This window comes from Mobula hypostoma, chromosome 7 (genome assembly GCF_963921235.1).
Source record: "Mobula hypostoma chromosome 7, sMobHyp1.1, whole genome shotgun sequence".
NCBI lineage: Eukaryota > Metazoa > Chordata > Chondrichthyes > Myliobatiformes > Myliobatidae > Mobula > Mobula hypostoma.
Genome location: NC_086103.1, coordinates 101,579,795 through 101,868,152, shown reverse-complemented (window position 1 = coordinate 101,868,152; position 288,358 = coordinate 101,579,795).

Sequence of the window (288,358 nt, the reverse complement as noted above, 5' to 3'; positions counted from 1 at the left end):
GTCGTGGGTCCGACCATAGACGCACAGGGTGAAAAGGTATGATCAGCGGGAACCTGGTGTGTGTGTCCGCCCTTGCCTGGGTGCCGGGTTCACCGCGGAAGGACGATCGTACCCGGAACGGAGGGGTCACAGTCGGTGACCTCAGAAGACATTAAAAAAGTGCTCACCCAAAAGCTAACTGCGGAGAACATCAAGGTCTGCCTGAATTCGATTTGCATATCATCCTTCTCTCTCTCTCTCCAATGGCACAACAGCGATTGCTGCAAACTGTACTCAGCTGAACTGAACTCTGCGTCACTTGAGACTGATCATTTTACCCCCAGACTCCAATAGAGCTTGATTTATTCCTATTATCCTAGTTCTATGTACATGTGTGCTTTATCATTTGTTGCATTTGTTTACCTGTTGCATTTATATCCTTACGATTAGAGTACTGTGTTATTTATTTCTTTAATAAAACTTCCTTAGTTCCAGTAATCCAGACTCCAACTAAGTGGTCCATTTCTGCTGGTTTGGCAACCCAGTTACGGGGAATGTAACATAAGTGGGGGCTCGTCTGGGATTTTGAACGCTAAATTTGGGACGGGGTAAATTGATTGGGTTAAAATTCCCAAAAGAAAGAAAGGGCAAACAGCAGAAATGGAGATTGAGGAATTTCTAAAGGCGCCGACCTTGGAGACATTAGAGGATGCCAGGAAATCAGAATTGGCAGCTGTGGCCAAACGATTGAATCTTTTTAAGGGGAAGTCGACAATCAGGAGAGCGGAGATACACAGAGCTATCACAGAGCATTATGTATCTAAAGGTGTGTTTCCCCAAGGGGAGCTGGAGGTGGTATCTATTGGAAAACCTGGTAGAGACGCAATACAGCTGCAGATTGAAAAATTGAGACTCGAGCATGAGTTCCGGGTAAAACAGCTGGAGTGAGAATAGAGGGACAAGCAGTTAGAATGAGAAGCGAGAGAGAAACAGAGGGAAAGGGAATTTGAGCTGGAGAGGTTAAAGATGATGGCAGCCCAGGGGCTCGTGCTGAACAAAGGTGGAGGGTTTAGGGCGACCCAGGAGGTTAGGCTGGTTCCCCCATTTAACGATACCGATGTTGATCGGTACTTTCTCCATTTTGAAAAAGTTGCTGCAAATCAGGACTGGCCGAGGGATAAGTGGGCTGTTTTGCTTCAGAGTGTACTTAAAGGAAAAGCCCAACAAGCTTACTCAGCTTTGTCCGCAGAAGATGCCCAGAGGTATAAGGTGGTGAAAGAGGCCATCCTCAGGATTTATGAGTTGGTCCCGGAGGCATATCGGCAGAGGTTCCGGAATGCAAGGAAGCAGTGGGGCCGCTTGTATTTAGAGTTTGCCCGTGAGATGCAGATATATTGTGAGTGTTGGTGCACCTCGAAAGGGGTCAATGGGGATTATGACAGACTGCTACAGCTAATGCTGATTGAGCAGTTTAAAAGTTGTGTCCCTGAAGGTATGAGACCCTACCTAGATGAGAAAGAGGCAGACACCTTAGCCGCAACTGCTAAGTTTGTGGATGAGTATGCGTTGACACATAAAACGAAGTTTGCCCCGAGTAAAGGCTACCAGAAGGGTAGTCAGGACGGCAGAGAGAGTCCGCCAGAAAAGTTAGAAAGTAAGCTGGGGACTAGTGAGAAGGATAAGGTAGATCAGGAGCAGTTTGGTAGGAAGTCTCCTGGGGTCATACGCCATAATTGTGGGATAGCCGGACACTTTGCGTCCAGGTGTTTTGCCCCAAAGAAGGAGACAGGGAAAGGGAAAACGACGGTTCCGACTGGCTGTATTGAGCTAGCAAACAAACCGTTAGGAGAGAAGAGGTCCGATAAAGTTCAGGAAGGGCGCGAGAGGTTTATCTCGGCCAGATTGGTGTCGCTGAAGGAGGGACTAAACCCAGTTCCAGTACGGATCTGGAGAGACATTGGAGCTTGTCAGTCATTGATATTAAAGAGTGTGTTAGACTTTAGTTCAGAGACCCAGACTGGGGAGGTCAGGGTGATAAAAGGCATTGGGAAAGGGACTGAAGCAGTACCTTTGCACCAGATACACCTAAAAAACGACTTGGTCTCCGGACCGGTCATGATCGCGGTGAGGCCCGAACTACAGATGGGAGACGTGGAGGTCTTACTCAGTAATGACCTTGCCGGTGGAGAGGTGTACCCAGCAGTAAAAGTGACAAGCCAGCCTGCCAGCATTGAGGCCCCGCCCATGGACTCACAGGTTTATCCCGTTTGCGCAGTGACTCGGCGCGTGTCCAGAAAGGCTGCTGAAGTGAATATAGATTCAGCTGAGTCGTTTTTACCAGCCTTGTACCGGGAGGGTTTAGAAAGTGAAAAGAAGGAGCATAGTAAAATGGGAGAAAGTGAGGGAGTTAAGGTAAACCTGTCATTAGCAAGGAAGGACTTTACACAGGCACAGGAGCGAGACGAGGAGCTGATGGTTTTGACGAAGACAGCTCTCTCCGAAGCAGAATTAACAAGGGAGCCAGTGGGCTATTATGTGAAGGAGGGAGTACTAAGGAGGAAATGGAGACCAAGTACCATGCCTGCAGGTGAGGAATGGGGGGTGGTGCCAAAAATTTATGGGGATGAGAATTTTAACCTGGCCCACAAGATACCCCTCAGTGGACATTTTGGGGTGAGGAAAACAGTTGGTAGAATCATGAAAGAGTTTTACTGGCCGCACAGGAGGAAGGATGCTATTGACTATTGCAGACGTGAGCTAACACAATTCCAGGCTATTAACATGTTAAAAGCCTATCACGATCAGAAAGCAGATCTAGTTGGTGTTATCATGAAAATTAATGAGGCTAGGGTGCCACCTGATAAGGGGAAGACCCATTTTGAAAAGATAAGTGTGGTGCTGACCAGATGGGAGAACTCTATTGTGTTGACCAACTTTGCTGATGAGTTCTCTCACTTCATCCCCGAGCAAAGCGAGCTGCCGATAAAGCCAATTAAACGGCATGCTCACGTATGTCCGGATGTCCCGAGGCGATGCAAAGAGCCGGGACATGGTGTTGTTGTCATATCAGGTCAGCCTAGTGAGCAACACCCCTACAGGATGATTAATTCAGTGACAAAAGGGCTAAAGAACACAGAAGCGTATATTGGCGATGTAGTGGTCTGGAGTGACAAGTGGGAGGAGCACATTGTGGCACTGTTTAAAAAGCTGTTTGAAGCCAGCCTGACAGTGAACCTCGCAAAAAGTGAATTCAGCCACGCGAAGGTCACTTATATAGGATTTGTGGTAAGATAGGGGCAGCTGGCACCGATGCAGACTAAGGTGTGGGCTATCTCGGAAGTCCTCACCCTGACAGACAAGAGAGCCCTGAGAAGGTTCTTGGAGATGGTGGGGTACTATCGGAAGTTTTGCAAAAAAAGACTTTGTCAATATTACTCTCCCTCTTACTAAGCTCTTGCCAGAGAATACTAAGTTGGTGTGGGACGACTCTTGTTATCTGTGTCCGGGACGAAAACCACTGAGAAGTTACACTGATCACAACTCATTAGTGTTTTTGACCACTATGAAGTCTGCTAAGTTGAGCCTGGTCTTAGAGGATTATTAAAGTAACACATATAAAAGGAATGGAAAATGTGATTGCTGACTGTCTGTCAAGGTGTTGACAACTTAAAGTTCTCTGTATTAGCCAAATAGCTGATGACCATGTATATTTGTGTGTATCTAATAGTGTATTCATGTCTATAATTTTTACCTCGGTAAAAATCCTTTGAAGGATAGGGGTGTGACGAAAGACCAAGTTATCAGAAGATCGATGCTAATGAGAGAGATAAGTGAGACAATGGAGCAGCATTCAGAAATGTTAATGACGAGAGAGATTAACGAAAAGAGACACAGTTCCGAGTATTGTCAGACCGGTTGCTTTGAACCTGAACTGTTTGAAGTTTGATGGACAGGCGATACCCCAGCAGGGGGATAAAAGGAACAGGTTCGCTAAGGCAAGACAGACACCACGAGATCATGAGATAACGAGACCCTGGAAGTGCGGTGTACCCCCACAAGTTGGTGCGAGTTTTGGAGGTCTGCTCGCGGGACCAACCATAGATGCACAGGGTGAAAAGGTACGATCGGCGGGAACCTGGTGTGTGTGTCCGCCCTTGCCTGGGTGCCGGATTCACCGCGGAAGGACGATCGTATCCGAAACGGAGGGGTCACAGTCGGTGACCTCAGAAGACATTAAAAAAAGGCTCGCCCAAAATCTAACTGCGGATAACATCAAGGTCTGTCTGAATTCGATTTGCATATCATCATTCGCTCTCTCTCTCTCTCTCTAACCGCACAACAGTGATTGCTGTGAACTGTGCTCAGCTGAACTGAACTCTGTGTCACTTGAGACTGATCATTTTACCCCTAGACTGCGATAGAGCTTGATTGATTCCTATTATCCTACTTCTGTGTACATGTGTGTTTTATCATTTGTTGCATTTGTTTACCTGTTGCATTTATATCCTTACGATTAGAGTACTGTATTACTTATTTCTTTAATAAAACTTTCTTAGTTCCAGTAATCCAGACTCCAACTAAGTGGTCCATTTCTGCTGGTTTGGCAACCCAGTTACGGGGTACGTAACACTATTTACAATTTTCACTCTCACTTAATCGGCACTTTTGTTGTTTTATTCCGTCAATTTTATTGTATTTTTAGCTGGTCAGATAATCCTCCTTCACCTTCTCTTTTTCCCTTTGATATTTTTACACTAAAACTAATAACATTTTGATTGCTTTGACACAAATGCGCCCCTGATTTAGGCCTCTTTAGTTGTTTCACTTTAGCGTCCTGAAGAGGCTTTGGCAATTGTAAGAAGAGTTACACAAAATTCACACAAAAGAAATTGCCACACAGAGCAATGCATGCAAATGATAAGACATTGTAGTTTACTTCTCACATCGTTGCAGTCACTTTATGGGCCTGAAATATGAACATCGATAATCACCTTAATAGCAAAGACTCTCCTAAAATCACCACGCTAAAATAACCACAGTCATTCCTTCAGGCAGCACTGGTCATCTCCTGGATATAGTGTAGCTCTATTGAAAGGCATTTGTTCTGAAAGACAGGCTTCACTAGCTGAGCGTTCCTAAGGTTGTTATAGTCGGGGGTGGAAATGGGGACAAGCTCCCACTACCTATTAAATGCTCCCAATGGCGTGTATCTCAAATAGCCTCTGACAACTAAGTCCAGCTCCTGGCCTTCACATGTGGCTTAACCACTAAGCCCAGTGGAACCATTTCCACAGACAGGAGAAGGAGCAAAAGTGGGTTGCTAGCAGCGTGAAACCAGTGAGTTTGGGCAGATGGGACTCGTCAGCCATGGTTGGCAACTCATCCAGGAAAAGGAAAACTCTGATCTCAAACTCCGTTGCCTTGTGGCTTTATCTACTCATAGAGATGGCTTCAGAAGTAAATCCCAAGGGAAAAATATGGAGCTGGAGTCCCTAAGGCAGTCCTACATTGAGTTCAATGCTGACAGCAACTCCTGTGATGCTGCTGCTGCCAAACTGTATCGGTGTCTTTGGGTTCATCCCCAGGGACAGATGGTCTGCATCCCAGAGTGCTTAAGGAAGTAGCCCAAGAAATAGTGGATGCATTAGTGATAATTTTTCAAAACTCTTTAGATTCTGGACTAGTTCCTGAGGATTGGAGGGTGGCTAATGTAACTCCACTTTTTAAAAAAGGAGGGAGAGAGAAACCAGGGAATTATAGACCGGTTAGCCTGACATCAGTGGTGGGGAAAATGCTAGAGTCAGTTATCAAAGATGTGATAACAGCACATTTGGAAAGCAGTGAAATCATCGGACAAAGTCAGCATGGATTTGTGACAGGAAAATCATGTCTGACGAATCTCATAGAATTTTTTGAGGATGTAACTAGTAGAGTGGATAGGGGAGAACCAGTGGATGTGGTATATTTGGATTTTCAAAAGGCTTTTGACAAGGTCCCACACAGGAGATTAGTGTGCAAACTTAAAGCACACGGTATTGGGGGTATGGTATTGATGTGGATAGAGAATTGGTTGGCAGACAGGAAGCAAAGAGCGGGAATAAACGGGACCTTTTCAGAATGGCAGGCAGTGACTAATGGGGTACCGCAAGGCTCAGTGCTGGGACCCCAGTTGTTTACAATATATATTAATGACTTGGATGAGGGAATTAAATGCAGCATCTCCAAGTTTGCGGATGACACAAAGCTGGGCGGCAGTGTTAGCTGTGAGGAGGATGCTAAGAGGATGTAGGGTGACTTGGATAGGTTGGGTGAGTGGGCAAATTCATGGCAGATGCAATTTAATGTGGATAAATGTGAAGTTATCCACTTTGGTGGCAAAAATAGGAAAACAGATTATTATCTGAATGGTGGCCGATTAGGAAAAAGGGAGGTGCAACGAGACCTGGGTATCATTATACACCAGTCATTGAAAGTGGGCATGCGGTTCCCTTATGTCTTTTGAACAATTATCTAATAAATATAACTTATCAGGAATACATTTTTTTAGATATTTACAAGTTAGAAATTTCCTAAGTACTATACTTTCTTCCTTTCCAATGCTTCCTCCTACATATATTTTAGATTCGATAATTAACCTCAATCCTTGTCAGAAAGGTGCATCGGCTATGATTTATAATATTATTATGAAACTTAGGAAAGCTCCATTTGATAAGATTAGGGTAGATTGGGAACAGGAATTGGGGCTTACCATTTCTGTGGATGATTGGGGGCAGATTTTACAATTAGTTAATACTTCCTCTATTTGTGCTAAACATTCCCTAATTCAATTTAAAGTGGTTCATAGAGCACATATGTCCAAAGATAAGTTAGCGCGTTTTTACTCGCATATTAATCCTTTTTGTGATAGATGTTCGGGGCAGATAGCCTCTTTAACTCATATGTTTTGGTCTTGCCCTACTTTGGAAACTTTTTGGAGAGATATTTTTAATATTATTTCTAAGGTATTAAATATAGATATCTCTCCTCACCCTATTACTGCTATCTTTGGACTACCTAAAATTTCTAGTAATCTTTCCCCTTCAGCCCGTAGAATGATTGCATTTCTTACTTTAATGGCGAAAAGATGTATTTTACAACATTGGAAAGAGCTTAATGCTCCAACTACCTTTTTTTGGTTCTCTCAGACGATTTTATGTTTGAATCTGGAGAAAATTAGAAGTAACCTTTATGATTCTTCATTTAAATTTGAACAGATTTGGGGACCTTTTATTCGATATTTTCATTTAATGTAATATATACCCTTCTTGTTTTTTTTTTCACTGTTTTTAATGGAGGTCGGGATTGAGGACGTGATTTTAAGTTTAACTCTGTTTGGTTTCAAGTTAGCCCATTGCTTTGCTTTGCTTTTAGTTAGTTGCATGGTGGGTTTTTTTTGGGGTTTTTTTTTTCTTTTTTTCCATTGATATATATAAAATTTAGTATACTATTATGTTATCTTGGTTTCTTATGTTTAAATTACATTGTTTGTAGTATTTTTTTTTGTATTGATACCTTCTGGAATTTTATTATATTTTAACATTGTATTAATGTTTATATGGCTTACCTTTTTTGTATACTTATTCAATAAAAAGATTTAAAAAGAAAAAAGAAAGTGGGCATGCAGGTACAGCAGGCGGTGAAAAAGGCGAATGGTGTGCTGGCATTTATAGCGAGAGGATTCGAGTACAGGAGCAAGGAGGTACTACTGTAGTTGTACAAGGCCTTGGTGAGACCACACCTGGAGTATTGTGTGCAGTTTTGGTCCCCTAATCTGAGGAAAGATATCCTTGCCATAGAGGGAGTAAAAAGAAGGTTCACCAGATTGATTCCTGGGATGGCAGGACTTTCATATGATGAAAGACTGGATGAACTAGGCTTATACTCGTTGGAATTTGGAAGATTGAGGGGGGATCTGATTGATACGTATAAAATCCTAAAGGGATTGGACAGGCTAGATGCAGGAAGATTGTTCCCGATGTTGGGGAGGTCCAGAACGAGGGGTCACAGTTTTAGGATAAAGGGGAAGCCTTTTAGGACCGAGATGAGGAAAAACTTCTTCACACAGAGAGTGGTGAATCTGTGGAATTCTCTGCCACAGCAAACAGTTGAGGCCAGTTCATTGGCTATATTTAAGAGGGAGTTAGATATGGCTCTTGTGGCTACGGGGGTCAGGGGGTATGGAGGGAAGGCTGGTGCAGGGCTCTGAGTTGGATGATCAGCCGTGATCATACTGAATGGTGGTGGGGGCTCGAAGGGCCGAATGGCCTACTCCTGCACCTATTTTCTATGTCTATGTCTATCAGATGCGTGGAGCGGAGAAGCCTCTTATACGGGCAACAGCTTGCTCTCCAGATCGTACTGCCCCAGCTCGTGTGTCTGGACATCCAGAATGCAACATCTGTGATTGACCCTGACCAGCAGACGTATCATTAGTTGACAACTGTAGAAGAGAAAGGAGCAGAGGACTGCTCCTAATTCTACAAAAATAAATGCAGATTACTTCATCCTCATCCCTTTCTGGATCACAGGATACTCCACATATCTAGTGCCATTGTACCAAATATCTGTCACGACATGTTCAAGTTGTCCGATTCGTTTTTAACTTTCTACAAACTGCATGCTCAAATATTATATCTAATGCCTGATAGACTCTTCCCGAACAAAGGGAAAAAAGGAGTTAGGATAAATCTTCAGTCACCATACCTTACATTGTATCCCTCTAATTTCAGCAATAAACCCGTCGTCCTCAGGGTTCCAGGAATATGGTAACTAAAACTCAATAAAACCCTTCAGCTATGTTTTTATAAGGAGTCAGATGGTTTCTTAATATTGGCTCTCAACATGTTAGTGCCGCCGCAGTTAATTTGCTTTCTTCACCACCTGCAAATGTTGAACTGATGGATTTAATAACTCGGAGACACATGAGACTGCAGATCCTGGAATCTGAAGCAGCATACAAAATGCTGGAGGAACTCAGCAGGTCAGGTAGGATCGATGGACAGAAATGCAGAGTTGACATTTCAAGTTAAGAACCTTCATGTGGACTTTAATAACTGTACTGACACACCTTAAGATTGGTTTCATAAAGCAATGGAGTACACCTGTTAATAAGCACTTGTGAGAACCACATAGAGATTGTGATCTGCACTGGAGAAGAAACATAAAAACTTACTGAAAGGGGAAATGAAAGAAGTGCAGAAATAGAGATGCAGAGGTCACAAAAGCAAGGTAAGATTTGTGTGGGAAGGAAAGAAAATAACTGAATGACAAACAGCAAGCTAAAGAATTCATAAGGAAATCATCAGAACTGAGAAAGAAATATTTAAAGTTAATGTACAGTAATTATTTTGTGGTTTATAAAAAACAACAAATTGCATTAATAAATTAAAATGTTTCATTGGAAGATTAGCAAACCAAAAAGCTTGGCATATATAAGTTATATAAATTGGGCTTAAAACAGATTAAAAAGGAGCTTGAAGTACCATGATAAAGGAGAAGGATGGCTGTAGAATCGGAGAAGTTCTGGTCCTTCTTTCTTCAGTCTGAAAGCATGGGTGGCCATATATGGGTGACAAATGGCTGAAGCTTAAAGCAGAACAGGCATGACACGTTCTGTGAGGCTGAGCAGATCATAGAGATAGCATCCATTTATAAACAAGGCCGAGAATTTTAAAACAGATTTTTTTCCAATGCAAATTAACATTTTGTTCAGCAAGTACAGGAATCATGAGTGTAAAAGATGATATGTTTAGAATATGCGCAAAGTTTTGGATGAGCAAAAGTCAGCGTGCAAGAGAATTGGAAGTGGTGATCTTTGAAAAGTAGAGTTTAAATATAACAAAGGCATGAATGAAGATTTCAACAATAGTTGAGACATTATATGGTGTGTGTTCAGGTGGATATGCTAAAATACAATCTTTGTATTGATTTTAAAATGTCTAGCAATGCTTAAAGAAGCTGGAGGAATTTAAATGGGTCAGGCAGCATTGATGGAAGGAAATGCTTTATGCTAAGACTCTTCATTAAACTGGTTGGTTTTTGGTAACACCGTTAAATCTAACAATTTCGGTCAGCTCAGACAGTCATTGGAGGGAAGGATAAAGCTGCAAAATGCCCCTTGCATAGAAATGGTATTCAATAAGTGTAGTACAAATCAGGAAATTGGAGGTAGGTGTGAAAAGGGTAATATCATCACCATGGGGCCTGTAATTTGCACATTGACTGGTCAAACCAAAGTAGCAAAAAGAATAAATTCATGGTGTGCATAATAAATAGTTTTCTGAACCAGCATGTTGTAGATCCATTGAAGGGGCAGGTATTTTCGATCTAACATTGTGTAGTGAGAAAGGATTAATTGCTGATCTGCTAATTAAGGAACCCTTAGGAACAGTAATTATAATGTGGTAGAAAATTGTATAAACATTGACGGTGATTTTGTTTTGAATCTGAGAGCATATTTTAATATGAAGAAAGTAAACCATGTCGGACCAACGTGTGAGTTGACTATGAAAGATTGGGAAACTTTACCAAGCATTGTGACAGCAAAGCATCGATGGGTAACTTTAAAACAATCAGTATATATTTGAAAAGTAATATAGTGTCCTACTCTAAGGCAAAAAAAAATTAACTAGAAAAGTAGTCCACGTGCTATCAAAAAACATGTACAACAATGCCAGAAAGTAGCAGTGTGCCTGACCACTGACTTGCTTCAGAATTCAGCAAAGATGGGCTATGGTAGCGAAAAGGAAAGGTAAAATGAAACAGATGAATAGTGTAGTCAGAAACATTAAAACAGATTGCAAGGGCTATCATTGATGTGTAAAAAGAATAAGATTGTCAAAAGTTAAAGTGATCTTTGACAGACAGAGGCAGCAGAAATTACACTGGGGAATAAGGAAATGGTAAATAAATGATGTCAATAATTTGTATCTGATGACACAGAACATGAAGCAATGCAGGTTGAGGGTAAGTGAGGAGTTAACAAAATTATCCATTGGTGAAAATTCATCACCTGAATGGAAACTAGGGAAAATTATAACCTGATCATTTTGAAGGATATTAGTATAAAAACAATGTATGTTCTGTGATGCCCTCATCTTTCAAATGTCTGTAGATTCGAGAATGATTTGTACAGAGCGAAGAGGAAATGATATAATTTCACTATTTAAGACAATATAGCATTAAGATTTTTAGATTAGTTAGCCTGACATCAGGAGGAGGGAAGATGTTGTATTGTAGTGTTTAGGAATTGGCAACAGAGCAATTGAAAATAATGACAGGATTGGGCAGAATCAACATGGTATGTAAGGGACTAAGGGTGAACCCTTTGATGTGGTGTAGTGACTTTTTTAAGACCATTGACGAGGAATTATTCAGTAGTATTATAGTGTCCACTATTGGAGAAATGATGGGTGTGGTTTGAGGTTTGGTTAAGGACACAAACCAGACTCAGATTAAATACAGTGTTTTGTAAATTATTCAGCCCCCAACCCTTTGTTTGCATAACTGAGTATTACAACCAGGAATTTTGATCAATTTAACTGAGAATTTTTATTTGTGAATCACAGGCTCCTTTTATCACAGTAGAGCCCAGTAAACTAAAAATTTAAAAAATGAAATGCCAGGAGTTCAAAATGCCTCTTGCTCAGTTGAACCACCTCTCGCAGCTATTACAGCCAGTAGTGTTTTGTATAAGTCTTTATTAGCTTTGTGATTTGGAGCAAGTTTTGTCCATTCCTCCTTGCAAAATGGCCCAAGCTGTGCCGGGTTCGTTGGGGAGTGGCGGTGGACAGCTACCTTGTGGTTTTGCTAGAGGTGTTTGCTTTTTGTCGGGACTGACTGGGTCATCAATTTTCTTCATTCACTTGAAGCTGTTCCCTGATTGCTCTGGCAGTGTGCTTTGGGCCGTCGACCTGCTGAAATATGAACTTCCTCCTCAGTTTAAGCTTTCTGGCAGAGGCTAGCAGGTTTTTATCCAGGATCTCTCTGTGTTTAGCAGCATTAATCTTCCCGTCAATCTTGATCAGATTTTCAGTCCCTGCAGCTGAAAAACAGCATGATGCTACCTCCACTATACTGTACTGTAGGGATGATGTTACCTGGCTGATGTGCACCTACTGGTTAGCATTGAGGCCAGAAAGTTCCATTTTAGTTCATCTGACCCTAAGACTTTCTTCCACATCTTTTCAGTATCTTGTAAATGACACTTTACAAAGTCTTTACAGGTGAGGGTATGCTTCTTTCTCAGCTAAGCCAGGGTTTCTTCCTTGCCATTTTCCCACAAAAACCCTCAACTCATCAGTCCCAGGTGGATCGGACTGCATTACCATCCCTGGCTACTCAGTGTGTTGCTGCAGAGATCAGGAGGGAACGTCTGTTTACTGCTTGGAGGGTATTGCAATACACCATAACTGACCACGAGATCCGAAAGACCTTGAACTCATGTGGTTCACCATGGCTCTTCAATCACAGAAACTACTAATTGGTGCCGTCTACTGACCTCCTAGTGCCAACAATGACATCCTTGAATATCTGGACAGTAACACCTTCCCCAAGTTGACAGAGTTTAGTGCACAGTCTGTGATGCTTATAGGGGACTTCAATGTCCATCACCAGGACTGGCTGGGCAGCCGAACAACTGACAATGCTGACTGGCACACACTACAATTAGCTGGCAGTCTTGGGCTGCAGCAGATTGTGTCAGACCCAACAAGGGGGTGGGGTGGGAGTATATCCTTGACCTTGTTATGACAGACCTACCCACTAAGGCAACAGCAATGGCTCAAATGTGTTCTTCAGACCATAACCCCGTGCTAGTGAAGTTGGATGTTCCAGCTTACCGTGACCAGCCATATAAGAGGAAAATATGGTGTTACGACAAAGCCAACTTTGGGGATATGTGTGGTCATCTTTCATCAACTGTCTGGTCCAGCATTCTCAAAGACAAGGATCCTGAGAAGGCTTGCACCAAGCTTACAGAAGTTATATGTGAGGCCATGGACATTCACGTTCCCAGCAAATTTGTTACTAAGAAGACTGGTGATAAAGTATGGTTTGATGACAAGTGCAGACGAGCAGCAAAGATGATACGTCATCTCTACCACCACCTAAAGAGGTGCAACGCCCCTGCTAATAAGGAGAAGTTTACACAGGCTGGGCAGTCATACAACTGAGCAGAGAGACAGGCCAGAAGAAACCATAAAATCAGACTCAAAAATGACTTAACCAGTGGTAACCTTAGCAGCAAGTAGTGGTGGAATGCTGTGAACTCCCTCTCTGGAAGAACAGGCCACTCTGACATCCCTGTCATCGAGCACAGTGGGTCTGTACATACAACAACAAAGGATAAGGCCAATGTTTTCTGTCGGGCTTTTGCAGATAAATGTCAGCTCACAAATGCTAATGGCCAGCCACCAGATGTCAAGCAGCTTACTACCACCTCGTTGAACAAAATCATCTTCAAACCTAAAGACATCAGGAGAATGATGCAACAGCTTTAGCCTGATAAAGCATCTGGCCCTGACCAGATTCCCACTAGGGTCTTAAAGGAATGCAGTGCAGAACTTGCAAGTCCTCTCTGCCGCCTCTTCCAGCTATGCTTCTCGAGTGGTGTATTCTCAGAACAATGGAAAATAGCATCAGTAACACCAGTACACAAGCGGGATTCCAGAGCTGATCCTACAAACTACCGCCCCAAATCCTTACTCAGTGTCATCAGCAAGGTAATGGAAGCAGCAGTCCACAAATAAGTTCAGAACTACCTACTCCATAACAACTTAATTTCAAGTAGGCAGTATGGATTTAGACCTGATCACAGTACAGCTGATCTCCTCACCACCTTATCTCAAACGTGGAACACCTTCTTAGACAAAGGTGGTGAAGTGTGTGTCATTGCCCTGGATATCAATGGAGCATTTGACAAGGTCTGGCATAATGGACTCTGTGTTAAGCTGAGATCCAAAGGAATATCTGGAAAGCTGCTCAGATGGCTGCAGATCTACCTTCATGGACGGACCAGCACAGTTGTTACCTCTGGTCAGGCCTCAGGTTCTCCAACCATCAATGCATCTGTACCACAGGGTTCAATACTTGGGCCACTTCTGTTTTCCATCTTTATTGCCGACTTGGTTGAGCTATGCCTGTACGCTGATGACTCCACACTACTTGCACCAATTAGAGCAGGATAGAGTAATACGGTGGCAGCAGGCCTGAATAGGGATATTGACAGGATGAAAGCCTGGGCAGACAACTGGAATGTCACCTTTGAGCCTACTAAGTGCCAGGCGATGGTGATGTTTAGGAAGAGGAATCCATCTAACCCCGACCTGTATTTTGGGAACTGCAAGCTGGATTTAAAGAAGGAGCTAGTTATCCTTGGTGTTAATATTGACAGCAAGTTGGTGTGGGATAAACACCTTTCCACTATTTCAAACAAGGCCAGACAAAGGCTTGGAACTCTGCGGAAAATAGCATCCAAACTAAACAAAGAGGACAGAGCCACGGCTTACAAAGTCCAGGTACGAAGTATCATGGAGAATGCCTGCTTATCATGGATGAATGCCTCACAGAGTATCCTTAGCCAGCTTGTTTCCATTCAAAGAAAGGTTCTCAGGATTATAGGTGTAGAAGAAGCCTCAGCTCGTGAGAAGCTAGCCATCAGTAGCTTACTCCACAGACGACAGGTTGCTGCAGCTACTGTGCTATACAAAATGCACACCAGCCACAGTCCTGCAGACCTTTGCACCATGCTTCCTTCATCTTATGAGAGGTGGCGCACAACACGATCAAGTTTATCTACGCCTGCTCATACTGTTTCTATGCCTGATGCAAGAACCTACACACTGGATAGAAGCTTCCTTCACTGTGCTATCAGAATTTGGAACAGACTTCCAGATGCTGTGGTTGGAAACATCTGTGACAATGGGGTCCAAGCCTTCAAGAGTCGAGTACACAAACACCTATCATCTCTGGGAGGGAAGTCACATGCTTCTTCATAAGCTATCATGAAGGGGACCAGGTTGGCAGTGCTTGGTTGTTGGTAGGTTGGGTTAATACCTGACTTTCAAGAGCATTTGTGAGTTATGTTCTGACTGGACTTAGTCCTTAAACTGCTGGAGAACAGTGCGGAAAAAATAGGTGCTGTTTTCTCCTGGTAGGGATTAATTTTTAGTTCCAAGTGCTCCTGCCACGTTTTGTCACCCTGCAAGTTTATCCTTCAATCTCTTTGAATTATGGAGGACAGCATGTGTATAAATGTCTCTCTCCAGCAGACTTCATCATGATCATCATGACTCCAGTATTTTTAGGAAGAGGTACAGTCGACGTTTTGGGCCGAGACCCTTCGTCAGGACTAACTGAAGGAAGAGTTAGTAAGAGATTTGAAAGTGGGAGGGGGAGGGGGAGATCCAAAATGATAGGAGAAGACAGGAGGGGGAGGGATGGAGCCAAGAGTTGGACAGGTGATTGGCAAAAGGGATCTGAGAGGATCATGGGACAGGAGGCCCAGGGAGAAGGAAAAGGGGGAGGGGGGAAGAACCCAGAGGATGGGCAAGGGGTATAGTCAGAGGGACAGAGGAGAAAAAGGAGAGTGAGAGAAAGAATGTGTGTATAAAAATAAATAACGGATGGGGTATGAGGGGGAGGTGGAGCATTAGTGGAAGTTAGAGAAGTCAATGTTCATGCCATCAGGTTGGAGGCTACCCAGACGGAATATAAGGTGTTGTTCCTCCAACCTGAGTGTGGCTTCATCTTTACAGTAGAGGAGGCCGTGGATAGACATATCAGAATGGGAATGGGATGTGGAATTAAAATGTGTGGCCACTGGGAGATCCTGTTTTCTCTGGCAGACAGAGTGTAGGTGTTCAGCAAAACGATCTCCGAGTCTGCGTCAGGTCTCGCCAATATATAGAAGGCCACATCGGGAGCACCGGACACAGTATATCACCCCAGCCGACTCACAGGTGAAGTGTCGCCTCACCTGGAAGGACTGTCTGGGACCCTGAATGGTGGTAAGGGAGGAAGTGTAAGGGCATGTGTAGCACTTGTTCCGCTTACAAGGATAAGTGCCAGGAGGGAGATCGGTGAGGAGGGATGGGGGGGGAAGAATGGACCCCTTGCCCATCCTCTGGGCTTCCCCCTCCCCCTTTTCCTTCTCCCTGGGCCTCCTGTCCCATGATCCTCTCATAAACCTTTTGCCAATCACCTGTCCAGCTCTTGGCTCTATCCCTCCCCCTCCTGTCTTCTCCTATCATTTTGGATCTCCCCCTCCCCCTCCCACTTTCAAATCCCTTACTCACTCTTCCTTCAGTTAGTCCTGTTGAAGGGTCTCGGCCTGAAACATTGACTGTACCTCTTCCTAGAGATGCTGCCTGGCCTGCTGCATTCACCAGCAACTTTGATGTGTGTTGCTTGAATTTCCAGCATCTGCCAAATTCCTTGTGTTTCCAGTATTTTTACTACTTTTTAATGTTTCTTAATTGTACATATGATTTTTTTGTGTTCTATCGCTGAGCAGCAGTGAAATATCTGATTGGCCTATCAGAGTTCTCTTTGGGATCTAGCTGACTTGATCAGCATTTCCGATCTGGCTATTGTTCACTTTAAAAAAAACCCTTTCTGTGCAAGGCCTTAGAGATTGTTGAGCCATGAACTTCATCTCCAGTTGCAGTCACTGACTTCTGCAGCTTACTCAGAGAGACTATTGGCATCACCGTAGTCTTTCTTACAAGTGCAATTCTTCCCTGGTGACTAAATTTAAAAAGTGTGGCCTGACCTAGGCAGTGTGGCTGTGGTCTTACGATGGACTGCTCTGAGCTCTGAGGTATGTTCAGTGCCTTTGAGATGATCTTGTACCCTTCTCCAGATTTGTATTTCTCTGTTATCATTTCCCTGACTTGTATTGAAAGCTCTTTTAATCTTCATTTTGTTTTTGGTCTGTTGAGACTCTTCTTATGAATTGATTGTTAAGAATTCATAGTAAATGGGGGGCCCTCTAATTACAATGGGGACGAATGCTTTTTCTGCCTCACAGTTTTGATTTTAAATTTTTAGTAAATTGTTGACAAGTTTGGGAACTTTTCTTTTGATTTGACATGACGTACAATATTGTGCACATTAGTTCAAAAATCCTTCTTCAATATGTTTTAAATTTAGAGAATGAGACAGTAAAAAGTGAAAATAGTTGTGGCGGCTGAAAACTTCCCAAAGGCATGGTACGGAAAAGTGGAAATCCATGTCTTTTTGGAAAATGTTACTAAATGACAAAATGAAGCTGAGACATAAGAATGAAGGTGGCCAAGAATACTTGAAGAAACAGGGTGGAAAGGAAATGATGAGTTAGACGATGAAGACTCCCGAGACTGAATCCTATGAATGCGCCAATTGGGAGAAGTGCAGCAAATCGTGAGCATGCAACGACCTGGAGGTTTCCCGTCAAGCCGCACACCATCCTGGCTTGGAAGTATATCGTCGTTCCATCACTATTGCTGGGCCAAGAGCCTGGAACTTCCTCCCCAGCGGCATTGTGGGTACAGCCACACCTCAAGGACTGCAGCACTTCACAAAGCCATCTGGGGACTGGAGAGTAAATCCTGGCTCAGACTGCAATGCCTACAGAGTAAAAACAATTCAAAGGTGGAAGTGTCACCACTAATGGAGAAGCAGATTAATTAGTGCTTTTTACTAATATAAGGTTGGGAGGTGTAATATTTATTTACTTTATTTTGTTTGGAGATGCAGCCTTTTCCGTCCAAAGGGCCGACAGTACCCAATGAAACCCATGTGACAGATTGACCGACTAACCCGTAGGTCTTTGGGACGTAGAAGGAAACTAGAGCACCTGCAGGAAACCCGCGTGGTGACAGGAGAACGTACAAACTCCACACAGACATCAGCGGGAATTGAACCCGGGTCACTGGCACTTTAAAGCCTTACGCTGACTGCTATGCTACCGTATGTAAACACTGCTCCTTTATATCTTGCTTTCCATAGTTGGGCAGAAACAGATGTGACAGCTGTTTCCTCCTTTGATCTAGGATAATATTTGAATTAGAGCATACTGAATCTAATTCTTAATAGTAGAGATTCTTCAATATTATACTGTCCAATTTGACACTAATTACCAGTGTTGAACAAGGATGACATAAAAATTGCTCTTGTGAAAAATTAACAGATTTATGTTGATGAATAGATTACCTGAAGTTTCTTCATGGCATAGCAGAACAGGACAGGAAGAGGTTTATATTGTGTGTGCCTGTTCTGGGGGTCTACTCCCTGGGAACCACTTCGTTGACATAAATAACTTGTCAAAATAGATGGATGGAACAAAATTCTTGCTCTTGTACAAAGTTGTGTTATTCTGAGTGAGTTCACTGACTCTTGCACTGTTGTGTTTCAATTGTATTTCAGTAGTGATTCATTTAAATCATCATTGTATTGCAGAATATGAGCGTGCAATTTAATTTTTAGAAACTGTGAGGGTATAAACTTCATTAAAATCTTCTCCTTGTTAAGCACAGATAGACAGATTTATTGAGATGATCATGCTGAAATCCCTGCCTATTGTCATGTTCTTACCTGTGAAGTATGTCGATATCCTGGATTCTAGTGGGATGCTTACTGGGCCATAGCAACGCTTTGTAGGGACTCTGCAAATTCTTCCTCATAGCCTTTGGCATGCAGGAAAACTGGGTTGATATCTTTGCTGGCTATATCCTTGGCTGTTTATTTTATTAGTTTTTAATGATCTTTGATGTTAAGAGACATTAAACTAGCAAATTCATTTTCAACTATCTCCTGCATTTTTGCTCCTTAACTCCAAACTAAAGAATCTACTCCTGCTCTGACCTGGCACAGAATCTGAGAGGTAAGATTGGGCCCCACTATTGGCCTCATGGGAAATCCAGCAGTAGAATAAATCGCTAAATTCAGCCTGATGAAAGTGTCAGTACCTTCCAGACTTCCCTTTTTTACTGCCTTGCACAGAGGTCCAGATTTTGTGAGGTATTAATGGCTAAACATTGGCATTCCAATTAGAACCATTGGAAAAAGTCAGCACGATCTGGTCCTTGGTCTCACTGGATGTCAGCTCAAATCCTTCTCAAAGTGATAAGACAGTTGACTTCAAGAAAAAGAAACTAATAACACATTGCAGAGTTTTGGCAGGTTCTTCTTGCCATTCACGGTCAGAGGATTTGAAATAAAAGCCCAGGAAATGAAAAGTAGAACGGAAGGGCTCAATAATTAAGTTTACACAGGGAGCATGAAGGTACTTCCCTGCCCGCAATACTTCCAACAAATTATATTTGTTGTGATCTGGCTAGATGCCTGCCAGGTCTCTGAAAGTAACAGGACGTGTTTTTTAGTGCATTTCAACAAGATGCAGAGAAGCACATTGAGAGCTTGTTCTAATTATCTTTGCTTATTCTTGCTTTGCTGTCTACTTTAGCACCAGTATCTGCTGCTCTGAATGCCTGACTTCTGGTTAAATATGACGCTACCGAAGATGTGCAACAGAGCACCGGTAGCTTGAAAGCAAAGGAACTTGATTGAAAATATTACTAGTAACACTTCTTTGAAGTAAATTGTGGTAAGCTATCACCACAGGCAATGAAGAGGTAAACGAAGGCAAAGCAAACTTGAGAGATGTGCCCTGCTGGAGAGCTGCAAAATTGAAGCAATTTGAGTTGGAGTCATGCTGGTTGCAGTAGACAATTCGGAGGGGAGAAAACGGGACAGAGGAGTTCTAATGCCCGTCCACCCAACCTGGGTGCAAAGGTGGATTACTCTTAGCGCTGAGCTGATACGGAGCTGTTGAGAATGTTTCTTTGGCAGTGAAATCCAGGTCCAAAACAAATCACTGGGTGGTGTGTTCTAGGCCCAGAGCAATTTGCCACAATGAGGCCTGGGTCCTAATGTGAAGTGCGATTTGGACAATCTAAATGCCATCCCAGATAGGATCAAAGGCAATGTACAGGAGAGGTTGGATCAAATGCCGGCCCAGATAGGATCAAAGGCAATGTACAGGAGAGGTTGGATCAAATGCCGGCCTAGATAGGATCAAAGGCAATGTACAGGAGAGGTTGGATCAAATGCCGGCCCAGATAGGATCAAAGGCAATGTACAGGAGAGGTTGGATCAAATGCCGGCCTAGATAGGATCAAAGGCAATGTACAGGAGAGATTGGATCAAATGCCGGCCCAGATAGAATCAAAGGCAATGTACAGGAGAGGTTGGATCAAATGCCGGCCCAGATAGGATCAAAGGCAATGTACAGGAGAGGTTGGATCAAATGCCGGCCCAGATAGGATCAAAGGCAATGTACAGGAGAGGTTGGATCAAATGCCGGCCCAGATAGGATCAAAGGCAATGTACAGGAGAGGTTGGATCAAATGCCGGCCCAGATAGAATCAAAGGCAATGTACAGGAGAGGTTGGATCAAATGCCGGCCCAGATAGGATCAAAGGCAATGTACAGGAGAGGTTGGATCAAATGCCGGCCCAGATAGGATCAAAGGCAATGTACAGGAGAGGTTGGATTAAATGCCGGCCCAGATAGGATCAAAGGCAATGTACAGGAGAGGTTGGATCAAATGCCGGCCTAGATAGGATCAAAGGCAATGTACAGGAGAGGTTGGATCAAATGCCGGCCCAGATAGAATCAAAGGCAATGTACAGGAGAGGTTGGATTGAATGCCGGCCCAGATAGGATCAAAGGCAATGTACAGGAGAGGTTGGATCAAATGCCGGCCCAGATAGGATCAAAGGCAATGTACAGGAGAGATTGGATCAAATGCCGGCCCAGATAGGATCAAAGGCAATGTACAGGAGAGATTGGATCAAATGCCGGACCAGATAGGATCAAAGGCAATGTACAGGAGAGATTGGATCAAATGCCGGACCAGATAGAATCAAAGGCAATGTACAGGAGAGATTGGATCAAATGCCGGCCTAGATAGGATCAAAGGCGATGTACAGGAGAGGTTGGATCAAATGCCGGCCCAGATAGGATCAAAGGCAATGTACAGGAGAGGTTGGATCAAATGCCGGCCCAGATAGGATCAAAGGCAATGTACAGGAGAGGTTGGATCAAATGCCGGCCCAGATAGAATCAAAGGCAATGTACAGGAGAGGTTGGATTGAATGCCGGCCCAGATAGGATCAAAGGCAATGTACAGGAGAGGTTGGATCAAATGCCGGCCTAGATAGGATCAAAGGCAATGTACAGGAGAGATTGGATCAAATGCCGGCCTAGATAGGATCAAAGGCAATGTACAGGAGAGGTTGGATTGAATGCCGGCCCAGATAGAATCAAAGGCAATGTACAGGAGAGGTTGGATTGAATGCCGGCCTAGATAGGATCAAAGGCAATGTACAGGAGAGATTGGATCAAATGCCGGCCTAGATAGGATCAAAGGCAATGTACAGGAGAGGTTGGATCAAATGCCGGCCCAGATAGGATCAAAGGCAATGTACAGGAGAGGTTGGATCAAATGCCGGCCCAGATAGAATCAAAGGCAATGTACAGGAGAGGTTGGATCAAATGCCGGCCCAGATAGGATCAAAAGCAATGTACAGGAGAGATTGGATCAAATGCCGGCCCAGATAGGATCAAAGGCAATGTACAGGAGAGGTTGGATTAAATGCCGGCCCAGATAGGATCAAAGGCAATGTACAGGAGAGATTGGATCAAATGCCGGCCCAGATAGAATCAAAGGCAATGTACAGGAGAGGTTGGATCAAATGCCGGCCCAGATAGGATCAAAGGCAATGTACAGGAGAGGTTGGATCAAATGCCGGCCCAGATAGAATCAAAGGCAATGTACAGGAGAGGTTGGATCAAATGCCGGCCCAGATAGGATCAAAGGCAATGTACAGGAGAGATTGGATCAAATGCCGGCCCAGATAGGATCAAAGGCAATGTACAGGAGAGATTGGATCAAATGCCGGACCAGATAGGATCAAAGGCAATGTACAGGAGAGATTGGATCAAATGCCGGACCAGATAGAATCAAAGGCAATGTACAGGAGAGATTGGATCAAATGCCGGCCTAGATAGGATCAAAGGCAATGTACAGGAGAGGTTGGATCGAATGCCGGCCCAGATAGGATCAAAGGCAATGTACAGGAGAGATTGGATCAAATGCCGGACCAGATAGAATCAAAGGCAATGTACAGGAGAGGTTGGATCGAATGCCGGCCCAGATAGAATCAAAGGCAATGTACAGGAGAGGTTGGATCAAATGCCGGCCTAGATAGGATCAAAGGCGATGTACAGGAGAGGTTGGATCAAATGCCGGCCCAGATAGGATCAAAGGCAATGTACAGGAGAGATTGGATCAAATGCCGGACCAGATAGAATCAAAGGCAATGTACAGGAGAGGTTGGATCAAATGCCGGCCTAGATAGGATCAAAGGCGATGTACAGGAGAGGTTGGATCAAATGCCGGCCTAGATAGGATCAAAGGCGATGTACAGGAGAGGTTGGATCAAATGCCGGCCCAGATAGGATCAAAGGCAATGTACAGGAGAGGTTGGATCGAATGCCGGCCCAGATAGGATCAAAGGCAATGTACAGGAGAGGTTGGATCAAATGCCGGCCTAGATAGGATCAAAGGCAATGTACAGGAGAGGTTGGATCAAATGCCGGCCCAGATAGGATCAAAGGCAATGTACAGGAGAGGTTGGATCAAATGCCGGCCTAGATAGGATCAAAGGCAATGTACAGGAGAGATTGGATCAAATGCCGGCCTAGATAGGATCAAAGGCAATGTACAGGAGAGGTTGGATCAAATGCCGGCCCAGATAGGATCAAAGGCAATGTACAGGAGAGGTTGGATCGAATGCCGGCCCAGATAGAATCAAAGGCAATGTACAGGAGAGGTTGGATCAAATGCCGGCCTAGATAGGATCAAAGGCAATGTACAGGAGAGGTTGGATCAAATGCCGGCCCAGATAGGATCAAAGGCAATGTACAGGAGAGGTTGGATCAAATGCCGGCCTAGATAGGATCAAAGGCAATGTACAGGAGAGGTTGGATCAAATGCCGGCCCAGATAGGATCAAAGGCAATGTACAGGAGAGATTGGATCAAATGCCGGCCTAGATAGGATCAAAGGCAATGTACAGGAGAGGTTGGATCAAATGCCGGCCCAGATAGGATCAAAGGCAATGTACAGGAGAGGTTGGATCAAATGCCGGCCCAGATAGGATCAAAGGCAATGTACAGGAGAGGTTGGATTGCTCGGGGTGTGGAGCTGATTTGGAGAAGTCAAGAATGGCTTCTCTGGCAGTGAAATCTAGGCCTGGAGTGATACTTGGTGGCAGGGCAGGGCCCTAGTGCAAGGTTTGGACAATTTAAATGACTGCCCAGATGGACTGGTGACTCCTCTCTCAGCAATGCTATGGCTGTGAGACTGTCCCCGGTTACTGTGCTTCGTGCCTGTGAACTTTGTGGCAATTTGCCCATTAATATGCGGAACTGAATACCAAGGCTTTGAGCCTACTCCGGCCTGCTCCATGGATCTGAAACTAAGGACACAATTTGGTTCGAGATGTTGTGTTGTTGCTTCCTTCTGTTATTTGTGTGATTTGTTTGTTCTTTTTCTCTTTCTCTGTAGGCACTGGGGGTTGGTCTTATTTTTTTAATTGTTTTTCTCAGGTTCCTTGCTTTGTGACTGACTTTAAGCAAACAAATTTCAAGGTTGTATAAATTATACATTCTTTGATAATCTTTGAACCTTTGAATCTTCGGGCTTCTGCATTTTCCTTTCCTCTTTCACTTAGGGAAGGGCTTCCAACAAAGCCACATCCACTGTTATGACTGAAGCAGTCGGGTAAGCAGAGCATCATCAGTGAAGAATCCTTTTGGCATAAAGCCCCATCTGAGACAAGAGGAAAAGAAAACAAGAATGACTGAGTGACATTACACTTTGAACAAGGAATGCTACAATGGTTGAAATGGTAATAAAAGCATTCTTGTCTAGTTCGGATGTTACTAGTGCTTTTGTCCGTAACGACATGTCCTCTGCCTCATTTGTTATCAAACTGGGCAATTTAATTTCCCTTGATGGACATGGGTCATGTTTTCAATTTTGTTCTCTCAAGTGGATGTAAAGAACTCTGTGGCTCTATCCAAAGAAATGCAATGAAGTTCTCAGAGTTCTAGCCAATATTTGACATTTAGCCAACATCACTGTAAAAGTTGACATATTCCTTTGCTGCCTGTGAGTCCTACTATGCAAACATTGGCTGTTACATTTATTTAATGTGTTAAAATTAATACATTTTAAAACTACATCATTTAAGTATTTTAAAAATTTCAGAACTTTTGAGATCACAGCATAAACCAGTGGGATAGATACAAAGCAGCTACAGTGGCATGCAAAAGTTTGGGGTCCCCGGTCAAAATTTCTGTTACTGTGAATAGTTAAGTCAGTAGAAGATGAACTGATCTTCAAAAGCCATAAAGTTAAACATATGCCATATAACCATATAACAACTACAGCACGGGAACAGGCCATCTCGGCCCTTCTAGTCCGTGCGGAACGCATTACTCTCACCAAGTCCCACTGACCTGCACTCAGTGTGAAACATTCTTTTCAACGTTTTAAGCAAGATTAGTGTAAATTATTTTTATTTTGTACAATTTTAGAGTGAAAAAAAGGAAAGGAGCACCATGCAAAAGTTTGGGCACCCCAAGAGATTTGAGCTCTCAGATAACTTTTACCAAGGTCTCAGACCTTAAGTAACTTGTTAGGGCTACGACTTGTTCATAGTCATCGTTAGGAAAGGCCAGGTGATGCAAATTTCAAAGCTTTCTAAATACCCTGACTCCTCAAACCTTGTCCCAACAATCAGCAGCCATGGGCTCCTCTAAGCAGCTGCCTAGCACTCTGAAAATTAAAATAAATGATGCCCACAAAGCAGGAGAAGGCTATAAGAAGATAGCAAAGCGTTTTTAGGTAGCCATTTCCTCAGTTCATAATGTAATTAAGAAATGGCAGTTAACAGGAACGGTGGAGTAAAGTTGACGTCTGGAAGACCAAAAAAACTTTCCGAGAGAACTGCTCGTAGGATTGCTAGAAAGGCAAATCAAAACCCCCATTTGACTGCAAAAGACCTTCAGGAAGATTTAGCAGAATCTGGAGTGGTGGTGTACTGTTCTACTGTGCAGCAACACCTGCACAAATATGACCTGCATGGAAGAGTTATCAGAAGAAAACCTTTCCTGTGACCTCACCACAAAATTCAGCATCAGAAGTTTGCAAAGGAACATCTAAACAAGCCTGATGCATTTTGGAAACAAGTTCTGTGGACTGATGAAGTTAAAATAGAACTTTTTAGCCACAATGAGCAAAGGTATGTTTGGAGAAAAAAAGGTGCAGAATTTTATGAAAAGAACACCTCTCCAACTGTTAAGCACAGGGGTGGATCGATCATGCTTTGGGCTTGTGTTGCAGCCAGTGGAAGGGGGAACATTTCACTGGTAGAGGGAAGAACAAATTCAATTAAATACCAGCAGCTTCTACAACAGGATTATGATCCTAAACACACCTCAAAATCCACAATGGACTACCTCAAGAGGCAGAAGCTGACAGTTTTGCCATGGCCCTCACAGTCTCCCGACCTAAACTTCATCGAAAATCTGAGGATAGACCTCAAAAGAGCAGTGCATGCAAGACAGCCCAAGAATCTCAAAGAACTAGAAGCCTTTTGCAAGGAAGAATGGGCAAAATTACCCCAACCAAGAATTGAAAGACTCTTAGCTGGCTACAGAAAGCGTTTACAAGCTGTGATACTTGCCAAAGGGGGTGTTACTAAATGTTGCCATGCAGGGTGCCCAAACCTTAGCTTCTGGCCCTTTTCCTTTTTTGTTATTTTGAAACTGTAAAAGATGGAAATAAAAAAGTTTTCTTGCTTAAAATATTACAGAAGCATGTCATCTTTAACTTTATGCCTTTGGAAATCTGGTAATCTTTTACCTGCTTAGCTATTCACAGTAACAGAAATTTTGACCGGGGTGCCCAAACTTTTGCATGTCACTGTATTTCCATAAAGAAAACTGGGAGTCATAAATGTAAGGGAACAGAATTTCTAAAATAGATCTGGGCAATTAAAGAGGGAAATAATTTCATTTAAAAGGCAGCAGAGGTATGGAATTTTGTCCCCTGGAAATCTTTGGATTCTGAAGCAACTTAAACATATGAATGGGGGAGGGAGAGAGATGGAGAAATATCCAGATGAAGCAGGTAATTGAGATAAATGAATTTGTACACAGATTAGTCAAGATCTAATTAAATGGTGTAAGAATTTTAAAGGAGCTGAATGAGATGTTCTCTACTGAACTGTCAAAACTCTGACAGAAATATTGAGAATAATATCATTGGAAACCTTCAAAGCTGTTCAAAACCTATTAAATATTTAAAAAAATATATAAATCTAATTCTATTTAAATATAATTGAAAGATATAAAAACTAAAATGACTCGGAGACTTGTAAATCTTACTGCACCCCACTCAGTTGAAAGGAGGTGCTGCTCCTGTGAATAGTCTCAGCAAGTGTGGATGGCTTGAGCAAGAAGCAGACCAGCAGACAAGCATATGTATGGCTCCCCGATGACAACCACCAATTCCACATTTAAACAAATGACAAAGAAATGCACAAACTTGAAGGATATTCTTTAAATTACAACAGAATACACAGGCAACACTCAATCTGGTTGAAATTTCTGAACCAACAGCCTGAGATGCAGACATGACAATGTTTAAATGGGCTAGATTAGAAACACTGAAATACTTGGCATCAGAAACACATTTAGGGTAATGGCTTATGGGAATTGATATGCCAGCTACCTAGATGGAGGAGATCCCCAACCTAATTTTTTAGCCCAATTTGACTTTCCAAAGATATTGCCTGACTTGTTGTGTGTTTCCAGAACTCTAACATCTTAAAAAATATCGGATTTTTTTTTGCTTTCATTTACTGTTCAACCTCCAAATAGAGGCTTGATAACCTCAAATAACCTGGAGAGCTATGTTGGCTGGAGTCATGGCTTTAAACCTTGACTCTTCTGAGGGTCAAAGTATCCAGTGGTCCACCAGTGTTCCAGGTTTGGTAGTTCATCTCAGGGCTATCAACACGGAGAAGAGACAAAGATAAAAGTTGAAGTTGCAGTTTCAAAAATAGCACTAATCTGCATGCTGTTGATGAAAAATCTGACAATGATGAGTGTGACACAGACTGAGTAGCCTTAAGATTAATGGTGTGAAAATGAACAATTAGCAAACAATATGGCTTACGGCAGAAGTGAAACACAAATTAATTAAAATGGAATTGGACACTGGTTCAGCTGTACCAGTCATTCCACACAATGAGTTTGAATGGCATTTCAAAGATACCAAACTGAAGCCTGCAGATATCGAACTAAGAAATTACACTGGAGAAAAGATAATTCCTGTGGGAATGACATTTATACAAGTGAAATACAACAACCAACAAGCTATATTGAGCTTGTATCTGGTAAAAACAGGAGGATCATCATTGTGGGGACATGATTGGCTGAGACAATTACAACTGGATTGAAGATCCATCCACAACTTGCATGCCACATTCCCTGCAATGAAACTATATGAAAGTGAATTAGGAAAGGTGCTAGATAATGCCAAAACTGTCTCCATGCTCTACACCATGATCTGTTGCCTAACAGAGAGTAAGCAGGCTTTGATACCAACCTCTGTTCCTCTGGTTGGAAAGTATGTAAGACCAAGGAAGGACCATGCTGCTCAGAGGAATTGTGAAAGCGACGATAGCAGTGGTCTGACTACAACAGATTTTGTCAGTAATATGTCTGAGAAAGCTTCTAATACGTTAATCAGGCAGTTACTTCCAGAATGAGGCTTGATTTTCAGTGGGTACGAGGAGCTTCAGGAAAGTTGCGAACATTTGCCTTTTGTGAGTGTAAAATCCAGAATCCACTCTGTGTGCTTTAAGTTTGTTGCATGAACTTTCAAGTGGGAGACAAAAAAACTGCTTATAAAAGTAGATGCAAAGACAAAGCCCAGCTGGATGAATGGAAGGCCAAAAAGAAAGGAGTCAATGGAGATACAAAAGCAGAGGATGTATCAAATGATGTTTTGGATGGGGCAACCAAGACGACAGATCAGATGGTAAAGGGAGCAATTGAAGGATTATTAACAGAATGCTCCAGTGAACTAAATGCACCTTCCCAGAACACAATGCACAAACTAGGAGAAGAAAAAAGAGGGGAGAGAGAGAGAGAGAAAGTATGTGGATGAGAAAGAGAATGGTGTGGAAGAGAGAAGAAATATGAGAAAGAAAAAGGGATCAAAGTAGATCAAGAGAGAGAAAGGGAAAAGAAACGTGTTCAGAGATGTCAAACCACCTTGTGCAGTTTCAGTATCGACTCCTACAACCACCAGTGAGGAGGCCCAAGAGCCTGAGATTGTTTTCACAGACACAGGTCTCACCTGTCAAGAGGAAGGATCTGCCTTGTCAGGAGCAACGTTATCCCACACAAATAAGAAATCCTCCGCAATGACTAAATCTTCAAGCTTCAATGGAACAAGTTAAAATTTACTATGCTGTGGATGTCTGTATCTAGTAGTTATATTATATAGTATACTGTGTATATAGTTGCGATGCATTCTCTATTGAGTTGGTTTATAGCTGAGCAGGGTATTTAATATTTCAGTACTGTTTGAATAATCTTGTATATATGTTGTTTGATTAAGCATTCTTTTTCATTTAAATAATTAATTACAGGTTATATGGTTAATTGTATATGTCATCACACTACCATGTGATGCTGTGTGCCTCTCTTACAGTATAGGCCATGTTAGACTTGTATCCTCGGACTCCTGTGACTTCCTTTGAGTTAGTTTAATGCTTTGAAGTTATAAACTTAACATTGCCCTTTTGGGATTTTTGGGAACCCAGGCTGATGCAGAATGAGGATGCAGTAGATGTACTGGTTATGCCATTATCGACCAAATCATTCCATTGCCAAATGTTCCCAGCAATGACTTTCCTGTCGATATGTATTTGCAAGTCTGCTTGTCAACAGTACCACACACTCAGCATTACATTGCTGTTTGTTTTAGACCTTTATCACTGCAGAGTGTCTGATGATCCCACTGGCCAACCCTCACTCCAGTTCCCAACCATTCGGCAGCACCAATCTGCCCAGGAGGAGGAGGTAGTGGAGAAAGAGCAACATGTTTCATTATTTTTCTTGACTCTGAATTTCCTCTTAGGCACAGGCAATGCACCATTTGAATGGACTGTATTAGAAACATACATGTCATGTGGTGAGATATCTGGCACAGGAAGGAAACATAAGGGCCAAAAGTTTAGTTTGTGCCAGCTAGTTAGAGGCAGAGATTGCATGCCAGTCCAGCTTGGAGATGTGGGAAGATCGTGGATATGAGTCATTGTGTCTGGAATTTTGCCTGGTATGACAGGATGTGAAGTGAAAAGTGATCATTTGTGACTGGCATGGATCCAGAGGCTTTGATGAGAGATGTATGATGCGGGTCACTGCAGATACCTGACTCTCAGAGTGTCCCACTGACATTATCAAGTATGAAGATGCTATCCTTTCTCAGAATGTCAGCATCTCACCTGCCACCATTGCTGCTCATGCAATGCCTGCACTGCAACCTTCAATCGAAAACCTCCAAATACCACCCCCTCCAGGGCCGGAATTGCTCAGTGCATTCCTCTGCAGTCGTCTGCAGGTGACATTACTGAAAGTGAATAGCTTTCCATCAGACTGGCTGCAGCCACAGAAGAGTACTTTGTGGAAGCAGTAGGGCCAAAGGGAATATGAGTGTGCTTAACTGGTCTCCATGGTGGATTATTCTTTTCTGTATCATAACTAACATTATATTAATATCCTGTCTGCACTTGGACAGTTGTCTCATAGATGATGTTTTAATAATTGGAGAGTCTTAGAGAATTACAACACAGAAGCAGGCCCTTCAGCCCATCTAGTCCATGCCAGACCATTACTGCACTTGGCACATAGCTATCCATACCGCTGCCATCCAAACTTATCCAAACTTCTCTTAAAGTTGAAATCAAGCCCACATTCACCATTTCTGCTTGCAGTTTGTGTCTCACTCTATCCACTCTCTGAGTGAAGAAATTCTTCTTCATGTTCCCCTTTAATATTTCACCTTTCACCCTTAACCCATTACATCTAGTTTTAGTCTCACCCAACCTCACTGAAAAAAAGGTAGCTTGTATTTACCTTACCTATATCCTTGATAATTGTGTATACTTCTATCAAATCTCCCCTCTCTCTCCTACACTCCAGATAATAAAGTCCTAACCCATTTAACCTTTCCCTATAACTCAGGTCAACATTGTGGTAAATTTTCTCTGCACTCTTTCAATTCTATTGATAACTTTCCTGCTGCGGTAGGTGACCAGAACTCCACAATACTCCAAATCAGGCCTCACCGATATCTCATACAACTTCAACATAACGTTCCAACTCCTGTACTCAGTACCTGATTTATGAAGGCCAATGTGACAAAAGCTCCTGTTATGATCTACCTGTGATACCACTTTCACGGAATGAAGGATCTGTATACCCACATGCCTATATCTACTGCACTCTTCAGTTCCCTGGCTTTCACTGGGTAAAGTCCCGCCCTGGTTTGTCGTCCCGAAGTGCAACACCTCACACTTGTCTGCATTAAATTCTATCTGGCATTTCTCAGGCCATTTTTCCAGCTGGTCTAGATTCCACTGCATCTTAGATAGCCTTCCTCACTGTCCATTACACCCTCAGACCTGGTGTCATCTGCAAATTTGCTGATTAAGTTTACCACATTATCAACCAGATCATTGATATAGAGGAGAAACACCACACAGAGCAGCAACCATTGACAACCACTCTCAGGCTTTGCATGCAAAGCCAATGTCTAATCCAATTTACTACTTCATCATGAAAACCAAATGACTGAACCTTCTTGTCCAAACTCCCATGGCACCAGATAAATCATAGTAAAACGATCTTCTTTTCTCCATAGGCTGATGAATTAATATTTCTTCTAAGTGTTGTCCCAAGTGTTGTCCAGCACAGAGAAAGCACTGGAATTAACAAAGTTGCACAAGGCACTTTGGGTGAGGAACTTCGACGTTCACCAAGCATGTGTTGGTCATATCAGCAATAGTCAAGGCCTGAAGGTTGTAGCTGCCAGATTGCCCTTCAATAGGTACTCAGTGAACTAACATATGGGACAACCATGGGCTTGTCTTTACCAGTCTTCCCATGACAGATATCATTGGCAGTGACAGCAGTGATAGTCATGACTATTCACGGCATACGAGGAGACAAAGGCTTATGCATGCTGAGGACATGTCTAATGTGTTGCATTGGGCTTCTTAGGCAATCCCTCAAAAACTGAGGGCAACTTGCTCCTACTCTGGTCTGTGGGTTCTGAATTAGTTAATAAGGCTGATGTGGAAACAGAGACTCTTCCACAGTTGGGGCAAGAAGTGACCAATGGGCAAGGGTGTGCATAGTGGTGAGGTGGTGATGCCATGGGAGAATGGGCAAAGGCCGGGCAGGTGGAGTACCATGTTGGTAAATACAAGGTCTTCCACTTTGGAAGGAAAATTGAAAAAGCAGATTATTATTTAAATGGTAAAAGACTGCAGCATGCTGCTGTACAGAGGGACTTGGGAGTTCTTGTGCATGAATCACAAAAGGTTGGTTTGCAGGCGCAGCAGGCTATCAAGAAGGCAAGTGGAATGCTGGCCTTCATTACCAGAGGGATTGAACTTAAGAGCAGGGAGGTGATGCAGCAAATGGGTACTAGTGAGGCCGCACCTGGAGTACTGTGCGCAGTTCTGGTCTCCTTCTCTGACGAAGGATATACTGGTTTTGGAGGCAGTGCAGAGGAGGTTTGCCAGATTGATTCCAGAGATGAGGAGAGGTTGAGTCGCCTGGGACTGTACTCGCTGGAATTCAGAAGGATGAGAGGAGATCATATAGAAACATATAAAATTATGAAAGGGAAAGATAAGATAGAGGCAGGAAAGTTGTTTCCACTGATAGGTGAGACTAGAACTAGGGGACATAGCTTCAAGATTCGGGGGAGTAGATTTAGGACAGATATGAGGGGGAACTGCTTTTCCCAGAGAGTGGTGAATCTGTGGAATTCTCTGCCCAATAAAGCAGTGGAGGCTACCTCAGTAAATATATTTCAGACAAGTTTGGATAGATTTTTGCAAAGCAGGGGAATTAAAGGTTATGGGGAAAAGGCAGGCAGATGGAGATAAGTCCATGGCCAGATCGGCCATGATCTTATTGAATGGCGGAGCAGGCTCGACGGGCCAGACGGCCTACTCCTGCTCCTACTTCTTATGTTCTTATGTTCCTCTTGTGTGGATTCAGGATTCTCAATGTCACCCCCTAATGGTCCTTCTCCACCAACTCCAGTTGGCTCTTACTGTTTCTATGGTAACTTTATAATGGTGTTCTGCCAGCTGAAGAAGATGGCATCAGCAAACAACACGACCAGAGACAACATCCTTCAGACAGAACACAAAACTACTTCTTCATCTTCCATTGGTAAGTGAGGTGAGAACTCACTTAGCAAATATGATTCAGCTACTACTGGATTTTCATTTTGATGCTGTGTTTTCGGGCTGATTGGCTGACCTGGTGCTTAGTAGTCTCCATGGGAGCTCGGTGAGGTTTCGAGCAGTGTGTGCGACTTGGAGGCCAAGAAGTCACGATCAATCCACTTCTCACCAATCTCATCGATTAGAGCACTGAGCAAGATGGCAGTCAACGAGGATGAAACTGGAAGGCAAGTGGGTGCTCAGCACCATCTGCCTGTGTTTGATCAGTCTCTCTTGCTGACTGCTGCTGGAGGAAGGTGCCTGCATTTGGCCAGCCTTTCTCCCTCTCTTGCTGTCACTCACTCAATACCGTCGGAGGATGGTCTTCAGCAAAGCACAGATTGATTTGTGGATTTGCAGTGTGTGTATTGGACTCTGGAGTTCATGTAATGATGTGTTTCTGGTTTCTGTTTACTTCATTTTTAATGCCATTTGTGCGATTTTGATCAGTGCAGACTGGCTCCACAGCCTGTAGTCAATGAACAACACAGTGCTAAATTGAACTGAACTGAACTAAGTTGGAAATTCCCAGATTGTTTTATATTCTGTGATTTTCGCTCATTTTTTGCCATTTGCACGATCTGTTCCTTTTTTGTCTCTTTGGTGTTTGATGCTTTCTTTGAATGTGTTCCCTGGTGTTTCTTTTTTTTGTGGGAAGACAAATCTCAGGGTTGTACACTAATAGAAACATAGAAAAATAGAAACATAGAAAATAGGTGCAGGAGTAGGCCATTCGGCCCTTCGAGCCTGCACCGCCATTCAGTATGATCATGGCTGATCATCCAACTCAGAACCCTGTACCTGCCCTCTCTCCATACCCCCGATCCCTTTAGCCACAAGGGCCATATCTAACTCCCTCTAAAATATAGCCAATGAACTGGCCTCAACTGTTTCCCGTGGCAGAGAGTTCCACAGATTCACCACTCTCTGTGTGAAGAAGTTTTTCCTAATCTCGGTCCTAAAAGGCTTCCCCTTTATCCTCAAACTGTGACCCCTCATTCTGGACTTCCCCAACATCGGGAACAATCTTCCTACATCTAGCCTGTCCAATCCCTTTAGAATTTTATATGTTTCAATAAGATCCCCCCTTAATCTTCTAAATTCCAGAGAGTGTAAGCCTAGTTGATCCAGTCTTTCATCATATGAAAGTCCTGCCATCCCAGGAATCAATCTGGTGAACCTTCTGTGTACTCCCTCTATGGCAAGGATGTCTTTCCTCAGATTACGGGACCAAAACTGCACACAATACTCCAGGTGTGGTCTCACCAAGGCCTTGTACAACTGCAGTAGTACCTCCCTGCCCCTGTACCCGAATCCTCTTGCTATGAATGCCAGCATACCATTCGCCTTTTTCACCACCAGCTGTACCTGCATGCCCACTTTCAATGACTGGTGTATAATGACACCCAGGTCTCATTGCATCTCCCCTTTTCCTAATTGGCCACCATTCAGATAATAATCTGTTTTCCTGTTCTTGCCACCAAAGTGGATAACCTCACACTTATCCACATTAAATTCCATCTGCCATGAATTTGCCCACTCACCTAACCTATCCAAGTCACCCTGCATCCTCTTAGCATCCTCCTCACAGCTAACACTGCCGCCCAGCTTCGTGTCATCTGCAAACTTGGAGATGCTGCATTTAATTCCCTCATCCAAGTCATTAATATATATTGTAAACAACTGGGGTCCCAGCACTGAGCCTTGCGGTACCCCACTAGTCACTGCCTGCCATTCTGAAAAGGTCCCGTTAATTCCCACTCTTTGCTTCCTGTCTGCCAACCAATTCTCCACCCACACCAATCCCTTACCCCCAATACCGTGTGCTTTAAGTTTGCACACTAATCTCCTGTGTGGGACCTTGTCAAAAGCCTTTTGAAAATCCAAATATACCACATCCACTGGTTCTCCCCTATCCACTCTACTAGTTACATCCTCAAAAAATTCTATGAGATTCGTCAGACATGATTTTCCTTTCACAAATCCATGCTGACTTTGTCCGATGATTTCACCGCTTTCCAAATGTGCTGCTATCACATCCTTGATAACTGACTCCAGCAGTTTCCCCACCACCGACGTTAGGCTAACCGGTCTATAATTCCCCGGTTTCTCTCTCCCTCCTTTTTTAAAAAGTGGGGTTACATTAGCCACCCTCCAATCCTCAGGAACTAATCCAGAATCTAAAGAGTTTTGAAAAATTATCACTAATGCATCCACTATTTCTTGGGCTACTTCCTTAAGCACTCTGGGATGCAGACCATCTGGCCCTGGGGATTTATCTGCCTTTAATCCCTTCAATTTACCTAACACCACTTCCCTACTAACATGTATTTCCCCCAGTTCCTCCATCTCACCAGACCCTCGGTCCCCTACTATTTCTGGAAGATTATTTATGTCCTCCTTAGTGAAGACAGAACCAAAGTAGTTATTCAATTGGTCTGCCATGTCCTTGTTCCCCATAATCAATTCACCTGTTTCTGTCTGTAGGTGACCTACATTTGTGTTAACCAATCTTTTTCTTTTTACCTATCTATAAAAGCTTTTACAGTCAGTTTTTATGTTCCCTGCCAGCTTTCTCATAATCCTTTTTCCCTTTCCTAATTAAGCCCTTTGTCCTCCTCTGCTGAACTCTGAATTTCTCCCAGTCCTCAGGTGAGGCACTTTTTCTGGCTAATTTGTATGCTTCTTCTTTGGAATTGATACTAGCCCTAATTTCCCTTGTCAGCCATGGGTGCACTACCTTCCCTGGTTTATTCTTTTGCCAAACTTGGATGAACAGTTGTTGTAGTTCATCCATGCGATCTCTAAATGTTTGCCATTGCATATCCACCATTAACCCTTTAAGTATCATTTGCCAATCTATCTTAGCTAATTCATATATTTTGATTATAAATATACTTTGAATCTTTGAATCCATCTGTGAGAACATGGGCAGAAGTCAAAAGCAAGGAATGAGGGAATAACTCAAAGGTTTCAAAGGTACATTTAATGGCAGAGAAATGTATACAATATACATCCTGAAATGCTTTTTCTTCACAAAAATCCACAGAAACAGAGGAGTTTCCCTAAAGAATGAATGACAGTTAAATGTTAGATCCCCAGAGTCCCTCCCACCTCCCCTCCCTCCCACATGTAAGCGACAGCAAGCAACAATCCCCCCTCCTCCCTCCACTGGCAAAAAAAAAGCATTGGCACCCGCCACCGAGCACTCAAGCATACAGCAAGATCAACAGCAAAGACACAAACTTGCAGTCCCCAAACACCACGTTTCACCCGGTATTTGACATACCACAGGTTCTCTCTCTCCCTAATAAGGGAGAAAGAGGTGTTTTCATTTCATAGTGAGAGGGGAGACATAACAAACAACTCGCTGGTTTATGATGTTAGAAGTCCATTACGTTGCTTTTTCTGAGCTCTGTGCCCAAAGATTTCAGGTCTCTGGGTGCACGGCCAAAGATCTTCCAGCTCCTTTGATCCGCCCGTCTCCAGAGCCCCGAGATCCTACGCCTCTGGAGGTGAGCCCAACTCTTAGGCCGCACCCTTGGCATGTCGGAAAATGGCCCGTTGTGAAACCTCAAGAATGGATCCCACTCCTGCAAAGAACAGGTCAGGGTCTTCAAAATAACCCTGAAAAGGGAAAATAGAGATATTAAAGATGGAAATAGAGCTGTTTCTGAAGATGCAAGCAAAGGAGTCGCCGTTTAGCATTAAATTTAGCACTTCATATGCCCAGTGGACAAACATGATAGGCAAGGCACACTGCCTAGGAATAGGAGAGTTATTTGATTTCCTCTGAAACGTGCCATTGACAGCATCCAGCATGGCTTCAGTCTATATTCCATGAACTTTTGGGAAGGCCTGAATTCCTTACGAATCCTTTTTCTCCTTGATCTCCCTCAGAAAACTGCGACAAATGGCATATACCTGTATCCATCATTGATGACAGAAGTAAGCCAAAGACTAGGAAGTTTAGGGTGAAAAACTACAGTCTTCCTTCCTCCCTTCTTTCCTCAGTGTCCAGGATAAATCGTGCTCAGTGCCTCAGATTTCTCAGCTGTCTCATTGGTAGTACTACTGAACTACTAAATCACTCATTGCGAAGAAGCAGTAGGTGGGGAGGTGGCAGTGAATACACTGGACAACAAAAGTACTTGTTATGGAGTTTGTGCTGCTGATCCTGAAAATCACCATGAAATTTCCTTATCATGCAATTTTTGTTTTTGAAATTAACTATATTTGTTATTTCAATTCAGAATTCAAGTCAAGATTAAGGAAGGCATTTTTGTTGGTTCACAAATCAAATAGGTCATCAATGACAGGCAATTCAAAGAACTTCTAGTGGGACCGGAGAAAATCACATGGAGGGCATTCAAGGATGTTGTTGAAAATTTTCTTGGCAACTACAGAGCACCAAACTACGTGTAGCTGGTTGGTAACATGCTTCAAGCATATAAGTGCAACATGTCACTTGAGATTCTGCGTTCCCATTTAGACTTCTTCCCTACAAATCTTTGCGCCGTCAGTGACGAGCATGGTGAAAGGTTTCGCTGGGACATTGCAGTCATAGTGAAAGATATCAGGGCAAATGGAATCCATCAATGCTGGCTGATTATTGTTGGACACTCAAGCGAGAAGCCTTAGACACTGAGTACAAACAAAAATCATCAACAAAACATTTTTAGATTAGTTGAACTATTGCAAAGTGTCAGCACTGTTATGCAATTAAATGCATTATACTCAGTAACAGTTACTTTCTCCTTTCTCCAAACGCCTACATGATACAAATGGTCTGAAATCATATTTGTGTTCAGCTTCAGGTGGTCTATTATAAACCAAAATAAAAAAATCTGAGGAAAAAACATTTTTGAAAAACTTGTTGTCCAGTGATATCACAAAATATCTCTGCACAAAATAATGACACTGTGAATCAGCTGTTAGCTTCCAGACTGCGCTGTGGCAGACTTTAAAATTAGTAAGCTACTCTATAAATTGGACAACTGTTGTGAATGAAACACTATCAAAACATACTTCTTAGTGAGTGGCCAACAACTATCCAAAAGCAGGTAAATGTGACCCGGTTGTGGCTCACAATACAACGCCGAGTGGCATTGTGCATCTGGTGTGAGCTGATATTTCTGCAACCAGAAGTATGGGATAGAATTTGACAAACGTGTAATTATTGCAGCAAGATTCACGTATTATCATGATTTACTCACAAATGCAATTAAATTCACTTGCAGAGCACTTAAAAACACAGCATTATCTCATGCTATTTCAGGACTTGTATCTTTTGTTTATTTTTTTTCCAAATCGGGCACCTTTCCAATAAGTACAGATAAGGAGTTTGTGCATTATCTCCCACTCTATAAAGTGTCCCTCACTCATCACTCATTATGAAAAACAGCAACACCAGTCAAATTATTATTTAAGAGCATTGATTCAAAATAAATAAAATGCCAGATTAAAATGCTATAATGTACCCATCACAGCTTTTTCAGCAAGAACCAGAAATAGTGCAATTTCTGAAAAGCAATAGTAACTTAGGCAGTGATGAAAACTGTGAGACAAGCACATGGATTCCCAGGCCTTCTGGACCACCCAGAAATACAGCACTGGAAACAGGCCATGAGGAAATGCTATAAAGTAAGTTTTTTTTTTCCTGCAAGTTTTGTTTTAAAGTACTGATTTTCATGCAAGGAACTGTTTCACAGGAGCCAGGAGCACTCAAGCATCTTCTCCAATTGCCACATATCAGTGAATTGGATTAAAATTGCTGGTCGTATTTAACCCTATTGTCTTCCAAATCAATCAATACACCTTAGAACACATTTATTGAATTGACTGCTCTGTGTTAAAAACTACGGTAAAGCAAATGTAAGAGTGTGAAAATGTTATTTTTACGATATTTATTATGACATGAGGTAGCATAGGGAAGAATGCAAGAGATTTTTAGTTTTTTTTTAGATTTCAGCATTAACACAGCAAATCAGCAATTCCATGTTGTACCCTTCTGGTCTGTGGTATAATGTTGCATTCAGCAATAAATATTTCTGCTGAAAAAGAACAGGCAGACACATTTTTGCTCTTTTCAGATAGAATCATATGGTACAGAAGAAGGCCATTCAGCCAGTGGGTTTTATGACCATTGCTGATGAAGAAATTCTATCAGCCTTATTCTCTGGCTCTTTGCTTAAAGCCCTGTAAATTATTCTCTCTCAAGTGTCTATTCAATTTGCCTTTGAGTTTCTAATCGATTCGGCTTCCTCTGTCCTTACAGGCAGCGAATTCCAGATCCCAACTCCTCCATTTTACCCATCATATCTTTGTAAATTTTACCAGAATTTTACACATAGCCATTGGTCTTTGAACTATCTAATCACGTGAGCAGTTTCTCTCTACCTGCTCTCTATTTACCTTATTTAAAACCTCAAATCGGAAAGAAGAGTCAGTACGCAGTATGCCATAATGGAGGATGAGAAACTAGTTGGAATGAAGGAAGAACATCTTAACTACTGAAATCTCTTTCACATTGTTTTCAAATGAAACAACAGAACAGGTCCTGAATTTGGTCTCTGTGGCTGTAAGGCCAGGGGTTGGACAAGGAAGCGGAAAATGATTCTTAGTGCAAGTTTGTTGTTAACCTGTTAAGTGCTTTGCTGTGTTCATGCCAGTAAGCAGTGGTTTACGCTTTGGAGGTTGTCCAGTGACAGAGATTATTGTCATGATTTATTGTCATCTATGCACTTGGAAAAACTTCCTCAACTTGTCCTGAGCAATGTGAATGACTAACCTGAAACCAGCATCAATGATTCCTAACAATTCAATACCCCCAAAACAGAAAGAGAAAAAATAATAACAGTTGCTTGCTGATAACAAGCCATTTTATCACTTGCTTCTGCTCACACTTATTAAATTCACGGAGGAATTAGAATGAATTTTATTTTGCCAACAATATTAAATGCAACTATATCCATGTGAAATCGAGTTAATATCTCTACACTAGCTCCATCTACACTTGCAAATGTTACATCTGTTGTGGGCCATATCTCAAATGATGAAGTGTTGTAGTATGGGAAGGAGATAGAGAGTTTAATAACATGGTGCCATGTCAACAACCTTTCCCTCAATGTCGACAAAACAAAAGAGCTGGTCATTGATTCCAGGAAGGGTGGGGCAGTGCACAGGCTCCTGTGTTCATCAATGATGTCACGGTTAAGAGGGCTGTTAGCATCAAGTTTGTTGGAGTAAGCATCACAAATATTCTTCCCTGGTCCAACCATGGAGATGCCAAAGCCAAGAAAGTTCAACAACACCTCTCCTTCCACAGAAGGCTAGGCTACAGAAATATGCAAGTCCCTGTTGGCCCTCGTCAATCCTTGTCAATGCCACATAGGAAGCATTCTGTCTGGATGAAGCACAGATTGGTATAGCAACTGCTCTGCACGTGGCTGCAAGAAACAACAGAGGGTTCTGAGCACAGCTCAGCACATCGCAGAAGCCAGACTCCCCTCCATGGACTCTGTCTTTATTTCTCATGCCTCAGTAAAGCAGCCAGCATTACCAAAGACACCATCCACCCTTTACCACCAAGCAGAAAGTACCACCACCAGGCTCAAAGGCATCTTCTACCTTGCTGTTATAAGACTATTGAGTGGCCCTCTAGTGTGATAAGATGGGCTCTTGACCTCACAATCTAACTCTTGATTATCATCTGCCCTATCGTCTACCTTCACTGCACTCTCCCTTTAGCTGTAGCTTTTTATCCTGCATTCTGTTACTCTTTCACCTTCAACTACCTCGATGCACTGCATAATGATTTGATCGGTACATACAGAATGCTCGACAAGCTTGTCACTATACCCCAGAATATGTGGCAATAATATTCCAATTCCAATTTCTTTTATACATTTCTGCAGTTTCATTACCTTATTGACAACAAAATTCTGCAATGAAATGGGATATGATTCTCCAGAGGCAACAATTATAGCTTCCCTTAATCTGAACTTCCTGCCTCTTCACCGTTCCTCATACTTACGATACTTGATCATAAAGAAATCTATAGCAATAGCTTCAGTGCTTTTTATGGCCATTTGGAACAGGAAGCCACATATTGTTTTTTCTTTCAAACAAATACCTAAAAATATAATTATCTACACTGCCATCTTCAAGGCAGTTCCCCCGAGAAATACACACTATTTCTTGTCTCCATAATTGAAAAAAAAAGCAAAACACAATTGTTGGTATACGCAGCCCTGAAAGCACTTTTATTTTCCCCTGCCTTGTTTAAATCTCCTGGGTTAGTGCACCAGAATCTGGTACAGCACAACTGGCGGGAAAGTTAATTAGATTAAGTGGATGTGATTGAGTATCAGGGGAAAAAATTATCCTTTTCTGACTAGTAAAGAATTGGTTAATAGGAAAGGCAGCTACACATAGCTCTCATCTTTAAAATCTTTAACTTAAAAAACATGCTGGTGACTTTATAAATTTTTTTCTCATTATTAATATCATTGCTGAATCTTTAGAAAGCTGTGATCATAATATGATAGAATTCACTCTGCAATTAGAGAAGGATAAGCTCAAGTCAGATGCCAGTATTACAGTGAAGTAAAGGGAATTACAGAGATATGAGAGCGCATCTGGCCAAAGTTGAATGAAAGGGGACAGTAGCAGGGATGACGGTAGAGCAGTAATGTCTGGAGATTCCAGGAGCAATTGGAAGGCGCAGGATAGATACATATAAAAGAGGATACCCAAAGTCTTTCAGATATATAAACAGTAAAAGAGAGGTGAGAGTGGACATTGGACTGCTGGGAAATGACGCCGGAGAGATAGTAAAGGGAGACAAGGCAATAGTGGGTAGACTGAGAAGTAATTAGCATCAGTCTTCACTGTGGAAGACACTAGCAGTCTGTCAGAAGTTCAAGAGTATCGGGGGCCAAAGTGAGCATAGTTGCTCTTCCTAAGGAGAAGGTGCTTGGGAAGCTGAAAAGGTCTGAAGGTAGACATGTCACCTTGACCAGATGGACTACACCCCAGGCTTCTGAAAGAGGTAGCTAAAGAGATTGTGGAAACATTAGCAATGATCTTTCAAGAATCACTAGTTTCTGGAGTGGTTCCAGAAGATTGGAAAATTGCAAATGTCCCTCCACTCTTCAAGAAGGGAGAGAGGCAGAAGGAAGGAAACTATAGGCTAGTTAGTCTGACCTCAGTGGTTGGGAAGATGTTGGAGTCAATCGTTAAGGATGAGGTTTTGGGGTACTTGGAGGCACATGATAAAATAGGCCAAAGTCAGGTTTCCTTAAGGGGATCTCTTGTTTCTAACTTTCCTTAAGTTAGTATTCTTAGAGGAAATAACTGATAGGATAGACTAAGGAGAATCAGTGAAAGTTGTGTACTTGGATTTTCAGAAGGCCTTGACAAGGTGCTTCACATGAGGTTTCTTAGCAAAATAAGAACCCATGATATTGCAGGAAAGATTCTAGCAAAGGTAACGCATTGGCTGATTGGCAGGAGGCAGTGAGTGGGAATAAAGGGAGTCTTTTTTGATTGACTGCCGGCGACAAGTGGTGTTTGGCAGGGGTTGGTCTTTTTAAATTACATGTTAATGATTTGGATGTCGGAATTGATGGCTTTGTGGCCAAGTTTGCAGACAACACAAGGATAGATGGAGGGGCGGTTAGTGTTGAGGAAGCAGTGACATTGCAGAAGGACTTAGATAGATTAGGAGAATGGGTAAAGAAGAGGCAGATGGGATACAGTGTCGAGAAGTGTATGGTCAGGCACTGGTAGAAGGAATAAAAGTATACACTATTTTTAAAACAAGGAGAAAATTCAAAAATCTAAGTTGCAAAAGGAATTGGGAATCCATGCAAAGGATTCCCTGGAGGTTAACTTCTGGGTTGAGCTGGTGGTGAGGAAGACAATTCAATGTTGGCATTCAAGTGAAGAGGACTAGAATATAAAAATAAGGGTGTAACGATGAGGCTTTTAAAGGCACTGGTGAGGCCTCACATGGAATACTGTGAGCAATTTTGGGGCCCTTATCTGAGAACAGATGTGCTGGCATTGGATAGTGTTCAGAGGAGGTCCATGAAAATGATTCCAGGATTGAGATGGTAATCATATGAGGACCGTTTGATGGTTCTGGGCCTGTACTCATTGGAGTTTAGAAGAATAAACTGGGGGAGGGGGGGTTTCTCATTGAAACTTATCGAATGTTGAAAGACCTAGATAGAGTGGATGTGCAGAGAATGTTTCCTATAGTGGAGGGGTCTAGGGCCAACCTCAGAATAGAGGTGGAGGTCCATTTAGAATGTAGATGTGGAAGAATTTCTTTAGCCAGAGGGTGGTGGATCTGTGGAACTTGTTGCTACGGGCGGCTGTGGAGGCCAAGTCATTGGGTGTATTTAAGGTGGAGGTTGATAGATTCTTGATTATTTAGGGAAAGAAAGGTTATGGGGAGAGGGCAGAAGAATGTCGTTGAGAGGAAATTGGATCAACCATTATGAAATGGCAGTGCAGACTTGATAGGCCAAATGGCCTAATTCTGCTCCTATGTCTTAGAGTGTTAATGGTTTTATTATTCCTAGATATCCCTAAATGGCTGCAGGTATCCGATGTGTTATGTGTTCAATCTGAGTCTGATCTTTGCTGGTATCCATTACTTTTTCTTATTTCAGCTGACGTGCTTTAAGGCCTGGTGTACAACTGTTTGGAAATATAAATTTCAAATGTTGAAGCATCAGATTTTAACAGGACAGTGAGGCTGCTCAATGAATATGGGAGCTAATTCAGCTGAAAATTTTTAAATTGCATCTTGTGGTTATCACTGAGGCCTTATTCCTGGTTACCTCTACAATTATAGAGTTCCTTAGTCAGATTAAACTTCAGCGGTATGTCAAAGGTCAAAATTCATTTTCATCTTGCAAGACCCCCTGAGGTTAACTGCATCAGTTGAAGCAAAACTGGGGGCGGGGGAAATGAAATTGTGCAAAACTGGCTAAAACTGAAAATCTATTGTCCAGGTCACTTCAGTGGTCTTACGCAGTATCGTAAGCAGTACACATCTGTTGAACATTTTGAAAAGCATAATTCATGCTCAGTAAAGCACACTTTGGAGGTGGGCAGAACCCCACAATTGAACTAAGTTATTAAAAGAGCAAGGTTGCCTTTCATTGCTTTTCTCATTGCTTGCGTTAAAATAAAAGTTTAAAACAAAAGCATATAACATCCCTATTTCCTTTTCAATGTAACCAGGAGCAAGATGAGGAAATGTCAAACTGGAAGGCAGCTCAGTACTCGGAATGTAGTTAAACCTCAGACTCTATTGTAAAGCCTCACTTTCTGCAGACGGATATGTGCATGTGTGGGTGGTGAGAAAGGAGGCCGGGGGGCTTGAGAAATGATTCTTTGGGTAGATGCTCTGTGGAACAAAATGTCCAAAGTAAATCCCACACCTGTATAAGTTAAACTAGATCCACAGGATGCCTTAACACCAAGCGGAACGAGATTTCCTTTATGAGGAGCACAGTAACACCACAAGCACTGCTCCTCCTTCGCAATACTGAATTTTCCACATTGCTCCTTTTATGGGATTCACACTTCCTTTCTGTAACACTTGATTATCGGTTATCCACAACATATTGTTAATACAGACTTTGACCCAAAATAGAAGGTCTATGGAGAAAGAAACAAGCCTCATGTTTCAACTTAGGTTGCCGCCTGATCTACCGAGTATTTCCTGCAGTCTTCATTTTTATTTTTGACTTCTAGCATCCGCAGTGTTTTCGCCTTCTTTGACCGACAGTGAGCACTGTTAATACAAGCTTGCAAAATGATTAAAAATAAAGCTCATGGTTCTTGTAAAGCACAAGTGGAAGACGAAGAAGAGGTTGCTCAACTGGAGCATTAGCCAGCACTCTGCTGCTGAGTTAAATGATCCGTTACTGTGCTGGGGAGGATGTCATTTTGTGCATTTTATTCAGTCATCATAAATCAGTAAGCTTCACAATACTTTATAAATTGCATAGTGCAACAACATAAAACATAAAAAAATGTGAACAGGGGTGGTTCATTTAACACTTCAAACCTGCCCTGGGTGATGGAAAGGCGGTGTAGTGTACTGGGAAAGTAATGATGTTAATTAGATGTAGCAAAGCACTGAATGAAGGTATTGGCAGAAGATGAACTGAGGCAGGCCTTGGTATGCTATGTTGTGAAGTTGGAATTAGCATTTAGCTAGTGCTCAGGATTAAAATTTACATCACTGTCAAACAGTCTGTTTTATTCTTTGTCAATTGCCAGAGAGTAACTAAAAGGTGAGAATGGAGTCTATGATGCCTTTAGTTTCTTTTACATTGGAAGAACGTTTTGTTCATTCAGTCCTCGATGCTGGATCTGATAACGTGGCAAGCATGCAGAGCTCAGAAGTGGCACTGAGGTCAAGCCTGGGGGGGTTAATCAAATGTGGAAAATCATGCAGTTCGGTTCTAGAGTTTTGACTAGCGACTAATCCGGACATCGGAAGTTTGTGAGGATGGGATTTCACTCAGGTCCACTGCCCGAGTAGAAAAAGGCAGCAGTGGATTGCAACAGTGTAGTAGAGCTTTGCCCAGCAACCAGTCAGCGTTTGGGATCGACTAGCAACAGCAAGTTAAAGGAAGGTAGGGGCAAGTGCGGTGGCCGTTGTCACAGCGGCAGTCGCAGGAATGGACAGAGTTGAAGCTTCAGCAGAGAGAGGCTTCAATCAGAGAGGCAAGCAGCAGAAACGATCCAGGCTAAGTTATTTTTCCTTCCCTTCCTTATATCTGCTCCATTGGCACTGTTAAGATGCCAGGCAGGATAGTGGAATATTCCTCTTGCGGGATGTGGGAAGGCAGGGAGACCTCCAGTGTCCCTGATGACTACAACTGAGAGAAGTGCATCCAGCTGCAGCTTCTAACAATCTGCATTCAGGAATTGGAGCTGGAACTGGATGAAATCTTGATCATTTGGGAGGCTGAAGGGGTGATAGATAGGACATATAGAGAGGAAGTTACACCCAAGGTGCAGGGCACAGGAAACTAGGTAACCGTCAGGAAGGGGAACGTCACAGTGGCCGGGTCTCTGGCATTGAGTCTGGCTCTGTGACTCAGAAGGGAAGGGGGCAGAAGAGACACGCTGTGGTGATAAGGGATTTGTTAGTTATGGGTATGGACAGGACGTTCTGTGGGCCAGAATGAGATTCCCAGATGGTATGCTGCCTCATGGGTGTCAGGGCCCGGGACATCTTGGATCAAGTCCTCAGCATTCTTAAGTGGGAACAGCCAGAGGTCATGGTCCATGTATGTACCAATGACATGGGTAGGATGAGTGACGAGGTTTTGCAAAGGGAGTTCCGGGCTTTAGGTGCTAAGTTAAAAATCTCAGGATTGCTACTGTGCCATGTGCTAGTGAGGCTAGAACTAGGAAGATCATACAGTTTAATACATGGCTAAGGAGTTGGTATAGGAGGGAGGGCTTAAGATTTTTGGATCATTGGGCTCTCTTCCAGGTAAGGTAGAACCTATACAGAAGGGACAGTTTGCACCTGAACTTCAGGAGACTAATATCCAAGTGGGACAGTTTGTTAGTGCTGCACGAGTTGCAGGGGGATGGGAACCAGAATGCCAGAAGTTAATGGAGAGGTTGTGGAGACAGATGTTGGTAAGACATCAGACAAAGTCAGGAATCAAAAGGTTGAGCATGGTGTGACTAGAGTCCTGAGCTGTGTATATTTCAATGTGAGAAGTATCGCAGGAAAGGCAGATGAGCTCAGGGCATGAATCAACACCTGGAGTTATGAGTCTCAGTTGCAGGAGGGGTGGAACTGACAGCTCAGTATTCTGGGGTTCTGTTGTTTTAGACATGAGAGTGTGGGAGGGGTTAAAGGATGAGGGGTAGTGTTACTCGTCAGGGAAAATGTCACAACAGTGATCCGTCAGAATAGACTGGAGAGCTGGTCTAGTGAGGCATCGTGGGTGGAACTGAGAAATAGGAAAGGTATAATCATACTAATGGGGCTATATTACTGACCACCCAACTGTCCGCAGGACTTAAAGGAACAAATTTGTTAGAAGATCTTGGTGTAATTTACAAATTTGCTGATCCAGTTGATCACATTATCATCCAGATCATTGATACAGATGACAAACAATAAAGGACCCAGTATCGATCCCTGTGGCACACCACTAGTCACAGGCTTCCAGTCAAAGAGGCAACCCTCTACTACCACTCTCTGGCTTCTCCCACAAAGCCAATGTCCAATCCAATTTACTACCTCATCCTCAATGCTGAGCGACTGAACCTTCTTGATCAGCCTCCCACGCGGGTCCTTGTCAAACGCCTTGCTAAAGTCCATGTAGTCAACATCCACTGCTTTGCCTTTATCTACTTTCCTGGTAACTTCCTCAAAAAACTCTATAAAATTAGTTAGATATGACCTATCTTGCACAAAGCCATGCTGATTATCTTTAGTCAGTCCATGTCTATCCAGATACTTAAATATCCGGTCCCTTAGAATACAATCTAATAACTTCCCCACAATTGATGTCAGACTCACCAGACTATAATTTCCTGGTTTCTGTTTTAGCATCTTTTTCAAACAGTGGAACAAAATTGGCTATCCTCTAATCCTCTGGCATCTCTCCTGCCGCTAAGATATTTTAAATATTTTTGCTAGGGCTCCAGCGACTTCTGTACTTGCCTCCCGTAGGGTCTAAGGGAACACCTTGTCAGCCCCTGGGCATTTATCCACCCTGATTTGCCTCAGGGTATTAAACACCTCCTACTCTGTAATCTGTACAGGGTACATGAAGTTAATGCCACTTTGTCTCACTCCTATAAACTCTATCTATCTCTCAGGATCACAGATTGTTGCTTAAAACATGAGGTTTGTTATAGTAGAGATTTTAACTTTACACATATTGACTGCCAATGACATTTTGTAAAGGGATTACATGGGATAGAGTTGTCAAATATGTCCAGGAAAGTTTCTTTCATCCCAACAAGTGAGCATGCGATGCTGGATCTTCTATAAGGGAATGACCCAGGAAAGTGGGAGGCCTTTGAGAGCACAATACTCGTATGTGCCTGCCAGCATAAAAGGTAAAGATAACATGCATTGGGAACCTTGGTTTTCAAGAGATACTGAGGCCCTGATTAAGAGAGAAAAGGAGGTGCATAACAGGGATAGTCAAGTAGGAACAAGTGAGGTGCTCATGGGGTACAAGAAATGCAAGAGAACACAAGAAAGAAATCCTGAAGGCTGAAAGAAGGCGTAAGGTTGCTATAGCAGACAAGATGAAGGAGAATCCCAAAGGATTCTACAGATACTGTATGTTAAGAGAAAAAGGATTGCAAGGGAGGAAATTGATCCTCTGGGAGATGAGAATGGTAATCCATGTGTGGATGCAAAGCAGATGGGAGAGATCTTAAAAGCATTCTTTGCATCTGTTTTTACCAGGAGACGGATACAGAGTCTATAGAAGTGAGGCAAGGCAGCATCAACTTCATGGACTATGTACAGATTTCAAAGGAGGAGGTGTTTGCTACCTTAGACCATAAGACCATAAGACAAAGTAGCACAAGTCGGCCATTCGGCCCATTGAGTCTGCTCTGCCATTTTATCATGAGCTGATCCATTCTCCCATTTAGTCCCACTCTCCCACCTTTTCTCCATAACCTTTGATGGCCTGGCTACTCAGATACCTATCAATCTCTGCCTTAAATACACCCAATGACTTGGCCTCCACTGCTGCCCGTGGCAACAAATTCCATAGATTCACCACCCTCTGACTAAAAAAATTTCTTTGCATTTCTGTTCTGAATGGGCGCCCTTCAATCCTTAAGTCGTGCCCTCTCGTACTAGACTCCCCCATCATGGGAAACAACTTTGCCACATCGACTCTGTCCATGCCTTTCAACATTCCTCATATGTTAACCCTCTCATTCCCAGAATCATTCTAGTGAATCTTCTCTGTACCGTCTCCAACGTCAGCACATCCTTTCTTAAATAAGGAGACCAAAACTGCCCCCAGTACTCCAAGTGAGGTCTCACCAGTGCCTTATAGAGCCTCAACATCACATCCCTGCTCCTATACTCTATTCCTCTAGAAATGAATGCCAACATTGCATTCGCCTTCTTCACCACCGACTCAACCTGGAGGTTAACCTTAAGGGTATCCTGTACGAGGACTCCCAAGTCCCATTGCATCTCAGAACTTTAAATTCTTTCCCCATTTAAATAATAGTCTGCCCATTTATTTTTTCTTCCAAAGTACATAACCATACACTTTCCAACATTATACTTCATTTGCCACTTCTCTGCCCATTCTTCCAATCTATCCAAGTCTCTCTGCAGACTCTCTGTTTCCTCAGCACTACTGACTCCTCCACCTCTTCGTATCATCAGCAAACTTAGCCACAAAGCCATCTATTCCATAATCCAAATTGTTGATGTACAATGTAAAAAGAAGCGGCCCCAACACTGATCCCTGTGGAACACCACTGGTAACCGGCAGCCAACCAGAATAGGATCCCTTTATTCCCATTCTCTGTTTCCTGCCAATCAGCCAACGCTCTATCCACGTATGTAACTTTCCCATAATTCCATGGGCTCTTATCTTGTTAAGCAGCCTCATGTGTGGCACCTTGTCAAAGGCCTTCTGAAAATCCAGATGTACAACATCCACTGCATGTCCCTTGTCTAGCCTACTGGTAATTTCCTCAAAAAATTGTAATAGGTTTGTCAGGCAGGATTTTCCTTTAAGGAATCCCTGCTGAGTTCTGCCTATCTACCTTGAGCAAATGAGGGTGGGCACAGGAAGGGAAGCCATTGAAGTTGCTTCTTTGACTATGAATGGAGAAGAAAGAACAGAAGTCCTTGTTGAGGAAAGTGGAGAGGAGGACGCAGATGCTGTGGTCAATGCCTTCTAAGGTTCCAGAAGGTTGAGAGCAGCAAACAGGCATTGATGGCCTATCTCACAATCACCCTGGATGTCCTCTGTGATTTGACATTACAACAGGGAAAGAGACTTGATTGGAGGGATGCCAGCAAAAGGCATCACATAAAATAAGAATTTTGGAATTATAATGTATTCAAGGACTCTGAAGAGGGAAGGGAAACTGGGGATAAGATAATAGTCTACAAGAGAGAACAGGAAAGTATTTTATTTTGAGAGGAGAAGTGATGCAGATTTAAAAATATGTCAAATAGTAATGTCCAGGAAAACTGGAGGGTCAGAGATATTGTGAGAAAAGGGCTGGGGAAGCAAGAAGTAGGTATAATGGTAAAATGAGTATGCAGAAGATTTGATATGCAAGATTAAGAAACTTTGGAGAGTAACAAAAACAAAAGATTGAATCATCTCATCCTTATGACAAAGTAGCCAATGAGATCGCCACCTCTGGTATTAAAGGTAAGGGTGTGATGATAGCAGAGCAACAATTTCAGTACACTGGATGAACTCAGCAGGTCGGGCAGCATCAGTCAGAAACGATGAGTCGACGTTTCGGGCGGGAACCCTTCATCAGGACTGAAGAATGAAAGATGGGGAAGGATTTGAAGAATGCTTGTTGCGTCAGTTGATAGATCAGTAATTTGAAAAGGGTGTGATGATATTGGGTTTCCTGACTGCAAAGTTTTAGACTTTAAGCCCTAACTGATATAGATTGCCACGGGTACCCTCATTAAAGGGAGGTTATACTGTAGCAGCTACTCTTCAAAAACTAGTTCACTTTCTTGTTTAACTTTCATGGTGAGTTTAGCTGCTAATGTGCACTATTTGAGCGGTGGACCCCCCCCCCCCAACAAAGAAGAGATATTTCCAGCTAACACAGTAGTCTCAAACACAGACAAAACTCTTAAAAAGATTTAAATCTCACAAAGATTTTTTATCTTAAAAACATTTCCAAATTTTAAACAATTTCTAAAACATGAAGGATTTCCAAAACACAGATGCAACTTCTATCGGTTAAAAAGACATACCAATGGTGCAGATGAATGAATGACCTGTGACAGAAATCGAAGGCAGAGGGATGGATTCTGGTTCCCAGTCTTTCTGTCATTCTTCCTGACGTTCTTTGACCATTCCTAATAAGACTGAACTACTCTCTACATTTACACTGTTTTTCTGCCACTTGGGTGACTTCATACGTATATGATTTTTTTTCAGCTACCCTATTTACACATATGGTCTAAAAGCTTCTTGGAGGCATAATTCCCAGATTCCAACAATTACTGCTGTGAAGTTGACTCTTTAAGCATTTAAGTTTTCCAACTAATAACAGATCATCCTTTTGCTATGTTAAGTGATATTATCAATCTGGTCTTTAAGCTTCCTTGAAATAAATAACTTAGACAGCTTGTTGGGTTTGAAGTAAGCAGAATTAAATAACCCATCATCTTACACTGCAACTCTTGAGAAGTCAGTCCAGATTACGTGACCCAATTTACTGCATTCTATAGACATTGTGTCTGTTTGAAAGCTGATCATTGCTTGCCATTTACATTACAAATTGAAGACCGTCTCCAGTTTATGACAAGAAGCTGAACAAAGAATATTGGTTGAAAGTTTAACATACCCAAAAACACTTTGATCTCTAGAATTATCAGCTGCAGTATTTAGGAAGCTGAGCTTGGCAAAAAGAGAAGATGCCCATGGCCCAGGATGCGAATATCCATGGCAGCCCCCCTCTTGCTAAGTGAGGTTTTCTAACCCAGCTTCTCTCTGCATACCAGTTTTGGGATCAGACTCCTGCCAAGACTCCTCTTGGGAGCAAACTATTACTGCACCAACTGTTCTAGTAAGTTATCATCGCTAGAAATGCTCTCTTCAATCTGGGCGGTGCTATTTGGCCATGTAGGGGTTTCCGTGTGATTTTCTCACTAATTATTCACTTCCTTAATCACAGCTACGTACACTTCTGAAACCTGAAGGGATTGTTACCATTATAACTTTTCCATAAAAGGCACAGCAGCCCATCAATATCCAAACATGCCCATTTTTAAGATTTTATTCTTCACAAACAGTTCTTGCCATTTCCTAGATGCAAGTTGATCACCATCTTTGTCACTGTTGTTCATCAGGTCATTGGTAATGAATTTCACTAAGCTGAAGATAGTTCATTTCCTTCCCAGGGTGTTTACATTGCTTTCGATGAATTGTTCAGGTTCTCTGAAAATGAGTTTTATAAACAAGTTACTGATGGCGTATTGCTGCCTTCTTTTACCCAAGGTTTAGTCATCTCATATTTTAATTACAGAAAAATATATTCATCAACAACATGTTTTCACAATATAATTATGTACATAGCATTTGAAATATTTACAGATGTAAGGAAGAGTAACAGTTCTCCTGTTGAGGATTCTTTCTGTTCTGAGCTCCCGGAAGATGATGTCAGAACATAGGGGTTGGTAATGTCCCTCTCATGGAAGTGAACACCCACTGGTATGCTGCAACTTGACATCCTGACACCATCCATACCATCTGCATAAGTTTCTTCCTATTTTAATTACAGAACCACTCTGCATTCTGAGTAACATTGTCCTCTGTTCTTTGTTAAGGACTGAGAAGAATTGACACATCTTCATGACTATGTATTTTCCCAGCAAACTTTAAATGAGCAAGGGCTATCCAGTCTGTGCTGCCAGACCATGATATTTTTTCAACTAAGTATACAGGTTGTTCTAAATATGAAGCAAATGGCAGTATTGGTAGGCCTAGTGTCCTAATTATTGCATTGCAGGAGTACCACTTTCACAATATATCCCTATACCCGAATCATAAGTAAACAATTTTCAGATAGATTTAACTTGTGACAATATAATGCTTTGTAGACCCTGGAGGAACTAGGATTGCATTGCCGTTTCTAAAGAAATCGCAACAGAACAGAAGGTTATCAGGAGTATTACATCCCCGGGATATCAACATTCCTTCACCAGGTAAGTCTTTTACCGTTGTATGTATAACATACCACACAAGATATAGTAAGACAGATGGTTTGAATATACAAGTCAAAGTTGTAAACCAGATGTCATCATTAGCAGTGAGCAACATATTTACAAAGTCTTAAGAACTATTTTATATAGAAAGCTACTTCTCTTAGAAAGTGAATATGTAATACAAGTCAACCTTCACTAATCTGACACCATTGGGACCTGAGGAGTGCTGGATTAGTGAAAATGCCGAATTACAGAAGGATCACATTAAGCAATAGCTAACCGCCTCATCATGCCTTTAAAATATCATGTAAATCAGTACAAGTTAGATAATAATGAAACAGAAATATTAAATGAATAGCAAGTGAAATTTTAATAAAGTATTATACTGTACAGGCACAGATAAAATAAAGGGTACAGGTAAATGTACAGGAATTAATTTATACAGAACAGTTGAGCACTTCCGCTTCTGAAGTGAGACGTTTAATATACCTTCAGGCAAAGTTACATGTCTGCAAGTGTGGGGTTGTCACGATCACCAACATCTTCATCTTGAAAAACGAGTGAAGCATCAGGATCTGGTGCTGAAACTGGCTCAACAGTTTCTTCAAAACCTGTTGATGTTGGTGGCAGCACATCTGAGTGAGCAGAAGCAGAAGCCAGAGAAAGGAGGTCTTCGAGACGCCACATTTCACGCGACCGCCAGGCGGCCGAGGATTCAGTGCTGAGCTCTTCCCTCTTCACTCACAGTTACTGAGGGAATCCTCGTTAATTTCTTTCCCTCTGTTTAGTAATAAGTTTAAATTCAACGGGTCGCCACGTCTGATCTGAGGTCGTAGGCAGAAGAGAACGGAGCGCCGGCTGGGTGACGCCGGAGGGCAGTGTGTGACTGCCGGCAGGCGGGCAAGAAGGCGGACCAACCCAGTGCACGTCAGCTCCCCCACCGCTGGCGGGTGAGACAGGCAGCCGCGTCTTATGCAAATAATATTAATAAATGCAGGAATTGCCTGTTTGTGCTTACAAGAGCGTGCCAACACGTGAACAGATCTAGCGCAACCAAAACAACGTGCAGCAGATTGGTATGGTAGCCTGGGAAATTTGAAATTACAGTTGCGGGGAAAATTTGAAATCAGTGCCAGATTATCGAAGGAACCGGATTACAGGTAGTCGGATTAGCGAAGGTCGGCTGTATCAAATAGACGAGTGAAAAATGTTTGTTGACTCATCATTCCATGGGATTGTGTTAATAGACTGATTGCCCATGACAGCCACATCCTGATCCTCCTCAAGGTGAGGTGAGAAATATGCATAGCTGTATGTAATTTTAGTGATCAAGACTAGGAAAGGAAGGGAAAGGAGCAAAGACAACAAGATCGGAGCAGTCCCTGCCCTTCACTCATCCAGGGCCAAGGACAAACCAAAGGACCCAGGAAAAGGGAGAACAAAGCAGTTCTAGAAGATATAATCCATACCAGTGCAGCCTAGGTACTGGAGTTAATGGAGCTGTTACAGAATAGGCAGAGATCACCAAATTTCCATCCTTGTAGGCTGCAACATCTGAACAAAATGAGCAATATAAAAATAATAATTTCAATAGCTAGATGAATTGTCATTGGAAAAGTGCAAAATAAAATCTGAAACACAATTTAAAGTAGTGCCTATCCAACCAGAAACTGTATTCACTGCTGCAGAAGATAAATTTGCAAAGGTGGATGAAAGATAGAAAGGTGGAAAGGTGGAAAGGTGGATAGATGTGTAGCCCCCCTGACCACCCTCAGGGTCGCTCGGCTCGCTGTCGTCTAGGAAAGCAGCCTCGGCCCCGCCAAACTGGGTACAGTAATTAGATTGTGTGATGTACCCCACCCCGCCCAAATAACAGACAATACACCAGATACGATTAAATGATTTACAGTTTATAGATATTACTGGAACTATATAATTAATAGAGAATAAAACATAAAAGGAAAATAAAAGGCGCCACACTTATCAAAGTTCAATTTCTTTGTGCAGAAAACAGTTGGAGCTCAAGGACCTTCTTCTTCACCTTGTGACCCCTCGGATCACCTCGACCGGCTGCCTGGGACCAACAACGGTGGTCGACCAGATGCTCCACACGAGTCCGTCTCTGTCTCCTTGCTGAATACCCTCCTCGGGGTCCGACCCCGTTAGCGGACATCGCAGCACCTGCTCCATCCTCTGTCTCTCTCTCTCCCGCCTTCTCCCCCAAAACCCCGCGCATACAGATCTTCCAGATACACCAAAGTCATAACAACTATCCCAATTGGTTCGTAACATCCTCTTATCACCCCTTAACCCACAACAAGCTGCTAGCGCAAAGCTTTCTCAGCGTTTAACATAACAAAGAACCATTCCCGATTATAACATAACAAAGAAACCATTTTAAATTTAACATACAAAAAAAGAAAGACCCCGTACACTCTCCCCCCACCAAATAAAAGTCATGCCCTCATGACTTCTAAATAACTCGCCAACCAGTCCTACAGACACACAACACGCACATACACAGATACACACAGTGACAGTCCTCCCAAAACAGTGAACCCTACGCCCGTCCCACGGGCGCTACATAGGCCAACCTCTGGGTGCTTCTTAACCTTCCGAGACCTTCATAGCCCCTCACCTAAACACAAAAGGCTCAGACACTACTAGGGATATCTCGGGCCTGCTTGCCAACTCCTCTCTCACTCAGGCCACCACTACAGCTCGGAGCCCCCTGTCCCGTGTCCGGAGCCCTGCCTCTCCTCCTTCCTGATCCTGCCATAACTCAGACTGCCCACAGCTAGCCCTCCCCACTACACCTGACTCAGTGGGAGAAGGGCCAAAGGTCTCTTCATCAATCATGGGGAAGTTAGCGAAAGGCAGCATGTACCACATGTGCAGCACATCATCCTTCGAATCCATATCCTTCCTCATTCCCTCATTTGGTAGCTGCTGGTTAAGTTTCTCCAAACTGAAACATTTAGCCGGGGCTACCCCTTCAGCTTCCTGCAGTTGAGACGTCAGCTTCTTCGGGGACTCCTTCAACTCTCGCCACAGCCTCCGCAGTTCTGACTCAGGGTTCTTGGCCATCTCAATCTGGGACGCAGTTACCCCACCAGCTTCTTCCACCCTGACCTGAAAAGCAGCAGTAAAAGAATGTTCAGCCTCCGGTTGTTTCTTCCTGAGGGCATCTTCCAGGTCAACTTTCAGTTTTTCCACTTCATTTAAACCCGCGATAGTCACCTTCAGGTTCCTTTCAAGCGCCCGCCTCCCATTTCCGAGATCTGTCCTCCATTTCTTTACCTCCTCGGGAGTGTAGTCAAACTCCCCACCCCGGGCTCTCGGTTTTCTATTGACCTTAGTCAGAACACTTCCTTGATCTTCCCCAACTTGCAAGTCTTCCAATCTGTTCTGAATGGACGTCTTGAGTTTCTGCTGATCTCTTCGAAGGCAGGTCATTGTTTCTGCTTGCTGGATTAATTCATCAGTACATGGCCGCAGTGCAGTGCAAATCCCCTCTCTTCCCCGTGTCTCATTCAGGTTGACGACCTGGGTTTCCATCCCCCGGTCCACCACCGTCTGTCCCAACACCAGGAAGTTCAACTGGTATGTCGGGTCATTTTCCTCACATTGCACCAAACTTCTCCGGCCAAAAACTCCTCTATATTTGACACTTCGCTTCGGTCGCCCGGGCTCAGCCACTCGCCTCGCCTCATAGTCCCCCCAGGCGAATCCAATCTCTAGGCGGTCATCCACATTCGTCAAAACTCCACACACCTTCACTTCCCCCATGGTCTTTCTCATGCCCCGCGGGAAGGATGCAGGGGCTCCAGATACGCCCTTGGGCATCTTTTCGGATCGGAAGAATCCTAGGAAACTGGTAAAGGCCATCTTCAGCTCAACAGCCACACTCCTCAGGATCTGGCAACATCCACCCCTCAGATGCAGCACATTAAACCACATCGCATAATCCACACACACGCTGTCTTCATCTTCCACGCCGCTAGGGTCCAGTTGCCACGACCTCTCTCTCACTGAGGTGTCTTCAGCAGTCAACTCTCCTCCTTCGTGGTCGTTCAGAGCATCTACTAAGAGGGTCTCACCCTCAGCTACTTTCCCCAAGCCGTACCACTGCTGGGTCTCGTTTAAATTCCGTACTGGCTCAAGGCTGCTACACACGTCCTCAGAAGCAACTCACCACTCTGGGTGCCCAGAAAATGCCTCCATGACTTCCAGGGTCATTAACCAATCATCGTCTTCTGGATAACTACTGCCACTAGTACCCAAAGTCTCCGGTGCCCTTGCGGTTGTCAAGGGTAAATGCTTCAGACACCGGTTGTAAAACGAACTGTACAATCACTTGATCTGTGCCCCGGGGTCGAGGATAGCTTTAGCATCGCTTCCCTCTATCCATAACGACACCCTGGGGCGTGGTCCCTCTAAGCCTTCAGGAACAGGGTCTTTTCCTTGTGAAAGTTCATCGGTACATTGCTGGGAACGTGCTTCCCTAGAGACCCCAAGCCGTTCCCCCACTGGGCCTCCACTAAGGTTCCCGACACCTCTCTGATCAGCTGAACAACTGAAGGAGGGGCTGATCCCCTGAAATGATCCCCCGGCACTGCAGGCAATTTAGCCGCCCTCCTAGCCAGAGAAGACACACTGAAAACTTCCCCCCCCCTTTCAAATAACTGACAGCTGTCACTACAGTGTAAGTGAACCTGACAGCTCTAACACCGTCACCAGCTCGCCTACTCAAACTTTCAACCAATCCCTGTCGCTCTCCCTCAACCGAGCACTGCCACTCATCTAACAACTGAGAGATCCGCTCCGCCCACGTCTCACACGCCTCCGCCCCTCTTGCGGTGGACACTATCCCAAGTGCCAGGCGGAGCCTGCCAGAGCTAGAACATTTATTCGCAGACCCTAACTCCAAATCAGACCACTCTTTTCTCTCTCTCCCAACAGCATGGACAGCCCCGACTGCCACCTCCAACTAGTCAATGCCAGCCCGAACTCGAACAAAGACCTCACCCATAACACATACAGCAATCACCAGCAAATAACCCACAGAGATTCACATTGCAGATTTAAACAGGGCACCCACACAGCATACCAGCAGACCCAATCCCGGACAAAGCTCACACACTGTAGCCCCCCGGCCACCCTCAGGGTTGCCCGGCTTGCTGTTGTCTAGGGAAACAGCCTCGACCCCGCCAAACTGGATGATTCGTTTGTGTGGATGCTGTGTGAGGTACCCCACCCCGCCCAAATAACAGACAATCCACCAGATACGATTAAATGATTTACAGTTTATAGATATTACTGGAACTATATAATTAATAGAGAATAAAATATAAAAGGAAAATAAAAGGCGCCACACTTATCAAAGTTCAATCTCTTTGTGCAGAAAACAATTGGAGCTCAAGGACCTTCTTCTTCACCCTGCAACCCCTCGGATCACCTCGACCGGCCGCCTGGGACCAACAACGGTGGTCGACCAGATGCTCCACACGAGTCCGTCTCCGTCACCTTGCCGAACGCCCTCCTTGGGGTCTGACCCCATTAGCAGACATCACAGCACCTGCTCCATCCTCTGTCTCTCTCTCTCCCGACTTCTCCCCCAAAACCCCGCGCATACAGATCTTCCAGGTACACCAAAGTCATAACAACTATCCCAACTGGTTTGTAACATCCTCTTATCACCCCTTAACCCACAACAAGCTGCTAGCGCAAAGCTTTCTCAGCGTTTAACATAACAAAGAAGCCATTTTAAATTTAACATACAAAAAAAGAAAGACCCCGTACAGATGGATAGATGGATAGGTGGATAGATGGATAGATGGATAGATGGATAGGTGGATAGATGGATAGATGAAGAGGTGGAAAGGTGGATAGATGGATAGATGGATAGATGGATAGATGGATAGATGGAAAGGTGGATAGATGGATAGATGGATAGATGGATAGATGGATAGATGGAGAGGTGGATAGATGGATAGATGAAGAGGTGGAAAGGTGGATAGATGGATAGATGGATAGATGGATAGATGGATAGATGGATAGATGGAGAGGTGGATAGATGGATAGATGAAGAGGTGGAAAGGTGGATAGATGGATAGATGGATAGATGGATAGATGGATAGATGGATAGATGGATAGATGGAAAGGTGGATAGATAGAAAGATGGATAGATAGATAGATGGATAGATGGAAAGGTGGATAGATGGAGAGGTGGATAGATGGAGAGGTGGATAGATAGATAGATGGATAGGTGGATAGATGGAGAGGTGGATAGATGGATAGATGGAGAGGTGGATAGAAAGATAGATGGATAGATGGATAGATGGAGAGGTGGATAGATGGAGAGGTGGATAGATAGAAAGATGGATAGATGGATAGATGAAGAGGTGGAAAGGTGGAAAGGTGGATAGATGGATAGATAGATAGATAGATAGATGGAAAGGTGGAAAGGTGGAAAGGTCTCAGCTATTGTTTCAGCTGGAGTGTTAAGCCAGTCAGGAGCTTAGTATGGGGTCTGCAAAGGAAACTAGTGTAAGGAGGTGCTTCGCTCATCAGATTATACTTCAATTTAGTAGTGTATTGAGAAATATTCTTATGATTTGGCAGAGTTTCTTCTAGCTACTGTTGATGAATATCACATATGACCAAGAGGTAAGGTAAGGGACATTTAGTGATATTTAAAATAGAATCATTATTGCTTGCAGATTTCCTTAATGTAATATTCTCTGAGTCATTAAATTTTTTAGGGGTGTCCAAACCAGATGAGACAATTCCCAGAGTAAATGTGAGTTCATCTGCTGAAAAGCAATTGGTAAATAAGGTATCTCTGAACAATGTATAAGCACAAATACTAGAAGTAAAATATAGCAGAAACGTTTCTTCCTGTCGTTTGAGTCCGTCTCACTCTGAAAACAATAATTAATTCTCTGTGTATTACCCCTGGACAATGTATCTGTGAGATCTTCCTCAAGTAAACAGGAATTTTTATGTTGCTGTTTAGATCTAAACATGTTTTATCCTTTCATAGACATAGACATAGACATAGACATACTTTATTGATCCTGAGGGAAATTCAGTTTCATTACAGCTGCACCAACCAAGAATAGAGCATAAATATAGAAATACAAAAACCACAAACAATCAAACAACAATATGCAAACTATGCCAGATGGAAATAAGTCCAGGACAAGCCTATTGGCTCGGGGTGTCTGACCCTCCACGGGAGGAGCTGCAAAGTTTGATGGCCACAGACAGGAACAACCTCCCATGATGCCCAGTGTGGTATCTCAGTGGAATATGGCCGGAGTCCAACATCAAAAAGTTCAATATCCGGGCTACAAACACGTTCCTCGATCGTAATATGACCAGGATTGCACCATCCATTGTTAACCAGAACAGTAAGCTCCCAACTCCTTAACACTTACCGCTCTCAGTGCACTTCCGGTCAGCCCGAATGGTCTGGAAGCCCTCCATGGACAAGTTTTGGTCGGGTATGTCCACGAGCAGTCCAAGTGGAGAACTCCTCTTCTCCATACGTCTCTGTTGTCTCGACCCGGTCCTCTTTCCTCGCCTTTTTGATCCCCCTCTGCATCCTCTGTGTGTTTTCCTCCAGATTTCAGCTGGGGTGTCCGCCACTCTGTTCGCTAAACCGGCTGGCATAAGCGCAATCAGCTGGTCTCTGTAATAAACAATATGACCATACTGCTGCCCGTCCCGTTGTGGTATGGAGGTTACATGGTGGACTCATATCTTCATCATCATTATATGCTGTGTCCAATGATGTGGGCCGTCACAGTCTTTAATCTGATCATTGCCTGTGGGGAAGACCTTTCACACTGTTGTTCTTACTCTTTTCTCTACCCATGGCCATGATTGTTCTTGGCAAATGTTTTAACGGAAGTAGTTTGACCTCATCTTCTTCTGGCGTCCTTACAAGATGGGTGACCCTCAAACATTATCAATGCTCTTCAGAGATTGTCTACCTGGCATCAGTGGTCACATAACCAGGACTTGTGATCTGCACTAGCTGCTCATATGACCATCCACCACCTGCTCCCACAGCTTCATGTGACCCTAACTGGCAGCCGGGGGAAGTGGGGGGTGAGGTGGGGAGTGGAAACTAAGCAGGTGCCCAAGGGTGCCTGACAGGCTACTGGAGGGAAAGAGCACCATATACCTCATTTTGGTAGAGACTTATCTCCACCCTGCCACCCAGGGCCCATGTAATAAGGGGTTCCACTCATTCTGGAGGGTAAATACTGCAAGGCTGGTGTGATGTTATCCATAGAGGCAGATATGCTTAGATTCTTATCTCTCCTCTGGCTCTTGATTACAACATTGACAGCCTGGGTGACGAAACAAGGAGGTTTCCATCTAGGATGAAAACTAGGGTCAGAATTATCTTTATGGAATTTCTTTTCTTGACCCAATTCCCTTTTTTGGTCTCCAAACTTTCTCATCGGGTTCTTTAGTTTTCTCTTGAATTCTCATAAACGCTTTCAATTCCCTGAGGAGAGTTGTATCGGGTGCCGGCAATAGTTGGTCTGATTTAGTGATTAGGTGGATACTGTACATTAAGAGATGACGTGTAACATTCTTGGAACTCTCACTTTCACATTTGGTATATAGTTTACAGACATTTGCATAAGTGTGGCGCCTAGAGCTCACCAGTTTTGCCAGGCCTCCCTTCGTCTCCTGATTTCTTCGCTCCACTGGGAGTGGAATGGAGGACAGTGCTCCACTCACTTGCCTGTTTGTTCACACGTGGCCTGAAAGTCTTTGCCAATGAGGGAAGACCGTTGGTCAGCACATAGCAAGCAGGGCTGCCAGCCTGTGGAAATATGGAGTCTTTGTGCTGGGACAGTTGCAGCTTCACTGCAAGGAGTTGTGGAGATGAACCATGTATATCCCGTACAATGATCAAGTATCACAAAAATATACCTATTAGGTTTCTGATAAGGTGGTTGCCTTGGGATGCTGGAGATGGGTATTTGTGATCAACTGCCACACCTGCTTTGGTGTACTTGGTTTTGTTTGTCTTGTGACTGCTCCTTTATTATAGGCCCGATTTTATTTACAATTTCCAACAAATCACTCAGCAAGGTCACTTGTATAACACGGCGTATTTCACACAGTGGCTTGTCCGCCACCATGATTCTGTCTGAATCCTTGGTGCACTTCTTGAAACTGTGCTTCCCACTGGTGGACAGGAGGTATTTACTACTTATCTTATTTAGGACAGCATGCCTAAACCTTACCTTCACTATCAGCTTTATATTCGTACTCTGTTGTAAATCCTTGGGATTGGGTTTAGCAGGATCTAGGAGAATTCTTAACACATCAACCTGGTTTATGTTAATCTGTGGTTTAGTTACTACCAAATCTCTGGCCTCCCTTAACATTCCAACAGCTTATTTTATGTGTTCATTAGCTAGTTTATTATCATAGATGTGCTAGAGGCCTGCAGTATGTCCTGGGATGTATAATATCTGTACTGATGGTCTAGTAATAATAATTTTTAAATATTCTTCCATGAGGACAAATATGGACACAGTTTACCTCTGTGTGTCCTCCATCCAGTAGTTGACCAGATGGGAAGATCTCTTTCTACCACATTCCTAACACACATAGAGTTGGTACATAGCCTGACTAGTTCTGCTGTATTTAAGCAGCACACATCAAAGTCGCTGGTGAACGCAACAGGCCAGGCAGCATCTCTAGGAAGAGGTACAGTCGACATTTCAGGCCGAGACCCTTCGTCAGGACTAACTGAAGGAAGAGTTAGTAAGAGATTTGAAAGTGGGAGGGGGAGGGGGAGATCCAAAATGATAGGAGAAGACAGGAGGGGGAGGGATGGAGCCAAGAGCTGGACAGGTGATTGGCAAAGGGGATATGAGAGGATCATGGGCCAGGAGGTCCAGGGAGAAAGATAAGGGGGATGGAACCCAGAGGATGGGCAAGAGGTATAGTCAGAGGGACAGAGGGGGAAAAAGGAGAGTGAGAGAAAGAATGTGTGTATAAAAATAAGTAACAGATGGGGTACGAGGGGGAAGTGGGGCATTAGCAGAAGTTAGAGAAGTCAATGTTCATGCCATCAGGTTGGAGGCTACCCAGACGGAATATAAGGTGTTGTTCCTCCAATCTGAGTGTGGCTTCATCTTTACAGTAGAGGAGGCCGTGGATAGACATGTCAGAATGGGAATGGGATGTGGAATTAAAATGTGTGGCCACTGGGAGATCCTGCTTTCTCTGGCGGACAGAGCGTAGATGTTCAGCAAAGCGGTCTCCCAGTCTGCGTCGGGTCTCGCCAACATATAGAAGGCCATATCAGGAGCACCGGATGCAGTATATCACCCCAGCCAACTCACAGGTGAAGTGTTGCCTCACCTGGAAGGACTGTTTGGGGTCCTGAATGGTGGTAAGGGAGGAAGTGTAAGGGCATGTGTAGCACTTGTTCCGCTTACAAGGATAAGTGCCAGGAGGGAGATCAGTGGGGAGGGATGGGGGGGACGAATGGACAAGGGAGTTGAGTAGGGAGCGATCCCTGCGGAATGCAGAGAGGGGGGGGAGGGAAAGATGTGCTTAGTGGTGGGATCCCGTTGGAGGTGGCGGAAGTTACGGAGAATAATATATTGGACCCGGAGGCTGGTGGGGTGGTAGGTGAGGACCAGGGGAACCCTGTTCCTAGTGAGGTGGCAGGAGGATGGAGTGAGAGCAGATGTACGTGAAATGGTGGAGATGCGTTTGAGAGCAGAGTTGATAGTGGAGGAAGGGAAGCCCCTTTCTTTAAAAAAGGAGGACATCTCCCTCGTCCTGGAATGAAAAGCCTCATCCTGAGAGCAGATGCGGCATCTACTAGAATACCCACTTGAACACGATAAATACCAATCGCTGAAAACTCACCTTTTGCAGACTTCTGGACTATTGGAATCTGAGCCTGCCAAACAGTTGGTCTCCTTGCCCGGCCTCTGCGATGCTAAGTTATTGGAGCTAATGGATCACATATTGTCTCTCCTGGGAAATCACCATCCTCGTTTTATTTTTAAAGAACTCCTCATGCTGCAAATGCCTGATCCGGTTCGAGTAGCCCTCACTAAAGCACCTGTGATGGACGATAGAGAATTTGCTAAAATGGCCAATAGTCTACATTCAGCTAGGCAGTGGTCTGTCACTCCTCTTGATTTCTCTGTCTCATTAAGCCTGATCAGCAAGGCCCACCACGTAAGGATGCCTGTGGCTGCAAAACAGATGATACTGGCTTTGTGAGTTTCCTATGCTCGCTTTGGTAGGAATGCTGGGAAGTGCTGCCCACCTTGCAGTTTCGACAGTGCCCGCGCATTGGGACATCAGTGGTCTGTGAACACCGTGGGTTCTAGCTACCAGGGTCGTCTACTGTTCATCACAGACTCCCTTTCAGGGCATCGCTTCATGTGTGACATGGGTGCTCAAGTGAGTGTGTTGGCAGCATCACCTATTGATGAGAAGACAAAGAGTGATGAAACCTCGCTGGAGGCTGCCAGTGACATCAGGATCCAGACTTGTGGGAGACATTACATATGGTACTTTGTCCTGGCTAAAATGGCTAGACCTCTGCCCGGTGCAGAGTTCCCGTGTGCCCAAGGACTGTCGGATGATCTTAAGAACTTCTGCTTGTGGATGTCAAGGACTTTGGATCATTACCCTGCTCCCTCAGTAAGTTCTCCACAACGATTCTGTCAAGCACCACCACATGTGAGCTTACTTGGCTGCTGTGTGAATTCCCAGACCTCACCAAGCCCACGTTCTCCACTACAGTCATAAAATATGGAGTTGAGCATCACATTCCCACAACTGGCCCACCAGTTCATGCCTTTGCGCATAGACTGGACCCAGAAAAGCTGGAAACCACGAAGGGTGAGTTTGCCAATATGGAAAGACTCAGCATTGTGCACCAGTCGAATAACCCCTGGGCTTCACTCCTCCATATGGTCCCTACATTCAACAGGGCTCACCGCCCATGTGGGCATTACCGATGCCTTAAGGAGGCCCCCACCCCCACTTGTTACCTGGTCCCACACATTCAAGACTTTTCGGCATGTTTAGCCAGAAAGTAATTTTTTTCCAAAGTCGATTTAGTTAGGGTCTACCATCTGGTTCCTGTGTGCTTGAGGACATTTCCTAAATGGCTCTGATAACCCTATTTGACCTCTTTGAGTTTCTGTACATGCCATTTGCACTGAAAAGTGCAGTACAGACTTTCCAACGGCTGATGGACTCTGTATTAGAAGACTCAGATTTTCTTTTTATTTTCCTGGATGACCTTGTCACCAGTGCATCCAAATCCCAACGTGTATTCCATACCACACCCTCTTTTTGACCTCTTAATCCAACGTAGGTTGATTATTAACTCTGCTAAATGCCAGTTTGGGTTGTCAACCATTGAGTTTCTCTTGGGTTGACTGTGCATGTTGCAAAACAAGTGTGAGGAGCTCAGGCTTTCTTTGCCTTGGTCTCCAGTTATACATCCCTGATGTGGAACTCATGATTTTCTTACTAAGAGGAGTCATGTTTCCTCTTTGAGATTTAAGCATATACTTGCCTCAAATATAACATGAAGTATCACTGCTGCTGCAGCATTGGTCAGACATTTTGCTGTCACAAATAGTCCTGAAAATATAATTTCTTTATTATCAGTCCCCACAGTGGGCAATGTGCATAGAGCATGTTCATCAACATGATCGCAAACCAATATACATATAAACGCAGTGCATAGAACAGTGTGTACGATGCTTTTATAGCCTTTTTAAAACCTGTCCGGTCATGCAGCATCTGCCCTGTTTAAGCATTCCCAGGTATGTCTGGACAAGATAGAAAACTTCTCAGCATACCTTGTGGGCAACATTTTAATTGACTTGAATTATGAATAGAATAAAAACAATCTCAAAAATGATACAAGATAGAAAAATTTCATGGTAATTTTCATGATCAGCAGCACACAATCCATAAGGTACACCCAAAAGTATTCAGGAATCAAAATCCTTGTTGTCCATGTCATGGGTTTGCCTTACTGGAGTAAGTGTATGGGACACTATATTCAAGACATCAGTCTAAGGCTGTAAATTTCTGTTCTGTTGGGGTGAATTTATAAGAGGCATAGCATATGGGGTCTTGTGTTACTTCTCCCTTATTATAGCAGATGGCTACAGCGATATTCAGACAAGCACAAATTCGCAGAACGAGAGATTTTGTTGGGTCTCTTGCTCAGAGGTGTATCACTCACTGAACTTCATTCATCAATTTCTTCAGTGCCTCATACCCTTCTGGGGTAAAAAAAAGGTTTTTCATTTTCAATGTAAATCTGTTTATAATGATTTTGCAAATTGAATATTGTCAAGTATGAAAGCTCTAGCATAATTCAATAGGCCCATGGTTGATTTTAAAGCTTTGTAATGTCTTCGCACCATGCCACCAGCTTCTTAATTTCCTCTCTGTACCCAAACTCATCATTACCTGAGATACGGCCTACAATTGTTGTGTCATCAGCAAACTTACATATTGAGTTTGATGGAAACTTGGCTACACAATCATGGGTGTACAGTGAGTACAGCAGGGAGCTGAGTACACAGCCTTGTGGGGTACCAGTGCTCAGAGTGATTGTAGAGGAGAGCTTGTCCCCTATTTTTACAGCCTGGGTCCTGTCTGTGAGGAAGTTGAAGATCCAGCTGTAGATCTGAGTGCTAAGGCCCAGGTTCCGGAGCTTAGGAATCAGTTTATTTGGAATGATGGTATTAAAGGCAGAGCTGTAGTCAATGAAAAGGAGCCTTACGTATGTGTCTTTATTCTCCAGGTGTTCTAAGGAGGAATATAGGGCCAGAGGGATGGCATCTGCCTTTGACCTGTTGCTCTGGTATGCGAATTGCAAAGCGTCGATGTTGACCGGTAGGCTGTGGTTAATGTGTGCCATAACCAATCTCTCGAAGCACTTCATAGCAATTGATGTCAGAGCCACAGGTCGATAGTCAGTCAGGCATGCCACCTTGCTCTTCTTCGGCACTGGGATTATCGTTGCCTTCTTAAAACACGAGGGGATCTTAGACTGAAGCAAGGAGCAGTTGAAGATGTCAGCAAACAGTCCAGCTAACTCGCTTGCACAGGCCCGGAGAACTCGTCCTGGGACACCATCTGGGCCCATCGCCTTGCTTGGATTTATCTTCAGGAAGGCCCTTCTAACGTCCTCCTCGGTGATGATGAATCTCGATGTCACCACGTCCGGTGCATCTGGAGGGAGCGGGACGCTTCTCTTCTGTTCGAATCTTGCGTAGAATACGTTAAGCTCATCAGGAAGAGAAGCGCCACAGTTATTGATATTCCCAGCCTTTTCTTTGCGCCCAGTGATCTCATTTAGACCCTGCCATAGTCTACTGGCATCCCTTTGGTTAGCCTAACTTGGCTCGATATTGCCTCTTGGCGCCCTTAATGGCTTTCCGGAGTTCACGCCTGGATTCTGTGTAGTGACTGGTATCCCCGGACCTAAAAGCCACAGCTCTAGCCTTTGAAAGTGACCAAGGTGCATCCAAGGTTTCCAGTTGGGGAATACCTGGATCATCTTGCGAGACACACAGTTCTCCATGCATTTCCAAATAAAGTCCGTGACAACTGAGGCATACTCATCGAGGTTAGCTGCCAAGTCCTTGAATACTAACCGGTCCACCGATTCAAAGCAGTCACGGAGGACCTCATCCATTTCCTCCGTCCAACGCGGCACTACTTTTGACACCGTGACCTCCCACTTCAGTTTCTGTTTGTAAGCCGGGAGGAGGAGTACGGCCTGATGGTCCGATTTTCCAAAGTGAGGTCATGGGACGGAACGGTAGGCATCCTTGACTGCTGTGTAGCAGTGGTCAAGTATATTTGGGCCTCTAGTGGGGCAGGAGACATGTTGGTATAACTTTGGCAGCGCCTTTCTGAGGTTGGCCTGGTTAAAGTCCCCGGCTTTAATGAACAAAGCCTCCAGATACCCGGTCTCAAGTTCTATAGGCATTGTGCCTGTTTGAAAGCTGTTCTTTCAACTTCAAACTGATCATTCCTTGCCATTTACCTTACAAACTGAAGACTGTCTCCATTTATGACAAGAAACTGAACAAAGTGTATTGATTGGAAGTTTAACTTACCCATGTTATATAACCGGCAACAATGAATATCAATCGAATCAGGTCATATAAAAACAACCAAACATTTATTAAATATGGATAAACAACAAAAAAAAATGAAAACCTTAACTGGAAGTTAACCAATATGCGGCCATTCAACAAATCGCCACTCAGTACTGGTTCTTAAAGCGATAAATGCGAAAACAGTTCTTAAAGCGGTAAAGTCAAATACAGTTCTTAAAATGGTAAATTTGAAAGTCCAACAGATTTATACATTCAATTGGGAGAGACTTCTCTGGAGAAGGATTTCTTCATAGACGCAACTTTCCTGCAGGTTCTGTCCAAAGGATTCACGATGAAGGAAATAAACGGCTTAGAAACAATTGACCTTTATTTCTACAGAGCAAACCTTGCATGAATTTCCTTGCTCTTTTGGCAAGCGTTATCTTCGATGCAGGTCACTACTTCTTCAATGAAGACTCAATAAGGTCGATCCTTTATTAAACTGCCGAACATTCCCAACTTCTCCTAATCCTTCAGATCCTGTACTTCGATAAAGTCTTCACTCTCTGATACTATTGACAAGGTACATCAACAAACCTGGCAGAAATTGCCAGTCCAGCACTGTTGTACCTTACAATAGAATGTAGAACTCAGTTTTAAATCGAAACTGCGGCATAAAAAAACATGCAATGGAGCGGAGTCTCTGGCTAATGTTCTAACTGGAAAACTAACTGCATCACCCAAGGGGTCTCACTTTTATATACCTGTGGAGAACAGGTCATCATGTGACCTCCCATTGGCGGGAAAATTACATCAGGTGACCTCCAACAAAAAAAAGCATTACACCATGGTCATAAGACAGTCACAAGATATCCATGAGGTATGTAACACCTCCGTCCAAAAAATTTTTGGTCTTTTAAAAGCAAAATTTTAACAATTAACTATTTACAAAAGAAATACAAAGCTATAAAATTTACAACATACACAATATATAGTATTATCTTTCAGAACTTTACAAATATACAGTAGGAGTGTTACAAATGTTAAAATACCACTCCAAAAATATTTACATTGTACATTTAACATCTAGATAGACTATCAGCGATCACATTATCTTTACCTTTAATATGAGTGATCAAAATATTATTGTCCTGTAACATTAAACTCCAATTTAACAATCTTCTATTTTTGTTTTTCATCTCACTCAAAGCACTAACGGATTATGATCGGTATAAACTGTGAGTGGTTTATGAGTAGTACTAACATACATTTCAAAATGTTGTAAAGCCAAAACAAGGGATAATAATTCCTTTTCTATTTTTGAATAATTTCTTTGATGGGCATTAAATTTCTTAGAAAGATAAGCTACCGGACGATCAACTTCATCACCATCATCTCTTTGAAGCAACACTGCTCCTGTAGCTTCATCACAAGCATCTACAGCTAACGAAAATGTTTTTTCAAAGTCAGGAGATTTGAGCACAGGTTGACTGCATATTATAGTTTTCAATTTATCAGATGCTTCCTGACAAGGCTCTGTCCAAACAAACTTTTCATTTTTCTTCAAGAGATTAGTTAATGGAAGAGCAATATTCACAAAATTCTTACAAAATTTTTTGTAATATCCTACCATACCCAAGAATCTTCTAAGAGTTTTCTTACCAATCGGAGTGGGTACTTCTAAAATTGCCTGAACTTTTGCTTGAACAGGAGTTAATTTTCCTTGACCCACAACATAACCAAGGTAAGTCACTGTGGCATAACCAAATGCACTTTTAGCTAAGTCAATAGTTAAGTTAGCTTTTGAAAGTCTCTCAAATAGTTTCTCTGCTGCAGTAATATGTGCTTTCCACGTATTATTTCCTGTAACTAAATCATCAATATAGGTATCTGTATCTTTTAATCCATGAATCACACTATTAATCATCCTCTGAAAAGTACCTGGTGCATTCTTCATCCCAAATGGAAGAACATTATATTCACATAACCCAGATGGGGTTACAAATGCAGAAATCTCTCCAGCTCTATCCATCAAAGGAACACACCAATAACCTTTTAACAAATTAATCTTTGTAAGGAATTTGGCTTGTCCAACTTTATCCACACAATCATCTACCCTAGGGATTAGATATGCATCAGTTTTTGTCACAGCATTCACTTTCCCGTAATCTGTACAAAACTTATTACTATTGTCTGGTTTAGGCACCATAACACATGGTAAACTCCAGTTCGAATTAGAATGTCTAATAATATTATTCTCTAACATATACTTAATTTCTTGTTCAGCAAATTCCCATTTTTCCCAGTTCATTCGATACAGATGTTGTTTTATGGGTTTTGCATCTCTGACATCTACATCATGTGAAGCTACAGTGGTTCTTCTAGGAACATCTGGAAATAAATCTCTATATTCAAAAATTAACTGTTTCATCTGCTCTCTCTGCTCTGGCTGTAAATGAACTAATTTCTCATCAATATTTTCTAGAATCTTTGAATTTGGTAACCTGGCTGAAATAATGTTGGGTTTAAAATGAGTTTCAGATGAATCATCCATTAAGTTTTTAGAAAGATCAGACTCTTTATTGATCACAACAGTCATAGTAGCAGCTTCTCTCTCATAATACGGTTTTATCGTATTTATATAACACAGCTGTGTTGTCTTTCTTTGATCTGGGGTTTTTATCATGTTATCCACATCGTTTACCTTAGATTTAATCTCATAAGGACCATGAAATTTAGCTTGTAATGGGTTCATTTGCACCGAGAAAAGAACCAACACCTTATCTCCAGATTTAAATGACCTCATTCTAGCCTCCTTATCATACCAAGTCTTCATCTTCTCTTGAGCCAATTTTAAATTTGCCTTGGCCAAACTACAAGCTTTATATAATCTTTCTTTAAACATAATCTAGCAAATTAGTGTGTACCTCTTTATTAATCCACTGTTCTTTCAACAAGGCCAAAGGCCCTTGAAATCTATGCCCAAATACAAGTTCAAAAGGACTAAAACCTAATGATTCCTGTACTGCCTCCCTTACTGAAAAAAGTAGTAAACGTACACCTTCATCCCAGTCCTTTTCATTTTCCACACAATACGTCCTAATCATAGTTTTTAAGGTAGAATGGAATCTCTCCAGGGCTCCTTGCGATTCTGGATGATAGGCTGATGAGGTAATCTGTTTTGCTCCCAGTTTATAAACTATCTGCTGAAACAATCCAGACATAAAATTACTACCTTGATCTGATTGTTTTTCCTTAGGCAACCCAAAATAAGTAAAGAATTTTATAAGAGCTTTTGTCACAGTTTTGGCTGCTATATTCCTAAGAAGTATTGCCTCTGGAAACCTAGATGCTGTGCACATAATGGTCAGCAAATATTGATGTCCAGTTTTAGTTTTTGGCAATGGGCCTACACAATCTACCATAATTTTGGAAAACGGCTCACCAATGCTGGAATTGGTTGCAGTGGGGCCACTAGAGTATCTTGATTAGGTTTACCCACAATTTGACATGTATGACACGTTCTGCAAAATGTCGCCACATCTTTTCTTAAACTAGGACAATAAAAGTGTTTAAAAACATTGTTCGTAGTTTTTTTTACCCCTAGATGACCACCCAAAGGTATACTATGAGCCATAGTTAAAATCACATTTCGATAAACTTTAGGAACTACTACCTGGTGATTAACTTCCCATTCGTCACTTGCAGGAATTGTAGGTGATCTCCACTTTCTCATTAATACTCCCTTTTCAAAATAATACCCTACTGGCACGTTTTCAATTTCACTATCTGGAAGAGCTTGTTCCTTTAATTTAACTATCTCAGGATCCCTACTTTGCTCTGCTATCATCTCCTTCTGAGATAAAGACAAATCTTCCTGGTCAGACTTACCACCAAAATCCTGAACAAATAATGTAGGTAAGAAAGTTTCTGATATACCCTCAAAATTTGAATCTTGAGTTGAACAGTCGTGGGTAACAACCTCATCCTGTACATCAGTCTTTTTAGCCATAGCTCTTGTTACAACACAGGAAGAATCTGTGTTAGAATTCCTCTGTGGTTTCTCAGAATTAGGATTTGTTGTTAAATGCACTTCAGGAAAAACTTGTCCACCTGCTAAGTCATTCCCCAAGAAAAGAGAAACATCATTCACAGGTAAACTGGATTGTAGTCATACTTTATCAACCTCTGTAACTAATCCTGATCTTAAATTTACTCTACATAAATGTGTTGGCATAAGGGCACTCCCAACCCTGCTTATATAGTTTACCTCATCAATATCAGACTCATCACTAAACTTTAGCACACTGTCTAATATAAGTGATTGAGAAGCTCTAGTATTTCTAAGGATTCTTATTGGCACTGGAGTGGATCCCTCTTTGAAGGATACAAATCCCTCGGTTATAAAATGTTTATATCCCCTCTTAACTTGTTCAGACTCTGACAAAACTTCATTGGTATTTATCAAACTCTGTGAATTTACAGGTGTTTCAATATGCTGCACACAAGCATCTGGGACTGCTTCCTTCTCTTTCTTTTTCAATCGAAAGCAGTTAGCTATCACATGTCCAGGTTTCTTACAATAATTAGAAATAATACCAAAATATCTTACCTTCATATGTCTCCCTTCATCCTTACCTTTCTCACTAACATCAGATTTAATTTCTGGTTTACCTTGACTCTCTGTGCTATTTTTCCTTTTAAAAGTTCTACCTGAAGAAAATTTATTCTTTTGAATTAAAGTATACTCATCAGCTAATTTAGTAGTCTCCTGCAATGTAGCAGTGTCCCTTTCATTTAAGTATGTTCTCATTTCAACAGGAATGCTTCTTTAAAATTCCTCCTGTCAAATCAACTCTTTTATTTTATTATACTCCCCATTCACATTTTTAGAGGAAACCCATCTCTCAAAACACACAAGTTTCTCATAGGCAAATTCCACATAAGTTTTTTGCACAGATTTCTTCAAATTTCTGAATTTTTTCTATATGCTTCCGGAACCAGCTCATATGCCTTCAATATATTCTGCTTAACAATATCATAATCCAGTGCTTGCTCAGTATTTAAAGCTGTATAAACTTGTTGTGCCTTGCCTTTAATTACACTTTGTGACAACACTGACCATTGCTCTTTCAGCCACTTTAAACTCAAAGCAACAGTTTTGAAATGCTGGAAATATTTGTCCACTTCAGCTTCATTAAATGGTGGAGCCAAAATAACCTCATGACTAGCAATAAACTGTTTCTTAGAACCAGAAGACTGATTTCCCATCCTTAATTTCTCCATCTCTAACTCAAATTTCCTCTGGTTTTCAGCTTGTCTTTCTTTAAATTCCCTTATTTTACTTTCCTCTCTTTCTTCAAATTCCCTCTTTTTATTTGTCTCTCTTTCAGCCATTTCCTCTTTAAATCATTCAAACTTTATCTGTTCAAGATGTAACTGCATTTCCAGTGTATTCATTGGAAACATATCTAACACCTCATCATCAAATTTTTTCTAAACTTATATAATGTTGCGTGATTTATCTTTGAATTAAGGCCTTCTTTGTACCCTTCGTAATTCCCTTAAAGTTCAATCTCTTAGCTATCTTCGATACAACAGGTTTTCTCGCATTCTCTAAAAACTCCAGGTCACGCGAATCCATAAAGTCATCAACATTCATTGCTGCCGAATACCACTCACACACCAATAAAACTAAAAGCAAATCAGGTATTTCCCTTTCCAAATCAGAGTGGCAATTAAACAAGCACCTAAGCTCAAAAATTTGGAACAAGATCCCGGACGAGCCCCCAAAATTTCTGTTACATAACCGGCAGCAATGAATATCAATCGAGTCAGGTTATATAAAAACAACCAAACATTTATTAAATACGGATAAACAATAAAATAAAAATGAAAACTTTAACCAGAAGTCAACCGATATGCAGCCATTTAACAAATCACCACTCGGTATTGGTTCTTAAAACAATAAATGCAAAAACAGTTCTTAAAACGGTAAAGTCAAATACAGTTCTTAAAATGGTAAATTTGAAAGTCCAACAGATTTATACATTCAATTGGGAGAGACTTCTCTGGAGAAGGATTTCTTCATAGACGCGACTTTCCTGCTGGTTCTGTCCAAAGGATTCACGATGAAGGAAATAAACGGCTTAGAAACAATTGACCTTTATTTCTACAGAGCAAACCTTGCATGAATTTCCTTGCTCTTTTGGCAGGAGTTATCTTTGATGCAGGTCACTACTTCTTCGACGAAGACTCAATAAGGTTGATCCTCTATTAAACTGCCGAACATTCCCGACTTCTCTTAATCCTTCAGATCCTGTACTTCGATAAAGTCTTCACTCTCCGATACTGCTGAAAAGGTACATCAACAAACCTGGCAGAAATTGCCAGTCCAGCACTGTTGTACCTTACAATAGAATGTAGAACTCAGTTTTAAATCGAAACTGCGGCATAAAAAAACACGCAATGGAGCGGAGTCTCTGGCTAACGTTCTAACTGGAAAACAAACTGCGTCACCCAAGGGGTCTCACTTTTATATACCTGTGGAGAACAGGTCATCATGTGACCTCCCATTGGCGGGAAAATTACATCAGGTGACCTCCAACAAAAAAAAGCATTACACCATGGTCATAAGACAGTCACAAGATATCCATGAGGTATGTAACACCCAAAACAACATTTTGATCTCTAGATGTCAGAATCAGGTTTATTATCACCGGCGTGCGTCGCGAAATTTGTTATCTTAGCCACAGCAGTTTAATGCAATACATAATATAGAAGAGAAAAATAAATAAATAAATAAATAAATTACAGTATATGTACAATGGAGATTTAAAATATTGCAAAAACAGAAATAATATGTATTGAAGAAGTGAGGCAGTGTTTACAGGTTCAATGTCCATTCAGGAATCGAGTGCCAGAGAGGAAGAAGCTGAGTTTGTGCCTTCAGGTTTCTGTACCTCCCACCCAATGGCAACAGATTGCCAGCTGTGTGTCAGCTGTTGTGCTTAGAAAGTTGAACTTGGCTAAAAAGAAGATACCCCCAGCCCAGGAAGCGGATATTTATATCTTTTTCTCATGACCCTGTGCATTTCTATCAGATGTATTGGCTGCCACTCACATGGCAGTACTGCTGGCTGTCAGCTTAATTTGCTGCTATTCCTTGGTGTAGCACAGTGGTAACAAAATTAAAGAGAATTCGGTTTTTTCATGGGCATGTGAATGAGATTATGATGCAGTTGAGCTGAGAAATATAAAGAAGAGAAATTGGACTGATACTCTTCTGGGAGCCTCATGGAACTGATGGAGTGGCTGACCTCTCTGACATGGTAAATAAGCAATGAGAACATCAGAACAGAAAGCAGTTTTGCTGAATAAGCGCAGGGCCTATCTTGTCCTGCTTTATTTGGTCCAGCCATATAAAATAGAAAATGTCTAAGCCACTTTCCTGCCAGCTCTTTTCACGTTTACATTTGTTGGACTTAAGGGAACAGATGAGGTCTACACCAGATGAAGCAACTGGAGTGAGAAACAGTAATCTTTGAAATAAGTTCATACATCAAACCAAAACTAATATTTGCATGGGCAGGTAGAAACACTGTGGTGTATGGACCTTTAAAGTTTGGGAGATGAGATGATAAGGTTTTGAAAGTGCAGATGCAGGTGAACCTGGCTGTTTGCAGCAGCAGACACTGAAGGAAGTAGAACTCGTCAGAATGGAGAAGGATGTAAGAAGATCACAAGCGAACGACTTGTTGAGGTGATTGGGTTCATGGTGTCTCATGAGATCCCAAGTACCAGTGGTGACTGAGAGTAGGTTAGGGAGTATAGGAGGAATTAAGGAAGGAAAGAAGGAAAGAGAGAAAGCCAATTAACTCAGAGGACAGAGTAAAATGAAATAAGGTCTGCATTGAAATCACTGACAATGAGGAGCCATTCAGTATAAAGCTGATATTTTGTTGAGAGCATTTGTACTGAGATTTGGGGATTGATGCAGCATAATACTTTGAAATAAGATGCAAGACAGTGTACTAGACTAAGATGATATGAGGAGGAGAAAGTGCCAGAAGGTGGTAGTTTACTGATGGTAACCAGATTGTCACCATTATGGTCTTGATGGGGCAAGTGGTAAAATATGGAACAACCCATGAGATTTTTACTGGGTGGAGGTGTCAGCACACACTTAGGTTTTCATCATGGCCCTCATGTCAATGAAATTGTACCAGGATTATCTCAAGGATCTCAAAGATCTATTTCCTCATGCAGACCAAGAAAGTATGTTGTAATGAAAAGAAAACTATTGAGTACTGCTCATTGCAGATCTATAGGCCTTCCACTGTGTGGGGTGAACAACATCAGAAGAGAATCACTAGGATTAGGTTTGAGAGGAAATGGCATACCGGGAGGTAATAGAAGGAGACATTAAATATCTCATTGTTTCTTTAGGCGATGTCAAGAGAATCTCAAAGGGAGATTCTTGGAAGGGAAGATTATTGAAAGGTTGCTGTAAAGACATGAGGGCAGAAAGAACCCAAGTGGAGGATAGAGGGATAAAATTAAGGAAGGCACAATGACAAGGTAGTGGTGGGACTTGGCAGACACTATAATAGAAAAGGAAGACACCTCTGGAAATTAAATGCTTGTTTTGTATAAACATGTACAGTGCATATTTTGTTCAGACAATGTGAGTCATGTCATGTGGAAAATGACTCCAGTGTCTGCAGTTGCAGAAGCAGCTTATTGACAATTGTTTATCAATTATCAGCTTGCTGCCCAGTTGCTTCTTGCAGGTGTAAAGAGGAAGCAGGCTCTAGTAGAGTGACCATTTTGGATTGGCCGGTTTGAGGTGTAGGTATCGTTGTTCTGTATAAGTGTTGAGTCTTTGGCTCAGGGGGCTTTGGTGTGAAGAGGAGGCACAGGTAAGAGGAGGCAGGAGAGGTTTTTCTGAAAATTATTGTCCCTACTAGAGCAGCTGGGATTGGTTTAGGCAGTGGTATGCTCCTGCAGGAAGTGGGCAATGAGGGAGAGTTCCAGTGTCCCTGAGGACTTCATTGAAGGAAGCGTGTCCTGTTTCTGCTCCTGACTGACCATGTGAAGGGAAAAGAGCTGGGGTTGGATGTAGCATCATTTGTGATGCTGAGAATATCATGGACATGGCCTTCAGTGAGGTGGTCACACCTAATGAACAGGACACTAGATGCTAGTCAGCGTAGGAACAAGAAGGTGGAATTGATACATATACGGTGAAGGAACTGGTGCAGGTCAGGGTTTCATTGGAGCCTCTTCTGGGGCAAGGGTGACCTGTACAAGAGGGAGGGGTTGCACCTTAACTGGAGGGGAACCAATATCTTGGCTGGGAGTTTCAGTTGTGCTACTCAGGAGGGTTTAAACTAGTTTGACAGGGGTGCAGGAACTATGGTACCAGGTCAGAAAGTGAAGGGCACTGGGAGAAGGTAGAGGTTATCACCACATTATAGACAAGAGGAAAGTAATAGACACAATGGGATGGACAGGCTGAAGTGCTTAGAGTATTATGGGTAAGGGTGATGAATTTAGAGCAGTGTTATAGCTACAGCTATGATCTTGTAGCCATAACAGATATTTGATTAAGAGGGGGACAGGAATGGACGCTTAGAGTTCCTGAGTTTCAGTGTTTTAGAAAAGATAGATGAGGGGGCATGGAAAGGTGATGGAGAGGGGGCAGTGAATCTGTGACAATATCACGGTTGCACTCAGAGAGAACATGAGAGAGGGTTCATCCACTGAGACTATGAGGGAAGAAATCAAAAATAAGAAAGGTGCAATCATTACGGGATTATACTGCAGACCCCAAACCACACCTGAACAGTCACCAGGACATTGAGGAACAAGTATGGAGCTAGATTAAGGAAAGGTCTTAAAACAACATGATTGTTATCGTGTGTGACTCCAAATTCCCAATATGCACTGACAGAAGGTTTAGACAGGGCACCATTTGTTTGGAGAATTCAGAGAGTTTCTTAAATCAATATGTTAGTAGTCCAACAAGATGAGGGTCCATACTAGACCTCTTTTTAGGTAATGAACCTGGCCAAGTGACTCATCTTTCAGTGGGAGAATATTTAGGTTACAGAGATGAGTTTTAAGAAAGCTACAGATAAAGGTAAGTATAGACCTTACAGGAGAGGGGAAAATTACAAGAGTATTAGGCAGAAATTAGGAAAGTTAATTAGGAACAACTGTATTTGAGCAAGAGCACACCTGATATGAGGAAGGTGTTTAAGAATTAACTGCACAGAGCACAGAACAGGTATGCTCCAGTGAGAAGGAAGGGTGAGGATGGCAAAGTAAGGGAAACTTACTTTGTTGAGAGAAGTAGTAAATTTAGCTAAGAAGAAAAAGGAAGCATATGTAAGGATTAGGAAGATAAAATCAAACAGAACCTTGAGGATTATAAAGAAACCAGGAAAAAATTTAAAACGGGGATTAGGAAAGCTAGGAGGGGCCATGAAAAGTCCTTGGTAAGTCAGAATAAAGAGGCACTCTGCAGATACACCAAAAGCACAAGGATTGAATCACTCGAGGATAAAGGAGGAAACATGCACTCGGAGGCAGAAGAAGTGGGTGAGGTCATAAATGATATCATTAATAAATAATACCATAAATAATATCATTGTTTACCAAGCAGAGGGATGTGGAGGATAGGGAGATCAGTGTGGAGTTTCTTAATATGCCGTGGCATTTTGAGAAAAGAAAGAGGTAGGGTTGGGGTCTCTTAAAGAATACTAAGGTGAATGTCCACAGGGCCTTGACCAATATCTTCATATTCTCTCCAGCCACAGGAGAGATCTTGGAGGACTTGCTGGTATCTAATGTTGCATTATTCAAGAAGGGAAATATGGATAATCCCAAAAACTATAGACCATTGAGACTCATATAAGTGAAAGGGAAGTAACTGGGATGATCCTTTCAGAGAGGATTTGTAAGCATTGAAAAGCCATGGCCGAATCAGGAATAGACCACATGACTTTGTGTGAGGCAAGTTAAGTGTTACTAACTTGACTGATTTTTTTGAGGTGGTGGTGGAAGTGATTAAGAAGGTAGAGCTGTGGATGTTGTCTACATGGATTTAAGTAAGGTATTTGACAAGGTCCCTCATGGGAGGCTCATCCAGAACATCGAGATGCATTGGATCCGTGATGAACTGGCCATTGGATTCAGAATTTCCCTGTCCCACAGAAAACAGAGTGCATGCTGGAAGGGAGTTATTCTGGCTGGAAGTCTGTAATTGGCGGCATTCCATAGGGATCTGTAGTGGACCCAATCTGCTCAGGTATACCTCAATGGCTCAGATGGAAATGTAGGTGGTGGGTTAGTAAGTTTACGGATAATACAAAGATTGGTGTTGTGAATAGCATAGAGGACTGGCAAAGGATACGGTAGGATATAGGTCAGCTGTAGATGTGGGTGGAGAAATGACAGAAGGAATTTAATTTGGCCAAAAGTGAAGTTTTGCTCTTTAGGAGTTTAAATTTAATGTTACTGTGCACTCTGCTGAGGGCCAGATCATTGGCGTTCTGGTCCGGTGACAAAGGAAATATAAGAGGTCCATGTACGACCTCTGGAGAGCCAGCTCACATGCGAAGTGGCATTTCTGGACCAAAAGTAAATCACTGGAGGATGCTCGACAGCTGAAGCAGGGCTCAAATGCTTTCACCACTACAAACAGAAACCAGGCAGCATACTGTAGGGGACAGCAAGGTTTTTCTCCCAGATGAGCTCAATGCTTTTTATACTCACTGTCAAAACTGGAGGTATCTAATGCAGTGTCCACTGAATGTAATGATATCACATCTGGAGTACGGCATTCAATTCTAGTGGTCTCATTACTGCAATAATGTTGAAGTTTTGGGAGTTTTACCAGGATTCTGGATGAGAGTGCTTGTGCTATAAGGAGAGGATGACAGTCTTGGTTTTATTTCTCAAGAGTGGCAGAGTCTGAGGGGAGACTGGATACAGCTTTATAAGTTTATGAGTGGCATAGATAGTTTCTTTTCCCAGGGTTGAAAAGTCAAATACCCTGAGGGCATTCATTTAACTTAGTTGAAAGGAGATGTGCAGAGCAAGATTTTTACACAGAGTGGTGGGTGCTTGGAATGTGCTGCCAGGGCTGTTGGTGAAGGAAAACATGCTAGAGTTGTTCAAGAGTCTCTTTGAGAAGCACATGGATGTCCATGAAATGGAAGGATATGGACTTTGTGTAGGCAGAAGGGATTAGTTGAGTTGAACTTTTTATTCCTAATTTAATTAATTCAGCACAATATTGCAGGTTGAAGGGCCTGTACTATTCTATGTTCTTCTGGTTTTCAATCAATGCATCTGGGGGCTGTCAATGAGCACGGCACTGCTGGAGAAGCAACAAGAGAGCTTGAATGTCCGAGCTGCACTGAGGAGCTTTGGATGGATGGGAGAACAAAGGATTCCAGCTACACCTATCTCAAAGGAGAATTGGCTAATGATGTTAAATTGGAAATGGACATCCAATCTCTCTTTCTATTTACTAACCCAGCAACCTGACCAGCCAAAACCATGTCCTGGACCAGGAAAGAAACAACAAAGAAGTGGAAAATAATTTGTTTCAAACAGCTCTTAGAAGCTTATATGTTTGATCAAAATCACTTTCTTCTATGCTCAATCTCTCTTCATTCTTCAACCTCTTCATCCCAGCAATCATCCTAATTACATTCTCTGTCTTGCTTCTAATACAGGCACATCCTTCCTTATACATAGTTACCAAATGTATATGCAGGACCCAGGGACTGTCTCACCGGCATTCTGTAAAGATGCATCAACACTTCATTACTTTTCTACTCCACATACTGTACATTGTACTAAATGCTGAGATCGCAATTATTTGTTTTCCTTTGTGCCAACATGTTGTGTTTCAAGTATCAGGACCCCCACATACTGTTGTACAGAAACATTTGTATTTATTTATTCAGAGATACCGCGCGGGAAAGGATCTTCCAGCCCACTGAGCCACACTGCCCAGCAACTCACTTATTTAACCCTAACATAATCACAGGACAATTTACAATGACCATTTAACTGGAAATATTAATCCATAGCCTGCTCTACTGTCGTGATGACACCACACTCAGGTTAGAGGAGCAACACTTTATATTCCGTTTCGGTAGACTCCAGCCTGATGACATGAACATAGATTTCTTGAACTTCCAGTAATGCGCACCCTTCACCATTCCCCATTCCCTTTTCCCTCCCTCACCTTCTCTCCTTGCCTGCCCATCGCCTCCCCCTTTTCTTACTTCCATGGCCTTCTGTCTTCTTCTATTAGATTCCCCCTTCTGTAGCCCTGTATCTCTTCCACCAATCAACTTCCCAGCTCTTTACTTCATCCCCCGCTTCCTGGATTCACCCATCACCTTGTGTTTCTCCCACCCGCCCCCCCGGCCACCTTTTAAATATACTCCTCATCTTTTTTTCTCCAGCCCTGCCGAAGGGTTTCAGCCTGAAATGTCGACTCTACTCATTTCCACAGATGCTGCCTGCATTCTGTGTGTGAACCTATTAACTGACTTCTTTGGAATGAGAGAGGAAACCAATATATTGCATTTAGATATTTGTTTTTCCTTTCTCAGTGGATATCTCACAAGTTCTGGCATTATATGTCATTATACATTCTGACATTATTCTGATATTATACGCCAGGTGCCAACTTTAACCTCTTTGCTGAACCGTCCTGTATCGATTCGCACTGTCCTCATCAAAAACCTCCTCATCAGCAACCTCCTCGTAAGCACTCTCCTCGTCAGCACCCTCCTCGTCAGCACCCTCCTCGTCAACATCCTCCTCATCAGCACCCTCCTCTTCAACACCCTCCTCGTCAGCACCCTCCTCGTCAGCAACCTCCTCGTCAGCACCCTCCTCCTCAGCACCCTCCTCGTCAGCACCCTCTTCGTCAGCACCCTCCTCGTCAGCACCCTCCTTGTCAGCAACCTCCTCGTCAGCACCCTCCTCGTCAGCACTCTCCACGTCAGCACCCTCCTCGTCAGCAACCTCCTTGTCAGCACCCTCCTCATCAGCACCCTCCTCGTCAGCAACCTCCTTGTCAGCAACCTCCTTGTCAGCACCCTCCTCGTCAGCAACCTCCTCGTCAGCAACCTCCTCGTCAGCACCCTCCTCGTCAGCACCCTCCTCGTCAGCAACCTCCTCGTCAGCAACCTCCTCGTATCAGCACCCTCCTCGTCAGCACCCTCCTCGTCAGCAACCTCCTCGTCAGCACCCTCCTCGTCAGCACCCTCCTCATCAGCACCCTCCTCGTCAGCACCCTCCTCGTCAGCACCCTCCTCGTCAGCACCCTCCTCGTCAGCACCCTCCTCGTCAGCAACCTCCTCGTCAGCACCCTCCTCATCAGCACCCTCCTCGTCAGCACCCTCCTCGTCAGCAACCTCCTCGTCAGCACCCTCCTCATCAGCACCCTCCTCGTCAGCACCCTCCTCATCAGCACCCTCCTCGTCAGCACCCTCCTCGTCAGCACACTCCTCGTCAGCACCCTCCTCGTCAGCAACCTCCTCGTCAGCAACCTCCTCGTCAGCACCCTCCTCGTCACCACCCTCCTCGTCAGCACCCTCCTCGTCAGCACCCTCCTCGTCAGCAACCTCCTCGTCAGCACCCTCCTCGTCAGCACCCTCCTCGTCAGCACCCTCCTCGTCAGCAACCTCCTCGTCAGCACCCTCCTCATCAGCATCCTCCTCATCAACATCCTCCTCGTCAACATCCTCCTCGTCAGCACCCTCCTCATCAGCACCCTCCTCGTCAGCACCCTCCTCGTCAGCACCCTCCTCGTCAGCAACCTCCTTATCAGCACCCTCCTCATCAGCATCCTCCTCATCAACACCGTCCTCATCAATATCCTCATCGTCAGCAACTCTCCTCGTCAGCACCCTCCTCATCAATATTCTCCTTGTCAGCACCCTCCTCGTCAGCACCCTCCTCGTCAGCACCCTCCTCATCAACATCCTCCTCATCAACATCTTCCTCGTCAGCACCCTCCTCGTCAGCAACCTCCTCGTCAGCACCCTCCTCGTCAGCACCCTCCTCGTCAGCACCCTCCTCGTCAGCACCCTCCTCGTCAGCACCCTCCTCGTCAGCACCCTCCTCGTCAGCAACCTCCTCGTCAGCAACCTCCTTATCAGCACCCTCCTCATCAGCATCCTCCTCATCAACACCGTCCTCATCAATATCCTCATCATCAGCAACTCTCCTCGTCAGCACCCTCCTCATCAATATTCTCCTTGTCAGCACCCTCCTCGTCAGCACTCTCCTCGTCAGCACCCTCCTCATCAACATCCTCCTCATCAACATCTTCCTCGTCAGCACCCTCCTCGTCAGCAACCTCCTCGTCAGCACCCTCCTCATCAACATCCTCCTCATCAACATCTTCCTCGTCAGCACCCTCCTCGTCAGCAACCTCCTCGTCAGCAACCTCCTCGTCAGCTCCATCCTCGTCAGCACCCTCCTCGTCAGCACCGTCCTCGTCAGCACCCTCCTCGTCAGCACCCTCCTCGTCAGCACCCTCCTCGTCAGCACCCTCCTCATCAGCACTCTCCTCGTCAGCACCCTCCTCGTCAGCACCCTCCTCGTCAGCACCCTCCTCATCAGCACCCTCCTCATCAACCTCCTCGTCAGCACCCTCCTCGTCAGCACCCTCCTCGTCAGCAACCTCCTCGTCAGCAACCTCCTCATCAGCACCCTCCTCGTCAGCACCCTCCTCGTCAGCACCCTCCTCGTCAGCACCCTCCTCGTCAGCACCCTCCTCGTCAGCACCCTCCTCGTCAGCACCCTCCTCGTCAGCACCGTCCTCATCAGCACCCTCCTCATCAACCTCCTCGTCAGCACCCTCCTCGTCAGCACCGTCCTCGTCAGCACCCTCCTCGTCAGCAACCTCCTCGTCAGCACCCTCCTCGTCAGCACCCTCCTCGTCAGCACCCTCCTCGTCAGCTCACTCCTCATCAGCACCCTCCTCGTCAGCACCGTCCTCATCAGCACCCTCCTCATCAGCACCCTCCTCATCAGCACCCTCATCGTCAGCAACCTCCTTATCAGCACCCTCCTCATCAGCACCCTCCTCATCAGCACCCTCCTCGTCAGCACCCTCCTCGTCAGCACCCACCTCATCAACAAGCTCCTCGTCAACATCCTCCTCGTCAGCACCCTCCTCATCAGCACCCTCCTCGTCAGCACCGTCCTCATCAGCACCCTCCTCATCAGCACCCTCCTCGTCAGCACCCTCCTCTTTAGCACCCACCTCATCAGCAACCTCTTCGTCAACATCCTCCTCGTCAGCACCGTACTCATCAGAACCCTCCTCATCAGCAACCTCCTCGTGAGCACCCTCTTCTTTAGAAACCTCCTCATCAGCACCCTCCTCGTCAGCACCCTCCTCGTCAGCACCCTCCTCGTCAGCACCCTGATCGTCAACATCCTCCTCTTCAACATCCTCCTCGTCAGCACCATCCTCATCAGCACCCTCCTCGTCAGCACCCTAATCGTCACCACCCTCCTCGTCAGCACCCTCATCGTAAGCAACCTCCTCGTCAGCACCCTCCTCATCAGCACCCTCCTCGTCAGCACCCTCCTCGTCAGCAACCTCCTCGTCAGCACCTTCCTCGTCAGCACCGTCCTCATCAGCACCCTCCTCGTCAACATCCTCCTTGTCATCACCCTCCTCGTCAGCACCCTCCTCGTCAGCACCCTCCTCGTCAGCACCCTCCTCGTCAGCAACCTCCTCGTCAGCACCCTCCTCATCAGCACCCTCCTCGTTAGCACCCTCATCGTCAGCACCCTCCTCGTCAGCACCGTCCTCATCAGCACCCTCCTCGTCAAAATCCTCCTTGTCAGCACCCTCCTCGTCAGCACCCTCATCGTCAGCACCCTCCTCATCAGCAACCTCCTCGTCAGCACCCTCCTCATCAGCACCCTCCTCGTCAGCACCCTCCTCATCAGCACCCTCCTCATCAGCACCCTCCTCATCAACCTCCTCGTCAGCACCCTCCTTGTCAGCACCCTCCTCGTCAGCAACCATCTCGTCAGCAACCTCCTCATCAGCACCCTCCTCGTCAGCACCCTCCTCGTCAGCACCCTCCTCGTCATCACCGTCCTCATCAGCACTCTCCTCGTCAACACCCTCCTCGTCAGCACCCTCCTCGTCTGCACCGTCCTCATCAGCACCCTCCTCATCAACCTCCTCGTCAGCACCCTCCTTGTCAGCACCCTCCTCGTCAGCAACCTTCTCGTCAGCAACCTCCTCATCAGCACCCTCCTCGTCAGCACCCTCCTCGTCAGCACCCTCCTCGTCAGCTCACTCCTCATCAGCACCCTCCTCGTCAGCACCGTCCTCATCAGCACCCTCCTCATCAGCACCCTTCTCATCAGCACCCTCATCGTCAGCAACCTCCTTATCAGCACCCTCCTCATCAGCACCCTCCTCATCAGCACCCTCCTCGTCAGCACCCTCCTCTTTAGCACCCACCTCATCAACAAGCTCCTCGTCAACATCCTCCTCGTCAGCACCCTCCTCATCAGCACCCTTCTCGTCAGCACCGTCCTCATCAGCACCCTCCTCATCAGCACCCTCCTCGTCAGCACCCTCCTCTTTAGCACCCACCTCATCAGCAACCTCTTCGTCAACATCCTCCTCGTCAGCACCGTACTCATCAGAACCCTCCTCATCAGCAACCTCCTCGTCAGCACCCTCTTCTTTAGAAACCTCCTCATCAGCACCCTCCTCGTCAGCACCCTCATCGTCAGCACCCTCCTCGTCAGCACCCTGATCGTCAACATCCTCCTCTTCAACATCCTCCTCGTCAGCACCATCCTCATCAGCACCCTCCTCGTCAGCACCCTCATCGTCACCACCCTCCTCGTCAGCACCCTCATCGTAAGCAACCTCCTCGTCAGCACCCTCCTCATCAGCACCCTCCTCGTCAGCACCCTCATCGTCAGCAACCTCCTCGTCAGCACCTTCCTCGTCAGCACCGTCCTCATCAGCACCCTCCTCGTCAACATCCTCCTTGTCATCACCCTCCTCGTCAGCACCCTCATCGTCAGCACCCTCCTCGTCAGCACCCTCATCGTCAGCAACCTCCTCGTCAGCACCCTCCTCATCAGCACCCTCCTCGTTAGCACCCTCATCGTCAGCACCCTCCTCGTCAGCACCGTCCTCATCAGCACCCTCCTCGTCAAAATCCTCCTTGTCAGCACCCTCCTCGTCAGCACCCTCATCGTCAGCACCCTCCTCATCAGCAACCTCCTCGTCAGCACCCTCCTCGTCAGCACCCTCCTCATCAGCAGACTCCTCATCAGCACCCTCCTCATCAACAACCTCCTCTTCAACATCCTCCTCGTCGACATCCTCCTCGTCAGCACCATCCTCATCAGCACTCTCCTCGTCAGCACCCTCATCGTCAGCAACCTCCTCGTCAACACCCTCCTTGTCAGCACCCTCCTCGTCAGCACCCTCTTCGTCAGCACCCTGCTCGTCAGCAACCTCCTGGTCAGCACCCTCCTCATCAGCACCCTCCTCGTCAGCAGACTCCTCATCAGCACCCTCCTCATCAACATCCTCCTCGTCAGCACCCTCCTCGTCAGCACCGTCCTCATCAGCACCCTCCTCATCAGCACCCTCCTCATCAGCATCCTCCTCATCAGCACCGTCCTCATCAATATCGTCATCGTCAGCAACTCTCCTCGTCAGCACCCTCCTCGTCAGCACCCTCCTCATCAACATCCTCCACATCAACATCTTCCTCGTCAGCACCCTCCTCGTCAGCACCCTCCTCGTCAGCAACCTCCTCATCAGCACCCTCCTCATCAGCATCCTCCTCATCAGCACCCTCCTCGTCAGCACCCTCCTCGTCAGCACCCTCCTCATCAGGAACCTCATCGTCCGCAACCTCCTTATCAGCACCCTCCTCATCAGCACCCTCATCATCAGCACCCTCCTCGTCAGCAGACTCCTCATCAGCACCCTCCTCATCAACATCCTCCTCTTCAACATCCTCCTCATCAACATCCTCCTCGTCAGCACCGTCCTCATCAGCACTCTCCTCGTCAGCACCCTCATCGTCATCAACCTCCTCGTCAGCAACCTCCTCGTCACCACCCTCCTCGTCACCACCCTCCTCGTCAACACCGTACTCGTCAGCACCCTCCTCGTCAGCAAACTCCTCGTCAGCACCCTCCTCGTCAGCACCCTCATCGTCAGCAACCTCCTCATCAGCACTCTCCTCGTCAGCACCCTCCTCGTCAGCACCTTCTTCATCAGTAACCTCCTCATCAGCACCCTCCTCTTCAGCACCCTCCTCATCAACATCCTCCTCGTCAGTAACCTCCTCGTCAGCACCCTCCTCGTCAGCACCCTCCTCGTCAGCACACTCCTCATCACCACCCTCCTCGTCACCACCCTCCTCGTCAGCACCCTCCTCGTCAGCAAACTCCTCGTCAGCACCCTCCTCATCAGCACCCTCCTCATCAGCATCCTCCTCGTCAACATCTTCCTCGTCAGCACCCTCCTCGTCAGCAACCTCCTCGTCAGCACCCTCCTCGTCAGCAACCTCCTCGTCAGCAACCTCCTCATCAGCACCCTCCTCATCAGCATCCTCCTCATCAACACCGTCCTCATCAATATCCTCATCATCAGCAACTCTCCTCGTCAGCACCCTCCTCATCAATATTCTCCTTGTCAGCACCCTCCTCGTCAGCACCCTCCTCGTCAGCACCCTCCTCATCAACATCCTCCTCATCAACATCTTCCTCGTCAGCACCCTCCTCGTCAGCAACCTCCGCGTCAGCACCCTCCTCATCAACATCCTCTTCATCAACATCTTCCTCATCAACATCTTCCTCGTCAACACCCTCCTCGTCAGCACCCTCCTCGTCAGCACCCTCCTCATCAGCACCCTCCTCGTCATCACCGTCCTCATCAGCACTCTCCTCGTCAACACCCTCCTCGTCAGCACCCTCCTCGTCTGCACCGTCCTCATCAGCACCCTCCTCATCAACCTCCTCGTCAGCACCCTCCTTGTCAGCACCCTCCTCGTCAGCAACCTCCTCGTCAGCAACCTCCTCATCAGCACCCTCCTCGTCAGCACCCTCCTCGTCAGCTCACTCCTCATCAGCACCCTCCTCGTCAGCACCGTCCTCATCAGCACCCTCCTCATCAGTACCCTTCTCATCAGCACCCTCCTCGTCAGCAACCTCCTTATCAGCACCCTCCTCATCAGCACCCGCCTCGTCAGCACCCTCCTCTTTAGCACCCACCTCATCAACAAGCTCCTCGTCAACATCCTCCTCGTCAGCACCCTCCTCATCAGCACCCTTCTCGTCAGCACCGTCCTCATCAGCACCCTCCTCATCAGCATCCTCCTTGTCAGCACCGTACTCATCAGAACCCTCCTCATCAGCAACCTCCTCGTCAGCACCCTCTTCTTTAGAAACCTCCTCATCAGCACCCTCCTCGTCAGCACCCTCATCGTCAGCACCCTCCTCGTCAGCACCCTGATCGTCAACATCCTCCTCTTCAACATCCTCCTCGTCAGCACCGTCCTCATCAGCACCCTCCTCGTCAGCACCCTCATCGTCAGCAACCTCCTCGTCAGCACCCTCCTCATCAGCACCCTCCTCGTCAGCACCCTCATCGTCAGCAACCTCCTCGTCAGCACCTTCCTCGTCAGCACCGTCCTCATCAGCACCCTCCTCGTCAACATCCTCCTTGTCATCACCCTCCTCGTCAGCACCCTCATCGTCAGCACCCTCCTCGTCAGCACCCTCATCGTCAGCAACCTCCTCGTCAGCACCCTCCTCATCAGCACCCTCCTCGTTAGCACCCTCATCGTCAGCACCCTCCTCGTCAGCACCTTCCTCGTCAGCACAGTCCTCATCAGCACCCTCCTCGTCAAAATCCTCCTTGTCAGCACCCTCCTCGTCAGCACCCTCCTCGTCAGCACCCTCCTCGTCAGCACACTCCTCATCAGCACCCTCCTCGTCAGCACCCTCCTCGTCAGCACCCTCCTCGTCAGCACCCTCCTCGTCAGCACCCTCCTCATCAGCACCCTCCTCGTCAACATCCTCCTCGTCAGCACCCTCCTCGTCAGCACCCTCCTCGTCAGCACCCTCCTCGTCAGCACACTCCTCATCACCACCCTCCTCGTCACCACCCTCCTCGTCAGCACCATCCTCGTCAGCAAACTCCTCGTCAGCACCCTCCTCATCAGCACCCTCCTCATCAGCATCCTCCTCGTCAACATCTTCCTCGTCAGCACCCTCCTCGTCAGCAACCTCCTCGTCAGCACCCTCCTCGTCAGCAACCTCCTCGTCAGCAACCTCCTCATCAGCACCCTCCTCATCAGCATCCTCCTCATCAACACCGTCCTCATCAATATCCTCATCATCAGCAACTCTCCTCGTCAGCACCCTCCTCATCAATATTCTCCTTGTCAGCACCCTCCTCGTCAGCACCCTCCTCGTCAGCACCCTCCTCATCAACATCCTCCTCATCAACATCTTCCTCGTCAGCACCCTCCTCGTCAGCAACCTCCGCGTCAGCACCCTCCTCATCAACATCCTCTTCATCAACATCTTCCTCATCAACATCTTCCTCGTCAACACCCTCCTCGTCAGCAACCTCCTCGTCAGCAACCTCCTCGTCAGCTCTATCCTCGTCAGCACCCTCCTCGTCAGCACCCTCCTCGTCAGCACCCTCCTCATCAGCACCCTCCTCGTCATCACCGTCCTCATCAGCACTCTCCTCGTCAACACCCTCCTCGTCAGCACCCTCCGCGTCTGCACCGTCCTCATCAGCACCCTCCTCATCAACCTCCTCGTCAGCACCCTCCTTGTCAGCACCCTCCTCGTCAGCAACCTTCTCGTCAGCAACCTCCTCATCAGCACCCTCCTCGTCAGCACCCTCCTCGTCAGCACCCTCCTCGTCAGCTCACTCCTCATCAGCACCCTCCTCGTCAGCACCGTCCTCATCAGCACCCTCCTCATCAGCACCCTTCTCATCAGCACCCTCCTCGTCAGCAACCTCCTTATCAGCACCCTCCTCATCAGCACCCTCCTCATCAGCACCCTCCTCGTCAGCACCCTCCTCTTTAGCACCCACCTCATCAACAAGCTCCTCGTCAACATCCTCCTCGTCAGCACCCTCCTCATCAGCACCCTTCTCGTCAGCACCGTCCTCATCAGCACCCTCCTCATCAGCATCTTCCTTGTCAGCACCGTACTCATCAGAACCCTCCTCATCAGCAACCTCCTCGTCAGCACCCTCTTCTTTAGAAACCTCCTCATCAGCACCCTCCTCGTCAGCACCCTCCTCGTCAGCACCCTGATCGTCAACATCCTCCTCTTCAACATCCTCCTCGTCAGCACCGTCCTCATCAGCACCCTCCTCGTCAGCACCCTCATCGTCAGCACCCTCCTCGTCAGCACCCTCATCGTCAGCAACCTCCTCGTCAGCACCCTCCTCATCAGCACCCTCCTCGTCAGCACCCTCCTCTTTAGCACCCACCTCATCAACAACCTCCTCGTCAACATCCTCCTCGTCAGCACCCTCCTCATCAGCACCCTTCTCGTCAGCACCGTCCTCATCAGCACCCTCCTCATCAGCATCCTCCTTGTCAGCACCGTACTCATCAGAACCCTCCTCATCAGCAACCTCCTCGTCAGCACCCTCTTCTTTAGAAACCTCCTCATCAGCACCCTCCTCGTCAGCACCCTCATCGTCAGCACCCTCCTCGTCAGCACCCTGATCGTCAACATCCTCCTCTTCAACATCCTCCTCGTCAGCACCGTCCTCATCAGCACCCTCCTCGTCAGCACCCTCATCGTCAGCAACCTCCTCGTCAGCACCCTCCTCATCAGCACCCTCCTCGTCAGCACCCTCATCGTCAGCAACCTCCTCGTCAGCACCTTCCTCGTCAGCACCCTCCTCATCAGCACCCTCCTCGTCAACATCCTCCTTGTCATCACCCTCCTCGTCAGCACCCTCATCGTCAGCACCCTCCTCGTCAGCACCCTCATCGTCAGCAACCTCCTCGTCAGCACCCTCCTCATCAGCACCCTCCTCGTTAGCACCCTCATCGTCAGCACCCTCCTCGTCAGCACCTTCCTCGTCAGCACAGTCCTCATCAGCACCCTCCTCGTCAAAATCCTCCTTGTCAGCACCCTCCTCGTCAGCACCCTCCTCGTCAGCACCCTCCTCGTCAGCACCCTCCTCATCAGCACCCTCCTCGTCAGCACCCTCCTCGTCAGCACCCTCCTCGTCAGCACCCTCCTCGTCAGCACCCTCCTCATCAGCACCCTCCTCATCAACATCCTCCTCGTCAGCACCCTCCTCGTCAGCACCCTCCTCGTCAGCACCCTCCTCGTCAGCACACTCCTCGTCAGCACCCTCCTCGTCACCACCCTCCTCGTCACCACCCTCCTCGTCAGCAAACTCCTCGTCAGCACCCTCCTCATCAGCACCCTCCTCATCAACATCCTCCTCATCAACATCTTCCTCGTCAGCACCCACCTCGTCAGCAACCTCCTCGTCAGCACCCTCCTCGTCAGCAACCTCCTCGTCAGCAACCTCCTCATCAGCACCCTCCTCATCAGCATCCTCCTCATCAACACCGTCCTCATCAATATCCTCATCATCAGCAACTCTCCTCGTCAGCACCCTCCTCATCAATATTCTCCTTGTCAGCACCCTCCTCGTCAGCACCCTCCTCGTCAGCACCCTCCTCATCAACATCCTCCTCATCAACATCTTCCTCGTCAGCACCCTCCTCGTCAGCAACCTCCGCGTCAGCACCCTCCTCATCAACATCCTCTTCATCAACATCTTCCTCATCAACATCTTCCTCGTCAACACCCTCCTCGTCAGCAACCTCCTCGTCAGCAACCTCCTCGTCAGCTCTATCCTCGTCAGCACCCTCCTCGTCAGCACCCTCCTCATCAGCACCCTCCTCGTCATCACCGTCCTCATCAGCACTCTCCTCGTCAACACCCTCCTCGTCAGCACCCTCCGCGTCTGCACCGTCCTCATCAGCACCCTCCTCATCAACCTCCTCGTCAGCACCCTCCTTGTCAGCACCCTCCTCGTCAGCAACCTTCTCGTCAGCAACCTCCTCATCAGAACCCTCCTCGTCAGCACCCTCCTCGTCAGCACCCTCCTCGTCAGCTCACTCCTCATCAGCACCCTCCTCGTCAGCACCGTCCTCATCAGCACCCTCCTCATCAGTACCCTTCTCATCAGCACCCTCCTCGTCAGCAACCTCCTTATCAGCACCCTCCTCATCAGCACCCTCCTCATCAGCACCCTCCTCGTCAGCACCCTCCTCTTTAGCACCCACCTCATCAACAAGCTCCTCGTCAACATCCTCCTCGTCAGCACCCTCCTCATCAGCACCCTTCTCGTCAGCACCGTCCTCATCAGCACCCTCCTCATCAGCATCTTCCTTGTCAGCACCGTACTCATCAGAACCCTCCTCATCAGCAACCTCCTCGTCAGCACCCTCTTCTTTAGAAACCTCCTCATCAGCACCCTCCTCGTCAGCACCCTCCTCGTCAGCACCCTGATCGTCAACATCCTCCTCTTCAACATCCTCCTCGTCAGCACCGTCCTCATCAGCACCCTCCTCGTCAGCACCCTCATCGTCAGCACCCTCCTCGTCAGCACCCTCATCGTCAGCAACCTCCTCGTCAGCACCCTCCTCATCAGCACCCTCCTCGTCAGCACCCTCATCGTCAGCAACCTCCTCGTCAGCACCTTCCTCGTCAGCACCGTCCTCATCAGCACCCTCCTCGTCAACATCCTCCTTGTCATCACCCTCCTCGTCAGCACCCTCATCGTCAGCACCCTCCTCGTCAGCAACCTCCTCATCAGCACCCTCCTCGTCAGCACCCTCCTCGTCAGCTCACTCCTCATCAGCACCCTCCTCGTCAGCACCGTCCTCATCAGCACCCTCCTCATCAGTACCCTTCTCATCAGCACCCTCCTCGTCAGCAACCTCCTTATCAGCACCCTCCTCATCAGCACCCTCCTCATCAGCACCCTCCTCGTCAGCACCCTCCTCTTTAGCACCCACCTCATCAACAAGCTCCTCGTCAACATCCTCCTCGTCAGCACCCTCCTCATCAGCACCCTTCTCGTCAGCACCGTCCTCATCAGCACCCTCCTCATCAGCATCCTCCTTGTCAGCACCGTACTCATCAGAACCCTCCTCATCAGCAACCTCCTCGTCAGCACCCTCTTCTTTAGAAACCTCCTCATCAGCACCCTCCTTGTCAGCACCCTCATCGTCAGCACCCTCCTCGTCAGCACCCTGATCGTCAACATCCTCCTCTTCAACATCCTCCTCGTCAGCACCGTCCTCATCAGCACCCTCCTCGTCAGCACCCTCATCGTCAGCAACCTCCTCGTCAGCACCCTCCTCATCAGCACCCTCCTCGTCAGCACCCTCATCGTCAGCAACCTCCTCGTCAGCACCTTCCTCGTCAGCACCGTCCTCATCAGCACCCTCCTCGTCAACATCCTCCTTGTCATCACCCTCCTCGTCAGCACCCTCATCGTCAGCACCCTCCTCGTCAGCACCCTCATCGTCAGCAACCTCCTCGTCAGCACCCTCCTCATCAGCACCCTCCTCGTTAGCACCCTCATCGTCAGCACCCTCCTCGTCAGCACCTTCCTCGTCAGCACAGTCCTCATCAGCACCCTCCTCGTCAAAATCCTCCTTGTCAGCACCCTCCTCGTCAGCACCCTCCTCGTCAGCACCCTCCTCGTCAGCACACTCCTCATCAGCACCCTCCTCGTCAGCACCCTCATCGTCAGCACCCTCCTCGTCAGCACCTTCCTCGTCAGCACCGTCCTCATCAGCACCCTCCTCGTCAAAATCCTCCTCGTCAGCACCCTCCTCGTCAGCACCCTCCTCGTCAGCACCCTCCTCGTCAGCACACTCCTCATCACCACCCTCCTCGTCACCACCCTCCTCGTCAGCACCATCCTCGTCAGCAAACTCCTCGTCAGCACCCTCCTCATCAGCACCCTCCTCATCAGCATCCTCCTCGTCAACATCTTCCTCGTCAGCACCCTCCTCGTCAGCAACCTCCTCGTCAGCACCCTCCTCGTCAGCAACCTCCTCGTCAGCAACCTCCTCATCAGCACCCTCCTCATCAGCATCCTCCTCATCAACACCGTCCTCATCAATATCCTCATCATCAGCAACTCTCCTCGTCAGCACCCTCCTCATCAATATTCTCCTTGTCAGCACCCTCCTCGTCAGCACCCTCCTCGTCAGCACCCTCCTCATCAACATCCTCCTCATCAACATCTTCCTCGTCAGCACCCTCCTCGTCAGCAACCTCCGCGTCAGCACCCTCCTCATCAACATCCTCTTCATCAACATCTTCCTCATCAAAATCTTCCTCGTCAACACCCTCCTCGTCAGCAACCTCCTCGTCAGCAACCTCCTCGTCAGCTCCATCCTCGTCAGCACCCTCCTCGTCAGCACCCTCCTCGTCAGCACCCTCCTCATCAGCACCCTCCTCGTCATCACCGTCCTCATCAGCACTCTCCTCGTCAACACCCTCCTCGTCAGCACCCTCCTCGTCTGCACCGTCCTCATCAGCACCCTCCTCATCAACCTCCTCGTCAGCACCCTCCTTGTCAGCACCCTCCTCGTCAGCAACCTTCTCGTCAGCAACCTCCTCATCAGCACCCTCCTCGTCAGCACCCTCCTCGTCAGCACCCTCCTCGTCAGCTCACTCCTCATCAGCACCCTCCTCGTCAGCACCGTCCTCATCAGCACCCTCCTCATCAGCACCCTTCTCATCAGCACCCTCCTCGTCAGCAACCTCCTTATCAGCACCCTCCTCATCAGCACCCTCCTCATCAGCACCCTCCTCGTCAGCACCCTCCTCTTTAGCACCCACCTAGCACCCACCTCATCAACAAGCTCCTCGTCAGCACCCTCCTCATCAGCACCCTTCTCGTCAGCACCGTCCTCATCAGCACCCTCCTCATCAGCATCCTCCTTGTCAGCACCGTACTCATCAGAACCCTCCTCATCAGCAACCTCCTCGTCAGCACCCTCTTCTTTAGAAACCTCTTCATCAGCACCCTCCTCGTCAGCACCCTCATCGTCAGCACCCTCCTCGTCAGCACCCTGATCGTCAACATCCTCCTCTTCAACATCCTCCTCGTCAGCACCGTCCTCATCAGCACCCTCCTCGTCAGCACCCTCATCGTCAGCACCCTCCTCGTCAGCACCCTCATCGTCAGCAACCTCCTCGTCAGCACCCTCCTCATCAGCACCCTCCTCGTCAGCACCCTCCTCGTCAGCAACCTCCTCGTCAGCACCTTCCTCGTCAGCACCGTCCTCATCAGCACCCTCCTCGTCAACATCCTCCTTGTCATCACCCTCCTCGTCAGCACCCTCATCGTCAGCACCCTCCTCGTCAGCACCCTCATCGTCAGCAACCTCCTCGTCAGCACCCTCCTCATCAGCACCCTCCTCGTTAGCACCCTCATCGTCAGCACCCTCCTCGTCAGCACCTTCCTCGTCAGCACCGTCCTCATCAGCACCCTCCTCGTCAAAATCCTCCTTGTCAGCACCCTCCTCGTCAGCACCCTCATCGTCAGCACCCTCCTCATCAGCAACCTCCTCGTCAGCACCCTCCTCGTCAGCACCCTCCTCATCAGCAGACTCCTCATCAGCACCCTCCTCATCAACAACCTCCTCTTCAACATCCTCCTCGTCGACATCCTCCTCGTCAGCACCATCCTCATCAGCAATCTCCTCGTCAGCACCCTAATCGTCAGCAACCTCCTCGTCAACACCCTCCTTGTCAGCACCCTCCTCGTCAGCACCCTCTTCGTCAGCACCCTCCTCGTCAGCAACCTCCTGGTCAGCACCCTCCTCATCAGCACCCTCCTCGTCAGCAGACTCCTCATCAGCACCCTCCTCATCAACATCCTCCTCGTCAGCACCCTCCTCGTCAGCACCGTCCTCATCAGCACCCTCCTCATCAGCATCCTCCTCATCAGCACCGTCCTCATCAATATCCTCATCATCAGCAACTCTCCTCGTCAGCACCCTCCTCGTGAGCACCCTCCTCATCAACATCCTCCACATCAACATCTTCCTCGTCAGCACCCTCCTCGTCAGCACCCTCCTCGTCAGCAACCTCCTCGTCAGTAACCGCCTCGTCAGCAACCTCCTCATCAGCACCCTCCTCATCAGCATCCTCCTCATCAGCACCCTCCTCGTCAGCACCCTCCTCGTCAGCACCCTCCTCATCAGGAACCTCATCGTCCGCAACCTCCTTATCAGCACCCTCCTCATCAGCACCCTCATCATCAGCACCCTCCTCGTCAGCAGACGCCTCATCAGCACCCTCCTCATCAACATCCTCCTCTTCAACATCCTCCTCGTCAACATCCTCCTCGTCAGCACCGTCCAAATCAGCACTCTCCTCGTCAGCACCCTCATCGTCAGCAACCTCCTCGTCAGCAACCTCCTCGTCACCACCCTCCTCGTCACCACCCTCCTCGTCAACACCGTCCTCGTCAGCACCCTCCTCGTCAGCAACCTCCTCGTCAGCACCCTCCTCGTCAGCACCCTCCTCGTCACCACCCTCCTCGTCAACACCGTCCTCGTCAGCACCGTCCTCATCAGCATCCTCCTCTTCAACATCCTCCTCGTCAACATCCTCCTCGTCAGCACCGTCCTCATCAGCACTCTCCTCGTCACCAACCTCCTCGTCAGCACCCTCCTCGTCAGCAACCTCCTCATCAGCACCCTCCTCATCAGCATCCTCCTCAGCAACACCGTCCTCATCAATATCCTCATCATCAGCAACTCTCCTCATCAGCACCCTCCTCATCAGCATCCTCCTCATCAACACCGTCCTCATCAATATCCTCATCATCAGCAACTCTCCTCGTCAGCACCCTCCTCATCAATATTCTCCTCGTCAGCACCCTCCTCGTCAGCACCCTCCTCATCAACATCCTCCTCATCAACATCTTCCTCGTCAGCACCCTCCTCGTCAGCAACCTCCTCGTCAGCACCCTCCTCGTCAGCAACCTCCTCGTCAGCAACCTCCTCCTCAGCAACCTCCTCTTCAGCATCCTCCTCATCAGCACCGTCCTCATCAATATCCTCATCGTCAGCAACTCTCCTCGTCAGCACCCTCCTCATCAATATCCTCCTTGTCAGCACCCTCCTCGTCAGCACCCTCCTCGTCAGCACCCTCCTCATCAACATCCTCCTCATCAACATCTTCCTCGTCAGCACCCTCCTCATCAGCACCCTCCTCGTCAGCACCCTCCTCGTCAGCACCCTCCTCATCAGCACCCTCCTCGTCATCACCGTCCTCATCAGCACTCTCCTCGTCAACACCCTCCTCGTCAGCACCCTCCTTGTCTGCACCGTCCTCATCAGCACCCTCCTCATCAACCTCCTCGTCAGCACCCTCCTTGTCAGCACCCTCCTCGTCAGCAACCTTCTCGTCAGCAACCTCCTCATCAGCACCCTCCTCGTCAGCACCCTCCTCGTCAGCACCCTCCTCGTCAGCTCACTCCTCATCAGCACCCTCCTCGTCAGCACCGTCCTCATCAGCACCCTCCTCATCAGTACCCTTCTCATCAGCACCCTCCTCGTCAGCAACCTCCTTATCAGCACCTCCTCATCAGCACCCTCCTCATCAGCACCCTCCTCGTCAGCACCCTCCTCTTTAGCACCCACCTCATCAACAAGCTCCTCATCAACATTCTCCTCGTCAGCACCCTCCTCATCAGCACCCTTCTCGTCAGCACCGTCCTCATCAGCACCCTCCTCATCAGCATCTTCCTTGTCTGCACCGTCCTCATCAGCACCCTCCTCATCAACCTCCTCGTCAGCACCCTCCTTGTCAGCACCCTCCTCGTCAGCAACCTTCTCGTCAGCAACCTCCTCATCAGCACCCTCCTCGTCAGCACCCTCCTCGTCAGCACCGTCCTCATCAGCACTCTCCTCGTCACCAACCTCCTCGTCAGCACCCTCCTCGTCAGCAACCTCCTCATCAGCACCCTCCTCATCAGCATCCTCCTCAGCAACACCGTCCTCATCAATATCCTCATCATCAGCAACTCTCCTCATCAGCACCCTCCTCATCAGCATCCTCCTCATCAACACCGTCCTCATCAATATCCTCATCATCAGCAACTCTCCTCGTCAGCACCCTCCTCATCAATATTCTCCTCGTCAGCACCCTCCTCGTCAGCACCCTCCTCATCAACATCCTCCTCATCAACATCTTCCTCGTCAGCGCCCTCCTCGTCAGCAACCTCCTCGTCAGCACCCTCCTCGTCAGCAACCTCCTCGTCAGCAACCTCCTCGGCAGTAACCTCCTCTTCAGCATCCTCCTCATCAGCACCGTCCTCATCAATATCCTCATCGTCAGCAACTCTCCTCGTCAGCACCCTCCTCATCAATATTCTCCTTGTCAGCACCCTCCTCGTCAGCACCCTCCTCGTCAGCACCCTCCTCATCAACATCCTCCTCATCAACATCTTCCTCGTCAGCACCCTCCTCGTCAGCACCCTCCTCGTCAGCACCCTCCTCGTCAGCACCCTCCTCATCAGCACCCTCCTCGTCATCACCGTCCTCATCAGCACTCTCCTCGTCAACACCCTCCTCGTCAGCACCCTCCTCGTCTGCACCGTCCTCATCAGCACCCTCCTCATCAACCTCCTCGTCAGCACCCTCCTTGTCAGCACCCTCCTCGTCAGCAACCTTCTCGTCAGCAACCTCCTCATCAGCACCCTCCTCGTCAGCACCCTCCTCGTCAGCACCCTCCTCGTCAGCTCACTCCTCATCAGCACCCTCCTCGTCAGCACCGTCCTCATCAGCACCCTCCTCATCAGTACCCTTCTCATCAGCACCCTCCTCGTCAGCAACCTCCTTATCAGCACCTCCTCATCAGCACCCTCCTCATCAGCACCCTCCTCGTCAGCACCCTCCTCTTTAGCACCCACCTCATCAACAAGCTCCTCATCAACATTCTCCTCGTCAGCACCCTCCTCGTCAGCACCCTCCTCGTCAGCACCCTCCTCATCAGCACCCTCCTCGTCATCACCGTCCTCATCAGCACTCTCCTCGTCAACACCCTCCTCGTCAGCACCCTCCTCGTCTGCACCGTCCTCATCAGCACCCTCCTCATCAACCTCCTCGTCAGCACCCTCCTTGTCAGCACCCTCCTCGTCAGCAACCTTCTCGTCAGCAACCTCCTCATCAGCACCCTCCTCGTCAGCACCCTCCTCGTCAGCACCCTCCTCGTCAGCTCACTCCTCATCAGCACCCTCCTCGTCAGCACCGTCCTCATCAGCACCCTCCTCATCAGTACCCTTCTCATCAGCACCCTCCTCGTCAGCAACCTCCTTATCAGCACCCTCCTCATCAGCACCCTCCTCATCAGCACCCTCCTCGTCAGCACCCTCCTCTTTAGCACCCACCTCATCAACAAGCTCCTCGTCAACATCCTCCTCGTCAGCACCCTCCTCATCAGCACCCTTCTCGTCAGCACCGTCCTCATCAGCACCCTCCTCATCAGCATCTTCCTTGTCAGCACCGTACTCATCAGAACCCTCCTCATCAGCAACCTCCTCGTCAGCACCCTCTTCTTTAGAAACCTCCTCATCAGCACCCTCCTCGTCAGCACCCTCATCGTCAGCACCCTCCTCGTCAGCACCCTGATCGTCAACATCCTCCTCTTCAACATCCTCCTCGTCAGCACCGTCCTCATCAGCACCCTCCTCGTCAGCACCCTCATCGTCAGCAACCTCCTCGTCAGCACCCTCCTCATCAGCACCCTCCTCGTCAGCACCCTCATCGTCAGCAACCTCCTCGTCAGCACCTTCCTCGTCAGCACCTTCCTCATCAGCACCCTCCTCGTCAACATCCTCCTTGTCATCACCCTCCTCGTCAGCACCCTCATCGTCAGCACCCTCCTCGTCAGCACCCTCATCGTCAGCAACCTCCTCGTCAGCACCCTCCTCATCAGCACCCTCCTCGTTAGCACCCTCATCGTCAGCACCCTCCTCGTCAGCACCTTCCTCGTCAGCACCGTCCTCATCAGCACCCTCCTCGTCAAAATCCTCCTTGTCAGCACCCTCCTCGTCAGCACCCTCATCGTCAGCACCCTCCTCATCAGCAACCTCCTCGTCAGCACCCTCCTCGTCAGCACCCTCCTCATCAGCAGACTCCTCATCAGCACCCTCCTCATCAACAACCTCCTCTTCAACATCCTCCTCGTCGACATCCTCCTCGTCAGCACCATCCTCATCAGCAATCTCCTCGTCAGCACCCTCATCGTCAGCAACCTCCTCGTCAACACCCTCCTTGTCAGCACCCTCCTCGTCAGCACCCTCTTCGTCAGCACCCTCCTCGTCAGCAACCTCCTGGTCAGCACCCTCCTCATCAGCACCCTCCTCGTCAGCAGACTCCTCATCAGCACCCTCCTCATCAACATCCTCCTCGTCAGCACCCTCCTCGTCAGCACCGTCCTCATCAGCACCCTCCTCATCAGCATCCTCCTCATCAGCACCGTCCTCATCAATATCCTCATCATCAGCAACTCTCCTCGTCAGCACCCTCCTCGTGAGCACCCTCCTCATCAACATCCTCCACATGAACATCTTCCTCGTCAGCACCCTCCTCATCAGCACCCTCCTCGTCAGCAACCTCCTCGTCAGTAACCGCCTCGTCAGCAACCTCCTCATCAGCACCCTCCTCATCAGCATCCTCCTCATCAGCACCCTCCTCGTCAGCACCCTCCTCGTCAGCACCCTCCTCATCAGGAACCTCATCGTCCGCAACCTCCTTATCAGCACCCTCCTCATCAGCACCCTCATCATCAGCACCCTCCTCGTCAGCAGACTCCTCATCAGCACCCGCCTCATCAACATCCTCCTCTTCAACATCCTCCTCGTCAACATCCTCCTCGTCAGCACCGTCCTCATCAGCACTCTCCTCGTCAGCACCCTCATCGTCAGCAACCTCCTCGTCAGCAACCTCCTCGTCACCACCCTCCTCGTCACCACCCTCCTCGTCAACACCGTCCTCGTCAACACCCTCCTCGTCAGCAACCTCCTCGTCAGCACCCTCCTCGTCAGCACCCTCCTCGTCACCACCCTCCTCGTCAACACCGTCCTCGTCAGCACCGTCCTCATCAGCATCCTCCTCTTCAACATCCTCCTCGTCAACATCCTCCTCGTCAGCACCGTCCTCATCAGCACTCTCCTCGTCACCAACCTCCTCGTCAGCACCCTCCTCGTCAGCAACCTCCTCATCAGCACCCTCCTCATCAGCATCCTCCTCAGCAACACCGTCCTCATCAATATCCTCATCATCAGCAACTCTCCTCATCAGCACCCTCCTCATCAGCATCCTCCTCATCAACACCGTCCTCATCAATATCCTCATCATCAGCAACTCTCCTCGTCAGCACCCTCCTCATCAATATTCTCCTCGTCAGCACCCTCCTCGTCAGCACCCTCCTCGTCAGCACCCTCCTCATCAACATCCTCCTCATCAACATCTTCCTCGTCAGCGCCCTCCTCGTCAGCAACCTCCTCGTCAGCACCCTCCTCGTCAGCAACCTCCTCGTCAGCAACCTCCTCGTCAGTAACCTCCTCCTCAGCATCCTCCTCATCAGCACCGTCCTCATCAATATCCTCATCGTCAGCAACTCTCCTCGTCAGCACCCTCCTCATCAATATTCTCCTTGTCAGCACCCTCCTCGTCAGCACCCTCCTCATCAACATCCTCCTCATCAACATCTTCCTCGTCAGCACCCTCCTCATCAGCACTCTCCTCGTCAGCACCCTCCTCTTTAGCACCCACCTCATCAGCAACCTCCTCGTCAACATCCTCCTCATCAGCACCCTCCTCGTCATCACCCTCCTCTTTAGAAACCTCCTCATCAGCACCCTCCTCGTCAGCAGCCTCCTCCTTAGCAACCTCCTTGTCAGCACACTCCTCATCAGCACCCTCCTCGTCATCACCCTCCTCTTTAGAAACCTCCTCGTCAGCACACTCCTCATCAGCACCCTCCTCGTCAACATCGTCCTCATCAACACCCTCCTCGTCAGCACCGTCCTCATCAGCAACCTCCTCGTCAGCACCCTCCTTGTCAGCACCCTCCTCGTCAGCACCCTCCTCGTCAGCACCCTCCTCGTCAGCACCCTCCTCGTCAGCACCCTCCTCGTCAGCACCCTCCTCGTCAGCAACCTCCTCGTCAGCACCCTCCTCGTCAGCAGACTCCTCAATAGCACCCTCCTCGTCAGCACCCTCCTCGTCAGCACCCTCCTCGTCAGCACCCTCCTCGTCAGCAACCTCCTCGTCAGCACCCTCCTCGTCAGCAGACTCCTCATCAGCACCCTCCTCATCAACATCCTCCTCTTCAACATCTTCCTCGTCAACATCCTCCTCGTCAGCACCGTCCTCATCAGCACTCTCCTCATCAGCATCCTCCTCATCAGCACCGTCCTCATCAATATCCTCATCGTCAGCAACTCTCCTCGTCAGCAACCTCCTCGTCAGCAACCTCCTCGTCAGCACACTCCTCATCAGCACCCTCCTCGTCAACATCCTCCTCGTCAACTTCCTCCTCATCAGTACCCTCCTCGTCAGCACCCTCATCGTCAGCAACCTCCTCGTCAGCACCCTCCTCATCAGCACCCTCCTCGTTAGCACCCTCATCGTCAGCACCCTCCTCGTCAGCACCTTCCTCGTCAGCACCGTCCTCATCAGCACCCTCCTCGTCAAAATCCTCCTTGTCAGCACCCTCCTCGTCAGCACCCTCATCGTCAGCACCCTCCTCATCAGCAACCTCCTCGTCAGCACCCTCCTCGTCAGCACCCTCCTCATCAGCAGACTCCTCATCAGCACCCTCCTCATCAACAACCTCCTCTTCAACATCCTCCTCGTCGACATCCTCCTCGTCAGCACCATCCTCATCAGCAATCTCCTCGTCAGCACCCTCATCGTCAGCAACCTCCTCGTCAACACCCTCCTTGTCAGCACCCTCCTCGTCAGCACCCTCTTCGTCAGCACCCTCCTCGTCAGCAACCTCCTGGTCAGCACCCTCCTCATCAGCACCCTCCTCGTCAGCAGACTCCTCATCAGCACCCTCCTCATCAACATCCTCCTCGTCAGCACCCTCCTCGTCAGCACCGTCCTCATCAGCACCCTCCTCATCAGCATCCTCCTCATCAGCACCGTCCTCATCAATATCCTCATCATCAGCAACTCTCCTCGTCAGCACCCTCCTCGTGAGCACCCTCCTCATCAACATCCTCCACATGAACATCTTCCTCGTCAGCACCCTCCTCATCAGCACCCTCCTCGTCAGCAACCTCCTCGTCAGTAACCGCCTCGTCAGCAACCTCCTCATCAGCACCCTCCTCATCAGCATCCTCCTCATCAGCACCCTCCTCGTCAGCACCCTCCTCGTCAGCACCCTCCTCATCAGGAACCTCATCGTCCGCAACCTCCTTATCAGCACCCTCCTCATCAGCACCCTCATCATCAGCACCCTCCTCGTCAGCAGACTCCTCATCAGCACCCGCCTCATCAACATCCTCCTCTTCAACATCCTCCTCGTCAACATCCTCCTCGTCAGCACCGTCCTCATCAGCACTCTCCTCGTCAGCACCCTCATCGTCAGCAACCTCCTCGTCAGCAACCTCCTCGTCACCACCCTCCTCGTCACCACCCTCCTCGTCAACACCGTCCTCGTCAACACCCTCCTCGTCAGCAACCTCCTCGTCAGCACCCTCCTCGTCAGCACCCTCCTCGTCACCACCCTCCTCGTCAACACCGTCCTCGTCAGCACCGTCCTCATCAGCATCCTCCTCTTCAACATCCTCCTCGTCAACATCCTCCTCGTCAGCACCGTCCTCATCAGCACTCTCCTCGTCACCAACCTCCTCGTCAGCACCCTCCTCGTCAGCAACCTCCTCATCAGCACCCTCCTCATCAGCATCCTCCTCAGCAACACCGTCCTCATCAATATCCTCATCATCAGCAACTCTCCTCATCAGCACCCTCCTCATCAGCATCCTCCTCATCAACACCGTCCTCATCAATATCCTCATCATCAGCAACTCTCCTCGTCAGCACCCTCCTCATCAATATTCTCCTCGTCAGCACCCTCCTCGTCAGCACCCTCCTCATCAGCACCCTCCTCATCAACATCCTCCTCATCAACCTCTTCCTCGTCAGCGCCCTCCTCGTCAGCAACCTCCTCGTCAGCACCCTCCTCGTCAGCAACCTCCTCGTCAGCAACCTCCTCGTCAGTAACCTCCTCCTCAGCATCCTCCTCATCAGCACCGTCCTCATCAATATCCTCATCGTCAGGAACTCTCCTCGTCAGCACCCTCCTCATCAATATTCTCCTTGTCAGCACCCTCCTCGTCAGCACCCTCCTCATCAACATCCTCCTCATCAACATCTTCCTCGTCAGCACCCTCCTCATCAGCACTCTCCTCGTCAGCACCCTCCTCTTTAGCACCCACCTCATCAGCAACCTCCTCGTCAACATCCTCCTCATCAGCACCCTCCTCGTCATCACCCTCCTCTTTAGAAACCTCCTCATCAGCACCCTCCTCGTCAGCAGCCTCCTCCTTAGCAACCTCCTTGTCAGCACACTCCTCATCAGCACCCTCCTCGTCATCACCCTCCTCTTTAGAAACCTCCTCGTCAGCACACTCCTCATCAGCACCCTCCTCGTCAACATCGTCCTCATCAACACCCTCCTCGTCAGCACCGTCCTCATCAGCAACCTCCTCGTCAGCACCCTCCTTGTCAGCAGACTCCTCGTCAGCACCCTCCTCGTCAGCACCCTCCTCGTCAGCACCCTCCTCGTCAGCACCCTCCTCGTCAGCACCCTCCTCGTCAGCACCCTCCTCGTCAGCAGACTCCTCATCAGCACCCTCCTCGTCAGCACCCTCCTCGTCAGCACCCTCCTCGTCAGCACCCTCCTCGTCAGCAACCTCCTCGTCAGCACCCTCCTCGTCAGCAGACTCCTCATCAGCACCCTCCTCATCAACATCCTCCTCTTCAACATCTTCCTCGTCAACATCCTCCTCGTCAGCACCGTCCTCATCAGCACTCTCCTCATCAGCATCCTCCTCATCAGCACCGTCCTCATCAATATCCTCATCGTCAGCAACTCTCCTCGTCAGCAACCTCCTCGTCAGCAACCTCCTCGTCAGCACACTCCTCATCAGCACCCTCCTCGTCAACATCCTCCTCGTCAACTTCCTCCTCATCAGTACCCTCCTCGTCAGCACCGTCCTCATCAGCAACCTCCTCGTCAGCACCCACCTCGTCAGCACCCTCCTTGTCAGCACCCTCCTCCTCAGCACCCTCCTCATCAGCACCCTCCTCGTCAGCACCCTCATCGTCAGCACCCTCCTCGTCAGCACCCTCCTCGTCAGCAGACTCCTCATCAGCACCCTCCTCATCAGCATCCTCCTCTTCAACATCCTCCTCGTCAACATACTCCTCATCAGCACCCTCCTCGTCAGCACCGTCCTCATCAGCAACCTCCTCGTCAGCACCCACCTCGTCAGCACCCTCCTTGTCAGCACCCTCCTCCTCAGCACCCTCCTCATCAGCACCCTCCTCGTCAGCACCCTCATCGTCAGCACCCTCCTCATCAGCACCCTCCTCGTCAGCAGACTCCTCATCAGCACCCTCCTCATCAGCATCCTCCTCTTCAACATCCTCCTCGTCAACATCCTCCTCGTCAGCACCGTCCTCATCAGCACTCTCCTCGTCAGCACCCTCATCGTCAGCAACCTCCTCGTCAGCAACCTCCTCGTCAGCACCCTCCTCGTCAGCAACCTCCTCGTCAGCACCCTCCTCATCAGCACCCTCCTCGTCAGCACCCTCATCGTCAGCAACCTCCTCGTCAGCACCTTCCTCGTCAGCACCGTCCTCATCAGCACCCTCCTCGTCAACATCCTCCTCGTCATCACCCTCCTCGTCAGCACCCTCATCGTCAGCACCCTCCTCGTCAGCACCCTCCTCGTCAGCACCCTCCTCGTCAGCAACCTCCTCGTCAGCACACTCCTCATCAGCACCCTCCTCGTCAGCACCGTCCTCATCAGCAACCTCCTCATCAGCACCCTCCTTGTCAGCAGACTCCTCATCAGCACCCTCCTCGTCAGCACCCTCCTCGTCAACAACCTCCTCGTCAGCACCCTCCTCGTCAGCACCCTCCTCGTCAGCACCCTCCTCGTCAGCACCCTCCTCGTCAGCAGACTCCTCATCAGCACCCTCCTCATCAACATCCTCCTCTTCAACATCTTCCTCGTCAACATCCTCCTCGTCAGCACCGTCCTCATCAGCACTCTCCTCATCAGCATCCTCCGCATCAGCACCGTCCTCATCAATATCCTGATTGTCAGCAACTGTCCTCGTCAGCACCCTCCTCGTCAGCACCCTCCTCATCAACATCCTCCTCATTAACATCTTCCTCGTCAGCACTCTCCTTGTCAGCACCCTCCTCATCAGCATCCTCCTCTTCAACATCCACCTCGTCAACATCCTCCTCGTCATCACCGTCCTCATCAGCACCCTCCTCATCAGCACCCTCCTCGTCAGCACCCTCATCGTCAGCAACCTCCTCGTCAGCACCTTCCTCGTCAGCACCGTCCTCATCAGCACCCTCCTCGTCAACATCCTCCTTGTCATCACCCTCCTCGTCAGCACCCTCATCGTCAGCACCCTCCTCGTCAGCACCCTCCTCGTCAGCACACTCCTCATCAGCACCCTCCTCGTCAACATCGTCCTCATCAACACCCTCCTCGTCAGCACCGTCCTCATCAGCAACCTCCTCGTCAGCACCCTCCTTGTCAGCAGACTCCTCGTCAGCACCCTCCTCGTCAGCACCCTCCTCGTCAGCACCCTCCTCGTCAGCACCCTCCTCGTCAGCAACCTCCTCGTCAGCACCCTCCTCGTCAGCAGACTCCTCAATAGCACCCTCCTCGTCAGCACCCTCCTCGTCAGCACCCTCCTCGTCAGCACCCTCCTCGTCAGCACCCTCCTCGTCAGCAGACTCCTCATCAGCACCCTCCTCATCAACATCCTCCTCTTCAACATCTTCCTCGTCAACATCCTCCTCGTCAGCACCGTCCTCATCAGCACTCTCCTCATCAGCATCCTCCTCATCAGCACCGTCCTCATCAATATCCTCATCGTCAGCAACTCTCCTCGTCAGCAACCTCCTCGTCAGCAACCTCCTCGTCAGCACACTCCTCATCAGCACCCTCCTCGTCAACATCCTCCTCGTCAACATCCTCCTCATCAGCACCCTCCTCGTCAGCACCGTCCTCATCAGCAACCTCCTCGTCAGCACCCTGCTCGTCAGCACCCTCCTTGTCAGCACCCTCCTCCTCAGCACCCTCCTCATCAGCACCCTCCTCGTCAGCACCCTCATCGTCAGCACCCTCCTCGTCAGCACCCTCCTCGTCAGCAGACTCCTCATCAGCACCCTCCTCATCAGCATCCTCCTCTTCAACATCCTCCTCGTCAACATCCTCCTGGTCAGCACCGTCCTCATCAGCACTCTCCTCATCAGCATCCTCCTCATCAGCACCGTCCTCATCAATATCCTCATCGTCAGCAACTCTCCTCGTCAGCACCCTCCTCGTCAGCACCCACCTCGTCAGCACCCTCCTTGTCAGCACCCTCCTCCTCAGCACCCTCCTCATCAGCACCCTCCTCGTCAGCACCCTCATCGTCAGCAACCTCCTCGTCAGCACCCTCCTCGTCAGCAGACTCCTCATCAGCACCCTCCTCATCAGCATCCTCCTCTTCAACATCCTCCTCGTCAACATCCTCCTCGTCAGCACCGTCCTCATCAGCACTCTCCTCATCAGCATCCTCCTCATCAGCACCGTCCTCATCAATATCCTCATCGTCAGCAACTCTCCTCGTCAGCACCCTCCTCGTCAGCACCCTCCTCATCAACATTCTCCTCATTAACATCTTCCTCGTCAGCACTCTCCTCGTCAGCACCCTCATCGTCAGCAACCTCCTCGTCAGCAACCTCCTCGTCAGCACACTCCTCATCAGCACCCTGCTCGTCAGCACCCTCCTCGTCAACATCCTCCTCATCAGCACCCTCCTCGTCAGCACCGTTCTCATCAGCAACCTCCTCGTCAGCACCCACCTCGTCAGCACCCTCCTTGTCAGCACCCTCCTCCTCAGCACCCTCCTCATCAGCACCCTCCTCGTCAGCACCCTCATCGTCAGCACCCTCCTCATCAGCACCCTCCTCGTCAGCAGACTCCTCATCAGCACCCTCCTCATCAGCATCCTCCTCTTCAACATCCTCCTCGTCAACATCCTCCTCGTCAGCACCGTCCTCATCAGCACTCTCCTCGTCAGCACCCTCATCGTCAGCAACCTCCTCGTCAGCAACCTCCTCGTCAGCACCCTCCTCGTCAGCAACCTCCTCGTCAGCACCCTCCTCATCAGCACCCTCCTCGTCAGCACCCTCATCGTCAGCAACCTCCTCGTCAGCACCTTCCTCGTCAGCACCGTCCTCATCAGCACCCTCCTCGTCAACATCCTCCTCGTCATCACCCTGCTCGTCAGCACCCTCATCGTCAGCACCCGCATCGTCAGCACCCTCCTCGTCAGCACCCTCCTCGTCAGCAACCTCCTCGTCAGCACACTCCTCATCAGCACCCTCCTCGTCAGCACCGTCCTCATCAGCAACCTCCTCGTCAGCACCCTCCTTGTCAGCAGACTCCTCATCAGCACCCTCCTCGTCAGCACCCTCCTCGTCAACAACCTCCTCGTCAGCACCCTCCTCGTCAGCAACCTCCTCGTCAGCACCCTCCTCATCAGCACCCTCCTCGTCAGCAGACTCCTCATCAGCACCCTCCTCATCAACATCCTCCTCTTCAACATCTTCCTCGTCAACATCCTCCTCGTCAGCACCGTCCTCATCAGCACTCTCCTCATCAGCATCCTCCTCATCAGCACCGTCCTCATCAATATCCTGATTGTCAGCAACTGTCCTCGTCAGCACCCTCCTCGTCAGCACCCTCCTCATCAACATCCTCCTCATTAACATCTTCCTCGTCAGCACTCTCCTTGTCAGCACCCTCATCGTCAGCACACTCCTCATCAGCACCCTCCTCGTCAGCACCGTCCTCATCAGCAACCTCCTCGTCAGCACCCTCCTCGTCAGCACCCTCCTTGTCAGCACCCTCCTTGTCAGCACCCTCCTCGTCAGCACCCTCCTCGTCAAGACCAACCCTGGGTAACCAACCCTTAGATTCCTCCTTTTCGTCTCCCTTTTCACAGAGTAATAGCATGATATTTGTACTTTTCCAATATTTCAGGTCTTTGCGGAACCCGGAGAGTTTTGCTAAATTGCAGCTGACACGCTAGCTATCTCTGCAGCCATTCGTTCCAGACCCTAGCATCTAGGAGAGCAGATACAGGTGAATTACTGACCTTCTGTTTCTTTGGTATCTTTCTCTGAAGGTAGAGATTATTTTACATTCCTCAATTCCCACAGCTCGATTATCTTTTCCTACTGGGATATTTTTGGTGTCTCCTATCATGTCAGTGGAGTCTCATATCCCCGATCATGATAGCATTCATTGGATGCAAGAGCGTACTGATTATCACACGGTGTAATTAGTTATTCTTTGATAGAGAAAAAGACACCACTTCAAACAGCTGTAGTATCATTGTCCCCTGTGCTCCCGACTGGCTCTTTCAATCTGTTTCCAAGGATGAATTGTATCACTTGGACAAGTGCCAGTACCTCACATTCAAACAAGTGAGAGGATGTTTCCCATGGTTTAGAGGGACGGCATGATAAAGAACTGTGTCCTTTACAAGGGACCATGAAGACCATCTAGTTTGCAGTGAGGCTCTTGTGGCAGCAGAATCCAAGGAGGTAACTGAAGTTATCAACGTATTCTCCGAATGTCCACATTTTAGGGAAGTGCACAATGTACCCAAAGTACTCAAGCTCTGTTGGGTTCTGCGGTAAAGCTGAATTTTCCTCTCTTTGTGTATGGAATCTGGGAGACCTCCAGGATGTAGAAGTCAGCAGCAAATTGTAAGATGTGGCAGAGGTCAGTGACAGGCTGAAACGATCCTTTGAGGCTATGAAACTTAGGAGTCAGTATTTCCTTGACCTTCCCTGAGTGTAGCATCTGAGCACATGTATGAAATTGTGTTTGAGGTCTCAGGTCACAGATCCCAGAGAGAACAAAGAACACTGGCATTTTAAGTAGCATGATTTCAGGGGAAATAGGCTTTGTAAAAGCTAATTGTTCTGCAAGTAACTAAGACTGTTGTTATTCAGAATAGCGAAGCTGAAAATGTCATTGTAGATTAATACAGCATTTTGTGCCACTGTTCGGAGCTCGGAGCAGGAGAAAAGGTACCAGGGAGAAGAAAAATTCTGATTCCTGAATCCCAGGGATGTGCACTAATCTCAATTAACCTGATTTTTTGACATCACGGTATTCTTGGGGTTATGGGAATAAACCGATGCTTGTGGATGTTAACAGGGAGAAGTCGCATTTCTGTAGTTTAAAGAGGAGAACTGCATAATGGATAGCAGCATCCAGAGTCTGTTCTTTACTGGCAAATCAAGATTATTTCCATGGCAAAAACCTGGAGAAATTAACACCAGGAGGGGAGAATTAGATTTCATTTCTAAAAGGATCTGTTAAGATTCAAAATATGAACTATAAATATGACCGATTATCACTGAATGAGTTAAAACAGCTTCCACTGAATTGGTATCTTCACCTTTAATATATCTAGAAGTGTGTTATTATCCATGTACTATTTTCTAAAGGTCATACAGACAAACTTGACAAGCAAAGCATGCAAAACTGGATCTTACCGACAAAGAACCAGTTAATCTCCTTTTATTGTGAATTGAGTACAGGAAGTTGGCATGGAATCCCGAATAGAGCTGTGACAATGAAAACATGAGTTATACAAGCTTCTTTACAGTTTATGTTGCAGCTTGCATTACCTGTCCACAGGAAAGAATCTATTAAGGCTTTCATGGATGACTTGACAACTTGTTCTCCGTTGTGAAACTGAGAAAGTTTTCAAATGCAACCAATTGAATTAGACACAGGGCCAATGGAATAGATTTTATTATAAGCATATGTAAGGTCATGCATGTCAAATCAAGAAACAAAAAATAGGTGCATGAGGTGAAGATTTCCTTTGGCAAAATGCAGTTCTTACAGAATCTGGTATTTACCATGTGAAAGTTTTGTTAAGGTTAAGTAAACTATTTTAATCTTGTGTAAATTACAATTTGAGCCAACTAAATTTCATACAGAGTTAAGTAGAAAGTCAAAGATAATCCTTTTAATGGAATCAGCAGTAACCTATTTTAGTGGTGCACATTTAACTTTAGAAAAGTATGCTAAGGTATTTCTAACAATATGAAAAACTGAATCACAGTGAAAGATATCAGTAGACCAAAAGCTTAGTGAAGGAGAATGGTTTGAGGATGACAAAAAGGGAGAAAAAGAGAGTACAGAGCAGAGGAGATTGCAGATTTGAAGCTTGATTGTCTCAAAAGTACAGTCATCCAAGACGAAAGAATAAAGAAATCATGGGTGTAAAAAATGCCAGATTTATGGATGTGTAAACATCTCAAATGATTGAGAAACACAGAGACAGGGAGAAATTTTTGTTCATTTTTCCAAAAGGACAAGAGAAACCTTCTTACCGTCTCTTAACCAAGTTTTCAATGTGTGTGAAATTGTATATGGATTGTGGAAGAACAATCTTGATAGACAGAATACTTTCTGTTTAATGCTGCTTTGTGGTCATATGATGCTTGTTATATTAAAGTCTGCTTGTTTGTATGACCTGTAAGCACAGTTTTAATTATTCCAATCAATTATGACACTTTTATTAGAAACCCACTTGTGTGTTAAGTAAAGAATTGGTAGAAAACATTTTTGTGTGTAGAATACAAATTAACATTTTGTATTGATTTTGTAAGTTTTTATTCATCGAAATATGATTTAAGAAGATTATTTTTAGTTGGGGGCATCATAAACAGAGAGACTAAATGAAAGTTGCAAGGATATTATACACTATTGAGCAGCATATATTCAGCTTGCTTATTATTTAAAAATATATTAAATAGAGAAAGGCCTCCAAGCAATTTGTTTGATGCAACAGATTAGGAACAAGTAGTTAGGATGGAAATGCGTACAACATCAAATGTTCATATGACCCTCTCTCCCAGAAATTTAAGAAAAGTACATTTATGTGGAGTCATCAGTCTTAGGACTGGCCCTAAGCACTTGACAACCTATCAAATAATTCTGAAGAGTAATCAATTTACCGAGAGTAAGCACCCACACATAGTAATGTGATAATGACTCGGTAATTCTGTTTTATCTGGTATTGTTGGACAATGGATCAGTAGCTCCCCTCTGCTTTTTTAAACTTGTGTAATGGACTATTTAACACTACTGGAGGGGTTTATAAAGCCTCTGTTTCTCATCTCTTGTTGAAGACATCATGTGTCACAGTGCAACACTCCCCCAATTCGGTAGCATAGTGGTTAGTGCGATGCTCTTGCAACTCAGTCTGTCAGATTTGGGAGTTCAATCCTGGAACTCTCTGTAAAGAGTCTCTGTATGTCCTGCCCGTGGAATGAGTGGGTTTTTCCTGGGTGATCTGGTTCTCTCCCACAGTCCAAAGACATGCCAGGTAGGTTAATTGGTCATTGTAAACTGTCCCGTGATTAGGCTGGGGTTAATTTGGGCTGTCAGGGGTCAATGGGGCAGTGTGACTTGAAGGGCCAGATGGGACTACTCCCACTATCATGTTAAATAAATAAATAAATAAATACTTTACCTGCGATCCAAGCTGAATCTTCATGTTCACAATTCAATCATTTCACTGTCATTCCTTTCCCAAATCTTTGACCCATCATAAACAGCTTCTTTACTGGGGCACTCTTGAAATCTCTTTGTCCTTTCTATTACAGTGTTTTTTATAACAACATTTTACTCTCCCTTGTCCTTGGAATTTATCTTCTCCATTCAGTTGTAAGCTTACCCTTGTTTGTTTAAACCTTCAGTGTTGCTATCATGCTGACATATTATTGAGACCACGCAAGATAAAGACACAAAAGGCCACTTCTATGACTGCAATTCATAATGCTTTATTCCTTCGTGATGTCTCCATGATATTCATTAAGGTGAACCTCTTCCTCTTGCCCACCTTTCTGCTTTTCTATATAACCATGAATCTGCTTTGCTTGCTACCTGTACCTTGACTTAATCACAATATCATGACCTCTCACCACTGAACCACTTTTGTGGAGCCCTAGTGCCAAGACCTACTTAATTTTCTTTTCTGTGTGCCAAATACGAAAGTAATTTCTCGGCTAAAGCCTCGCCTGCCTGTGTTCAGGTAACACCAATGATAGCTGTTTACAAAACTGTTTGCCTTGAGTACAAAATGCAAGAAAAAGACTAAATGACTGGTGTAATAGTGACCCTTGATAGGAATCAGTTATTTTGTGCTCAGGCTGCACTAGTAAATTGATAAATTGGCTTGTTATTATCAGAGGTACCTAGGTTTGGTAAAAACATTTGTTTTGCATGTCATCCATACCAATCATTCCATAGTGCTTTGAGATGGTACAGGGGCAAACAATAACAGAATGCAGAATAACGTGTCTCAGGTACAGAGAAAGCGCAGACAAACAATAAGATGCAAGGCCACACCGAGGCAAATTGTGAAGACATGAGATGACCTTATCGCATTAGGATACCATTCAATAGTCTTAGCCTGGTGGGATAGAAAGAGACCTGCTTTCAGGCCTTTCTATCTACTAGTCAATGGGAGAGGGCAGAAGAACGAATGTCTGGGATGGGGAGGGCAGCGGGATCTTTGATTATGTTGGCTGCTCTGTGAGCAATAAGGAGTGTGGGCAGAGTCCATGAAGAGGGAGCTGGTTTCTGTGATGTGCTGAGTTCCCTCAGTTCCTTGGCATTTGGGGGCTGATCAGTTGCCACACCAGGCCACGATGTATCCAGACAGGATGCTTTCTATGGAGCATCGATAAAACATGGCAAGGGCGTTCTGAGGAAGTAGAGACAATGGTGGCTTTCTTGGCCATAGAATCTACATGGTTTGAGCAGGACAGATTATTGGTGATGTTCTCTTCAGGATACTTGAAGCGTTCAGCCTTCTCAACCTCAGCACAGGTAATATAAAAATGCACACTGTCTCCCTTGCTGAGGTCAATGACCAGCTCTTTTGTTTTGCTGACACTGGGGCAAGGTTAGTTGTTATGACATCATGTCACTAGGCTCTCTATCTCCTTACTGTACACCGACTCAATGTCTTTTGAGGCTCAGCTGACTAAAGTGGCATCAGCTATGAATTTGCAGCTGGAAGTAGAGCAGAACCTGGCCTCACAGTTGTGAGTGCATAGGGAGAAGAGGAGGAGGCCAGTGGGGTGCCTGTGTTGAGAATAATGGTGTTGTTGCCTACCCTGACTAATCGTGGTCTGTTGCAAGGATTGTGTTGCAAAGGGAAGTATTAAATCTAGTCTTTGAAGTCTGGAGATGAGCTTTTGCTTTGGATTATAGTAAAGATTTGTTTCTACAATAAGGCTGCAATTAGACAGGGATTTATGTGACAAATTAAAACCAGTGGCAAACAGTGTCCATTGCAAAATAGAAGAGAATTACATAAAAAAGCATCTTTAACAAGGTAAACGATTTCACACAAATGTTAGCAAACAAAACAGCATTCAGTCAAGTATGGCCTAAATCATGCTATGAGTTTTCAGGAGTATTTTAAAGTATTTGAGTCCAAACTATTCTCATCAAGGACACTTGACATGGTATGATTGAGCCCGTATGGACCCAGTGGAGTGTCAGAGTCTTTCATCTGCTCTGAGCAACCATAGTGGGATCATTTCCAGACAGAGCCTGGGAGGTTCTCCAGGTAGTGGCTTGTCAGCTTTTGCAAATAAGTCAGAGTCGCTCAGGAGAGTCAATCAGTCACTCTGTAGAGCCAGACCCCGGAGAGATTTGATGGTGACCCAGGTTCTCGTGCGGCTTTCTCATCCAATGCTCATTAGTGTTTGAACTCCAGCCGTCCTGGTTCCCTTCGGAGTGCTGAAAGGTGACCTTCAATATCTCGCTTCTGACGAGAAGAGCCCTGGACTGGGGCAGTGTGTTGAGAAAGCAGGTGAGAGATTTGTTTGGGTTTGGTGGAATTCATGGCCATCATGAGGAAGGTGTTCCTTCACACTGTTGGAGTCGGCTGAGCCTCGGACCGCCTAATAAGGGTTCATCAGGGTGGATGATCAGCGGCCAACTATGTGATCTAATTTTGGACCCTGGCCCAAGGGAGTGACTTGAATGGGAAGGCCTTGGCCAATCTATACTGCCAATGACTCTGAGGTGAAGTTGAAGGTTGTCCTCATCCTGAAAGAGCCAGAAGGGAACTTAGAGGTTCTGGTCAACCAGTCCATTCATCTTGATAATCACCTGGCAGGGCGAAAGTCGGACCACTTCAGGAGGTCGGAGAGAGCCAGTCCGAGCCTGGTCCTTATGGCATCACAGTCCTGCTCCCCTACCTCAGTCCACTGAGTTCAGCTCGATGGCAGCTCCGCTGACAGTGCTAAGTAAGAAATCCACGGGACCTTTTGTCTGGATTATTGAAGTGGAGGCTGCTTTTACAGAGGTTAAACAGTGGCTCAAACCAACTTCCATCTTCATTTCTCCTTCATCGTGGAGGTGGATGCCTCAGACATCGGATTGGGTGCAGTGTTCTCTCAACAATCGCCTTTGGACAATAAACTGCCCCCGTGTGCATTCTTCTCCAGGCAGAGAGAAACTATGATGTCAGGAATTGGGAGCTTCTTGCTGTTAAGTTAGCTTTGGAGGAATGGTGTCACAGGCTAGAGGCGGCTAAGAACCCTTTTATCATTTGGACAGACCACAAGAACCTGTCTTACACTCAGGAGGCCGAGAGGCTGAATTTCAGGCAGACCAGGTGGCCTTTGTTCTTTAACTGCTTTAATTTCATCCTGATATATCGACTGGGGTCAAAGAACCAGAAAGCAGATGCCTTGTCCCATCAGTCTGACAAACCCATACAAGAGGAGCAGCCTACCACACGTTTCCCGAGCCAAGGTGGTGGTGCCAGTTCACTGGGGAATCAGCTCTTGCTCACAAGTCCCAAGTGCAAGGAGAGGTTCCTGACGATGGTCCTCCAGATCAGCTGTCCATCCCGATTTCCATCCGGTCCCTGGAGCTCCACTGGTCTCCCAGGGATTGCCAAGACCCTCGAGTTTATCAAGAGGAGGAATTGGTGGCCTGCAGTGATGAAAGAAGCTTGGCAGTACGTGAAGGAATGTGAGGTGTACGCTCGGACAAGGAGCCCCCTACCCGACCTCTGGGCTCCTCCACTCCCCACCTGTTCCTGAAAGACCATGGGCGCATGTTTCCATGGATTTTGTCACAGTCTTACACCTACCAAGAGGACAACTGTCATCTTGGTAATTGTTGATTGGTTTTCAAAAGCTTGCAAGTTCATTGCTTTGGAGAAGCTACCATCTGAGGTAGAGATTTTGTCCTTGTCCAGGGCTTCGGGATCCATGATGGACATTCTCTCAGATCTTGGTCCACAATTCACAATTCACATCACATTTCTGGAGGGCATTCTGTAAACTGATAGAGCTTCCCCCGTAGTCCAACGGCCAGATACAGCGGACCAACTAAGATTTAGAATGGACCCTGAGATGCCTGGCCTCAGAAAGACCTGATGAATGGTGTGACCATTTGACATGGACAGAGGTCACCCATGACACCTTACAGCATTCGACATATGGGATGTCACTGTTTGAGTGCCAGTTTGGTTGTCCTCCGCCTCTCTTTCCAGAACAGGAAGCCAACACTGGGGTTCCTGCAGCTGAGGATCTCATCCAACATTGCAAACAAAAATGGATTAGGGCAAGAGAGATTTTGCTGGCCTCTACCCGGAAGGCAGAGACCAAGGTGAACTGAAGAAGAAAGGGATCTGCTTGCAGCCTGAGCAACAAGTCTGACTGTCCACTTTTGATTTGTCTCTCTGAGTGGAATCTAGACAGCTGGTGCCAACTTCATTGGACCCTTCAGAGTTCTGAGGAAAGTACTCCTCACAGCTCCCCAAGACCCTGAAGATCTAGTCCACCTTCCACATCTCTAAATTAAAACCTGTCTGCACCAGCCCCTTCGCCCCACCACCATCAGCCCGCCGCCTCCCAGGTGTATCGAGGGGGAAACAGGGCTTCATGGTGAAAAGACTTTTGGACTTGTGTACTGTTTGGGTATTCAGCAATACCTCGTGGACTGGGAAGGATTCAGCAATACCTCGTGGGCTGGGAAGGATTCGGACCGGAGGAGAGGTGCTGGGTGCCTAAATGAAACATCTTGGATCCTGCTCTCATCCATGACTACAATCATCATCTCTATGAGCAGCCAGTGCTGTCTGGAGTCATCTGTAGGGAAGGGAGTCCTGTTACGAGACGCTCCCAATCACATCAGCTTCCGGGATTTAGACGCTTTAACTCCCCAGAGTGTGGATAACAGGCGAGCCCCCTTTAAGGGTTCAGGATGGTCCCGCTAATTGGTAATCATGTTTTGGCCACCAAGAATTGAGTATTTAAAGAGTACCTGAACTGAGGTTTGGTGCTCAATCATAAACCCTACTGATGATATTGGCTAGAGTTTGTTTTGTGCTCAGTTCTCGATTCAGTTTGATACCATGTCTATCCTTGCTTCAGATACTCCAGCACTTGGGTCCAAACCATCCTCTTCAAGGACTCCCGTCACAGTATGGATTTAATAACTAAAGGTAGATGTAAAATTATGTGGTTATACAAGTAAATAGTAATAACTAAATATGAACACATTATTTTTCCATTTTAAGGCAGAGTCAAACCGCTGAACAGAAAATAATTTTTGAAAACCTGAAGCTGTAGTTATCTCTTCCAAGGATATGCTAACTGGTCCCCTGATGCCATAAAGCAATTCCTCTTTTACATTTTATGAGCAATATCACAAAGTATTTGCCAGCATTAAAAAAATGTGCCTCTTTTTTACATATGAGTTAGTTTTCATCATATCAATGAGGGCTGCATGCTCGTTGGTAGGGAGACTGGAGACGGTGCGCGACACATGCAAACTGTGTCAGAGTGTTTCTTAAAATTTGGAAGTGATTATCTGAGCAATAATCATGAATGTTGAGTTATTTGGTGTAGGCAGATACCAGTGGGTGTGTCCTGTTGTTTGTGGGATCAGCTGAGTCTCCAGGCCTTTGAATCAGAGGTCACATTTCAGACATATAATCATGAAAGCCTGTATTTTTGCAGGTACATTTTCCTGAAGGAGACTGTAAAACAAGGTCTATTCAGCCCTACTGGAGAGTCATTTGAAGAAGAAAAGCAGAATCCACCCCAATGGCCTGGGCAATATTCATTGCTCAACTAATTTTTGACCAAACTAATTACCCTTGACATTCATACAGCTCATGTTTCTGTGACATTTGTGTTCAGCAGTGTATACAATTGGCATTGAATTGTGCATGCACAAAGACCCAACTGTTTAATTATCGTCTTAGACAAAATATGCTCATTGCACCATGCATGACAATTTCTATCACATACTCTGCCAAAAATATGGACCAGCAGCAAAATACTTCTCAAATTAAAGAAACTTTCAGATCAAAGAAACTTAACTTGAATTTAATTAATGCCTTTCATGTCCTAAGCGTATATCAAAGAACTTCATAGTGAATTACACTTTTTATCTGTGTTTGGCAAGGTATTATAATTGATGCAAAGATAGATGACTGGTGTAAAATATGGGGAAGTGTGAGGTTTTGCACTTTGGTAAAAGAAATCAAAAGACTGATTATTTTATTATCTGAGTGCAGAGAGATTACAAAGTACAAAGTAAATTTTTATCAGAGTACATATATGTCACCATATCCAATCCTGAGATTCATTTTCTTGTAAGCATACTCAGTAAATCCAATTCCCATAATAGAATCGATGAAAGACAGCACCAACAGGCAGACAACCCGTGTGCAAAAGACAACAAACTGTGAAAATGCAAAAAGAGAGAAAAAAAGAAATATTAATAATACATAAATAATAAATATTTAGAACATGGCATGAAGAGTCCTTGAACGTCCAGGCTATGTACAATAAAATTGAGTGAGGTACAGGGTTCTAGTCATGAATTGGAAGAAGCCTATAGGCAAGTCCAACAAGTAGTTAAGAAGGCAAATTGCATTTTCAGATTAAGAATCAGAATCAGGGTTATTGCTACTGATATATGACACATGAAATTTGTTTTGTTGCAGCAGGCTTAACACATGAACATCTGATCAGTAATAGGATAAAGATTCATCTGAATAAATCTTTGGTTGCTCACAGCAGCCATTACAAAGGGAATATTTTAGAAAGGAATCAGAATGACCCTTGGAACTTCAAACAACAGGAGCTCCCTTTCTCTAACACCCTCCTCCTCCCACCCACCCACCACCCTTCCACTTCCACAATTTTTTCACATTAGGCAATTGCTGCACCCATTCAGGAGTCTGTCCAGCCAGATCAGTGTTGGGCCCTGGGCCCACTCCACACTGATTTCTGGTTAGCTTCCCACCATTTTCCTAGTATCATCCATGACCATATGTCTCAGGCTTGTTCTGTCGGGTTCCCAGGCAAACTGGCACTTCGCATCTGAAAAGCCCAAGGTTACAAAATGGGCTGGTTGGTAGCAATGAAAGTCGGGATTGAGGCTGGATTTGAAGGGATGTAGAACCAATGAAGATTCTTTGTTACTTATAGGCTGAAAATGAAGAACAGAATAGAAGTGAGTGAGATGGAAGGAGTGAGACCAAGGCCAGAATAAAACAGGGGTGATCTCCCATTTGCCACATTAAAATGGTTTAACAGCCTCCACTAACAGACGCTTCTAAAGCAACATTATGGCAAATGGCCAAAGCAATCTACACAGCTGAAGTCAAGCCAATGACAGGCAGACATCTGAACAAGCATTGAAGTCAAGCTGCCATCAGGATGGTATGAGGTTTGAGATGTCATTAGATTTAGTATGACAGAAGAGCCTGAAGGTAGAAAGCAGATGGAAATGGCCTCCGAGAGCAGAGCCAATTATTTTTTAAATTAAATAGTCAATGAATGACTGTTAGGAGCAAATGTCATAAAGCAGTGATTAGACTGTTAAGTTTCCAATAACACTGAGAAACACTCAAAAATGTTGCAGCAAGTCAAATAGCAGAAATAGCCAACAGGTCAAGCAATATATCTGGGGAGAGAAACGGAGCTAATATTTCAGTTTGACAACCTGGTATCAGAACGGGAAGTGAGGTTGGTTATCAGGTCATGGATGGAATATAACATAGATTGATAACATGTGAGTAGAAATTTTCTCCCTGGATTTTGCTCACTTTTAAGGATTAAATGTTTTTAGGAAGAAAAGTCCTTTGTCAAGGTTTTCTCCATTCCTAGAAACAATTTCCAGCATAATGTTGGACTTCAGTCAATGGAGAGCCTTGTGAATGTTTGCCAGTCAGAATTCTGCCACACCGGTATCATCTCAATGGCCACTTATCCCAGATTAGACTCTTCAGCCTGCTCAGAGTTTATCGTGTTGCAACTGAGGCATGTCATACTTGACACCAAGGAATGGCCTAGAAAGGGGGAAAAAGCTTTCAAACTGGAAAGTCAGCTGTAATGCAAACAGCTACCATGAAGAAAACAGCTAAGATCCACAAAGAGGCATGGCCTGATGGATTTAGAGCCTTCCCTAGAAGAGCAGAGATGTGCTCCTGTCTGCACAAAGGAAGCATTGGACCCTCTGCCTTGGCACAGCACCCTTTCTGAATGAGTAACATTTTACAGCTGATGAATCCACCCCTTTCCTCAATGTACCTTGGGCATGATCTACAAGCCGATTGACTAGTCTCTGCTTCAGAGATAATTCCTAGCCAATTCCTTGGGAAGTCAGCCAGCAGCAATTTAATGATGCCTAACTGTTGTAATCAGCTGGGCTTTCTGCTGCTGCTTCTGGAGGGGCTGGCAGTCCACCAGGACCCATTCCCATCCAGAAATGGTCATTCACACCAAAGTCTTCAGGTCTTAAATATGGACAGAAGAGAAAACAACTTTGTTCAACGGTATTTTACCAAGCCTCAAAATAGTTGAAGGAGTAGTTGATGGTGACATCTTACAGCAAAGCATCTGACAATTAATCTGGAAGTTAAACAAAAATTGAGAAGAATCTCATTATGATTTTGCTTCATGAAACTTAATATCCATGTTAAAACTCTGTGGGCTGTTAGATTCTGCATACTAGGTGACAAAAGGCAGTGTTCAATATTGACTGCTAAAGTGCTGGTAGTGCATTGTTATACTCCACTATTAAAATACAAAGTTAATACATATGAAAACACAAGAGCGTGAAGTTTGATACAAGTGTTTATAATGATAAAGTGGTTTTCCAGTCTGTTAGCCTTTAATGAACTGTGGTGTGTTCGGCTGACATTCAAATTGGTCAAAGGGGATTAAACGACAAACTGACATGGTCTGGAGTGTTGTTGGCTTTTAACTGACATGAAATATGATTGAATAAACCTGCAAGGTCATCAGAAATCGCTTTGCTATGTGAAACAGAATTATAAAGCATTTCTTCTTCAGATCTGTTTTGTATATATAGTAGCCTGCATTGTCCCAGAGTAATCACTGGTGTGATATTGGAAATGTGGAAGCCTGTATGAGCACAGAGGACTCAATATTCAGCAGTCTCTTCACCCAAGAATTTATTCATGTATTGCAATAATTTCTGTGCTACATGGGTGAGTTTCACAGGCTGTGAATCTGCAGTTTGGAAGCTCCAGGGGCCATAGGGTGGTGACACAGGGGCACTGGGCTGCTTTGGGTGTGTGGTACAGCCAGTAGAGTCACTGTCTCACAGTGCCAGGGGCCAGAGTTTCATCCTGACCACGGGTGTCGTCTGTACAGAGTTTATACTTATTCCTGGACTGTATGGATTTCATCTGGGGTTATCAGTTTCCTCCCACACTCCAAAGACATGCACATTGTTAGGTTAATTTGTCATAAGGGGGTGTTGGGAGAGGACTCAATGCGAGACACAGACACTGAAGTACTAGAAACAGGACTAGTGTTATCGAGATAGCAAGGTGAATAAGGAAGGAACGACGCTGGACAGAGACACAGGCCCTAGATGAGACTAGGATTCAGGGCCTGGACTAGGACTTGGACTGGAGACACGGGACCCAGACGGGGAACTAGGAATGAGGAGCCTGGACTAGGAACACAGAACTCCGGAACCAGAGTCTGGACAAGGACCCGGAACCTGGGTCTTGTTTGGGACCCGGAACCTGGATCTTGACTCAGAACCAGAACCCGGATCTAGTCTAGGACTAGGGACTAGGATGTTGGCCAGGACAGGACGAGGTACTCCAGCACAGGATGAGGAATCTCCAGCACCGGGCTGGGTGAGGCACCGGAACTAGATGAGGACACGAAGCTCAGATTTGGAGAGGGCTGGAACATGGTGCCTGGACTTGGTCTTGGAACACAGAGCTTTGGATTTGAACTGGACACCCAGAGCCTTGGACGAGGTACCCCAGGGCAGGACGAGGCTCTTGGACTAGGTTTGGCTCGGCTCTTGGATTCAGCTTGGTTAGACTGTTGGGTAAGGAGCAGGGACTCCTCTTTGGAGTGCAAGACTGGGACCCTTTCTAGGACGCAGGGCCGGGATGACTGCTGAGGACACTTACCGAGGGAACTTCCGAGGGGCTCCTGGACTGGACGAAGGACATGGACAAGATGAGAACATGAAGCCTTAACTTGGACAGGACTGGAACATGGCACCTGGAACTTGGAACACAGGAACACAGAACACAGAGTCAGGACCCCTCCTTGGGAACAAGACCTAGGGTCAGGACTCTTCTTTGACACACACACTAAACATAGGGACACAAAGAGATAGTTCCAAGCTCAACAATAGGTAGTTTCTTATCTTGGTGTGGCAAGGCTCCGGTCTCACTCCAGCTGCTGAAATTGACAGGGGCACAGGGGAGGCTTCAGAAGGAAGGGGAAGGGAACAGTCCAGCAGGGAATCCTTGGTTTGAGAGGTATTTATGTGCCAGCCCAAAATGAGAATCAGGTGCCTCAATTAAGGCACCCAATGGAACAAGGGAAAACAGGAAAACCCGGAATAAGGAATCGACAGACTGGACCGTGAACCAGAATGTGGAGTTCACGGACCGGACCATGACATAACTGGCCATGGAAAATTGTCCCTATTCTGTAGGAGAATGGTGGAATCTGGGAAGAGTTAATGGATATGTGGAAAAAATTTTAAAAATAAGATTAATGATTCATGCGGGATTAGTGTAATGCAGGGGCTCCCAAACTTTTTCATAACATGGACCCCTACCACCGACCAAGGCGTCCGTGGACCTCTACCACTCACTAAGGCGTCCATGGACCCCAGGGTAGAAACCCCAGTGTTATGGGTGATGGATGATTTTCATGGGCTTGGTGGGGCAAAGCACCTGTCCTTGTGCTATATTCCTTTACAGCTCCATTTCTCCGTCACTCTTTTTCACCACTGCTTGCCTCGCTGATATCTTGTGCTCCAGTGGATAATTTGAGTTCCCAGAGGCCAAGTTTTCTTGGTCAGTGGTGACAGAGATCTACAGGGAAAGCTCCAGGCACATGCCATATAGGGATTTCACAGTCTCTGGAGAGCTACAGAGAAAAGGAACTTTTTCCATTTTTTACTTCAAATGTAGAAGATATCAGCTACAATTGTCACTCCCAGCCATGAGTCATGTTTGCAGTAAATGCTGTGAACAATTTACAAAGTCCGACCATGAGATTTAAAAATGTGTAATGCAATTGTCGATTGTCTCTGCCAGCAGGAATGAATTCGTCATCAGCTTCTCTTGATATGGTGGGCATGGGGTTGCGTCATAACTATCTACTCTCACACACATTGGCCTGTAATGATTGAACCCTTTGTCTGTCTGCTAATTTACTCAGGAAATTGCTTGCAAAAATACGTGCCCCTGTATGTTCCTGGTAATGGCAAAAATAATTAGTGCCTGCCTAACGAATACAGGAAACCATTTGTCTGAGTCATTTAGAGCTGATACAATTCCAAGGGTTGCAGTATCAGATTGACTCATACAACCAACTGTTGAATGTCTACCTGACTTTGACACAACCTTGGAACAGCTCAGTGTCAAGGAACCTGGTGCTGATGCAATCTGGGTTCAACTAGGGCAGCTTCTCTCCTCAGACCTGCTCCAGCGTACATAGTTAGCTCCATGATGGCATCAGTCGGCCGCTGTATGCTGGCAGGTGGAGATGGATGGGAACAAACTGATACTCATCTGAGACACACAGATCTTAAATGGTCTCCACTTCCGCCTTATTACTGGCAGAAACGTGCTCATTCAAACAGCATATTGCTGTCATTCAATGGCCCACAGCTTTTGGGGGTAAAGGATGTGTTCCTGACTCTGGAGAAGGCTTTTTTGAAACTTTAGAGAATCCTCTCCCATGTTGCCTGTCACCTCTCCCAGCTGGGCTGGATCATATGCCAAGCATATCAGCCGGAAACCAGAACAGTTCTCCCACATATGCTCTCTTCTCAATCTTGATCATCTTCAGTAAGGACCAGGGAGTTGCTGCATCTGCTCCACTTTCTTCCAGCCAAGAGCATCTCAGCCTTTACAAAAGATTCTCCGTATGGGAAAGCAACAGCACCGCAGAAAAGACCCGTTGTACCACGACTAACTCTTCTGTACTGCAGGGAAGCTCAGCCTAGAAGCACAGCAGTGTAAGGACATTTCTATGGCTTTATAAAAGACTCCAGGATAGTGAACTCCCTTCTTGGTGTCAGGGTCAAGGAAGACTCTGACAAGGAAGATATGACATCTGTTAGGAGAGGGTGACCAGCCAGAGGTTATAGCCCCCATTTCCATAAGATTTCTGTTACGGAATCCATAAGACAAAGGAGCAGAAGTCAGCCATTCGGCCCATCGAGTCTGCTCCGCCATTTTATCAAGAGCTGATCCATTCTCCCATTTAGTCCCACTCCCCTGCCTTCTCACCATAACCTTTGATGCCCTGGCTACTCAGATACCTATCAATCTCTGCCTTAAATACACCCAATGACTTGGCCTCCACTGCTGCCCATGGCAACAAATTCCATAGATTCACCACCCTCTGGCTAAAAGAAATTCTTTGCATTTCTGTTCTGAATGGGCGCCCTTCAATCCTTAAGTCATACCCTCTCGTACTAGACTCCCCCATCATGGGAAACAACTTTGCCACATCGACTCTGTCCATGCCTTTCAACATTCGAAATGTTTCTATGAGGTCTCCCCTCATTCTTCAAAACTCCAAGGAATACAGTCCAAGAGCGGACAAACGTTCCTCATATGTTAACCCTCTCATTCCTGGAATCATTCTAGTGAATCTTCTCTGTACCCTCTTCAACGTCAGCACATCCCTTCTTAAATAAGGAGACCAAAACTGCCCACAGTACTCCAAGTGAGGTCTCACCAGCACCTTATAGAGCCTCAACATCACAACCCTGCTCCTATACTCTATTCCTCTAGAAATGAATGCCAACGTTGCATTCGCCTTCTTCACCACCGACTCAACCTGGAGGTTAACTTTAAGGGTATCCTGTACGAGGACTCCCAAGTCCCATTGCATCTCAGAACTTTAAATTCTTTCCTCATTTAAATAATAGTCTGCCCGTTTATTACTTCTGCCGAAGTGCATAACCATATACTTTCCAACATTGTACTTCATTTGCCACTTCTTTGCCCATTCTTCCAATCTATCCAGGTCTCTCTGCAGACTCTCCATTTCCTCAGCATTACTGGCCCCTCCACCTATCTTCGTATCGTCAGCAAACTTAGCCACAAAGCCATCTATTCCATAATCTAAATCGTTGATGTACAATGTAAAAAGAAGCGGCCCCAATACGGACCCCTGTGGAACACCACTGGTAACTGGCAGCCAACTAGAATAGGATCCCTTTATTCCCACTCACTGTTTCCTGCCAATCAGCCACGCTCTATCCACATATGTAACTTTCCTGTAATTCCATGGGCTCTTATCTTGTTAAGTAGCCTCATGTGTGGCACCTTGTCAAAGGCCTTCTGAATATCTAAATATATAACATCCACAGCATCTTCCTTGTCTAGACAGCTGGTAATTTCCTCAAAAAATTGTAATAGGTTTGTCAGGCAGGATTTTCCTTTAAGGAATCCATGCTGAGTTCTGCCTATCTTGTCATATGCCTCCAGGTACTCTATAAACTCATCCTTGACAATTGACTCCAACAACTTCCCAACCACCAATGTCAAGCTAACAGGTCTATAATTTCCTTTTTGCTTCCTTGCCCCCTTCTTAAATAACGGAGTGACATTTGTAATCTTCCAGTCCTCTGGAACCATGCCAGAATCTATTGACTTTTGAAGGATCATCGCTAATGCCTCCGCAATCTCCACAGCTACTTCCTTCAGAACGTGCGGGTGCATTCCATCTGGTCCAGGAGATTTATCGACCTTTAGCCTATTCAGCTTCCTGAGTACTTTCTCTGTCGTAATTGTGACTGCACACACTTCTCTGCCCTGCCACCCTTGAGTGTCCAGTATACTGCTGATGTCTTCCTCAGTGAAGACTGATGCAAAATACTCATTCAGTTCCTCTGCCATCTCCTTATCTCCCATCATTCTCCAGCATCATTTTCTATCGGCCCTATGTTTACTCTCACTTGCCTTTTACTCTTTATATACTCGAAAAAGCTTTTAGTATCCTGTTTGATATTATTTGCTAGCTTCCTTTCATAGTTAATCTTTTCTCTCTTACTGACCTTCTTGGTTTCCTTTTGTAAGGTTTTAAAAACTTCCCGATCCTCTGTCTTCCCACTAAATTTTGCTTCCTTGTATGCCCTCTCCTTTGCTTTAACTTTGGCTTTGACTTCTCTTGTCAACCATGGTTGCGTCCTTTTTCCATTCAAAAATTTCTTCTTTTTTGGAATATACCTGTCTTGCACCTTCCTCACTTTTCGCATAACTCCAGCCACTGCTGCTCTGCCGTCTTTCCCGCCAGTGTCCCTTTCCAGTCAACTTTGGCCAGTTCCTCTCTCATGCCGCTGTAATTTCCTTTACTCCACTGAAACACCGACACATCAGATTTCAGCTTCTCTTTTTCAAATGTCACAGTGAACTCAATCATCTTATGATCACTGCCTCCTAAGGGTTCCTTCACCTCAATCTTTCTAATCACCTCCAGTTCATTACACAATACCCAATCCAGTACAGCCGATCCCCTAGTGGGCTCAACAAGCTGAACTAAAACTCATCTCGCAGACATTCTACAAATTCTCTCTCTTGAGATCCAGTGCTGACCTGATTTTCCCAATCCACCCACATGTTAAAATCCCCCACAATTATCATAACACTGCCCTTCTGACAAGCTTTTGCTAATTCCTGTTGTAATTCGTAGTCCACATCCCTGCAACTGTTTGGAGGCCTATAAATAACTGCCATCAGGATCCTTTTACCCTTGCAATTTCTTAGCTCAACGCATAAAGATTCTGTACCTTCCGATCCTATATCACCTCTTTCTAATGATTTAATATCATTTCTTACCAATAAAGCCACGCCTCCCCCTCTGCCTACCTTCCTATCCTTCGACACACGCTGTATCCTTGGACGTTCAGCTCCCAGAGACATGCATCCTTTAGCCATGTCTCAGTGATGGCCACAATATCATACCTGCCAATCTGTAACTGTACAACAAGATCATCCACCTTATTTCTTATGCTGCCTGCATTTAAGTATAACACCTTAAGACCAGTATTTGGTACTTTTTGCTTTGATTTCACTGCAACTTTATTGCACTGCAACTCATCCCAATGGCTACAAATTTGCCCCATCACCTGCCTGTCTTTTCTGACATCTTTACTGCTCACTGTGATGACATAGGCAGAAAGAGTAGTAGTCCAACAGAAGCAAATACAAAGGTTAGGCCAAGCAAGTCCATGGATAGGCAGTGGTAGGATAGGAAGTGTAGGTCTGATAGGCTAAACTGCACTCGTAGCTCAGTGTTCCAGTGCGACAAAGATGGGGGTAAGAGACAGCAGGCTGGACGGAGGTTGGTGGAATTGAACAAAGTGAGGATCTCCAGGGGAAATCTCCATTGAGACACTATGAATATACAAACGTAATTCAGAAATAAGATAGGATGGTTACTTTGCTGTGATTGTACTATAGGCCCCACCAATAAACAGAAGGATTTACAGGAGGAAGTCACAGACAGCAGAGAATTAATTCTTTAAATATTAGTCATTGCTTGTCTATTGTCAGACCATTTAACAATGTTTCCCAATTTTCCATAGGTAACTCCCACCTCATAATTTCACAGTTTACTTAGTTAGATTTTAAACCCCTCTTTGGACAGAACTGAATTACTTTGCAGTGCTTTTATGATATTCTGTCATATTAGAACTCTTCCTTAATGGCTGTTCAACTAGAATGGGAATTTCCGTTTTCCATTGCATAACAGTAGATAGAAAATAAATTTTCACTAGTTAATATCTCAAGATGGTGCTCTAGAAAACAACATTCTTTGTATACACACCATGAGCTTGTCCACACTATTTCTGAAAATGTTGTTTTCCTAGACTATGTAGAATAATGACCACATGATATTACAGTACCTTGGTTACCTGCACCTCAAATTTTCTAGATGTCTATGGAACGTGGATAACATATATTTTGTGCCCTATTTTGTTACTATAGTTTAAGGATCTATAGACAACTCCCTGCAATATTTAATTTTTTTCTTTCGCTGTTCTTCATATTGATTGTACCGCCCAGTCGTTCAAATCAAGGTCCTTTCACTCAACTGCCTTTATCCATTTGTTATGATTTCCACCCCTTCTTCTCTGGTTTTCCAATCACCTCATGAAAATCCAGGATCATGGAATTTTAATTCCCAATCTTGGAAATTGGGGCATAACTATCTATCTATCTATTTATTTATTTATTTATTTATTTATTTATTCATTTATTTATTCATTCATTCATTCATTCATTCATTCATTCATCCATTTATTTATTTATTTGTTTGTTTGTTTGTTTGTTTGTGTGAGTCATTACGTTGTCCATCTTGTTATGAACGTTGCTCAAGTTCAGCTAAAGATCATTCAGAGTTTTTATTTTATGCCATTCCCTACAAATGAGGACAGTCTTATGCTTGTAAGCTATCCTGATGAAGTGCTTTGAGAAGTTGGTCATGGCCAGAATCAACTCCTGCCTCAATAAAGAGCTGGACCTGCTGCAATTTGCCTACCACCACAAGGTCTACAGAGGATGCAATCTCACCAGCTCTCCACCCAGCCTTGGATCTCCTAGATAATAGCAATACCCATGTCAGGCTGCTGTTTATTGATTACATCTCAGTGTTCAACACAATCATACTCTCGGGTTCTAATCAATAAGCTTCAAAATCTGGGCCTCTGTACCTTGTTCTGCAATTAGATACCTGACTTTCTCACTGGGAGACCACAGTCAGTGCAGATTGGAAATAACATCTCCTCCTCGTCAACACTGTCAGCACTGGTGTACCTCGAGGATGTGTACTTAGCTCACTGGTCTGCTCTCTCTACACCTATGATAACGTGGCTAGGCACAGCTCAAATGTCATATATATATATATAAGACCCTGGTCAGACCCCACTTGGAGTACTGCGCTCAGTTCTGGTTGCCTTACTACAGGAAGGATGTGGAAATGATAGAAAGGGTTCAGAGATTTACAAGGATGTTGCCTGGATTGGGGAGCATGCCTTATGAGAATAGTTTGAGTGAACTTGGCCTTTTCTCCTTGGAGTGATGGAGGATGAGAGGTGACCTGATAGAGGTGTATAAGATGATGAGAGGCATTGAACATGTGGATAGTCAGAGGCTTTTTCCCAGGGCTGAAATGGCTAACATGAGAGGGCACAGTTTTAAGGTGCTTGGAAGTAGCTACAGAGGAGATGTCAGGGGTAAGTTTTTTACTCAGAAAGTGGTGAGTGCGTGGAATAGGCTGCCGGCGACGGTGGTGGAGGTGGAAACGATAGGGTCTTTTAAGAGGCTCCTGGATAGGTATGTGCGGTTTAGAAAAATAGAGGACTATGGGTAACCCCAAGTAATTTCTAAAGTGCTCAGGCCGGACAGATTAGAGGGTTTGTCTACTGAGTCCTTGTGGGTGGAGCTGAGAAACAGGAAAGGTATGGCCACATTAGTGGGTTTGTATTACAGACCACCCAATAGTCAACGAGAATTTGCAGGGGGATAGCAGGCAACTGCAGGAAACATAAAGTTGTGGTGGTAGGAGATTTTAATTTTCCATGTATTGATTGGGTCTCCCATACTGTTAGGGGTCTAGATTGTTTAGAGTTTGTAAAATGTGTTCAGGAAAGTTTTCTAAATCAATATATAGAAGGACCAACTAGAGGGGATGCAATATTGGATCTCCTGTTAGGAAACGAGTTAGGACCAGTGACGGAAGTCTGTGTAAGGGAGCACTTTGGTTCCAGTGATCATAACACCATTAGTTTCAACTTGATCATGGACAAGGATAGATCTGGTCCTAGGGTTGAGGTTCTTAACTGGAAGAAGGCCAAATTTGAAGAAATGAGAAAGGATCTAAAAAGCGTGGATTGGGACAGGTTGTTCTCTGGCAAGGATGTGATTGGTAGGTGGGAAGCCTTCAAAGGAGAAATTTTGAGAGTGCAGAATTTGTATGTTCCTGTCAGGATTAAAGGCAAAGTGAATAGGAATAAGGAACCTTGGTTCTCAAGGGATATTGCAACTCTGATAAAGAAGAAGCGGGAGTCGTATGACATGTATAGGAAGCAGGGAGTAAATAAGGTGCTTGAGGAGTATAAGAAGTGCAAGAAAATACTTAAGAAAGAAATCAGGACGGCTAAAAGAAGACATGAGGTTGCCTTGGCAGTCAAAGTGAAGGATAATCCAAAGAGTTTTTACAGGTATATTAAGAGCAAAAGGATTGTAAGGGATAAAATTGGTCCTCTTGAAGATCAGAGTGGTCGGCTATGTGCGGAACCAAAGGAAATGGGGGAGATCTTAAATAGGTTTTTTGTGTCTGTATTTACTAAAGAAACTGGCATGAAGTCTATGGAATTAAGGGAAACAAGTAGTGAGATCTTGGAAACTGTACAGATCAAAAAGGAGGAGGTCTTTGCTCTCTTGAGGAAAATTAAAGTGGATAAATCCCCGGGACCTGACAGAGTGTTCCCTCGGACCTTGAAGGAGACTAGTGTTGAAATTGCAGGGGCCCTGGCAGAAATATTTGAAATGTGGCTGTCTACAGGTGAGGTGCCGGAGGATTGGAGAGTGGCTCATGTTGTTCCGTTGTTTAAAAAAGGATCGAAAAGTAATCCGGGAAATTATCGGCCGGTAAGTTTAACGTCAGTAAGTTATTGGAGGGAGTACTAAGAGACAGAATCTACAGGCATTTGGATAGACAGGGACTTATTAGGGAGAGTCAACATGGCTTTGTGCGTGGTAGGTCATGTTTGACCAATCTACTGGAGTTTTTCGAGGAGGTTACCAGGAAAGTGGATGAAGGGAAGGCAGTGGATATTGTCTACATGGACTTCAGTAAGGCCTTTGACAAGGTCCCGCATGGGAGGTTAGTTAGGAAAATTCAGTCACTAGGTATACATAGAGAGGTGGTAAATTGGATTAGACATTGGCTCAATGGAAGAAGCCAAAGAGTGGTAGTAGAGAATTGCTTCTCCAAGTGGAGGCCTGTGACTAGTGGTGTGCCACAGGGATCAGTGCTGGGTCCATTGTTATTTGTCATCTATATCAATGATCTGGATGATAATGTGGTAAATTGGATCAGCAAATTTGCTGATGATACAAAGATTGGAGGGGTAGTAGACAGTGAGGAAGGTTTTCAAAGCCTGCAGAGGGACTTGGGCCAGCTGGAAAAATGGGCTGAAAAATGGCAGATGGAGTTTAATACAGATAAGTGTGAGGTATTGCATGTTGGAAGTTCAAACCAAGGTAGAACATACAGGGTTAATGGTAAGGCACTGAGGAGTGCAGTGGAACAGAGGGATCTGTGAATACAGATACAAAGTTCCCTAAAAGTGTCGTCACAGGTAGATAGGGTCGTAAAGAGAGCTTTTGGTACATTGGCCTTTATTAATCAAAGTATTGAGTATAAGAGCTGGAATGTTGTGATGAGGTTGTATAAGGCATTGGTGAGGCCGAATCTGGAGTATTGTGTTCAGTTTTGGTCACCAAATTACAGGAAGGATACAAATAAGGTTGAAAGAGTGCAGAGAAGGTTTACAAGGATGTTGCCGGGACTTGAGAAACTCAGTTATAGAGAAAGGTTGAATAGGTTAGGACTTTATTCCCTGGAGCGTAGAAGAATGAGGAGAGATTTGATAGAGGTATATAAAATTATGATGGGTATTGATAGAGTGAACGCAAGCAGGCTTTTTCCACTGAGGCAAGGGGAGAAAAAAAACAGAGGACATGGGTTAAGGGTGAGGGGGGAAAAGTTTAAAGGGAACATTAGGGGGAGCTTCTTCACACAGAGAGTGGTGGGAGTATGGAATGAGCTGCCAGACGAGGTGGTAAATGCGGGTTCTTTTTTAACATTTAAGAATAAATTGGACAGATACATGGATGGGAGGTGTATGGAGGGATATGGTCCGTGTGCAGGTCAGTGGGACTAGGCAGAAAATGGTTCGCCACAGCCAAGAAGGGCCAAAAGGCCTGTTTCTGTGCTGTAGTTTCTATGGTTCTATGGTATGGTTAAGCACATATTTGGCACAGCATTGTGGGATGAAGGGCCTGTATTGTGCTGTATGTTTTCCATGCTTCTAAATTTGCAAATGACTCAAGTATTATTGGCAGAATTTCATATGGTGGCGAGGAGGTGTACAAGAGAGACACAGATCAGCTGGTTGAGTGGTGTCCCAACAACAACACCACTGTATTCAACGTCAGTAAGACGAAGATTCTTTTCCTAGCACACCTTGGTCACCCTTACCATTTTACTACTGTCTTTTCTTTTTGAAATTTCTAAATATCCCATTTTCTCCTTTATTTAATTTAAAGCTTGATCCACAATGATGGTTATTTGGTTCATTAGAACACCTCCACCCTTCTGATTCATCAAAAACCATCCCAACGAAACAGCTCTCCATTTCCCCAAAATTACCACCAGTCTTCCCAGATGAAAAGTTCTTTTATCTTCATCAGTCCTTTTAGCCTGTATTAATGGCCGAATGCCAGTTTGGGTTTGACCAGGCTCAAATACTAATCTGGTGATTATTAATTTGTGATTCTGCTTTACTCCAGGTAATGATTGCTCACACTCCTTCCCCAGTATATTTTCTTCATTCTGTTTATGCCTTTGGTTTTGGAACACCAAGTTTCTCTGCAATGCTGGAAAACATGCTGAGTTTGTGTCCTCTTGGCACACCTTGTTACCTTGACTTCTTCACAAGCACAGTCAAAATGTTTAAGTCTCTGTAGACACTACACGTCCAGCTGCAGACCTCACAGTCACTTTGCCACAATGCTCCAGAACAAGTTTCAGCAATGATGTTGGAACTGGAATTACTTTATTTTTGTCAGATGCACTGGGGTACAGTGAAAAGCTGGTCTTGCACGCTGTTCACACAGACCAGATCATTACACAGTGCATTGAGGCAGAACAATGTCAAATAAAATGTACCAGCTGTGGAGAAGGAGCAGTGCAGGTAAACCATTAGGTGCAGTATCATAACAAGGTGGACTGTGAGGCCAAGAGTTCATCTTAACATACCATGGAACCATTTAGTAGTCTTATAACAGTGGAGGAATAAGCTGCCTTTGAGCCCTAGTGGTATGTGTTTCAAGGCTCTGTTATCTTCTGCCCAATGGAAGAAGGGAGAAGAGAAAATGTCCATTGTCTGTGCCCAAAGACATACTGGTCACAGGTACAGTGATTCATCTGATAGCAACAGCTTGTGGGGAAGACAAATCTCAGGGTTGTAGACTGCAGACACACTTTGATAATAAAGGTTCTTACAATTTTGATAGAAATGCTTGTACTTACGCTGAAGTTGCCTGATTTCAAGACAACTGAAAATAAAGTGTTTTTAAGTATAATCACTGTGCTACTTTGAAATTCCTGCAGGCAATTCATGCACAGTAAGGTCACTCACATTAACAGAAAAGAAAAATGACCGTTGACTATGTATTTCAGTTATGTTAGTATTCCGTTATGTGGATATACAATTGAAGAATTAGGTGCATTGGAGAATCAGCCAAGTTGTCTACTTCTGCAACTACATTGGAAACTACGATCTTATCATTGACCGAGCCAAGTGTATGTCAGGTTGACAATTTTCATGTTGGTTCCATGATGCTTTCTAACGTGTTTTGTAGAAATATGGAGAATGGCTTTTTTTAACTATTGATGTCACTTCACAGGGCTGTAGACAAACAAATGGCTGTGGATTGGTAAAGATAGTGGGATGTGATTTTAGAAAATCCCAGATAAGCTTTTGCCTCTAGTATTTCTATATAGACATTTTATGTTGGGAGTGTAAGTGTTAATCTCCTGCAGATTTTCCATTTAGTCCAGTCAAGATATCAGCGGTGCTTTGCGTGCCCAGTGCAGTAAATGTGAAATTCACGCTGTCAAGATTCCAGGGATTTAATTCACCTGATGTAACAAATTTCATCCAATAAGCAACTACTGGAGTTAATGATTAATGATCAAAAATCGATAAACGTGAAGGCAGTAGAATTACAATCATATTTTGATATTAAGTGCTGTTAAAAGTTTGAATTATTTATGTAGTTTTGGGGTTCAACTAAAAATGAAGGTCCTATTTCGATTAAAGTCATTCAGAGACCCATCCTATGAAACAAAATGCCCTGTCCATTCTGTTTAAAACATTCGGGCTATATTAAATGGATGGGAAGCACAAGGATTATTTCCAAGAATCCCAACCCCCTCTTTTCTAATGGCTCCTTCTGTTCTGTCTTTTAATGCCTGCCAGGAGGTAAAACCAGGCCCATATGCCAGAGTCCTGGGTGTAACTGCACAAGATCTTGCTGATGACTAAATTGAACCCGACCAATATGAAAGAACAAACAACTGTGGGAAACAGCTGAAGGCTGAGCAGTTGAAAGCAGTCGCATACCCTGTGATAAGATCAGTTAAACCAGCTTGAAATAATGCTTGGATTTTTTATCAATATAAGCCAACTTTAATATCCATACATCATCTAAAGCAGGAATACAGTAAACACCAGACTCGGGAGCTTGTTTAGTTCTTATGTGAACCACAAACAAGTTAAGGGGTCCATTTACCAACAGGAAGCTTCACACTTGCCAGCTGCCAATGGAGAACATTGTGCCTAACCTCTGGAGAGTTCAGTATCTAGAATGCTGATTGCTATTATTGCAGGTACTTAGGCTAGCTTCCTTTTCCTGCATGAGAATATTTAGTATGCAAGCCAAATTGCTTTTGGAATTAATTTAAGGTCAAGAAAAGTTGAAGATTTAACTGCTGCTTTAGTGAAAGGCATTTTTTTTTATATACAGTTGTGTCCAATTGTTGCAGTATTTTAAGCTACTACTCATTTTCAAAATAAAAACTTGTCATTTTTGTATTCGGCTCCTGTAGGAATGTAATAGCAGAGGAAAAAGCCTATAATTTTCATCCTGTGAAATTGTTCATCCATCACTTTTAATTGCAATATTAGCTGTTCATATGTGCTGTTCAATTGTTCAGAAAAAGTCAAATTTATGCTGCATTCCAATAAAAATATTACCTTTTGTTTAGGTATCACCATACAGTGAAGACAGGGTAGAATTCAAATTTTAAGCGATACTAGACCTAACAAGAAGAGGTAAAATGGGGCCTTTTAAAAATATGTCATATTGTCATCAGATTTCTGAATTTATTCTGTTGGTGGCCAAGCAAACGTCTGAGAAGCTTATCAGAAATTCAGCATTGCACCAAACATTGTTTTTCACTATTTAAAATGATGGGATAAATGGTGAATTCGGGAAGCAAGAAGTTACAATACACACACTTAGCATTGAAATGTCCTGCTCTAAGTGTGAACCACAAAGATAAGCACACACCGCAAAGACAGAATTACTATGACATCAGCAAAACCTTATACTTTATTGCTATTGACAACAGTAAATAGCTCGGCCTGTATTACTTAGCAGCTGACATTCCTGCCTCAGGCAGATGCTTCTTTTTGCAAAGTTGACCAAAATAATGATATAACTCCAATAAACATTTGAAACTTTTATATTCCTGTAACATACAATGAAATATGATTGTATTAATAGCCTCTGGTAGTTCTTAGCATCGTGCTTTCACGGTCTGTTCCTCATGTGTGTTCTGTCTTTTATTATTGGCTATCAACAATCCTGGGGGTTTAGGAAAGGACAGCAGGAGACCTGACCGGTGACACGGAAATGTAGCAGCTAGCGTAATGCTATGACAGTGCCAGCACTGTCTGTAAGGAGTTTGTACATTCCCCTCGTGACTGCATGTGTTTCCTTTGGGTGCTCCGGTTTCCTCCCACGGTCCAAAGGTGGATTAGAAGGTTAAATGGTGGAATCAGAATCAGAATCAGGCTTATTATCACCGGCATGTGACGTGAAATTTGTTAACTTAGCAGCAGCAGTTCAATGCAATACATAATCTAACATTAAGTAAAAAAAATAATAATAAATAAACAGGTAGATCAATTAGGTATATTGAATAGATTTCAAAAAATGTACAAAAACAGAAATACTGTATATTAAAAAAAAGTGAGATAGTGTCCAAGGGTTCAATGTTCATTTAGGAATCGGGTGGCAGAGAGGAAGAAGTTGTTCCTGAGTCGCTGAGTGTGTGCCTTCAGGCTTCTGTATCTCCTACCTGATGGTAACAGTGAGAAAAGGGGCAGCATGGGCTTGTTTGGCTGGAAGGGCTTTTAACACCCTGTATCTCTAAATAAAATAAGTAAAAAAGAAATAATATTGTTAGATTCTGTATGTTTCTCTCCTGTTTTCAGGATAAAATAACAAAGACTGTACATTTAATTAAGTTTGCAGCAAAATTGATTTGGCCACATTTGCAAGGTCAATTATCCAGAGAATGTTAAGACAATTTATTGGTGAACAATAAATGCAAGAGATTCTGCAGATGTTAGAAATCTCTAGCAACACAGTCAATTACTTTCTCAAATATTTTATGTGTGTTATTGGTGATTGTAATTAGAGTACCACTATTCTTCTGAAATATTTTTTTCTGGAATGGGAGCTTGAAAGGATTGGATAGTTGCTGCCTTCAGGCCCGCTGACGTAGGAGGAGCAGTAGTCGGTTCCCACTGTGATATTGAGCGACATGAGGAAAATCTGCAGATGGAATCTTAAAGTGCACACATTATTTCAAATGAGGTTTCATCAGATCGTGTACAATCCCAGTAGTTTTATTTTTACCATTGAATCCTTTGATACTGGAGCAGAGACAATTAATTTCCAAAAACTGCAACTATGTTACTTTGTGCTGGGTTTGATTCTAGACAGTGGAAACTTTTCAACTGAATTTGGTTCCACAAACCCTATTTGATACTATAATTAGTCAAGAGTTGATTTGGTGCCAAGGGCATTTGATTTCATCTCTGGAATTTAGAGTCCGATTAATCCTGTAATAAGGTCTGAAGCCAAATGATTTTGATAAAACCAAACCTGAGTTTGGTGATTACTTTCTGCTTGATGATACCATCTTTCACTTTACTGCTGATTGAGATAATAGGGTGCAGTAGCAGAGGGCTAAACAGTACTGTAAAGTGGAAAGTTGAATACTTAGAAGGTGCTTTTAAAAGAGTTGAGATAATTGGTAAATTCACCACTCAGTGAAGAAAAGTGCACTCATTGTTTGAGTATCTGCAATTTTATTTATCCAGATAATTTGTATGTAAATATTTTTGAATGCACTTTCTGAGGACAATTATCAGGATCAAGTAGGAAAGAAGATTTGAGGTATAGGATCAACCATGATCTTATTTATGAAACAAAAGGTTCAAAGAGTCATCCGGTCTACACCTGCCTTATGTAGAGCTTCACTGACAGTAATTCCTCAGGGAATCAAGGCCAATCAGCAATGACTCTGCTGCACAATAAGTCTTGCTCTGAGTTGCATATCCTACCACATCTCCAACTCATAAGTTGGCATGGTGTTACTGATAACTATTCTGAGTGAACATGTCATTCAGTTAAAGGGCAGTTAAAGATTAAGTTAAATACTTAACAATGATTTCATCTTCATGTCTGAACAAAAACTTTTGGTCCAGATTAAGTTTATCCATCTTTTCAGGATGGGATCTACATTTCTTGCTAGCTTGTGAGCGCCATGTAGGTTAGGACACCTTTAAAAATGGGATATATCTTATGAAACGCCTAATACATAATTTAGTAGACATTATTGATTGCCTGATAGTTACTAACATAAATCACGAAGGTTGCCAGATTGGCTCAATGGAGGATTTGCATGAGAGAAAACTTAATTGAACACCCATCTATTTTAAAGTCTCCCCAGACTATTATGATTATGAGGACACACAGTCCCCTTTTATTGTCATTTAGTAATGCATGCATTAAGAAATGATAAAAATGTTTTTCCAGAATTATATCACGAAAAACACATGACAAACTGACTTAAAAACAAACAAAAACCAGATAATTATAACATATAGTTACAACAGTGCAAAGCAATACCGTAATTTGATAAGAACAGACCATGGCACAGTAAAAGTCTCAAAGTCTCTCGAAAGTCCCATCATCTCACGCAGACGGTAAACCTCCAGCACCGCCAACTTGCCGATGCAGCACCCCGGAAGCATCCAACCACAGTCCGACTCCGAGTCTGTCCGAAAAACTCCAAGCCTCCGACCACCTATTTGACACCGAGCACCGAGCACTGAGCACCAGCTCTGCCGAGCGCTTCGACCCTGGTCCCGGCAACAGGCAATATGCAAAGCTGAGGATTTGGGACCTTCGTCTCCGGAGATTCTCGATCGCACAGTAGCAGTGGCAGCGAAGCAGGCATTTCAGAAGTTACTCCAGATGTTCCTCCGTGCTTCCCACGTCTGTCTCCATCAAATCCGGATTGTGCATGGCCCCTAGTTACACATACGATATCATTCGGAACAGCTGCGCGCACTGTGTCGCGCTGCCACCTTCTAGTTAAATATATTTGCAACAACTTAGGAGAAACCTCAAGGAGTTGAAATCAGGTGAATATCACTGTTGGCCAGGCTTGAGGGAAGTGCTGGAGGATAAAATTTGGTTTGATCCAGAGCAGTTACTATTGCCTGTGCTTTTAGATGTTTCTGGATATCATGTGCATTGAATGGAGTTAACTGCTGTGGTGATGGGAACTCTAGGGAAAGGACAAGAAGAATTATCCAGTTGACCAAAGACGATGTCAAACACTATCTCTTTGGCACTCATGTACTGGACTCCACTAACAATAAAGATGGGGATACTTCTGCAGCTTCGTTACCTCATTAGGTGTATTATGGTCTATTTCTGTTCATGACTAGATGTGGCAGGATTTCAAAACTTTGATCAGAACTGTTGGTTAGGGGTTATGTAGATCAGCCAATTATACAATGCTTTCACTGCTTAGCAAACAGGTATTCTTTGCACATCCCAATAAATCAGGATTGGTTCCCCATCTTGACTGAATGAAGAATATGCTGAGCCATGAGACTGACTATGCAATGGAATAAAGCTCATTGTTTGTTGGCAAGTGTTGATCACAGATGCCCAAATTTCAGCAACTAGATCTGTTTTATAGAGTCACAGAACACAATACCACAGTAACTGGTACCCCAGCCTATCTAGTCCATGCTGAACTATTACTCTGCCTCGTAACGTTGACTTGACCTGGACCACATCCCTCCATACCCCTCCTGTCCATGTACATATCCAGGCATCTCTTAATTGTTACAATCAAACCCAAATCCTCCACTTCTGCTGACAGATCATTCCACATTCATACCACCCTCTGAGTGAAGAAGATCCCCTTCAGTTTCCCCTTAAATATTTGAACTTGTATTATTAACATATGCTCTCTAGTTTGAGTATCACCAAATCTCAGTGGGAAAAGCCTGCTGGCACTAAGCCTCTCTATACCCCCATCCCTCAGTCAGATCTCCCCTCTTTCTCCGATATTCCTGGGAATAAAGTCTGAACCTCTGGCAAAAAAAAAAATTCCTCCTTATCTCTACTCTATATGGATGTCCCTGCATTCTGAGGCTGTGTCCTCTGGTCCTAGACTCCACCACTATGAGAAACATTCCCTGCACATCTCTAGGCCTTTCAACATTCGGTAAGTTTCATTGAGATACCCCCTCATTCCTCTGAACTCCAGTGAGTTCAGGCCCAGAGTCATCAAATGCTCCTCATAGGTTGACACTTTCATTACTGGAATCATTCTCGTGAACCTCCTCTGAACTTTCTCCAATGCCTCCTCATTCATTCTTAGATAAAGGGCCCAGGATGGTTCATAATACTCCAAGAGCAGTCTGACCAGTGCCTTATAAAGCCTCGGTATTACATCTTTGTTTTTATATTCCAGCCCTGCTGAAATGAATGCCAAACATTGCACTTGCCTTCTTTATCACCAACTCAAACTGCAAGTTAACCTTCAGAGAACCCTGCACAAGTCCCTTTGCACCTCTGATCTTTGAATTCTCTCCATTTCGAAAATAATCTATGCTTTTATTTGTGCTACCAAAGTGCACACACTTCCTGCCATCTGCCACTACTTTGCCCTTTCTCCTCATCTGTCTAAATTCTTCTGCAGCCTCCCTGCTTCCTCAATATTACCTGCCCCTCCACCTATTTTCATATCATCCACAAACTTGGTCACAGAGCTATCAATTCTGTCATCCAAATCATTATCATACAAGATGAAAAGAAGTGGTCCCTACACCAGTCCCTGCAGAACTCCACTACTCACTGGTAGCCAACTAGACAGGCCTCCTCTATTCCCAGTCTTTGTCACCTACCAGTCAGACATCTTCCATCCATGCCGGTGTCTTCTCTGTAATACCTCAGACTTTTCCCATGCTAAGCAGCCTCATGTGTGGCACCTTGTCAAAGGCCTTCTGAAAACCAAGTAAACACCATCCAATGGCTCTCCTTTGTCTATCCTGCCTGTTATTTCCTCAAAGAATTCCAACAGATTCATCAAGAAAGATTTCCCCTTAAGGAAACTATGCTGAATTTGGCCTTTTTTATCATGTGCCTCCAAGTACCCCGAAACCTGACCCTTAATAACGGACTCCAACTCCTTCACAACCATTGAATCAGAATCAGAATCAGGTTTGATATCACTGGCATATGTCGTGACATCTGAGCTCAAGCTAACTGGTGTGTAATTTCCTGTTTCCCTCCTTCCCATTCTTAAAGAGTGGAGATGCAGTCAGTTTCCAGATCTTTCAGCTTCCCAGGCACCTTCTCCTTAGTAACAGCAGGGACACTCACTCCTACTCCCTGACACCCTTGAGTTTCTGGCGTAGTGCTAGTGTCTCCCACAGTGAAGACTGATGCAAAATACTTACAGTATTAAGCTTGTCCACAATTTCTTGACCCCATTACTACTTCTCCAGTGTCATTTTCCAGCGGTTTGATATCCACTCTTGTTTCTATTTTACACTCCTCTTTTCTATTGCCAAGTTCATTTCATCTTTTCTCTCCTTATGGCTTTTGTTTGTTTTTAAAAGTTTCCCAATCTTATAGCTTTCCACTCATTTTTGCTATATTATATTCCCTCTCTTTGACTTCCCTTGTCAGACACAGTTGCCCCATCCTCCCTTTAGAATATGTTTTCTTCTTTATTTATCCTGCTACTTCCTAATTGCTCCCAGAAGCTACAGCCATTCCTGTTCTGCCATCGTCGCTGCTAATGTCCCCTTCAAATCAATTTTGGCCAGCTCCTCCCTCATGACCCTGTTATTCCCTTTATTCCACCATAATACTGATATCCTGTCCCTTAGAATGCCTTCCATTAATTTACCCACTGCTGACTTCAGGCTCACTGGCCTATAATTTCTGAATTTATTCTTAGAGCTTTTCTTGAACAACCGAACAGTACTAGCTATCCTCCAGTCCTCCAGCACCTCATCCAGGAGCTTTTTAAATACTTTATAAATACCTCTCTTATGGCCTGTGAAATTTCTGCAGTAACCTCCTACATGGTGTGATGGGACACCTTGTCAGGCCCTGGAGAATTATTCACTCTAGTTTGTCTCGAGGTAGCAAACACCTCCTCTTCTGCAATCCGCATCTGGTCCATGACCTCACTACTGGTTTGATTCAGTTCTATAGACTCTGCATCTCTCTCCTAAGTAAATGCATTTGCAAAAGATAAGTTTAAGGTCTCCTCCATCTCTTTTGGCTCCATGCATATATAAACAGAGAGACCTTCAAATGGACCAATTTTGTCCTTTGCAATCCTTCATTTCTTAATGTACAGTACTGTATCTGTAGAAACCCTTGGGATTCTCCTTCACCTTGTCTGTCAGAGCAACCTTATGCCTTCTTTTAGCCCCCCTGATTTCCCTCTTATGGGTTCTCATGCATCAACCTAAGGCTGCAGAGATTTGCACAGGTGTAGTTTACTCTCCCATTTAAAGTGTGCACAACAGGCATTGAGCTCACCTGTGAATGAAGCATCAGAGTCACTCATGATGTTAGGTTTTGGCTTGTAGGATGTAATAGCCTGCAGACCCTGCCAAAGCTGACATGCTTCTGATACTTCAATCAGAGTTGTTTTTTGGCTCCTAAAATAGCCTTCCACAAGTCATATCTGGACTCTTTGTATGTCTGGATCACTGGTCTTGAATGCCACAGATCTAGTCCTCAGCAGTCTATAAACGTCCTGGTTCATCGCAGCCCTTTGGTTTGGGTAAGTCTGGTATGTTATCATAGGCGGACACTCACCCACACAGGTCTTGATGGAGTCAGTGATAACTGTGGCATGTTCATTCAGATTAGAAGATGAATCCTTGAATATTGTCGGGTCCACCATCTCAAACCACTCCTCTGCTTCCTTGACTATACCTTCTTGCTTATCACCATTGCACTCCTTAGTCTCTGCCTGTCTGCTGGGAGTAGAAGTACAGCCGGGTGACCAGACTTTCCAAAGTGTGGCCATGGGATGGTACAGTGAGAGTTTTTGATGGTGATGTAGCAGTCCATCAAAGTGTGTACGCTTTGGAATTCTGTTATTCTAAGGCAGGTTTCTGGAAGAAGCCACATATAAGTCTCAATGGTTCTTTCTAATTCTGTTCTCTCATTGGTTTCAATGTTAATAAACATATATTGTATGCCTACTCTCCTTTCCTTTGTGGTGGTTGTTCCCTGTGGCCAACAATGACAGGAAACTTGTGCAGGAGAGTTTTTAAAGTGGGAAAGCCATTGCACTGGGGCAGTTCCACTCCCACAACCTTAGAAGTCCGAGTCCAGTAGTACAAACAAGCATCAGAAACTGGAGTCTCACTTGGTTACAGTGGATGACCATGAAGTCTCCTGTGTCTTGTCATGCCCTTCACTCTCCATGGAGTGCTGCAGAACCATCTTCCTGGCCATTGGATCTCACCGTAGATCTCATCTGCCCAGTCCGCCAGAGCTGATTTCTCACGCTAGGACAGGCATGTCCCTATCTCACCAGGGACTGAGGCCACCGGCTACTCTAACCTGCTTTAACCCACCTGTCATAGTGATGTATCAGGTTGTGGCCGCTGTCACATGCAAACAACTTGTTGGAGCCCCAGAATGGGCATGATAAGCCCCTTCACCAGAGGAGCTACTCTTCGCTGGACACTCCCTACACCCCTATCCAATGTACCCTTTTAATATATCCTATTTTCTCTTGTACATTTTGACAGTTGCCTTCAGAAAGCTTCTGAAATTTAGTTGCTGATGTCAGTTCAGAGAAACACAGTTTTACTATCCATTTGCTGGATCTTTCATGATTTTGTACACCTCATTTAAATCTTTTATTATTCTCATTTGTTTCAACCAAAACAATGTCAAGCTAACCAATCTTTCTCTTCAACAAAAACAACAGCATGCTCAAGCATCTCCTCTGCACCTTTCCTGACTTTCTGTGACTAACCCTACAGTTCCAGCACTCCTTTCTGTTCTAATACCCAGTGCTGTCCCATTACAGGAAAGGACGGCCCCTTTAATGTTCTTTCTGATTCCATGTGAAACATAATGAAACAATAATGATCTGCACTCCTGAGAAAACACAGGACTTTGGAGTTCAAACACTCTGAATTTCAACGTGTCCTTCTAAATCACAGCTGCACATGTTGTATGGCATTATACTTACTTATTTGCACTATTTACTTCCCTCGTTTGCTTTCATTGTCAGAAATAAAGAGGAAAAATTACCATTGGATGTAACTTTATATACTTGCAAGATTTACAAGTCCACCTGCTCCATTAATTTCTTAGCTTTCTGGGAGCTTATTGGTGAGGTTGGAGAAGCTTCTTTGTTTTTGCTGGATGTTGACATATGATCATCTGCGGCAGTATTCGCCAGGGTGAAATCATTCAGAAAGTTAATTATTTCTATCTTCTATTTTCCAGCTTCCATCCTACAGCTCTATTTGTCTTAATTTTCAGATATTGAAAATCATGCACAAGCTGTAGGTGACATATATGAACTTCCTTGAGCTTCCATCCATTCTTACAATGTAGATCTTAACTCTGTAAAAATCTGTGACTACTTCCAGATTTCATGTGTTGTCTGCACCTTGTAGGGAGGTTTGAATACTCAAGTCTTGTCACACACTTCAAAACTTTTCGGTTAATTTTGTTCAACTTCTTTTCCATTTTGAAGGCTATCTGCATTTGTTCAGCCTTGCTTTGAAACTACCACTCATGAGAAATAAGATATAGGAGCAAAATTAGGTGGTTTGTCTCATTGAATCTGCTCTGCCATTTCATCATGGCAGACCATTTTCCCTCTCAGTCCAAATCGATAGTTTTCTCCCCATATCCCTTCATTTCCTGACTAATCAATAATCCATCAACCTCAGTCTTAAATACACCCAATGACTTGGCCTCCACAACCGCCTGTGGCAAGGAATTCCACAGATTCACCACTCTCTGGCTGAAGAAATTCCTCCTCATCTCCGTTCTAAATGGACATTCCTCTATTCTGAGGCTATGTCATCTGGTCTTAGAATCCCCCTCCATAGGAAGCACTCCTTCTAAATCTACTCTATCAAGGCCTCTCAACATTCGATAGGTTTCAATGAGATCCGCCCTCATCCTTCTGAAGTGCAGTGAGTACAGGCCTTGCTTTTATATTGTAATCCTCTCAAAGTGAATGCTTCCATTGCTTATTCCTTGCTTACCACCAACTCAATCTACAAATTAACCGTCAGGGAATCCTGCATCCAAGTCCTTTTGCACTGCAGATTTTTGAAGTTTTTCTCTATCTAGTCTTTGGTTTTATTCCTTCTCCCAAAGTGCATGACCATGCACTTCCTGACCCCCATATTCCATCTGCCACTTTGCCCATTTTCCTAATCTGTCTGAGTATGCTGTAGCCTCTCTGCTTCCTCAGTACTATCTGCCCCTCCATCTCACCTGGGGTCTAACCAAAGGTTGGATGTGATTTCCTGTGTGCTAACAGGAAAGTATTTAGTCTGAGCTTCATGATATTTCTCTTCATTTTTGAGGGTCTTCTCTACAGTGTAGACAGAACATCTTACTTCCCTGCGTGGGATGTGCTAGGATGAAGATGTGAATGTGTGTTTTTATAACATCAATGGACATAAATCATTCAATAGTGCTGAACAAAATTGTAGCCTCATCAACAGAAGTATTTCTGGCAACTTAAGTTTTGTGAATATTAGCCACAATTCATTATCCTTTCCTTTCTGGATTGACAAAGCTATCATTAACCTCTACATGATTCAAATAAAGTTGTCAGTATATTGCTTATCTGAAAGTTAGTACCTCACTATTCTGGCAAAAGGAACACGTGTTAATTATACCTTGAACATCTTGCTCTGATCCACGCAAGTAAACAAAGGCACAGGTTTGGTGTTTTCATGCACTGCACTGCACTGCACACAGCTCCCCTTTGAGAGGCCTTGGAAGTTGGATGGAAGTGATTGATGATAGGTGTGTAGTGCAGAGTATTTTGACTGGCTGCATCACAGTCTGGTATGGAGACACCAATGCCCTTGAACAGGAAATATTTCAAAAAGTAGTGGATACGGCCCAGTCCATCACGGGTAAAGCTCTCCCCAACACTGAGCACATCTACACAAAATGATGTAGCAGGAAAGCAGCGTCCATCATCAGGGACCCCCTCCACACAGGTCATGCTGTCTTCTCACTGCTGTCATCAGGAAGAAGGTACAGAAGCTTCAGGACCCAAACCTCCAGGTTCATGAACAGTTATTACCTTCAACTATCAAGCTCTTGAACCAGAGGGGATAACTTCACTCAACTTCACTTGCCCCATCACTGAACTGTTCCCACAACCTGTGGACTCACTTTAAAGTACTCTTCATCTCATGTTCTCAATATTAATTGTTTATTTATTTGTTATTATTATTATTCATTTATTTTTTAATTTGCATAGTTTGTTGTTGAACCAAAGACAAATGGTCTTTCATTGATTCTATTATGGTTATTATTCTATTATGGATTTATTGAGTACACCTGTAAGAAAACGAATCTTAGGGTTATATGCGGTGACATATACGTATCTACTTTGATAATAAATTTACTTTGAACTTTGAATTTTGAAATGCTTACATGGTGTCCCCATCTGACTCTTCATTGGTTCATTGACAGTTCGTGTTGTTGGGTGAAAAGGTTGAATGCCATTATCAAAATTCACTTTTGACTTTTTCAAGTCAATCAGTATAATCCACAGACAGGTGTTGGGCCAGCAGACCAGCAAGTACGGGGCCTGGTACCACCACGTCAACCCCACCGCCCCCACCCCCAGTTCAGTGAGTCGCTGTCGGTTCTGGGATCAGAGTTCCATGCAGGCAGGACGCACAAAGTCCAGAAGTTGAGGGCCGATGGCTGAAGCATGGGTCTGTGAAACTTTCTGAGTCCCCTGGGGAAGCTGAACTGCTAACACCCGTGAGTTCAACTCCCCTGGAGGCCTGAAGACGGCCTGTCCTGTGGTTAGGGGACCGCGTGTGCGCATGCATGTGCAGGTGGCCGGGTGGGAGGGAGGTCAGGGGCTCATTTGGCTGTTGTTGCTTTATTGCTGCTGTTCTGTTGTCATTGATGTTGCCTATGTGTTCTGCTAACGTGGTACCAGAACGTGGGTACATCCTTAGTTAGCTGCTAACACGAACGATGAATTTCACTGTATGTTTCAATGTGATAGAGAAATGAATCTGAAACTGAATACTTAGATATCCAATTTAAAACAGTCTGTCAGAAATGTAAAGTACTTCCTCAATGGAAGTTTTAGAAATTGAGTGAAACCCCAAAGACAACGCATATGCCTCTCTTTTGATTTGTAAGTAATTCTATCATCCTTTTTCATAGTGGTGAAATGCAGGCAGCTAATTGCCCATGAGCACATTCCATGGCAAGAGCGATGATTGTTCCACTTTATAGTCCAAAGTATCGCATTTCAGTTCAAACACTTGGTTAATTTTGTTCCAAAGTCGTAGTTCATTATTTCTTTGTAGCTATTGGAAAGTTGTTTATGTTTACCAGGAGTGATAAAGGTAGGGCACAATGCTGTAGGATAGCTAGAAAAGGTCTGATCTGTGTTGTATTCTTCAGCCTTTTAGAATTCAGTACTATGCTAGTCTCTCCTCAGTAAGTGGCAGACAGTTCTTACCCATTTCTGACTTCAGTACGCAACCTTTCTCTGAAGAAGGACTCTTGTTTTGTTTCAACTTCATGTTGTGTATAAGGAGCTCAATGAAACCTCTGATCATTCACAGGTTTTCTTCCTTTGTCACTGTAGTGAACAATACATCACCTTAATTAGAGAGCCAAGGGTGAATATCTTGCAGCATCTAGTCAATGATGGCTGGAAAAATCTTTGGAGAAGATTTTACTCAATAAGTTGTTCTCATGAGCAGACAAACATTTATTCACTGTCAAGTAGAAGTGACTGGCTTACCTTTTCTGCATTGTAGAATCAATCCAGTTTACTAAAAATTGTCATACCTGTTAACTGTAGGTACAAGTCAAAACTACAAGAGATTCTGCAGATGCTGGAAATCCAGAGCGACACACACAAAATGCTGGAGGAACTCAGCAGACCAGACAGCATCCGTGGAAATGAATAAACAGTTGATGTTTTGGGCCAAGACCAGGACTGGAAAGAAAAGGGGAATAAGCCAGAATAAGAAGGTGGGTGGGGGGAGGCGGGGTGTGGAAGAGAATGAGTATACCAGGATATTTCAAAAGGGTATAATCCATATTTTTTGGGTCACTGCCCCTTTGTCTTCCAGATCCCCAGTGCCTCCCCTCTCCCTTTCCTGCCATTGCATAAACACGATGAAGAACTGAAGAATTACTTACAAATAGATTATTCTAATCTATTTAAAGCTACGATTAAAATTATTTCTTTATTTAATTACAATAAGAACAATTTCCATTAACAATTTTAGAGTGTACATTAGCAGTCCAACTATTTAATACTTCATTTCTTTTTCACCTCTCAGTGAGATGGATGGACTTGATGCAATGAAATCAGCTTCTCAACATCAGCCTAAATGTCACTCAGGAGGAGTCTCAGATCCCCACGTTCAGTAATTTGCACTCTGTCTTGTTGCTTTGAAAGATGTTGGGTGCCTGCACTGAAATCACCCTTCTCTAAACATGATGTTGGAAAGGCAATAAAGAACATCTTGATGTTTTTCCACAGTGCGGAATACTGTTCAGAGATTTCTTTCTGCAACCATAAGTTCTTATATGATTGTTCACACTCTAGCTTCAGTTCAAAGTCATTTTGTAGCCACATCAGTTCTTCCTCCATCCTCCCTGTTAATTCCACATTACAAGTGTTCTGGAATGGATTTACTACCCAATCTGGAAAATGGATTGAGAGAAGATCCTGAAATCTCCCTGACATGCCTTTATGCAGCTCCCTCAGGTTGGTTCAATATACTTGAATTTCATCATCTGGTATTCTTTCTTTCTCTTCCAACTCAGAGAGGCTCGGAAATTGGAAAAGATCGCGACGGCCGATGTTGCATTCAAATAGGGTTAAATTGGACAGAAATGTGGAAATGACTCATTTGCCTTTTATAAGATTCACATCATTTCCTTGCAATTGATGACTGATTTCATTAAATGCTTTGAATAATTCTGACAATTAAGCAATATCGTGCTTAATATTCTTGAGTTGATTAGTGAATGAAGCATTTAAGTCTTCAAAGAATTTTATCACAAAAAGCACATAAAAGCATCTCAGCCAGTTTCTATTTGAGAGCCATCTGACTTCTGTGTATAACTGCAAGTGTTCAAACTGTTTTTCATTCTCAATACAAAGCTCACAAAATAGTTGGGAATTGAAAGCATGGGATTTTATTTAATTTACTGCTGCGTTAACAGTACTTAGTGATCTGTGCAGCCAATCACTTGTTTTTTTTCTGTGATAACATGTTATCTGTGAATGATACAGTGAATGGTTAATAGGTTAGATTTTAGTTTTTTCTCAAAAAATAACCCCATGGTAGTGTCCTGCAATTGATGATGCCCCATCATTTGCACAAGCAAGAATGTTGGTAAATGGAATAACCTTCTCTTTTGAAAAATTGCTCAACAACCCAATGTATTGACTCCTCCTTCATTTCTGTTTCTAGCCCCCTTCCAAATAATGATGTTTGAACCATGTTTCCATCTTTTCTGAAGTGAACATAACCAAGAAGCAAAGATTTGTTGCCTGGCAAAGTTAACTGATCCAAATGCAGAGCAAATTCGGTTATCCTAGGTACTTTGCACAATGCGTCTTCCATATTCTTGGATGTTTCATCTATTCGTCTTTGAACAGAGTTACTGCTGAGTGGAATTGCTTTTATTATTTGGTCTGACAACTTATGTAAAACCATACTCAGAGCCTCCCTTACTCTTTCCAGAATTCAATTATATGGGGCTTTCCAGATTTAGCAAAGAGCGATGAAGTGTTGCATGAAGCGCGCAAACCATCACTGTTTCATTGTGAAACACGTTTCTGAGTGTTTTTCCATTTCTGAAAGTTTTTATAACTAAAAATAAGCCAAGTTATTGTTTGGTTTTTCTCAGCGTGTCCCTTCAAATGTTCAAGGAGTTTGGATGTTTCACACAACAGGTATATTGCTTGTTTTTGATTGCTTGGTGATGGTAAAATTCCATTTTCCAGATACACCACACTATACGGTCTACACTTCTTTCTCATTTGGTGTGCTTCTGCCATTTTTGTTATGGATTAACGAGCACAGTCAACCACCTGCTGTTGAAGATCAGTCTCAAGCGCTGTGATTGGTAAAGGGGAACGTTATGATGTCAGGATAGCTCAGGAAAAGCCTGACTTTCTGCCGGATGTACATAAAGTTGGGCAGCAATATCTCAGTTGGTCCCTGGGATAGAACAATATGATCAAGATCATTTGAAAGGACAGATTCTGGGCTTTACCTCATAAAATGCTATACCCTAATTCACAGGAACTGTGTCACTGAGTGATCGTGTGGAAATCATACTAACTTACACTGTGCTGCAGTAGTGAATGGCAATAATGCACTGACTGGTCAGGGAAATATTGCAGTTTCTCATGATATGAAAAATGCAGAAGAACCACATTGCTTTTCAACAACTATAACGTGCTTCAGGCAAATTCTAAGGTTACGGTGCCTTAGCAACAGAGATGATTACGTGATCATTGTAATTAATAATGAGGCACTGAGAATCAAATGCTTCTAACAAGTAATTCATTTCTTAAATTAAGCCTGTAATACCTCAGCTGCCTCCCCGCTTGCTACCAAGCTCCCCCCCCCAACCATCCACTTTATCTTTATTGCCTGCTTAGAAACTCTAACTTGCCCCAGAGGGTGATATGGCTCACTTTGGGAAGCACTGGGATGAGCAAAGATCCGAGGTTTGAAACTCTGACTTGCCCTGGGGGTGATAATATTCACTTTGGGAAGCACTGGGATGAGCTAGAAGCCGAGGTTTGAAACTCTGACTTGCCCTGGGGGTGATAATATTCACTTTGGGAAGCACTGGGATGAGCTAGAAGCCGAGGTTGGAAACTCTGACTTGCCCTGGGGGTGATAATATTCACTTTGGGAAGCACTGGGATGAGCTAGAAGCCAAGGTTGGAAACTCTGACTTGCCCCGGGAGGTGATATGGCTCACCTTGGGAAGCACTGGGATGAGCTAGGAGACGAGGTTGGAAACACTTGATTTGTTTTCTCCAGAGTTTTGGAGGCTGAGGGGGATCTGATTGAAGTTTATAAAGATATAAGAGCCATATATAGAGTAAATAGTCAGATCCTTTTATCCAAGAGAGAGCTGTGGAATACTAAACGATGTGCACTTAATGCGAGCAGGGAAAATTTAAATGAAAGTTTTGGGGGCAAGCTTTTAACAGCGCGTGGTTACATGCCTGGAGCAGGCTGTCAGGTGTAATGGTGGAGGCAGGTATGAGAGTATCATTTTGGATAAACACAGGGATACACATGGAACGGAGGGATACGATCATATTGAGGCAGAAGTGACTTGGTTTAATTTGGCATTATATTTGACACAGACGATGTGGACAGATGGGACTTTCCCTGAGCTCTGTGTTCTATGTTCTAACCGTAAGATGTGGAAACTTCTTTGCTTTTGGCTTCTATTGAAGGGAAGGATACCTTTGCAGTAGCCAGACATGGTTGGGCACAGGAGACTATCCAAGCAATTCTTACAGTGTTACAAATCTTAGTGTCCTGGAACAGAAAACAATAACTTCTAAAAAACACATTGATCTTCCTGATGAAATTTTCCCTTCATTTCCATTGACTTCAGTATCCTTACTGGCATGGTTATTCTTTGGCAAGTTAAAAGTTTCATTTGATCCCTGACCACGCCCAGTTTGCAATGTCAGGACAATTATGTGTTAGGAGAAGCTGCTGATCACTCAGAAATGAAATGTCATACACTCAATCGATACTGGTAGAGAAGGTGGAAGCTGTCTACTCACATTGAAACTATCCCCCAGCTTCAAACAAACAATTTCAGTTACAGAAATAATGTCTTTGCAGTATGATCCTTTAAATTTCAGATTTTCCTCCTACATTTTGCTCTTAGCAATCCTGTGCATAAGAGAAATACAAGTAACTGATTAAGACCAACTTGTTATATTGAGTTTGAGTGAAAGTATAAAAATTGTGGCATTGATTGAAGTCAGTAGAAATGACAATCAGGAAGAAGTATAATGGGAGTCAGAATCAATATTACCTGATTCACAAAGCAACCCAAAATCCAAACAACTTCCAACATTGAAAGGGCATCAATATATAAAGAAAGCTTTATATTATTTTCACCAACTCCAGATGCCTTTAAGTACTTCATTGTGTATTAATATCTCTGATCTTAGTCACCAATGTGAAATAGAAAATGCAGTTCTAAAATCAGTATTGCGAAATATCCACTGGTGTGATAACAGCAACATGATGTGCTTTTGTGTGTATGTGTTATTTATAGGATAAATATTGATCGGGACACCAAAGAAAACAACTTTTTTCTTCTTTGAAATCACTCCAAAGAACCTTATAGCATGACCTGTGAAGGAAGATGATGTAATGCCCTTTTTAAAACACGCCATGTCTCCAGTCAGCAAATCCTGATTGCTGCACTCGGTTGGCAGCCAAGTTCATCCATTCAAAGGTCTGGAGCGCAACTGAGGTGCTATCGCTGCCACTGACCCGTGACTATCGTAAAGGAATGTATTGTCACTACCTGCCATTATACAGTTGACATTTTGTAGATATTATGGTAGAAGAAATTCAAGGCCTAACATGATCATTTTCCTGCTTAGATATTTTTCTTACATTTAACTGTCAGTAAGAATCTTGATGTGTTTGTGGGATGTTGCTACAAATGAAGGTCAAGAGCTGTTAATCAGTCTGCTGCTCAGTCCCATCAATCACTGTTTGTTTTCCTCTCAACTCCTCATTGGATGTGTTTCAGTGATTTAAAGCGGAGAGGTTTGCTTGTGATTGCAGGAGGAAGTTTGAACCTGTTCCAGTATCTGAGACATTGTTTGTAGCTTCACCTCACGGCTGGTTTCCACTTAATGAAATAGGAACAGATACTACAAAGCATCTTTCCTTGTTCTCTAAATAATACACACAAAACTCAATCTGTGTATATTTCTGGCAGAACAATAATGAAAGCATTTCCTGGAACATTCAAGGCATACCTCAGCATTACCTTTGCCAGCAGCGTTAATGAGATGTCAATTAGCATTACGTTTGTAGCCAAGATAGATCCAGCTAATTAAAAAAAGGTCTAAGTTCTGGATTGCCAATGATGTATCAATACAGAATTCTACGCTGCTACAGCCTGTATCTTAGACCTTCAAAGGACTATATGTTTCCATTTTAATGAGAGTGGAGGGAACAGGGCAGACAGGTCATCCAGGACCAGGCTTACACATCTCCCTGACCAAAAAAAAAAGTTGGCAGGAATCTGGGAACAGGTTGTGTGCCCAGTGTGTTAGCCAGAGAATGACATAGGTATAGAGCTAGGCAGAGGTCGGCATTTGGTGCACTCACTATAGGAGCGGTATGAATTCAGGAAATTGATTGCTTATCCTACATCCTGCCCAATTATCTTTTGTACTGAAATCAACAGAAGGAAAATCAGATGGGGTGTTTAAGTGTTGGCTAATCCCATTTCATGTAAAGTTCAAAATGAACTTTATAATCTCAGGTTACACGGACTGCCAGTCCAGGCTGGGAATCCCAACCAAAAGTTTGGAATTTCTTTAAGCATTGTTTTTTTTGTGAGTGGGTGAGAGAAAGTGGGTGTAGACAACTGAAGAAGTGATATAAGCCCTTCACAGTCACAAAGGGGCATTCCTAATGCTCCAGTAGTCCCTCAATATAAATAAGTATCTTTAAATATAAAATAAAACAGTCAAAGAGGAACATTTCTGTCACTCTTTTAATACGCTGGTATCTCATAAGTAACTGTTTTGAAATGGGTTGTAGGGAGATTTTAGTCAGCTATCTCTTGTTTCCTTTGTTCCGGTTGGTGTTGGTGAATTGCATTATCGGGAGTGGGATATACTTCGACTCATGTCTTTCTAGTCAATGAGGGAAAGAAAGCAATCATCCCATGGTCATACCACATGGAATAAAGCACACAGGAATTTGTACTTTGTTAATTAAAACAGCCAGAATTTGAACTGTTGCCCACACTGATGCAGCTGGAGGGTTTGATTCATTTTCTCATTTAGTGTAAATTAGACAGAATTCTTTGAACCATCAAGCTAACTCACCTCGGGAAATCAATTTCAGCAGGCACTTAGATTCAGAAAAAAAACCTTGGCAAATGTACAAAAGATTTTGCATCTTTAAATAAACTGAATTTTATGGGAACAAATGTTTGCATGAAATTGCTCGACTGATTTTAATGTTATAATTTGATTTTACTACACAATACAAGATGTCACTAAACATTTTACATTTATTTGCCTAACTCATTCAGTTTTATCAAGCTACAAAAAACTTTATTCATCTGAGATTCCCCACAAGTTTCACAGTTCAGTGTTCCATTATGTAGATAAGAAAAGACTAAGTAGAATAATTATACCACTGTTTATAAAGATTAGCATTTGAAACTGCAATTACAGCTATTTACCATGCCCTTTCATCATATCAAATCTTTCTTTATTGCAGTTACATTTCATTTGTTTGCAAGAATTTTCATACTAATTCTATAAATTAATCAAAAACCTATTCAAGGGACTGCTGTGCAATTTAATCAAAGTATCCTAACAACGGGCAGGGAAATTGATTACTGTCCTACCTGCTTTAAGAGCTTTACCATTCAAAAATAGGGACCACAATATCTGGGCATATTTTTGATGTGCAAGGTATCATCTTACTAAAAGGGTTCACGATTCACAGCAGATGACTGCGGACATCATACAGCACAGGCAGGTAATGGTGTTGAATAGTGTTTTGATGCAAATGCTGATGTTTTTGAAGATCAGAGCAGACCACCAAGAATCATGACATCTACTCAATCAGTAATCTAGAGGTTCGCAAGAGGAGTCCATTGCTGGAATCATTGGTTTCTCAATTCAATGGCTACCGATTTGTATTTCATATGATAGCAGAGAGGTGTCTGTTTTCATGTTGCCCAGATATACAGTGCCTATAAAGAGTATTCACCCCACACCTTAGAAGGTTCATATTGAATCACAGTGGATTTAATTTGGCTTTTTCTGACACTGATCAACAGAAAAGACTCTTTCGTGTCAAAGTGAAGACAGGTTTCTACAGATTGGCCTAAATTTATTATAATTATTAAATGCAAAATGAATTATTGCATAATTTCTCACCCCCTTCAAGTCAGTGTTTAGTAGATGCACCTTTGGCAGCAATTACAGCCTTGAGTCTGTGTGGATAGGTCTCTATCAGCTTTGCACATCTGGACACTGTAATTTTTCCCCACTCTTCTTTACAAAACTGCACAATCTCTGTCAGATTGCATGGGGAACATGAGTGAACAGCCCTTTTCAAGTCCAGCCACAAACTCTTAATTAGATTGAGGTTTAGATTCTGACTTGGCCACACCAGGACATTAACTTTGTTGCTGTATTTAAGCCATTTCTGTGCGTGAAATTATGTGCTTTATGCGTGAGGTCATTTTCTTGCTGGAAAACAAATCTTCACCCAAGTTGCAGTCCTCTTGCAGACTGCACCAGGATTTTGTGCTCTACCTTCACAAGCCTTCCAGCGCCTGCTGCAGTGAAGCATCCCCACAGCATGATGCATCCACCACCATGCTTCACGGTAGGGATGGTGTGTTTCTGATGATGTGCAGTGTTTGGCTTACGCCAAACATAACAGATAGCCTGATGGTCAAAAAGCTCAATTTTGGGTTCATCAGATCATAGAACTTTCTTCCAGCTGACTTCAGACTCTTGCACATGCTTTCTGGCAAACTCTAGCTGAGATTTCATGTCAGTTTTTTTTTCCAGCAGTGGCTTTCTCTTTGCCACTCTCCCATAAAGCTGCAACTGGTGAAGCACCCAGGCAACAGTTGTTGTATGCGCAGTCTCTCCCATCTCAGCCCTGAAGCTTGTAATTCCTGCAGAGTTGTTATAGGTTTCTTGATGGCCTTCCTTACCAGTCCCCTCAGTTTTTGAGGACGGCCTGCTCTAAGCAGATTTACAGCGGTGTCATATTCTTTCCATTTCTTGATAATTGACTTAAATGTACTCCAAGGGATATTCAGTGTCTTGGAAATTTTCTTATATCCATTTCCTGACTTGTGCATTTCAATAACATTTCAGCGGAGTTGCTTGGAGTGTTCTTTTGGCTTCATGGTGTAGTTTTTGCCAGGAAACTGACTTGCCAACAGTTGGACCTTCCAGATATAGGTATATTTTTCCTACAATCAGTTTAAACACTTTGACTGCAACAGGTCTCCAAAAACAGATCTCCATTTCACTGCTAATGTGACTTTTAATACTAATTGGCTGCACCAGTGAATATTTGGTGTGTCATATTAAAGGGGTTTGAACACTTATGCAATCAATTATCTTGTGTTTTATATTTGTAATTAATTTAGATCACTTTAGGTCAATTTAGATCCGTTTTCACTTGAGACGAAAGAGCCTTTTTCTGTTGATCAGTGTCAAAAAAATTAAATCCATTGTGATTTAATATTGCAAAACAATAACACATGAAAACTTCCAAAGGGGGTGAATGCATTTTATAGGCACTGTAGATATCAATGCTTGGGATGTGCACCAGAATTATTATTCTCTGTGTTTCCCTCAAAAGCCACCCTTTGAATTGTCCTGATACCTCAAGTGGTTGAATGACAGTGAATATGACTTTGGCGCACAACCCACATAAACATACATGTAAATGGACAGCAGGCATACGGAGTACTGCTGCTGAATGAAGAGATTGTGATCGCACTTGGATTCCAGGCGTTGTTTGTGATCAAGCACCAGCTGGACCTTGAGTGTGATCAAGCAGCAGACGGACCCTGAGTGGGTGCAAACATCAGATGGACCCTGAGTGAGCGTTGTGCATCTCAGAGATGACACCTGCCACCTTTGGACAATAGGAGCCGAACTAGGTCATTTGACCCATCGTCTGCTCTGCCATACCACCATGGCTGATTTATTATCCCTCTTAAGCCCATTTAAAAATTACTTACGTGGACTAAGTTGTATTCTAATCTTAGCAGGAGCTAAAAATCTTGATAAGTTATTTGCCTTTGCTGCCTGCCTTCCAAAATGATGTACTTGTGATCACACCAACCACTTTCATTTAGCAATAGACAGTAAAACTATGAGGCACTAAGAAATATCTCCATTGAAAGCCTGGAGGAATTTTGATGGGCAAGGGTTCATGGTCATGGTCACCTTCACTGCCTTTTGGTGCTATTGACATATTGTAAAGTTGTAATTGTGCTTTAGTGAGGGATGTATTTCAAATTGAGATGTCCACACTAAAGCACAATTGCTTAATATAATGTTTCTTGTTGAGGTTCAAGTGGGAGAATTGTTCTCTCAACGTCTATGTCCATTGCTTTCTCCTCTCTTTAGCTACCTTGGATGCTTTCATCATATGGTGGCCCCGAGGGGAATATGTAACAAAAATTCATAACTGGCTTGTGTTGATGAGAAGTAGTCAGGTCATGTATCCTTCATATCTCTCCCTCAAGGTGCTGACAACCTTAATAAGATCCAGGAAAAGCCAAACACTAGTACAAAATCAATCAACAACTGAGCTGAAAGCAGAAGGTGACTTCTTTAAATTATGTTTTTCTTGTGGGAGGGATGTATTTTGCCAGTTGAGAGCTTGTTCAACTGTACAAGGTTAGGAAAAAGTGTCAGCTGTAACATTGAACTCTAAAGTGAAAATAATACAATCAAATCAGTTATGATACTACTCAAACAACAGGAATTCTGCAGATGCTGGAAATTCAAGCAACATACATCAAAGTTGCTGGTGAACGCAGCAGGCCAGGCAGCATCTATAGGAAGAAGCGCAGTCGACGTTTCAGGCCGAGACCCTTCGTCAGGACTAACTGAAGGAAGAGTGAGTAAGGGATTTGAAAGCTGGAGGGGGAGGGGGAGATGCAAAATGATAGGAGAAGACAGGAGGGGGAGGGATGGAGCCAAGAGCTGGACAGGTGATAGGCAGAAGGGGATACGAGAGGATCATGGGACAGGAGGTCCGGGAAAAAAGACGGGGGGGGGGTGACCCAGAGGATGGGCAAGAGGTATATTCAGAGGGACAGAGGGAGAAAAAGGAGAGTGAGAGAAAGAATGTGTGCATTATGGTGGATCCCACCACTAAGCATATCTTTCCCTCCCCCCCTCTCTCTGCATTCCACAGGGATCGCTCCCTACACAACTCCCTTGTCCATTCGTCCCCCCCATCCCTCCCCACTGATCTCCCTCCTGGCACTTATCCGTGTAAGCGGAACAAGTGCTACACATGCCCTTCCACTTCCTCCCTTACCACCATTCAGGGCCCCAAACAGTCCTTCCAGGTGAGGCATCACTTCACCTGTGAGTCGACTGGGGTGATATACTGCGTCCGGTGCTCCCGATGTGGCCTTTTATATATTGGTGAGACCCGACGCAGACTGGGAGACCGCTTTGCTGAACATCTACGCTCTGTCCGCCAGAGAAAGCAGGATCTCCCAGTGGCCACACATTTTAATTCCACATCCCATTCCCATTCTGACATGTCTATCCACGGCCTCCTCTACTGTAAAGATGAAGCCACACTCAGGTTGGAGGAACAACACCTTATATTCCGTCTGGGTAGCCTCCAACCTGATGGCATGAACATTGACTTCTCTAACTTCCGCTAGGCCCCACCTCCCCCTCGTACCCCATCTGTTACTCTTTTTAATGCACACATTCTTTCTCTCACTCTCCTTTTTCTCCCTCTGTCCCTCTGAATATACCTCTTGCCCATCCTCTGGGTCACCCCCCCCCCCGTCTTTCTTCCCGGACCTCCTGTCCCATGATCCTCTCGTATCCTTTTGCCTATCACCTGTCCAGCTCTCGGCTCTATCCCTCCCCCTCCTGTCTTCTCCTATCATTTTGCATCTCCCCCTCCCCCTCCAGCTTTCAAATCCCTTACTCACTCTTCCTTCAGTTAGTCCTGACGAAGGGTCTCGGCCTGAAACGTCGACTGCGCCTCTTACCATGATACTACTCAATGTCACCATCTACTTTCCCTGGATAATACTGAAGAACATTAATCACAAATACCAACTATAATATAACTATGTTATATTAATCACAAAGACCAACTATAATATAACCATGTTATATTATATACATGTTTCTGGACAGTAGTCAGAATATGGGGTACAAATGACAATGGGAAGTAGAAGTTCTGACGAAGGGTCTCGGCCTATAACGTCGACTGCGCCTCTTCCTATAGATGTTGCTTGGCCTGCTGCGTTCACCAGCAACTTTGATGTATGTTGATGGGAAGTAGAAAATCCATTTTGAAAGGGCAATGTTACAATAGTCATGGGCAATGTTCCCCCTAAGGGGTGTGTGCGTGTGCGCGCGCGTGCGCGAACACACACCTTTTGCTACTGATGCACAAAGGAGGTTAAACTGTGCACAGAGGATTGTCACCCTCTACCTTGTTGGCATGATAAGTATATTTCACAATCACATTTCCTTTTCCGGTTTCTGATGCGGTCAGTGTTGACAATGTGGAGTTTGTGATGATTTGTCTGCAGATTTTAGAGCTAGCATTTATACTGTTTTTATTGAAGAATTTACTGTTTCACTAAGTCAAATTTCAAAGAAGCAAAGAATGTGAAGCACAAAAGAACTGCTAGTTCATTTAAAGCAGAATGGTTTAATGAAACAGTGGAAAATGCTGCACCAAAAGCTCATGAGGTCAGGAACGTGCAGCTACAAGAAATATTTATGTACAATACAGAAAAAGGTGTAAGCCGTGTGTATTGAAAAGTTGCTGAAGAATTTGTAATTGGGAAAAAGTGGTGTGATATTTGGAAACTAATTTTTTAAGTGTAATTTAGCAAACAAATCACATATGAATGATATGCAAAAGCTCTGGTGAGAAAATCCTTCATTAGCCGCTACAGGCTATGTTTTACAAGAGTGCAGATGAACAAAAGGGAAAATGATCAAACCCAGAGGAGATTAAAGTGTTTACTGACAGTGCTTTGCTGTTAAATGAATACCTCTATATATAAAATTCAGAGCACACATGCTGTTGTCACTGGGCAAAAAATTGCACAGCACAAGATTTCTGCTCACACTGGTTATTACAAATTAGAGGGAACATTGGTGATGTGGAATTTCAATTTGCAGGTAGATTGGGAAATCAGGTCGGTGCTGAATCGCAAGAGGAGGAATTTGCCATAGACGGCTGTGGAGGCCATCATTGGGTATATTTAAAGTGAAGGTTCATAGGTTCTTGATTTGTAAAGGTGCCAGAGGTCATGGGGAGAAGGCAGGAGAATGGGGTTGAGTGGGATAATGAATCAGCTATAATGGAGTGTCAGAGCAGACTCGATGGGCTGAGTAGCCTAATACGGTTTCTATGTCTTATGCACTTAAGGTGTTATACTGTGTTGACCATGATGACTCACACTTTAAATTTGCAAGCATACACTGAGTGGCCAGTTTATTAGGTACTCCTGTACGTCTGCTGGTTAATGCAAACAATTAATCAGCCAATCACGTGGTAGCAACTCAATGATTCAAAGCATGCAGGCATGGTCAAAAGGTTCAGCTATTGTTCAGAGTGAACATCAGAATGGGGAAGAAATGTGATCAAAGTGACTTTGACCAGACAGTTGGGGCCAGATGCAGTGGTTTGAGTATTTCAGAAGTTACTGATTTCCTGGGATTTTCACACACAACAGTCTCTAGGGTTTACAGAGAATAGTCCGAAAGAACAATCAACATAAGCACCCAGTAAGCGGCATTTCTGAGGGGGAAAATGTATATTAGTCAGAGAGGTCAGAGGAGAATGGCCAGACTGAATCCAGCTGACCTGAAGGCAGCAGTAACTCAAGTAACCATGTGTTGGGACAGTGGTGTGCAGAAGAGCATCTCCGAATGCACAACATGTTAAACCTTGAAGTGGATGGGCTACAGCAACAGAAGATCACAAGCATACACTCAATGGCCACTTTATTAGGTAGAGGAGGTCTGAGTGTTAATGTTTATTTGCTGATTATTATGACAAATGAGAGACCAGTCTGCTCACTATGTGCATGCTCGCTCCCAGAAGACCGATCCTATAAGTCCCATTCCACTGTAACATGTCTACCAGCTCTGCTTTACTTATTTTTGCCACTTGCTTCCGTGAAGAGATCATTGGCCAATTAAATTAATAGCTCAGGAGAACCAGAAAGCTGATCAGCTGTTAGAAACAGGCCTGGACACAGGGAAAATGTTCAAACTCTGTGTGGACAGCAGCTGAGGTAAGTCTGCAGCATGAACTGCTGTTTATCACCACACTGCTGTGTCTGTGAACTGTCCTTCCTTAAGCCGAGCAAGTATATTGTCCAAGTCTAGATGACATTTATTACTCATCCTTCATGCATGCTGGTTAGTTAGCAAATACTACAGCATTTTCATTTCTGGAAGTTGTAAATTGAGAATACTTTGAGACTGTCATTAAATCTACTCAAAATTATTTGATGGATAGAAGGCCACTGATAAATGGATTGATTCTGCAGACTGATTCAAACATGCTATTTTCTCCTTTAAGCCTCCTTTATCTTAATTTGTAATAAATGTGTCCAATGCACATGCCCAGCTGATAGAACTAATTACATTGTATTTCGATCATAGAAGGAGAAATAATCAATAGTGAGATAGATTGTAAAGCAGCTCTCCAGGAGTTTGAACGTTTTGTTTCTGAAGATGGTTATAATTTCTAACCTGTGGTGTTCACTGTTATGACTTATGACTTTGGAAAAGCAAGTCAGATTGTATCACACCAACAGCAACTTGGGTATTAACAGTACCTTTAATTTCATTTAATACACTTAAACAACCCTAGGTATTCAAATAACTGAAATTAGATTAAATTAGTTGCTAAATCAAAGTAAACACAGTGGATTCCAGTTAATTGGGTCATCGGTTAATCAGGACAGCTTCTTATTTGGGACAATTCTTTAAGAGCAAAAACCAGTTAAGAAAATAGCCAGAATCCCTTTGTTTATTTGAGACACTGTCCTGTTTAATGGGGACAGAAGACAGCTGCCGAACAATTTCTAACTATCATCATACTGTGCACTTGTGGGGTCAGTTTCTTTCTCTTTTTTTATTACTTCCGTTTTACACTGGTTTTCATTTAACTATTTAATATACATACATATACCTACTGTAATTGGTTGACTTACCTATTTTTTTCTATATTAATCACATATTGGATTGTACAGCTGCCACTAAGTTAACAAATTTCACAACATTTGCCAGTGATATTAAACCAGATTCTGATTCCATTAGAGACTACACCGTGCTTAGAGCAAATAGTTTTTAAAGAGCATCAGGTGCATCTGTTTGTGTTCAAACAGCAGTGATTTTTGTCTCTGATAGTTGGTGAGAAATAGCAGTAGGACAGTTCAGAACTGTTCTACTCACTGTGGTTTCAAACATTCAGGTTTGGAGATGCCAGAAACAGTCCGGAGAGAAGATGAAACAATTTCACGACTTCAACAAGTTAAGAACTATGACAAATTTGAAGGTATTGACAATCATCTTAAATGTTATAAAGAAAAAGAAGAATAGAAAAGCTCCCAAAAAACATTAGATGTAAAATTAAAACAAACGCAATATTCTTACATCAAAATATTTGACGGAAAGAAGGCCGCTGATGAATGGATTGATTCTGTAGACTGATTCAAACATGTTATTTGCTCCCTTTAAACCTCCTTTGTCTTACTAATTTTTTCCATAGTCACCATGTCTACTGACACACTGTTATTGCATAGTGATTGAAAATACTTTTCTTGAGCGACTATCTGACAAATTATTTTCATGGGTAGCCACCTCTGTTTCTGCTTGCAAAATAGTATCAGGAGTAGCAATGAATAACTGTAATTCGCAAAATGAAGACCTTCAAACAGTTTTTTATTAGGGAGATTCTTTTATCAAAATACTTTAGTTTATGTTTCTAGGAACAAACTAGATACAAACCAGGTACGTAAGTGCCAAATTCTTGTATCAAATGCCACAAAGTTTATTCCAAGATGATTTCCACAAGAGCATGGTAGTCTCCAGGTGCCTGAATCCTGTTTGTCTTGCATTCTTTATGACAACGTTTCTTGCCACAATCCTTTCCTTTGATCTGTCAGTTCTTCCCTTACAAATCACACAATGTTGCACTCTCTATAAGGCATGGAATATTAGAAAGCAAATGTGTTGGTGCCCTGTATTACAGCCATTCTACTGTTCATCCAGATCAAAGAGAAGTCTTTAAATGTCATTCAGGCTTTGATGTGAGGACTTGTCTATGTGTTCCTTCTCTCTCAGCAGAGGTTCCTGAAGAAATGCCAATCACCATTCCAAACAACCCTCTCCTGCTCGGAAGACTGCTGTTTGCCATTATTTTAGTTTGTAATAAATGTGTCCAATGTACGTGCTCCAGCTGATAGAGCTAATTACATTGTATTTCGATCATAGAAGGAGAAATAATCAATAGTGAGATGGATTGAAAAGTAGCTCTCCAGGAGTTTGAACATTTTGTTTCTGAAGATGGTTATAATTTCTAACCTGTGGCTTTCACTGTCAAAATTGGAAAGATTAGGAGTGTATTTATGACTTAGGAAAAACAAGTCAGATTGTATCACACCAACAGCAACTTGGATTTCTACAGTACTTTTAATTTCATTTAATACATTTGAACAACCCAAGATATTTCAAATAACTGAAATTAGATTAAATTAGTTGCTAAATCAAAGTAAATACAGAGGTTTCCAGTTAATTGAACCATCAGTTAATCAGGACGGCCTCTTATTTGGGACAACTCTTTAAGAACAAAAACTAGTTCAAAAAATAGCCGGAATTTCCTTCATTTATTTGAGATACAGTACCACTTAATTGGAACAGGAGACTGGTGCCGAGCAGTTTCAAACTATTGTCGTACTGTGTACCTCTGTGGCATTTTCTACCATTTTTTTATTTCTGTTTTTTTGCTATATTTTATTTAACTATTTAATATAGATACACATACTTACTATAATTGACTTATTTATTTTTTCTATATTAATCATGTGTTGCATCGTACTGCTGCCAATAAATTAACAAATTTCACAACGTTTTCCGGTAATATTAAACCAGATTCTGATTCCATTAGAGACTACACCGTGCTTAGAGCAAATAGTTTTTAAAGAGCATCAGTTGCATCTGTTTGTGTTCAAACAGCAGTGATCTTTGTCACTGATAGTTGGTGAGAAATAAGCAGTAGGACAATACAGAACTGTCCTACTCACTGTGGTTTCAAACATTCAGGTTTGGAGATGCCAGAAACAGTTAGGAGTGAAGATGAAATGATTCACGGCTTCAACAAGTTAAGAACTATGAAAAATTTGAAGGTATCGACAATCATCTTAAATCTTATAAAGGAAAGAAGATTTGGATGATGGAATAGTTGAAAGCATTGTATGAAGGCAGTCCATTATTTGCATTAGCTACCTGCATTAACTTTGTTCATTTACGCTCAATCAAAAGAACACTGGATGAATTCCTCTGTCGGTAACTATTGGGAACTGAAAAAGTTTTATAGTATTGTAGTAGTATTGGCAGTGTTATAATTTGTTCTGTATGTCATATAAGTACATTATTTGTTACTTGCTGTGCGTGGTGGTGGTAGAATTGGTTGAAACAGGGCCGCGATGTGAACGCTTCTACCTTGGCCCTTGCAACACTGAGGCATTGCGAGCAGCCTATCGACTTCAGAGTCATCCTTACAGATGCCTCACTTTCAAGAACCACATCAATAACACAAAGGTAAAAGTGAGCGCACAAAACAACATCCTGAATAAGCTCACTAACACAAAATGGGGAGCAAGCTCGAAAACATTGCAAGCCAGTGCACTTGCTCTTTGCTATTCCACTGCCGAATACACCTGCCCTGCATGGGAAAGATCTACTCATGCTAAGAAGATGGATGCCGTTCTGAATGCAAGCTGCCGACTTATCACAGGTTGTTTAAAACCAACAAACACAAACAGCCTATATATCCGGGCGGGTATCACTCCCTCTGATATAAGAAGAACAGTAGCCAGAAAGAAAGAACGACTCTGTCAAACATCAGATGAGAGGCACCCTCTGCATGTTCATACACCTACACCCAGCTGCCTAACAGACCCTAGTCAGTTAAGTTAGACAACCTCTTCTCCTCCACTCTCACCCTGAACATCGGCATGCCTCAAGGCTGTGTGCTGAGCCCTCTTCTGTACTCCCTTTTCACCTATGACTGCATTCCTGTACATGGTTCTAACTCCATAATCAAGTTCACAGACGACACCACGGTGGTTGACCTGATCAGAGGGAATGACGAGACACCCTACAAGGATGAAGTCCAGCACCTGGCTGCATGGTGTGCCGACAGCAACCTGGCCCTTAACACCCAGAAGGCCAAGGAGATCATTGTGGACTTCAGGCACGCTAGGAGCCACACTCACGTCCCCATCTACATCAATGGAGCTGCAGTGGAACGTGTATCAAGCTTCAAATTTCTTGGTGTCCACATTTCCGAGGATCTCAGGTGGTCCCTGAACTCCTCCATCCTGATCAAAAAGGTGCAACAGCGCCTTTATTTCCTGCGGAGCATCAAGAAAACTCACTTCTGTCCCAGGATACTGATGGACTTTTACCGCTGTACCATTGAGAGCATACTCACCAACTGCATCTCAGTGTGGAATGGCAATTGTCCTGTATCAGACCGCAAAGCACTCCAGCGTGTGGTGAAAACTGACCAGTGGATTATCTGCACCCAATTGCCCACCATTGAGAACATCTACCATAAATGCTGCCCCGGCAGGGCGAAAAGCATTATCAAGGATGCATCTCACCCTAACCATGGACTTTTTATTCTCTTCCTATCCGGAAGGCACTGCAGGAGCCTCCGCTCCCGCACCAGCAAGCACAGGAAGAGCTTCTTCCCTGAGGCTGTGACCTTGCTGAACCTCACATCACAGCGCTAAGCAGTATTGCACCCATATTGTACTGTCTCAGTACTTTTACATTTGTGTGCTGTAGCACTTACTTTTTATTCGCAGTTATTTTGTAAATAACACTATCCTTTGCATTTCTGATTAGATGCTAACTGCATTTCATTGGCTTTGTATCTGTACTCGGCACAATGACAATGAAGTTGAATCTAATCTAATCTAATCTGATTTGAAGTCAAGGAAGAGCTTCATGAACAGTGTTGTTCCATTACAATCAACCCCATCTGAAGTCAGCATCGCTTTGTGGAAAGACCAGCTCGCCAGTCTCAAACAACCCCCAACGATTGAAATTCCACCGGATGAAAGCCTTCCCCCAGGAGCTAATTGCAACTGGGAAACCTGGAAATGCCTTAGCAGACTTAGGACTGGGGTAGGTCGTTCAAAGCTGTCACTAAGCAAATGGGGATATACAACCAGCCTGACAACTTGTGAATGTAGAACTGAGCCACAAACTATGCAACAGCTCCTGCAATGCCCATCACTAGAGGAACCCTGTACTGTTGCAGATCTAGCCAATTTCAACAACAAGGCGCAAAAATGTGTCTAGTTCTGTCTGGGCCATGTATAGACTGTCCATAGACATGATAAGAAGATTTGTTACTCAGTTAATGGTAATTTGTCTTTTTATATCTTTTGAACTATTTTCATGAAACTTTGGTTATTTGCAGCAGCTGCTTAATTGAGCCAAAATATCCTGGGCCTGATGAGCACCAATTAACTGGAATCCGTTGGTAGTGAAAAGCTTGGTCAATGAAGTAGGCTTCAAGGAGAATCTTAGCACAGCAAAGAGATGGCGAGAGGTTTAAAATAAACCTCTGGTGTTTGGGACATATGAAGGTGATGGCATAACAATGATGAGGTAATAAAGAAGAATTCAAATTTGGAGAAGAAGAGAATCTGCCAGGTACAGCATAGGTAAGGCATCGGGAAACAGAGAAAAGGAAATTTTGGCTACCTGAGGTGCTGATGTACTCTAATCTGATATTGATCACCAAATTATTGAACAAATAGGGGTTAGAATGAGTTAGTAAATAATCACTGGACTTCAGATGAACTTGAGTTTATAGAATATGTTTGGTGGGGCACTGGCTGGAAAATTGGTGAAATAGTTGAGTCAGGATGTAACAAAACCATCCAGTCTTGTAAATTTAATTAATTGTTGCTATACTAATGCGTTTCCTCTCCCAGCCAAATAGCTTTATATTTCCCTGTGTGTTCCTGCTAACTTCTATTATTTCTGTGTATTAACCAAAAGCTGATGGTCTTAAAAAGTATTTATGGATTCTGCCATAACACGCTTGTTGGTAATAAATTGCACATTCCAACCGCTCTTTTACATAACAAAGTTCTTTATTATCTTTGCTTGACTTCCATTTGTGATGATTTGAAATTTATATCTTCTAATTTCCTTTTGTTCCTTAATGGAAATATTTTTGCCAGCATTTTTTCCATCATAGCTCTTTGCTGTCTTGAAGAACATTAGCAATTGTGGTGCCTTTTTCTTTTCTTAAAATAACTTTAAGATTTTTTTGTAAAATTCATGTCCTACCTTTTTTATGCCATTGACATATTTCTTACAGTGGGATTCCAGAAATAACCAAATTTCAACATTTTAATTTGCAAACACTAGCCTGGCATTTCAATTGCAAAATGCCTTTTGTCTCCATGCTCTGCAATTCAAAATCATTTATTTTCTGGAGTTAAACATGACAACTCTTGTTTCTGCATCATTTCATACTATTTGACAAAACTGACTGGTCATTCCTGGCCAGGAAGCATCCAATGAATCCAGTGTAATTTCTGCATCAGAAATGCAAGTGGTGTAGTCTGTCCTGTTCAGCACTACCTTCAAGTATTGGAGAGAATCTGGACTCTATTTTCCTGCATGTGCATGCCACTGAGCATTCAATATAACATTGTTATATTCCAAAAGTGCCCAAGTTGGTGGCTTGCAAGCTAAGTAAAATACTGTCACTCATCTTGAAACCCCCTCTCCCCGAGCTTCCCCAACCTCCCAAGTCCAACCTGAGGAACAACAAGTTTTTATCTGTTAAGTCTGTGGAACGAATGGCCTGCTAAGACCAAAATGTATCAAAATGTCTGATGTCTCTCTGCAACTGCATCATTCAGGAGAGAGAAGGGGAATAGACTGAAAGAGCAGAGCACCCCTGTGGCCATTCCCATCAACAATAAGTATACCATTTTGGATACTGTTGGTGGGGATGACCTACCAGGGACAAGTTGCAGTGGTCGCGTCTCTGGCACTGAGATGGGACGCTCTGCTCCGAAGGGAAGGAGGGAAAAGAGGAGAGCGGTAGTGACAGGGGATTCGATAGTTAGGGGGACAGATAGGAGGTTCTGTGGGAGAGATCGAGAATCCCGGATGGTCTGTTGCCTCCCTGTTGCCAGGGTCCACGATATCTTGGATCGAGTTCTCGGTATTCTCAGGAAAGAGGGTGAGCAGCCAGATGTCGTGGTCCATGTAGGGACCAATGACGTGGATAGGAAGAAGGAGGTGGTCCTGTAAAGAGAGTTTAGGGAGTTAGGTGCAAAGTTGAAGGACAGGACCTCCAGGGCTGCAATCCCAGGATTGCTACTCGTGCCACGTGCTAGTGAGGATAGAAATAGGAAGATAATGCAGCTAAATACGTGGCTAAGGAGATGGTGCAGGAGGGAGGGCTTCCTGTTTCTCTACAATTGGGCCTTGTTCCAGGGAAAGTGGAAACTGTTCCAACGGGATGGGTTGCCCCTGAACTGGAGGGGGACTAACATCCTTGCGGGAAAGTTTGCTAGTGCTGCTCCAGCCGGGGGTGGCGGGGGGGGAACGGGGTCGTGTGTGGTTTAAACTAGATTTGCAGGGGGAGGGGAACCAGAGTGTTAGAGCAGAGAGTGAGGTGGAGGAGGATAAAGGTCATGCGAGAACTGCAAGTATAGTGCATGGAGTAAAGCCAGATCTAACATATAAAGAGGCTTTGAGGAAAGAGAAGCAGAATAAAGGGTGTAAAGGTGGTAAGGTAGAAGGGCTAAAGTGTGTGTACCTCAATGCAAGAAGCATCAGGAATGAAGGTGATGAACTGAGAGCTTGGATACATACATGGAATTATGATGTAGTGGCCATTACAGAGACTTGGCTGGCACCAGGGCAGGAATGGATTCTCAATATTACTGGATCTCAGTGCTTTAAATGGGATAGACACAGGGGAAAAGGGGAGAAGGTGTGGCATTACTGGTCAGGGATACAATTACAGCTACAGAAAGGGTGGGTAATGTAGCAGGATCCTCTTTTAAGTCAGTATGGGTAGAAGTCAGGAACAGGAAGGGAGCAGTTACTCTGCTGGGGGTATTCTATAGGCCCCCTGGTAGCAGCAGAGATACCGAGGAGCAGATTGCGAGGCAGTTTTTGGAAAGGTGCAAAAGTAACAGGGTTGTTATCATAGGTGACTTTAACTTCCCTAATATTGATTGGCACCTGATTAATTCCAATGGTTTAGATGGGGCAGAGATTATTAAGTGTGTCCAGGACGGATTCCTGTCACAATATTTTGACAGGCCGACTAGCGGGAATGCCATACTAGATCTAGTATTAGGTAACGAACCGGGTCAGGTCACAGATCTCTCAGTGGGTGAGCATCTGGGGGACCGTGACCACTGCTCCCTGGCCTTTAACATTATCATGGAAAAGGATAGTATCAGAGAGGACAGGAAAATTATTAATTGGGGAAGGGAAAATTATGAGGATATAAGACTAGAACTTGTGGGTGTGAATCGGGATGATGTTTTTGCAGGGAAATGTACTATGGACATGTGGTTGGTGTTTAGGGATCTCTTGCTGGATGTTAGGGATAAATTTGACCCGGTGAGGAAGATAAAGAGTGGTAGGGTAAAGGAACCACGGGTGACAAGTGAGGTGGAAAATCTAGTCAGGTGGAAGAAGGCAGCATACATGAGGTTTAGGAAGCAAGGATCAGATGGGTCTATTGAGGAATATAGGGAAGCAAGAAAGGAGCTTAAGAAGGGGCTGAGGAGAGCAGGAAGGGGCATGAGAAGGCCTTGGTGAGTAGGGTAAAGGAAAACCCCAAGGCATTCTTCAATTATGTGAAGAACAAAATGATGGCAGGAGTGAAGGTAGGACCAATTAGAGATAAAGGTGGGAAGATGTGCCTGGAGGCTGTGGAAATGAGCGAGCTCCTCAATGAATACTTTCATTATTCACCAATTTTAATATTCACCAATGAGAAGGAACTTGATGATGGTGAGGACAATATGAGTGAGGTTGATGTTCTAGAGCATGTCGATATTAAGGGAGAGGAGGTGTTGGAGTTGTTAAAATACATTAGGATGGATAAGTCCCTGGGGCCTGAAGGAATATTCCCCAGGCTGCTCCACGAGGCGAGGGAAGAGATTGCTGAGCTAGGATCTTCATATCCTCGTTGTCCACGGGAATGGTACCGGAGGATTGGAGGGAGGCAAATGTTGTCCCCTTGTTCAAAAAAGTTAGTAGGGCTAGTCTGGGTAATTATAGACCAGTGAGCCTTACGTCTGTGGTGGGAAAGGTGTTGGAAAAAATTCTTATAGACAGGATCTTCGGGCCTTTTGAGAATCATGGTCTGATCAGGGACAGTCAGCATGTCTTTGTAAAGGGCAGATCGTGTCTAACAAGCCTGATACAGTTCTTTGAGGAGGTGACCAGGCATATAGATGAGGCTAGTGCAGTGGATGTGATCTATATGGATTTTAGTAAGGTATTTGACAAGGTTCCACATGGTAGGCTTATTCAGAAAGACAGAAGGCATGGGATCCAGGGAAGTTTGGCCAGGTGGATTCAGAATTGGCTTGCCTGCAGAAAGCAGACAGTCGTGGTGGAGGGAGTACATTCAGATTGGAGGATTGTGACGAGTGGTGTCCCACAAGGATCAGTTCTGGAACCTCTGCTTTTCGTGATTTTTATTAACGACCTGGATATTGGGGTAGAAAGGTGGGTTGGCAAGTTTGCAGATGACACAAAGGTTGGTAGTGTTATGGATAGTCTAGAGGATTGTCGAAGATTGCAGAGAGATGCAGAAGTGGGCTGAGAAGTGGCAGATGGAGTTCAGCCTGGAGAAGTGTGAGGTGATACACTTTGGAAGGACAAACTCCAAGGCAGAGTAGAAAGTAAATGGCAGGATACTTGTTCGTGTGGAGGAACAGAGGGATCTGGGGGTACATGTCCACAGATCCCTGAAGGTTGCCTCACAGGTAGATAAGGAATTTAAGAAAGCTTATGGGGTGTTAGTTTTCATAAGTCGAGGGATAGAGTTTAAGAGTCGCGGGGTAATGATGCAGCTCCATAAGATTTAGATTTAGATTATGAGGACATGCAGTCCTCTTTTATTGTCATTTAGTAATGCCTGCATTAAGACTCTGGTTAGGCCACACTTGGTGTACTGTGTCCAGTTCTGGTCACCTCACTATAGGAAAGATGTGGAAGCATTGGAAAGGATACAGAGGATATCTACCAGGATGCTGCCTGGTTTAGAGAGTATGCATTATGATCAGAGATTAAGGGAGCTAGGGCTTTACTCTTTGGAGAGAAGGAGGATGAGAGGAGACATGATAGAGGCATACAAGATATTAAGAGGAATAGATAGAGTGGACAGCCAGCGCCTCTTCCCCAGGGCACCACTGCTCAGTACAAGAGGACATGGCTTTAAGTTAAGGGGTGGGAAGTTCAAGGGGGATATTAGAGGAAGGTTTTTCACTCAGAGAGTCGTTGGTGTGTGGAATGCACTGCCTGAGTCAGTAGTGGAGGCTGATACACTAGTGAAATTTAAGAGACTGCTAGACAGGTATACGGAGGAATTTAAGGTGGGGTTTATATGGGAGGTAGGGTTTAAGGGTCGGCACAACATTGTGGGCCGAAGGGCCTGTACTGTGCTGTACTACTCTATGTTCTATGTTCAATGTTCTATTCTAGTAAGATTCAATGGTTGGAGTAGAACTTCAGGCTTGGATTTTTATTTTAATTTGAATTGTCTAAAATATCTTCCTAGGAACTGATAACTTAACCTCATTTTAATCCAAGTCTACTAGGGTCTTAGAGTAAGTTCAAATGATTCTTTGTTTCTGATCAAGGACTATTCTTGAAGGAATTGCAGATGAGAATATCAGAGTTGTGATGTTGCAGTCCTTAAAACTTGGTGCACTTCTGGTTAAAAATTAAATTGGCAAACAGTTTTATCATTGTCACATCTCCCACGGCAGAGTGAAGATTTTTGTTTTGCATGCTGTGTGTACAGATCATTTCATCACATCAGTTTATTGAGAAGCTACAAAGGGAACCTGATAACAGAGTACAGGATGGAGAGTACCATGTACAGATAAAATGCAATAAAGGGTGATGCAAACTCACAACGTAGATTGTGAGGTCAAGAGTCCGTCTTATCACAATAGGGAAGCATTATAACAGTCTTAACAGTCAGATAAAAGCTGTCCTTGAGTTTGGTAGGGTACACTTTCAGGTTTGTGTATCTTTAGCTGATGGGAGGGGGAGAAGAGAGAATTCCATGGTGGATAAGGTCTATGTTCCTGACGAAGGGTCCCGGCCTGAAACGTCGACCATACCTCTTTCTATAGATTCTGCCTGGCTTGCTGCGTTCACCAGCATTTTTTGTGTGTGTTGCTTGAATTTCCAGCATCTGTAGATTTTCTCGTGTCAAGGTCCATGTTGACTGCTTTTCTGATGCAATAAGATGAGAACAGAGTCAATGGAGGGGAGGTTGGTTTCTGCACGGTGCTGAGCTGTGTCCACAACTCTGCAGTTTCTTGAGTCTCTTGCAGTCTCGGACAGAGCAGTTGCCACACCAAGCCTGATAGGATAGTTTCTGTAGTGTCTGTGGGTCAAAGGTGGCACGCCAATTTTCTTTCGTAAATTGTAAAGAAATGGAGATGCTGGTGGGCTTCCTTGGTCATGATGTCTACATGGTTAAAGCAGGACTGGCTGTTGGTGAGGACCCATCCTCAGAACTCAATACTCTCAACCTCCCCCAGCCTCCACACTGCTGATGTAAAGAGGAGAATTTGCACTGCCTCCTGTGAGTTTTGCTGACTTTGAGAAAAGGGTTATTGTCAATGCACCATGCCACCAGGCTCTCTACCTCATTATCATTTGAGATTCAGCCTGTTACGGTGTGTTACCTGCTGACTTGTAGATGACATTAAAACTGAATCTGGTCACACAGTCATGAGTGCGTAGGGAGTAAAGTAAGGGGCTGAAGATGTAGCCTTGTGGGATGTCAGTGTTTGGAATAAACGTGCTGGGGGTTTTGCTGCCTATTCCTACTGATTGTATCTGTCAGCAAAAGAGAAGAGCTGGTCATTGACTTTGGGAAGTGGGGTGGTGCACATGCTCCTGTCTACATCAATAGTGAGCAGGTTGAGAGTGTTGACAACTTCAAATTTCTCAGAGTGAATGTCACCAATAGCCCATTGTGGTCTAACCACATGGATTCCACAGCCAATAAAGCTCTCCAATGCCTCCACTTCCTCAGGAGGCAAAAGAAATTTAGCATGTCCCCTTTGACCCTCACCAATTTTTATCGATACACCATGGAAACTATCCCATCTGAATGCTTCAAAAGGTTGCTATGGCTCTGCTATCCCATGACTGCGAGAGACTGCAGAACATACTGAACAGCCCAACCCATTGCAGATCCTAGCCAGCCCTTCACAGACTCTCTCTACACTTGCCACCGCCTCTGTAAAGCAGCCAGCATTATCAAAGGCCCCCACCCACCCTCAACATTTCTTTTCTCTCCCCTCCCACCAGGCAGAAGATACAAACGTCTGAAAGCACATACCACCAAGCTCAAGGACAGTTCCTATGCTGCTATCATGAGACTATTGAACAGTTCCCTGGCACAGAAGGTTGGACTCTTGATCTTACAATCTAACCTGTTATGACCTTGCATCTACCAGCAATCTAACCCGTTATGATCTTGCATCTTATTGTCTACCAGCACCGCACTTCCTCTGCAAATGTAACATTTATTCTGCGCTCTGTACTGTTTTGCCTTGTTTTGCCTTAGCACACTGTTGTGATGATTTGATCTGTATGAACAGTGTACACATTTTTCATTGTATCTTAGTATATGTGTCAATAATAAACTAACTCACCGATTTACAATTCATCAATTTGGTACAATATTCCTCAGACATAAACAACCCATTGAATACTTGATCACCACCTTCATTAATTATCCTTATAGAATTTAATTTCTTTCTTTAATTTTTGATGCCCTCTGCACTCTTCCAGTCTTATTTTTGCCTAAATACATAACTGTAGAATAAAAGATGCTCCCTGTTCTTGCCGTTGGTCTTTGTCACAGAGATAGACTCAACCACCTCATAAAAACAACTTCTGTCAGGTTTCATGAACAGGCTTTGGAAGATTTAACACAGGGGTTTTTTTAAAAAAAAATGAAATTAGTATTATTTTGATATTTATTCCAAATTAAGGTTGAAAATTGAACAAAAACGGTGAAGAAATCACAGATGATAAATGTTTGTGATTGGCTTTCAAACTGCAATTAAAATTTGGCAGTATCTTAATGAACATCTGTTTTTAAGGATTAAATCAAGCAGGAGGTAAAAACTGACAAAATTCTGCCTCCTAATGAGTTACACCCTATGAGAAACACATTGTAGGAAATGCATATCTTATTGTATTGTTAATGATTTTTTTTTAAAACCTGGACAAGGCTAAATTCCAAGAGCAGAATGTTTAACTATAGTTTACTCATTCAAGGTTGTCCACCAATATCAAAATCTAAAAGCAGCAGCCCAGAACTTCATATACTCCGGTCATGTTAATGTGTTAACTGGGGATGTGTGAGAAGGCCCAAGGGTAGACACTGATAAGCATCTGTGACAACGTTGTACTGAAATTACTCAGTTTAAATATTAACTCCTTGAGACTTCTCAGCAGGAAAATTACCATTCACTCAAAAATATTTTTATTGTTAACACTCTTGTGCAAAATGCATCAAACAGAAAAGATTTTGAACTTTGAAACTGACTATTTGAGTATCTGACAAGGGAGAGAGTGTCCCTGCTTTTCAGCTTTCTTGATTTTCAATTTGTTTAATCTGTCAAAAATACATTCCATATGCCAGAGGGCCAAGTAAGAAAACTGTGATCTGAAAGTTAACATCTGAAGGGTCTGAGCCCAAAACTGATCAATAGGATTGATTAATAATCCTATTGTTCAGTTTTGGGCTCAGACCTTTCAGGAATGGAAAGGAAGGGGGAAGATGCCAAAATAAAAAAGGTAGGGGGAGGGAAGGAGGATGAGCTGGAAGGTAATAGGTGAAGCTAGGTGGGAGGGAAAAGTAAAAGTCTGGAGAAGAAGGAATCTGATAGGAGAGGAGAGTGGACCATGGGGGAAAAGGGAACGAGGAGGGGCACTGGGGAAGTGATGGCAGGTGAGATGAGATAAGAGGCCAGAGAGGGGAATAGAAGAAGAGGGAAGGGGAAGGCATTTTTCTACAGGAAGAAGGAATCAATGTTCATACCATCAGGTTGGAGGCTACCCAGACAGAATATTAGCTACTGCTCCACCGTGAGTGTAGTTTCATTGCGGCAAAAGTGGAAGCCATGCACCACCATGTCAGAACAGGAATAGGGATAGGAATTAAAATGGTTGGCTGCTGGGAAATTCCACAGTTGGCAGTTAGGGCGGAGGTGTTCAACAATGTGGTCCCCAATGTTGGGTTTTACCAGTGTGGAGGAGGTGGCATAGGGAGCACCGGATACCCCAACAAATTTGCAGGTGAAATGTTGCCTCACCTGGAAGGACAGTTTATGGCCTTGAATAGAGGTAAGTGAGGAGGCAAGTAGGCAGAAGTAGCATTTTGGATGCTTGCAAGGATATATGTCAGTAAAGAGATTAGTGGGGAGGAATAAATGGACAAGGGAATGACGGAGGGAGAAATTCCTGTAGAAAGTAGGGTGGGGGTGATGGTAGGATCCCATTGAAGTTGGCAGACATTGCAGAGAATTACGTGTTGAATGTGGAGGCTCATGATGTGGTAGGTGAGGACAAGAGGAACTCTCTCCCTGTTAAGGTGACAGGAAGATGGGGTGAGCACAGATGTACAGAGAATGGAGGAGATGCAGGTGAAAGCAGCATCAATGGTGGAGAAAGGGAAATCCATTCCTTGAAGAAAGTGGACATCTGTAATGTCCTTGAAAGGCAAGCCACATCCTGGAAACAGATGTGTCGGAGATTGTGAAAAGGAATAGTATTTTTACAGGAGACAAGGTGGAAGAAATGCACCCAGTATAGGCGTGGGAATCGGTAGGTTTGTATAAGATGTTAGTAGGCAGTTTGTCTCCAGAAATGGAAAACAGAGAGATCAAGAAAGTGGAGGGAGGTGTCAAAACTAGACTGTGATTTTCAGTGCAGGGTTGAAGTTGCAGGCAAAGCTGATGAAATTGACCAGTTCCACAAGGGTGCAAGAAACAGCACTAATACAGTTGTCAGTGTAGTGCAGGAAGAGTTGAGGTGCATTACCATGGAAGGTTTAGAGCATAGACTGTTTTACATAGCCATTGAAAAGACAGGAATAGCTGGAGCAAATGTGGGTGCCCGTTGCGACTCCCTGAGTCTGAAGAAATTGTTGAGAGTGAGGACCAGTTCTGCCAGATGGTGGCAGGTGGCAGTGGAGGAGAACTGGTGGGTCTTTTGTTGAGAAGCAAGCAGAGAAATTTATGCCTTCTTGATGGGGGATGGAAGTGTATATGGTGAAAATGAGGTGGTCAGAGCCGGCGAATAGAAAATTGCTGAGGAGATTGACAGCATATGTAGGAATGCGGATGTAGATGGGAAGGGACTAAACGAAGGGGGATAGAATGGAGTCAAGGTATGTGGACATGAGTTCATTGGTGCAGGGACAGGCAGAGGCAATAGGCCTACCCAGACGGTCAAGGTTTGTGGATCTTAGGTAGGATGTAGAAATGATCAGTGCAGGGTAAGGATACTATGAGCTTGGTGGCAATGCTTGGGGGTTCTCCAGAGCTGATGAGTTTAGTGATGGTGTCGGAGACAATCTTCTGATGGTCTATAGTGGAGTCCTCTTCATGTGGTAGGTAGAGGAGGTGTCTGAGAGTTGCCTCCCGGCTTCAGCAAGCCATTTGATTACTTTGATAAAATATGTACAGTAATACAAGAAATTCCACAAATCACCAATTGCACAGACAAAATTAAACTATTGCAGTTATATGTTTGTTCTGTGATTGACTCTATTAACAGCCTAATTACTGTTTAAGTTCTATTTTTAGACTGCATATACAAAAGGATAACAATTAACCGGAGTAATTAAAAAATGAGGTTGAAATAGTGGAGGATGAACCAAAAGAACCAAGGCACACTAAATTTGTTGAAGCAATGCAGAGCAGCAATCCACACAGATGCTATATAAGTCAAATAGTAATCAAGACGGTGAAACAAACTTCAAACAAAAACATTGCTGAGATTCTTAACCTTTGTAAATGGATAATAGTTTATATTTTCTCTACCATTTATTTTACACCAAGTCGATTACAACTGTCAGAGAACTTCCATCAAATTCATTCCTCCAATACTTCCTTGCAACACATGGTCCCCATTAGCACACCCCAGGTTCTCCACCAGTCATCTTCATTAGGGGTAAGTTTGATTCTAGTGGGAAATAAGTCAAAATTTTTCTACACAATTCCAACCCACAGCCTTATTCCACTCATTTTTTATATGAGGCTGCAAGGGAGATTTCTTAAGCAGAAGTCAGAATGTATTAGACAATGCACAATGCTCTTGTCAAGGAAATATGCAAAGAAAAATTTATATGCAAAGTATATGAAAAGACCTACAGATGCTCACATCTCTTGCAATTGTCACACTTTCTGCCCTTCCACTGCACAGCTCGTTAGAAATTTCCCAGATGATCAAGAGAAAATGGGCACTTAGGACATGATACATTTTGTGCAACCTTCACAAAGTGTCAGTGTCTACTCTGGCTCCTCAAGCAGACTATCTCTTTCTAAAGAGATGGTGAAGTATGGTGAAATAATGGGAGGTGTTCCAATGGTGTCTGACATCAGATATTTCAAATTACTGTGGAGGCAGAAGGAGAGTACCTGCTGTTTATAGATTCTCTAGAAATGAGTTCATTAAAATAACACTTGTGAGCTGGACCATATTTTGCTGAACCAGAGAGTAAATGCCTCCTGTCCTGTAACAAACACATTTGTTTAGTTCTTTGTTACAAGGGGCTTAATGCTTATTTTAGATTATTAAAAACCATCAAAGCTGACATAACTGATAAAAATAATATTTTGCTGGTCTCTTCTCCATACTTTCCCCACACAACCACAACTTCTTTCTACATTTTTTTTTGTCTGGGAATAGAAGTAGTAATGAATGCCCGTCAAATGTTTATTTAAGATATTACTTTCAAATGATGACTGTTTCAGTATTCAAATAAAAATATGGGCAGGAATTGTGCGTCCGCTTCTGCCATCTTGCAGTTTCAAGCTGTTCAATACTGCAAACAGCCCGAACAAGCTCCGAAATAAAGAAATCATGATTCAAAACTCATGAAAACACTCAACATGTCAGGCAACGTTTATGGAATAAGAATCAGAGTTATAATATTTTAGGTCAACAGAGCTTCAAAAGGACTGAGGATAAGTTGATTTCAACAATGGGTAATAACATGAATTTAAAGCAGAAAATTCTGTGGTCAGGCAGCACGTGTGGAAAGAGAAACGGTTAGCATTTCATATCAAGCATCCTTCAGTCAGGCAGTAGATTAAAATGCCTGAGATCCATGCCAAATTTGCCACTTGGATTTAGAACTGGCTTGTCCATCGAAGACAGAGCATAGTGGTTGATGGGACTTATTCTGGCCAGAGGATCCATACTGGGACCGCTGCTGTTTGTGATATATGTAATTAATGACCTAGGTGATACAAAAACTAGTGTTGCTGTGGATAGCATAAAAAATTGGCAAAAGATACCACAGGATAGAGATCAGTTGCAGACTGTGTAGATAGAGTTTAACCCTGCTAAATGCGAAGTGTTGCACTTTGGGAGTGAAATGTCAAGAGACAGTGCAGTGTTGATAAGCAGAAGGGTCATAGGTCCAAGGTTATAGCTTCAGGAAAGTGGCTACACATCTTGACAGGGTTGTAGAAATGGCGTACAACATGCTTGTCTTTATTCGTGGAGGAACTGAGTTTAAGAGTCGGGAAGTTACATTACAGCTTTGCAAACGTCTAGAGAGGCCACACCTAGAGTATTGCATTCAGTCTGGCTGCCCCATTATAGGAAGAATGCGCAAGCTTTGGAGAAGGTGCGGAACAAGGATGCTGCCTGGATCAGGAGGCTTTTACTATAAGGAGAGTTTGGAGAAACTTGGGTAGATTTCTCTAGAGCAGCGGAGGCTGAGGGGAGCTCTGATAGAGGTTTCTTAGGTTATGAGAGGTCTTGGTAGACTAAACAGCCAGTATTGTTTCACAGCACTGAAGTAGTGAGAGAGTGTAAGTTCAAAGGAGATGTGCAGGGTGAATGCTTTACACAGAGAAAGGTGGAATGATGCTGGAGGCAAACATGATAGGGTCATAAACAGGCTCTTCGGTAGGCACATGAATGTGCATGAAATGGAAGATTGTAGCATTGTGTTGGCAGAAGAGATTAGTTTAGTGGGCTTTTGATTTCTAACTTCATTAGTTCAGTACAATATTGTGGGCTGAAGGGCCTTTACCTGTTCTGGACTGTTCCACGTCCTGATTCATTAAAGTGCCATTGTTAGTTTTCTCAGCTGCCCACAAGTCATTCCAACGGAAAAGACATACATCGTCGATGCCCTGGGTCTGACCCACAATCAGCAGATAGTGTCCTTGATTTTCAATGCTGTTTCATTGGCAAAATGAGTATGCATGGACAATTCTTGTTCTTACAACAGGTAGTCTTCCTGGCAGAATTTCTTCGATCTCTGTTATCCTTTGGCAAACACCAGTGACTACAGATGCTGGAATCTGGTGCAATGAATAGTCTGCTGGAGAAAATCAACTGGATCCAGCAGCACCTGTGGGGTGAATGGAATTGTTGACATTAGGGTCAACCAGCATTGTTGGGTATCGGGGCCAAGAATACTTTGACTGCTACATACTCCCACCCTCTCCAACCATAGCCGTGAGAATAAATAAATAATTTATGATGACATAGAATGCAAAGCTCCTTGCTGACTAGTCAGTGAATCACTTGGCTTTAATGTCACTTGAGACATGCACAGATGGTACGGAAGAAAATTAGGGTGTTTTTAGATGTTCTACTGGAAGGGGGAAATCTATGTATTTTGTCATTGGAGTTATCAGGTAGGAGCGATACATGGAATTTTGTGGCTATACTGTATGCCATCACACAGTTTGTCACATTATTACAAGGAAAGGATGCTTGAAGTGCAGGAGACCCCGGGGGATGTGCCTGTCGTAAACAGGTTCACCCTCTTGGAAGCTGTCGGGACAGAAGATCATGCCAGCCTGAGAGGCGGTCAGGTCTGCGAGTCAACAATCGGCGCTGAAGCAAAGCAGAGGAGACAGACATCAGGCAGAGCCGTGGTGGTAGGGGACTCCATAGTGAGAGGTACAGAAAGGGGTTTCTGTGGCAACAGGCGAGATTAAGGATGGTGGTGCATGTCGGCACAAATGACGTGAGGAAGAAGAGGAAAGACATTCTACAGCGTGACTTCAGAGAACTTGGAAGACGGCTGAAAAGCAGGACTTCCAGGGTGGTTATCTCCGGTTTGCTTCCAGTTCCTCGTGCTGGAGAGGGCAGGAGCAGAGAGATAATGGATCTGAATGTGTGGCTGAGGAACTGGTGCAGGAAGCAAGGATTTACATTCTTGGACCACTGGGGTATGTTTTGGGGTAAAGATGAATTGTACAAAAGGGACGGGTTGCACCTTAATAAGCGAGGCACCAGCATTCTGGCAGGCAGTTTTGCCTCTGCAACACGGGTGTGTTTAAACTAAGTAGTGGGGGTGGGGGGGAGGGGACGAACTGGAAACATAAGGATGGAGGTAAAGGGAAAGTGAGAATAACAAAAGTTAAGAAAGACAGCAGAATCAACAGAGCAGAAAGCTCACGAAGGGATTGTACAGTATGGCCGTGAAATAGGAACTGATATGGGAGGAGAGGGTAGTAATTAATTAAAAGTATTGTATTTGGATGCACGGAGTATAAGAAATAAAGTGGATGGGCTTGAGGCACAGTTGGAAATTGGTAAGTATGATGTTGTGGGAATAACAGAGACATGGCTTCAAGTGGACAGGGCCTGGGAAATGAATATTCAAGGGTATACGTCCTATCGAAAGGTCAGACTGATGGGCAGAGGGGGTGGGGTGGCTCTGTTGGTGAGGAATGATATTCAGTCCCTTGCGAGGGGGGACATAGAATCAGGAGACGTAGCGTCACTAAGGATAGAACTGAGAAAGTCTAAAGGTAGAAAGACCCTAACGGGAGTTATCTACAGGCCCCCAATCAGTAGTCTGGATGTAGGGTGTAAGTTGAATCAAGAGTTAAAATTGGCATGTCGCAAAGGTAATGCTACAGTTGTTATGGGGGATTTCAACATGCATGTAGACTGGAGGAATCAGGTTGGTACTGGACCCCAAGAAAGGGAGTTTGTGGAGTCCCTCCGAGATGGATTCTTAGAACAGCTTGTACTGGAGCCTACCAGAGAGAACGCAATTCTAGATTTAGTGATGTGCAATGAACCGGATTTGATCAGGGACCTCGAGGTAAAGGAGCCATTAGGAGGTAGTGACCATAATATGATAAGTTTTAATCGACAATTTGAGAGGGAGAAGGGAAACTCGGAAGTGTCAGTACTACAGTTGAACAAAGGGAACTATGGTGCTATGAGGGAGTAGCTGGCCAAAGTTCAATGGAACAATACCCTAGCAGGGATGACAGTGGAACAGCAATGGCAAGTGTTTCTGGGAATAATGCGGAAGGTGCAGGATCAGTTCGTAACAAAGAGGAAGAAAGATCCTAAGGGGAGTAAGGGGAGGCCGTGGCTGACAAGGGAAGTAATGGACAGTATAAAAATAAAAGAGAAGTATAACATAGCAAGGATGAGTGGGAAGCTGGAGGATTGGGAAACTTTTAAAGAGCAACAGAAGGTAACTAAAAAGGCAATACGTGGAGAAAAAATGAGGTACGAAGGTAAACTAGCCAAGAATATAAAGGAGGATAGTAAAAGCTTCTTTAGGTATGTGAAAAGGAAAAATATAGTTAAGACCAAAATTGGGCCCTTGAAGACAGAAACGGGTGAATTTATTATGGGGAACAAGGAAATGGCAGACGAGTTGAACGAGTACTTTGGATCTGTCTTCACTAGGGAAGACACAAACAATCTCCCAGCTATAATAGTGGCCAAAGAACCCTAGGGTAATGAATGAACTGAAGGAAATTTATATTAGGCAGGAAATGGTGTTGGATAGACTCTTTCAAATCTCTTACTAACTCTTCCTTCAGTTAGTCCTGACGAAGGGTCTCGGCCTGAAACGTCGACTGTACCTCTTCTTAGAGATGCTGCCTGGTCTGCTGCGTTCACCAGCAACTTTGATGTGTGTTGCTTGAATTTCCAGCATCTGCAGAATTCCTGTTGTTTGGATAGACTGTTGCGTCTGAAGGCTGATAAGTCCCTGGGACCTGATGGTCTGCATCCCAGGGTACTTAAGGAGGTGGCTTTAGAATTCGTGGACACATTGGTAATCATTTTCCAATGTTCTATAGATTCAGGATCAGTTCCTGTGGATTGGAGGGTGGCTAATGTTGTCCATCTCTTCAAGAAGGGAGGAAGAGTGAAAACAGGGAATTATAGACAAGGGAAAGCCAGTGGATGGAGTGTACCTGGACTTCCAGAAAGCCTTTGATGAAGTCCCACATAGGAGATTACTGGGCAAAATTAGGGCACATGGTATTGGGGGCAGAATACTGACATGGATTGAAAATTGGTTGGCTGACAGAAAACAAAGAGTAGCGATTAACGGGACCCTTTCGGAATGGCAGGCGGTGACCAGTGGGGTACCGCAGGGTTCAGTGCTGGGACTCCAGATGTTTACAATATATATTAATGATTTAGATGAGGGAATTAAAAGTAACATTAGCAAATTTGCCGATGACACAAAGCTGGGTGGCAGTGTGAAATGTGAGGAGGATGTTATGAGAATGCAGGGTGACTTGGAACGGCTGGGTGAGTGGGCAGATGCATGGCAGATGCAGTTTAATGTGGATAAATGTGAGGTTATCCACTTTGGGGGTAAGAACAGGAAGGCAGATTATTATCTAAATGAAGTCAAGTTAGGGAAAGGGGGAGTACAACGAGATCTAGGTGTTCTTGTACATCATTCACTGAAAGCAAGCATGCAAGTACAGCAGGCAGTGAAGAAAGCTAATGGCCTGCTGGCCTTCATAACAAGGAGAATTGAGTATAGGAGCAAAGAGGTCCTTCTGCAGCTGTACAGGGCCCTGGTGAGACCACACCTGGAGTACAGTGTGCAGTTTTGGTCTCCAAATTTGAGGAAGGACATTCTTGCTATTGAGGGAGTGCAGCGTAGGCTCACAAGGTTAATTCCCAGGATGGCGGGACTGTCATATGTCGAAAGATCGGAGCGACTGGGCTTGTATACTCTGGAATTTAGAAGGCTGAGAGGGGATCTTATTGAAACATATAAGATTATTAAGGGATTGGACATGCTGGAGGCAGGAAGCATGTTCCCGCTGATGGGTGAGTCCAGAACCAGAGGCCACAGTTTAAGAATAAGGGGTAGGCCATTTAGAACGGAGTTGAGGAAAAACTTTTTCACCCAGAGAGTGGTGGATATATGGAATGCTCTGCCCCAGAAGGCTGTGGAGGCCAAGTCTCTGGATGCTTTCAAGAAAGAGATAGATAGAGCTTTAAAGATAGCAGAATCAAAGGTTACGGGGATAAGGCAGGAACTGGATACTGATTGTGGAAGATCAGCCCTGATCACAGTGAATGGCGGTGCTGGCTCGAAGGGCCGAATGGCCTACTTCTGCACCTATTGTCTATTGTCTATTGGTTGTTTATTGAGATACAGTGCAGGACAGACCCTGCTGACCCTTTGAGCCTTGCCACCTAGTACCCCCCCAGTTTAACCCAGGCCCTGGCCTACTCGCGGGACAACTTACCTACCAACCAGTGTATCATGGGAATGTGGGAAGAAACCATGGTAACTGGAGGAAATCATGTGCTCATAGGGAGAACATACAAACTCATAACAAACAGAAGGGGGAATCGAACCCAGATGCCACAGGAGGTCATGTGATTCAGTCGGCCCATGGAAACTGTCAGAGAAGCAATCTCACTCACCCCATTCCCACATTTCCATTCTCCATATCTCCCTATTTCTCTAACTCCTGCAGCACACACACAAAGGGATTGACAACAAATGAGTGTGTGTATGTGTGTGTGTTTGAGTGTGTGTGTTTGAGTGTGTGTGTGTGAGTGTGTGTGAGTGTGTGCGTGTCTGAGTGTGAGTGTGCAAGTGTGAGTGTGTGTATCTATGTGTTGCATGTGTGTGTGTGTGTGTGTGTGTGTGTGTGTGTGCAAGTGTGTGTGTCTGTGCGCGCGTGCACGTGCGCAGGCATCCACCAGTGGAGGAGTGTGTGACGTATGCTGGTGGGAGGACTGTATGGTATGGTATGGGGTGGGGAGGAGTGTAAGGTATGATAGTGGGGTGGAGGGTGTAAATTATATTGGTGGTGGGGTGGGAGAGGGGTGTAAGGTATGATAATGGGGTGGAGAGTGTAAATTATATTGTGGTGGGTTGTAAGGTATGGTGGTGGGGTGGGGGGTTTAAATTATTTTGGTGTGGGGTGTGTAAGGTATGGTGGTGGTAGCAGCGATGGGGGTAGAAGTAACACATTTATGATTTTGATCCTTTCACCCAATTTCCTCGCGATGTTCAGATTTTTTTAATATAATGTGAATAAAATCCTTGAAAATCATTTTTGCAACATGTTTCTTTATTTACTATTCCAAAATATTGTTAATATAATTGCAAATTAGTTATTGTGTAGGTTAGTATTAATGAGTCCACTGACTTGCCATTTACTGAAGCTGATGTTGTAGACAGGAGAAAGGACCACACACTATTGAAATAACCTGGCATTTATAAGGCACTCTGTTTCATTGTAGACAAGCCCCAACTGGATTATAACCATAGACATATGTTTATTAAAAATATCCTCCCACTCTACAGACATATCTTGATTGTGACTGCAAACTGAAAGTGTGGTCCTTCTATATCAAAGTGACAAGGAACAATTTAAAAAAAGAATCTGTGATGGTAACACCATGAAACAAAATCTGCCTCTTCCTATGCTGACTCTTAATGAACTGTAAGACTAGTACATTAGATTCAGCAGTATATTTTTGACAGTAGCCAGTTTTTACAGCATTAATGACCTAATGGCAGCTGCCATTGCTAATGGAAAGTATGAATTAAAAATCCAATAATATCGTAGGCCAGCTATTTCAATTGAAATTGATCTACAGCCAAACATCAGCTTCTGGTGTTGTATAGTTTGAATCCTACATAAAGAATGAGGATACTGCTGTCAAAACATTAAACCCCTGACATATTCCAAACCCAGGGAATAAACTATTTGGACAAATTAGGAATTCCAAAGAAAGACAAAAGAAAGAATGTTGAATTTAGCAACAACCACATCAATTGGAAATGCATTTTAATCTAAATTTTATGTGAAATTACATCTCCAGAAGTGATTAATAAAGCCCTCTCCTCTGAATAGTCAAAGAAGCTGTCATTCATTTTAAATATCAAAAATCTTTTCCAGCTGAACATAGAGCGATAAGTAGAAATGAGGTTAAGTTTTAGAACCACCTGAACCTTGCTTCGGATCCACCATTCTGTGACAATCTGTGTTAATGCTCATTTGATCTTGATTCTTCTATAGTCCAAAAATCAGGGTCTTGAATATATTAAATGAGCAGTCCCTGGGGTGTAGAATTCTAAAGATTTATGACCTCAGAGGAAACCAAACCAATTCCTCCTCTTCTTGGCCATAAACGGACAATTCCTTATCCTGGTGTAATAAACTCTGATTTTAGATTCTCTTAAGGGGAAGTACTTATGAAAACAGGAGTAGGGCTAGACTGCTAGAACTTTCAAGACTGCTCCATTATTGGTGATCTGCCTCAGGCCTCCTCCTCTTTGCTCCCTCCGGACTGCTCTCCATTCCCAGAATTTTCAAATGTGTATCTGTTCCCTGTTCGATTGCTGTCAGCGGCCTAACCTTCAGAATCGTCTAGAGTAGAAAATGCAAGAGGTTCATCACCTTCTGTGAGATGAAATTCCTACTCTCAGTTTCAAATTCCTGATCTTGTACTTCAGAACCCACATTTCCCTCAGAATTTTACATATTTGAATAAAATCATTCTTATCATATAATGAATCATTTCCCATTACACACCCCCTTCATCCTAAAATTCACCCAGTGAACCATCCTGGAAATGCCTCCAGTGCTACTATGTCTCTTCTCAAATGTAGAGATCAATACTATGAACAGTGCAAGAACAATAACATTAGCAGCAATAATTGGTTCATGCAACCCTTTCTAGCTCATTCCCAGTATGGATTGTGGAAGGTAGTGTTTCAAATTAATTGGAGAACTGAAACACTGCACAAATAAACTGCTACATATATGTAGAAGAGCTATAGCAGCTGAAAAGAGAAAAGGAAATGTAATATTTCAGTGGTAAATTGCTCAGTGGATGTCCAGTCCTTACCCTAAAGAAAATGACCAATTGTTTATTTATTTATGTATCTGTGTATTCTTTTTTTGTTGTCCGTATTGTTTGAAGTTATCTTTCATATTCAGCATCTTGAAATATTTATATTCTAACTAAATCACAGAATGTCCACAGACTACTTAATTGCACATATTCCTGTCAATATTTTGTTACACCCATTCCCATTTTCCTCAAAATAAGCGAAACTTCATTTTCAAGAAAACTTTGATATAATTACTGCAAATCATTCATTTTCTTAGTATGACTTTTCAGAAAGCCAGCTACATGTAACATACCAAATGTTTATCAATTCAAATTCAGGTTACTTAAATAGTATATGATGACATGATTTTTCATGTAATTACCATTGCTCAAATTGAGCCTTGATGCTTTTACTTTGAAGAAAATAGAATTTAATTTTCTTACTTTTTTTCTGGAGGACCATTTTTATAATTTGATTTTTTTTGCACTTGGATTAGCAAATATGTAATTCAATTCTTATAAATTCACCCTTAGCAGATTCTACAATTTTGTGGTAACGTAGCAGATAAAAATTAGTGTGAATTTAACTCTAAGCATCTTATTGAAGTCTCCTTCTACCATTGATCATTGTTGACCAAGTGAGAAAAGCTGAGCACATATGAAAGGTGCCATTTAATGGACAATGTAGTTACATAGAAACATAGAAACATAGAAAATAGGTGCAGGAGTAGGCCATTCGGCCCTTCGAGCCTGCACCGCCATTTATTATGATCATGGCTGATCATCCAACTCAGAACCCCGCCCCAACCTTCCCTCCATACCCCCCGATCCCCGTAGCCACAAGGGCCATATCTAACTCCCTCTTAAATATAGCCAATGAACTGGCCTCAACTGTTTCCTGTGGCAGAGAATTCCACAGATTCACCACTCTCTGTGTGAAGAAGTTTTTCCTAATCTCGGTCCTAAAAGGCTTCCCCTTTATCCTCAAACTGTGACCCCTTGTTCTGGACTTCCCCAACATCGGGAACAATCTTCCTGCATCTAGCCTGTCCAATCCCTTTAGGATTTTATATGTTTCAATCAGATACCCCCTCAATCTTCTAAATTCCAATGAGTACAAGCCCAGTTCATCCAGTTTTTCTTCATATGAAAGTCCTGCCATCCCAGGAATCAATCTGGTGAACGTTCTTTGTACTCCCTCTATGGCAAGGATGTCTTTCCTCAGATTAGGGGACCAAAACTGCACACAATACTCCAGGTGTGGTCTCACCAAGGCTTTGTACAACTGCAGTAGTACCTCCCTGCTCCTGTACTCGAATCCTCTCGCTATAAATGCCAGCATACCATTCGCATTTTTCACCGCCTGCTGTACCTGCATGCCCACTTTCAATGACTGGTGTATAATGACACCCAGGTCTCGTTGCACCTCCCCTTTTCTTAATCGGCCACCATTCAGATAATAATCTGTTTTCCTATTTTTGCCGCCAAAGTGGATAACTTCATATTTATCCACATTAAATTGCATCTGTCATGAATTTGCCCACTCACCCAACCTATCCAAGTCACTCTGCATCCTCTTAGCATCCTCCCCACAGCTAACACTGCCACCCAGCTTCGTGTCATCCGCAAACTTGGAGATGCTGCATTTAATTCCCTCATCCAAGTCATTGATATATATTGTAAACAACTGGGGTCCCAGCACTGAGCCTTGCGGTACCCCACTAGTCACCGCCTGCCATTCTGAAAAGGTCCCGTTTATTCCCACTCTTTGCTTCCTGTCTGCTAACCAATTCTCCATCCACATCAATACCTTACCCCCAATACCGTGTGCTTTAAGTTTGCACACTAATCTCCTGTGTGGGACCTTGTCAAAAGCCTTTTGAAAATCCAAATATACCACATCCACTGGTTCTCCCCTATCCACTCTACTCGTTACATCCTCAAAAAATTCTATGAGATTCGTCAGACATGATTTTCCTTTCACAAATCCATGCTGACTTTGTCCGATGATTTCACCACTTTCCAAATGTGCTGTTATCACATCTTTGATAACTGACTCCAGCAGTTTCCCCACCACCGACGTTAGGCTAACCGGTCTATAATTCCCCGGTTTCTCTCTCCCTCCTTTTTTAAAAAGTGCGGTTACATTAGCCACCCTCCAATCCTCAGGAACTAGTCTAGAATCTGAGTTTTGAAAAATTATCACTAATGCATCCACTATTTCTTGGGCTACTTCCTTAAGCACTCTAGGATGCAGACCATCTGGCCCTGGGAATTTATCTGCCTTCAATCCCTTCAATTTACCTAACACCACTTCCCTACTAACAAGTATTTCGCTCAGTTCCTCCATCTCACTGGACCCTCTGTCCCCTCCTATTTCTGGAAGATTATTTATGTCCTCCTTAGTGAAGACAGAACCAAAGTAATTATTCAATTGGTCTGCCATGTCCTTGCTCCCCATAATCAATTCACCTGTTTCTGTCTGTAGGGGACCTACATTTGTCTCTACCAGTCTTTTCCTTTTTACATATCTATAAAAGCTTTTACAGTCTGTTTTTATGTTCCCTGCCAGTTTTCTCTCATAATCTTTTTTCCCCTTCCTAATTAAGCCCTTTGTCCTCCTCTGCTGAACTCTGAATTTCTCCCAGTCCTCAGGTGAGCCACTTTCTCTGGCTAATTTGTATGCTTCTTCTTTGGAATTGATACTATCTCTAATTTCTCTTGTCAGCCACGGGTGCACTACCTTCCTTGATTTATTTTTTTGCCAAACTGGGATGAACAATTGTTGTAGTTCATCCATGCAACCTTTAAATGCTTGCCATTGCATATCCACCGTCAATCCTTTAAGTGTTATTTGCCAGTCTATCTTAACTAATTCACGTCTCATACCTTCAAAGTTACCCCTCTTTAAGTTCAGAACCTTTGTTTCTGAATTAACTATGTCACTCTCCATCTTAATGAAGAATTCCACCGTATTATGGTCACTCTTACCCAAGGGGCCTCTCACGACAAGATTGCTAATTAACCCTTCCTCATTGCTCAAAACCCAGTCCAGAATAGGCTGCTCTCTAGTCGGCTCCTCGACATGTTGGTTCAAAAAACCATCCCGCATACATTCCAAGAAATCCTCTTCCTCAGCACCTTTACCAATTTGGTTCACCCAATCTACATGTAGATTGAAGTCACCCATTATAACTGCTGTTCCTTTATTGCACACATTTCTAATTTCCTGTTTAATACCATCTCCGACCTCACTACTACTGTTAGGTGGCCTGTACACAACTCCCACCAGCGTCTTCTTCTACCTAAGGTAGAAGGAGATGAGTTATACAGCTCTTGTTACATGCACATGCTGTCCAACACTTTCAGTGATTATGCAGAAAGTTTGAATTTAATAACTCATCTCCTTCCACCTTAGGCCCCTGCTGTGGACACTTTCTGGAGGTCCAAGATCCGTACGCTTCACGACTACTGGACTAAGTGTGTAAATGTAGGAGGGGACTATGTTGAAAAATAAATGTGCTAGGTTTTCTAAAATTGACTCTTTCTACCTTAGGCCACAAACTTATCAATCACCCCTCGTATATGGGGAATGACGGTGAACAAATTCCTTCATAATTGCCTCTTTCACTTTACATTGGCTATATGTTACCAGGTGCTTAGATGTCTTCTATGTTCTCTGCATAATGCTATATCTCTTATTTTGCAGAAACATCAGATTCATTTTCCCGTTACTACCATACACAAGAGACTGTTGATACTGGAATCTGGAGCAAAAATTAATTTGCTGGAGAAACTCTGTAGGTTAAACAGCATCTGTGAAGACAAGAGGATAGTTGATGCTTTGGATGGAAATCATGCATGGGGTAACTTCCAGTTGCCAGATTGTTTAAAGAACAATCAGGCCTTTATCCTTTCATTGTGTCTTGGAGAAGTGCAGAGATTTGTTTTGAGCTTTATTTTCTGTTTGCATAGCTGATGTCCATCGTGCGAATCTCCAGTCAAGCAAGGATAACACATGTCAGTATTAATATCAATATAACAGGTTGCTGATCTGACGCTAGTGTTGCACTCCTTTATCAAGCTTTCAACATTCTGAGTCGATTTAATATATCACTGTGTTTGTGTAAGACACTGCAGTTCAGTGTCACAAATTATCAGTATCTGCTGGAAAGCTGCTTTAAGTTTCAAAAGTTTAAGGTTAAGAGGTGAATCCTTGAAGCCTGTGTCAAAGATGTTCGTGTTGTATTTGGAAAACAAAGTGTTTTCGGGGAAGTTCACTGATACACAATTGAAATATTTGATGCAAAGTACAGAAAGGCCCGGTGTCTGCTCTATCATTCTCTAGTGAACCTGTAGGAGATTGGAAGCAAATATTTAGTAGGAAATATTACTTTATGTTACTTGAGTACAGCATAAAGACACCTTTTGAAACCCTGAAAGGAAATCAATATTTAAATCAAAATTTGATTATTACATAGAGAAAAGTCCTTTCTCCCAGTATTTTGGAGTTTTCTGGGCTTAGAAGTCAACCATTTGAAATAGTTCAATTGAATTTGGGTTTAGCAATGTCATCAGGCACAATGCCATTCAATGAGGTTTATATCTGTCCTGAAATCAAAAGTCCAGGGAACCCAAGCTTTGAGATGGTATCAAAAATTTGTTGGCATTGAAATTCAAAGCGTCTGACCTTTGACTTGAGCATTGTAAAGGCTTCAAGTTCTAGCAATGAGATTTTATTTGAATTTTGTTGGATATATTTCATGCCACTGATTGAACTTGCAGTTATCTTCAAAGTTTATTTTTCCTCATCTCAACAAGATTTCTTGATTTATTTATATCAGAAAACTTCTTTAGGGTAGATTAGTTAATAACAAGATCAGTCCCAGAGGAAGGGGAGAGCCTTCAATATTGTACTTAAATCTATAGCAATACTGATAACCTTGCTCTCCCTTTTTTCTTCGTACTTCAGTTCCCTGATAAGGCATTGTAATTGTCATTTATAGATTTTTCTTCAATGGCATGCTGAATGCCCTGCGGTGAGATGGAGGGTCCCACACGCTTGGTTCAATGGTCAGAATAGCTCTGAACTACATCAGTGTCACAGTGGAAGCATCTGTAAAGGAAAAGGGATAGTTGACTTTCTGGGTTTAGACTCTTTATCTCAATTGGAAGTGAGACTGAGAGTCCAGATAAAATGCCTCGACCTGATATATCAACTGTACCTTTTGACTGATATTTGCTGACTTCCTCTAGCCATTTGCTTTTGGCTCCAGTTTCCAGCATCTGCAGTTCCTTGTGTTTATATTAAGGAAAAGGTATAAGACTGAGCAATCACTTCACTAGTGCCAGAACTCCAGGTGCCAGAGATACCTGGAGGTCTCGGTTGCTAGCCATATTGATTCTTCACCACATTCCCATACCAAACTATCTGCCCATAGCCTCCTTCACTGCCAGGGTGAAGCCAAATCCAAACTAAGGGAACAGCAGCTCATATTCTACCCAAGTAGGCTACAAGCTTATGAAACAAACAAAGAATTCTCCAGCTTTCCTTCTGTAACCCCCTAAACTCCAATTTCCCATCACCCACTCTCCTCCTACTGGTCACCCCTACCTGACTATAGAACATAGAATAGTACAGCACATTACAGGCCCTTCAGCCCACAATCTTGTGCTGACCCTCAAACCCTACCTCCCATATAAACCCCCACCTTAAATTCCTCCATATGCCTGTCCAGTTGTCTCTTAAACTTCACGAGCGTATCTGCCTCCACCACTGACTCAGGCAGTGCATTCCACACACCAACCACTCTCTGAGTAAAAAACCTTCCACTAATATCCCCCTTGAACTTCCCACCCCTTACCTTAAAGCCATGTCGTCTTGTATTGAGCAGTGGTGCCCTGGGGAAGAGGCGCTGGCTATCCACTCTATCAATTCCGCTTATTGTCTTGTACACCTCTGTCATGTCTTCTCTCATCCTCCTTCTGTCCAAAGAGTAAAGCCCTAGCTCCCTTAATCTCTGATCATAATGCATACTCTCTAAACCAGGTAGTATCCTGGTAAACCTCCTCTGTACCCTTTCCAATGCTTCCACATCCTTCCTATAGTGAGGCGAGCAGAACTGGACACAGTACTCCAAGTGTGGCCTAACCAGAGTTTTATAGAGCTGCATCATTATATTGCATCATTATCTTAAACTCTATCCCTTGACTTATGAAAGCTAACACCCCATAAGCTTTCTTAACTACCCTATCTACCTGTGAGGCAACTTTCAGGGATCTGTGGACATGTACCCCCAGATCCCTCTGCTCCTCCACACTTCAAAATATCCTGCCATTTACTTTGTACTCTGCCTTGGAGTTTGTCCTTCCAAAGTGTACCACCTCACACTTCTCCGGGTTGAACTCCATCTGTCACTACTCAGCCCACTTCTGCATCCTATCAGTGCCTCTCTGCAATCTTTGACTATCCTCTACACTATCTACAACACCACCAACCTTTGTGTCATCTGCAAACTTGCCAACCCACCCTTCTACCCCCACATCCAGGTCGTTAATAAAAATCACGAAAAGTAGGTGTCCCAGATCAGATCCTTGAGGGACACCACTAGTCACAATCCTCCAATCTGAATGTACTCCCTCCACCACCACCCTCTGCCTTCTGCAAGCAAGCCAATTCTGAATCCACCTGGCCAAACTTCCCTGGATCCCATGCCTTCTGTCTTTCTGAATAAGCCTACCATGTGGAACCTTGTTAAATGCCTTACTAAAATCCGTATAGATCACATCCACTGCACTACCCTCATCTATATGCCTGGTCACCTCCTCAAAGAACTGTATCAGGCTTGTTAGACACGATCTGCCCTTCACAAAGCCATGCTGACTGCCCCTGATCAGACCATGATTCTCTAAATGCCCATAGATCTTATCTATAAGAATCTTTTCCAACATCTTTCCCACCACAGATGTAAGGGTCATTGGTCTATAATTACCCAGACTATCCTTACTACCTTTTTTGAACAAGGGGACCACATTCGCCTCCCTCCAATCCTCCAGTACCATTCCCGTTGACAACAAGGACATAAAGATCCTAGCCAGGGGCTCAGCAATCTCTTCCCTCGCCTCAGGGATCAGCCTGGGGAATATTCCGTCAGGCCCCGGGGACTTATCCGTCCTAATGTATTTTAATATCTCCAACACCTCCTCTCTCTTAATATCAACATGCTCCAGAACATCAAACTCACTCATATTGTCCTCACCATCATCAAGTTCCCTCTCATTGGTGAATACCGAAGAGAAATATTCATTGAGGACCTCGTTCACTTCCACAGCCTCCAGGCACATCTTCCCACCTTTATCTCTAATCGGTCCTCCCTTCACTCCTGTCATCCTTTTTTTCTTCACATAATTGAAGAATGCCTTGGGGTTTTCCTTTATCCTACTCGCCAAGGCCTTCTCATGCCCCCTTCTTGCTCTTCTCAGCCCCTTCTTAAGCTCCTTTCTTGCTTCCCTATATTCCTCAATAGACCCATCTGATTCTTGCTTCCTAAACCTCATGTATGCTGCCTTCTTCCACCTGACTAGATTTTCCACCTCACTTGTCACCCATGGTTCCTTCACCCTACCATTCTTTATCTTCCTCACCGGGACAAATTTATCCCTAACATCCTGCAAGAGATCTCTAAACATCGACCACATGTCCATAGTACATTTCCCTGCAAAAACATCATCCCAATTCACACCCACACATTCTGGCCTTATAGCCTCATAATGTGCCCTTCGCCAATTAATAATTTTCCTGTCCACTCTGATTCTATCCTTTTCCATGATAATGCTGAAAGCCAGGGAGCGGTGGTCACTGTCCCCCAGATGCTGACCCTCTAAGGGATCTGTGATCTGACCCGGTTCATTATCATTGGACAAAGTTAACATGGATTTGAGAAAGGAAAATCATGTCTGACGAATCTCATAGAATTTTTTGAGGATGTAACTAGTAGAGTGGATAGGGGAGAACCAGTGGATATGGCATATTTGGATTTTCAAAAGGCTTTTGACAAGGTCCCACACAGGAGATTAGTGTGCAAACTTAAAGCACACGGTATTGGGGGTAAGGTATTGATGTGGATGGAGAATTGGTTAGCAGACAGGAAACAAAGAGGGGGAATAAACGGGACCTTTTCAGAATGGCAGGCAGTGACTAGTGGGGTACCGCAAGGCTCAGTGCTGGGACCCCAGTTGTTTACAATATATATTAATGACTTGGATGAGGGAATTAAATGCAGCATCTCCAAGTTTGCGGATGACACGAAGCTGGGCGGCAGTGTTAGCTGTGAGGAGGATGCTAAGAGGATGCAGAGTGACTTGGATAGGTTAGGTGAGTGGGCAAATTCATGGCAGATGCAATTTAATGTTGAGAAATGTGAGATTATCAACTTTGGTGGCAAAAACTGGAAAACAGATTATTATCTGAATGGTGGCCGATTAGGAAAAAGGGAGGTGCAACAAGACCTGGGTGTCATTATACACCAGTCATTGAAAGTGGGCATGCAGGTACAGCAGGCGGTGAAAAAGGCGAATGGTATGCTGGCATTTATAGCGAGAGGATTCGAGTACAGGAGCAGGGAGGTACTACTGCAGTTGCACAAGGCCTTGGTGAGACCACACCTGGAGTATTGTGTGCAGTTTTGGTCCCCTAATCTGAGGAAAGACATCCTTGCCATAGAGGGAGTACAAAGAACGTTCACCAGATTGATTCCTGGGATGGCAGGACTTTCATATGAAGAAAGACTGGATGAACTGGGCTTGTACTCGTTGGAATTTAGAAGATTGAGGGGGGATCTGATTGAAACATATAAAATCCTAAAGGGATTGGACAGGCTAGATGCAGGAAGATTGTTCCCGATGTTGGGGAAGTCCAGAACGAGGGGTCACAGTTTGAGGATAAAGGGGAAGCCCTTTAGGACCGAGATTAGGAAAAACTTCTTCACACAGAGCGTGGTGAATCTGTGGAATTCTCTGCCACAGGAAACAGTTGAGGCCAGTTCATTGGCTATATTTAAGAGGGAGTTAGATATGGCCCTTGTGGCTACGGGGATCAGGGGGTATGGAGGGAAGGCTGGGGCGGGGTTCAGAGTTGGATGATCAGCCATGATCAAAATAAATGGCGGTGCAGGCTCGAAGGGCCGAATGGCCTACTCCTGCACCTATTTTCTATGTTTCTTCACCTTTCTCTCCTGTCAGATTCCTTCATTTTTAATCTTTTTCTGCTTCCAGCTTTGACCTCCCAGCCTCTGTTATTACTTCCCCTCACCCATCCCACCATCTGTCTCTCACCTGGATCTACCTATCACTAGCTAGCTTTTGCTTCCCCCCTCCCTCCCCCTTTTGTATACTGGCTCTCTCTCCTGAAATTCTCCATCCAGTTAGACAGTCACAACATGAAACATTTATTGGCCATCTCCCTCCATAGGTGTTGCTTGATCTGCTGTGTTCCTCCAACATCTTGTATATTGTATCTTCAGTCCCTGTGTCACCATGACTATGATGTTTGAAATGGAGCATCATAGCTTGTCGAAAGGAAGAGGCAGGATTATGTGACTGAGTCAACGTTTGCATGATTAATTTGATGGCAGTTGTCCCAATTTTAGCCCAGTATCTTGGTGAGGAGGAATTTTCAAGGTTGATTGCCTGTTAATGTCTTTGCTGTGACTCATGCCTGGGTCAGTGCTGTGTGATCCATCTGTTTTATTCTTAATGAGTTGTTTTTGCACCAATTTGGTACAATTCAGAGAGCACTTAAGAGTAAACCACATTTTAATCATGTGCGGTTGAGATATGAGAAGTCCAGTAGATTTCCGTCCCTTGATGGTGCTGATAAGTGAGATGGGCTCCGTGACAATACAAAGTTCAAAGTAAATTTATTATCAGAGTACATACATGTCACCACATTACAACCCTGAGATATTTTTTCCTGCAGGCATGCTTGGCAAATCATTAGAACAATAACTGTAAATAAGATCAATGAACAACAAACTGTGCAAATGCAAAAGTAAATAAATAGCAATAAATAATGAGAGCATGAAATAACAACATCACAGAGTCCTTAAATAGGTGTAGTTGTCCCCTTTTGTTCAAGAGCCTGATGGTTGAGGGATAGTAACTGTTCTTGAACCTGTACCAAGCAACGATGCATTCACAAATGATAATGGGATTTTTTCTAAGTTTATGTAATACATTAATAAATTAATTCTAATTAATCGTTTAGCATAAATCTATGACCTCACTAGTGATGCGGGTTGAATTCCATCTGAGTCTGTAAGGAATTTATATGTTCTCCTCATGACTGTGTGGGTTTTCTCCGGGTGATCCACTTTCTTCCCATGTACGGTAAGCAAGGATGTAATATTGAGACTTCATAAAGCACTGGTGAGGCCTCACTTGGAGTTTTGTGAGCAGTTTGGGGCCTCTTATCTTAGAAAGTAGGGGCTGAACTGGAAAACGATTCCGGGATTAAATGGCTTGTCATATGAAGAGCGTTTGACGGCTCTGGGCCTGTGTTCACTGGAATTCAGAAGAGCAGTGACCTCATTGAAACTTTTCGAATGATGGAAGGCCTTGGAAGAATGGATGTGGAAGGGATGTTTCCTATGGTGGAATTTCTTAAGCCAGAAGGTGGTGAATCTGTGGAATTTGTACCACAGGCAATTGTGGAGACCAAGCATTCATGTACATTTAAGGCAGAAGGTGATAGATTCTTGACAGGTCAGGGCATGAAGGGATATGGGGAGAAGGCAGGAGATTGGAGCTGAGAGGAAAAATGGATCAGCCATGATGAAATGGTGGAGTAGACTCGATGGGCAAATGGCCCAATTCTGCTCCTATATCTTACGGTTTTATGGTTTAGTAATTTAATTGGTGGCATGGGTATAACTGGGCTGCAAGGGCTTGTTGGGCCAGAAGTACCTGTTACTGTATGTATCTCTAAATAAATAAAAACAAAACAGTCCAGTAACATTAGTGGCACACCAACATGCCCCTATCAGTGAATGACTTTAAGGGTGACTGCATTTCACAAGCAATTGACTGGACATAATGAATGTTAATACATCCAGAGGGTATGCTGAGCTGCCACGTTTACGGCAAGTTTACTCTGGTGGCTAGAGAACACATCTGAGTTCCCATTCTCATTTCTCCTTATGTTCATTTCGGTGGAATGTGACTGAGTCTTTCCCGACCAGACTCTCTAGCGCAGCCAGATTCAGTGCATTTGATCAGAGAATCAGCTGTAAGAATGTACACTTTCAGGGAAAATGATTAAAGAAAAGTACAGGAAAAGTTGTAGACTTCATTACAAAGTTTGATGATAATCTCTGGGAGTTTAAATCTAGCAAGGAGCCCTTCCCACTCTGAGCAGATGAGAACCATTAAATTGCGTTTGATGTTAAAATTAAAATAGAGATTATGAATTAGATCATTTGTTAATATTGTTTCTCTGTACAATTAATTCCAATCTGCACTGCATTCCAGTTATGTAATAAACATTCTCCATCGTGTTTTTTTGACTGGTATGTCTGGGATTCTATAATCTATCCATTCTGATTATAAATAAGCTTGCTAACTTTGTGTGATTTATAAAAATACTGTTATTTCTATTGTACTGTTAAAGTGTCATGAAATACTTCACATAATGTAGTAGGTTCGACTCTCATTGATAGTTGTGCACCTGAGGTCACGAGGAATCACATGACTGGGCTAATAATCTATGTTAATTATTCCTCTTAAATATACTTTAGAATTGCTTTCAATGCAATCTGCAGTATGGAACTTTCCCCTTAACAACATACTTTAAATCACCTCAATGATCTTCATATCTCACGATTCACTGAAGAATCCTGAACTTTAAGGCCCGTTGCCATGGCTGAACTCGTGGCAGGAATGGCGAACCCAAGCTAGGCTGTAACACAGAAGGATGAGGCCTCCCTACCCAGCACCTTGTTACCAAACGTGCCATCACTGGAGAATAAAACTGATGATCAGAGGGTAAGCCTGCTGTTTCAGATGCAGCTGAGAGACATTTCAATTATCGAAGCTTGTTTATCTGCAGACACGCTGGATGCCACAGTCAGACCAGAAGAAATTTCGAATTACAGAATGGAATGAACTGTGAACCTGGGGGAGGCAAAGGTAAGAGGCATGTGTTTTTTGGTGGTCTGACGTGGTGGTTCTGTTGAACTCGTTTCCCCCCAACTTGAAACACCCCATGGTCAAATGTAAACATTCTATTTCCCTCGGGAGTTCTCATGCGTAATCCTGACTGCAGTGTATATACCACCAGCAGCCAACTGCGTGGTGCCTTCTGTAGACAGAAACAGCTCATCCCAATACATTTAAATTATAGTCAGAAACTTCAACTAGGCTTGTTTGAAGAAAACCCTGCCCAGTTACCATCACCACCCAAATTGTACCACCAGATGTCTCAATGTACTCGACCACTGCTTCACTAAGGTAATGAACACCTTCCATTTCTCATCTTGGTAAATCGGATCGCTTGGCTGCCCTCCTCCTACCTGCATATAGGGAAGGTGTGAAAAGCAAGGATCCAGAGAACAAAACAACTAAAGGGTCACAGGAGGCAGAGGAGTGCTTATGGGATTGCTTCAAGTCAGCGTACTGACTCATCTCGAGATCTGAGTTAATACACCTTGGTTCTAATAAACGTTGTAAAACAGCTGTAGATGAGGGTGTCTCCACTAAATCATTCCGAGTTTTCCCCAATCAGAAGCCCTGGATGAACCATGGGATCTGAAATATGCTGAGGGCCAGATCAGAGTTATTCAAGTCTGGAGACCCAGAATGAAACAAGAGGTGCATCTCATGGGAGAAACGAAGATTCTGGACTGAACTTGACTCAATGAAGGATGTTCGACAGCTGTGGCAAGGCTTGAATGCTATCACCTTTTACAAAGTTAAATCAAGCGACACGGGATACAGCAGGGATTCACTTCCAGATGAGCTCAATGCCCTTTATGCTGGCTTTGACAGTCTGAACATGGAGGAACCATTGCAGACCCCCACATCTCCCGATGATCCTTTGATCTCAGTATCTGAAGCTGACATTCAGGCTGCCTTCAGGAGGCTGAATCCACAGACAGCACTCAGACCAGACAGGGCACCTGGCCACCAACTAAAGGCCTCTGCTGACCAACTGGCTGGTGTGTTCATTGAAAATTTTAACCTTTCACTTCAGCAGTGTGTGATACCCACCTACTTCAAGCAGGCTTTGATTATTCCAGTGCCAAAAAAAGGCGCGGTGACTGCCTCAATGACTATTGCCCGGTTACAATTCCATCCACAGCGAGGCTGGTGATGAAACAAATCAGCTCCTGCCTGAGAGGCGACTTGAATCCGGTCCAATTTCCCTACAGGAGCAATAGGTCCACAGCAGATGCCATCTCATTGGCTCTTTGCTCAATCCTAAAAACATCAGGATGCTCTATATCAATTACAGCTGGGCATTTAGTACCATCATCCCCTCAAAACGAACCAATGAGCTTCCAGACCTTGACCTCAATACTTCCTTGTGCAATAGGATCATAGATTTTCTCTCGTGGAGACACCAGTCAGCTCAGATCCGTAACACATCTCTTCCACAATCCCCATCAACACAGGGGAACTGCAGGGATGTGTGCTTAGCTCCCTGCTCTACTTGCTTTACACCTATGTCTGAGTAACTAAGCTCAGCTCCAATGTCATATTCAAGTTTGTTGATGTGACCATTGTTGTGGGCCGAATCATAAGTGGTGATGAATCAGCATACAGGAAGGAGATGGAAATGTTGCTGAGTGGTGTCATAACACCAACCTCTCCCTCAATGTCAGCAAGACCGAGGAGCTGATGACTGACTTCAGGAGATGAAAACCAGAGGTCTATGAATCAGTCCTCAATGGAGGATCAGAGATGGAGAAGGTCAGCAGCTTTTATTTCCTGAGTGGATCTGTCCTGGATCCAGTATGGAAGTACAATTGTGCATAAAGCACAGCAGCACCTCTACTTCATTAGGAGTCTGCAGAGATTTGGCATGACATTTAAATCTTTGACAAACTTCTGAAGATGTGTAGTAGACAGTGTATTGACTGGCTGCATCTCTGCCTGGTATGGAAACACCAACGCCGCTGAGTAAAAAACCTTCCAGAAGGGTTGTGGATTCAGTCCAGCACATCGTTGATAAAGCCCTCCCACCTACTGAGCACATCTATATGAAACACTACCGTGGAAGGGCAGCATCTATCATCAGAGATCCACACTACCCACTCAGGCCATACTGTTTTCTTGCCACTGCCATCAGGTAGAAGGTACAAGAGCCTCAGGACTCACACCACCAGGTTCAAGAACGGTTACCACCACTCAATCATCAGGCTCTTGAACAAAATGGAATAACTGCGCTCATTTGCCCATCCATTGAGATGTTCTCACAGCCAATGATCTTACTTTAAGGACTTGTTATCTCATGGTCTTCCTATTTATTGCTATTTATGTATATTTGTATTTGCACAGTTTGTTGTTTTCTGCACTCTGGTTGATCTTTCATTGATCCTGTTATAGTTACAATGCTAGAGATTTGCTGAGTATGCCCACAGGAAAATAAATCTCAGGGTTATATATGGTGACATATATGAACTTTGATAATAAACTTTGCACTTTGAAATGATCAACAGCTGCAGGTTCTTGTATGCTAATTGCCTTCACATTTTAGAGGGGGGAGATATTTTACAATGAAATTCCACATTCTACTTCTACCATCCACTGCCTTTTTATTACTGTCTGGTGTGCTCATCACAATATTTCATATTACTCTAATTTGTTTAATATTTAAGATAAATATATACTGTATAAAATAACAAGTGATTGATAGGAATAGATAATGCTACAGACACTAAGAAGGTTAGATAACATCTGTGGGAAAAGAAAACGAGTCAGTAGAAAGTCAGAATCTCTTTTTCATGGTTTTGGTATCAAAGACAAGAAGCCATAGGTTTAAGAAGAGAGGAAAGAGTTTTACAAGGGATTTGAGGAGAAAATTATGTTTATGGAGAGTAATTGATATCTGAAATTATCTGCAGAAAACGAGGTGGTCAGTCGCTGCGTTTAAGAGATGCGTTATTTAAACAAGCAGTTATGTAGACAAGACACAGAAGGATATAGACAAGTGGGTACATTGGATTTCAGGTCATGTTCCCCTTATCCAAAATCCCAAAATCTACAACCTGCAAAATTCAGAAGTTTTTTCAGAAATTTCAGAAGTTTGAACGTATGACGTCACAAATGGAGAATTCCACAAGGTGCTGGGAAGGTTCCCGGATGATGCATGTGTCTCTGCACATCATAGACAGTTCTGAGAAGTGACCTCACATATGTAATGAATAGAAGTTAATGAAAAATAGACAAACAGGGCATAAAATGCAAAAGCAGAGTGAACGTATGCTGCTTAACAGTATGCTGATCATGAAACAAACAAAGATCTATCACGACACTGAAAATTGAATGTAATTGAGAATATTCAGCAGGCTGATTGCAGAAATTTAAGGAAAGGCACAGAATTTTTTTTTTGAAGATTTGTGACGATAAAGCGTCTGCTGATTATGAGGCAGCAGAGAAGTTCAGTGATGAGTTTGCCAGATTGTCACTGATGAAAAATGAACACGCTTAAGGGCTGTAACAGTACACATGTGTGATGAACAAAGACTGCTTACCAGTAGCACATGTATTCAGGTTTGTAAGTTGTGGTGATCCCAAGCTAACTCATTATATATTCCAAAATCAGAAAAAATCTGAAATTTGAAACACTTCTGGCTCCAAGCATTTCAGATAAAGGGTACTCAACCTTTATTAATGGACAAAAAGGCAGGCATTGATGTGGTGACCCAAGGGGCCTGATTCTGTGCTATATGATACTATGACTCAATGAGAGTTAATAGTTCAGGTCAAAGACCCTTTGTTAGGAAAAATTGATGAGTGATTCCATCATATTCTGTTTTTGTTTTAAATTTTCAGTTATATAGTTAGTTTAATTTTCCAGATTAACAAAGATCAATGTTTGTAAAATCTGAAAAGCCACCATCATAGAAGGCACATTAGCTTCAAATCAGCCATAACCTCTCATATTAGTGTTTGATAAGTGATCAAAAAAGTAATAGATTGTGTTTATTTTTTATTTGATATTTATATCCCAGAATAAATTTATCTGCTTATCCAGGTGAAAGTTGTCAGGTCTGAGAAATGGATCGTTTTTTCATTCTGGGTACTTAGTGTCACTAGTAATCAATCCTTGCACAGCATGGACCAGCTGTGGTCTGAACACAGGGAACTCTTGACAACAATGTGACTTTGACCAAAGTCAGTAAAACCAGTGAACTTGTCCATTTCACAACAAGGCCTCCTTTCCATAACCTTTGGTAAATTTTGCTGATCTGTGCCAAAGAGAAGCACTGTGGAGCTGCTAGCTCGCACCATGGGAAAAGTGCTGAAACTTCACACTCAGTAACACTTGAAGAGGAGGCAGAATGTGTGAATCCGTTGTTCAAGGACTTATTACTCGCTTTATGTATCCTTGATTCCAAGCCACTTCTGTATTTCTTTTTGCCTTTCCTTTGGTATAAATGAAGCATTTGCATAAAAGAGGAGGAAACCTTAAATAAAGCAACACATGAAAAATGCTGGAGGAACTCAGCAGTACAGGCAGCATCTATGGAGATGAATAAAGAGTCAACATTTCAGGCCGAGACCCTTCTTCAGGACTGAAAAGGAAGGGGGAAGACGGCAGAATAAAAGAGGTGGGGGAAGAGGAAGAAGGCTAGCCTGGTGGGTGGATGAAAGGTCAAGGGCTGGAGAAGAAGGAATCTGATAGGAGAGGAGAGTGGACCATAGGAGAAGGGGAAGGAAATGTCGACTGTTTATTAATTTCCGTAGAACTCTGCCTGGCCTGCTGAGTTCCTCCAGCACTTTGTGTGGGTTGCTTTGGATTTCCCACATTGGCAGACTTTCCCGTGTTTATGATCCCAAATAAATGTGACTTCCGGTGTGATTGGGATCCTGGAGAGGGTAAGAAATGGGTATGAACTCACTCTGATATTTCAATAATTATAACCTGCAAACACTGCAATTCAAAAATCATACAATGCACAAATGCCAAATAAGCATGCAGTGAGCAGTTTATTTTTCTATGTATATGGTATATATATATTGTGTACCATTCACTGCTATACAGCAGTCATGCTCTGTATATGTTTGTGCTATGCTATCCCACAAGCATACACTGCAGAATATATCACATGCATCACACTGTAATGGGATGCACCCACCTGTGCTAGCCTCTGGGGTTTAGATGCTCCAATTCCCCAGAGTATGGTTAGCTGTTGCAGTCCCTTTGAAGATTCTGGTCCGCTCTGCTAATTGGTGGCCATGTTTTGACACCAAGATTTGGATATTTAAAGAGCACCTGAATTCAGGTTTGGTGCTCAGTCATCAGCTCAACTTTGGTCCAGTCTATGACTGTGTTTAGGATTTCTGTCTTGTTTGGAATCTCATCTAGTTTCATCAGGTTCTTGTCTAGCATCTAGTCAAGAAGCCTGTTCTTGTCTCAGTCTTGAAATCATGTCTTGATACTCCAGCACTGGGGGCCTTACCATCCTCACCTCTTGTCACACATACATTCACTCTTCTGTCTTGATTGTGCATTACAAATCCTCCTCATATCCAGTCAAAACATTTTATATATCTGGTATTCACACCACAGTTTACTACTTTAACCCAATCATCCATTGTGATTTATTCCTATGCCACTGTGAAACACTGGCCGATGTTCCGCTGTACATTCACTTCACAATTTAACTGATATATCTGAATCATGTACTGCACCATTTCCTGTTGTTTTATTTGCCACAAAATTTACTCTTTTATCTCTTTCATCCACAGAATGCAGTTCATGATATACTAGAGTCAAGCAATTGACCATTTCCTGCTGTGCCCAAATCAGACATAACAAAACTTACTGTTATAACATACTCACAATGTTGACAATTTTCTGCTCTGCTGCAGTCAAAATTTGGAGTTTATTGCTAAACGCTAATCATACAATCATGCACTAATAATTTTATAGTTATGCACTAAGCATATATAATTGGACTTCCATACTCTAATCATCCCTTCCTTTTCTTAGAAAATCCCTCATGATGTTGGTGACTTCCTCCCTTCCAATTTTGTGACCTTTGAGGCGACTATTGAGTGCATTGTGGTAACTGCACGCTTGCAAAGGAGGGCAAGAGGTGCCTGATGGGATGGGAAACGTGTGGCAGTGTGCTCTTCTATTGTTTACATTGTGCATGGCCTGGAAGTTCTCAATGCCATCCTGAATGCTCCTTCTCCGCTTTGAACGGTCAGGGATCCAAGGTTCCCAGCAACGAATGGCCATGCTACAGTTCTTCAAGCAGCCCTTGGGCACGTGTTGAATTCTTTTTCTTCTGCTTGCCAGATAACACCTACTTGTGATAGTGTTTAAATCAGAATGTCAATTTGGAAGTCTATGGACCTTAAAGCTAGGGAATTTGACCTGGGAGAAGACACAGATCCTTTTTCCCAGGAAATTTGTGGGGGGGGGGTGGATTTTGCAGGGACAAGATCGATGACACTTTTCCAATTTCTTTAAGTACGTTCTATAAGTAGTCTAGTCCTTACATTCATTCAGAGAGGCAGGGATCATTTTAGTCTTAGACAACCAACATCTGGCCAGGTCCAGGGAGATGATCTTCAGATTTGCTCTTTATTAAATGAACATTTTCAAAGTCCCTAAAGCCCAGTCATCTACAGTACAAGGTAATGAGAGTCTCACACACCAGCATCCTCTCCTTCCAGTGAATTTTACTCTGCAGATCTGCCCTGAGTGGTAGAATCTCAACCTTGAATCTTAATCTGCCAAACTGAAAAAGTGTAGGTATGTATGCAGGTCAGTTGGTATATGAGTTAGAAGCATATATTAATGTTTGAATGATCAATCACTGTTTCCCAATGTTTTCAGCATTTCATTTTACTGGCTTCTCTCATTCTCATTCTGCCTTCCTTTGTATCTATTCTATTTGTCTAATGTCTGATTCTCCCTACAACACAGCAACACAGCAGATTGAGTTATTAGCTCAAAACTCCAGTGAGCCAGGTTGAGTTCTGATCTCAGATGCTGCCAATGTAGTTTGTTCTTATTATGAGTGCAATAGATTTCCCTGGTGTATACAAAGCTCTGCCGTACCGATGATCGAATGCTTGTGTTTCAGTTATTGATATATGTTGACTGGTTGTAGCTTTTATTACCTTTTCAATATCTCACAATTACAACTCTGTCCTTGCCCTTGTGAACCAGTGCCAGAACTTGCTGGAACATTTCAATCACTTCCTTTTGCTGTTGGTCATTGGTAGGTCATATCGTGCACAGTCTGTGTACGTAGAGGGTAAACTGGGTCACAGCCAATAGTACAACAAACCAAGGAGAACACTGCATTGACTGCCAGACTTTGTGCTGAATCTTTGTTTAATCTTGGGTTACCACAATGAGCAGATCACCCTCAGTTTCTCATAACCAGCTTGAGAATCTGGGGACTATTGCTATATTGTTATACATTCAGTGACGATATTACAACACAAATGAAGCTCTCCTGGTAGAATTTAAATTAAGGTCATTAGGAACCTGGAGGTTTTCCTTTTTTATACACCACTGGAGACTTCAGCCAATGCCCAGTGGAAGACATAATGTTTGCTCAAAGTTTTAATCAAAACCCAAAGTACACTTATTTTCAAAGTAGGTATGATATGTATAATCTTGAAATCCATCTTCTTACAGGCAGCCACAAAACACAAAGAAACAATAGGGCTGTTAAAAGACTGTCAAACACTTAATGTACGAAAAAAGAACAAATCATGCAAACAATAAGAGGTAAACAAATAACACTCAGAAATAAACTTCATGAAAATGAGTCCACAGCTATGAAGCCAGTTCATCATTGTAGCCAGTACAGGAGCCCATTAGTTGCAGGCCACAGCCTCAGTTTAGCTCGGAGATGAGTAAACCTTGCCTCTGGCCTCGATATCCTGATCTTTTCAATCTGATCCTGTGTTTAATCGATCAAACATCGGCTTGTTCCTTGCTCTCAGACTCGGGCCTTGCCACTTCAGTTTGACCCCAAGTCCACTCCAGCACTGGTTTGTTCTTCTTTCGAGCCCGGGTCCTCTCGCTTCAATTCGGCCCCAAGTCCACTCGAGCATCGGCCTGCTCCTCGCTCTTGAACCTGGGCCTTGCTGCTTCAATTTGACCCCAACTCCACTCCAGCAAAGGCCAAACATCGCCTCATTTCTCGCTTTCTTGCTCAGGCCTCTCTGCCTCTATTTGGATCTGAGCCACTGGACTGTGACTTCAAGACTCCGATTCATCGAATCCCCTGGAACACCACAAAAATGTCAGGACCTACAGGAGGTTCAAAAGCACAATTTTGAATGGGAAGTTACAATCTATTCAACATGTTAGCTGTGTTTGCCAGTTGTTATAAGCGCCATCCTCGTCCCTATGCTACCAGTCTTGCCTTGAATTCCAGTTTGATTGTAAGCAAGGTGGGACAACAGAAATCTGATTGGATAAGGACCAACCGATCAGAAGGGACGGACGACAGGGGTATATATAGCTCTGGACTAGACACATCCAGGCATCATCCCTGATGAAGATGGCAGGGTCTGTCATCGAAACATCGGTTAAAATCGATAACTGTACCCGGCTGGAAGCCTGAGAAGAGTTAATTCATCATATACGCCGGGAAAGCACTAGATCCTTTTTCAATAAAGGTGGTATTATAGAGCTGCATAAAATCTTGAGTGACATAAATATGGTGAATACAGACTCTTTATCCCATGTTTGGGGAACAAAGAAATAGAGAGCATAGGTTTAAGATGAGAGGGCAGAAATTAAATAGGAAGCTGGGGGGGCGGGGGGTAACTTTTTTTTTGCAGAGAAGGTTGTCTCTATATGGATTGAGCTGCCAGTAGAAATAGTTGAGGCAGGTACAGTACATTGATAACACTTAAAAGGCACTTGGGCAGGGGCTTGGAAAGGAAAGGTCTTGAGAGATTTAGACAAATGCAAGCAGTGGGACCAGCTCAGATTGGTATTTTGTTCAGCATGGACCTGGGGTCTAAAGGCATTTTTGGCACTATATGACTCTGAGTCCATGTATTCATCCATTTGTACAAGGCCTTCTTCCTGGAATGCTTCCATATGTACCATTTGTAAGTTAGGGCTGCAGTGTTTGTGTATTTGTGATATGTTTTAACGAAGCTGGAGGTGTTATTTGTGGGGTCGGCAGAGCTATTTAGCATGACTTGTAATAACTTTAATAGGTTATTAGCTTAAATAAAACTTTATATCTAAACTCCTGGATTGAAAAATTCGCTTATGTGCAAATACATTAAATATAATTTAATTTAACCAAAGTGACTAATTGGAAAGTCCAACATCATTATCTAAGTTTCAGTTCAGTGTTCCCTGACTCTCTTGCCCTTGTTAGTCATCATCCCCCATTCCTAAATCACTTACATAATTAAAGTTTGAAAAACATATTAGCTGACACAGACCTCTGCTGTTCCCAGAATTTGAAACAAAAATTAGTAAGGAGGATTACATTTTAAACAAAGATTATTATCTCTATTTAGACTGTGCAACTTACATTTTAGTGTGATGTGGCAGGGAAGTCAGCAATGAAAACATTCCTGAGGTTATCAGGAATGCTTATTCAAGACAGCAGTTTAATTTGCATCATACACCTTCCCGCAAAGATTAGCAACCTACAGTCCAGAGTCTGCCTTGCAACACTTGTTGCTGTTTATGTCTATTTGCACAGATAAGGGCATTTCCAGACATGGCTTGCATTGAATAGCTGATCTCAGCTGCCAATATTAAAGGTGTAATAACACATGGCTTGGTGTTCCCCAACATTTCCCAGGCAGGGTTTGATGCCAGGTTGAATATACATTGACAGGTTGCATACACAATCTTTCCATCACACTGTAGCTATTCAACATGATACTGAAACCATTCAGGGAGGGCTAATGTCACAGCCCTTTCCTCAATGATTGCCTAACCTTGATACCAAACTTTGGAGTGTTGCTCGATGCATTGAAAGGTTGACACGTTTTTTAATTGTTTCCATCAATGGCGATTTAGCAATGGGAAACATCATTACTACCAATCTGATCAAACAACAGAATTCACCATTTATGATTGGCATTGCAAGCAACCTTGCTAATGACTAAAATCTGATCTCCGTATTGATGCTATAATAAACCTTTCTAGAAAAAAGTTTACAGGTTGGTGATTATCATGAGAATTGTTTTCATGTGGATGGTTATGAGATGCTCAGTACACTACACAGTCCTATTGTTTTCAGAGAACGTGAAATAAATGACTCATTCCAATAGGATCTTTCAGTCTTATTTTTCACTAAAGCACTTCTTACAATACTGAAGTATTTCTTACAAAGTCATTCAATGATCTGCCTAGGTTTGTTGGGTAGTTAGAGATGCAATGCAGGAAGTATGGCCACCAATTTGTCCACAGCAATTTTGCAGAATCAGCAATGTGACAATGACTCAGAAAATTGTGTTTGTGATGTTTCACAAACAAGAGAAAATCTGCAGATGCTGGAAATCCGAGCAACACACACAAAACGTGGAGGAACTCAGCAGGCCAGGCAGCATCTGTGGAAAAAAAAGTACAGTTAATGTTTTGGGCAGGACTGGAGAACCCCTCATCTTTTTTTTTCCTTCTGTCCTGCCAAGAGGTCTCAGCCCAAAACGTTGACTGTTCTTTTTTCCATAGATGCTGCCTGGCCTGCTGTGTTGCTCCAGCGTTTCGTGTGTGCTACTTGTGATGTTTAATGAAGTATTGAAATTACCAGGTTACCAGGGGTTTTTCCAGCACTGGGAATAAGGGCATATTTTATATTACATAAGAGAGAAGAGATTTAATATCTGACTAGAGTCAGCCTAGATTTTTTGTGCTTAAATTTCTGGCATAGGGTAAACCAACAAATGTCTGATACAACAGGAATTCTGCAGATGCTGGAAATTCAAGCAACACACATCAAAGTTGCTGGTGAACGCAGCAGGCCAGGCAGCATCTGTAGGAAGAGGTGCAGTCGACGTTTCAGGCCGAGACCCTTCGTCAGGACTAACTGAAGGAAGAGTGAGTAAGGGATTTGAAAGCTGGAGGGGGAGGGGGAGATGCAAAATGATAGGAGAAGACAGGAGGGGGAGGGATGGAGCCGAGAGCTGGACAGGTGATAGGCAAAAGGGGATACGAGAGGATCATGGGACAGGAGGTCCGGGAAGAAAGACAAGGGGGGGGTTGACCCAGAGGATGGGCAAGGGGTATATTCAGAGGGACAGAGGGAGAAAAAGGAGAGTGAGAGAAAGAATGTGTGTATAAAAATGAGTAACAGATGGGGTACGAGGGGGAGGTGGGGCATTAGCGGAAGTTAGAGAAGTCAATGTTCATGCCATCAGTTGGAGGCTACCCAGACGGAATATAAGGTGTTGTTCCTCCAACCTGAGTGTGGCTTCATCTTTACAGTAGAGGAGGCCATGGATAGACATGTCAGAATGGGAATGGGATGTGGAATTAAAATTAAACGTGGAATTAAAACCTCTGATACAGCAGCATTTAGCTCCAACAGGGCTACATCTGACACTCATTATAATGTCATTTATAAAGGACTTGGGTGAGGATATGACAAAGGAAATATGCAAAAAAGCACTGAAGTGAATCTCAAGTAGGTGGATGCCCATGGATATCTCACAGAGGTTAAATTATCTCCTCTGTTGTAATTGTGTTCTGACCTATGATAGAGAAAACGTCAGCAAAAACTTTAGTTTGCTAAGAATGCTGTTGGTTGTTTTATGGATATATATAAAGGAAATGCCAAAACAGCCCTGTTATGCAGATGAATATTTATCATTTCGGTCAACTGAGATTGAAACCTCTGTATAATCATGAAAGCTAATTTCAGTCTTGGTGTATCATCTAGTTCTGTAATCTGGAAGATATGGAATATCATATGTAAATGTGTATTTATATTGGTTAAGTCACTCCGTGTAAGTAATCGGACAGAGTTTGAAGGGAAAATGCCTAAGCATGGCCTTGTGAATTGGAATATATATATATATATATACTGACAATATGTTAATTGCTTTCCTTTAGCAGCAGCTCTGCTCTGGTCCTGATCTGACCGATAAAATCATTCAAAGAGCTGAGATAAAGGAAAGGCATAGCCAAAGTTGATGATAATAGTTGTCTTTAATTGCTGCCCAATAAAATTAATCTCTTGCTATGTCTGGAATGTTGCTACTTGTAAGGCAGTAAAAGGCCTCCTCAGCAGTAATCTGCCAGTCATCAAGCAATGAACATTAACTGACAGTTGTAAAGTTGTAACCCTTCTAACATCAGATTTTTTTTGTTAATTTGCAAAGACTTTCTGAATGACAGACAGTACACAAGCCAGCAACGCTTTTTGTGTTCTAGTATTTATTTCAGAACTTGGCACCATATTCTCTCTCTCTCAATATTTCCTTCTTACAAGCAGCAAATTTCAACATCAATTAAGAAGTTAACCAACATTCTTCAGATAGCCAGGATGTGTAACTGCTCCTTCACCCATCATCCTCAACAACGGGCACCCCCCACCCCCCCACGCCCAGGACTATGTCCTGAGCCCATTGCTGTACACTCTGCTCACACGTGTCTGCACAGCCGAACACCTGAGTAGTCACTTTGTCTATTCACAACCATGGTGGGACTCAGCAGCAACGGGATGACCCACAGAGAAGAGGTGGAAGAGCTTGTGGCCTGGTGTCAGACAAATAACTTCTTCAACAAGACAAAGTTTCAAACTCCTGGGAATACACACCTTGCACAACCTCTCATGGTCCCAGAACACATTCCACACAATCAGGAAAGCTCACCAATGCCTCTACTTTCTGAAGAGGCTAAAGGGAGAGGACTGTGCACATCCATACTCACGTCATTGTGCAGATGCACAGTGGGGAGCACCCTGACAAGCTACATCACTGGATGGTATGGGAACTGCACTGTGGCTCTACAGCGGGTCGTCAAACTGCCCAAAACATCACCAGCACCAGCCTACCCACCACCAAGAACACAGTATGTACAGAAAGGAGCCGGAAAAAGACCAGCAAAATCACAAAGGATCGTACATACTCTGCTCATGGACGGTTTGTCCCACTCCCATCAGGGAGGAGGCTACGTAGCATCCATGCCAGGATCAACAGTCTCAAAAACAATTACTTTCCCCAAGCAGTAAGGCCGGTCAACATCTCCACCCACTAACCCACTACCACTACTTTATCATTTCCTGTCAGAGTCACCAGATGTACAGACACTCCTGTGCCTAGCGTCACTTTATGGACATACAATCAATCTACGTATATAAGCTATCACATGTATTTGTATTTATTCTGTTTTTAATTATCGTGTTCGTTATCTTATAGTGTTTCTTTTGATCCAGAGTAACAATTATTTTGTACTGGAGTATCGGAAATTGTTGTGTATTTAATATATCTGTAATAATTAAGTAATATTGGAAACATATTGTTTGAGTAATCATTATTTGTTGTTTAGATAATTCATTATGGTTATACTATAAATGAACGGCATATGTCATCACACCACTGGGTCATACGTGCGTGCCTCGCTTGAAGTAAAAACAAAGTGTAAGATTTCTACTGCTATGCTGTGAAGTATTTTATTTTAGCAGTTTTCTGAAAAATCAGTGTGTTCTGCTGAAAAGAGTGGTTTGGCTTCGGGCCATGTTTTCCAACTTAGGAATGTTGTGTCAGCCAATCAGAAGTGGGTTGGCTTGGAACATTCCCTAGAGCTGGGTGGGACGTGTTTTCTGAAGGACAGGTTTGGGGTGTTTCGGTGGGAGGTGCAGAGGGAAGAGCAGCAGGGAAGATACCTAGAGGATCCCATCTGAAGGGGAGACCTTATTACAAAGAGTGCTTGGGAGACAGAGGATTCCAAGACAGGAAGCTCTACCTGTGGTTGATGAGAAGAATTCAGTGCCATGAGTAAAGCTTCTCCCAGCTACTACAGAAAAGAGCTCCAATGTTTATGTGCACATTCAGACTGATTTAACTGTACTGGGCCCTTTTATCTTTCTTTTTCTTTCTCTATTAATTGTTTGATAAAGTTGAAAGTTGGTAACTATACTTTCTTTATAACTTTATGCGGTGTGCAATAGGTCATTTCTGGGCTACCTGTTATGAGGTGCTCTCAACCATGCCAGCTTCCAAGATTTAAATGCTCTAACTCTCCGGAGTACGGATAACTGGTGTGACCTCTTTAAGAGCTGAGGACATTCCTGTTAATTGATAATCATGTTTTGGGTGCCAAGAATTAGGTATTTAAGGAACACATGAACAGAGATTCAGTGCTCAATTGTAAGCCTTACTGGTGGTTTCATCTAGAGTTTGTTTTGTGCTCAGTTCTCAATCCAGTTTGATACCGTGTCTATCCTTGCTTCGGATAGTCCAGCACTTGGGTCCTCCAGCAGATACACGACCTCCAAGTCACTGTATGCCAACTATTGCAATAGGGAAACCAAAGTTGCTGGGGTGAGGCTTTCGGTCACTCTGTGGAGCTAGTTCATCTTCCTGGGCACTTACCAGGACTTCCTTGTCCAGTGCTCCTTAGTACTTGAACTCCAGCCATACTGTTTCCCTTTGGAGAGGGGAAAGGAGGTCTTCATTTTCTCTCTTCTGACTGGAAGAGCCCTGGCCTGGACCAAGGTGCATTGGGAACGCAGGTCAGAGATTTGTTTGGATTCGGAGGAATCTGTAGCTGCCGTGAGGAAGGTGCTCCATCACTCCACCAGAGCCAGCCAAGCCTCGGACCACCTGATGAAGATTCAATGGGGTGAAAGGTCAACAGCCAACTACACTATTGGATTTAGGTCCTTGGTACAAGGGAATGCTTGGAACAGGGAGGCCTTGGCCCCACTGTACCACCAAGGGCTCCGAGATGAACTGAAGGATACCATTGCCTTGGGAGAGGCAGCAGAGAACTTAGAGGTTCTCATCGACTAGTCCAACTGACTTGACAATCATCTGGCAGATCGAACGTGGGACCACTTCAGGAGGTCGAAGTCCAGTCCCTATGCATTGCAGTTCCACTCTCCAGCCTCGAGCCATGACCAGCCTGTCACCTGCTGAAGATTCAGTCGAACCCATGCTGGTTGCTGACATTAGACTCTCCACCGATGAGAGGTCCTAGCGTTGGAGTCACAGTTGCTGGTTTTTCTGTGGGGAAGCAGGTCACCTGCTGGCCAAGTACCTGAAGCTGCAGCCACCTGGGGAACTGCTGGACCATCCAGTGTCAGGAGCACTGTGACAGCAGTCTCACAGATTCTGGTCTCGTGCTGAAGGTGAAGTTTTCCTGGGGTAAGAACTTGAGGCAGGGGAAGGCTTTTGTAGCCTCTGGGGCAGCAAGTAATTTTCTGGATTTAGAAACCCCCTGTCAGTTCGACAGAGTCATGCAGTTGTTGCTTGCATCTGTCTTGGATGGCTGACTGCTGGATCCGGGCAGATCCAACAGCAGATTGTGGTGTTGCAGCTGACGATAGAGGATCATGTGGAAGACATTAGTTTCTACATTGTTGACTCTCCGCTCACACTCCTGGTCCTCAGTTATCCTTGGCTGTCCCAGTATAACCCATCCATGGTCTGGAGACAGGGGAGAATCATTGCGTGGTCCAGTCATTGTAAGAGGCTTTGTTTATGGCATGGTGTTCCAACACCCAGACTCCCCAGTGACCAATGACCTATAAGGGGGCAGGCTTTGGTACAAGGGAACCTGAGACCTTCTGGTGACCCAGTCCAGTCTTCAAGGGCGGACAACCCAGTTCTGGCCAATGGGACAGTGCAAGTCCAGACACAGTCTAGTCGGAATCCCACAGGAACTAGGGAGAAAGAATTTGTAGGTCAGGAGAAGACCATGGAGATGCCCAAGCTGAAGGAAACCAGCTGCCAGGTCTCAAGGAAGGGCAAGACTACTTAATGCAGATCCTTGAAGCCTATTCTTGGGGATGCAAGAACCCTCTGTACTGCCTTTCTGCCATTGCCTGTGGATATAGATGGGAGTCGGACTCCAATTGGGCCAGTTTCCATGGATGAACTTTATCAGCTCAGAGAGAGGACTCTGAACCTGCCGAATTACCCCATCACCAAAAAACGTCTCTGGAGTCGTCCTCGAAGGAAGGTCTGGAGGAGATAGCAACACTCAAACTGGTCGAAATCTCTTCTGTTTTCAAGGACTTAGAGGAGGTCTTCGGCAAGGGAGAGGCCTCGGCTCTTCCACCACATCAGCCCTACAACTGCGCCATAGACCTGCTGCCCGGTACTTGTCCTCCACAGGGTAATTTCTATATGTTCTCAGGCCCAGAGAGAAGTGCCATGGAGGAGTGTACAAAGGACTCTTGCCACAGGCTTCATTCGGACCTCCACCTCACCCGCCAGTGCAGGCTTCTTCTTTGTTCAAAAGGAAGATGGAAGCCTGCAGTCGAGCATTGATTACAGGGGATTATACCACATAACAACCAAGAATCACTACCCACTTTCTCTTATGAATACGGATTTCAAGATGCTCCAAGAGGCGAGGGTATTTATAAAATTAAACCTCCGGAGAGCCTACAACTTGGTCTGTATCAGGGAGGGTGATGAGTAGAAGATGGCATTCAATACACCGACAGGGCGCTACACGTACCAGATCATGCCTTTTGGCCTTGCGAGCACCCTAGAGGTTTATCGGGGCCTTTATAAATGAAGTGCTCCGGGATACTCTCCTTTATCTTTATCTACCTGCATGATATCCTAATCTTCATGAAGTCCATGGAGAAGCATGTTTCTCATATCAGGGACATTTTAAAGTGGCTTCTAGACCACAGATATTGTGTCAAGTTGGAGAAGTCTGAGTTTCATATGGCGACTGTTTCATTTTTGGGTTTATCATTTCTAATGGTAATCTCGAGATGGACCCTACCAAAAAACCAGACAGTCAGAAACTGAACACCACCATCCAATATCAAACAGGTTCAATGATTCCCGGAGTTTGCTAACTTTTATCAGAAGTTCATTAGGAACTTAAACTCGGTGGCAGTTCCGCTGACGGCGCTAACTTAGAAATCCACGGGCCCTTTTGTCTGGACTGTTGAAGCGGAGGCTGCTTTTGCAGAGCTTAAACAGTGGTCTACTACAGCTCCCATCTTGGTTTCACCTAACCTGGACCTTCCCTTCATTGTGGAGGTGGACATCTTAGACATCAGAGTGGGTGCCGTCTTGTTTCAATGATCACCTTCAGACAGTAAACTGCACCCATGTGCATTCTTCTCCAGGTGGCTATCCCCGGCAGAGAGGAACTATGACATCAGGAATTATGAGCTTCTTGTAGTTAAGTTAGCTTTAGAGGAATGGTGCTATTGGCTGGAGGGGGCCAAGAATTTTTTTATCATTTGGACTGACGATAAGAACCTGGCCTATATTCAGGAGGCCAAACGGCTGAATTCCAGGCAGGTCAGGTGGTCTTTGTTTTTTCCTGCCAGCTTGACGAACCTGAACAAGAGAAGCAGCCTGCCACCATTTTGCTCCAAGGTGTGGTGGTGGTGGGGGGTGGGGAGAGGGTGCTCACAAGATCTTGTTCAACGCTGCAAGGAGGCAAGGAGAAATGAATGAGGGCAAGAGAGGTTTTACTGGCCACTACCTGGAGAGGCCAATATATAGAAGGACACACATATTGATGAGACCCGACGCAGACTGGGAGATCGTTTCGCTGAGCACCTATGCTCTGTCCGCCAGAGAAAGCAGGATCTCCCAGTGGCCACACGTTTTAATTCCACGTCCCATTCCCATTCTGATATGTCTATCCACGGCCTCCTCTACTGTAAAGATGAAGCCACACTCAGGTTGGAGGAACAACACCTTATATTCTGTCTGGGTAGCCTCCAACCTGATGGCATGAACATTGACTTCTCTAACTTCCGCTAGGCCCCACCTCCCCCTCGTACCCCATCTGTTACTCATTTTTATGCACACATTCTTTCTCTCTCTCTCCTTTTTCTCCCTCTGTCCCTCTGACTATACCCCTTGCCCATTCTCTGGGCTTTTCCTCCCATCCCTCTTTTCTTTCTCCCTGGGCCTCCTGTCCCATGATCCTCTCATATCCCCTTTGCCAATCAACTGTCCAGATCTTGGCTCCATCCCTCCCCCTCCTGTCTTCTCCTATCATTTTGGATCTCCCCTCCCCCTCCCACTTTCAAATCTCTTACCAGCTCTTCTTTCAGTTAGTCCTGACAAAGAGTCTCGGCCCGAAACGTCAACTGTACCTCTTCCTAGAGATGCTTCCTGGCCTGCTGCGTTCACCAGCAACTTGTATGTGTGTTGCTTAAATTTCCAGCATCTGCAGAATTCCTCGTGTTTGCGTTTTGAAATCACAGCAAACTGGTTTGTTGCCATAATGTGGATATGCTGTACTCTCTGTTTCACTACCCAGGCATTCGTGTCTAACTACACTGGAGAATACTGAACTTGACACTTTTAAATAAAGATTAGCTTGAGCTCAATACAACCGGGCATTCAGGAGGAAGTGCAATTGAAATTTTATGATTTCTTAGTGTATCACATAGAAACATAGAAACATAGAAAATAGGTTCAGGAGTAGGCCATTCGGTCCTTCGAGCCTGCACCGCCATTTATTATGATCATGGCTGATCATCCAAATCAGAACCCCGCCCCAGCCTTCCCTCCATACCCCCTGATCCCCGTAGCCACAAGGGCCATATCTAACTCCCTCTTAAATATAGCCAATGAACTGGCCTCAACTGTTTCCTGTGGCAGAGAATTCCACAGATTCACCACTCTCTGTGTGAAGAAGTTTTTCCTAATCTCGATCCTAAAAGGCTTCCCCTTTATCCTCAAACTGTGACCCCTCATTCTGGACTTCCCCAACATCAGGAACAATCTTCCTGCATCTAGCCTGTCCAATCCCTTTAGGATTTTATACGTTTCAATCAGATCCCCCCTCAATCTTCTAAATTCCAACGAGTAAAAGCCCAGTTCATCCAGTCTTTCTTCATATGAAAGTCCTGCCATCCCAGGAATCAATCTGGTGAACCTTCTTTGTACTCCCTCTATGGCAAGGATGTCTTTCCTCAGATTAGGGGACCAAAACTACACACAATACTCCAGGTGTGGTCTCACCAAGGCCTTGTACAACTGCAGTAGTACCTCCCTGCTCCTGTACTCGAATCCTCTCGCTATAAATGCCAGCATACCATTCGCCTTTTTCACTGCCTGCTGTACCTGCATGCCCACTTTCAATGACTGGTGTATAATGACACCCAGGTCTCGTTGCACCTCCCCTTTTCCTAATCGGCCACCATTCAGATAATGATCTGTTTTCCTATTTTTGCTACCAAAGTGGATAACTTCACATTTATCCACATTAAATTGCATCTGCCATGAATTTGCCCACTCACCCAACCTATCCAAGTCACTCTGCATCCTCTTAGCATCCTCCTCACAGCTAACACTGCCACCCAGCTTCGTGTCATCCGCAAACTTGGAGATGCTGCATTTAATTCCCTCATCCAAGTCATTAGTATATATTGTAAACAACTGGGGTCCCAGCACTGAGCCTTGCGGTACCCCACTAGTCACCGCCTGCCATTCTGAAAAGGTCCCGTTTATTCCCACTCTTTGCTTCCTGCCTGCTAACCAATTCTCCATCCACATCAATACCTTACCCCCAATACCGTGTGCTTTAAGTTTGCACACTAATCTCCTGTGTGGGACCTTGTCAAAAGCCTTTTGAAAATCCAAATATACCACATCCACTGGTTCTCCCCTATCCACTCTACTAGTTACAACCTCAAGAAATTCTATGAGATTCGTCAGACATGATTTTCCTTTCACAAATCCATGCTGACTTTGTCCGATGATTTCACCGCTTTCCAAATGTGCTGTTATCACATCTTTGATAACTGACTCCAGCAGTTTCCCCACCACCGATGTTAGGCTAACCGGTCTATAATTCCCCGGTTTCTCTCTCCCTCCTTTTTTAAAAAGTGGGGTTACATTAGCCACCCTCCAATCCTCAGGAACTAGTCTAGAATCTGAGTTTTGAAAAATTATCACTAATGCATCCACTATTTCTTGGGCTACTTCCTTAAGCACTCTAGGATGCAGACCATCTGGCCCTGGGGATTTATCTGCCTTTAATCCCTTCAATTTACCTAACACCACTTCCCTACTAACATGTATTTCGCTCAGTTCCTCCATCTCACTGGAACCTCTGTCCCCTACTATTTCTGGAAGATTATTTTTGTCCTCCTTAGTGAAGACAGAACCAAAGTAATTATTCAATTGGTCTGCCATGTCCTTGTTCCCCATAATCAATTCACCTGTTTCTGTCTGTAGGGGACCTACATTTGTCTTTACCAGTCTTTTCCTTTTTACATTCTATAAAAGCTTTTACAGTCAGTTTTTATGTTCCCTGCCAGTTTTCTCTCATAATCTTTTTTCCCCTTCCTAATTAAGCCTTTTGTCCTCCTCTGCTGAACTCTGAATTTCTCCCAGTCCTCAGGTGAGCCACTTTTTCTCTCTAATTTGTATGCTTCTTCTTTGGAATTGATACTATCCCTAATTTCTGTTGTCAGCCACGGGTGCACTACCTTCCTTGATTTATTCTTTTGCCAAACTGGGATGAACAATTGTTGTAGTTCATCCATGCAACCTTTAAATGCTTGCCATTGCATATCCACCGTCAATCCTTTAAGTGTCATTTGCCAGTCTATCTTAGCTAATTCACGTCTCATACCTTCAAAGTTACCCCTCTTTAAGTTCAGAACCTTTGTTTCTGAATTAACTATGTCACTCTCCATCTTAATGAAGAATTCCACCATATTATGGTCACTCTTACCCAAGGGGCCTCTCACGACAAGATTGCTAATTAACCCTTCCTCATTGCTCAAAACCCAGTCCAGAATAGTCTGCTCTCTGGTTGGTTCCTCGACATGTTGGTTCAAAAAACCATCCCGCATACATTCCAAGAAATCCTCTTCCTCAGCACCTTTACCAATTTGGTTCACCCAATCTACATGTAGATTGAAGTCACCCATTATAACCGCTGTTCCTTTATTGCACACATTTCTAATTTCCTGTTCAATACCATCTCCGACCTCACTACTACTGTTAGGTGGCCTGTACACAACTCCCACCAGTGTCTTCTGCCCCTTAGTGTTACGCAGCTCTACCCATATCGATTCCACATCTTCCCGGCTTATGTCCTTCCTTTCTATTCCGTTAATCTCTTCTTTAAGCAGCAACCCCACCCCACCTCCCCTTCCTTCATGTCTATCCCTCCTGAATATTGAATATCCCTGAACGTTGAGCTCCCATCCTTGGTCACCCTGGAGCCATGTCTCCGTGATCCCAACTATATCATAATCATTAATAACAATCTGCACTTTCAATTCATCCACCTTATTATGAATGCTCCTTGCATTGACACACAAAGCCTTCAGGCGCTCTTTTACAACTCTCTTAGCCCTTATACAATTATGTTGAAAAGTGGCCCTTTTTAATGCTTGCCCTGGATTTGTCGGCCTGCCACTTTTACTTTTCTCCTTAGTACTTTTTGCTTCTACCCTCACTTTACACCCCTCTGTCTCTCTGCACTGGTTCCCATCCCTCTGTTGTGAACTAACCTCCTCTCGCCTAGCCTCTTTAATTTGATTCCCACCCCCCAACCATTCTAATTTAAAGTCACCTCAGTAGCCCTCGCTAATCTCCCTGCCAGGATATTGGTCCCCCTAGGATTCAAGTGTAACCTGTCCTTTTTGTACAGGTCACGCCTGCGCCAAAAGAAGTCCCAATGATCCAAAAACTTGAATCCCTGCCCCCTGCTCCAATCCCTCAGCCACGCATTTATCCTCCACCTCATCGCATTCCTACTCTCACTGTCGCGTGGCACAGGCAGTAATCCCGAGATTACTACCTTTGCGGTCCTTTTTCTCAACTCCCTTCCTAGCTCCCTATATTCTCCTTTCAGGACCTCATCCCTTTTCCTACCTATGTACATAAGTCATACTATACTCAAAGTGAAATTATATTTTGTCAAATACAAATTTGATCCTGATGGTCTGGACCTGTATGTCCTGGGATTGCCAGATAACATGGGTGCTTGGCTGAACACTGTCATAGGAAAGCAGCATCCATCATCAGATACTCCCACCACCCAGGCCATGCTCTCTTCTCGCTTCTGCCATCAGGTAGAAGGTAGAAGTTCCTCAGGACTCGCACCATCAGGTTCAACAACAGTTCCTACACCTCAACCACCAGGCTCTTGAATGAATGACGATAACTACACTCAACTTCACTTGCCCCATCATTGAACTGTTTCCACAACCAGTGATCTCACTTTAAGGACTCTTTATCTCATTATCTCATGTTCTCATTATTTATTGCTACTTATTTATATTTGCATTTGCACAGCCTGTTGTCTTCCTCACCCTGGTTTGATCCTGTTATAGTTACCATTCTATAGATTTGTTGAGTATGCCCACAAGAAAATGAATCTCAGGGTTGTATATGGTGACATGTATGTACTTTGATAATACAATTACTTTGAACTTTGAATCTCAATATTTTATAAATACAACACAACAATCCTTCTGAAACAAGAAAGGATTGTTGCAAAGTTACACCATTGCAATAATTCAAAGCATCTACACCTCCTGGCTCACGTAGAACCAGAATCAGAATCAGGTTTATTACCACTGGTGTGTGTCATAAAAGTTGTTAATTTAGCAGCAGCAATTCAATGCAATACATGATAATATAGAAAGAAAGAAAAAGAAAGGAAATCAGTTAGAGTAAATATATATATGTATACTGAGTAGATTAAAAATAATGCAAAAATAGTATATAATAAAAGAGTGAGAGCGTGTTCATAGGTTCAATGTCCATTTAGGATCCATATGACAGAGGGGAAAAAGCTGTTCCTGAATCACTGAATGTGTGCCTTCAGGCTTCTGCACCACCTTGCTGATGGTAACAATGAGAAGAGGACACGCCCTGTGCGATGGGGTCATTAATGAGGTACCGCTCCTTGAAGATGTCTTGGATACTGTAGAGGCTAGGACACAAGATGGAGCTGACTAATTTTACAACTTTCTGTCAGTTCTCTGTACCCCCCGTACCAGACAGTGATGCAGCCTTTAAGAATGCTCTCCATGGTACATCTATAACAGTTTTCGAGTGCTTCAGGTGACAAACCAAATCTCTACAAACTCCTAATGAAATACTGTTGCTATTTTCCTTTTGAATAGCTACATCGATATGTTGGTAGCAGGTTAGATCCTCAGAGATCTTGACGCCCAGGAACTTGAAATTTACAGTATGTTTATCAATTAATTATTGTAAATACAAGAATGTTCTGGCTAACATTCCTGTTGATTTATACTCTTCTTTTGGAGTGTCCAATTGATAGAAAAGATAGAAAAGCATAATTATTTTTTTAAAAATGCTGATTATTCCAAATCCATAATGTGATGATTATTGTTATGGGTTTGTGGGTATTGATTTTATTTTTGTCGGTGGCTTCAGTGAATAATTATAATAACATTTGCAGGCTAATAACTATTGAGTTATGGAACCATGAATTGGACTGGTTGATGGTAAGTATATTTTTTGATAACTTCAACCCATAGCTTAACAAATTAGCCTTTGCTTTGCATGCCTTGCAATTTGGTAATAGTTGACATTTTAGTTATTTAGTGAAGCAGACATGAACAAAAGCCAGAAGTTGGATTATACAATCTATTCAGAAATCCAGCACAATAAGCAGCATCATTATTCTGCCTGTTGGTAGAGAAACCTTGGGAAACATTTATTTTAATGTGTTCAAATTAAAATGAATGCATTCCTTTGAAATTGAGATTTATTTGTCACATGTACATCAAAACATGTAGTGAAATGTTTCATTTGTGCTAAAAACCAATGCATGCAAAGTTAGGCTAGGGGCAGGTGGCATACATTGCCATGCATTCCGGCACCAACACAGCATGCCCACAGTTCTCAGCAGAACAACAGAGAAGACAACAAAACAGAACATACCAAGCAACAAAGTGGCAACAAGCCCCACCCCTCCCTCCCACAATCCCCTAACCCCTAGGGAAGATGAATAATGAGTGGTGATTCCCCACTATAATGCTGGGGGTATCTCACCAAAACTGGCTGTCATTGTTGGATTCATATGAAATTTGCTAAAGAGGAAAAGTGACAAGTTTGGCTCCTCACAGCAAACTTTAGCACAACTTACTTCAAGTGACTGATAGCTCGTGATTCCATTCAGAACTGCAGTCTCCCCAGTACACTTCACTCATCGGTGATATCTGAGTGACACCAATGCCGCACTCTCTCGTCTGCTGCTCTCGGTGAGTGGAACTGACATCTTAAAGTCAAACTTGAAATCCAAGTCAAGTTTATTTTATCAGCATAAATGCATGTATCCCCAGGTACAGTGAAAAGCGTACTTGTAACAGAGTATCAGGCACATATTCCCAAGAAAAATGTAAATTATGCATAAATTATACAAAATCTTTACTACAACAAAACCAATTTGAGCGCCAAGTTATCAAAGTGGTCACAGAGCTGCTGAACTGTAGTGATTAGTGTTTTGCTGGTTGGTTCAAGAATTGAATGCTAGAAGGGAAGTACCTGTTATTGAACTTGGTATTGTGGGTCTTCAAGTTTCTTTGCCTCCTGGTAATTAGGGTACTAATCAATGTGATTTGCACCTGTCTCTTGCTTGGACAGTCAAATTTTCTTACAGAATGGGAGTTTAATAGGTTATGCTTTTATTTGTGCTGCACTTGCAGGCTTGTCAGATACAGCCATCTTTCTGACTATTTGAATATGGTTGCTGCATGATTTAGCAAAAACTTTATATTAAGATACTGTATGAGCTTAAATATTTAGAAAGAGGAATGCATCTGTGTTCTCAGAACATGACAGTTGGAGAGGGAGCATATTTTCTTTATGTGATAAGAACAGTCTACACAAATCAATAAATTTAACACCTTTGCAACACCCACAAAGTGCTGGAGGAACTCTGCAGGCCAGGCAGCATCTATGGAATAAAGAACAGTTGATGGTTCTGACTCAGGCCAAGGCATTTCAGCAGGATATTCTCTTGCTTGTGATTGGATTACTTTACTGCGAAGTCTCCTCCGGGGATGCCCATCATGAAGAAGTTTAAACTTCCCTTCAACGGGGGTTCAGTGAAACCCTCTCTCACTGCTCCCCCGCTGTGATCTCCGCTGCCCTCCAACTTTTGCTCGGATTTCCAGCATCTGAAGATTTTCTCTTGTTTGGAATTTAATACATTTATCTGGCATGATGGCGAACATCTAAATTGAAATTTGAGAGTTTTATTCTTCCAGCATTCTTGTGTGAATTGTGCATTGGGGCTGGAGGCAAGTGGTGGTTCATTGTTAGGTCTGATCTCACAGTTGAGGAAGGAAAACTGACATTTCTGTTTGGAATAAATACTTCAGTAGCTACATCCTAAAATACATCTATAGACTGGAAAGAGCTTAACAAGTTTTAAGGATAATTGGCACATTTAGGATCTGTATGAATTTATGTTATTTCCTGAAATAAAATCCCGATGAGGTAGATTGTTTCCTCGGAAGAAAGCCAAAATCTTCTGTATTTTTTTCCGAATAAGGTAAACATTCCAATGGAAAAAAAGCACTTTACTATTTTATGCACAGCTTAGCCCTAATTATCGCTGTAAATAAGCATTAGTTTTCCAATTCTTTCAAAATTCCAAATGCCTACTCTATGTGAGGTTCTAATGTTTGTATATAGTATGTCCAAACAAGAATTGTATATACATAAACATTCTTGTATAGTTTAGGTTTCCCTTTTACTTCTTAAGGGTGCTGGTGTACCTGACTGCATTTTGGTTTTAGAATGTTATTGAAAACACTTTCAGCCAGCGGAAGCTGTCAATGCCAACTTTGGATAAATTTCTATTTTCACTATTGCCGAACTAAATCTGAAGGAGTAGGACCAATTACTAATGCAAGAAAGTGAAAACACCACAAAGAACACATCAATGAGAAAAATTCAACTCCCCCAAAGTCTGGGTTTTTAGAACATAATTAATATCAAAGAAGTAATAAGACATGCCTGCAGCACAGGACTGAAGGGAGTAGATTGATATCTTTTAATAGCACTAATGGGAGTAAGAATGAAATTTGCTGAAAGGGCAGTTCACGCAGGTCAAGATATTCATTTTGAATAAGATGACCCTGCCTGTTCAATAAAAAGGTGGGAGGCTGAACCTCTGGTGAACGTGTTTTCTTGTATTTACCTCACCCATTAATGCTCCTTATACTAAAAAAGTTATTTTGTACTACATTTAATATTACTAGCTATCTTCAGGCAGTCTACTTAAATTATCTCAGCTTTCACTCCATCCAAATTCCTTTCTATCACAATTTTTTAGGTTATAATATATTGCATTTTCCTGTGAAGAAGCAGGACACAACATAGTCATAGCAATTAGAAATTTGATGCCATTAAATGTGAATCTGGTTAAAAATTGGGAAATATATCAGTAAATTAGTTTATTATTGTCATATATAGCAAGGAACATTGAAAACCTTTGAGTGACATGTCATCCATAGAACCATAGAACCATAGAAACTACAGCACAGAAACAGGCCCTTTGGCGCTTCTTGGCTGTGCCAAACCATTTTCTGCCTAGTCCCACTGACCTGCACACGGACCATATCCCTCCATACACCTCCTATCCATGTATCTGTCCAATTTATTCTTAAATGTTAAAAAAGAACCCACATTTACGACCTCGTCTGGCAGCTCATTCCACACTCCCACCACTCTCTGTGTGAAGAAGCCCCCACTAATGTTCCCTTTAAACTTTTCCCCCCTCACCCTTAACCCATGTCCTCTGGTTTTTTTCTCCCCTTGCCTCAGTGGAAAAAGCCTGCTTGCATTCACTCTATCTATACCCATCATAATTTTATATACCTCTATCAAATCTCCCCTCATTCTTCTACGCTCCAGGGAATAAAGTCCTAACCTATTCAACCTTTCTCTGTAACTGAGTTTCTCAAGTCCCGGCAACATCCTTGTAAACCTTCTCTGCACTCTTTCAACCTTATTTATATCCTTCCTGTAATTTGGTGACCAAAACTGAACACAATACTCCAGATTCGGCCTCACCGATGCCTTATACAACCTCATCATATCATTCCAGCTCTTATACTCAATACTTTGATTAATAAAGGCCAATGTACCAAAAGCTCTCTTTACGACCCTATCTACCTGTGACGACACTTTTAGGGAATTTTGTATCTGTATTCCCAGATCCTTCTGTTCCACTGCACTCCTCAGTGCCTTACCATTAACCCTGTAGGTTCTACGTTGGTTTGTCCTTCCAACGTGCAATACCTCACACTTGTCAGTATTAAACTCCATCTGCCATTTTTCAGCCCATTTTTCCAGCTGGTCCAAGTCTCTCTGCAGGCTCTGAAAACCTTCCTCACTGTCTACTACACCTCCAATCTTTGTATCATCAGCAAACTTGCTGATCCAATTTACCACATTATCGTCCAGATCATTGATATAGATGACAAATAACAATGGACCCAGCACTGATCCCTGCGGCACACCACTAGTCACAGGACTACAGACCATTTCATTGCAATGGTACCTTGAGGTGGCATGAGGAAAAACAAGCTGGAACACAGAAAAGCATGTAACAGTTACAGAGAAAGGCATGCAATTAGGTGGAAGACCAGAAGGTCAATAGTTTTATTTTTCGGCCTGCCTCATCAGAAGGGGCCAGCTCTAATGTTTTTTTCTGTTCTGTAGCTCCTGTTCATTCATCACCTGTTGAACCATATTGGCCCCAGTTAAGATAGGTTTTGATTTTAAAATTCTAGTTCTTTTCCAAATTCCTCATCAGCTGTGCCCTCTGTAATCTCACAGCCCTATAAGTCTCAGAGACTCTGAATCAAGGTGTTTTTTTGCAATGTCCTTTCCCCAATCCCTGTAGATGCTGCTTGACTCCTGAATTCTTTTGGCAGCTTGATCTTGGCTCTCTGAAATTCAACACTGGTGACAGGAGGCAGAGAGTAAAGTTTGACTGGGAATGTATAATAACTGGTGTAATATGGTGTAATATCCAATGACCTTCTCTACTGCCGTGATGAGGCCACACTCAGGCTGGAGGAGCAACACCTTATATTCTGTCTGGGTAGCCTCCAGGTGAAGCACTTGTTCTGCTTGCAAAGATATGTAAATGCCATGAGAGAGATCAGTGGGGAGGGACGAATGGACAAGGGAGTCATGTAGGGAGTGATCCCAGCAGAAAGCAGAAAGTGGGGATGGGGAGGGAAAGATGTGCTTGATGGTGGGATCCTGTTGGAGGTGGCAAAAGTTATGGAGAATTATATGTTAGAAGCAAAGGCTGGTGAGGTGGGAGGTGTTGGAAATGGACCAGGTAAATTTGAGGTCAGAGTGGAAATTGGGGGCAAAGTTGATGAAGTTGACGAGCTCAGCATGGGTGCAGGAAACAGCACCAATGCAGTCATCAATGTAGCATAGGAAACATTGGGGAGTGATACTAGTGTAGGCTTGGAACATAGACTGTTCCACGTAGCTGACAAAAAGGCAGGCATAGCAAAGACCCATGTGAGTGCCCGTGGCTACATCTTTTGTTTGAGGAAAGTGGAAGGAGCTGAAGGAGAAATTATTGAGGGTGCCTACCTTCCTGTAGATGCTAACTCTCACTTCCTCCGTTTCCTATTTGAGTTGAAGGTCATTGAGCTGCGGCTACAATTCCTTAAGGCATTCTCTGAGGAGCTGCAGCTTGGAGTGCCTGGTGCAGATGTGATAGTCTGGGGGTCCCGCAGAATTCTCACATCTCACACAAAGTTCACAACACAGCTCTTGGAGCCACTGTCTCTGCTCTAACAGCTGAAGAATGAAGAAGAAACTTACCAGATACTAACCTTGCCCAAGTCTGTTCTCACCAAGCCATATCTTCCCAGTCTGACACTGGTCCACTCACACAATGTCCGCTCCACTTGACCTTGTTTTATTTTTATTTGTCGTTGCTAATGAATTGTGATTTGTTTGGGCCACTGCAGAATGCCAAATCCCATGATCGCTCCTTTTTAAATCTTTCTGCTGGACCTGTGAGTCACCTCCTCTCTCTCCTATGCTTTGATTGGGCTGCCAGAAAAGTTCCAAAAGTCCAAAAATTCTCTCTCCTTGATATGTAAATTTCCTCCTAACTCTCATTCCCATTTTGATTGGGCTGCCGAAAGTATGTTGTTTAGAAAGTCAAATTTTGGTCGGGCAAATAGATATAGAGAGTCCTAGGGTGTGAGACTATTTCTCCCTGAAAGTAACAACACAGCTGGATAGAGCAGTGAAGAAGACAATTTTCCTGTAAAATTCACGGTAAACAATCATTGTAAACAATAAAGAGGTGAACAAAGGCAAGGCTGACTCAAGAGTCGATGCGCGTGGGTGCGAGGTGAAGTCGAGATTTGTTTGAGGCAAAGTCAGGGTAAGGGAACAGAGGGCAGGCAGATTCAAAGCCTATCCATCTAAATGGAGAGCAAGGATTGATTGATCTAAGCCCCTGGGTGATTTGGAAAGCTCCGGGAAAGGTAGAAGCATCAGCAGGGCCCAGACCAAGAATGTAACGAAGCAACAGGTTTCCATGTCTGAGGGCTTTGTGACATTTACTCTGTTGTGCAATGAATTGAGGCTAAGGTTGTGGGCTGCTTTGGCTGCTCTGGGCTTTGTGTCTAAGGACTCACTTTCGTTCTCAATGCTGTTTGCTCGCTTTTATTGTTGGCACAATTTTTTTTCTCTCTGCACATTGGGTGTTTTATGGGTTTTTTTTGGCTCCTTTTGGGTTTCTTTGTTTAGTAGCTGCCAGTAAGAAGCCGAATCTCAAGGCTATATAATATATGCATACTTTGATAATGAATGTACATTGAACTTTGTACTTTATTGTGTACAGCTCCGGTTGCCACATGATAGGAAGGATGTGGAAGCTTTAGAGACTGAAAATATTCACCAGGATATTGTCTGGAATGAAGGGCAGTGGTTATCAGCAGAGTTTGGATAAACTGGGTTTATTCTCATTAGAATGTAGTGACCTTAAAGAGATTTATAAGATTATGGGGGACATTGATGGGGTAGATAGAGTCACTTTGGCAGAGCATGAGTGTCCAGATCCAGAGACCATAAGTTTAATGTGAGATAGACAATGCTAAAGGAGATATGAAGGGGTAAGAGTTTCACAGAGAGGGTGTTGGCTGTGTGGAATGAGCTAGTAGAGGGCATAGCAGGGGTAGATGCAATAACAATGTTTCAAAAGAATTTGAACAGTTATCTGGATATGATAGGAGTGGAGGGATATGAGCCTAATGCAGAAGTATTGGACTAGAGTAGATAGGCTTCAACGTCATCACAAACAAGGTGCAGTACATTTCTACAATTCAATGCTTAGGGTCAGAGCATTTAGAAATGTACAATGTTATAGCAGGCTCTTTGGCACACTTCAGATTGATGGTCAGTAGCCTTCTTTGTCTGAGCGATTCAAGTATTCACTTAGGGACGTAAATGCTGTCAGTGACCCAGCTTCAACCAATCATTCTGAATGGCATTCCAGGTACTTAGCAGTCTCAGAGTGAAGGAGCCACTGTAATTCTCTTGCCTCATATTCAAAAACTCTGTGGTGTTGGTTTATCTCCTGCTGCTTGGGGGAAGTATTTCCTGCAGTCTATTCTACCAATATTTCTCATTATTTAAAATACCTCAATCATATCCCATATTAATCTCCTCCACTCCTGGGAGAGTAGACTTTACTTCCGTTGTGGCTTCTCATTTCTGACCTGCTGAATTCCACTCATCATTCTGGTGGAACTCTTCTGGACCCTCTCACCCTTCTTACTTCATGCTGACTAGAACTGCATGCAGAGGTCTGAGTAAGGTTACATAAAACTAATGTGGAACACCATCACACACAGTATTTAATTCTTATGTTGTCACTTGTAAGGATTAATGAACTTGAACTTCATGGCCATTCTGAACTTCAATGCTTGCCACTAATGGTATACTGTATAAGATAATAAGACATAGGAGCAGAATTGGGCCACTTGCCCTGTTGAATCTGCTCTGCTATTCCAGCAAAGCTAATTTTTTTATCCCTCTTAGCCCCACTCTCCTGTCTTCTCTGCTCTGTCCACCACAACAGACAGGATCTCCCTGTTGCCACCCACTTCAACTCTGCTTCACATTCCCATTCGGATATGTCTATACATAGCCTCCTCTACTGTCATGATGAGGCTAAACTCAGGTTGGAGGAACAACATCCCATATACAGTCTGGGAAGTCACCAGCCCCTTGGCATGAGCATAGAATTCTCCAACTTCCAGTAATTCCCTCCCCCTCCCTTCCCCTATCCCTATGTCACTCTGCCCCCTCCCTCAGCTCCCTCATGGTTCCGCCTCCTACTACCCATTGTATTTTCCCCTATTCTTTCTTCACCTTTCCTGCCTATCACCTCCGTGCCTCCCCTCCCCCACCCCTTTATCTTTCCCCTTACTGGATTTTCACCTGGAACCTACCAGCCTTTTCCTTCCCACCCTCCCCCCACCTTCTTTATAGGGCCTCTGCCCCTTCCCCCTACAGTCCTGACGAAGGGCTCCGGCCCGAAACGTCGACCGATCTTTTCCACGGATGCTGCCCGACCTGCTGAGTTCCTCCAGCGTGTTGTGAGTGTTGCTTTGACCCACTCTTCTGTCTTCTCCATGTAACCTTTGACCTAAGGTACAACAGACCAAGAACCTATCAACCTCTGCTTTAAATAAACCCAATGACTTGGCTTCCACAGCTGTCAGTGGCAATGAATTCCACAGATTCACCACCATCTGGCTAAAGAAATTCCTTCTGATCTCTTTTCTAAATGGATGGCCCTCTATTCTGAGGCTGTGCCCTCTGGTTGTAGACTCACCCACTATAGGAAACATCTCCACATCCACTTTATTTAGGCTTTTCAACAATTGATAGGTTTCAATGAGATCTAACCTCATTCTTTGAAACTCCAGCAAGTGCAGGACCAGAGCCATCAAATTCTTTTCATATGTTAATCTGAGAATAAGTGATCCAAATATCGAATTCTACGGAACACAACTTGTCCCAAGCAGCCAATCAGAATAGGCCCCCTTTATTCCCACTCTTTGTCTCCCGCCAGTCAGCAAATCTTCTTTCCATGTTATTACCTTTCTTGTAATACCATGGGCTCTTATCTTGTTAAGCTGCCTCATGTGCAGCACCTTGTAAAAGGCTCTCTGAAAATAGACAAACATCTCTTTTGTCTATCCTGCCAGTTATTTCCTCTAAGAATTCCAACAGATTTGTCAGGCAAGATTTCCCCTTAAGGAAATGATGCTAAATTTGGCTTACTTTATCATACACATCCAAGTATCATGAAACCTCATCCTTAATAATGGATTCCAACATCTTCTTAGCCACTGATGTCAGGCTAACTGGCCTATAATGTCTTTTCTTCTACTTCCCCCGCTTCTTGAAGGGTGAAGTGATATTTTCAATTTTCCAGTCCTCCAGAATCTATTAATTGTTGAAAGATCATTACTAATGCCTTCACAATCTCTTCAGCTGCCTCATTCCCTTCTGCCCCCTGACACTCTCAAATTTCTGGCATACTGCTAGGGTATTTCATAGTGAAGATTGAAGCAAAATACTTCTTAATTTCATCTGCCATTTCTTTGTTCCACGCATGGTTCTGGTGAATCTCTTCAGCGTCATTTTCCAGCGGTCCCATATCCACTCCTGCCTTTCTTTTACTCTTTATATATCTGACACACTTTTGGTATCCTCTTTGATATTTCTGGCTGCCTTCCCTCATATTTCATCTTTTTGCTCCTTATTGTTTTTTTAGTTGTGTTATGTCAGTTCTTAAAAGCTTCCCAATCTTCCAATTCCCATTAATTTTTGGTATATTATATGCCCTCTCTTTTGTTTTTATGCTGTCAATTTCTGCCCTTGTCAGCCACAGTTGCCTCATTCTTCCTTTAGAATACTTCTTTATCTTTGGGAAGTATCTAACTTGGGTCTTCTGAATTACTCCCAGAAAGTCGAGCCATTGCTGCTTTGCTGTCATCTCTGCTAGTGTCCTCTTCCAATAAACTTTAACCAGTTCCTTTCTCATGTCTCTGTAATGCCCTTTACTCCACTGAAAGACAGATACATCTGACTTCATTTTCTCTCTCTCAAACTGCAGGGTGAATTCTATCATATTATGATCACTGCCTCCCAAGGGTTCCTTTACCTTAAGATCCCTAATCAAATCTGATTCAATCTATAGCATCCAGTCCAGAATTGCCTTTCCCCTAGTAGGCTCAACCAAAAATGGCTCTAAAATACCATCTCATTGGCATTCTACAAATTCCCTTGTTGGAATCTAGCACCAACCTGATATTCCCAAATTATCTGCATATTGAAATCCACAGTGTCTGTCATAACATTGTCTTTTTTACATGCCTTTTTGGCGTTCCATTAAAATTTATATCCCACATCTTGGCTACTATTTCGGGACTTGCATATAACTCACAATATTTAATTGAATTGACTTTATTTCTTACATCCTTCACATACATGAGGAGCAAAAATCTTTATGTTACATTTCCATCTAAATATACAATGTGAGATTTGTAGTAATTTATAATAAATAGTATGTACAGCAGGACAGTCAACATAGCATAGAAATACAATGGTATCAGCGTGAATTAATCAGTCTGATGTCCTGGTGGAAGAAGCTGTCCTGGAACCTGTTGGTCCTGGCTTTTATGCTGCGGTACGGTTTCCCGGGTGGTAGCAGCTGGAACAGTTTGTGGTTGGGGTGACTCGGGTCTCCAATGATCCTTCGGGCCCTTTTAACACATCTGTCTCTGTAAATGTCCTGAATAGTGGGAAGTTCACATCTACAGATGTGCTGGGCTGTCCGCACCACTCTCTGCAGAGTCCTACGATTGAGGGAAGTACAGTTTCCATACCAGGCAGTGATGCAGCCAGTCAGAATGCTCTCAATTGTGCCCCTGTAGAAAGTCCTTAGGATTTGGGGACTCATGCCAGACTTCTTTAACTATCTGAGATGAAAGAGGCACTGTTGTGCTTTTTATCACCACACAGTCGGTATGTACGGACCACATGAGATCCTCGGTGATGTTTGTGCTGAGGAACTTAAAGATATTCACCCTCTCAACCTCAGATCCATTGATGTCAATAGGGGTTAGCCTGTCTCCATTCCTCCTGTAGCTCACAACCAGCTCCTTTGTTTTTGCGACATTGAGGGAGAGGTTGTTTTCTTGACACCACTGTGTCAGGGTGACAATTTCTTCTCTGTAGTCTGCCTCTTTATTTGAGATTAGGCCAATTAGTGTAGTGTTGTCAGCAAATTTAATTAGCAGCTTGGAGCTGTGGGTGGCAATAGAGTCATGTGCATACAGAGAGTAAAGGAGGGGGCTTAGGACACAGCCCTGAGGGGAACCTGTGTTGAGAGTCAGAGGGACAGAGGTGAGGGAGCCCACTCTTACCACCTGCTATTGATCTGACAGGAGTCCAGGATCCAGCTACACAAGGCAGGGTGAAGGCCAACGTCTCTGAGCTTCTTGTCGAGCCTGGAGGGAATTATGGTGTTGAATGCTGAACTGTAGTCCAAGAACAGCATTCTCACATAAGCATCCTTCTTCTCCAGATGTGTATCCACCTTCCACAAGGATTCTACATCTTCTGCTCCTCTGTCACCTCTTTCTAAGGATTTGATATCACTTTTTACCAACGGAGCCACGCCACCCCCTCTGTCCACCTGCTTAGGCGTTTGGTACAAGGCGTATCCTTGGATGTTAAGCTCCCAAGTATGATGTTTTTTCAGCCACATCTCAATGATGCCCCCAGCATCATACCTGTCGATCTCCTAACTGCGCTACAAGATCATCTACCTTATTCTGTATACTGCGTACATTAAAATATAACGCCTCCAGTCCTGTATTCATCATCCTTTTTGACTTAGCCCCTACGTTACACTGCAACTCATTGCACCTTCTGTAATTTTGCCCTATAACATTTATTTTTATATTCCATCCCTTTGAGCCACACAACCCCACCACCCCGATTAACCCTAGGCTAATTAGGGGACAATTTATCCACCCAGTACGTCTTTGGACTGTGGGAGGAAACTGGAGCACCCTGGGCAAAACCTGCGCATTCCTCGAGGAGAACAACAGGAATTCTGCAGATGCTGGAAATTCAAGCAACATACATCAAAGTTGCTGGTGAACGCAGCAGGCCAAGCAGCATCTATAGGAAGAGGCGCGGTCGACGTTTCAGGCCGAGACCCTTCGTCAGGACTTCCTTGGGGAGGATGGACGGTGACTCCTTACAGAGTGGCACCCGAGTTAAACTCTGAACTCCAGAACGCCCTGAGATCTAACAGTGTCACACGAGCATCCTCACAGTCTCACTAAATACTGCATCAGTTGTATACCAACTACTCTATCCTCCGCCGTGACGTGACAATCCAGTTCTCATCCCCCATGCCAGTTTAATTTAAACCCTCTCCTGCCTGCAAGGACATTTGTTCCCCTCAGGTTCAGATGTAACCTGTCCTTTTTGTATATGTCATACCTTCCCAGAAGATACCCCAATAATCCAGAGATCTAAAACCTTGCCCCCTGCACCACTTCCTCAGTTATTCACTTACCCATACCATCAACCTATTCCTGCCATGATTAGCATGTGGCATTGGGAGTGATCCAGAGATTATGTATGTTATTGACGTTCCGTATCCAAAAATATTAATTGTACTTGTAAGATACTCCCTGAAAGCTAATTTCTGTGGGTTGTGCTTGTGATCATCTCTAATGATCTATTGGTACTGTTCTCATACAATTCCTATGGAATACTTTGCAAATCATTGCTGTGGTAAAAGTACTATTAGGATCTGTTCAGAGCTCATGGAAAAGGGAGTTAGCAAAAGCAGATCTTTCCAAAGGCTCATTATAAAATTCAACCAGAAAACCTGTTCCTAATTGCCCCTGTGATCCAAAGAGTTGGATCATCTCAAGGATGCCGCAGACTCCCAGAGAAGTAGTCTAAGTCAGAGTGTGTGCTAGTCAAAGGCAGGATGCTTTCAGTCTGAAGGTTTTGTGCATTTTTATATCTACCCCAACCAAAGCCCTGCCTGCCTGGGGAAAATGTAGTTGATATATCTTTTATCCTTGTCTGACTTATGCACACAGTTTGTTAAGTTATATAATATGTCCTCTTCCTAGTGCCTTGTTGTGCTCTATGCTTATCCAAATAGATATCAACTTCTAAGTCTAGGTGTGAAAAGAAACATTTGAAGGAACTTTGTGGTTGAGACACCTGTGGAGGGAAATGGATGGTTGAAGCTGTAGGTCAGGAATAATCAGTTCCTGTTACAGTAAGCTTAGGGTTTCAATGTTGTTCCTATTCTTCTGCTTTGCCGATCATTAGGCTCTCTGGACATTGCATATTTGTAATATGGACCAGCCTAAGGCACTAGGTTATTGCAATGCATTTATCTAGGTTACGATCAGCTAAATCAGAACAAACTTTCATAATTTCTGTGATATAATAAACATTTTGTGGTATAACTAATCATCCAAAGGGCAATTTCATACACAAAATAGATTTGTTTACAGCATGTGCTTCTGTGTGACCTTGAATTATTGAATGCCATTTTGCTACAATTATATGAAATGAAAACTGTAATTAATCTGATGGTCTGATCTGTACTGGTCTCATTGCTTCTTAGTAATCAACTGTGAATTACTTTGCAAATTAACTGATTATTTTGTATTTTCATATAAAATTTTTGGCAGCTTGTTTTCTGTTCTATGATTTATGATATTCCAAAATCATGTTTAACATATATGCATTAGACCCCCTAAAACATGCTGTGAATAATGTATCTGTAATCTTGCGGTCCTACCCCAAATACACACACATTGACCCATTGTCCTCCTGTCAGCACTAACTGCCAGCTGGCATGCGATTTCTAATCACATTTCCAAAATGTTTTTCTACATTCTTCCCTTTTATATAGATAAGGCGGTGTTCTAATCTCAGGAAGGGATAATGCAAATGTTGTAGTAATTATGGGTGGTTTGGTGAACTATCATATGGGTTTTGGCCCAACAGAATTTAGCATAAGTTCAGAAAGAATCACTAGGTCTTACGGAAGCAGGTGATTTGATGCACTATGTCTGTGATGAATCTTTGAAAGAATTATGCTATTTAGTCCCATGCACCAATTCCCAACCAACTAGCCAATTTCCTGACAAGAAAGTTCTCAATATGTGTCACTGCCTTTTGAAATTTTTTCTGAGATCTGTTTTCACCCCCAATGCAGGCAGTAACTATAGAACCTAATAGCCTTTTATCTGTTATCAGGTTTCCACTGGTTAAAAAATACCTCTGATTTTAATGCATCAGATATTCCATTCTTGCCAGAATCGCGTTATTAAACGTTTACCTGTGTCCTTGTCGTTGGCTTTATATTCCTACTTTAATAGTATATCAAGAACTCAGATGCTATATTTTAACTTACAATTACAATTCCAAATATGTATTTATATTTATATGCATTTATATACCATGCATTGGTAATTAAAAATATTATTTGTCTTTTAGCACAATGGTACCGCATATTCTCTCAGTTGTTCCATCTTTAAGAGCTTTATCATTTAGGATATACGTACTGTATGCAATCATTAATTACATTAAACCAACATATCACCCAGCCTTACATTCAATACATCTGTCCGTATCAATGTCACTCATCCATTTACCACATCCCTCCAATTTACTATTGCCAACAAATATCAAAATTACTCTTCATGCTTTCTCTCCAAATCTTTTATATTTGATTATAGATTTATTTAAATTTGCTATGTCACCGAACAGTCTGATTAATGTCGATAGATTTATGGTAGAAATGCATTCTGACTGGTTACATCACAGCCTGTATGGAGCCTCCAGTACATATGATCACAAGAGATGTGGAGGGTTAGACATTCAGCCAGCTCCATCATAGGCCCAAAGATCCCCACCATCAAGGACATAGGCACATCATCACAGCTCCATCATAGCTACAACGTTCCCCACCATTAACGACATCTTCAAGGAGTGGTGTTTCATGAAGGCAATATTCATCATTAAAGACCTTCCGGAACAGGCCCTCTTCTCGTCTTGCCAACAGGGAGCCTGAAAATCCATACCCAATGGTTTAGGAACAGCCTCTTCCCCTCAAAAGCACGAGGGGTGATTGATAAGTTTGTGGCCTAAGGTACGAGTCAGTTTTAGAAAACCTAGCACATTTATTTTTCCTACATTTTCACACTTAGTCCAGCGGTCATGGAGCATACGGATCCCTTCTTTGCAGAAGTTGGTGTCTTGGACCTCCAGAAGTGGTCCACAGCAGGGGTGATTGATCAGTTCATGGCCTAAGTAGAAAGAGATGAGGAGAAACTTCAGACTTTATGGATTTTCACTCAAAGCGTTGAACTTCACGTGCATGTAACGAGAGCTGTATAACTCATCTCCTTCTACCTTAGGCCATGAACTTATCAATCACCCCTGCGGTGGACCACCTGGAGGTCCAAGAGGCTCTCGTTACATGCACGTGCAGTTCAGCTCTTTGAGTGATAATACAGAAAGTTTGATGTTAATAACTCATCTCCTTAGCAAATTTGCAGATGACACAAAGCTAGGTGACAGTGTGAAATGTGAGGAGGATGTTATGAGAATGCAGGGTGACTTGGACAGGTTGGGTGAGTGGGCAGATGCAGTTTAATATGGATAAATGTGAAGTTATCCACTTTGGTAGCATGAACAGGAAGGCAGATTACTATCTGAATGGTGTCAAGTCAGGAAAAGGGGAAGTACAACGAGATCTGGGTGTCCTTGTTCATCAGTCCCTGAAAGTAAGCATACAGGTACAGCAGGCGGTGAAGAAAGCTAATGGCATGTTGGCCTTCATAACAAGGGGAGTTGAGTATAGGAGCAAAGAGGTCCTTCTGCAGTTTCACAAGGCCCTGGTGAGACCCTACCTGGAGTATTGTGTGCAGTTTTGGTCTCCAAATTTGAGGAAGGACATGCTTGCTATGGAGGGAGTGCAGCGTAGATTCACTGGGTTAATTCCTGGGATGGCGGGAATGTCATATGTTGAAAGATTGGAGCGTCTGGGCTTGTATACACTGGAATTTAGAAGCATGAGAGGGGATCTGATTGAAACATATAAGATTATTAAGGGATTGGACATGCTAGAAGCAGGAAACATGTTCCCGATGTTGGGGGAGTCCAGAACCAGAGGCCACAGTTTAAGAGTAAGGGGTAGACCATTTAGAACGGAGTTGAGGAAAAACTTTTTCACACAGAGGGTTGTGGTTCTGTGGAATGCTCTGCCTCAGGAGGCAGTGGAGGCCAATTCTCTGGATTCTTTCAAGAAAGAGTTAGATAGAGTTCTTAATGATAGCAGAGTCAAGGGATATGGGGAGAAGGCAGGACCAGGGTACTGATTGTGGATGATCAGCCATGATCACAGTGAATGGCGATGCTGGCTTGAAGGGCCGAATGGCCTACTCCTGCACCTATTGTCTATTGTCCTTCTACCTTAGGCCACAAACTTATCAATCATCCCTGCTGTGGACCACTTCTACAGAGAAGGGATCCGTATGCTCCATGACCGCTGGACTAAATGTGTACATGTAGGAGGGGACTATGTTGAAAAATAAATGTGCTAGGTTTTCTAAAATTGACTCCTTCTACCTTAGGCCACGAACATACCAATCACCCCTCGTATTTTGCTTCTGGATTATTATTCTTGTTTGTTTAGCGTTTCTAATCCTATCCTGCCCTTAATGTTTCTATTTGCCTTTGTCTGAAAGTTTATCCTATTAAGAAATGTTAAATGTGCCTTATCATAATACTCTGCCTCCAAAAGTTATCCCTTTGTCTTCAACTTTAGTGCTGCTGTCGCTATATAGTATTTTTAATCCCAATAGCTGGAGATAACAACTATAAAATGCCTTATGATCCACCCGAAAACACAGAAGCACAACTGCCATCACATTTCCTTCATCAAGGTGCTCTTTAACTTTCTTATGAGATCCAATTAAATGTTGTTGCTTCTTTGTGCATCACCTTTGCATTAGCAACTAAAAATGGACCAAAATGGCGTTGTATAATTAGCAGCACAATATACTACAATCAACTAGACATCTTGACTGTATTCTAATCGCTGGCTTTCTGTGTTTGGAAACTTTCACATTTCTAAGCAAGTTATGATGTTCCTTGATGAAATACGAAGGCTTTTCAATCATTCCCAAATATTCAATACTCTGTTAGTTATTTAAATCTCTCAGTTAGATCAGTACTGTACAACAATTCCCTACCATCTAAGACTCCTCATCCATTCATTACTTGCATATTCTTAATTGGATCCTGAACTCCATGTGACATTGGAGTGACCAGTTCTTGCGTCAATTTTACCAACCTTTTAACTAATGAGTAGCCAATTAATTCTGCTTGATTCTACTACACAGTAGCAATCTGTACCACCTTTTTATTTTTATCATCTTTACATTTATGAATTTTTACATCATTCTGATAATTTAATCTGTTTCGTCTATTAGCTTTACACAGAACAAGTTTGTGCTACAGTATTTTAACTGGAACAGATATGAATTCGTTATTGAGACAGTGGGTAGTGCTTTTTTGCAATACAGACCTGTCTTATGACTACAGATTTTCTGTCTCACTTAGTTTCAATTAATCTTTTGCATCCTAATCTGATTAGGCTGATCAAAGGACAGGAACACAGGCACTGTAGCTAGAATGACTGAAAGATTAGTCAAATAATGTAAGAATTTTTTTAAAATGGCCTTTTTGTATTTGTTGCTCTGTCTAATAGTCTGTATTAGGTCTCAGTCCAGCATGGTTGGCAGAAGGAATGAACAAAGGTTTCTGAAGTAAATGGTTTATTTGCACAGAGAAGGGAGGAATGTAGCAGGCTGAAAACTTTTCCTGTGCTGTCTAGGCATGATTCAGCCTTTGCGAATTGATGTATTTTAAACAGCTTTGAAAACGTTCATTTCAGTCTAGTCTTTTGTTACAAATTTATGTATTTTGATAATGCCCACGAATCCGACGTTTTGCCAGAATAAGCTGACGTATAGGCTTGATAATTTTGTTTAGTCTGATTGTACACAGATAGGACTTGTATTTAGACCAAAATTTGATCATACATACATCTAACTGAATGTAATCATGCATGTTTGTGTCTAGTGTTTTGTGTGGGAATTTGCTTAAAGTGTGAAATGATAAAGTAGCAAAAAGGCTAGCTGAGGCCTGGATGAATATTGAAAGACAGTGTCTGTGTTTCTCCTTAACAAGTCAATTTGAGGAAGTTTGAAAACAGAGAAATAATGGAGCTAGGAAATGAGATTGGGTGAATTTACCATCAAATGAGGTACCCAGAAAGAAAGGCTTCAATTTTATCTTGGGGTGAAGCTGACAGTGGGCTAGGAGTTATTCAGCATTTCTGTTGGACCTCTTCCACATCATCAATAAATTCACATTTTATTTTTGAATTTGGTATCCAACTCCTGGGAAAAGGGAGGACGTGCTCAACTTCTAAAGTCACTTATTCTTATTTCGCTGCCTGATTGCCTCATCTCCTGATCTCTTTGTTTCCAAAAATGTATTGATCTTAGAACCATGGAACACTACAGCACAGAAAACAGGCTGTTCGGCCCTTCTAGTCTGTGCCGAAACATTATTCCGCTAGTCCCATTGACCTGCACCTAGTCCATAACCCTCCAGACCTCTCCCATCCATGTACCTATCCAATTTATTCTTAAAACCTAAGAGCGATCCCACATTTACCATGTCAGACGGCAGCTCGTTCCACCCTCCCATCACCCTCTGAGTGAAGAACTTCCCCCTAATGTTCCCCCTAAACCTTTCCCCTTTCACCCTAAAGCCATGTCCTCTCATATTTATCTCTCCTAATCTAAGTGGAAAGAGCTTATTCACATTTACTGTGTCTATACCCCTCATAATTTTGTAAACATCTATCAATTCCCCCCTCATTCTTCTACGTTCCAAGGAATAAAGTCCTAACCTGTTCAATCTTTCCCTGTAACTCAACTCCTGAAGACCCGGCAACATCCTAGTAAATCTTCTCTGCACTCTTTCAATCTTACTGATATCCTTCTTATAGTTAGGTGACCAGAACTGCACACAGTACTCCAAATTTGGCCTCACCAATGTCTTATACAACCTCACCATAACATCCCAACTCCTATACTCAATACTTTGATTTATGAATGCCAGGATGCCAAAAGCCTTCTTTACAACCCTGTCCACCTGTGACGCCACTTTCAGGGAATTATGTATCTGAACTCCCAGATCCCTTTGTTCCTCCACACTCCTCAGTGTCCTACCATTTACTATGTATGTCCTACCTTGATTTGTCCTTCCAAAATGCAACAGCTCACACTTGTCTGCATTGTCTTAGTTTTGAATATTCTCGACAGCTCCCTGAAATGGAGATCAGGTTTCTTGACTCATGCGGACAGGAGGAGCAACGCACACAAAATGCCGGAGGAACTCAGCAGGCCAGGTAGCATCTATGGGGAAAAAAAAGCACAGTTGGCATTTGGGGCCAAGACCCTTTGGCAGGACTGGAGCAAAAAGCTGAGGAGTAGGTTTAAAAGGTTGGGCGGGGGGAGGGGTGGTGGGGAGAGAGGAGAGAGAAACACCACGTGATAGGTGAAACCTGGGGGGGGGGAGGGATGAAGCAAAGAGCTGGGAAGTTGATTGTTGAAAGAGACAGAAGGCCATGGAAGAAAAAAAAGGTGGGGGAGGAGCAACACAGGGAGATGATGGACAGGTAAACATAAGGTGAGAGAGGGAAAAGGGGGTGGGAACTGGTGAAAAGGGGTGGTGTGTGGGGGCATTATCGGAAGTTAGAGAAATCGATGTTCATGCCATCAGGTTGGAGGCCACCCAAACAGAATATAAGATGTTCTTCCTGCAACCTAAGTGTGGACTGATCACGACAATGGAGGAGGCCATGGATGGACATATCGGAATGGGAATGGGAAGCGGAATTGAAATGGGTGGCCACTGGGAGATCCTGCTTGTTCTGGCAGCTGGAGTGTAGATGCTTGGCGAAGCAGTCTCCAATATCACTTAGAGTGGAAATAGATAGTTCTGCTCAAACACAAGAGCAAATTACCTAAAATCTGAGAATTTAATGATGGTTCTGGAAGGCTACAATATGCTCAGCCAGAAGATGAAGTTTTGTTCATGATGTTTTAATTGGATCTTGTGTGATGTGCGGTCTTGTCTGTTCAGCACCCATTGGTTGTCGTAGAGTTCCGGTTTTTAGCTGGTAGGGAAGTATGTCAGAGTACTGAGAGAAATGGTAGATGCAGAAGCACCCATCCCTTGTTCCCTACTGAACTGACTCAAGTGGTAAATCAACCACAATCGAAAGTTAGATCAGGTTTGGACACGTCTCTGCAAGAAGTCAGCTTCATGCATCATAGTGAGACCCTGTGCATCATCAGGATTTTCGTGGAGCAAGGTGGAACAGAACAGGCCCACTCACTACCAACTGAAAAAAACTACCACTGCGTGCTAACTCAAATCTCTAGCCTGGGGTGATATCAGTTCCATATCTACCTTCTAACAACTGTACCTGCCTCCATGAAGCCGACTCTCACTTTTTCAAAACTTGAGACAATCACCTCGTCTGCTTAATCTTGATTCCATATGGCTTCAACCATTTTGTTCACAACTTCATTAAACCGAGAAGTTCCAAGAGAAAAACAATCACATTATACTTTTCTGATTTCTAAATAGCATCTTGAAATTGACAGCCCTCTTTTCCCTGGGGGCTTGCTCACGCATGGGCTAATTATGGCAATTGCCCGTGGAAATCAATGGCTGAAGATCTTCACTGTTTCTCCTTTATTCCTTGATCTCTAAGACAAAAAGGAGGTGTAGAAACTGAACTTCTTCATTGGATCAACAGCCGAGGAAGAGAGAATGAACAGCACCATTTCCCAGTGGCAGTAAGAGCAATACACATTCAAAATTATGTTTCCAAGGGGTACTTGCGCCATGTTGGAACACAAAGCTGTGATTTTAATCCATGAAGCCACATCAGATCCAACTCAGTGCAGTTTGATATCAAGAGAGGCTGAATCATCCCATCTTCCTGCTCCATTGGATCCTTTCCAGTTTGCTTATCACTCAAATCAGTCCACTGGTGATGCCACAGCCTCTGTACTCCACTCCATCCTGTTCCACCTGGAAAATGGTGGCCTCATATGCCAGGATGCTATTTATTGACTTTAGCTTGGTGTTTAATATGATCATCCCTCAGAAGCTGATGGGTAAACTGTCTTTGTTGTGTCTCAACACCTCTCTTTCTCTAACTGGATCCTGTACTTGACAGGAAGTTCACAGTCAGACACAGTTGGCAGAAACATCTCCAGCTCCATCACACTGAGCACCAGCGCTCCCTAGGGTTGTGTGCTCAGCCCACTGCTGTTCACGCTGATGATGCACGACTGTACTGCTAGATCAATTTCAAACTGAATCATCACATTTGCTGAAGACACAACAGTGGATGGCCTCAACAACAACGACGATGAGTGTGCATACTGTGAGGAGGTAGAGTGGTGCGAACTCAACAACTTGAGCTCAATGTGGGCAAGACTATAGAGATGATTGTGGACTTTAGGAAGGGGCAGGCTGACCACTCCTCACTACACATACATGGCTTCTCTGTGGAGAGAGTAGGGAGCACCAGCTTTCTGGGAGTGCACTTAATGGATGATCTCACTTGGTTCTTCAACTGTCAGTATCTCCAGCTGAACTTTATCTTTTTGTGTGTTTCCCACTAGTCATCAGTCTATGGTTTTGTATTGCCATGTGCTCTTGTTTGTTTTCATGCCCCACGTGTTCCTGTCCCCGCTTCTGCTCTAATCTGGCCCCTGTATTACTGAGTACTCCACCTCTCACCTGTTTCTCATCATTACCTGTATGGCTGCCACTTCTGTCTCATTGTACTCCAGCTATCATCTGCCTCTCTGTTCATTGCTCAGTGTATTTCAGTCCTGTGTTTTCACCTGGTTGTTGCCAGATTGTGCCAGTGAGTTTTCCTGAATTCGTATCTGAACTCTGTCCGTCCAAATATCGACTCTGCCTGTTTCCCGATTCTGGTTTTTGGATTTCTCTGGATATTTTGATCTCTGCCTGAACTTTGACGCCGACTGTGTTTGCACCTTGGGATTTGATACTCAATTAATATCACTGTGTGAACAGTACTGGGTCTACGATTGGATCCCTGCTCCAACGTCCTGACATCAACACCACCTCTTTGGGTAGCAAAGCACAGCAGCATCTCCGTCTCCTGAGGTATTGAGGGGAGTGATTCCCCCCCCCCATTTTAATCCATTTTTAGAGGAATACCTGACTAGTTGTAATACTATCTAGAACAGGAATTGCAAAATATCTGACTGCAAGTTCCTACAAAGTATTGCAAGGGCTGCTGAAAGGATGATTGTGGTTTCCTTTCTATCCATCAGAGATACTTACCAAAAGCACTGCATACCCAGGGCCCAGTGACCCCCCCCTCCCTCCCTCCCTCCGTCCAACAATCTTTTTGACCCCCATCATTAGGCATCGGGGGGTATTGTAGCACTACAACAAGAACTGTTAGAATGGAAAGCAGCTTCTTCCCCTCGGTTGTAAGACTACGGCACTCCCTGCCACTATGCAGGTCTCATAATACATGAAGTGTCAGCAGTGTTATACTGTTTACTTTTTAACTTGTGTTGTAAATGTACCTTGTGTTGTTAATTTAGTAGTGGTAATATTTTTTATGTGTTATATGCGTGAGTTATATGTACTGGCTGTGCACGATGGTCCAGAGGAACGCTGTTTCCTTTGGCGATGTACATGACACAGATGAATGACAATAAACTACATGTGAACTTGAATTTGGAAAGTACACAAATGGGGAAAAAGCCACTGTTGCCCGGGATACCATTCTGCCCTATTGAGCTCCATCTACTCCATCTCTGAGTCCCATATTGACCTCATTGGCTCTCTCAGAAGACACAAAACTGGAGTAAAATCAAGGCACCTACAATCCGCATGATTTTAACTCCCAATTCAATTGCCACACTTTGACCTCTCTGTCGCTAGGCTTCTATACTGTAACTGTGTTACAAGCTTAGTGAATGTTTCTTCAACAACTAATGGCCAATTCTGATGAAAGGTTGCGAATTACGGTCATAGAACTCTACAGCAAAGAAACATGCACTTCGGCCCATCTAATCTGTACTGAAATATTAATCTGCCTAGTCCAATTGGCATGCACCTAGATCATAGCCCTTCATACCCCTTCTATCCAGTACCTATCAAAACTATTCTTAAATGTTGAAATCAAACCCACATCCACCACTTGCACTGGCAGCTCATTCCACACTCTCACCATCCTCTGAGTGAAGAAATTCCCCCTCGTGCCTCTTAAACATTTCACCTTTCACCTTTAACTCATGACCACTAGTTCTAGTCTCACGAAGCTCAGTGAAAAAAGTCTGCTTGTATTTACTTTATCTATATCCCTCATAATTTTGTATTCCTCTACCAAATCTCCCCTCAACCTTTTATGCTTAAGGGAATAAAGACCCAAACTGTTCAACCATTCCCTATGATTTAGGTCCTCTTTACGACCTGCCCTACCTGTGATTCCATTTGGCAGGAATTGTTAATCTGTTTTCCCACATCCCTCTGTCCCACTGTGCCCCTCAGTACAGTGCCCGACTGCTCTCTGTATAAATCCTACCTTGGATTTTCCTCCCAATGTGAAGCACCTCACACTTTGTAATTACTGCCTGTTATGCCACTGGACGTTAAGGCAGAACTGAAGGTCCTCTGTCTCTGGTGGTGTTCAGGGCCTCCTTGATCATGTCGTTAGCTTTTTCTCAGATTTCACTCCTGTCAGCCATGCAGGTCCTGGGTGGAAATGCAGGAACATCGTCGCACTCAGATATAGAAGGATCCTTCATTGCTGTTTCCTTAACAATTTTGTTTCACCAGTCAGGGTCGTTAGCCCTGAGCTGAACACCCGAACCTGGAGGACTGGTGGACTAGTCTTAGTCTGGCCTTTACCCTTTGACCTGTTTGACGTGATTGACCCTATCATGAGCCAAAGCATAAAGCCCTGACACCAGCCCACATAGGATAAGACATGAGAGAATAGGACCAATCAAGTGTGACAGTGGAAAAGTGTGTATGGAACTGGTGGAGATAGCGGAGATACTTAATGAATACTTTGCTTCAGTATTCACTATGGAAAAGGATCTTGGTGATTGTAGTGATGACTTACAGCAGACTGAAAAGCTTGAGCATGAAGACATTAAGAAAGGGGATGTGCTGGAGCTTTTGGAAAGCATCAAGTTGGATAAGTCGCTGAGACTGGATGAGATATAACCCAGACTACTATGGGAGGTGAGGGAGGAGATTATTGAGCTTCTGGCGATGACCTTTGCATCATCAATGGGGATGGGAGAGGATCTGGAGGATTGGCGGGTTGCAGATGTTTTTCCCTTTTTCAAGAAAGGGAGTAGAGATAGCCCAGGAAATTATAGACCAGTGAGTCTTACTTCAGTGGTTGGTAAGTTGATGGAGAAGATCCTGATGGGCAGGATTTATAAGCATTTGGAGATGCATAATATGATTAGGAATAGTCAGCATGTAAATACAGATGCAAAAACTCCATTTAAGAATTCCCCCATCCCTTTTGGCTGCATGCGTAGATGACTGTTCTGATCTTCCAATGGACCAATATTGTCCCTTGCAATCCTTTTGCTCTTAAAATAGTTGTAGAAGCCTTTGGGATTCTCTTTCTAAATGGACATTGAACCCACAAACACGACCTCACTACTTTCTTTTATTTGTTTTTGCACTATTTGCTTTAATCTAACAACTTAAAATACATAAACACGAGAAAATCTGCAGATGCTGGAAATTCAAGCAACACACACAAAATGCTGGTGGAACGCAGCAGGCCAGGCAGCATCTATAGGAAGAAGTACAGTCAACGTTTTGGGCCTGACGAAGGGTCTCGGCCCGAAACGTTGACTGTACCTCTTCCTACAGATGCTGCCTGGCCTGCTGCGTTCCACCAGCATTTTGTGTGTGTTAATTTAAAATACATATATATATATATATACTTACTGTAATTCAATTTTTTTCTGTATTTATCATGTATTGCATTGTACTGTTACTCAAAGTTAACAAATTTCATGAGATATGCCAGTGATAATTAACCTGATTCTGATGCACCTTCAGAATCAGAATCAGGTTTAATATCACTGGGATATGTCATGAAACCTGTAATGTTGAACCTTGTCTGCTGGAGCAGCCGTGTCTTCTTTTAGCCCTCCTGATTTCCTTCTGAAGTCTTCTCTTGAATTTCTTATACACCTCAAGTACCTCACTTGCTCCTTCCTGCCTGTACTGCTGTGTACTTTCTTCTTTTTCTTAACAATCACCTCAATATCTTTCAAAAACCAAGGTTCCCTAAACCTGTTATCCTTGCCGTTTATTCTGACAGGACATATGAACTCAGTACTCTCAAAACTTCACTTTTGAAAGCCTCCCACTTACCAAGTACACCTTTGCCAGAAAATAACCTGTGCCAATCCACACTTGTCAGATCCTTTCAGATACCATCAAAATTGGCCTTTCTCCAATTCTGAATCTTAATCTGAGGACCAGACCTATCCTTCTTCATATTTTACCTCGAAACTAATGGCATTATGATCACTAGATGCAAAATGATCCACTACACAAACTTCTGTTCCCTATTCCCTAATTCCCTAATAGGAGATCTAGTAGGGCACTCTCTTCAGTTGGGCTCTCTATGTACTGATTAAGGAAACTTTCCTGAATGCTTTTGACAAAATTTTACAGTTTGGGAATCCCAGGCAATATATGGAAAATTAAAATCACCTACTATCCCAAACTTAAATTTCTTGCAACAGTCTGCAATCTCTTTATAAATTTTCTCCTCTCATTCACGCGGACGATTGGGTGGTCTATAATATAATCCTATTAACGTGGTCATCCCTTTCTTATTCCACAGCTCCACCCACGTAGCCTCAGTAGCCGAGCTCTTCAGTCTATCCTGACTGATAATTGCTGTGACACTTCCTCTGACTAGTAATGCCACCCCTTCCCCTTTAATCCCTCCCATCTGTCATGTCTAAAACAAAGGAGCGCCGGAATATTGGGTTACCAGCCCTGCTCCTCCTGCTGCCAAGTCTCACTAATGGTTACAGTGTCATAATTCCAGGTGCTGATCCATGCCCTAAGCTCATCCCTGTCTCCTACAATACTTCTTGCATTGAAATACACGCAGCTCAGAACATTAGTCCCACCATGCTCAACTTTTCACTTCCTGACTTTGTATGTTGGCTTAAAAACACCTCTGCTCACAACCCCTGCGCCAGCAGTTCTGGCACTCTGGTTCTCATCCCCCTGTAACTCTACTTTACTCACCCCAGGCAGCAGTAGCGATTCTTCCCACAAGGATATTAGTCTCCCTCCAGTTCAGGTGCAAATGAATCCTTCTGCACAGTTCCCTCCTTCCCTGGAAGAGCCCAAAGATCCAAAAATATGAGGTCCTCCCTCCTGCGCCAACACCATAGCCATGTATTAAACCGTATGATCTCCCTAATTCTGGCTTCACTCGCACCTGGGACTAGTAGCAATCTTGGAGTTCCTACCCTTTACATCTAAATGCCTCAAAACTGTCATTGGTACTAAAATGGACCACGACCTCTGGCTGCTCACCCTCCCAATTAGGAATGCTGTGGACTCGATCCGAGATGTCCCTGACCCTGGCACCTGGGAGACAAGGTACCATCTGGGAATCTTGTTCACATCCACAGAACCTCCTGTCAGTTCCCCTTACATATGATCCCCTATCAGTACAGCTCACGTTTTCTCCCCCCTTCCCTTCTATACAGAGCCAGACTCAGTGCCAGAGACCTGACCACCGTGACCTTCCTCTGCTTGGTTATGCCTCACCCCAACATCACCCAAAGTGGTATGCCTGTTGTTGAGGGGAATGACTTCAGGGATACTCTGCACTGGCTGCCTGTCCTCTATCCCCTTCCCGACAGTCACCAAGTTACCTGTGTTTTGGGTGTAACTACCTCCCTGTATGTCCTGTCAAGGAATCCCTTCGCCTCTCGAATGATCCGGAGTTCATCCACTTCCACCTCCAGCTCCTTAACGTGGTCTGAAAGGAGTTGCAGCTGGAAACACTTCTTGCAGGTGTAATCATCAGGGACACTTGAAGTTTCCCTGCCTTTCCACATTCCCCAAGAGAAGCATTCCACTGCCCTGCCAGACCTGCTTGCTCTACCTGTGCAATCAGAAAGAAATAAAGAAAATTAAATGAAAAAAAATCTACATACAGTCTTTTCCTGTTCTCACTTAAGTCTGTTGAGTCAACTCTTCACTCTTTACTCTAACACTGTCCCACTCACATAATGCTGCTCTACTTAAACCAGACTTCTTTTTCTTGGCCCCTGCCAAGTGCCTAATCAAACACAATCCAATATTTCCTTTGGAACTGTGGTGTCCAGAATTTGGAAAGTTAATACCATCCTTTTGCTTCCTGGACTGCCGAGTGTTTTCAAAATCCTCCTCCTTTTCTGAATTTCAATATCTGCAACTTTCACTATCCTACAGTGCCAGTATTGTTATTTGTCCTCACCAGTTTTATCATTCACTTCCTTCTGATTACATCTTTCCCACCTGGTTGAGGCAGATCAACAAATCTTCCCCATGTTCTCCCAGCAGGCACCACCATCTCCACTGCTATAATTTTCCTGTGCTGCTTGGCACTGTATCACCAATGCTCTCCTTGTTCTCTTTATGTCTTCAACTTCCCTGCAGGTTAAAATATTTTTAATTCCTAATTTTTCCTCATCTTATCAAATGTCATTACCCTGACATGTTATGTTTCCTTCTCCATAGATGCTGCCTAACTACTATGTACTGTAGATCCAACTTTTACAGTTATCTTTGCTTGAGTAAATAAACCATCTGTTTCCAAAGGCCTGTGTGTAGATATAAGGTCATTAGAAATTGAATCAGTTGTGAGATGAGGAAACTTAGTTTTGCACAAGTGATAGGAATTTTGATCCTCCATGGGTGATTTGAACTGATTAAATAATGGCTTTCAAACTGGTATTAGATGAATATTTGGAATGGGGTTACAGGGACCGGGCAGGGAGTCAAACTAACTCGATTGCTTCTCAGAAGAGTTGAGCCCAGAGCTTCCTTTAACACCATGAAAGCATTTTGTTTGGGAAATTTCACTAGGATTTTAAAGGATGAAAGGAAAGAGATTAATCAAAAAATTCACATGGCAGACTGAAGACAGAGTAAACGATTATTATGTGGATTGTGAAACAAATTTGCTGTCCACTCTTAGAGATCAGATGTGTTTTATTGTTTAACTGTAGGGTGGTTGAGCCGATTTTTCTGGTTCTACCTGGGTTAATATAGGTGACTCTTTGAGTTGATGTGTTGTGATGTGTTCACGAATGATTAATGACTCGGATAATCACAGAGGGTTTTCCAAGTGATGGCTTGCACTTGCTTGCAAGAATAACAGAGAATCAATAAAGATAATTAAAATCTTCCCATCTGGTAATATAAAAAGTGCAAAAGCACACCGAGAATGGTGATTGGTTGTCCATTTTTTAGCAAATGGGAAACCTGGCAGATCAAAGTCCATTGCAATAAAAACTCCCTTCATAAAATTCTGCATTTTTAAGAAGCAGCCAGAGGCACAGAAGGAGCAAATAAAATCTTTAAACGGCAGTTTGAGTTCTGTTAATTGACTTGCTGCTTATCCATCATGATGCAAGCTGCATGGAAAAAAATTGCAGCAATTAATCAATGCTACAATCTGATCTTACAGCATCTAAAGTCATTTCATCCAAATTCCTTATATACTGATATCTGCTGATCCCTGTATTGTGCATGGGTACAAGACTCAGTTCCTCTTTTATGGCTTTCTCCTTGTGTCTAGGTTCACATTTGGTCTGGGTATAAATGCAATATATTGCTTTGAAATATAAAGGATTTTAGCAAAGCTGATTTTAATGGAAATATATTTTTAACCATCCATTCTTTCATTATTCTTTCTCACATTGGCTTTTTAACCAATTCAAACTGGGAGAAATCCCTTCTGTTTATGCTACTTATCAAATCTCAGTTTTATGTTTCTTCCATCGTTTTGGCTTCAGCCCATTTTCTTTCTTGATTTTATTCTCCCAGTTTTCTTTTGCCCTTGTTTGCCTAAGACAATTGCTGCAATTACAGATTTCTTAGAAATTTAAAACCTGGTTTAAAGGTTTACATAAGGTCATAGATCCAGAATAAGGGCCTTTGGGTTCCCTGAGTCAGCATTGCCATTTGATCATGGCTGATTTCTTTTTCCCTCTCAATTCCATTCTCCGGCCTTCTCTCCAGAACTTTTGATGCCCTGTATAATCAAGAACCTATCAACTTTTGCTGTAAAATATACTCAATGACATATCCCCCACCCTCTGGCTAAAGAAATTCCTTCTCTTCTAACAGGACACCTTTATATTCTGAGGCTGTGCCCTCTGATTCTAGACTTTTTGACTATTTGAAATAATCTTCTCCATTTCCACTCTATCTAGGCCTTTCAATATTCAACAAATTTCAACGAGATCCCCCTTAGGCTACGTCCACACTACGCCGAATAATTTTGAAAACACCGGTTTCGAGTAAAAACGACAGGCGTCCATACTAAGCGTTTTTCAAAATATCTCCGTCCACATTAGACGGATATTTGGGTGAATCTTCTCCGACTGGGCATCCTCAGGACACACAGAAAACAAGCGAAGAGGAAACGATGTACTTGGTGCGCGTTTGTCCAGTTACAGAGTAGAAAAACTTAAAAGGACTTGCTCTTGGCTCTCGCGCAGGAGGACTTAAAACTAAAAAAACAACAAATACTGGAGTGTATGGAGGCAACCGACAGGGAGTTCACAGACAGTATGACCCAGCTGACGACGAACATTGAAAAACTGACTAACTCTGTTGCATTAATAAAGCACCTTGTTAAATGTATAAAACGCCTGCGTCGGTGTTATCTTGTATTTCCAGACAATGTTACATTAGGCTGTTACACACCTATTGTCAGAGAAGTACTTGCATAAATAGGTGAACCACCTTCATACAAGCAAGGACAGAAAACAGGGCAAAGTGAGTATAGTTATTTATTCAGTAAGCTATGGGTCAAAGTATTTGGTGAGTACATTTCTAACCCTCCTGGCTTCAGTCTCGTTGCCGTCTGTTCTGAAATTGTTAGGTGGTTGCATTCAAGAAGACAACGAAATGCCGTGCTGCGGCTATCTGTTCTGGCACGTCCTGACAGCGTTTTTAAATAGTCAAAAAAGCTCACTTTACAATTTAACTCTCACGCCGTTCACACCGACTGCGCATTATAACAGCTTGCGCAGTACCAAGCAGAAGCAGAAAAAACATTGTTGTTGTGGTGTTGTCATGACAGCGTTTTTAAATCTCTCCGGTTACCCCGTACACACTACAACGGATATTAAGCGTTTTCAGATTTATTCACTCTGGAGATCGTTTCTGAAAATCTCTGTTTTCGGGGGATGAAAATGCCATTTCGGTGTGGACAGAAGGTCAAAACGAAGAGAAAAAGCTTCATTTTCAAAATTATCCAGCGTAGTGTGGACGCACCTCTGATCTTCTAAACTCCAATGAGGAGCAGCTCAGAGCCATCAAACACTTTTCATAAGTTAATCCTGGGATCATTCATCTCAGGAAGAAATGCCAGCACATCTCTTCTTAGAAATGATGCTCAGAACTGCTGATAATAACCTAAATGTGGTTTGACCAATGCCGTATGAAGTCTTACCAATGAGCAGCTCCATATATAGTTTCAACGTTGCATTCTTGTTTTGATGTTTCAGCCCTCTTGAAATGATTGTTAATGGTGCTTTCTTACTACCAATTCAACCTGCAATTTAACTATTACAGGATCCTGCGCTGGGATTTATAAGTCCCTTTGAAACTTTGAATTCAGTCCCCATTCAAAAAATAGTCTGCACCTTTAATCTGTGATCTTTCTTCCAAAGTGCACTTTCCCACACAGAATTCCATCTTCTGCTTTTTTTACCCATTAATCTCTTAATCTCTCCTTCTACAGACTCTCTGCTTCCTCAACATTACCTGTCCATCTACCTATCATTGCATCAAGTGCAAACTTGTCCAGAAAACATCAAGTCCATCATCCAAATCATTAACATGTAATGTGTAAAGTAGGGGACCCAACATCAGCTCCAATGGAACAACACCAGTCACCAGCAGCCAACCAGAATTGACCCCTTTTCTTCCAACTCTGTCTTCTGCAGGTCAACCAATCTTCTGTCCATGCTAGTATTTCCTGTAATATCCTGAGCTCTTATCTTGTTTAGCAGTATCGTACAAAAGTACTAAGTGCAAAGTAAATTTATCATCAAAGTACATACTATATAGTGTATGCCGTCATTTACTACCCTGAAATTCATTTTATTTGGTGGGAATTCACAGTAAACAGAAAGAAACACGATAGAATAAATGAAAAACTGCACACAACAACGACAGACAAACAAAAGAGGACAATACATATTGATAACATGAGCTGTAGAGTCCATAGGTTGTGGAATCAGTTCAGTGATTGCGGTAAGTGAAGTTATCCATTCTGGCTTGAGAGTCTGGTGTCTGAGGGGTAATAACTGTTCCTGAACCTGGTGTGTGAGACCTCAGTCTCCTGTACTGCGTTCCTGGTGGCAGCAGAGAGAAGAGAGCATGGCCTGGATGGTGGGGTCCTTGATGATGGATGCTGCTTTCATGTGACAGTGCTCACAGGTGGGGAGAGCTTTACCTGTAATGGAGTGGCCTGTATCCATTACGCTTACTTGGCTTTTCCATTCAAGGACATTGGTGTTTCCATACCAAGCCATGTGCAACGACTTATCAAAGGCCTTCTTGAAATCAGGTAAACAACATCCACCGACTCTTCTTTGTTAGGATGAGATAAGCCCAACACTGAACTGACAATGTCTGAAAGAGAAGAGTAGGGGTTACACAGATTGCTGTCACAGGAAACTTGGAGAGGTTGAGAACAGCTTCAGGCTGGGCAGCGAGGTCTCGGTCTGGAGCGTATCACTAGGCGGCGAGGTCTGGGCCCAGAGTATATTGCTGCAGCAGGGCCCAGCCTTAATGCGAGGTACGATTTGCTGTTTGGACAATTTAAACACTGGCACAGATAGACTGGAAAGTCAGTGTGTTGGGACTGGAGGCGAGGGTCGGGTCGTTTTCATTCTGAGGCTGTGAGACTGTCTTGGCTGCAGTGCTTCATGTCTGCGAGCTTCATGGCACTGTGTCCCACTAATACGACGAACTGAGCCTGAGGAACTTGGATCCATGGACTCAAGTTGGTTCAGAATTCTGCTGCTCATTTCTATTGGTTGCATGATTTGTATTTTTTCTCTTTCTTTGCACATTGAGTATTGGTCTTTATTTTATATTTTTGTTACTGGGTTCTTTCGGGTTTCTTGCTTTATAGTTGCCTGGAAGGAGACACATCTCAATGGTTGTATAATTTATATATACTTTGATAACAAATGTGTTTTGAGTCTTGGCATCTTTGAAAGAGTTGCAAACAAAATATTAACAGTTAAGAAAAATGGTGCCACTGAACTTTTAAATGAATTTGAAAAATTTACATTCCCAAAGAAGACACATTGACAGAAAAATAATTTTACTACTTTTATACAATCATTTAAAAACATTGCATTATCCCTAATGTTGCATTTCTTAAAAGCCCCATAAATATAATCTTCTTTTGTGAGTTTTGCATTGCTGTGTTGTCAGGTCTCCACACAGCATCAGCTTTAACACATCTTATTTCATTGATCCATTGGAAAGTCCCACAGCCTTTAGAATCACAGTTACAAGCTCAACAACCAGCCCTTGCATGTCAGAAGCAGCACTCTTCCAGCCACTGGAGAGTGATTCAGTTTTAAGAATGGATGCTATAAATACAGCAGAAGGAAGAATGAGTCCTTCACAGGTTAGTATGAACATAAGATATAGGAGCAGAACTAGCTCACCTGGCCATCGCGTCCTTCCCTGACATGCTGCTGATGAATGGTGCCTGCAGAAGGTCTTATCCAATTCCTTGAGACACGTTCTCTGTTCAAGGAAGACCCTCCATCTTTACAAGGAGGCGCTTCAAACACCCTTTTAAAAATTATTCTGTACAAGCCTGCAATAGTACAAACCCATGCTCCTACTATGCCTCCTTCAGTAGTCTGAATGGCAAAGAGAGATGAAGCCTTCTCTGCTGCTGTATGCATGCGCTGGAGCAGTGCACAGCAATGCTTGAGTTGCAGCAGGTTTACAATAATCCTGAGGTTTCGAAGCTGAGATTGACCATGTCAAAGAATGCTTTGGGTAAACCACTGCAAGTATGGATGGCCCTTTCTTTAAAGGTTGCAGGAGTTAAAACAGACACATTTTCAAAGTTTCAAGGTACATTTATTATCAAAGAATGCATAAATCATACAACCTTGAGATTTGTTTGCTTACAGGCAGTCACAAATGAACTGTTGTTTCTAGGTGTGTTGAACAATTGCTTATGACGCTTAAGTCATATCAATCATAATATTAAATTCAATTCATTCTGACAGAAGATATCACCTTCAATTAAATTGAGAACAATTTACCCTTCCTTGCTTCAATAAAGACTTATTTTGGGAGTACATTACAAAGCTACTGTTGAAATGCACATTTAAAGAAATGGCAATTCTGACCCAATGGCTCAAACATTCATTCTCACAATGTGGAAAAAAATAGGCTTAACCAGCACTTGAATAATATTACTCTGATTTCCAGGCACCTATATTTAATTAAATATCTAATCTACTTGTTGAGAAACATTTCCTGCTGTCATCCTCCTCAATTTTCATCAACTGAAATGTGTCTAAATTTCAGGATTTCCACCCTTCACCAACGGCAGGCTGGTGATTTGTTTCCAGGTTAGGATTGCATGCATTTTTATGAGAAACCTACTGCCTCTGCCCTTCCTGTTGGCAGATGCCAGAGGTTTGGAAAGTGCTGTTGGGTTTGCTTGAGTGAGTTATATCTGATAAGAGAAGCACAGACAAAATGCTGGAGGAACTCTGCAGGTCAGGCAGAATCTACGGAAGTGAATTACTATCACCCATTGTCGTCTCACTCAACCTCAGTGGAAAAAGCCTGCATGCATTTACTCTGTCTAGTCCTCTCATAGTTTTGTATACTTCTAGCAAATCTCCCCTCAATCTTCTACATTCTAAGGAGTAAAGTCCTAACCTAGTCAATGTTTCCCTATAATGCAGGTCCTCCAGTCCTGGCATCATTCTTGTAAGTTCTTTTCTGCACTCTTTCAATCTTGTTTACATCTTTCCTGTAAGCAGGTGACCAAATATAGGTGCATTACTCCAAATTAGGGCTGATCAATAATTTCAACGTAACATCCCAACATCTGTACTCAATACATTGATTTTTGAAGTCCAAAGTTTTCTTTATGACCCTATCTACCTGTGACACCACTTTAAAATAGTTATGGATTTGTGTTTCTGGATCCCTCTGTTCTATTGCACTTCTCACTGCCTAACACTCACCATGTTAGATCTATCCTGGTTGGTCCTCCCTAAATGCAACACCTCACAATTTTCTGCACTATCTTACATCTGCCATTTTTCAGCCTAATTTTCCAGCAGGTCTAGATCCCGCCACAAGCTTTGATAGTCTTCCTCACTGTCCACTACACCCCCAACCTTGGTGGCATCCACAAATCTGCAGATCTAGCTTACTGTATTATCATTGCGATTGTTGATACAGGTGACAAACAACAGCAGACGTACAGACATCAGTAGGTGAAAAACACCAGGAATATGCTGAATTAAAAGTGGAAATTGAAGGACTTTGGAACATGAACAGGGTATACATTGCCCCAGTGGTAATATCTACAAGCGGTATCATCCCAAAGTCACTACATAATAGCATTAAACAATTTGGTCTACACAGTAATATTTATGTAAATCTCCAGAAAGCCACCATGCTAAACACCACTAGAACAGAAGGAATGCTCGTAGCAATTGAGAAATGAGTGTGCTTGGCTATACCCATACCACTGGTTTTACCTGCTTGAGATGAGAGAAAATAATAATAATATAACACTATTGTATTAATTAGAATGACATCCAGGAATGCGAGAGAACTTTTTCCATTACAAACATCTGACATGAATCTAGTCAATAGTCAGAGAGCCACAGCAAGGTCTAAGGCTACAAAACCAATTCTGAAGTCTACTGGTGGCCAGAATTCATTACACACTTATCAATTTGGAACAGCTTGTAATTCAAGTTGCCAGTGCAGAGATCACATTTTGATAACAAGACAAAAAGACAAAAGCAGTTTCAAATGACAACAGAAGTGAGGAATGAAGAACAAAAATTAATTTAAGCAATAAGAAACAAAGATTATACGGTATCCATTCTGTAACAGAAGTAAACAGACTCTTGAATAAAGGTGTTGATTGACAACTAATGCACTAATGTGTGAATTGATACTGCAGCAGTCTGTTTGACAATGAGTCAAAACACTTCCTCTCACAAGTACAGTCAGATACCAATGATAGAGAGCATTGTTAAACTGAAAATCTGGTCTGAATTACAGAAATGAGGAAATTGTGAAAAGTACAGCTAATATCATTGCAACAAACTCTGAAAAAGTAAGATTTATATGAATGAACTGATTGAAACAATTCATGCTAGATTAGGAGATTTTTTTCTGTACTGATACTTCAGAGTTGCATCTTGTCACATAGCTGAAAAATTATAACACATATAAACTCATTTTCCAAATTTATTGATGGCCTATCAACAATTTTTGAAGTACATGTAGACTTGTGTGAAAGAGGAAAATAAATATCATGGTACTGTCGATTGCCACTTAAAATGGTTTAAGTTAAAACACAAGGCCGGAGATCTATATTCTCTGGAGTGCAGGAGAAAGAGGGGTGACCTCAGGGAAGTTTATACAATCCTGAAGGATATGGATAAGGTGGATTCCAAAATTTGAGGACACAGATACAAGATACAAGGGTACAATTTAAAATAAAAAGACCTGAGAGGCAACATTCTTTACACAGAAGGCAGTGAGTACATGGATGAATTGCCATATGATATTGTCGAGGCAGGTACAACTGCAATGTTTAAGATGTAGTTGGATAAGCAAATAGAGGAGAGAGGCTTAGAGGGTTATAGGCCAAATGTGGGAAATGGGAACTAGCAGGAGGATGCTGTGTTTGGCATAGAGCAATCAGGCCAAAGGCACCGTTTTTACGCTGTATAACTTTATGGCTCTAAGGCTCTTTGGCATGGGTTCATGCATCACAACCGAATGTGCCAAACATGAGGTAACATCTTTACATGCATCTCAAAGCAAAACTGAAGAACTTGTTTCTGACACTTTCCCTGAATTTTAATCAAATCTTTTCACATACTTTATCAAAACAAATAGTATCAGAAATGTATTTCATTTTATACATTTATATTCAAATGGAGCAAATGAAAGATCAGTCAGAAAAAATTATGGAAGCTCTTAAGGAGAATTAAGGAGCGGCATGGCCATGCAGTGGCTAGTGGCTTTTAGACCAGCAATGGGGATTCAACACCGGTGCTGCACAAGGGTTTGGCTCTATCCCCTGTTCTATTCCTTATACTTCATGGCTGCAAGGCCAGTTTCTGCACAAACTCCATCTACAAGTTTGTAGGTGATACCACCACAGTGAGTCACATCTTCAATAATGATGAACTGGAGAACGAGAGTTCAGCAACACGGTTCCATGACAACAATCTTCCCCTCACTGTCAGCACAACAAAGGAGCTGGTCATTGTAAACACAAAAGGGCATTGTTTCAGGAAGGGTGTTTGTCTGGCTGTCTACATCAGTGGTGCTGACATTGAGAGGGTTGGGAGCTTGAAGTTCCCAGGAGTGAGCATCACCAATAGCTTGTTCCAGTCCAACCATGTTGATGTCATGACCAAGACAGCTCGCCAATGCCTCCACTTCTGCAGGAGATTAAAGAAGAGTCATGCTCCTTAGGACTCTTCACAATTTTTACCGAAGCACCAGAGGAAGTATCCTATCTGGATGCACCACAGCTTGGCATGGAAACTGCCCAAGAATTGCAGATTCAGCTCAGTACGCCACAGAAACCAACCTCCCCTCCACGGACCCTGCCTCAGTAAATCATCCAGTATCGTCAAAGATCCTACCCGCTCATTCAGAAGTCATCTCATTGTCCATACAAGCTCTTGCGCCTGTAAAAGCATTATATAAATATAATTTCAGGATCGGAATCAGGTTTCACATCGCTGACATATGTCGTGAAATTTGTTAACTTAGTGGCTGCAGTTCAATGCAATACATGATAATATAGAAAAAAATAAGTAAATCATTACAGTAAGTATATATATGTATACTAAATAGTTAAGTTAAAAATAGTGCGAAAACTGAAATAATATATATTAAAAAAGGGAGGTAGTGTTCAAGGGTTCAATGTCCATTTAGGAATCGGATGGCAGAGGGGAAAATGCTTTTTCTGAATCGCTGACTGTGAGTCTTCAGGCTTCTGTACCTCCTACCTGATGGTAACAGTGAGAAAGGGGCATGCCCTGGGTGCTGGGGGTCCTTAATAATGGATGCTGCCTTTCTGAGACACCGCTCCCTGAAGATGTCTTGTGCAGAGGCTAGAACCTGTATGCCCTCCTCTCTATCTGGGATTCTACCAACAATGGTTGCAATTTTAGCTTTATGTTAAGCAAGTCTAGATAAAGTGCATCCTAAATGTCATTACAAGCACACAGACAGATATCTCTGATGGTGTTAGGATAATGTTTTATGTGCTTGACCTGCAGAGTATTCAGAGAAGGGGCATGGAAATAGCAGACTTGTTTGAAAATGACTTTGTAGACGTGGCATTTGCTTTTGGTGCATCACATTGATTTACAGCAGATAATTATTGGCTGAAATTTCTCATTTATCAGTGTTCTATCAGCCACTTGTGCTGCAGTCTAAATGGCATATCAGGTTTTCGTGTAACGAGAAGCTTTGCTGAATGGTTGAGGTCATAAACATGTGACTTGATTTACTGTGTATACACTCCAAGTGAGCGAAAAACAGGGACTGCTGTGGAGAGGTGTTTACATTTACTGATGAGGCAGAGTCAGTTGGTTCAACAAGGAAAATCTCATTGCCCAGAAACAGACGACAGACCTTATTTTACAAAACAGACTTGCAAGGCTTGAGCATCATTCCAGTAATTAGACAAGCCTGATGCATCCATCAGTCCTTTTCTCTGGTGCTCACCTATGTCAGAGGTACTATTACAATAGAATTCTGAGGCCTTGTTAATAAATATTCCATCTCGTGGCTATAAAGTTAATTTGTCAGCAAGACAGATTAATTTAAATGTCTTTTTGTGAAAATAATGGAAATAAGCTGTAGTTTCAGGTTAAATCCTTTTACAAAGTTGCATTCTTCTTTCCAATCCACTTGATTCCTCCCCTTCATCCAATAAGTCTGCCTCATTTCCAGGGCCATATGCGCAACAGACTGAATATTAACGCCCAAAACTAGTAAGTTCGGGTCATATTTGAGATGAAAATGCAAAGTGACAGCTCCGTGAGTCAATCTCATTTAATGGAAGTGCTACATGGGCCATCCAGTCACTCATCTGTGGAAGCAAGATGGCTCTTTAAGTATTATCACAATGCTAATTGTCTTCATTCCATTTAACACACACATAATTCCAGAACTTCATTAATATCCTAGGTGAAAAAAACTGAATTGTTCAGGTCGAAGCTTGCCAATGTCCAGGAGAATTGAGAATTTTTTGCCCAGGCAATGCAAACAAACCAACTCACTGTGCATAGTCTATACATAGTTTCCCAAACAATTGGATGCCCTGACTAGCCCTGTGCTTTCAATCCCCATCAGAATCACTGTTTGCACCCAAATGCTGACATCCTCTGCAGCTACCTGCAATTTGTGACCACTATCTGATCATTGTCCATTGTTTGCCCAACTACTCTCTACTGCTCTCTGGGTCTACTGAGCCATCAGTAAAAATCTTCAGATGAGATCCCCATTTATTATTTAAATATTCATTTGTGATCAACGCTGATGAAATTGCACTGCTTCCTTTAAGCTGAAAAAGGAGGAATAGGTCTACTTCTGGTTCTGGAAAGAGCCAAAAAGGGACGGGTGGCAAGCAATTTTGGTCAACTATGTGTTCCTCAGTCAGTTTCAATTTCACAGCCTGGTTGTAAACCAAATCTAAAAATGGGTATCTTTTAATTTTACTTTGGTGCTCTGACTTCCCCTGCAAAAGACACTTTGATGGCCAGCTGTGATCGAATCCATTTAGCTTTACCCAATACTGCAGCCCAACTGAATTTGTCTTAAATGTAGAGGCACTTCTCCCATCTCCACACATAATGCCGGGACTGATGTTGTTCTAAAAGCTCCACAACAGAGTCTAAGTGCTTTGTACTGCACAGTGTCTAGTTTTCCAAGCACTGCCATTGCAGCAGAACCATAAACAATACAACCATAATCTATAACTGATCTAATCATAGCTAGATATATTAAGTACATAGTTTCCCGCCCTGCTCCCCAGTCGCATCCAGCAATACTTCTCATAACATTTAAGACTTTCTCACACTTTCCAATTGTTTTATCTATATGGACCCTCCAAGTAAGTCTTTCATCAAACCAGACACCTAGAAATTTGAATACCTTGACTTTTTCTAGTGGAGAATTATATAGACACAATTCACAATCAGAAATCTTTCTTCTAAAGCCAAAAATCATGTATTTGGACTTAGAAGCAGAAATCCTGAAACCCTATTTATTAGTCCAGTTTTCAACTGATCTTAAAGCCTTTGGTACCTGCCTTAATATGTACTTGATGTTTCTTCCTATTTTCCAGATTGCACCATCGTCTGCAAACAATGATTTGCCAAATCCTGTCCCTACCTGATCAAAGATAGTAAGTATTGTCAGTACCTCCAGTTGAACTCTGTCTTTCTGTGTGTTTCCCCCTAGCTGTCAGTCTGTGGGTTTGTATTGCCATGTGCTCCTGTCCCCACTCCTGCTCTACTCTGGCCCCTGTATATTACTGAGTACTCTGTCTCTCATCTGTTTCTCATTATTACTGTACCTGTATTGCTGCCACCTGTGTCTCATTGTGCTCCACCTATCATCTGCCTCTCTGTTTATTTCTGAGTGAATTTCAGTCCTGTGTTTTCACCTGTTTGTTGCCAGATTGTGCCAGTGAGTTTTCCTGAGCCTTTCCAACATTTGTATCTGTACTCTGTCTGTCTGAATATTGACTCTGTCTGTTTCCCGCCTCTGGTTTTTGGATTTCTCTGGATGTTTTGATCTCTGCCTGCATTGTGTGCACAGTACTGGGTCTGTGATTGGACCCCTGCTCCAGTGCCCTGATACCTTTCCATGATCTCTCCTTCTAACTGCCGTTGTGCACCTTCAACCTATTAATCAGAATGCTTCACTGTGTGAACTCTCTTTTACTGAACCCTATTTGTCAAGGCAATTCAGGAAGTCCATTCCTCAGTAATTCTCAGCCTTACAATATCACACACTCTCACTCAACTTTTTGCAGTGTTCTGAAAACACATAGTGAAAAATAGTAACAATTTATTTGTTAAAACTACTGTTGGTAATCTGATTATAGTGTTTTGGAAACAATAAATGGGAATGTTCTGGAATGATCCCTTACAATGAAATATCTAAGGCAAAAGGTGACCTTCTAGTGCCGACATGTGGAAGTTATAGCATAGATGACCTTTTTGTGCTTTTACCTCTGCAGAGTTCACCACTATTCTGTTTAAGCTAGCTTAAACCAATGAAAGGTCATTATGATGGATCTTTGCTCAGTGAAGATGGAGATTTCTTGTTTCCTGCATTGATGAACAGTTTACCTGCTGGATTTATTAATGATTAGAAGTCAAGATGGATGTGAGCCCATAGTAGTTTGGCAGCAACCTGCTATGGTGCCCTTCCACAAGTCTCATTTTAGGAGACATTTAGATTCTGCAATCAGTTCCTTACCTCTATGGATATTTTACTCTCTCTATCTCTGGGATCTGTGATCTCTTGGTTCGTTATTTGGAGGTTCTTGATTGTCTAAAAGCTGAGAAGACCTAACAGTAAATATATTGAGAGGGTGAAAGGGGTTCAAAGGGATTTCCCTGCCTGAAGCTATTCTGGAAGAGCAGGAGGCCCAGTTAGTGCGGTACCATGACTGGATTCCCCACCAAACACATGACACTTATCAGTACATCAGAATGTAAGGAACAGTTGTCATTCTAGTGGAATAGCCTGGTGATCTAACTACTGTTTTAAATGTTCTCCTCTTCTCATCCTGACAGCACTCAGTGTTTCAATTCATCAAGGCTTACCTCAACAACAGCTCTCCCTCTTACTACCCACTACTCAGAAAGACAAGGCCACCAAGCTAAGGGCAACACTACCACTTCCAAATTTCACTCCAAATTACACACTACTCTGACTTGTAAAATTATCATCTTTCCTTCAGCATCTCTCAGCCAAAGTGCTGGTGCCAAACAGATTGCTTTCTCCTGTGTGATGCGAACTTCTCAAGGTCCTTTGTAGCTGCACTTCTGAAGGGAAGTGACGAATATTACAGTGCACTGCTGTCTGTCGATGGTAGAAATATCAGGAGGGTTCACTCACTCAGAATGTGCAGCATCTGATCTGCCTATATAGACACAGCTTTTCTGTTGCTAATGGTGGAGGAGAGATGTCTGGGCCTAGAAACTTGCTTTACAGTGATGCCTAAAAGATGAAATGATTGCAGCCAATGACTACAGCACTCACTTCACTTTCTGCTAGTAATCCATTTATGATTCTTATTGACACAGGGTCACAGAATTAAATGGCACAGCTACAAACTCTTTGTTCAACCCATGCCAACTGATCTAGCCAATATCTCTCTAAATCTTTCCTATCTATTGAGCTGTACAAATATGTTTTAAGATTGTAATTGTATGCACCTCCACCATTTCCTCTGTCAGATAATTCAATATATCAACCACTCTCCGTGTGAAAAAATTGCCCTGTGGCTCCCATTAAAACTTACCCTCTCACCTTCAACCTATGCCATGAGCCTAGGAATAAAACTGTGAGCATACATCTTATTTATGTGTCTCCTGATTTTATATACCACTGATCAGGTTCCTTCACTCGAAGCAAAACAGTCCCGGCCAGCCTAGTCTCTCCTTCGAACTTAAATCCTCTCGTCCCATCAACGTCCTTGTGAATTGTTTTTACACTCCATTTCCTACACGTTGGTGACCAGGCCTGCACACAATATGCCAGCTGTAGTCTTAGCAATATCTTGTACAGCTGTACAGTGGCATCCTGACTCCTGTATTCAATGATTCATCTGCTGAAAGCAAGTGGACCATACGCTTTCTTCATGTCCTGTCTATTTGTGTTCCATTGGTGAGAACTGGTGAGTAATTGATACTTGCAGACTCAAAAATATCTTACATCACTTTGCTGATGATTGAAAATAAATGGATGAGGGAAGCAGTTATGAAATCCATGGGGGCCTTCCTTTGGGACATACTGGTTATTTGGGGCATGAACTCCAATGAGTTCAATAGTTGAACAGTTGAATACAGTAAATGGTTGTTGCATTGCAAACAGCCAGCTGCACACTCTTAGTGACTGAAAGCCAAACCCTCAGGCTATCTGGTCAAAAGGCAATCTGCGTTATTGAATGTTCATTCACAAATGGTGGCTATCTCTTCAGTCTTGTTTAAAATTTTCAATATGTTTTCTTAGGTGCTCAAACTAACTTAGTAAATATTATAAAAAATAACCACGTCTTCAAACCGGCAGCTGGTCTCTCTCATTCTTTGAATGTAATTGGAGTGCTAATATTAAGTTTAAGTTGTGCTGGCTTGTGCAGCCCGAAAACTGAGAGGTTTGCACAGGACTGCACACCTCCTTTGGACACCACAAGGGATAGACCAGAGCAGCACATGGGCAGATATTGTCAAATGAGACCATGCTAGGAAATAGAACATTCAGGGAAGTCCTGTAATAAACTCTGCTGTCGGGTCAGAATGTTTACCACATGGAGTGACAATGGAGCAGATTGGATTTACTCGTTTTCAGTGGATAACACATGCCTCCTAAGCAGCATAGAATGTAGAATAGTACAGCACAGCACAGGCCCTTCAGCCCACAATGTTGTGCCGACCCTCAAACCCTGCCTCCCATGTAAGCCCCCACATTAAATTCCTCCATATACCTGTCTAGTAGTCTCTTAAACTTCACTAGTGTATCTGCCTCCACCACTGACTCAGGCAGTTCATTCCACACACCAACACTCTCTGAGTAAAAAACCTTCCTCTAATATCCCCCTTGAACTTCCCACCCCTTACCTTAATGCCATGTCCTCTTGTATTGAGCAGTGGTGCCCTGGAGAAGAGGCGCTGGCTATCCACTCTATCTATTCCTCTTATTATCTTGTACACCTCTATCATTTCTCCTCTCATCCTCCTTCTCTCCAAAGAGTAAAGCCCTAGCTCCCTTAATCTCTGATCATAATCCGTACTCTCTAAACCAGGCAGCATCCTGGTAAATCTCCTCTATATCCTTTTCAATGCTTCCACATCCTTCCTATAGTGAGGTGACAAGAACTGGTCACAGTACTCCAAGTGCGGCTGAACCAGAGTTTTATAGAGCAACATCATTACATCGTGACTCTTAAACTCTATCCCTTGACTTATGAAAGCTAACACCCCATAAGCTTTCTTAACTACCCTATCCACCTGTGAGGCAACTTTCAGGGATCTATGGACATGTACCCCCAGATCCCTCTGCTTCTCCACACTACCAAGTATCCTGCCATTTACCTTGTACTCTGCCTTGGAGTTTGTCCTTCCAAAGTGTACCACCTCACACTTCTTCGGGTTGAACTCCATCTGCCACTTCTCAGCCCACTTCTGCATCGTATCAATGTCTCTCTGCAATCTTTGACAATCCTCTACACTATCTACAACACCACCAACCTTTGTGTCATCTGCAAACTTGCCAACCCACCCTTCTACCCCAACATCCAGGTCGTTAATAAAAATCATGAAAATTAGAGGTCCCAGAACAGACCCTTGTGGGACACCACTAGTCACAATCCTCCAATCTGAATGTACTCCCTCCACCACAACCCTCTACCCTCTGCAGTTAAGCTAATTCTGAATCCACCTGGCCAAACTTCCCTGGATCCCATGCCTTCTGACTTTCTGAATAAGCCTACCATGTGGAACTTTGTCAAATGCCTTACTAAAATCCATATAGATCACATCCACTGCATTACCCTCATCTATATGCCTGGTCACCTCCTCAAAGAACTCTATCAGGCTTGTTAGACACGATCTGCCCTTCACAAAGCCATGCTGACTGTCCCTGATCAGACCATGATTCCCTAAATGCCCAGAGATCCTATCTCTAAGAATCTTTTCCAACAGCTTTCCCACCACAGATGTAAGGCTCACTGGTCTATAATTACCCAGACTATCCCTACTACCTTTTTTGAACAAAGTTATAGTCATAGTCATACTTTATTAATCCCGGGGGAAATTGGTTTTCGTTACAGTTGCTCCATAAACAATAAATAGTAATAGAACCATAAAAAGTTAAATAGTAATATGTAAATTATGCCAGTAAATTATGAAGTAAGTCCAGGACCAGCCTATCGGCTCAGGGTGTCTGACCCTTCAAGGGAGGAGTTGTAAAGTTTGATGGCCACAGGCAGGAATGACTTCCTCTGACGCTCTGTGCTGCATCTCGGTGGAATGAGTCTCTGGCTGAATGTACTCCTGTGCCCACCCAGTACATTATGTAGTGGATGGGAGACATTGACCAAGATGGCATGCAACTTAGACAGCATCCTCTTTTCAGACACCACCGTCAGAGAGTCCAGTTCCATCCCCACAACATCACTGGCCTTACGAATGAGTTTGTTGATTCTGTTGGTGTCTGCCACCCTCAGCCTGCTGCCCCAGCACACAACAGCAAACATGATAGCACTGGCCACCATAGACTCGTAGAACATCCTCAGCATCGTCCGGCAGATGTTAAAGGACCTCAGTCTCCTCAGGAAATAGAGACGGTTCTGGCCCTTCTTGTAGACAGCCTCAGTGTTCTTTGACCAGTCCAGTTTATTGTCAATTCGTATCCCCAGGTATTTGTAATCCTCCACCATGTCCACACTGACCCTCTGGATGGAAACAGGGGTCACCGGTACCTTAGCTCTCCTCAGGTCTACCACCAGCTCCTTAGTCTTTTTCACATTAAGCTGCAGATAATTCTGCTCACACCATGTGACAGAGTTTCCTACCGTAGCCCTGTACTCAGCTTCATCTCCCTTGCTGATGCATCCAAATATGGCAGATTCATCAGAAAACTTCTGAAGATGACAAGACTCTGTGCAGTAGTTGAAGTCCGAGGTGTAAATGGTGAAGAGAAAGGGAGACAAGACAGTCCCCTGTGGAGCCCCAGTGCTGCTGATCACTCTGTCTGACACACAGTGTTGCAAGCACACATACTGTGGTCTGCCAGTCAGGTAATCAAGAATCCATGATACCAGGGAAGCATCCACCTGCATCGCTGTCAGCTTCTCCCTCAGCAGAGCAGGGCGGATGGTGTTGAACGCACTGGAGAAGTCAAAAAACATGACCCTCACAGTGCTCGCTGGCTTGTCCAGGTGGGCGTAGACACGGTTCAGCAGGTAGATGATGGCATTCTCAACTCCTAGTCGGGGCTGGTAGGCAAACTGGAGGGGATCTAAGTGTGGCCTGACCATAGGCCGGAGCAGCTCCTGAACAAGTCTCTCCAGGGTCTTCATGGTGTGGGAGGTCAATGCCACCGGTCTGTAGTCATTGAGGCCGCTGGGGCGCGGCGTCTTCGGCACAGGGACGAGGCAGGACGTCTTCCACAATACAGGAACCCTCCGGAGCCTCAGGCTCAGGTTGAATACATGGCGAAGTACTCCACATAGCTGAGGGGCACAGGCTTTGAGCGCCCTGGTACTGACACCATCCGGTCCTGCAGCCTTGCTTGGGTTGAGATGTTTCAGCTGTCGTCTCACCAATAGAGCTGTGAAGCCCACCGTAGTGGTTTCGTGTGGGGGAGTGGTATAGTCATGAGAGCAGGGTGGGGGACTGTGAGGAGGGGTAGGAGGGGAGAGTGGAATATGTGTTGATTGGGGGCTGACAACAGATGGCTTATGTGTGGGATGGGCAGGGGTCACAATGTCAAATCTGTTAAAGAACAGGTTAAGTTCATTGGCCCTGTCCGCACTGCCTTCTGCTCCTCTGTTGCTAGTTTGCCGGAACCCAGTGATGTTCCTCATCCCCCTCCAGACCTCTCTCATGTTGTTTTGCTGGAGTTTCCACTCAAGCTTCCTCCTGTACCTGTCTTTAGCCTCCCTGATCCTGGCTTTCAGGTCACTCTGTATTGCCCTCAGCTCCTCCCTATTTCCATCTCTAAATGCCCTCTTTTTAGCGTTCAGGATGTCCTTAATGTCCTTTGTCATCCATGGCTTGTTATTTGAATAACAAAGGACAGTTCTTGTCGGAACATTGCAGTCTACACAGAAGCTGATGTAATCAGTGATGCATTCTGTGAGCCCATCAATATCCTCTCCATGTGGCTCACAGAGTGCCTGCCAGTCTGTCACCTCAAAACAACCCTGCAGTGCCTCCTATGCCTCCTCCGACCATTTCCTCACTGTCCTCAAGGTTGCAGGTTTACTCTTCACCGCAGGTATGTAGCAGGGTTTTAGATGCACCAGTTTGTGATCTGACCTTCCCAGTGGGGGGAGGGGAGAGGAGCTGTATGCATCCTTAACATTAGAATACATCAAATCCGGAGTCCTCACCCCTCTGGTTGTACAACTCACATACTGTGTGAAGTTGGGCAGTGTTCTAGCCATGATAACCTGGTTGAAGTCACCCGAGATGGTAATGAGGGCACTCGGGTGCTGGGTTTGTAATTTGGCTATGACGGTGTAAATGGTGTTACACACCGACGTCGGGTTGGCAGAAGGAGGGATGTACACAACAACCACAATTGCACGCGAGATTTCCCTTGGCAAATAATATGGCTGGAGTCCAACAGCAAAAAGTTCAATATCCGAGCTACAGACCCGTTCCTTGATCGTAATATGCCCAGGATTGTACCATTTGTTATTTACCAGAACCACCAGCCCCCCTCCTTTATGCTTACCGCTCTCAGTGCAATTCCGGACAGCTCGCACGGTCTGGAAGCCCTCTATGGAAACGCTTTGGTCGGGTATGTCCTCGTGCAGCCATGTCTCAGTGAAGCAATGACACTGCTCTCCCGAAATGTTCTCTGACTCCTGACAAGCGCCGTCAGTTCGTCCATTTTATTCCCCAGCGATCTCATATTTCCCGTGATAAGAGAGGGGAGACACGGCTTATAACTTCTCTTCTCCAAAAGCCTCTGTTGTCTCGACCGGATCCTCTTCCCTCACCTTTTTGATCCCCCTCTGCATCCTCTGTGCGTTTTCCTCCAGGTTTCAGCCGGTATATCCGCTGCTCTGTTCACTAAACCGGCGGGCATGAGCGTAATCAATTGGTCCCTGGAATACACAATGCGGCAATCCTGCTGCCACACTAACGAGACGTGTCCGAATGTAACTAATTCCAGCGCTAAAAAAACAAGTAAAACTCTCTCCACCAGCATGTTAGAGAGGGTGCAGCTTCAATGTGTTACCGTGAGAAAAAGAAATATAACAAATAACTAAGTTGAAAAGTTTAAAAGTAAGAAACTGCGGAGCAACTGTAACCGGCTGCATGCACGACCGGCGCATGCACACAGACAAGGGGACAACATTCGCCTCCCTCCAATCCTCCGGTACCATTCCCGTAGACAACGAGGACATGAAGATCCTAGCCAGAGGCTCAGCAATCTCTTCCCTCACCTCGTGGAGCAGCCTGGGGAATATTCTGTCAGGCCCCATGGACTTATCCATTCTAATGTATTTTAACAACTCCAACACCTCCTCTCACCACCAGACAGACTGTTGAATACAGGACAGGGGCAGGTCAATGTGTCACCACCAGACAGACTGTTGAATACAGGACAGGGGCAGGTCAATGTGTCACCACCAGACAGACTGTTGAATACAGGACAGGGGCAGGTCAATGTGTCACCAGCAGACAGACTGTTGAATACAGGACAGGGGCAGGTCAATGTGTCACCACCAGACAGACTGTTGAATACAGGACAGGGGCAGGTCAATGTGTCACCACCAGACAGACTGTTGAATACAGGACAGTGGCAGGTCAATGTGTCACCACCAGACAGACTGTTGAATACAGGACAGGGGCAGGTCAATGTGTCACCACCAGACAGACTGTTGAATACAGGACAGGGGCAGGTCAATGTGTCACCACCAGACAGACTGTTGAATACAGGACAGGGGCAGGTCAATGTGTCACCACCAGACAGACTGTTGAATACAGGACAGTGGCAGGTCAATGTGTCACCACCAGACAGACTGTTGAATACAGGACAGGGGCAGGTCAATGTGTCACCACCAGACAGACTGTTGAATACAGGACAGTGGCAGGTCAATGTGTCACCACCAGACAGACTGTTGAATACAGGACAGGGCAGGTCAATGTGTCACCACCAGACAGACTGTTGAATACAGGACAGGGGCAGGTCAATGTGTCACCACCAGACAGACTGTTGAATACAGGACAGGGGCAGGTCAATGTGTCACCACCAGACAGACTGTTGAATACAGGACAGGGGCAGGTCAATGTGTCACCACCAGACAGACTGTTGAATACAGGACAGGGCAGGTCAATGTCACCACCAGACAGACTGTTGAATACAGGACAGGGGCAGGTCAATGTGTCACCACCAGACAGACTGTTGAATACAGGACAGGGCAGGTCAATGTGTCACCACCAGACAGACTGTTGAATACAGGACAGTGGCAGGTCAATGTGTCACCACCAGACAGACTGTTGAATACAGGACAGGGCAGGTCAATGTGTCACCACCAGACAGACTGTTGAATACAGGACAGGGGCAGGTCAATGTGTCACCACCAGACAGACTGTTGAATCAGGACAGGGGCAGGTCAATGTGTCACCACCAGACAGACTGTTGAATACAGGACAGGGGCAGGTCAATGTGTCACCACCAGACAGACTGTTGAATACAGGACAGGGGCAGGTCAATGTGTCACCACCAGACAGACTGTTGAATACAGGACAGTGGCAGGTCAATGTGTCACCACCAGACAGACTGTTGAATACAGGACAGGGCAGGTCAATGTGTCACCACCAGACAGACTGTTGAATACAGGACAGTGGCAGGTCAATGTGTCACCACCAGACAGACTGTTGAATACAGGACAGGGGCAGGTCAATGTGTCACCACCAGACAGACTGTTGAATACAGGACAGTGGCAGGTCAATGTGTCACCACCAGACAGACTGTTGAATACAGGACAGTGGGCAGGTCAATGTGTCACCACCAGACAGACTGTTGAATACAGGACAGGGCAGGTCAATGTGTCACCACCAGACAGACTGTTGAATACAGGACAGTGGCAGGTCAATGTGTCACCACCAGACAGACTGTTGAATACAGGACAGGGCAGTCAATGGTCACACAGACAGGTCAATGTGTCACCACCAGACAGACTGTTGAATACAGGACAGGGGCAGGTCAATGTGTCACCACCAGACAGACTGTTGAATACAGGACAGGGGCAGGTCAATGTGTCACCACCAGACAGACTGTTGAATACAGGACAGGGCAGGTCAATGTGTCACCACCAGACAGACTGTTGAATACAGGACAGTGGCAGGTCAATGTGTCACCACCAGACAGACTGTTGAATACAAGTGTCACCACACAGACAGACTGTTGAATACAGGACAGGGGCAGGTCAATGTGTCACCACCAGACAGACTGTTGAATACAGGACAGGGCAGGTCAATGTGTCACCACCAGACAGACTGTTGAATACAGGACAGGGGCAGGTCAATGTGTCACCACAGACAGACTGTTGAATACAGGACAGGGGCAGGTCAATGTGTCACCACCAGACAGACTGTTGAATACAGGACAGGGGCAGGTCAATGTGTCACCACCAGACAGACTGTTGAATACAGGACAGGGGCAGGTCAATGTGTCACCACCAGACAGACTGTTGAATACAGGACAGTGGCAGGTCAATGTGTCACCACCAGACAGACTGTTGAATACAGGACAGGGGCAGGTCAATGTGTCACCACCAGACAGACTGTTGAATACAGGACAGGGGCAGGTCAATGTGTCACCACCAGACAGACTGTTGAATACAGGACAGGGGCAGGTCAATGTGTCACCACCAGACAGACTGTTGAATACAGGACAGGGGCAGGTCAATGTGTCACCACCAGACAGACTGTTGAATACAGGACAGTGGCAGGTCAATGTGTCACCACCAGACAGACTGTTGAATACAGGACAGTGTTAAGTCAATGTGTCACCACCAGACAGACTGTTGAATACAGGAGAGTGGCAGGTCAATGTGTCACCACCAGACAGACTGTTGAATACAGGACAGGGGCAGGTCAATGTGTCACCACCAGACAGACTGTTGAATACAGGACAGGGGCAGGTCAATGTGTCACCACCAGACAGACTGTTGAATACAGGACAGGTCAATGTGTCAGGTCAATGTCAATGTCACCACCAGACAGACTGTTGAATACAGGACAGGGGCAGGTCAATGTGTCACCACCAGACAGACTGTTGAATACAGGACAGGGGCAGGTCAATGTGTCACCACCAGACAGACTGTTGAATACAGGACAGGGCAGGTCAGTCAATGTGTCACCACCAGACAGACTGTTGAATACAGGACAGGGCAGGTCAATGTGTCACCACCAGACAGACTGTTGAATACAGGACAGGGTCAGGTCACCATGTGTCAGACCACCAACAGACTGTTGAATACAGGACAGGGCAGGTCACACCACCAGACAGACTGTTGAATACAGGACAGTGGCAGGTCAATGTGTCACCACCAGACAGACTGTTGAATACAGGACAGGGGCAGGTCAATGTGTCACCACCAGACAGACTGTTGAATACAGGACAGGGGCAGGTCAATGTGTCACACCAGACAGACTGTTGAATACAGGACAGGGGCAGGTCAATGTGTCACCACCAGACTGTTGAATACAGGACAGGGGCAGGTCAATGTGTCACCACCAGACAGACTGTTGAATACAGGACAGGGCAGGTCAATGTGTCACCACCAGACAGACTGTTGAATACAGGACAGGGGCAGGTCAATGTGTCACCACCAGACAGACTGTTGAATACAGGACAGTGGCAGGTCAATGTGTCACCACCAGACAGACTGTTGAATACAGGACAGGGGCAGGTCAATGTGTCACCACCAGACAGACTGTTGAATACAGGACAGTGGCAGGTCAATGTGTCACCACCAGACAGACTGTTGAATACAGGACAGGGGCAGGTCAATGTGTCACCACCAGACAGACTGTTGAATACAGGACAGTGGCAGGTCAATGTGTCACCACCAGACAGACGTTGAATACAGGACAGTGGCAGGTCAATGTGTCACCACCAGACAGACTGTTGAATACAGGACAGGGGCAGGTCAATGTGTCACCACCAGACACACCACAGACAGACAGGGCAGGTCAATGTGTCACTGTTGAATACAGGACAGGGGCAGGTCAATGTGTCACCACCAGACAGACTGTTGAATACAGGACAGGGGCAGGTCAATGTGTCACCACCAGACAGACTGTTGAATACAGGACAGTGGCAGGTCAATGTGTCACCACCAGACAGACTGTTGAATACAGGACAGGGGCAGGTCAATGTGTCACCACCAGACAGACTGTTGAATACAGGACAGGGGCAGGTCAATGTGTCACCACCAGACAGACTGTTGAATACAGGACAGGGGCAGGTCAATGTGTCACCACCAGACAGACTGTTGAATACAGGACAGTGGCAGGTCAATGTGTCACCACCAGACAGACTGTTGAATTCAGGACAGTGGCAGGTCAATGTGTCACCACCAGACAGACTGTTGAATACAGGACAGGGGAAGGTCAATGTGTCACCACCAGACAGACTGGTGAATACAGGACAGGGAAGGTCAATGTGTCACCACCAGACGGACTGTTGAATACAGGACAGGGGCAGGTAAATGTGTCACCACCAGACAGACTGTTGAATACAGGACAGGGGCAGGTCAATGTGTCACCACCAGACAGACTGTTGAATACAGGACAGTGGCAGGTCAATGTGTCACCACCAGACAGACTGTTGAATACAGGACAGTGGCAGGTCAATGTGTCACCACCAGACAGACTGTTGAATACAGGACAGGGGCAGGTCAATGTGTCACCACCAGACAGACTGTTGAATACAGGACAGGGGCAGGTCAATGTGTCACCACCAGACAGACTGTTGAATACAGGACAGTGGCAGGTCAATGTGTCACCACCAGACAGACTGTTGAATACAGGACAGTGGCAGGTCAATGTGTCACCACCAGACAGACTGTTGAATACAGGACAGGGGCAGGTCAATGTGTCACCACCAGACAGACTGTTGAATACAGGACAGTGGAGCAATGGTCACACCAGACAGACTGTTGAATACAGGACAGGGCAGGTCAATGTGTCACCACCAGACAGACTGTTGAATACAGGACAGGGCAGGTCAATGTGTCACCACCAGACAGACTGTTGAATACAGGACAGGGGCAGGTCAATGTGTCACCACCAGACAGACTGTTGAATACAGGACAGGGGCAGGTCAATGTGTCACCACCAGACAGACTGTTGAATACAGGCAGGGGCAGGTCAATGTGTCACCACCAGACAGACTGTTGAATACAGGACAGGGGCAGGTCAATGTGTCACCACCAGACAGACTGTTGAATACAGGACAGTGGCAGGTCAATGTGTCACCACCAGACAGACTGTTGAATACAGGACAGTGGCAGGTCAATGTGTCACCACCAGACAGACTGTTGAATACAGGACAGGGGCAGGTCAATGTGTCACCACCAGACAGACTGTTGAATACAGGACAGGGGCAGGTCAATGTGTCACCACCAGACAGACTGTTGAATACAGGACAGGGGCAGGTCAATGTGTCACCACCAGACAGACTGTTGAATACAGGACAGGGGCAGGTCAATGTGTCACCACCAGACAGACTGTTGAATACAGGACAGGGGCAGGTCAATGTGTCACCACCAGACAGACTGTTGAATACAGGACAGGGGCAGGTCAATGTGTCACCACCAGACAGACTGTTGAAATACAGGACAGGGGCAGGTCAATGTGTCACCACCAGACAGACTGTTGAATACAGGACAGTGGCAGGTCAATGTGTCACCACCAGACAGACTGTTGAATACAGGACAGGGGCAGGTCAATGTGTCACCACCAGACAGACTGTTGAACACAGGACAGGGGCAGGTCAATGTGTCACAACCAGACAGACTGTTGAATACAGGACAGGGACAGGTCAATGTGTCACAACCAGACAGACTGTTGAATACAGGACAGGGGCAGGTCAATGTGTCACCACCAGACAGACTGTTGAATACAGGACAGGGGCAGGTCAATGTGTCACCACCAGACAGACTGTTGAATACAGGACAGGGGCAGGTCAATGTGTCACCACCAGACAGACTGTTGAATACAGGACAATGTTAAGTCAATGTGTCACCACCAGACAGACTGTTGAATACAGGACAGGGGCAGGTCAATGTGTCACCACCAGACAGACTGTTGAATACAGGACAGTGGCAGGTCAATGTGTCACCACCAGACAGACTGTTGAATACAGGACAGGGGCAGGTCAATGTGTCACCACCAGACAGACTGTTGAATACAGGACAGTGGCAGGTCAATGTGTCACCACCAGACAGACTGTTGAATACAGGACAGGGGCAGGTCAATGTGTCACCACCAGACAGACTGTTGAATACAGGACAGTGGCAGGTCAATGTGTCACCACCAGACAGACTGTTGAATACAGGACAGGGGCAGGTCAATGTGTCACCACCAGACAGACTGTTGAATACAGCACAGGGACAGGTCAATGTGTCACAACCAGACAGACTGTTGAATACAGGACAGGGGCAGGTCAATGTGTCACCACCAGACAGACTGTTGAATACAGGACAGGGGCAGGTCAATGTGTCACCACCAGACAGACTGTTGAATACAGGACAGTGGCAGGTCAATGTGTCACCACCAGACAGACTGTTGAATACAGGACAGTGGCAGGTCAATGTGTCACCACCAGACAGACTGTTGAATAGAGCACAGGGGCAGGTCAATGTGTCACCACCAGACAGACTGTAGAAAACAGGACAGTGGCAGGTCAATGTGTCACCACCAGACAGACTGTTGAATACAGGACAGGGGCAGGTCAATGTGTCACCACCAGACAGACTGTTGAATACAGGACAGTGGCAGGTCAATGTGTCACCACCAGACAGACTGTTGAATACAGGACAGTGGCAGGTCAATGTGTCACCACCAGACAGACTGTTGAATACAGGACAGGGGCAGGTCAATGTGTCACCACCAGACAGACTGTTGAATACAGGACAGGGGCAGGTCAATGTGTCACCACCAGACAGACTGTTGAATACAGGACAGGGGCAGGTCAATGTGTCACCACCAGACAGACTGTTGAATACAGGACAGTGGCAGGTCAATGTGTCACCACCAGACAGACTGTTGAATACAGGACAGTGGAAGGTCAATGTGTCACCACCAGACAGACTGTTGAATACAGGACAGTGGCAGGTCAATGTGTCACCACCAGACAGACTGTTGAATACAGGACAGTGGCAGGTCAATGTGTCACCACCAGACAGACTGTTGAATACAGGACAGGGGCAGGTCAATGTGTCACCACCAGACAGACTGTTGAATACAGGACAGGGACAGGTCAATGTGTCACCACCAGACAGACTGTTGAATACAGGACAGGGCAGGTCAATGTGTCACACAGACAGACTGTTGAATACAGGACATGGGCAGGTCAATGTGTCACCACCAGACAGACTGTTGAATACAGGACAGTGGACAGGTCAATGTGTCACCACCAGACAGACTGTTGAATACAGGACAGGGGCAGGTCAATGTGTCACCACCAGACAGACTGTTGAATACAGGACAGTGGCAGGTCAATGTGTCACCACCAGACAGACTGTTGAATACAGGACAGGGGCAGGTCAATGTGTCACCACCAGACAGACTGTTGAATACAGGACAGGGGCAGGTCAATGTGTCACCACCAGACAGACTGTTGAATACAGGACAGTGGCAGGTCAATGTGTCACCACCAGACAGACTGTTGAATACAGGACAGGGGCAGGTCAATGTGTCACCACCAGACAGACTGTTGAATACAGGACAGTGGCAGGTCAATGCGTCACCACCAGACAGACTGTTGAATACAGGACAGTGGCAGGTCAATGTGTCACCACCAGACAGACTGTTGAATACAGGACAGTGGCAGGTCAATGTGTCACCACAGACAGACTGTTGAATACAGGACAGGGGCAGGTCAATGTGTCACCACCAGTCAGACTGTTGAATACAGGACATGGACAGGTCAATGTGTCACCATCGGAGGAACTGTTGAATACAGTACATGGACAGGTGAATGCGTCACCACCAGACAGACTGTTGAATACAGGACAGTGGCAGGTCAATGTGTCACAACCAGACAGACTGTTGAATACAGGACATGGACATGTCAATGTGTCACCACCAGACAGACTGTTGAATACAGGACAGGGGCAGGTCAATGTGTCACCACCAGACAGACTGTTGAATACAGGACAGTGGCAGGTCAATGTGTCACCACCAGACAGACTGTTGAATACAGGACAGGGCAGGTCAATGTGTCACCACCAGACAGACTGTTGAATACAGGACAGTGGCAGGTCAATGTGTCACCACCAGACAGACTGTTGAATACAGGACAGGGGCAGGTCAATGTGTCACCACCAGACAGACTGTTGAATACAGGACAGTGGCAGGTCAATGTGTCACCACCAGACAGACTGTTGAATACAGGACAGGGGCAGGTCAATGTGTCACCACCAGACAGACTGTTGAATACAGGACAGGGGCAGGTCAATGTGTCACCACCAGACAGACTGTTGAATACAGGACAGTGGCAGGTCAATGTGTCACCACCAGACAGACTGTTGAATACAGGACAGGGGCAGGTCAATGTGTCACCACCAGACAGACTGTTGAATACAGGACAGGGGCAGGTCAATGTGTCACCACCAGACAGACTGTTGAAAACAGGACAGGGGCAGGTCAATGTGTCACCACCAGACAGACTGTTGAAAACAGGACAGGGGCAGGTCAATGTGTCACCACCAGAAAGACTGTTGAATACAGGACAGTGGCAGGTCAATATGTCACCACCAGACAGAGTGTTGAATACAGGACAGGGGCAGTTCAATGTGTCACGACCAGACAGACTGTTGAATACAGCACAGGGACAGGTCAATGTGTCACAACCAGACAGACTGTTGAATACAGGACAGGGGCAGGTCAATGTGTCACCACCAGACAGACTGTTGAATACAGGACAGGGGCAGGTCAATGTGTCACCACCAGACAGACTGTTGAATAGAGCACAGGGGCAGGTCAATGTGTCACCACCAGACAGACTGTTGAATACAGGACAGTGGCAGGTCAATGTGTCACCACCAGACAGACTGTTGAATACAGGACAGGGGCAGGTCAATGTGTCACCACCAGACAGACTGTTGAAGACTGTTGAAACAGGACAGGGCAGGTCAATGTGTCACCACCAGACAGACTGTTGAATACAGGACAGGGGCAGGTCAATGTGTCACCACCAGACAGACTGTTGAATACAGGACAGTGGCAGGTCAATGTGTCACCACCAGACAGACTGTTGAATACAGGACAGGGGCAGGTCAATGTGTCACCACCAGACAGACTGTTGAATACAGGACAGTGGCAGGTCAATGTGTCACCACCAGACAGACTGTTGAATACAGGACAGGGGCAGGTCAATGTGTCACCACCAGACAGACTGTTGAATACAGGACAGGGGCAGGTCAATGTGTCACCACCAGACAGACTGTTGAATACAGGACAGTGGACAGGTCAATGTGTCACATTCAGACAGACTGTTCACACAGACAGACTGGACAGGGCAGGTCAAGTGTCACCACAGACAGACTGTTGAATACAGGACAGGGCAGGTCAATGTGTCACCACAGCAGATGTTGAATACACAGGGCACCAGACAGACTGTTGAATACAGGACAGTGGCAGGTCAATGTGTCACCACCAGACAGACTGTTGAATACAGGACAGGGGCAGGTCAATGTGTCACCACCAGACAGACTGTTGAATACAGGACAGTGGCAGGTCAATGTGTCACCACCAGACAGACTGTTGAATACAGGACAGTGGTCAGGTGTGTCACCACCAGACAGACTGTTGAATACAGGACAGGCAGTCAATGTGTCACCACCAGACAGACTGTTGAATACAGGACAGGGGCAGGTCAATGTGTCACCACCAGACAGACTGTTGAATACAGGACAGTGGCAGGTCAATGTGTCACCACCAGACAGACTGTTGAACACAGGACAGGGGCAGGTCAATGTGTCACCACCAGACAGACTGTTGAATACAGGACAGGGACAGGTCAATGTGTCACCACCAGACGGACTGTTGAATACAGGACAGGGGCAGGTCAATGTGTCACCAGCAGACAGACTGTTGAATACAGGACAGGGGCAGGTCAATGTGTCACCACCAGACAGACTGTTGAATACAGGACAGTGTTAGGTCAATGTGTCACCACCAGACAGACTGTTGAATACAGGACAGTGGAAGGTCAATGTGTCACCACCAGACAGACTGTTGAATACAGGACAGTGGCAGGTCAATGTGTCACCACCAGACAGACTGTTGAATACAGGACAGTGGAGGTCAATGTGTCACCACCAGACAGACTGTTGAATACAGGACAGGGCAGGTCAATGTGTCACCACCAGGACTGTTGAATACAGGACAGGGCAGGTCAATGTGTCACCACCAGACAGACTGTTGAATACAGGACAGGGGCAGGTCAATGTGTCACCACCAGACAGACTGTTGAATACAGGACAGGGGCAGGTCAATGTGTCTCACCACCAGACAGACTGTTGAATACAGGACAGGGGCAGGTCAATGTGTCACCACCAGACAGACTGTTGAATACAGGACAGGGGCAGGTCAATGTGTCACCACCAGACAGACTGTTGAATACAGGACAGTGGAAGGTCAATGTGTCACCACCAGACAGACTGTTGAATACAGGACAGTGGCAGGTCAATGTGTCACCACCAGACAGACTGTTGAATACAGGACAGTGGCAGGTCAATGTGTCACCACCAGACAGACTGTTGAATACAGGACAGGGGCAGGTCAATGTGTCACCACCAGACAGACTGTTGAATACAGGACAGGGGCAGGTCAATGTGTCACCACCAGACAGACTGTTGAATACAGGACAGGGACAGGTCAATGTGTCACCACCAGACAGACTGTTGAATACAGGACAGGAGGTCAATGTAAGGCTGTTGAAACAGGAAGGGCAGGTCAATGTGTCACCACCAGACAGACTGTTGAATACAGGACAGGGGCAGGTCAATGTGTCACCACCAGACAGACTGTTGAATACAGGACAGGGGCAGGTCAATGTGTCACCACCAGACAGACTGTTGAATACAGGACAGGGGCAGGTCAATGTGTCACCACCAGACAGACTGTTGAATACAGGACAGGGGCAGGTCAATGTGTCACCACCAGACAGACTGTTGAATACAGGACAGGGGCAGGTCAATGTGTCACCACCAGACAGACTGTTGAATACAGGACAGGGGCAGGTCAATGTGTCACCACCAGACAGACTGTTGAATACAGGACAGGGGCAGGTCAATGTGTCACCACCAGACAGACTGTTGAATACAGAGGGCACTGTTGAATACAGGACAGTGGCAGGTCAATGTGTCACCACAGACAGACTGTTGAATACAGGACGTGGCAGGTCAATGTGTCACAGACTGTTGAATACAGGACAGACAATGTGTCACCACCAGCAGACTGTTGAATACAGGACAGGGGCAGGTCAATGTGTCACCACCAGACAGACTGTTGAATACAGGACAGGGACAGGTCAAGTGTCACCATCAAGTGTACTGTTGAATACAGGACAGGGGCAGGTCAATGTGTCACCACCAGACAGACTGTTGAATACAGGACAGGGGCAGGTCAATGTGTCACCACCAGACAGACTGTTGAATACAGGACAGGGGCAGGTCAATGTGTCACCACCAGACAGACTGTTGAATACAGGACAGGGGCAGGTCAATGTGTCACCACCAGACAGACTGTTGAATACAGGACAGTGGCAGGTCAATGTGTCACCACCAGACAGACTGTTGAATACAGGACAGTGGCAGGTCCACCAGACAGATGTTGAATACAGACAGGGCATTCCAGACAGACTGTTGAATACAGGACAGGGGCAGGTCAATGTGTCACCACAGACGACTGTGAAACAGACAGAGTCAATGTACACAGGTGTTGAATACAGGACAGGGGCAGGTCAATGTGTCACCACCAGACAGACTGTTGAATACAGGACAGGGGCAGGTCAATGTGTCACCACCAGACAGACTGTTGAATACAGGACAGGGCAGGTCAATGTGTCACCACCAGACAGACTGTTGAATACAGGACAGGGGCAGGTCAATGTGTCACCACCAGACAGACTGTTGAATACAGGACAGGGGCAGGTCAATGTGTCACCACCAGACAGACTGTTGAATACAGGACAGGGGCAGGTCAATGTGTCACCACCAGACAGACTGTTGAATACAGGACAGGGGCAGGTCAATGTGTCACCACCAGACAGACTGTTGAATACAGGACAGTGGCAGGTCAATGTGTCACCACCAGACAGACTGTTGAATACAGGACAGGGCAGGTCAATGTGTCACCACCAGACAGACTGTTGAATACAGCAGGGGCAGGTCAATGTGTCACCACCAGACAGACTGTTGAATACAGGACAGTGGCAGGTCAATGTGTCACCACCAGACAGACTGTTGAATACAGGACAGGGGCAGGTCAATGTGTCACCACCAGACAGACTGTTGAATACAGGACAGTGGCAGGTCAATGTGTCACCACCAGACAGACTGTTGAATACAGGACAGTGGCAGGTCAATGTGTCACCACCAGACAGACTGTTGAATACAGGACAGGGGCAGGTCAATGTGTCACCACCAGACAGACTGTTGAATACAGGACAGGGGCAGGTCAATGTGTCACCACCAGACAGACTGTTGAATACAGGACAGTGGCAGGTCAATGTGTCACCACCAGACAGACTGTTGAATACAGGACAGTGGCAGGTCAATGTGTCACCACCAGACAGACTGTTGAATACAGGACCGTGGCAGGTCAATGTGTCACCACCAGACAGACTGTTGAATACAGGACAGGGGCAGGTCAATGTGTCACCACCAGACAGACTGTTGAATACAGTACAGTGGCAGGTCAATGTGTTCTATTCAGATGGACTGTTGAATACAGGACAGTGGCAGGTCAATGTGTTCTATTCAGATGGACTGTTGAATACAGGACATGGGCAGGTCAATGTGTTCTATTCAGATGGACTGTTGAATACAGGACATGGGCAGGTCAATGTGTTCTATTCAGATGGACTGTTGAATACAGTACAGGGACAGGTCAATGTTTCACCATCGGATGGATTGTTAGATACTTTGGGTCTTGAGATAAGTTGTAGGAGGTGACTGGCAGTCCATTTCAGTACAGTGACAAAGATTGCGGCTGTATTTCATGCAGCAGACAATCATCCTTTGCAGTAAGGATTTCCTACTTATCATTATGTAAAAAGACCTTGGATCTCATTATGTCTGTCGTGAACCCAGGGTGGGAGTTTTTTGGTGGAATAGATACTTACAGAGGCAAAGGATGGCTGGTGTCATGAGTGGTCACTTTAAAATATCCCCATGTTTATCATCTTCTCTGACAAACCTGCTGGAAACACATCAGATAAAGTCTCATGCACGTATACAATGAACCCCTTGTACTCTCATTAAAATGTATTTATTCACATTACCTTATCAGGAAATATCGGAGAAGGTTTGCAGCAAGACCATCAATGCTCCAATATAGTGAGTGCTGTAAACTTACATTTTGGGAAAGTTTTCACTTGGGAGAGTGAATTGAGAAATACGTTTCTGTTGTGTGCTCTTTAGTAGTCCCATGGGCATTCTATAGGAATGTAAATCATTTTTTTATTATTCAGACTCACTGTTACTTTTATGGGAAGCTACAAGGATTGGTAGCTATTATTGGGACACTTATGTCTGTGAGTTTCAGTCCCTAGAGTAATGCAACAACACCAATTTGATAAAAAGCTTATTGAATGAATTTTGATTGCAACTCAAATGCTCTCTGACACGGCTCAATGGGTGTAAGGGCTCTTTAAAGGATTTAATTTCCAGGCTGAAAAAAACAACTAATCATGTGCTCGACAATTTTATTTATGCATCTGGTTCAAGATTTGAGGGAAATTTCAGCCTGTTATTCCAAACCAAATCTTGCAGTTGTCCTAAGCACCACGGAGGGGCCTTCACCACATGGCACAAGATTCTGCTGACCACCACTTTCCTATTGATGGCTTAGGACGGGTAATAATTCTGACCCTGAGACACCCACATCCTGTGTATAAATAAAAAGAACTATTTATTTTTGCAGTTTAACATTACCTTGAGGACTGTAAGCATTTCACAGACAGGGAAGACTCTATTTAGACTGTTGTGCTTTCAACACTAAATGTGTTTGGAAATGTTTTGAGGTTGTGAAAGACAAGAGGTTCATAACATCAGCAGGGTATTTGTACAACTTGCCTCCAACAAGCATCTTATCTGGAGTTATGGCCAGAAGGAGAAGTGTAACATTAACACATTCACAGTTCAAGATTTCAACACAATTACTAAGGGAATTTTTGTATTCCTTATCTAAATCTAGTAAAGTGCAGAAAACAATATTTTATGGCAGATGGTGGAATGAACGTCAGTGGGAAGCTCTGAACAGCAAAACAGTGAATTATTTTGGGTTAGTGGTTGATGGGTTCTGAAGTTCCTGCACCATCTCAAACTTGAAAGATAGGGAGGCTATTCCAGTACCTCGACAATATTTATATTTCAGCTTTTTATCTGGATTTTGTTCGTGCAGCTCCAGCAATGCAACCATGAATCATCAGAAGGCTGTAGTGTCTGTGTGAAATGAAATGCACTCCCACCCCGCCTGCTTTGAAACTGACTGCAAAACTATCTTTATTGATTCGTTGGACTTTCTTACTCCTGACTTGTAAGACAGCACAGCCTGATACCTTCCCTTGTTGAGTTGTTGTTCACCTTTTTGTTTGGGAGCTAAGAGAATAGTGCCTGAAGTAAGTACCGATGCCCAAACAAGTGATTAGCAAGGACTTAGGATACTGATGAAGTTTCCAGATACAAGTTACCAAATCAGACTTCACCCTGAATTGTGAGCAAAGATATTACCGAAACAGTTTGAATGACAGCTCCCCTTAAGCTTGCTGTGCTGGTCACTGGGAAAAGACATGACTATTGAAAGCCACATTCCATGACAGCCGTTAATACTGCTAGACTGTGGAGATGTGTCACTGAGAGCCTGTGCCTGGTTTCACTGCAGAGTATGTCCTCTGGGTTTACTGTGAGGGAAAACTGTTGGTTGGAAATCCCACCTTAAACAGCTAATAAACAGCCAATTTTTACTGATAAATACAGAAGTGGGAGCAGCACACTGGACAACATCATTGACTGAACTTCAGTAAGTAAGTAAGTACATGATTCACACTGTGAATCACACTGGCAAGTGCCTGGGTCAATTTTCCAATTGTTGCTAATTGGCAACTGGCATAGTTTAATATACAGAGAAAATTGTGCCCATAAATCTAATTTCTACACATTATTGTTTTAAAATGAAAGGATTTATTGTTAAAGATTCTCAAGAAGAAGCATGTGTTCAAGCTGTATTTATTAATTTTCGCCTGTCTCTTTACATCAATTTCCTTTGAAAATTTATTGAGTCTATGATTTATCTTCTGCAATTCCAAGCAAACAATAAGTTAGAAGTTCATATATCTTTTATTTAACATGGGTGTTAGCCCACTAGTGTAAATAATGGATAGAGTAATTCCACAAAACACCTCAAGCATTTCTTTGCTCTTATTATTAATTAATTTCAGCCATTAATCTTTAGCGACAGCAGCCAGGATATAATGCCATTTCTTCGCTCATTTTATTTTGAAGTTCAGAAAAGTGCCAACACCTTTAAAACAGAAACAAAAGTGTCTCAAGAAACTTCACAGAGATTGAACTACATAGAAGACTCTAGTCAAAAGACAGAAATAATAGGAGCAGATTTTGTAGAGAGCTTTCAGTGGATATTAAAACAACGAGGCAAGAGGGATCAAGAGAGAGAATTCTTGAGATTTAATCAGGGGTGCCTCATTAAATATGAGGGATCGAGAGTCAGAAGGTAGAACAAAAACAGAATAGGATAACAAACTGAGGGAAGGGATTTACAGCGACAGGAAGTGCAGACTTGGTGAAAGGAAAAGATTTATACTAATAATCCATGCATTAAACTGCTAACTGGTTTATTTAAGCAAATTCTGAGATGATAAATGAATGACATATGCAGGAAGCATTGTTCATGTAAAGCTATGATGGGCTGACATATATTGCAGCTTCTATGGCTGTTGTTATAAGAATGTATTTTGATATTATCCATTCAGTCTTAAAAATTCATCATATTTATGTGTATGTAGTAGAACATGTTCGAAGATTTTTGCCCAGATCAACCATCATCCACAAAGTGGGACATCTAATGCTTAATGCCTTTCTATCAATAGTTATATTGATTTTATGGTACAGTTGAAAAAAATGTTTTGTTTATACAAATAGAAATTGCTAAACATAACTTTCCAAAACAAAAACAATGAGAATTATCTGATAAGTTATAAAGGCTTTTTTTTGTGAGTGGTTTATTTTTAATGAGTTGAGCTTTTAAAAACTATGATGGGAACTCTATCTAATACTTGACAATAACAACGTATATGCAGTGTGCTCTCCTGAGAAAGTGACCATACACTTTCACAGACACTATGAGAGCGAAACTTCTCAGATTTGTAATCCTTTGGTCAAATGCTTCTGCTTTGGACTTTGAGAATTTGAGCAGAAGAGGGTGAAGTAAGGTAATATTTTGTGATGGATTGGATGGGAGGGACAATGGAAAAGGAACAACACACAAAATAATGGAGGAACTCAATGGGTCAGACACCATCAATGGAGGGAAACAGATAGTTGATGTTTTGGGTTGAGAGTCTTCATTGGGGAAAATAGTTGTGCATTTTCAAGATCCACAAGTGTTATTTCTAGTATTGAAAACCTTGAATAATTTATTGCAAACAACACTGGAACAGAAAGAAAAGCACAATAAATAGACAACAAATGTTAAAAGCAAAGACATGACTGGGTATCTTCAAGTAAATGACACAAGGTAGTGAATGAATTAAATCTATGTAAAGTTATTCTCACAAATACACCTTTATCGGTGGTATCTGTCTATAATAGTTTTAAAACACAGAACATAAAATACTACAACCTCGTACAAGCCCTTTGGCCCACGATGTTTTGCTGATCTTTTAGCCTACTCTAAGATTAATCTAACCCTTCCCTCCAACATCGCACTCCATGTTTCTAACATCCATGTCTCTTCAATGTCCCTACTGTATCTGTCTCTGCCACCACCCCTGGCAAGACGTTCTACGTGTTCACCATTCTCTGGGTGAAAAACTAACCTCTAATATCACCCCCCCACAATACTTTCCTCCAATCACCTTCAACATATTTTAGATTTAAGAATGCTTAATGACATCTCCACCGCACAAGGGTAAAGGGGAACAAAATAATTGTTACCCCGGCTCTGATGTAGTGCAAATAAGATAAAGAGCACAATAATAATAAAAGCACAATAAATATAAATACATTAGATAGCTTATTTACCTAGAGCGATTGTATGTCCATTAAGTGATGCCTCCTGGTGTTAGCTGTTTCCACCCTGGAAAACGTCTCTGGCTGTCCACTCAATCTATGCCTTTTATCATCTTGTACACCTCTATCAAGTCATC